This window comes from Ceratotherium simum, chromosome 26, assembly GCF_057802395.1.
Source record: "Ceratotherium simum simum isolate JZ-2026a chromosome 26, ASM5780239v1, whole genome shotgun sequence".
Taxonomy (NCBI): Eukaryota; Metazoa; Chordata; class Mammalia; order Perissodactyla; family Rhinocerotidae; genus Ceratotherium; species Ceratotherium simum.
The window spans coordinates 31,861,804-32,103,296 of NC_141925.1; the positions used below are offsets into that span (position 1 = coordinate 31,861,804).

The 241,493-nt window shown below is 51.8% G+C and overlaps 2 protein-coding genes and 1 long non-coding RNA gene across 6 annotated transcripts in view; 1 reads left to right on the forward strand and 2 right to left on the reverse strand.

The window, feature by feature from the left end:
• The window catches only part of LOC147913649 (uncharacterized), a 6,924-nt gene extending 2,958 nt beyond the window's left edge, over window positions 1–3,966 (reverse strand). Inside the window, exons 1-2 of one of the 2 annotated variants that reach the window (XR_015548596.1) lie at window positions 3,597–3,966; window positions 606–721 (exon numbers count right to left, since the gene is read on the reverse strand). This is a non-coding gene — a long non-coding RNA (uncharacterized LOC147913649). The remainder of the gene's footprint in view (window positions 1–605; window positions 722–3,596) is intronic. The other variant, XR_015548597.1, reaches the window with a different exon arrangement.
• A 13,814-nt stretch (window positions 3,967–17,780) lies between these two features.
• Window positions 17,781–167,855, reverse strand: PRKAR1B (protein kinase cAMP-dependent type I regulatory subunit beta). Of its 3 annotated transcripts, none has more exons than XM_087417429.1 (11): window positions 167,769–167,855; window positions 152,049–152,245; window positions 127,618–127,788; window positions 125,161–125,252; window positions 66,813–66,874; window positions 66,253–66,299; window positions 56,289–56,447; window positions 45,813–45,873; window positions 40,193–40,314; window positions 20,024–20,105; window positions 17,781–19,503 (listed from the first exon to the last, which is right to left on the reverse strand). In XM_087417429.1, exons 2-11 carry the CDS (start codon window positions 152,223–152,225, stop codon window positions 19,331–19,333), a joined length of 1,146 nt encoding a protein of 381 aa, XP_087273555.1. In that variant the 5' UTR covers window positions 152,226–152,245; window positions 167,769–167,855; the 3' UTR covers window positions 17,781–19,330. The 3 variants fall into 3 exon arrangements, with proteins under 3 accessions (XP_087273555.1, XP_087273554.1, XP_087273556.1); XM_087417428.1 differs by lacking the exon at window positions 167,769–167,855 and adding an exon at window positions 153,182–153,252; XM_087417430.1 differs by lacking the exons at window positions 17,781–19,503; window positions 20,024–20,105; window positions 167,769–167,855 and adding exons at window positions 24,618–25,757; window positions 153,182–153,252.
• On the forward strand, window positions 167,253–219,391 carry DNAAF5 (dynein axonemal assembly factor 5). Its single transcript, XM_087417427.1, has 13 exons — window positions 167,253–167,874; window positions 169,700–169,884; window positions 177,152–177,276; window positions 177,703–177,821; window positions 189,419–189,651; window positions 191,040–191,252; window positions 195,055–195,198; window positions 196,716–196,884; window positions 201,428–201,575; window positions 205,682–205,832; window positions 207,094–207,250; window positions 210,289–210,480; window positions 218,352–219,391. Exons 1-13 carry the CDS (start codon window positions 167,268–167,270, stop codon window positions 218,486–218,488), a joined length of 2,580 nt encoding a protein of 859 aa, XP_087273553.1. The 5' UTR covers window positions 167,253–167,267; the 3' UTR covers window positions 218,489–219,391.
• The last annotated feature ends 22,102 nt before the right edge of the window (window positions 219,392–241,493 follow it).

Here is a 241,493-nt window from a genome sequence, read left to right on the forward strand (position 1 = left end):
CACTAGCTTCCAGGACCCGCACCTTCCCCATTTCCGCGTCCTCCCAGGCTGCCCAGTGGCGTCTCCTTTGCCGGCTCCTCCTCTCCCGCAGTTCCTTCACAGTGACAGCCAGAGGCCCGTCCCCATCCCCTTCTCCCTCCCCTGGTGACCTGACCCTCCCTGACTTGGCGAGTCTCATGTGTGCCAGGCCGCCTCCACGCTGACGATTCCACAGCAGGATCTCAAGCCCAGAGCTCTCCCCTGAACTCAGACTCATAGTCCAACCGTCCACTCGGCACCTCCACTTGGGCGTCCGGTGGACACGTCAACCTTAATACAATCGACAAGGACCCCAGACCCCCTGCACTCCCTGTTCCCGGGACGCTCGCCTCTCAGCTGCTCAGACCAGCAAACTCAGAGCCAACCTTGAGCCTTGGTCTCCACACCCTCCACCCATCTCTCAGGAGATCCTGTTGACTCAACCCTCAAGACATCTCCGAACCCTGACCAGTCCCCACCCCAAGGCCACCATCCTGGTCCCAGCCACCACCCCTTCTCGCAGGAAAATTGTCCTTCATCCTGCGTGTCCCCACCTCCCCCTCCCTACAGTCTGTTCTCAACTCCACCTGGGAGTGGTCCTTTTAGAGGTAACAGCCCAGGTCCTTCTCCGCTCCAGAGTTATCCCAACAGCTCCGGGGGCGGGGAAATCCATCAGAAGATGCTGAAAGAAAGGGCATCCACCCTGGTGAGAGATTACGAGATTACGTGCTGGGTCAGGCTTTAGGTGAGTCCAGGTCCTAAGGGACGGAGACTCGGCTCCTGCCACGCCCCCGCCACCAAGTCGTGGGCCCTCCCCCGAATCACAGAGCCTTTTCCCTGGCAGATAACAGGTTATAAATAATTCCCTCCTTCCCACCCGGCCTCCCGCTGGCAGAGCTGATGTGGGCAGAAGGCAGACGCGCTCCTCGGGGATAAGCCGCAGTGGAGCCCAGGAGTGATCCATTAGCAGACCTCGGGGTCCGGCCCGCCTCCCGCAGATCCTGGAGTCAGAACCACCCGCCTTTCAGGGCCGTGGTGGTCTCTACTCCTCACAGCCTGCCCGCAGGCCTTCAGGGAGCGCCTGTCAGACATGGGAAACCCCGAGCAGCAGCGGGGTCCTGGATAAGCAGCTCTGCCCCCAGACAACCCAGGTCCAAATCTGGGCTCCGTCTCTTTCTGTCACGTTCCATGGATGAGCCATGTATCCACTTGGGACCTCCGTTTCCTGGGAGAGGTAACACCTGCTGTCGTTCTCTATCGCTGCCCAACAACTTACCCCAAAACCGAGAGATTAAAACAACAGCAAAGACTGATGACCTTGCCATTTCTGCAGGTCAAGACCACAGGAGCAGCCCGGCTGGGTAGTCCTCTCAGTGGGGCCACTGGAGGCCTGGCCATTGCCAAGGTGGCTCCTCTACGGCTGTGGGCCTGAGGCCTCGGCTCCTCCTCGTGACTGCCTCACACGTCCTCACAAGGTGCCTGGCTTCCCCAGAGCAGGTGAAGCCACAGCATCCTTGACGACCCGTCCTCGGATGTCCCCTCCATCACTTCCACAATGTCCTATGGTGACTCAGACCAGCCCTACTCCATGTGGGAGGGGACCACCCAAGGAAGTCAAAACCAGAAGCGAGGATCCCTGGGCACCCTGGGGGCCAACTGCCCCCCTTGACTTAGGGTCATTGGGAGGATTAAATGAGCTTGTGCACGGTGCTGGCACGTGGGAGAGGCTGAGCACGGGATCCCCCCTCGGCGTCTCAGGAGAAGTTCAGGAGCCAAGAAACCACCTCGGCTCCAAGACATGGGCCCCGGAGCCTTCCAGACGCAGAGGGAAGCAGTGACCGGGGGTCTGGGTGTGGCAGACAGGCTCGGGGCCTTGTTTAGCAAGGGGGATGCACCCTGGTGGCAGGGGAGCCTGGCTTATTGCTCTCCTGAAGGGTCCCCTCCAAAACACCCACCCACACAACTCCCAGGATCCTCTGGGCTTGAGGGAGCCCCCACACATCTGTCCTGCCTCCTGCCCAGCCTGCAGGTGAAAGGCGAGTCCACCTGCAGAAGGCGGTCCTCAGGCCTGAGTCTGGACCCTGGCTCACCACCCAGCAGTGTCGGGCATGTCCTGAACCTCGCTCAGCCTCAACCTCCCGGGCTGTGAAATGGGGCGACTGTACTGACACCTAGGGATGTTTGAGGAGAAAACGTCCTGAGCCACGGGAAGCACCAGGAACAGGGCACTGAGGGCCCCGTGCCTGTCAGGTTAGTGTAGCAGAGCCTGGCCCAGGCCCCGCCAGAGGCTCCTGGGTGCTGGGAACTTCCTCACCCAGGCCCAGAGGAAACGACTGCCAGGGTGTCCTGAAGGGGCCCCGAAGGCCAGCCAGCGAGAGTGGGCAGTCCGGGAGGCCCCGCCTCAGATGCCCTGGCACACAGCAGGTGTGTGCTGAGCTGCGATGGATTGGGACCAAGAGTGCCGACCTGGACCCTGCCCCGAGGCTTCCCGGGCCAGCCTGGTCTGACGGGACAGCAGAATGAAGCCAGGCTCCCCAAAGGGACCCTCCGTCCAGGGGGCCGAGGAGGAATCTGAGAAGGCTTCAAGGAGGAGGTGGCATTAGCGTGGATCCTTGAAGGATGGCAGCCAGCAGCAGGGCTCCCTGGGCCAGGAATTTTCCTTCCAGCCGGGCCCCACCCATCTTATCTCCCTCTGGGGGAGCCGATCCGGGGACCTTCCTGAGAAGGGCGGCTCAGCCTGCTCCCCTCCCCTGCCCCCGCAGGCTGCAGAGCTGCATCATCAGTCTGGAATGCACTTTCAGTTCCCCGCCTCCCCCCATCCCTCCTCCCTCCTCCCCCGCCCCTCCTCTCTCAATGCCAGCCCATCACTTCCTGACCCGGCTGTGCCAGACCAGCCACTGGCCCCAGAGAATAGAGACCAGTCTGGGAATCTGCAGGACTCCCAGTCACCAAGCAGGTTGGGGTGGAGAGGGAGGAGGCGCCTTCCCAGCCAGGGGGAGGGGAGTCCTCAAGAACCTTCCCCCAAAACCTCCTCCCAGAGGGGAAAGGCAAGCTCTCAGCGTCCCCTCTTAGCCAGGGGCCCAGGGCAGTGACTTGCTCAAGGTCAGACAGTGACGAAAGTCAGGCTGAACTGAGAGGCTCCCCAATGGGCCAGAGGACCCCCCTCCTCTGCACCTCAAGTCATCACTCTTCACGGGGTTCCAACTATGGAAAGCAGCTGAGCGAGGGCCTCATGTGTTCCTGGCCGCCTCCCTGGAGGAGGGGGCAACTGGACTCTCCCGAGCATACCACCCACTCATGTCGAGGCCAGTGGTGGGCTCCTGCGGGGCACCGGTCTGTCCAGAGTCCCCTCACCTGCTCACCTTCACCGCCCCTCCCAGCCTCTAGCTTGCGCCCAGCTTCCCCTTTTCCTTGGCCGTGGCCTCAACAGGGGACTGGACAGGGTGTGGCCCACAGGTGTTGAGAGGAGGACAGAGTCCATATGAGGCCACCTCTTTCACCTCGTGCAGCCCTGCCCCCCCACCCTGCTCCCCGAGGATCCCCTCTTCTTCCCCACATCCCTCACCCTCCTCGCTCACCTGCTCCTGGAGGAGGTCAGAGCCCAGCAGCAGGATGTCTGTGGGGGCCGCACCAAGTGAGCCCCGACCACCATGTGCTCAGAGCAGAGGCCGGTCGCCCCTCCCCACACGTCCTCAGGCATCTGAGGGGCGGGGGCGCCTGCCCCGCCTGCCTCTCCATGTTTGAAACATGGGCGAAGGCTCAGGTCTCCCCACTGTGCTCAGAAGGCCCCTCGGCTGGAGGTGGGCCCCCATTTGAACGGCTGCAGCCTCTGGTGGGGGGCCCCAAAGGCACTTGGGGGCCTGGTAGGACTTCCCGTGAGGCGTCCACCCTCAGAGGCCTGTTTGGAGCTGGGGCTCCTGGCCAGTTCTGCAGCCTATCCCAGGAGCTGGTTCTGGAGGTTTCCGAGGGGCTGGACTCCGGAGGGGGCTGGGCGGGGCTGGGTGAGGAGGGAGAGGTCCCGGGGTTAATCTACCCTCAGGTGATGACAGCAGAGACTGGTCTCGAGCTGCAGTGCCCCTGCTGGGCCCCACACAGTCTCTGTGCTGTCCCTCCTCCTTCCTGACCCAGGCCCCTCCGGCCCCTCGGCTAAGCCCTCCGCTCCCCCACGTGCCTTCGAGGCCGTGACCTGGCTGCATTTTCCTCCTGGACTCTGGACTCACCACCTGTGTGTATTGTCCCGCTGCCCCAGCGCGACGCGGGCTCCTGGAGGGCAGGGCCATCACCCGCTGGCCCGAGACCCCAACCCCGACAGCACGCAGCGGTGGAACTGCACGAAAGCTCCGTGTGCACTTTCAGTGGAAGGTGGGCTACCAGGGCCCACGTGAGCAGGCCCCGACTCAGCCCCTCGCTCTCCCCGGTTCTCAGCCTGGAAGTGGAAGTGGACGGGCCAGTGGCCACCAGGACAGGTCTCCGCCGTGCCCAGGCCTCTAACAGCACCTGCCAGCAGGGTGGGGGCACTGGAGCCCGAGAGCTCGAGCCACCGGCCAATCGCAGCCAGCGGTGAACCACGGGGACACTGCCCGCTGCAGACAGTGCCTCCCCATGCCGCCCACCCAGTTTCTTCACGGGCCTCCCCGTGTCTGCTCTGCGTGGTGGCGAGGGGACGCCTGGAGGCAGTGTGGCCGCCCTGAGGAGGAACCTGGCTGCTCTCCTGGGGCGGCGGCCCAGCCCGTAAACAGCAGGGTTTTATGACCAGTGACAGGTGAAGGTGGCAGGGGCAGGCCAGATCCCACCCAGCTTCTGGGCAGAGAAGACCACGCCTGAGTGGGAACAGGGAGGCCCTGGCTGGAGTAGAGAGGGAGGGCCCTTCTGAGCCCCCAGGCCCCAGCCAGGCCTAACACCTCAAGGCCTCACCCGGCCCCAGTCGGTCAGGCCCCAGCAGGTCAGCTCCCGCTGCTGCGTGGCCCCTGAGAACTCCCCTTCTCTGACCTCCGTGTCCTCATCTGGAAGATGGTCCTGTGGGGCCGTTGGGCGGAATCAGTGCAACGGGGCCTGGTGGCGGTCAGCACAGGCCTGGCACAGGTTTGGTCCTGGACACTTGGCTATCACGCTTAGGCGGTTGTCCACCAGGGGACCAGCTCCTCAAAGGCAAAGGCACCTCTGAGTCACCCCTGGGTTCTAGTGCCAGTGAGGCCTGCAGCAGGACGGAGGGAGTGGGGCCCCCCCTGGAGTCCCTCTCTGCCCCGGCCAGGCACTGTGGGTGCTCCTGAGGGCTTTCTGAGTGAATGAGTGAGTGAGCAAATGAATGAGTGAATGAATAAGTGAATGAATTGGTTAGTGAGGGAACCAAGCAGTGAAGGCAGCAGCCTCACCTCCTGGTGGCCTCCTGTGAGGCGGGCTTTGGGGGTCCTCTGGGCCCACAGCCCGGGGCTCCGAGGAGCGTCCCAGGGTCCAGGACACAGACACAGACATCCGAGGGCCCCTGAAGGGCCTAGAACCTCAGGGCTGGCGGCCCCTCTCCTGTGGGCAGCAATCAGACCCCCTCCTGCTCCTCCCATGAAATGAGGGGGCCTGGACACGGGGTCCCCCCCGACCGTCACACCCGCCCCCCAGGTGATAGGGACAGTGTGAGGTCTGGAGCGGGAGCTGCCTTGTCGCGGTCACCCTCGGCCAGGACCAGAGCTGGGGTCCCTTCTCTCTCCCCAGCACTCCACAACCGTTTGGGGCTCCAGCAGTTCAACACCCTATTTCTTGAGCACTGACCACCCGAGGGCGAAGACCCTCACTGAAGGTCCCTGCACAGGACGGCTGCAACACCCACGGCTGGGTTGCATGGCATTCCCGAAGCTCTTGGCCTCCCACATCTCCATCCCTGAGTCTGGGTCCCAGAACCTCCCGAAGCGGCTGGGGCACTGGGGCCAGGAGGTGAGGCTGGGCCCCTCCAGCCCCTAGAAGCTCAAACCGCCTACACCCACACCCACTGGTCGTCCTGGACCCAGGCCCCCACCTCAAAGGCCCGAGACTCCTCCATCAGTTCTTTTCATGCTACAGATGGGCCACTGTGCACCAGGCCAGGCAGAGTGGGGAGTAAGATAGACAAGGTTCCTGGAGTCACAGGGGGGTGCAGGGGTGGAGGGGGACAAGCAGAGGAAAGTAAGCAGGGAGAGGGCACAGATCAGGAGGACGAGGACTCAGGGGTACCCAGGTCTGGGGTAGGAGCTCCAGGAAGAGGGAGGGGCCCAGAGGGGCCTCATGCTAGCCTCTGTCTGCAGGCTTCCTGGGCCCCTCTGGGGCTGGACTCTGAGAAGGGAAGAGGGGGAGGCGGGAGCCAGCAGGAGGCTGATGACAGATGCCCAGGGGGCCGGGACATCGGGGGTGGCCATGGAGGTGGAGAGAAGGAAGCCAGAGGCAGCCAGTCCTGGACGGGAACGTGCGGGGGCGGCGGGCACCATGAGCTGGGACCGCCTGGCTGGGCGAGATTCCCACAGCCAGGAGAGGAAGTGACCTTGGGCGAAGTCCTTCTCCAGCTCAGAGAGGGTGGCCGGGGTCTGGCCACTGCCCCCTGGCCCCACCTCCCAGCGGGCCCTCAGCCCCGCTCCTGTCCTGGGACCAAGGCCTCATGGTCCAGAGCATCCAAAACCCAGGCCCTGGGGTGTGGCCACAGCCTTGGGCAAGGGGGCTCCCAGGGGTCCACCCCTCCTCCCCCTAGGCCAGTAATTTTTGAAATTGTCCCCGGCCGCCCTCACCCCCTCCAGAGGGGCCACTTGCAGAAAAACAACATTCGGGCTGGGAACACCACGGACACCGGCTAATTTGGAGAATTTACACTGGGATTATCTAAATTCGTGAAGTTTTCCCACCACGGTTTATTTAGTCTGTAGAAAAAATGACACACAAGAGTTCCTGGGAGTTACAACGTATGATCCTGGCTTTTTCCCTCTGAAGCATGTCAGATCTGCAGGAGCGTGTTTGGAAACAATGATAATTCTACCAAAAGCAAAAAACAGGAGTATTCTCCTGACTCAGGTAGCCTGGAGGAGTTATGGGGGGGCCTGGGGGCCTTGGTGGGGCTCCAGCCTCGGCTCTGGCTTCCCTGCTGGGACCTGGCAAAGCCCCCTCTGCCTCCGGCTCTCAGTTTCCCACCCCATCTAAGGTTCCTGGGGCTCCTTAACTCAGCAGTTCAATTCATTCTAGTCCCTGAAAGGGCTTTTGTGTAGGTTTAGAGCAGATCATACATTCATTCAACAAATGTTTGCATGCCTGCCGTGTGCATGGGGCTGGGGGGACAGCTGTGGACAAGACCCACAGGGTCCCTGTGCTGGGAGTGACACCATCCTGGTGTGGACTGAGGAGCTAGCCTGCAGCCACAGCAGGACACAAGACTGTCAGAGGGATCTCCTCCCTAAGGGCCCAGAGAGACACCAGGCACAGCATAATGTGCTTGGCCGACCCATGACCAAAGCCCATTTGGGTCAGGACTGTGTTCCTGGAAACTGGGGCGGTGGGGGTGACAATTTTACAACATGACTGTAAATTCCTTGTGATTTCTCCCATCAAGAGGTGGGGTCGACGTCCCGTCCCTGAGTCCAGGTCGGCCATCACTGCAAAGAACATGGTGGAATGGACGCTCCGTGACTTCTGAGACGAGGTCCTACAAGCCTGGTTGGCTGAAGAGTCGCTCACGGAACCTTCAGTGCCACGTAGGGAGTCTGACCCTGAGGCCGCCATGCCGTGTGGAAGCTCACACCACCTGGAGAGGCTGGGGTTCTGTTCTGGGGCCCGGGACAAGAGTCGATGCTCCTACTGTCGAGTCACCCCTCGGTCATCCCGGTTTTCCCAGCCGAGGCCCCGAGCATGGTGGAGCAGAGACGAGCAAGCCTGCTGGGTCCTGTCCCGTCTTCACCTGCAGAATCCCTGAGGGGTCGCTTCTGCCTCTAGGTTTCTGGATGATGTTATGCAGCAACTGCGAACCATGTCAAGGGCACATTGCATGTGTCGGGGACACATCTGTCACCCCCATAAAACTGGGGGCCCCTGAACAGCACCCGGGCACCCCTCATTGGGGCATCCTCAGAGGCCAGCCCCACGGAGACTGTGGCTCAGTGAGCAGAAGGGACAGGGGAGAATGCTGCAGCAGCGGGCTGTGCAGGAGGGGGCAGTGGCCCGCGGGGAGACAGGAGAGCAACATTCCAGGCTGAGCGCAGGAACGGAGCCGCCCCACAGCCCACAGGGCCAGGCCCCTCCTGAGAGGAAGAATATGAATACACAGGCTGCATGATTCACACGTCCGGGGAGACCCGAGGGCCTGACGTCACGTGAACTGGTGTGATGGGCTGGACGTTGCATATCACAACTGCTCCAGCTTTTACTGGTTCCCCCACACCAAACCCCATGCCGACTGCTTCACAGAGACGACCCCATTTCCCAGGCACATTCAATCATGAGAGGACAGCATTTTATTCCCACTTTATAGATGAGGAAGTCAAGGCCCAGAGACGTGAAGGGATTGCTGATGCCACAAAGCTCATAAGAAATAGGACCAGAACTTGAGGGAAATTAGGTCATTATATTTAGGATTCTGTGCTTCAGCCAGAACACCCTAGGCCGGCCTGACATGGTCACGGCATGCAGGTCAGGGATGGCCAGGATCACTGTCCAGTGCGTTCCTGAAATACACCAGTCTGATTTCTCCAACTGCAGAAGTAAAAAGAATGTTTGACCAAAGAGGGTGGAAGGGAGGTCTCCAGTGGAATGACACAGGGCTCTGTCCTGGAGGCAGACCCAATATCGAGCCAGGGTCGACCCCCTGCTGAAAACAGCAGAGACAAACCCAACGGTCTTCTATGTAGCTGAATAAAAGTCCTACACGTGAATTTAAAAATCCACTGTATACATGCAAGCTCTGCCTTGGTTAAGCAAATGCCATGAAAAGGTTCTGAGGGCCTTGGTGGCCCCCAAACATGCCATGGGTCTCGGGTCCCTGGGCCCAGATTGAGAGACTAAGTGAAGGCCTCCCTGCCCTTTGGAGCTCAAGTTAAAACCAGACTACACGACCCCCGGAAGAGGGAAGATGCTCTGCCCGTCTGGAGTGGCGCTGGGGCAGAGAAGTGAGTCACCAGCTTCCTAATTTGGTCACATCCCAGGAGGCGAGAGAGGTCCGAGAGGGGAGAGAGAGGTCAGCGAGGTTGGTGGCATCAGGAGAGGCTTCCTGGAAGGGAGTGGGGATGAGCCACATTCTGATGAGGCAGGGGCAGACCCCGGGATCCCGTCTGGAGCTGAATCCCCGGGACCAGGGCCCCGGTGGTCTGCGGCAGCCGTGGACCCCTAAGTCACCCTGACAGACAGGCCGCCGAGGAGGACCTCCCAGAGCAGGAGTCACCCCTCCCCCAGACCCCATGCGGCAGGGCTGCCGTCTCCCCAGCCTAGCAGCCAGGAGGCCGGAGGGAAGTGCCCAACCTCAGAGTGAGTCACCCCCACCCGGCTGATTCAGCAGCCAGGGTCGGCGAGGTGAGGCCGGGACTGTCCACTGCCAAGGTCATCCCTGGAGGCCCGGCTGGGTGTGTGTGGGGCTGCACCCCCGTGCAGCTGGGCCTGCTGAGCCTCTTCTGGCCAGTTAGGACCTCATTTCAACACACGACCTGGAGGGGCATTTCCCCATTTATAGACGGGGAAGCTGGGGCTCAGAGAGGTGAGACCCTGTCGGGAATCCCGGGGCAGCCCCGGGAAAGCCATGGAGCCTAGAACAGCCGGCAGCGACGAGGGCAGATGGCCACCTGCAGGCTTCTGGGCTCAGCACAGGTTTGTTCTCGGCATTCTCCAGCCAGAGTCCCAGGCTCCAGGAAACGGTCTCTCTGAGGGAGCTGGGCCACCTCCCCCTGCCAGGAACGGGGCGAAAGGGGCACAGTAGCTGTAAAAGGTATGAACAAATGAATGAATGAATGAATGAGCCTGTGTGCCCAGCTTGGCATGGCACCCTCTAACTCTCTGGGCTGGACCTGCCTCGGGCACCCCATGCTCCCAAACTACCCCCTCCCCCAGCTCTCGCTTGAGCCCACCTGAGCCCACCCCAGGCCGGGGAGGGGCTTCTGGACTACGATGTTCCCTTCCAGCTATATTGGGGGGTGCATTCCTAGGCTATTTTAGAGAGGGGAGGGCGAGGCCTAGAGATGTCAAGGGACTTGCCCAGGGCCACACAGCAAGAGCAGAGCGGCTCTGCAGGGCTTTCCTCTGGGTGTGGGGACAGGGCTGGGATGGAGAAGGGGGTGCGGCTTAGATGTAGGGGAAAGACTCAGCTTGCTGACCTCGCGGGCACCTCCTCTGCTCCCGCCCTGTCTGTCCGAGGACCTGGCCCCTTAGAGATGGTGCAGGATCTCCCTGACCTCCCTCCCCCCTGCCCTCCGCTCTGCTCTCCAGCGCCCAAGGACCTTCCATGACATAAATCCCGGTTCCACGCTCTCCAGGGCTTCTCCCCGCCCTTCACATGGAACCCAGACCCCTTCTCAGGGCCTGAGGGATCTTCGATCCCCTCCTCACTTCCCACCCGCCTCACCTCCCCACATCCAGTGCTCTGGCCTCCTTACTGCTCCCTCAACACCCAGCCTCTCTCTCCTTCCCTTTCCATAAAGACACAGAGAGATCAGGGCACCTTCACCCAGTTCCCCCAGTGGTATCGTCTTGTAAAACTCCAGCGCGATGGCGACCAGGACACTAGATGCTGGGCATCCCGCCAGCAGGGACCTGTCCACCCCTCCGCCTCCACCACGTCTGTGATGTGTCATCTCAGCATATCACACACATGCAGCCCAGTTCTCTGGGGACCCCCCGGGCTGTGGCGGCATCGATAGTTGTCTCCTTTTTACGGGATGCTGAGCAGCGTCCGCGGTGCAGGTGCCCCAGTGAGCTGATCCCCCACGGAAGGACGTGGGGCTGTTGGCAGCTTGGGGCTCCGTGGCCAAGGCAGCCGTGGACCCTCCCGCTCAGGCTCCTGTGCGCTTCTCTGGATAAGTGCCTGGGAGGGCAGCGGTCGGGTCGCACGGTACCTGCATGTTTAGCTCAGTTTTTTGTTTTTTCAGAGAAACCACTGTTTTCCAGGGTGGCTGTGCCATTTTGCGTTCCCACTAGCCCTGTGTGAGCAGCCCCGTCTCCCGCATCCCGTCCAGCGCTGGGAGTCATCACTATTTTCCTCTCAGCCTTTCTGGTGGGTGGGGCGTGCCTCACGGTGTGTCGTTTGCATTTCTCTGGCAGCTGTGACATGAACATCTTTTCCTGTGCTTGTTGACTCTCCGTACCTGCTCTTTGGCGCAATGTCTGTTCATGTCCTGACGGGGTCATTTGCTTTTTACCATTGAGTTTTGAGAGTTCTTCGTACATTCTAGGTCTGAGTCCTTTGTGGGACACGTGGTTGGAACATATTTTCTCCCGGTCTGCAGCTTATCTTGTCGTCTTCCTCATGGGGTCATTTGCGGGGCAAATGTTTTTAATTTTCAGGAATTCCAATTTACGTAGTTTCCCTTTATGGCTTGTTCTCCGGGTGTCAAGTGTTAAGAACAACTTGCCCAAGATCCTGAGGACTTTCTTCTACTTTTGTTTTCCCAAAAGTTTTATGGTTTTACGTTTACTTATAAGTCTGTGAGCTGTTTGAGCCAATTTTTGTATAAGGTATGAGACTTTGGCCAAAGTTTCTTTTTTTTTGGCCTGTGGGAGCCAGAGCCTGAATTTCCTAAAATTTCCCTCTTTCAACCCCCAGATTATTCATTTTTTATTTATTCAGATATTTATGGGGCCAACTGAGTGCTGGGTCCTGGGAGGTCCTGGGCCCACAGGTGAATGAGCACGGGCCCTCGTGGGGCTCACGGGACGAGCCTGCCCTGGCCACACCCTGACCCTCCCAGAAGCTGCCTCGGGATCGGGGTGTCCATGTCAGCCCCCCAGAGCACACAAGAGGAAGGTGGTCACCCAGGGACCAAGGCAGGGCCTGAACCCCCTGCGGCCCAGGGCTGGGTGCTGGGCCCATCTGAGTGGCCACAGCCCCCAGGACCCCGAGAGTGGGCAGTGTTCCCGCCAGTGTAGACCCCTTCCCGGCGTCCCATTCTGTACAGCGCCCCTGGCACCGCCCTGGGGGCCGGGATGGGGCAGAACAATCGCCTGGCTTGTGGCCTTGGGAGCACACAAGTGCGCTTTCATGAGCCCCACAAGACCGGGTCTGTGCCCGCCTGGTGCCAGAGGGAACAGGCCCAGCGCCCAGCTGGGAAAGATGCTGCCGGCCCACGGCCTCCCCCAGCGGGCAGCACGCAGAGGCTTCCTGCAGCCGCAGCCACAGCCACAGTCTTGCCCCAGCCGGACCAGCAGCAGGGGGACCAGAGCCTGTCCTCCGAGAAGGGGTGCCGGCCCCACCCCACTCCACCCCCAGCCCAGGAAGACCAAGGCGTCCTGGAGACCCAAGTTCCAAGCAGCACAGGTTGGTGGTCAAACACGGCACTCGAGATGGACAGAGCCTGGTTTGAATCCCAGCTGGGCCTCTGTGAGCTTCCCCACGGCTGCTGTAACAAGATACACAAACTCAGTGACACAAAGCCACACAAGTTACCTGACAGTCTGAGGTCAGAGTCTGAAATGGGTCCACAGCGCTGCACTTCCTCTGCAGGCTCTGGGGAGAGTCGTTTCCCTGCCTTTTCCAGCTTCTAGAGGCGCCTGCATTCCTTGGCCCCTGGCCCCATCCTCCATCCTCAGAGCCGGCAGCATGGCATCTGCTCCCTGACCCTGCTACCATCCTCACATCACCTTCTCTGACTCTGGCCCCCACCTCCCTTCTAGGGACCCTCTGGATGACATTGCCCACCCGATAATCCAGGATCATCTCCCATCTCAAGATCCCTAATTCAGCCACCTCTGCATAGTCCCCTTTGTCATGCAAGGTCCCAGATTCACAGGTTCCAGGATTGAGATGTGGACACTTTGGGGACATCGCTCAGCCACCCACAGCCCTTTGTGCTCTCCTGACCTTCATGAGCCTCTGTGGAAACGTGGGCGGACTAGACTCTGTGGGCATCAGGCCTCAGCGCCCTGAGCCCGGCCTCGGGGCAGAGGAGCCGCCCCCACCGTGCAGACCCACGAGGGAGCCGCCTTCTCCGGGAAAGGCCCAGAAACCCCAAGGTGGCCCCAGTGACCTCAAGTGTAGACACGATCCTGTCCCGCAGCCATCCTGGTCGGAGCCAACTGACCAGGTGGATGTCTGGCCCTGAAACTGGGCCTGTTTCTGCCCCAGGCACCAGCAGTATAGAACCAAAGGGCAGAGTGTGTGGGGTCAGCCAGAGAGGGCACGGGCGTGCCTGGGCGCCCTGGTTTCACTGCTCCCCTTTTTCTCCTCGACCAGCCGCTGCTCTGCTCTGGACCTTTAACTAATACAAGTCGCCCCGAATGTGTCTGTCCACGTGTTCTTGGCTGCAGGAATGCCACCCACTCGGCTTCTACAACAAAACGAGTCTGCGAGGTCCAGAGGGCAGGCGGCTTCAGATATCCCCTCAGGGCCTCGGCTCCACCTCTGTAGCTTCCTCTTCATCTTCAGGCTGACCACTCTCAGTGGCATAACGGCACTGCCCACATCACAGGGTCCCAGGGCACCCACCTTCCTTCTGTGGCTCTGGGTGGTCACACGCTGACCCCAGGATCCAGGCCCGAGGAGGGCGGGAGGATGCCGGCCAGCACAGGCCCGCCAGGGTTCAGCCTTGCAGACAAAGGTGGGTCTGGAGAGGGGCAGGCTGGATCCAGAGAGTGACCAGCAGTGTCCACTTGCTTCAGCCTCAAGCTTCTCATCTGTAAAATGGGACCTCACAGTTCAACGTGACCCCCTTCACCTGAGACTGTGTGGACGTCCCCCATGTCGTGGCATCGGAGGCCCTGGGACAGGATACACGGTTTGCAGGCACATCTGGGCTCTCCTCACGTCAGCCATCTGGGAGCAGCCTCCAGCAGCCCGGAGCTGCCCTGGTAGAAGCGCAGCGTCATCCCGCGGCTGGGGTGCCAACCTCAGGCGCTGTCCCCAGAGTCTCTGACGTCTTCCCTTAAAAAGACACAGCCCCTTCCCCTCCTGAGTGTGGGCTGGACTTAGTGACTCGTTTCTGGCAAATAGACCGTGATTGGAAGTGACTTCGGGTACATGGTCAAAACAGGCATGAGGCTCCCCCCTTGCTCTCTTGGTCAGTCGTCTGGGGCAGCCGGGCACCATGTTCTGAGGAAGCCCAAGCAGCCTCAGGAGACGCCCACGTGTGAGGAGCTGAGGCCTCCTGCCAGCATCCTGGGAGGGCGCCCCCTGGGGAGCAGAGCCTCTGGCCCCAGTCCAGCCTTCAGATGATGCAGCCCCAGCCCTCACCTTGACTGCAACCTCCTGAGAGATCCCGAGCCAGAGCTACCCAGCTAAGCTGTGCCCAAATTCGCGACCCACAGAAACTGAGAAATGATACAGTTTTGTTGTTTTAAGCCACAAAGTTTGGGCAATTTGAATGCAGTGATAGATACCATAGTGGCTCCAGGCTCGAATCTCAATTCTGATTCCCTAGAGCCTGTCACTGAACACCCACCTCATGCTCTATGCCAGGGAGTCTTTGGCGCCCTCAAGCTTTCTCCCTATCTGTTCCAAAGCTCAGCCAACACATCAGGTACTGACCCAGGAGGGGGTACTGGGCCAGCTCCCAGGTCTCCCCCACCCACTCCCCACCCCCGCCCATCAACGTTGGGGGCCTCAGCCCCTTTCCCTCTGGGAGATCCTGCAACATCAAACGGGGAGCTTCCACGTTTTAAGCCACAGAACTCTCTGAAATGAAAGTTTTTGGCAGATTTCTAATGGATTCAGAGAGATAAGTTATTTATAAGTATAAATTTCATAGGGTCAAATTTATCACTTTAACTAGAGTGGATCTTTCTGATGAAGATAAAAACAGACATCTGTGGTGTCAGACGAACATCTCGGGCTCGCATCTGCCTCGGCATCCAGCTGACCCCCGTGTCTGCTTTGTTTTCATTGTCTCAGGAAAATCCAAATTTACGCAGACAGGACGTTCCACGAGGGAGTGGCCAGCCTGACCTGCCATCCCAGCAGACCCTTCAGCCCAGGCGGAGGCCGTCCTGAGGTCTGCACAGACCCATGAGCCGTGAGCATGTTAACATTCAGACGGAGCTGCGCCGTCCGGTCGGCCGTGGCCACTGAGCACTTGAAACGTGCACATTGAGCTGTGAGTGCAAAACACAGACTGATTTCAAAGACTCACTATCAAGAAAAGTGTAAAACCTCTCATGAACAATTTTCATATTGATAACGTGTCAAATGAGAATATTTTAGATATATGGTTAAATAAAACATATTAAAATGAATTCCTTCATAGAGACAGAAAGTAGATGGTGGGTGCCAGGGACAGGGGGAGGGGAAGGAGGAGTGAGGGTTTAATGGGGACAGAGTTTCAGTTTGGGAAGATGAACAAGTTCCGGAGATGGATGGTGGTGACGGCTGCACAACAATGTGAATGCACTTAATGCCACTGAACTGGACACTTAAAAATGATTAAAATGGTAAGTTTTACGCTATGTATATTTTATCACAAAAAAACCCCAAATTTCTCCTGTTTCTTTTATTTTTGGAGTGGCCACTAGAACACTAAGAATTACATACGTGGTTCACATTGTATTTCTACTGTGCAGTGCTTTGCAGTGGGCAGGTTATTTTTGATTACTCAAATAGGTATTTTATTTTATTTTTATTTATTTACTTATTTATTTTGCGAGGAAGATCAGCCCTGTGCTAACATCTGCCAATCCTCTTCTTTTTTTGCAGAGGAAGATTGGCCCTGGGCTAACATCTATGCCTATCTTCCTCCACTTTATATGGGATGCCGCCACAGCATGGCTTTGACAAGCGGTGCGTCGGTGCACGCCCAGGATCTGAACCAGCGAACCCTGGGCCGCCGCAGCAGAGCGCGTGCACTTAACCGCTTGCGTCACCGGGCCGGCCCCTCAAACAGGTATTGTAAAAAGAAATTTGAATGAAGTAAGTGTTGCACTCCTAAGCTGTTGCACAGAGAAGTTCGAAGACCACCACTGACCCGCACCCCCGCCCTGTGACAACCGGGGCTCTCCACTTCCTGTCCAAGCCAGCTCTGAGCCTCGTGGACCACACGACCAGAGAGCTCGTGGCCACGTGGCCACTGGCCCCAGGTCTGTGGGAGGAGCCCAGGAAGTCTTCGGCGGCCAGCTCTCCTGTCTTTTGGGAAGCAGGTGGGGGCAGTGGGACACCAGAGGACAGCCAACCCAGCTGGGGGTCCAGGAGAGCTCCCCGGGAAAGACCACGCGCTTTGGGGCGGTGGAACCCGACCCAGCCCAACTCGGGCCCCCTGAGGCCCATCTCCACGGCCGTGCACAGTGGGCAGACCCCTTCCAGCACCGGACCCCGCCCACCCTCCCTGGAGTACACTCCTGAGAACCTCACCTCCAGCCAGACCTCAGGCTGACAGTGGCACAATGGCTGTGCTGGTGTCCAGACTGAGAACTCCCCCTCTGACCCCAACCCGTCCCTGCGTGGAGACCTGTATCCCTGGGCCACCTGTCTATCCCCAGCCTAGGGACACACTTCAGGGACAGCGCGTGCAGGGTTCTCTCCCACCCTGGACCCAGGAGCTGCTGTCCAGCCCAGCAGGAGCGTCCTTCTGCAGTTCAAGACCCCTCCCGGGTGGTTCCTTATTCCAGACCCTCCACACAGCTTTCCCGAGGAGCCCAGCTCCTGTCCAGCATGAGAGGAGAGGCTGGGCTGGCTGCCCCCCAGCTCCCGTGGGCCCTTCCCAGTGCCCCCCAAGGCCAGAGCCTGGACCCACGCTGGCCGAGGGAGACGATGTCCATGCTGGCCATGGGAGCTTTCTGAGACCCGCCAGCAGTTCCCTGAGAGGGCCTCTGAGGCCCTCGTTTTGTTCTGGGTTGAAGTCTGCCTGTTGGCCTGGCCTTGGAGCATCTCTCCTGGGAGAGGCCACAGCAGCGGTTAAGGCTCAGTCAGAACTCTCTGATCCCAAGTCTGGACACGAGATGGAACCGCGTGCACCCCCACCATTGTCCTGCTAGTCCTGGCTTAGAAACACGCCCACCAGGGCCATCAAAGTGTAGTCTCCTGAGGAGGGCAATGGGCTATTTCCTTCCACACAGCACTTGGGGCTGCCATACCCTGGGGAACAACAGTGTGCTCAGAACAATAATAACGATGTGATGGAGGTCTGAGATGGCTGAGCTCAAAAAATAGAAGAAAATCCAAGTGTCCGTCGGTAGATGAATGGATAAAGAAAATGTGGTCCCTCTAGACAATGGAATATTAGTCAGCCTTGAAAAGGAGGAGATTCTGACTCACACTACAACGTGGGTGGACCTTGAGGACAGTGGGCTAAGTGAAATAGACCAGACACAAAAGAGCAAATACTGTATGATCCCGCTTGTATGAGGCCCCTGGAGTCGTCAAACTCACAGAGATAGAAAGTAGATGGTGGGTGCCAGGGGCTGAGGAGGGAGGTGGGAGTTAGTGTTCAATGGGGACATAGTTTCAGTTTGGGAAGATGACAAAGTCCTGGAGATGGATGGTGGTGATGGTTGTACAATAATGTGAATGTACTTAATGCCCCAGAACTGGACACTTAGAATTTTATGTTATGACTATTTCACCACAATAGAAACAAAAGAGAAGAGAAAAAACCTTCTTCTATTAAAGATTTCAGACCAAAACTCCCCAGTGGGGCAGAGGTTGTTCATCGCACGTTTAATGGCACATGCAGCATTCAGAACATCGCGATAAATAGGCGGGGTTTACATGTCACAGAAACGTCCACAGGCAAAGGTGGGGCTGGCCAGGGGTTACCTGGGACTGGGCAGCCTCCCCCGGACTCGCATAGGCAGGAGCAAAATCAGGGCGGCTGCACTCGCATAGGCAGGAGCAAAATCAGGGCAGCTGCACTATCTCATCTGAATTTCAGGTCACCAGAAGCTCGTGAGGCTCTTTAGGCCCGTCCAACTCACGTCAATGTTGGATTGAGGAGATATTTAAGGGGGAGTTCAATCAACCAATGACTTAGGTCTGGGGGCCGAGGGCTGGTCTCACATATTATTTTCCTAAATCAGGAGGATCGAGGCTAGGACAACGGGCTGCATGTGTTTCCTGGGACGTGGACACGTGGTAACTGGAGGTGTGTCTGCTGGAGAATGACTCGCAGGGACTCTGGCTCTGACCTCTTTACCTTGAACACGTTTCAGGAAACCCCTCCTCATCTCCCAGCTCTCCACGAAGTGGGGCAGCAGTCAGTGTGGGGGTCCCCCCTCCTGACTCAGAGAGAACAGTGATCCAGAACTCTGCTCACCGGATCTCGGAAAGTCCCTGATTCACATGGTATTTCCTTTCCATACTGGGCGTCTCGGCAGGCCAGAGTGACTGACTGCCCCTGACTGTCTGGCAAAGCAGCCAGAGTTCCCAGCCCACCCGAGGCAGACTTGCCAAGAGAGGTGAGTGCAGCCACTCGACCACGTCCACTCCTCCAAACACGCAGGCCTGGGGCCCGTGTGGGTTCCCCGCAGCCGGCACGGCCCTTGCCCCAGAGTCAGGACCCCGACTCCGGGGCCTCCCTCCTCTCCGAGGCTGACGTCACCGAGAGGTTCTCCCACCCTGACATCTTCAATGGGACCCTCTTCGGGGCAGGCAGCATTGGAGGGAGGGGCCTGGACCCTCTCTCTCTTAAGCCTCAACTTCTTGCTGAAAGCCCAAGGGTCCCTGTGGGGACCCCCTGGACATCATCACCCCACATTCAGACTCAGACATGGGGACCTGACATCACAGGGCCCCGGAGGACGGGAGCTGCCTGGCCCGACTCTGGAGAGGAGGGTGACAAGAGGGACAAGAGGAACCCTTGTCCCCCGGTCAGCTCCAGCAAGACCTGGCCAGCCCACAGGACCCAGGCCAGCTCGGACTCATACAGCCTGGCGCCTCGGCCACTGGGGACGAGCACACTCCTGTGTCCCCCTGAAGACTTGGGAGGAGTGACGGGGGTCCCCTAAGATGAGCCCTCAAGCATGGAGAGGAGGGAGGCGTGTGGGGGGCACGGCCACCCCCTCCTCGGCCTGGGGTGTGTCTTGTGTGCCCTTTGTTTCTGAAATGCAGAAGGTGACTGTTTTATTCCAAATGTGAGTCCGGAGGGAGGGGTGGCCCCTGAATGGCTGGGACGCCAGCCCCGCCCTGCAGCCTCCCCGACACGGACACGGACACCAGCATACGGGAAGCGGGGCTGCGGGCGCGGGCGGGCGCTCAGACGGTCAGAGAGATGAAGCTGTTGTAGCGCTGGATGTTCCTCTTGAGGATCTCGGAGCAGGGGCCCAACACGCGCTCGAAGCGAGGCCGGTCCAGCTTGACGCACTTGAGGGGCCCCCGGGCCACCACGGTGGCCGCCCGGGGCCGGTTCAGCAGCAGTGCGATCTCCCCTGGGGGCGAGAGAGAGGGGTCAGGGCCTGGCTCCCCTCTGGGGCTGCAGGCAGGTGGGACCCCCAGATTTAGGGGAGATAACAAAAACCCCGGGATGCTCAGTTAAGTTGGAATTCCAATAAACAAAAAAGTGTTCAGTGTAAGTACATCCCACGAAGTATTCGGGATCTCTTACACCAGAGTGTCATTCCCTGTTAACCTGAAATTCAAACCCAGTGGGGTGTTGTCCTGTGTCGTGCCCGACCCGAGGGCAGCAGGTGTGGCCCGGGTGCCCCGGGGGCGGGCGGGGGGTGGAGGTGCTGAGGGCTCCGCCGCCTCCTCAAGGTCCTGCCCTCCCGGGGGGGCAGTCCATGTCCATCGGGGTCCGTGGGGGGTGCCCAGGCCTCAGTCAAGGCTTCTACTGCAGCCACATGGAGGCTTGGCCCGCGTCCCATGGTCCCCACAGCCCTCCATCTCATGGCCCTTACCGGGACCCCCAAGGAGAAGCTGTGGCCCCAGGAGGGAGGGGACCCCACTCACCGAAGTAGTCGGAGGGCCCAAGGCGCCCCACCTCCACATACTCCTCATTCGGGGACCGGCGCTGGAGGACTGAGGCCGTGCCCTGTGGACGCCAAGGGGACACATAAGGATCGACCGGCCCAAGTCACCTAGCACAGGGGTCCCCCATGAAGAGGGCTGCCCCGAATCCCCCTCCCACTGCTCCCTTCCATGTGCCCCCCTTATAAACTGAATTCCCCGTTTTTCCTCCTCGTGGACAGAAGGGCGTGGGGTGGCTGAGTCCACCCTCCAGAGACCACGTCCCCTCCAGCCCAGCGCCACCTCCGTGGTGGGAATTCCGGGCACCCACAGGCCGGGTGGCAGCTGGGAGAATTCTGGAGGTGTTTCTGAGCCAGCGAGACACCCGGCTGACCTTGGTCAACTCTCAAGGGCTGGAGCGCATCCAGCGCACCGGACGGCGGGAGGAGCGTGGTCTCAGGGTCACACTCCCGCCGGACCCCTAACACGGGCGTCTGCAGACATCGCCAGCTCAATGATTAACACGGAGCCGCGGCAGCAAGCACGGAGCGGCCGTCACCCCTGAGAAGCTCGGCCTGTGGTGGGGCAGGAAGGACCCGGTGCCACAGAGGGTCCATGCCCAAGGCCCCTCGCCTGCCGTGTAACTGGGCCAGGCTCTCGTCGGGGGGACCCGAGACTGTGCCCGTCCATATCTGGGGATCTCTCTACACCTCCAGCCATGTGAATGATTCTTACAAACCGCCCAGTGCACACAGTCGGGGTTCAACACTGACCCCTCCACACGAGGTCACTCCCAGGGCTGAGCCCCCCATACGGCCGTCACAAAGGCCTCCCGAAGACCACTGAGCCGCCCCGACTGGTCACGAGCTCCCTCCTTCCGCCTCCTTCCAGTGCCACGTCCACTTCACGGTGAGGAGGCTGAGACCCAGAGGGCGAGGCTACTGCGGCATTGGGGTCCCCCAACCCCTGGGTACCCAGGGCGCTCAACCCCGGCGGCCAGCAGCACCCACACAGTCTCAAGGTGGGCTCGTTCACCCCAGCTCACCCAGACCAGCCTCACGTGCCGGTCTGGCCAGCCCAGTTAATGTGTAACTGCAGCCTGCCACGGTCTGGGGGACATGGGTCAGGAGACCCCGCCGGTGCCCGCCGTGCTGGAACCTCAGTCACCAATGGGCAGCCCACCCCGAATGGATCTCCCGACACTGGCCCCCACCCCAGCTCCTGGTGTCTGGGGTGTTTATGAAGCCAGCTGATGGATGGAGCATGCCGTCTAAACAGCCAGCCGTCTAAACAACTGGCCGTCTCCACCCTCCCTCGGCCGGGCGCCCACAGGCTCGGGGCTTTGGGCGTACGTGGTCCCTCCCTGAGCCCAGAGAGAGACATGGAGCCCCAGGCCCCCACATGCCAGAACAGCCTCAGTGTCCCCCCACCCAGGGCTGGCGCCGGCTCAGGCCACGTCCTAGGCTCCACAGCCCACGCTGGGGGACGGCTGAGGGGAAACACGGGCTCTGAAGTTGCCCAGCAGCGAGACTCGGGGAATCATTCAACTTCTCGGGAGCTGCCACTGCTGAGAGAGAGCAGTCGGCTCAGGGTCGGGAGCAGACGGCCCCAGTCAATGAGAACCGCCAAGACGGGCAACACATCCTGATACCCTGTTGTGTTGACCTAATTCTCCTTATGTTTACGCCTTTTTATTTAGGATGCATATAATTTATGTGCCTTTCATTCTCATTTTAGACAACTTTCCACTTGACAATTGGGATTGTTTTCCTCTTCAGAAGCCCAGGTGTGGAAATGAAGGTCCCTCATTTACAGAATTACCCGGGGAAACTCCAGGCTTAAAGCACCTGTTCAGATGCTTTGAACCCCAAACAACAGAAAACCCAACTTGAGGTGGCTGAGGGCTACTAAAAGTCATCTATTATCCCACAGAACCAGAGACTGGCAGGAGGGCTTCAGGGCTGGCTGATTCAGCGGCTCAGAAACATGTCAGGAATCCAGGTTTGTTCTCGCCTCCTGCTCTCGTGGACTCAGTGGGGTTTCTGCTCCTCAATCAGGTCCCTCTTGGTGGCACAGTGGCTGCCATGGTTCCTGGAGTCACCATGCCTCCCCCACACAATCAGCAGGAAAAAAGAACCCATTTCTTCCTCCTGCAAATCTCTCCTCATCAGCAGAAAAACCTTCTGGAAACTCCTGGCCTCCTTCTCTCACACTTCACTGGCCAGAGCAGGTCACGTACTCACCCTGAACCACCACTGGGGAAGGATGGGGATCAGCGTGATCGGCTCCCACTCGGGGGATGGGGCTGAGGATTGGGGCTCTGTTGCAGGAGGAGCAGGGATGGGTTCGAGGTGGGCCACCACGGTCAACTGTGCTGACCGTCCACCTGAGGCATCACCATCCTGTCTCATCTGTCATCCTCCGAGAGGCAAGGACACCTCTCCCACTCTGTCATTCTGGAATCAACACTGAACCACAGCTGTACTGGCAGCATTTCTCCTAGGCCAGCGGCCCGTCTTACATGGACGGCATGCTGGACGAGATGAAATACAAGGTGACCACCGAGGAGGATGGAACGTTCTCACCTCTCACACATCTGAGATGGAGGGTGTCTGGTCCCCTGCACACACGGTGCCAGGACAGACCCTCCTGAACCATGAGGATGAAAGCACGTCAGGGGCCCAGTTGGGCACTTGACACACGGGGAGGACACAGATGCTGCCAGCCAGCCGTCTACCTAGTCCAAGCTCCTCCCTTTGCAGTGGGCATCGCAGGGCCACCTTGCTGGGGGTCACGTGACCACACTCTCTCTGACAGGAGGGGGGACTGGGCCACTCCTTGGTGCTCCTTCAGCCGTATGACCTCTGCCACAGGCGCCATGGGGCCGTGGGAAGCAGCCGCTCACCCCTTGGAATCCCCACAGTCATAGCTTCACAAGAAGGGCAGACACTTCTTCATCTTCAGCCGCGTTGCTTCAGGGTCTGTGTCATGGCAGCCCAGGCCGTCCCCTAATGATACACCCCCCAGTAAAATGTGGCAGCCCCTGTCCTGTGGCCGCTCTGTCCACTGAACACGAGAAGCCAAGCCTGAGAGTGGGATCGAGGGACGGCAGAGGAGGGAGAGAATGGGGCAGGTGGACCAGACTGGCGTGGGCCTCCACCCGGCACAGCTGAGCGTTCCCATGGCACCACAACAGGCGTGACCACGGCCACCGTCTTCCAGGACCACGAAACCATCGATTGTCCTGCAAACGACCCTCCCGTCCGAGTTCATTTCCCAGGCCACTGTGAGGGCAGCACAGACGTCCTCAGGGAGCGTAGGTCGGAATTTGGGGGCTGGAAAAACACACTTGCCAAAACTCTCCATCGTATTCCCCAAACGTCTCACTGCTTCTCACCCAACTCTAAAAATAAGTCAGGTCCCAAAGAAAACAGCCAGTGAGGACGCACAGGAAAATGCTGCCGCCGGTGACCCTGAGGGGAGGGGTATAAATGACCCGTTTTCATTTCCACAGTTTCAATTTTTAAAAATTTTCTGCAAAATCAATAACAAAATCAACTTTTTGGTTTGTGACAATGGGTGAATGTGACTTTTTTTGTGTGTGTGAGGAAGATCAGCCCTGAGCTAACATCCATACCAATCCTCCTCTTTTTGCTGAGGAAGATTGGCTCTAAGCTAACACCCGTGCCCATCTTCCTCTATTTTATATATGGGGCGCCGCCACAGCACAGCTTGACAAGCAGCGTGTAGGTCCACATCCAGGATCCGAACCCACAAACCCCAGGCTGCCAAAGCAGAGCGTGCACACTTAACGGCTACGCCACTGGGCCGGCCCCTGAATATGACTTTTATAAGAAAGAGAACCAGTCAAGGTCGGGGTGGAGAACTTTTGTTGGGGGGGCCCTGGGCTCCCCGTTCCCTGGAGCAGACCCCCAGCCTGGCATCAAGCCCCAAAGCTTTGGGCTTGGAGGCCCCCTGACTGAGTCAGTCTGATGACAGAGCCGGGAGAGATGGGAAGATGAGGTTCCCGCTGCAAGGCCGGCACACGGGATAAGACAGCACCCGGCACAGGGGTGGCCTGGCCGCAGGCCTGTCCTCCAGGGGCTCTCACCATTCACCTCACCAAGAACTCTGAGTACATCTCCTTTCATTTATTCTTTCAGGCATAGCTTCATTCATTCACCCGGGGCACGCCTTCATTCATTCACCCAGTATTTGTTGAGCAACCAGGAGCCTAGCTGTGCTCCAGGGTGCAGACCACAGCAGAGACCAGGACAGACACAGCCGCCCTTGTGGGATCAGCTCCCTGGTGGGACAACAGACGTGATCACAACAGAGCTGTGGGCCTGGCAGAGCCAAGGGACAGCGCCTGGTGGAAGAGGACCCCCGCCTCTCCGGGCCTGTCGTCCGTGCCCGTGGTGGAACATCACTCAAGGAGGGAAGGAGGGAACCTACGCCAGGGCCTGCTGTGGGTGGAGGGGGCCGGACAAGGAGCACACACTCCTCGGTCCCATGTGTATGAAGTTCCAGAAGAAAAAAACCATTTTATTTAAATGAAAATAGTTTAAAAAAAAACACTATCCCAGCCATAAATGGAAACTGGTATCACTTCCCATAAATTAAAACGCAACTAAAAAGATGAGCACCTCAGGGCAGGAGCCAGAAAGGGCTGAAGATGCACCAGCCTCGCCCGCGGCGTTCCCCAGACAGGGCCAGGAGACGGGACCGAGACCGAGGAGAAGCCTGTCCCAAGCATCGAGCGGCACGTCGCCCCTGTCTCCTGACTTGAGATCAACCTGTGGACCGAGCACTAGGAGCCTGGGCCCAAACTAGGCTCTTCGATGCGCTGCCCATGTCTCGGGAAGGCCCTTCACCGTGTGAGCCTTGCCCTTCCCCTCTGCAGGATGGGGGCAACACTGTCACCCTGGCAGCACCGGGGCGAGGTCAGAGGATCTGGGCTTCGGAAATGGTTTCACACACGTCCAACACGACAGATCGTCACGAGGGCGGCAGACACTCGAGTAAACATGCAGAGTGGATGGACACAAAATGCCCGAGCCCGGGGTCTCAACATTCCCGACAAAGTCCCACCTCTAAGGAAACTCCTCGAAACCTGGAAAATTAAGACTGTACCTCTCTGTCTTTATGTTTTATGTGCATCGCTGTCTGCCTGTGTGTTTCTGTATTTAAGCAGAAGCAGAATCCCGCACGCGTGTGCACGCGCGCACACGCACGCACACAGGATTAAACCAGCCCATCTTATAAACACTCCCAGGAAGCTCTGTGACTTCTTCCGAGAACATGAGTCCCATGCTTTTTAAGGTCTTAAAGAAGGAATCATTGCAGCAAAAACTGTTTTCTCCACGTGGAAGATAATTTCAGGATCTTTACTGAAATTCCCTTCCCTCCAAACCCATCTCTGCTCCCCAAGGCGGTGGCTGCTCTGAGCTCCCCAACCAGCAGCGCACTCCAGATGCTTGGGGCCGGCCGCCGGTCTCCTCGTTTGTGTGTTTTAAGGTGCCCGAGCCACTTCTCCAGGAAAGCCCCCATTCCTTGTCCCCGAGGCACAGCTGACAAGATGCCGTGTGCGGACGTCAGGCACCTGGCTGCAAACTGTCCTCGCAGCAGCTACTGCAAACGCACTCTGGTTGGTGCGCGGCGCTGGGTCGAGTTTCGTGCCGATGTTCCGTGGATCATCCAGAGGGCGGGGCCTTGGCCAAGGGACAAACAGCAGCTTCTGTGGGAAAACAGCAGGGTCAGTGTGGGCCCTGGCGCCAGAGCTGGGAGAAGGGGGACAGGTGGCACCGGGTGCAAAGCCATAAAAGCTGCTTGGTGAGGGTCCTCCGTCTCCAAACCCAGCTATTGTCTCGGTTCTTCCTGAGGCCAGCCCGTGTCCGTCAAGGGACAGGAAAGTGACTGGTGATGGACGCTCCAGCAGGCACTCGTCCTGGGCACGGGGACGGTGCCCAGGTCTGGCGAGACGCACGCGGCCGCACCAGCTCGCATCTCTGAGCAGGACCGGACAGGGGCGTGCCAGTCACAGGCCGCGGCTCCGGAGCCCCCGCCTGTTCCCAACACCCTTCTGTGGCCCAGTCCCTCCCTGTCACCTGCACGACGAGAGCTCCTGCAGATACGGGGAACCAGGGCATGCACAGGCCTGAGGCATCGTGGCCGGAAACGCTCTGCTGTGTTGCCAGTGGAGTGACAAAGCCCTTTCTGGACCAGCCCTAAGGCCCCGGCAGCCAGGGCTCCTTCCACCTCTTGCGGGAGGGGGCGTTGCTGGCAGCCTGTCGTCTGCTCTGGGGTTGAGTGGTTCCCAGTGGTCAACACCAAGCATCCGAGTGAGGTCCCCTGGGTACCTCCAGCTCAGCAGAGACACAGCCCGGCTCGTCATCTGCCCCCGGTCTCGACACATCTCTAGCTCTGGGCTCGCTGTGCAGCTGAGGGCCCCCACCCGACAGGCGGGGCCAGACAGTGGGCTCCAGCCTCAACGCCTCCCCTGCTGACAGGTCACGGAGGCTGGAACCTGCCCCCTGCCCCCTCCTCTCCACCATGGTCTTCGTCCCCTTCTGCCATGTGATGGCCAGAGCCTCAGCCTCTAGGCTCCCCCATCCATTCCACTCCATCTCTGCCTACAGTGTGGACGGTCATGGACGGCTCCCAGAAAGAGCTCTAAAAGGCTTCCCACCACCCATAGACCACATCCCAGCTGCATCCTGCAGCGTTGGAGGCTCTTCCCAAACGGGGACCAGCAGCGTGTTTGGCCCCCTAGCCACTAGCCTGCATGTGTACAAGTCTCCCCGCGTGACACCTGGGTCCAAGGATGCCACTTCATCCACGGTCACTTCCCCCTACTGTGTCTCGTTCATTCAACCAACAGATGTGGCCTTCCTTCCACGTGCAGCCACCGTGCAAGACGCCAGGGCTCCCTGCGCCAGACCCCGGCTCTACTCTGCCTCAGCAACAAGCCCGCCCAGCCCCGGCACCTCGTAATCCCCCGAGACCCCCGACCGGGAAGGACACGAGCATCTATCACACTGAACACGCCCCTTGCCCCTCGAGGCGGCCGCACCTGCGAGGTCAGTCTGCACGGCTGGCCTGGGTCCCCGGCTCCAATTTTCTTTTCCAGTTAGGGCTGAATGAGCCGGAACCCCGTGCCCAGGCTCCCTTGTAAACGCCAGTCCTCGTGTGGGAGGAAGAGGGGAGGCGAGAAGAGTCCCCACAGGGTCCCAGGCTGTGTGCCGTTTGCTCAGAGGCTTCACATGGCCGATCCATGGGTGGTCCAGGACACACAGCCGGCCTGGCCTGGGGGTCTCCCACCAGCTGCTCCAGCCTCCGTGTGCTATGCTGGGGTCTGTGCACGCGTGTGCACGAGTGTGTTAGCACATGTGTATGCCTGAGCGTGTGCACGGGCGCGTGTGCCTGTGTGTGCGTGCGTGTGTGTGCATGGGCACACCTGTCCACTACCTTTTATAGAAGTGAAAAAGCAAGAACACGGCCCCACTCTGCAGGCCGCCAGGCTTCAGCCCTCCTCCTGACTGCTCCCGGCTCCTGCGTCACCTCCTCCCTGTGCCACTGCCACTGGTGCCGCCTGAGGCTCTCAGGCTCCCCTCCCCCCACCCCCACCCACCCGTCACCGCTGACTCCGCTTCCCCCCTCAGCCCTCGGGGTCCAGCCAGAGACCCAGCAGCCCCCTAATGCCTCAAATGCACGCCTCTAAACAGGACTCGGCCCCTCCCCACTAAACGGCCGTCTTTGCAGGTCCATGGTTCCCAGCCCCCCCAGGGAAATCAGGGGCAGCGAGGGGCCCAGGACAGTGTGCAGACCTGTCCCTCATGCCCAGCCTCTCGGCCTCTGCCTCAAGCCTCCTCTGGGCCGTCGTGGGGATCCAGACTTCCATTTGGACCCCCTCCAGGAGGACCCTGTGTTCCAAACAACCCCGGCCCCATTTCTCCACAGCTCGAAGCTCTCCATCACCTTTGGAGCCTTCTGTCCAGGTGTTTCCTCCCCACTCAGCCATCAGCTCAGGCCGCAACAACACGCCTCCAACAGCATATGCTGTTCCCTCAGCCTGAAGGCTGTTCCCTGCCTTTGCCTGCAATGCCCCATTAACTCCCCGAGGTGCGGGTACCGAGCCTGGCAGGGGCCCAGAGGCCTCTCCATAGTCAAGATGGGGAGACATGGGCTCTGCTGGTGGGTCTGTACACCCAGCACAGGACGGGGCCTGGAAAGTGCTTCCGGAACGAACCTACAGAGGCAGAGCTCGGGCTCCTCTGACAAAAGGACTACTAGTGTTTGCTCGGTCCCGATGGCACTCGAGAAGGGGGCTCACGGATCCCGGAGCAGACAACCCCAGGGACATGCTGGCCCGGAACCCAGGTGCTGCGTCGACCTGTCCGGACGCTTTCCTGGTCTGCTGCCCCAGGAAAGAATCTCCATGCTTGCTCAGCGAGGACGAGGGGCAGAATCCAGCCACAGCTTCATTTCATTCCTTTACGGTTTGGCAGGGGTAGGAAGAACGCAGAAGCTCTCAGCCTTGCCTGGGAACAATTCCAGCGGGTGCTCTGGAAGTCCCCAGGATCCCCGCCGTCTCAGATCCCTTGGGCGAGGCTGGGGCAGAGCGGGGGCCTGGGGCACCTGCTGGGGCTCCGGGGCCCCAAGCGAGTTCAGTGTGGGTATCTCACCAGTGGATTGTTCCAGAAGCCCAGAAGCAGACACCAAGCCTGGTCTTGCTTCTAGGGATCTGTGCTTCAGACCCAAAGGAGGGGCAGGTGACGGCCGGTGCAGCTGTCCTCTTCCCAGGCCCCCAGGACGAGGGGCTCCCAGCTCCCAGGCCCGAGGCCATGCAGGACGTCCGGCTTCTCGGGCGTCCCCTCCTTCCACCCAGGGCGAGTCTCGTGCTCAGGGAGGCTAAAACTACCCAGACGACAGGTCAAGAGTGCTGTCCCTCCTGGAGCAGCTGAGAGAGGCAAAGGGACCTCCCACAGCCAGGGAACGAATGGACTCACTGACCGCCTGAACCGCCATTTACAATTGGTCCGGTCATTGCGGGAGTCTCAAGGACGGCGAGGCGGATGGGGAGTCTCCTGAGCGCCCAGAGTCATCATGCTGGCGTGGGGCGGGCACTGCGGGGCCGCAACTCCAGCCCCCGCTCGGCTGGGCGGCCATGGTCACCGTCCCTTGCTTCTCCCAGCTTCAGTTTCCCCTCTGTAACATAAGTTGCTACTGATTCGACTTTCCCAGGTTCTGGCAAAACTCAGATGAGTTTGATCAGGGGGGTGATTGTTCGGGGGTTGGTGTCCTCTTAATTTCTCCTGCTGCGTTTTCTCATCGGCAAAATTGGGAGGATGGTGGTTACGACCTCAGGGACTCATAGGATCAAGTGAGCTAAATACGGAAATGAGTGACAGGAAACACTTGAAAAGTGTTGGCGCTCATGGTCATCATCAACACTATAGCAGATAAAATTGGGGGGGGGGCTTGGATGGATACACACAATGAGGTCCATCCACACAATGAGGTCCATCCAGACCATGGAATATCATTCAGCCTTAAAAAGGAAGGAGATTCTGACACCAGCTACAGCACGGATGGATCTTGAGGACACAGGGCTAAGTGAAATAAGCCAGATACAGAAGGACAAATCCTGTAGGATTCCACTTGTACCAGGTCCCTGGAGTCATCAAAATCAGAGAGACAGAAAGTAGATGGTGGGTGCCAGGGGCTGGGCGGGGAGAGGGGGAGTCAGTGTTCAATGAAGACAGAGTTTGGGAAGATGAAGAAGGTCCAGAGATGGATGGTGAGGATGGCAGCACAACGGGAATGTGCTTAATGCCCCTGAACCGCACATGGAAAAATGGTTAAGATGGTAAATTTTATGTTATGTGTATTTTACCACAATTTAAAGAACTAGAAATTGTTTCAAAAAGGGCCTGGCTGGGGCTGGCCTGATGACATAGTGGTTTAACTTCAGTGAGTTCTGCTTCGGTGGCTCAGGGTTCATGGGTTCGGATCCCAGGTGCAGACCTACACCACTCATCAAGCCATGCTGTGGCGGCATCCCATATACAAAATAGAGGAAGATGGGCACAGATGTGCGCTCAGGGCGAGTCTTCCTCAGCAAAAAAGAAAAAGGGCCTGGCGATGGAATCTGAGCGGCCCTCCCCATGGCCTTCACTCTCCTGTCCCCGCACAGTCTCAAGGGGCCCACACTCCTCAGGGGTCACACTCTGGGCTCCCCAAGTGTCCCTCTGTCAGGCAGGGCCCCCTGGTCGCCCCCCACGCTCCTCCCCGCTCTGTCCCGAGCGGCTCACGGGCCCAGGGGCCTCAGGGCGCAGTGACCTCGAGCTCATCTCAGGCATGACTGGTGCCCAGGAAGCCGCCCCGTACCAGGAGCCTTTCCCTCAAGCTCCCCAGCAGCCGACCCTGGGGAAGGACAGCGGGGCCGGGGCGCCACAGCTGTGGACCGACACTGGTGAATTAAAGAGACACACTTGGCCGTATTTCGATGGTAGGGAACAACTTTCTCTCTAGGTCACTGCTTGCTCTGGGCACATGGGGTTCCAGAAGGCGGGGGTCCCGAGAGCCTGAGCCCCACTCAGCTGCCGTCTCCAGTGGGGAGCAGAGGGGCCCACGACCATCGGTCCCACCAAGGCCAAAGCCACCCTCGGGCAGCCGCGGCTCCCAGCCGTTGGGTGGCGGTGGGGCCAGGGGGTATTCGACACCCTCGAAAATTGATTCGTCCAGAACTGAGCATCTGTTAGGATTTCCCGGCCAAAACATCCGTCTTTATGGCAACGGCCTTTGCACGCTGCTTAACCCCCTCCTGGTGCCAGGAATCGTGTACAGATAACGCAGGGCCTCGGAATCCAGCAAAGACATTCCACATCTGTCTCGTCTGGGGACGCCTGTGCCGCCGTGGGAGACCCGAGCGGAAAACGAGATCTGGGAACGGCTGAGATGGAAACACAGGCCCTTGGGGGGTGGGGGAAGGGAGAGCCCTTCATGCTTTTTTGGGGGAACATTCCTCCCTTTCAATGTTTCTTACATTAATAAAAAAAATCAAAAAGAAACCCTCAGGAGGAGGCACACATTGGGAAGTCACACCAATTGTCGTGGGGATGTAGCAGGTAGCACATCTTTTCCTGAAGGTACTTCTGGGTCACTGGTCTTACTCCAGCAAGTGACAGTTACTTGCATCACTTTTAAAAATTTATTTTAAAAAAGGCTCCATCTCTAAACGCAGATGCGCGGAGCTCCAGGCCAGCCTCGGGCACCAGCAGCTGGTTCTGCGGCCTCCCCCATTCTTCCTCTACAGAATATTCTTGGGGACGGTGGCTGAGAGGGCCCTGAATCACAGGAAAGCACACAGCAAAAGATGCCATGTGAGGGGACATTGGTTTATCCCCCCTCAAGTCAGTGTGGTCCCGTAGGAGCCCAGGAGTGCCCCGCCCGGCTGGCCTGGGAGCTGTCCTCGCCTGCCAGAGTCCCACCCACAGTGTGGGTGGAGGCCTGCCCTGCCCGGGAGGGCCTCCAGAGGGGCCTCCGAGGGGACAGGCAGCCCTCCCAGCCCCTAGATGTCGAGGCCGTCCGGCAACGAGGAATGAGATGGGTCAGTGCCCGGGGGCCCTCGGACTCCTGCGACCCTCTCAGTGTATGTCAGAGCCGCCAAGACAGGGCCTGGGAGGCTCCCGGTGTGAGAGCCCCGAGGCAGGGTCAGGGTGGAGCAGGAGGCCACTCAGAGGTGCTGGGGGATCTGGGCACCAAGCAGACACCAGGCGAGGGTGAACTCAAACCCACCGAGATCCGGCCACCACACTCCTTGGTGTTCACCCAACGGGTCAGGTTGAAAACTCAGGTCCCCACAGAACCCTGCACACAGTGTTTATAGCAGCTTTATTCATAATTGCCAAAACCTGGAAGTGACCAAGATGTCCTTCAGCAGGTGATGGATAAATAAACTGTGGTCCATCCAGACAACGGAACAGTACCCAGAGCTAAACAGAAAGGAGCTATCAAGCCACGAAAAGACGAGGAGGAAACTTAAATGCGTATTATTAAGTGACAGAAGCCACTTTTGAAAAGGCTACATGCTGTATGATTCCAACTATAGGATATTCTGGAAAAGGCAAAACTATGAGACAGAAAAAGATCAGTCATGGTCAGGGGTGGGGAGGGAAGGATGAACAGGCAGGGCACAGAGGACTTTTAGGGCAGTGAAACTACTCAGTATGATACTATAATGGTGGATACATGTCACTGTACATTTGTCCAAACCCACAGAATGCACAAGACCAAGAGTGAACCCTAATGCAAACTGTAGACTTTGGGTGATGATGACATGTCATTGTAGGTCATCAGTGGTAACAAACGCACCATCTGGTGGGGTTGTTGACAGTGGGGTTGGCTGTTCATGTTGGGGGTTGGGGGTTATATGGGAAATCCTTGTTCCTTCTGCTTAATTTGCTGTAAACCTAAAACTGCCCTAAAAAATAAAGTCTTTTAAAAAAACGAACTCCTGAGAACGCTGACACCCCTCACTGCCAGTGACCCAGGCCACAAGCAGCAAACATCGGTTACCGCGGGCCGCCCCTGTAGGGCACGAGGATGAAGGCCTGAGCTCCTAGTCCAGCCGGGCAAACTGGAAAAGAGATTTTAGTTTTCTGCTAGAGGAAGCTGGAACAAGACCGCTGTCCTTCAATACTGACCCGCGGCCAGTGAGCACTGCGCTAAGTCCCCCCCAGACGGGGAAGGTCTGGCACCAACCACGGAAACGTGACAGTAACTGCCAGGTAGAGGCCAAGACCACGGCCTGACCCTGTGCAGATGCTGACCGGCCTAGGGCACCTCCCAGCAGGCCCAGGCAGCTGGCAGTGGAGAACGTGGCCCGGCGGGTGGAGGGCCAGAGTGAGCCACGCAGATGGACTCACAGGGAGGAGGGTCCCAGGACAGAACCAAACATACCAGGCGTCCCCCAGGCCCCTTAGAGAGCCTGGGGGTGAGTGTTGCCATCCATGCAGGGGTCACAACGTGAACATCAGGGTGGGTGTGATCCAGCCCGGCCTCCTCCTCCCCCTGTGTCTGGACCACTCCCCCTCCTGCACCGCCCCCGCGCCCACCCTCCCACAACACCCGCTGCCCCTGCCCTCACGCCTCTCTGCTCCCACATGAACCTTTGAGGTGTAATGTTTATCAGGATGCCCTTCCTCTACCTTCTCCACCTGGAGAACTTCTACGCACACCTCAATACACGAACCCCACCCGCCCGTCCATGTCTTCCCCATCCGTTGGGTCCACTCACCATCATCTGGAGGTCACTGCTCTACCCCACCGGCCTTCCTGCTTTGGCTCAGCCCCTTCTCCACGCAGGACCCAGAGCAAGTGGGTCCGACAATCATCCTTCTGCAAAAATCAGGGTGCCGCCCAGGTGCTGCCATCGCCCCACTGGCAGTATTTTGATGCCTCAGCCTGGCGCACAGTAGGGGCACACATGGGCTGTCACAAATGACCCTATGCAAAGATGGGACATGTCATCGGGGGCCTGTGGAGATCTCCTTCCTCAAATTCTGCAGAGACGACGGTGGATTCTGAACATCCTGCCCCTAGTTCAGGCATCCAGGGATGAGTAGCAGGCCCCGTGACGAGCAGGGAAGGTTCCAGGCCAAAGGTGGCTGCGAAACGTTCTGTGTTGAAGTTGTTTCCACAGTGTGGACATTCATAACATTAATTTGTTAAGAGAGGAGATAAATCCCATTTAGCACTTCCATGGCAACGCCTCCCAGGCTGCACAGCCCAGTGTGGGAGCCAGCAGGGAATCGCACCCTCGAGATTTTATGGGGAACCAGCTCTCGGGGTGCAGCTGTCCCCAGGCCACACAGAAAGCGGGGCACACAGAGGAATGCAGCAGAGGGAACCTGAGATGCCCCGACTTGCACTCCCACTCCCCACCCCCAGCCCCACCCAGATCCTCCTCGGAAGGTTTCCTGGAGAGCGAGATCCCAGACGTCAATTCTGATGAGGCTTGGGAACAGCTGGGCGGTCTGCATGCCTTGCAGGACCTGGCACATTCTCGACACATCCTGTCCTCTCTGCCAGGCCCGAATGTCCTCTCTCCCCGGGGAGGCAGCCAAGGTCTGTTCGTAGCCACAACCCCTGTGGGTCTCACAGCCGGGCGACCAAGAGCTACTCGAGCCACCAGGCAATTCCAGGCCTTTGGAAACTAGAAGAGGTCCTGAGAATGGCCAGGACACCTCCCACCCCACAGGCTACTGCAGGTCGTGGCCTGGGAGGCAAGGGATGCTCAGGCCCCTGGGAAAACCCGCTGGTACCTTCCGTTCTGTGTCTGTCAGGCCCCAGATTCACACTCTCGGATCTCAGGAGGAATGATCCCGCTCTGCTCTGAGGAGAATACTTCCAAGAGCTCTGGGACCAGGTGTCTGAGGGGCTGAGAGACAGCCGGTGTGAGCGACAGAGACGGGAAGACCAGAGAAGCCTGCGCCCCCCAGGAGGGGTCCCCGCTCCGCACAAAGACCCTCCAGGGTCACGGGAGGCTGGGGTCCTGCAGCCTAGCTCTGCCTTCCCACTTGGGCCCCCGGAGACCGCAGGTGTCAATGACTCCATGAGGGTCTGCAGGAGCCGTTTCCCACATCGGTGTGGGGCGGGGGGTCTCCACCAGGCTCCCCGGCACTGGGGGACAGCAGCTCCCAGAACCGTCACGTCTTCCAGCAGAGCAGAGCGAGGCCCGAGCCCCTGCACACTCCTGCAGCCCTCGGGGGCTCGGCTCGCTGACATCCACCCAGGAGGAAGCAGAGGGACAGAGGGAGACCTGGCAGAGGGCGGGTGGGTGAGTGAGGGGAGTGAGGCAGGAGCCCGCGATCCCGTGGCCGAGGGACGAGGCCTCCAGTGGAAGTGTGTCTGCAACCAGCCATGGGCACAGCTGACCAGACAGTTTGCTTTAAAAACCCTCTCAGGGAGGGATGGGCACAACTGTGCGAACCTGAGGGTGTCTGCCAAGACCAAGAGGGACACTTGGTCAATCGACCCCAGGGAACGAGCGGCTGGTCCCGAAGGCCCGGCATGTCCCCTCTGCCTCCAGGAAAGGAGAGAAGGCGGCACCAACCTGCAAGCCAAGCGAAGACCCCGAGTCCCGCCACCTCCGCCACCTGCCTGCCTGATGCCCGGGCCCCGGCCCCCACACACACCTACACGGAGGCCTCACTACTCTGGAAGAGTTGGAAGGCAGGTGTATTATCAGGGTTCTCCAAAGACAGAACCAACGATGCGTATGTGGAGAGAGATGGGTTTACGTTAAGGAATTCACTCCTGTGATTGTGGGGGCTACAAGTCCAAACTGCAGGGCAGGCCAGCAGGGAAGAGCAGGTGCTGTGACCAGTCCAACAGCCGTGTGCAGGCAGAGTCCCCTCTTCCTGGGGGACCTCAGTCTTTTTTCTCTTAAGTAAAGCCTTCAACTGACTGGACGAGGCCCACCCACACCATGTAGGGTCATCTGTTCGACTCAAAGTCAGCTGATGTCAACCTCAGTTGAGTCTGAGAAACACCTTCACAGAAACAGCTAGACTGGTCTTGACCAAACATCTGGTACCATGGCCTTTGGACCCATAAAATTAACCCTCACAGCAGGTAACCACAGGGCCCCGGCGCCTCTCCCACTGACTCCATGGCGGGGCACTGTACTGTCCAGTTGGCTCCATGAGTGTCACGAGAACTTTGGGTAAATAGTAGAAATGCACAATTAGCCTATTAAAAGAACACAGCTCCAACCAGAGTGTCAGCATGTCAGAATGCTGTTTGCAAAGTCTTTTAGAAGAATAAAGGCCACTGTCACTTCTCTCCTCTTACTAAAATGTCAACCACCCAAACTGTCACCGAGACCTTCAGAATATCTAACAACAGGACAGCCCAGGGGGTGGAATTGCTGGTCTCGAAAACATACACAACCAACACTGACGTTTCCTGCTTAATTCCATATATTGGCTGACTCCTCCTTCAGCTGACTCCAGGGTTAATTGACAGGTCAGGCTTCTCCACTCAGACGCAAAACCCAAAAACCAGGGGCCATCCCAGCAGCCTCCTAAACCAAGGGGACAGCCCCAAGAGATGGGCGGCCACGCAAGTCGCTCGTCTCCCAACCCCAGTCTCCCAACCCCGTCAACAGCACGACGGCCTCCGGGGCCTCAGACGGCTCGCCTGGCGCCAGGAGAGAACAGAGCTGGTGGCTGGGCCCGACACCGCCCGTCTGTCTTAGATGTGGCCCGTGGACCGCTTCTGGCCATGCAGGAAACAACAGCTTGAAGCTGCAAACGCCTCTTGGGTTGCATTTCAGTCCTGAGAGCGTCTGATTCCCTCCAACCCTGGGGTCCCACTGTGACTGACCAGATTTGGTTGATCACAGAGGAACAGGGAAAAAATTTGAGTTGCCAAGGAGACCACTTCAAATACATTTTACAACGTTGTGAAAACTATACCTTCCGAGAGGGTTGGGTTACATTCCAGAGGCCGGTACAATACACTGTTTATGTGCCTGTGCCTCGGCCCCCCTCTCATCCCCCACCCCACATACCACATGCACTCCGTCAATGGCGGGAGGACATTCCTGCCGCAAAGCCGAAACCTCTCCACAGAAGCCGGTGGTCACCGTCACCGGCTCGCTCTCTGGAAAGACTTTCTTGGACTCTCTCTGTGCAGGAGGCCTCAGGAGCTCCTGGAGGTGGGGAGTCACGCCCACCCCCAGCACCATCTCTCGGTGATTCTGCAGGGCAGCCTGTGGGGTCTCTGAGAATCAGCTGCTCGTGACACAAAACCACGCAGCCTTGGTGCCAGGTTCACCCTCAAAGTAGGTCATGAAAAATGACCCTCAACGGACGAGCAGTAGCAACACGCCCAGGGCCACAGGAAACACCTACAGTCAAGTCCCAACCATGAGCCAGGGGACAGGAAGGAGGAGGAACGTGACGCACAGGAGGCAGCGCTCACACTGTCGACATCACTCTAGAATGAGAAGCGCGAGACACTTGGACTCACGTGCACATGCACACACACACGTGTACACACACACATGCACGCACACGCACCGGGAGCAAAGCACACAGGACAGAGCCACCGGGATCAGGAGCGAGACTCTGGCTGACTTTTGCCTCCATCATTTGCTGGCCGCGTGTGTCCTTGGGCAAAGGACCAGCCCTCTGCCCCCTCTCCCGGGCGAGACAGGACCACTAACGGAGCCTCCCCCGTGGGGTGTGGTCAGATTACATGTACGCCCGGCTTGGCGCAACACCTGGCACGTCCTGAGTTCAGAAAGCACCAGCTCCTGATACCGTGATCAATTACGTAACCGACTATGGGACGCCCCCCTCCTTCCCTGTGCATTCCAGGAGGGCCCCTCTCTGGCCTGTGCCTTTCACGCACATTTTTACGGTTTTTCTACCCGTGGCCTTGGACCCAGCTGGGAGGAGGCCTTGGTCCACTGAGAATAATGGACAGTTGTCTGGGCCGGCCAGAGCTACTCATTCCCTTGGCTTCAAGACCATAAAGCTGAGGCCTTAGACGGAAAAGCCTGGGAGTGCCTGCAGAGCCCACCAGCGAGGCAAGAGGGTCTGGTGAGGACTGAAGCAAACTGGGGGCACCTGCATACCCAAGGGGCAGCTGCCTCGCAGGTCCAGCTGGGTGTGGCCAACAGGGTGCAGGGCTGAAGTGGCCAGACGCCAGATTTTCAAAGAGAATTAAGAGATCCAGATTTTTATGTGAAATATCCTGATTTTCAAATATCGACAATTAACTCAAATGTTTAAAAAAAAAAAAAACAAAACACTGTGCAGGCCAATACAAACTCGTCTCTGGGCTGAACTGGGCCTGTAACCACCAGTTTCTTATTAACATTGGTGGTACGGCAGTCATCAGAGCTGCCGTCCACATCCTGGTGGGAGGCAAGGAGGGGGCTCCAAGCACATATTTATTTCAGTGGTGACAACTGACAAGAACTGATAAGCAATCCCAGAAGTTGGTGACTTGAAACCACACTCTGTCACTGTCACAGGGTCCTGGGGGGTTGGCTGGGCCCAGCTGGGCAGCTCTCCCTGGGTCTCTCTGCGGTCGCAGGCGGGTGACGGCTGGAGCTGCTCATCTGAAGACTCGACTGGGCTGGATGGACATCCAAGATGGAGCACTCAAGCAGCCGGCCGCTGACCGTGGAGCTCAGAGCTGCAGTGGACGAGCCACATCGCGTGGGCGTCTCAGAGCAGCAATGACCAAAGGCTTCGGGGCCTCTCGCGTGGGGCCATTAGCTTCTGGGGAAGTTCAGGGCTGAGCCTTCAGAATGAACGTTTCTGAAGTCACGGCTGCGAGGCGGGTGCTGAACGATGCTGGGTTGGCTCCTTTCTCGTCTGTTGAGCGGAGACCTCATTTACCACTGATGAGAATCAGAGTTTGCTCTGCCTCTGCTTTTAGTCCTTCTTCCCTTTTCAAGAAACGTTATTGTTCAATGAGGCTCCCACCCGAAGGACGAGGATGCTGCCCGAGAATCTGTCGCCACGAAGGCCATCCTTCCAGAAATGTTGACGCAGCCTTCTGGAAGCTGCGGTTGGAGACGGCCTCCATCACTCATTCACACATGCATTCACTCATTCATTCATTCACTCAACAAGCGTTCTCCGGGCGCCTCTGTCACAGGCTCAGGGCTGGGACAGGGGGAGGGAGGTGACCAGGTTCCCAAATGCATACTGTGAAGCTCTAGGGTCGGCCACCATCAAGACCCTGCCTGTGCCCCGTCCTCCCAGTGCCTCAGATGCGCCCCCAGACCATCGATCTCCCTCCCGCTGTTCTCCTACTCGCCTCCACAGCCTTCCAGATCATTCCTGCAAGGAAGCGCAGGCAGGCGGCGAAAGGAGAGCCGAAACACGCATCTCCCAGGAAGGGCTCCTGCAGGAGCCCAGATGAGAGTAGCGAGTGGAGGGGGGTCTACATCTGTTGATTTTCATCCGAGTGGCTCAGGCTGCGTGGACTGCGTCACAGACGTGGGTGACCGCCTACAAACAGGGTTCTGAACCTCCTCGCCGACATCACAACCTGGGAAACTCTGCGTCTGTTGTTTCAGACAAGAAAGAGGCTCCCGAGTTGGGTTACGTTGGCCAAACATCCACAGAGCTGAGTGTCTGCACCTGCCTTCTTTCCCGTGGTCCCCAGGCAGCGACACGCCTGCCCCCAAGATGGGGTGGTGCCCCCAAGGGCGGCTGTGGGGCAGGATGGGCATGTCAGCCACGATGATGGTACAAGTGGCCACGTTGAAGGCCTCCTTCCTCCGACAGCAAAACACACAGCTGGAGAACGTGCTCTCATGAGCCCTCCTGCCCGTGAGGACTAGAGAAGAAGGCAACGAGCCAAACAGGAACATACTTCTGGCTCCATGTAACTGGGCAGCTGCCCACAGTCGAGGCCGGTCACTCACTCAGGCCTGGCCGCCTGCCAGGAGGGCTTTCTCTCCGGGGACCACGGCGGAGGCTCAGCCCCAGGCGGGATGTGCAGGCCACAGCAGCTGCTTGCCTCGATCAGTGACAGGCTGAGTGTGGCCGCCACGGATTACGGCCCCAGAGCCAGCTGTCGCCGGCCCTTCGTGGGGGCTGAGGACGGTGAGAGGGACTCATCGTGTCCAGGCTGAGGGACCTGGTGCCATGTTTGAAAATTACACTTTTAATCTGAGATCATTGTAGATTTGCACACAGTGGTAACAGACAACACGGAGAGACCCCGGGTGCCCTCAATTTACACATTTCCTCCAGGGATAATGTGCTGCAGATCTCTAAGTATCACGTCAACCCCAGTTCTGACAGTGGGCACGTCCCCGATCTTGTTCAGATTCCTCATCTTCGCTCGCACGTGTGTATACGTGTTCAGTTCTGTACGATGTCACACACGTGGGCTTGGGGACCTGACACCATTTCTTAAGAGGCGACCTTTCCAATTGGACACCAGTGCGAATGTGTGAGGCCATCACCCCACACGGCCCGTGCTGAAGCTGGTGTGGGGATGGAGGCTCATCCTCAGGAGGGTGGGATGAACTCAGAGCAGACGGCCCTTGGTACCCCCACTCCCAAAGCGGTACTTGCCCCGCCAAATGACCCCTGCACAGAGCCTGCAACACGCGGCACACGCAGGACTCACCTCCGTGATGATGAAGAAATCGTCCCCAGGCTCCCCCTGGACCACAATCTTCTCTCCATCTTCAAATTGGACGGGCTCCAGGGCGTCGGCCACCGTCAGGCGCTCCCACTTCTCCAGGGACTCTAGAGTGGGCGGGACGGAGAGGTAGTCAGTGTTAGGGCACGAGGCCACCGCGCGTCACCCCGGGGATGTTTCTTGGAAAACACCCACACTGTCAGCCCTGCGGCCAGCCATCAGGCTTTGCTGCGAGAGAAAAACAAATAAAACAGAAGCATCTTTCTGTGCCAGGAGGGCCTGGTATCTTTACGATAAGTCGGGCCCAGGACGCACCCGCTAAACACTCCATCCTCAGCAGGTGGACGGGGCTCTGGAATGGGAGCTGCTCCGACACACAGCATGGGTTTAACGTAAATAATGAAAGTTGAGTCTGTGCTAACTTCGTATGAAAATGCTTTTGTTCCCTTCAAAAGAATAGAGCCGCCCATATTTCTGCAAACAATAGAATCACAGCTAAGCACTTGGGCTGCTAAGTGTTTAAAATAATTCAGGGCAGTTGGAGCAATTCCTCGTTCACAGGAAACGCCGTTCAGTGCCACTCAAAGAACGGTAACCGCACTTATGTTGCAATATTGAGGCAGAGTATGCCTTCCGTTATTTTAGGTCAAAACACTTATTTCCAATGCCAATTTATTTTTAAAGCCTGCAAATTCTATCTACCTTTCCACTCTTTTTCATGCCTTCCCCTCCTGTTATTATCCATCCCGAACCCGCAGGAAGGAAAAAAAACACATGATCCTTTTATAAGAAAATAATGATCGCCTGATTAACTATTTCTTTTTTGGCAAAAGACACTTTCCTGGCCCGTACTTATCAGAGGCTACATATGTAGGTCGGCTGCTAAAAATACAAAGCAAAGCATTTATTTTGGATCTGGGTTAGGAGGGGGACTTCTCTGCTTTAAAACTCCTGCCGAGGCTGCACGTTGGAGGAGTGAGGCCACTCCAAGCACACTTGCTCCACCAGCTTTCTAGAAAAAGGCCGATACTAGACAGAGCTGCTTCATCATTCAGAACCTGGCAGCCTCCTCGAGCGGGCCAGCACTTCAGTGAACACCTGAGACCCGGCCACACAGGGAGCTGAGGGGGAAACCACACCTTGTGTCTAGGAGGAACTCGGCCCACACGCCAGCATGCAGCGCGGACGGTTCTGTTTATTGGTTTCTTTACGAGGGCGACAAGAAGTGTTTCATTTTACAAGTTGTGTTGCAAGTAGGAAGTTCGTTTCCACAGATCTGATCAGCAGTTTTTTCTATTACGTTTGAAACCGTAATATTCTAAGGTCTGAAAATCAGGACGTGCACCAGCTTTATCCCAACATCATAGGTCCTGGGAGAGCACTTCCAGCAGAAACGGTGGGAAATGCCCATTCTTTGGCCCCAATTTTTCAAATGTCTTAAGTTTCTGAAGCAAGAAGCATTTGGGGCATTTTTACTACAATCCAGAATCCCCGAGCTGTACATTTCCGGATGCTAACAGCCTGCCCCACGTGGGAAACAGCGACCCAGCTTCGGGGAGTTCAGCTTTCAATGCCCTGTCTTGGAAAGGGATTTCAACAAGGCACCAGGACGGGGATGCTATAAACACAGGCCAGTGCCCCACAGGCTCCTCAGAGTCAGCTGCCCGCAGAGGCCGAGACAAAGCCGGGGGCGACTGGGACGGTGGGACTCGGGTGCACCTGCCGAGACAGGGAGACTCGAGAAGGATTCTTCGCCCACACCTCCACCCGGACATGGCCGCCCGCTGCCAGCCTGCGAGGGCACCACCCCGTCCTGGGCCACCCCTGGTGTGTTGACGAGGAGGAACTGGAACCTTGAGGGCACAAGTGCACAGTTACGTTTCCAAGTTCTTACTGAGGGGGAAACGCCCAAGTCCACACACAGGCCGGAGCAGGCGGCCAAGGGAGAGGCCTTCCCGCTACCACCACTGGCCACCGGCCACCTTCTGGAGGACTTTATGCAGCTAATGGTGACTGGACAGGCGGAAGCATTAGAGTCCTGTTGTCATTCCTCCCGACGGCCATGGAGAAGCCAGCCACACTTGGTGGCTGTCGCGTTAATCAAAGGGGATCAGTGTGAGGACAGGAGGCTGACCGGAGGCTGTAAGAGCATCTGACGGGCCAATGAAAGGAGCAAGTGGACAAACGTGGGGAGGTGACTGACGGGCACCTGGTGGCACTCTGGGGCCAGGCCCCCCACCCCCTGCTCCAGCTCAAAGGGAATGGGAGATGACAAAGGCCTGCAGAGGTCCTAGGTTTGGGATTTCATGTGGAGCTAAAATACTCCCCCTTAGCCCCTGCAAAATCCTGGGGACCAGCTTGTGAGGTTGCCAGCTTTCTGTTTGTCCAAGTACAACATTAAAAGAGAGAGAACCACTACAAAGAAGCCAGACATAAACAGCAAGAGTGTGGAGTCCCATTCCTATGAAATGTCCGGAACAGGCCAATCCACAGAGAAAGGAAGCGGATTGGGGTCCCCGGGGGCTGGGCCCGAGGGGTGTTAGGGAGTGACAGCTGACGGGGATGGGTCTCCACTGGGTGTGACGAGAAAGGTCTGGGACCAGACAGTGGCAGTGGGTGCCAACACTGCGATGTATTTAAACACCCCTGAATTTTAAATGTGATGTGATGTTTTTACCACAATAAGAAAAGAAGAACCACGACCTTCTCTCATCATTTCACAGAAGGATTCAGAGGGGACGTGGCTCAGGGTGAAGCCCTCCCCAGGAGAGGCAGCGTCAGGCTGCCAATGATGACCACATGGGACAGGCCTGGAGGATCCACCCGGCAGGCAGTGCCGAGCAGGGTGCCCTCGCCTCGCCCAGCTCCTCCGTCGTCTGCAAACCGACTTCAGCAGCACCAACCCACCAGACCGCTGAGTGGGTTCCCACAAGCCGGAAGCCGCACCCACACCACCAGTGCCCTCCTGTGCGCCCTCCTGTGCCTCCTCCGGGAGGGGAGCATCAGGGTGCCGCCACGGCCGGGAGGCCTCGGGCTCAGCCCCTCTGGTGTCTTCTCCCAGCTGACATCACTCACTTTTGGTCAGAAACCCGGGCCTCCAGGCAAATGAATCAATTGCTGCAGCTGGATCACGTACCCCCTGAAGCCCCTCCTGAAGGTGTCTGGGGTCTGTTTTGGGTGGAGGATGATTCTGTTCTTTCATTAATTTTGTCTTAATACCTACTTGATTGTTTTTGGTAAAATTGCTCATACTCACTACAATTAACTCAAGAAATAGGGCGAAGTATAAAGAACGTGGGGAAAAAATTGCTAAAATACCCCCCAGAAATAACCATAGTTGACCTATCAACTCCATTCTGGTCACCTCTCTGATCACAGACCCAAACAGAAGGATGACAGAAGGAGAAGCAGAAACACTTATATAATGACAGGATACTAGACATGTCCTTTTCAACAGAAAGTCTTAAGTTTTATTTTACTCAAATTTAACAGAAGAAAAAGAAACTTGAAGTGAAACTGAATTGTAGGTGAATGTCTTTTCAATAGCTTTCCCAAAATTTTGCACATACATGCCATCTACACACCTATGTGCTCTGTTTTGGGTTTTTTAGGTCTGTGTTGATACATGGAATCTAGTGTGTCCGTTTTATTGGCCATATAAAAAACCCCATCATACAACACAGGGCATTTACTCCTTAATGACAGACGTTAGGTTGTTTCTACTTTCTCGTTATTGTAAAAATTGCTGAAATGAACATCCACGTCCATGTCTGCTTATGCCCTCATGAGAAACTCGCTCAAAAGTAAAGATCTAGAATTTGTAGCATCCTATGTCTATTCTGTTCCTAAGATCCCTAACTAGTCTTATTTTGGTCCTTGATCTGTCTCCTTAGCTCTTTCGTCTCTCTTTTAACATCACTGTCATTTTCTCTTCGGGCCTCTGTTCTCTTGCTTTATTGAATGTGTGTTCTCAAAAGTTCTACACTGGAATTTGTTTTGCTTCTTTGGATGTGGTTCCCTCCCGAGTGGGTTCTCTGCTGTGTTGCTCTGAGTCCTTCTCTGCAGGTCCTGCACCTGTGGCTGGTCTGCTCCGCGGCCAGGCCATCTCTTTCCAGCTGGTTCAAGCTTGACATGGCGATTCGGGCGGAAGTTTCCTCTTGGCCTCCTCTCTGATCTTCAGTTTGAAGGGCAGAGTCTCTATAACCTCTATAACCTGGACTTCGAGGACGGGGGAGCTGGACCCTGGGGCTGCTCCGGTGCTGAGATGCAGCCACGTGTCCAGATGGGCTCCCCCACACAGGCGCGGGGCTCTTCCACGGGAGCAGGCTTGGGATCTGGATGGCTGCCGCATCCTGAGCCTTCTCCATGAGCATCAGCCCCGGTGTCGACACCCCCACACCCAATGATTTTCGTCTGTTGCTTTCTCGTTTCTTTCTCACTCTATTAGGTTCTTAGAAAAGGAGGATCTTTCCTTACTCACCATCTTGACCCAGAAGTCTGGCCTGGGGTTTTTAAATCTGTGAACATTCCTGCAAGAAATCCTGCTGGATGGCTATTTCCAGTGGCTCTTGGAGCCTCAACTCTCAGTTGTCACTCACTTTCCCAAGTAGGTCCCCCTTCCGTGGTCTACGGCTGCCCTGTCCAAAATGGAAACTGCTGGCCACGTGCATCTATTCATATTTAAATTGATTAAAATGAAATAAAATTAAAACTCAGTTCCTTGGTCCAACGAGCCACATTTCAAATGCTCAACACAGATAGGAATATCTCCATTCGCAGCCGAAAGTTCTCCCGCACAAGGCTGGTCGGGAACAATACGTAATCAGCATATACGTTAAAGGAACTTCAAATTTCTAAAAACTCTTCTTAGAGAGAACTTTGTTGACACTTGTGAGAATCAGTACAAATGCAGCCAATGTGTTTATCTACCCCAGGACGAGGAAGGGCAGGACGGCACCAGGAGAGACCACGCTTAGGAAAAACCAAAACAGGCCACGGAGAGAAGCCCAATACAGCCGGCCACATCGACTACAACGCAACATGGACTTTCAGCTCAAAATTGACTGATGAGGAGGAAGGGCTGGAGGTAACGACACTGATGGCAGAGGGAGAGCCGGCCAAGCAAAGCGATGGATGGAGAGCCACTTGACCAAAGGATACCTGGTGCCCCAGGAGCCAAGAGAGTTCTTGGTTTCACTGACAAACCACAGTGTGTGTGTGTTTGCATGCATGCACAGGTGTGTATGCACGCCTACATGTTTGCATTGCACGTGAGTGCATGTGTACGTGTGTGCATGCATGTGCGCACACATGCACACACATATACTTGTGTGTGTTGTGTGCATGTGTAAATGTGTGCAGGTACACATACTTGTGTGTGTATAGTCGCACATGTACATGTGTGCATGTACTTGTGTTGCATGTATGTGAGCGTGCACATGTGGGTGCAAAATTGTGTGTGTCCTAATCTTGCATAACACCAAGAACACTGGACCTGCCAGACATGCAGGGAACCTGGAATGGCTGGGGCTGCCAGCAGGGACTCAGACAAGCCGGAGGGGGCCACACCAGGACAGACAGCAGAAGGGGGTGGGGAGCCACTGACCCAGGATGGAGACCTTGCTGAGGAACTCCTCGTACATCTTGCGCTTCCTCAGCGTGCTGCCCTGTTCGGGAGAAAGGAAAACACAGAGAACGTGGGTCTTCGTGCCTGAATCCTTTCGACATTTCCAAATTTCACCAAACGCTCTGAACTCATAAGAGGAGACCTTTTGAGCATTCCATGACCTGGAAGCCCCTCAGGCTTCCAGGGTCTGAGAGAGCGGCCACCGCTTCCAACACCCAGCACCTCCTCCCTGCTCCCGGGGTCTCCACCACCCTTCCCACTCCCCTGGCCAGCAACAGTGTACCTCATCCAGCTGGGACCAGGGATTGGTCCACAGATGGGCACCGAACCAATCAGAGTCCTGCACTGGGGTCTCCATGTGCTGAAGGGAGGGGTGTCCACGAGGAGGGATGGTGAGGGCAGGCGCTTCTGCAGCCAGGTTCACCGTGCACCCCACACGCTCCCTACACACACACACACACACACACACATACACACTCATCTGGAGAGACACTGAGGCCAACAGCAGAACCACGTGTGTGATGTGGAAGAGACAGCAGCTGACACCCACTTAAGTCCCCGGATGGGACATGCCTGGAGCTGGTGCCCAGTGAAAAGGGCCAATCAATGACTTTTTCCCCAATCAAAAGCCTGCTGAATAACAAAACCAGAGAACAGGCCCTGTCAGCCTTTAAGTGAATCAGAAATTAGAATTAATTCTGGAAATTAGACTCAGAAATGTAGATCAGGTGAAGGCACTCCTTCTTTAAGGGCATGTCCCAGCGAGCAGGGGACCCCCCCACGAATGAGAATGAGGCCCGGCCTCCCGGCACCAGCACCAGCCTGGCAGGTGGGAAGCAGTCTGGGCTTCGGCCCCCCTCACCCCTCTGCCTGGTGCCTTTGCACAGTGTATGGACTCCACGACTGCACGTGCAGGCCCGCCAACAACGCTATTAAGTAGTGCATGTTCAGAGAACAGAGACGTATGGGCAGCCGGGAGAGCGGCAAGCCTGGTTTTGTTCAATTCAAAAGGCCTCATCAATCAATGGAACCACAGGTTCACCTGGGTGTGAACAGGATCGAGAGACAAGATCTACGGGAACAAAGTCCCTCTGTGGTCCTAGGCCAGTCACCTGGTGTGCAGAGAGGAGGGGAGGAGGGAACACAACGATGAAAACACCCTCAGGTCAAAGCGTTGGGTCTCCTAGATGCTCTGACTCGTGTCAGCCTTGTTCTAGCCCTGGAGGCAAGTGTACTATCCACAGAGAAGGAAACTGAGGCTCAGAGGGCCTGAGTGACTGCCCTAGATATGAATCACAGGAGTAGAATGAAACCCAGACTGGGCTCTGCAGCCCCAAAGCTGCCCCAGCATCTCTACCTTCCTGATGTGCTACTTTCTAATTCCTACAACATCCAAGAGAGAAAACCATGATGGACACAGGTGTTACCAGGCACCTGCAGGCCTCCTGACCACGTGCTGACCAATGGGACACAGACGGAAGTGGTGTGTGCAATCTCTGAACACTCTCTTAAAGAGAAAAGGTGTGCCCTTCTCTCCTTCCTTCCTGCTAGCTGGGATGTGGAGATCATGGCTGGAGCTCTAGCAGCCATCCTGGGCCCTTGTGAACAAAAGGTGGTTTTCCGACCCCATGAAACAACCTGCCCACCCCAGATGGACTACTTCCATGGTTCTTGAACATGAGGAAGAACCACATGGCTTAAGCCACTGTTGTTTTGAGTGTTTCTGTTACACCCAGTGTGGCAGCCAGCCTCCATGACGGCCCCGGTACCCCCATCTCCTAGTATTCACATTCTGTGCGGTCTGGTCCCACATGGAATAGGGCTGACTGGTAGAACCAAGAGGACGCTGAGGAAGGACAGTTTGAGACTGCCAAAGCTAGATGTGAAGGACATTGTGGCTTCTGCCTTGCTCCCTCTCAGACTGCTCAGCCACGGGGAGGCCTGCACACGGGCAACGGAGCCCTGGGATGACCTGCACTATGTGAGTGAGCCCTCAAAGAAAGGACCCTCCGGCCTCGTCAAACCTGCAGATGACATGACCCAGGAGCGTCTCCATGTCAGAGCCACCAGCTAGCCTGCTCCTTTCATGACCCACAGAAACTGTTTAACAAGTGTGCTATTGTTGCCACAAGCCACTGAGTTTGGAGAAATTTGTTACTCAGCAACAGCTAACTAATATACCCAGCCACATCTAACCCTAACGGAGAACAGTGTAAGCTCTTCAGAGGCTTACAGCCAGGTTGGCACCACAGCACCCCCGCTGGCCGCCCTCCCCACTGCCACAGATGACCGCTGGCAGAGGCGAAGGAGGGTCATTTATCCCACTTAGCCAACGAGCAGGATGGCCTGGATATTCCCACGGCTCCTTCCCTGCGCCCTCCCTTCCTCTCCCCCACGCAGGCTGAGTGCTGCCTCCATCTGCAGCAGCCGGGGCTCCTGGGTCTCTGCAGCCAGGGTCTCGGGCACCAAGCAACATGTGTAAGAAGGAAAAGTCGGGAAAAAAGAAAAGACGCGAGAAGACGACCCCTGACACACAGAAGGGCCCCCAAGATGCCTGCAGTCTCACCCAAACCTCACTTCCCTGAGGGATGCTGTTCAAAGCATCTGCCCTCCTCTCTCATCAACAGCATCACCCGGAGAGCAGAATGGCAATAGGAATGTTTCTGGTATCTACCAGCATCCTGCACGGCCAGCCGGGTGCCATGTGCCCGTTATCCAGGTCAGTTCTCACAACCCCCCAGGGAGATAAACTGAGAAGTGAGTGCCTTTGAGGAGCGTGTCCACAGCTGCACCTCCACGTGGTGAAGCAGGGACCCAACCTGGCCCTCTCTGTCTCCAGGGCCCATGCCCCCTCCACCCCGCACAGGCCCCTGCCTCTCGACACCGCCCACCATCAGATACAAACTCGGTGCTGTGGGTCCACACTCCAAAGGCAGAGTCAGCTGCTTAGAAATCTGCTCGTGTCTCCTCTAACAAGAGCCTGTTTAAGGTGGCTTTCTCACGTGGGAAAACGGGGGACCCCAGCAGGAGCCCCCACCGTGCCAGCCCACAGCTCACAGAGGCAGGAAACGTGGTGGTCCCGCCTGCCCTGCAGGAGGGGAGGGAGAGCAGCCGAAGGAAGAGAGAAATGGAAAAGGGCTCTGGGGAAAGACTGGACGAGAAGCACGTGGCACTGCCTGACTGTCCCCAGAAAACCACGACAAAAATGCAACCGCAACGAAGTGGGGGAGGAATGTCTCCAGTGCCCAGGTCATAGTAGCAGCTTCCACGGGCCAAACCAACGGTTTTTCCACAGTTGTCTGTTGGCTCCGGGATGGCACAGCTGACCTCTCCAGTCTCTAGCTGTTGGGCACGGAGCGTGTCAGGGACTGTAACCTCCCCGCTGGCCTCCTGAGTCTCCCTCAACATCCAGAAACACAGATGGAGCCACACCCTCCCAGGAGGGAAGATCAAGCTCAGAAGGGGGCCGCCCAAGCTCGACACCCAGACAGGAATGAGCCCCAAGGATGCCCCTACCCTCATGTGTCCCATGGCCACGACACAGAGGACACGCTGACTGCCTCCCTGAGAGGTGAAGGGCGCTCCCACTTGTCAAGTTGGACAAGCGCGGATTCAGCTGCCACTTACGTCTCTGAGCCTCATGAAATGGAAATAATAAACACCCCTGCATCACTGGGTTCTTGTAAGGACAGAGTCGCAACAACTGTTTCTTATGTTGCTGCTGCTGCTGATGGTGGTGATGGTGGTGATGGTGATGAGGAGGGTGTTGGTGGTGACACTGATGGTGATAGTGGTGATGATGGTGATAGTGATGGTGGTGATGGTGGTGATGATGATGGTGGTGACGGTGGTGGTGGTGATGGTGGTGACGGTGGTGATGGTGATGGTCATGGTTATGATGGTGATGATGGTGATAGTGATGGTGGTGATGATGATGGTGGTGGTGGTGACAGCACTGGTGGTCCTTACTGAGTACAGTGGAGGACTGAAGGTGAGGGTCAGCATGCTCCAATTCTAATCCCACATCGCCCATAACTTCCCACACTCTTAGATCAGTCTCGTCCCCTCTGGACCTCGGTTTCTGCATCAGGAGAGTGATTAATCTGGGGTCCCCTTCCCTCCCTCTGACTTCCCACCACTGCTCTGCTGGTGCCGTCTCCACCTCAGCCCACAAGGGTCCTTGTCTGTTTCCCGTTGAAAGGCTGAAGGATACCAGCCTCAGAACAACTTCCCCATCGTCAGAGACAGGGTGAGAGACCCCTGCAAACAGGCGCTCACTATGCGCCAGTCCATGGCAGCCCTTACCACCATCCAGATTCCTGCCCTGCGAAGAGGTGACCAGAGAAAGCCTGGCCAAGACTCCTGAGGGCTACTAGGTCACAGCTCTTTGTGGGTCAACCCCTTCTCTGCCCCTCCAGGTGGGCATGTCCCCGTCTCCACTTTACAGGGCGTGGAGGCTCAGAGGGGTCGTAACCTGCTCAGTCTACTCAGCTGCTGCATAGTGGGGTCGGGCTTGAGACAGGACGGTCCCATTCCAGAATCGCGCCCACACCACGAGCTCTCGCTGTGTTGGAAGCAGCAAGGTCAGACTGCTCTCATTCACACGCTCAGTGGCTCCTCTCCTCCAGCGGGTGGGGACAGGCTTGTCCTCACCCACTATGTGGGCAGCCCTGTACCATGGATGACCATCCTCCACCTTCACGTCCAATCGGAGAAAAGAGGCTCAGAGAGCCCCCACAATGTGCCCAAAGCACGCACAGGAGCCGCAGTTAAAGCAAAGTTAAGGTGGCCGCTGGGGCCATGTTGCTGCCGGGCCAGCGTGCTGCCCTGTGAGGCCACTTGAGTTCTGGCTTGGTGGCCGTGACCTCATCACTCTGACATGAGGACCTCTCTGGCACCCAGTCCAGGGACCACAGGGACGAGGCGGGGGGACAGTCTTCAGGTGCTCCAAGAGGCCAGCACTTGAAGTCCAGTGGCTTTGTCTCCGGGGAGAAAAGAGCCCCTTGTCTTGCAAGTCCAAGCAGATGCCAGAAGTGCAGGGAGGAGGAGGAGGGACACTGGGAATCAGGACGGGGAGGGGGAATGCAGAGCCTGCTGGATGGGGGTGGATGGTGGATCGAGGACAGGCCATGAGGCTGGGAGCAGATCACAGCTGTGGGGTGTGCATTTTCCAAAGCTCAGAGAGCGCCAGGGATGTGACCCACCGCGCACGCGTCATTTAAGGACTCACGCAGACACTGGACTGGGAGGGGAGCCGGGAGGCCTGAATCTCAAGGGAAGTCAGCCCGGGCTTCATGTCTCTGCCCCTCATGTAGTATCTACTGGCCCCAAGCAACCAGTCTGTCTCTCTGAGCCTCAGTTTCCCCACCTGGACAACAGGGATATCTTAATTCCTGCCCCAAAGGACCCCGTGAAGGTTACATGAGCTGACACGGGTCAAGCGACCCGGGGAGGGGACCCCAGCCCTCCCAACCCCCAGACCTCAGTTCCCCATCAGCTCTCTGTGGCTCTGGGCCAGACTGGCACTAAAAAGGCTGCAAGTCCCAATTTTAGAATCCTCGAGGTGTCCTACCCTCCACACAGAAGCCCAGAGACATCCCCAGGCTTCTCCATCCAGGAACCAAGCTCAGTGGCTCCAAGACCTCATCACTGGAGCAGACGGCATAGAAAGTGCTTCTGCATAGCCACCATTGGCCACGGCGGGGATGCAGGATCCAGGCCGTCAGCGGACGAGCCTCAGGGTCTTTTCAGCGCTATGTCTGAATTGCAGCAGGCCTGGGTGCCCGCGGCAGCAGCAGCTCAGCCCAGCCCGAGCCATCCCTGCCGGCTGTGAAAAAGGCATTTCTTTTGAAAAATAATTTATAATTCACGCCGACCTCACAGCAGTGACGCACACCCAGTGGAATGCAGGCGTGTCTGCCCGGGAACCTGAGACGTTAAAGCTCAGTGCAACGGGCCCATTCATCTCCCAGGCAGAACGACAGGTGGAGGCGGCCGCCCGGGGCCCTCGGGGGAGGAGACCAGCCTCAAAGGCTGACCAGGGTGCCCTCCTCTCGGATGGTTTCCATCGCGACTGAGGTAGCAGGTGAGGCCGGGCTGGGAGCCTGGGCCGATTGTCTACACACCAAGCTGGCATCCAGGAGGCCAGCCTGTTATCTTGGGGGCTGCTGGGACCCCCACTTTGGGGGGGCTTCCAGTGTGTCTGCTGGCACCCCTGAGGTGGGCTCTGTGCCGGCGAGGCTAGCACGATGACGCCAGTGTCAGGAAACGGGACCACTCGGGGCCAGGGTGAGGGAAGGGCCACGGGGCCTGGAACCCACCTCCCGGCGGACGCCCGGCGGCTCCCTGGTGAGTCTGCCTGAGGACCCACACTAGTCAGGGAGCCCAGGGGACAGGCCGGGCCCCAGCTCAGCTCTGCCCCGTCTCCCTGGTCCCTGCAGTGGGCCTTGGTTTGCACGTCTCTGTGAGGGACGGGTCAGCCTCAGGAGCAGAGACTGGAGGGAAAGGCCCATGTACATGCCCCCACCACACACACCCAATCCTGGTAGCTCCTCCATGTTTCTCCAGCCGCTCCTTCATCACAGGCCCTCCTTCCTCCCCTGCAGGGAGAGCAGAAGGGGCGCCCCGCCCTCTGGTCCAGGAGGGAGCAGGCGGGGAGAGGGAGAGACAGCGCTTCTGAACTCCAACCTTATTGCCAGCAGAGCAGGACCCTGCCGTCACCCCCATTTACAGCTGGAGACGCGGGGACAGGGATGGGGACAGAAGGGCCCTGCCCCTCACCCAACCCTCACCCGCTGACACGTGGCGCGAGGCCAGACCCAGAACCCCGACCCGTGAGGCTCTCTCCACCCCACTGTCTGGGGGTAAGCGTGTTGTCCTGAGACCAGAACCTAAAACAACTGGAAAGTCCAGGCCACCGTGCCCTCTGCGTGGCCTGAGCACCAGGGTCCACGTGGTGGGCGGTGCTTGGCCAAAGCGCACATGTCCCAGGACGTACATCGTCCAAGCCTCCAGGGCGACTCCTCGAACACCTGCACGCATGGAGTCTGGGAAACGGGAGCATCTGTAACGGGCCTGCTGGACCACGCGCAGCAGGCCTGCTGGCAAAGGGGCAGGAGCCGCAGCCAGCCCAAAGAGGAATTTATATCAGGGGGGGCGGGGATGACTGACGGACACGAATCTCCCGCAAACAGCCTCCATGGCTCCGAGCGCCCTTCCCCTTCTACGTGAAATCCTAAGATGAGCAAAAGGACCCACTCCACACCACTCGCCACCAGAGCCAGGCAACGGAGCCACCAGGAAGCCCATCCCAGACTCTGAGCTCGGCAGGGGGTCCACATGATGTCTGGGGCATCACTGTAGACCCTGGGTTTGGCTCGGGGGCAGAGGAGATGAGAAGGGGATCCCAGCACCCCCTCCGGCCACACTTCACAGACGGGAAGCCAGAGGCCCCAGCAGGTGGGTGGGGGTCTCGGCGCTGTGGCTCAGGACCCAGTTCCAAGGGTCTCGGCCACCCTTAGCAGGTGGGGCCCTGGATGCACCAGCCTCTGCCACAGAATCCTACACTCAGTTCCAAACACTGGGGTCCCATGTAAGATTCAGGGTGAGCATTGCATCCAAGAGATTAAAGAAAGAAGCGGAAGTTTGGGGAGAGCCAGCCGCTGCCTGGAGCCCGGAGTGGGGTCAGCCAGGTCCTGCCCAGTGGTGATGGGCCAGCCTCCCTGAGCTCCATCCATCCCTCTACAGGGAAGAGACAGGACATTGCAGGGAACTTTCTGGACCAGACATTCCGGGATTCCACCAGCCGGAATGCAGAGCCCGAGCTAACGTCTCAGGAGGTGGTCCTCTCCCTGGAGACACCACCAGCATCCCCCAACCCGTGTCCCCCATACAATGTTCCAGCTTAGTGCTAAGTGGATGCATGTCGGGTCCACTCATTGCACACTGGATGCACCCAAATCCACCCAAATCAAGGACTGATACAAAAACAGACACGGCCTGCGAGACACTCCCTTCCGAGTCGCCCAGGACTGTCATTTTCTTTCCCGAGACACTCGAGGCTCTGCAGACTCCAGCACAGCCCAGCTATTCTTAGTGCACAGGGATCCAGAATTAAAACAGAGGAAACGCCAGCTGCCTCGGCGGTTTGGGAACTTCCCTGAATATGAGGTTCCAGCCACAAAAATCCCACAGCCAAGAACGACTCGTCGTGGACGACGGCAGCGGAAACAATGGCTTATGCAACACGGGGGCCAGGTGCATCCAGAGACAGGAATGGCTGTGTCCTCATGAGGGAGGATGCCCCAGGGTGCCCGCCCACACGGACAGACCTCGCTCTCCCAGAGAAATCAGGGGTTAGCAGGTTTAAGACAAAGACGAGAGAACATGCATTCCACTGCGGTCCATTCTCGAAGGCAAGGATGCTCAGCTGCTTTGTCCGGGTGTGTCCGCGGCACCAGATGAGCCCCCGGTGCACGGTGGGCACTCAGTCAATGCCAAATGCACGGAGGAGTTGCTCCTTGCACAGAGCCTGATAAAGCGTTGCCCCAAGACTGGACTGAACCCTCCCCGCATCGCGGAAAACCTGGGCTTTACAGTGGGAGCAGGATGGGCCAGCTGTGGTGACACCTTCTCCCTCGTTCCCCTCGGAACGCTCCTGAGAGGGGAAGGCAACCCGGGGCAGGACATTCTCCAGGCTCACGCCTGAATGAGCTCAGGGGGCTTGTCCTAAACCATAAGGCAGTGTCCCCGAACCACCGCCCCCTCCCTGGAAACTGCACCACCCAGGCTGGTCTTTGGGGAGATGACCCAGCCCCCGGAGGGCACGTGCAGCAAGCACAGACCCGTCCAGCCCCTGGGAGGGCTAGTGGAGGGGAGGCCAAAGGTCTCCCAGCAACCTGCTCACCCTGGTCACCTCCCTCTGGCGGGTGGGGACTCCTCGGATCCCAGGCCCACAGGAGCCAGTCTGAGCGCCCACCACCGTCAGGCCCGGGCTGCCCTCAGCAGCAAGCCCACCCGCCCAGGATCTCCCAGAAAAGCGCCAGGCCCAGCGGTCACCACGGGTGAACCAGGGGAGCGTGGCTTCCCAAAGGACAGGGCAGAGACGGGAGAGAAGGGACTGGAGACCTGTGACCAGGAGGGGTTCCTCCAGACCAGCGTGGCCGGCCCAGAACCTCTGGCTCCCTCCATCCTCTCAGAGTCGGGATGCTCTCCGCCCTCACCAAGGTGGCCCCCAGCCTGCCCAGAGATAAGTGGGTCCCAGTCGGCTCCGACGCCACTGCTCAGACTCCCACAGGGTTTCCTGGTGTGTCTGAGTTGGAGGTGAGGCTGCGGGCCCATGGGATGCAGCCCTCCCACCAGGGGACCCCACCACGGGACCCCAACACTCCTCCATCCACAGCAGTCTCCCCGCTTGTCCACCAACACCCCAAGCAGGCCCAAACCCCACTGCCCAAACACCCCTCTCCTGGGCAGCCCACGGCTGCTGGCTCCCTGCTCCGAGGCCCCTGCTCAGATGCCACCTCATCTTGGGAGGGGTCTCTGAGGCCTTCCTACGAAACACCAGCCCCCCACCCCAGTCCACCTGTACCCCGTCTCTGCTGTATTTGTCTCCGTGGAAGCTGTCACCCCCTGAGGTTCGGATCTGCTCAGTGTCTGTCTCTTCCACCAGCAGGTCAGCCTCACACGGGCAGGTGCTGGGTCTGTGATGTCCCCAATGTGTCCCCGCAGCGAGAACGGCACCCAGCAGGCAGGACGTGTGGAGGATGAGCACCAAGTGGGTGCTCCTCCCACTCGGAGGAGCCTGCCTCCTTGCCCTGGGAATGGCCTTCCCAGTTCACAGCTCATCTCTGGAAGCCTGCTGTGAAGGCCTGCCGAGGAAGCTGCCAAATCAGTCACTGCCCCCCACAGCCCCACAGTGGGCCTGCACGTGTGTGCACATGCTTATCCTCACACTGTGCCAGCTAAGAGTCAAGCTGGCCGCATATGAGAAAAAACCTAAAATGACGGTGCCTAAAAACCCAAGGTCAATCCCCATAGAAGGAAGTCTGGTCCCACTGTGCCAGAGAGCCAGACTCTGCACATCTCTTTGCTCCACCACCTTGGTGAACAGGTTTCATTCTCAAAATCATCTCATGGTCCAGGATGGCAGCTGGAGCTCCAGCCATCACCACTACATTCCAGACAGCTAGAAGGAGAAAGGGAAAGAAGGCAAAAAGGGCTTCCCCAACTGTCTGCCTGCCTTTTAAGAAGCTTTCCAGAATCGCTCCCAACTCTTTCCACCCACCACACAGGCCCTGTCTATCAGGGAGGCTGGGGAATGTCTTTTGTCTAGGCACACCTCCACCGGAGTAAAACCAGGGTTCCGATGAGATGCTCAGCCCTGGGTAGGTGTCAACCTCACCGGGCTGCCCTCCCCTGCCCCGGTGAAGCCTCCCGCGCTGGGGCACCACTCACCATGAGAATGCGCCGGTAGCTGTCCCGGTCGATGCCCCAGAGCTTGAGGTCAGTCTTGGCCTTCACTGTGGCTGCTCTGGGGGTGCCGTAGATGAGTGCCAGCTCCCCAAAGCTGCCTCCTTCGCTGATGCTGGTCACCCACTCTCCATTCACGTACACCTTCAGGGAACAGACGGAGAAACGTCACAGGGGCCGGGGGTCACCGCTGAAGGGGTCCCTGCAAGGAAGGGCACACGTCGCTGGGGACCCAGGCCCCTTGCTTGTGGGCAGGACTCTGCACCCCGGCCCAGGCGTGGCCTGGGTCTGTCGGCTAAGGTGCCCGGCTCACCCCAGTCCTGCTCAAGGCCACAGCTGGAGAGGCACAACCACACCGTCCCGGCAGCAAAGCCCAGGCGGGGGGCCCTTGGTCGTCAACGCCAATGAGCCAGGCCAGGGCCGGAGGGGGAAGCACGGCCCGGGGTTCCGGGTCTGCAGCTAAGTAAGTCCCGCCCACTCCCAGGCAGGCCTTTGAGCCGGTTCCTTATCAACGTGAGATTGGCCTCTCTGGGCCTCGGTTTCCCCAACTGCACAGCAATGATTTGGATGGGATTCCCACGGGGCATCCCCACTCTGACGCTCCAACCCAGGCAGGCACCTACACCTCAGCCACCTTCATTCATAAACTGCCCCTTCCCTCCCTGCCACTTGACACGTCTCCTGAGCATCCCTCGGCCCCTTGCCCCACCTCCGGCACACCCTGCTCGCCAGGAAGGGGCCATGCTGACTGTGTCCTTCTCAGGGCCTCTCCTCCCCACGGCCGGCCGCGCCCAGGCTCCCCGAGCCTTCAGTCAATGGGAGCGAAGGCCGGCCCGGCTCCGGCTGTGCCGAGAAGAGCCCGGGACAAGTTTCCCTTTCAGCCTGAGTGGGTGAGGCGCCCCACACAGTGTCCCCACTATGCATTGAGGGCGCACGTTCTGCATCCGTGCAACAATAGCACAGATGGCATATTATGCAGATTCGGTGACTATAAATTGACACAACACACCCTTTATTCCCTCAGCGTGTCAATGAGCTTAAGAACAGTTCCCATTGGCAACATGGGTGCGTATCAGGAAAGAATGGATTGCGATGAATCATGGAAGCGATTCTTACTGAAATCAATGACTCATTATCTTGATGATAACTGATGCACAGAATTGCCTACGTGCAAGAAAACGCTGTGCAGAGTGGTAACTCCATAATTCGTGCAAGTGAGGGTCAGGGTGGAACTGGTCAGCGGAGAAGTTTGTAGGGAAATGGACAACAGTGTGCAGAGCCACCTGGAGGAGCCTGTGCCTGCCGGGGGTCCCCCTTCACCCCCACCCGGCCCAGCCGTGCTCTCTTGTTCCTGGAGGGAAGTCGGGGCAGCTGGGTGCACGGGAGAAGACACTGGCATCCACTCGACAACGTCCTGTCCTCCCAGCAAGGCAGGGACGAGATGCGTGAGAGACAGCTGGCAACCCCGGATTTAGGGGTGAAGGGACCACAGAGAACATCCTCCTAGCCTCTGCCTCTTGTTCTCTCAAAGGGAACCCAGAGCCCGGGGGGATGGTGATGACCCACTGACAGTCAGGGTAACTGGGGCACAGCCAGGCTGGCAGCGCCACCCTCGTCTTGCGCTAGTGCTCCCACATTTTTGTAAAATCCCATCTACAAGGTTTAACTCACCAGCATGAGCATGCACGGATCCTGAGTGTGCAGCTCAATGAGTTTTCCACCACTCAGATCAGGTACAAACGTGCCTGGGTCCCAGGACCTCCTGGTGCCCACCCCCCCAGGGACAGGTCCCCATGGTGACATGGGGCATGGAGAAGGGACTGCGCACACCACACCTGCTCCGCATGTCTGTGAGCGTTGGGTTTAGTGCCTCCGTTCCACTGCCGTTCTGTGGGTGACAGTCTCGAGTTCCGGCTGGGTTACAGAACGTTCCACCAGCGTCCTCGTATGTGATCCATGTGCCCTGGGTGGCATTTGCTGTGTCACAGGGTGGACATGCTGGCTTCAGTGGGTTCCCAACCCCACCGGCACCCACTGCACTTCTGCCCTCGCGGAGGGCCTGCTGAGTCGTGACAGCGAATGTGAGTCGGAGGTTGGGGGCCTCTCCCCCTCGCGCCCAAGGGAAACGAGGAAGCCATCTGCCTCCCACAGCTGCCAGGTAGGGGCAGGACGCCCCCCTCACCCGCCTCGAAGGGCACAGGGACCCAGGGGACAGGGAACAGTGTCTCAGCAGGGCCAGCCCGAGGCAGCTGCACCCCAACTTTTGTGGGGCACAGCCTCAAACAACAGGCAGGGCAGCTGCCACTGCAGGGCAAGACCAAGGGGACCTGGGCCCGGAGTCATCGCCACGGGGGCCATGAGGACCCCCTTCCTCGCCACGGCCTCCGAGAGCTCCCTCCGAGGCGTCAGAGAAAACCATTGTGCGGAGCCTCGGACGGGGCCCAGGGCCCCGAGCACAAAGGGGCCATCCTTCTCAGGACACTGGCCTCTGTCACCACGGCCGGCCCAGCGCTGGGCCCCACCCCAGCTGGCAGGCAAAGGGGCGACTTCTTGCTTTATTTCATTTTTGTTTTTTCTTCTTCTTTTAAAAATAAATGGTGGGAGGCCCCACTGGGCTACATTTATACTCCCACATCAACTGCGGTTTCTCCGGCTGAAACCAGGGCTCCCACCTGGCTGTTCTGCATTCGTTCATTCATTCATTCATTCATCCATCACCCGTGGTATGCACTGAGTGCCCCTCGCTGCCCAGCATGTTCTAACTGCAGGGGTTCGGTGGTGGAAGGCAGGGGATTCAGGTTCACAGAACCAGCCAGTGGGCAGGCTGTAGGCACATAATCACCCAAGCACAGATTCGTTATAAAACATGTTACCAGCCGTGAAGAGAACGGGATGCAGAGTGTCCAGGATAAAGGCCACAACAGAGTCTGTTCAGAGAGGGGTTTCTAAGGAGGTGAATTTGAGCCCAGCCCTGAATGGCCAGGGGCCACCATGCAAAGATTTGGGGGAAGAGAGTCTGATGCAGAGGGACAGGACTTGCAAAGGCTCTGAGGCAGGACTGCATTTGAAGGGTACTGGATGCAGCAAGACCAAGCAGGGGAGAGAGATGCCAGTGGGCAGGAGCGGTAGGTGGGGAGAAGGGAAGGGCTCAGACGTGATTCTAGAAGCAACAGGAAGCCAGAAAAGGTTCCAGCGGGGCTGACATGATCTGGTTTACATCTGTGATGCTCCCTCTGGTGCAGTGTGGAGAACGGCTTGGGGACAGCCAGAGGGGAGCAGGGGAGGAGCGAGGCATGCCCAGAAGACACAGCCCTCGGCCAGGTGCACCAGCTCCACTTGGGAGCCTGTGGAAATGCAGATTCTCCTGCCGCGTCGGGCCCCTGGGTGGTTATGACGCAGGCCCGAGTCAGACAAGCTCTGACTCCGACTTTGGTAGGGACAGAGGTGGAGACAGCGACTGGATTGAAGGCATGGAATCTGCTTAATAAAATCCCAGAAGCGGGGACCCGGGGGGCACTGGACGTATTGGTCCGGGGACTTCAGACGCAGACCACGGCCGTGCCTGCCGCCAAAACCCAGGCAGGCGGCTGGGGCAGCCCGGGCTGCAGGGCTGCCAGGAGAGGCTGGGGTGTCCAGGCCCAGGGGCAGGGCTGGCTCTGCTGCCCCGCTCCACTGCCAGCCCCCCCACCCTGGGCATCTCAGGTCAACACTCGACGCCATAGAAAAGCTAACCGTGGTTGAAATAACCCTCTGGGTAAGTGGAGACAAAAAACCAGTCACCTGAGTGAGCCACCAACCTGAGGACGGGAGTTGTGTGGCCTCACCCCCCCAGTTCCCTCCTTCCTTTCACACGCCACCCGGGCCGACCTGTCGCAGCCTGGGCCAAGAAATAACTCAGGCGTGTCATCAGGCTGTTGTTTTTGCTTTTCTCGATGGTGAGAAAGAGCTAACGGCCCGTCTCCTCCCGCCTTCCCAGGATTCCGCCAGGAAGAGCCAGAGCGTCTGTGAAGGGAGCCAGCACCTGCGTCCAGGTAAATCAGCTTCCCGCGCCCAGCCCGGGGCGTCTTTCTGGGGCAGCACCGGCCATGCCCACCTCTCTCTCTGCTCAGCTAGAAACGCAGCCCCACCCTGCTCTTCCCGCCAGGGGAACCCAGTTCTGTGCCTCAAGCACCTTTAGCCCAGAACACCGGGGTGGGTCAGGGCGGGGAGTTGTTTTGTTCGGTTTTTGCGGAGGTGCGATCCCTAGCAAAGATGCCTCTTCCCAAAGCTCCTGTCTGAGGGGCCCAGGCCATGAGAAACAGCCACGTGGGCTCTGTTTCCACCTCTCGGGGTGGCAGCCTGGCCAGCCAGGCTCCTCCAGTGGAACCCTAAATCCATCGTGGCTCCTGGGCCTCCTCCTGCCACCCCCCCGGTGACCCCACGCACACTGAGTCACCCCAAGGCGGGGTTTTGTCAGGACCCTGAGCTGAGTCTGGAGCACCCTTGCTCCTGGTTGACCTTATGCCCTCCCTAAACGGGTTGGGTGTGGGGTCTGCATGGGGGCCAGCACCCTCCTGTAAGCCATCAGTACCCCCCCTGTATCGGCCGTCGTTCCACTAACACCAGCACGTGTGGGGCGGCTCTGGTTCATCTGTCCTTCCGATTCCAGAGGACAGTCATTACCAGCTGAGTTTGATGCAGCTCCTAACCACAGCGGGGCCACCAGCACCTTGGCAGAGAACAAACAGTGCAGGCTGGGTCCCTGGATGTGCTCCACAGGTAAGACGGTGCTGGAAGGCGCTGAGACACTGTAGAAAAGCCACAGCCAGCTCTGGGCCCAGCCACACAGCGCCCAATTAACCAACAGGGGACCGACTGACAGAGGGCGCCCAGAAAGCAGGGATTCGAAGAGGGACGTGCACCCCCACGTTCACAGCAGCTTTATTCACAATAACCAAGAGGTGGAAACAACCCAGATGTTCACTGATGGATGATGGATAAACACAATGGTCCATCCATACAAGGGAATATTATTCAGCCTTAAAAAGGAAGGAAATTCTGACACATGCTACAACATGGATGAACCTTGAGGACATTGTGCTGAGCGAAATAAACCAAAAAAGGACAAATCCTGTAGGGTTCCACTCATATGAGGTCCCTGGAAGAGTCAGGTTCACAGAGACTGAAAGCAGATGGTGGGTGCCAGGGGCTGGGCGAGGGGGACGGGGAGTCAGTGTTTAATGGAGATGGAGTTTCAGTTTGGGAAGATGAAAAAGTTCTGGAGATGGATGGTGGTGGTGGTTGCACAACAATGTGAATGTGTTTAATGCCACTGAACTGTGTACTTAAAAATGGTTAAAATGGTAAATTTTATGTTATGCGTATTTTACCAATTAAAAAAACCACAACAGAACACCAGGCAAACATTGAGTGACAACTGACCACAACCCAAGGAGCTGATGGCCATGCCCTGGGCTGCCCCGTCCCAGGGACACTGCTCAGAGGCCTCGCTCCCTCCTTTGGCGGCTGGAGATGCACTCCTCCCGACATCTCGCATGAAACAGGAGGGCACTCGGGGCACAAAGGCAGGACCCGAAATAACAAAGCCTGGGAGAACCCAGGAGGAGCCGGTCTCAAGCGGAATGGTCCTCGAGCCCGTCAAGCTGGCAGCTGAGCATCCTTTTAAGTAGAAATGCTATGTTCCACGAATAAAACAAATTGGAAGATATTTTTATCCTCAGAAAAGCGGATTATAGCTCTTGGCAACACACACACGGCGGCAGGCACTTGTGGTGTCTCTCTGGAAAACCATAATTTAAACCAAACCTGGTGCTTTTGGCATTTGGTCACCTAGCCGCCCCCTGGGGCACTGTTGGTCAGAGGGAAGCACCATCCCTGAGACAGGAGGGGGCATGCGGGACACCCAGCCCAAGCCCCGCCCGTTTAAAAGGCCAGAATGGGGTCCTCAGAGGTGAACCCACCTCCTGCGGGACTCCGGGCCTCTATGGGGCAGCGGTGCAGACGGTCAGTCTCCCCTCCCTGCTCCCCACTCCAGTGACACTGGTCTCGCTGCAGCTTCGAGGGCCACCCTCAGAAACCTCACAGCTAGCCCTGATGGCCCTCAGGCCCCCGCTGCCCCATGCCCCCCAGCCAGGTCGTTCCCCTGTCCCCTGGAAGGCAGTCTGCAGAAACAAGCAGACACGGCCACTCTTGGGCCCCAGAGGAGCTGCTACAGTTCCATCACAGAGCAGTAATCACAGTGATTACTGTCACACACAGCCCCATAACTCATCCGGCTGGCCGACATGCCGCTCTCTCATTCCAGATCCCTGACTGAGCATCTTTGATTCTCTTAAATGTGGCCTCACCCACTTGGCCGCCCTGCCCAGCCCTGCGTGTTTACCCTGTGCGGCTGACCCTCCCACATCACAGGAGGGTCCCCTTGGCCCCTTCAGGCCCCGCCCGGCACTCCCCACCGCCCACCCAGCCTGGCTGGAAAATCTGAGGAAACGCACAGAGATGTGCGGCCTCGACGGACATCACGACAGCCCCACAAGCCACCGCCTTGTCCGTCAGCCCGACTGTCCCGAATCCGAGACTGCAGCCGGGAAGCGGGCGTCCGCCCACGGTGCCCAGACAGCCTGGCTCTGCCCAGCCGGGGTGCAGGGAGCCCTTAAAGCAGCCTTTGTACCTGAACCGCCAAGCCGGGCGGGGGGGGGCTGGATCTGCCAAGACAATATATTTGGGGAATTCCGGTTACAAGAAGGTGACCTCACTGTTTCCCTTCACAAAATCGCTTCCACGCATCCCCCGCCTGGAGGGAAGCCAGCCACAAACAACACTCGGGGACGGAGGCTGGGAACCACCCTCAACTCAGGCCTCAGCCCTGACCCCCATCCTAATGGGCCCCGGGGCCTTGCTGAGACCTCCCTGGGGGCCGGGAGGGTCCTGTCGGATCAGCCAGCCCCTGGGCACAGGTCGGAGACTAGCCCCTGCTCTGAAGGAGCTCAGGGCCGCAGGCACAGGCCAGGCCAGTCCCACCTCACAGCAGACGAACAGGGAGTTAGACACGACCTGGGGTCAGGGGGTGAGACCACGTGGCACTTTACAGTCTGCAACCAGAGTGCCGTCCTGTTGGACCTGAGTGAGTCTGGATGTGAGGCTGGTGCAGAATGTTCGAGGAGGAGGAACAGCCCTGCTAAGAAGCTGAGCGTTCTGCGCCAAGCTCCGGTGACACAAGCTGGCACCTTGAAGACATCTTGGGAACTGAGTTGGAAGATTCGTCTGACTTCAATGAACACAGAAGAGAGAAGAGGACTCCGGGGGAGGAAAAGCAGGAGCTGAGATCCGGATCCACTTGGGGCTCCTATCTAGCAGGGAGGGGCCTGGTCCTCAGTTGTCAGCACAGTGAAGTGAGGAGGTTCTGCCTTGATGGGGAGGAACCTGGCCTGGGAGGGGTCTTGAAGGATGCACAGGAGTTTGCAAGGCAGAGCAGGAATAAGAACAGAGGGACAAGAGGGGTAAAGACCCAGAGGCGAGATGCTCATTTGTGAATTTCCTGCTTATTGGCCATCTGCCCCTACAAATCCCCAAGGGCAGGGGCGGTGTGCCCCCCGCCCCACCCCAAGTGTATTCTCAGGGCTTTGCAAGCACTCAATGAACATCTGAGCAAGAAACAGAAGAAGAGCAGAGAGAGAGGTTTGAGAACAGTTACGGGGCAGAGAGAAGGAGGTAGAGAAGGACCGGAACAGAGAGATTAGGGCCGGGTGGAAAGACCGGGATCTGACCCAGGAACAAGCCAGCCCCACACCTCCCAGGGCTTGCTCTGTCCCTGGGCATCTCTGAAAGCTAGGGCGGCTCCGGAGACGGCCGGGACCCAGGACGATGCCCAGCTGAGACTCTGGCCGCATCCCTGGCTGTCTTCTCTACTTCCTGAGCTGGTTTTTTTTAACCCAAAGTGAAGCCAGCAGGAGTTGACTTTGTGGGCTGGCAGTCTGAGCCCAGGGTCACAGCCTTGGCCGCTTGTAACCCTCCCTCCTCCACACGCTTCCTCCGCGGCCATGGGCAGCCCCAGGCCTTGGCTCCCGCCTCAGCTTCCTTCTTCGGTGGGAGACAGAGGCCCATCCCACCTGACACGAAGGTCTGCCCCAGACGCCTGGGCCAGGCCTGAGTGAACGCAGGACGGAGAGAAACTCCGACTCCCGGTCTGCTTGGCCGGGGCCCTCGAGGTGACTCCATGTGCCCTGGCTTTGAGATCCCAACCGTGAGTCACTTCCTGTGCTGCCAGCTCCGGAAGCTGAGAGCCGTCTGCCCCGGTTCCCAGAACACGGTGACCATGGTGGACGCAGGTGGGCTGCTGGGGAAACAAATAAGTAAATGCCCCCCAAAAATAGCCCTGGCCATACCGGAGGCCAAGCCCTGAAATAACGGCTGGGGCAGCCAGGCTGGGGTGGCACCGCTGAGCAGAGCAGGAACCAGCGCATGGTGTGTGGTCAAGGGGAGGGCAGGGGGCCACTGATGCCCCATCCCAGGTGCTGGTGTCCGAGGCCCAGAGGTGACTCGGGGACCAGCCTGGGACGTGGTGACTGTGCGCCAGGACTATGGACCCACAAATGCCGTCCCTGCCCTCAGGGGGCTTCCAGTCTGTTGTTGGGGGGTGAGGGGCTTAAACAAGCCGTCCTGAGGAAACGGGCATGACCTCGCAGTCCTAGAAGGAAGCGCTCACGCTCGGGGCCACAGAGAAAACCACAGGGTGAGACGCATCTGCCGACGCCCAGGCTGAGGAAGTGACTGTGGAGGGAGACCAAGAGGAGCAGCAGAGGCTGAGGTGACCCCGGCAAACGGAGTGGGAGGGGCACCTGGCAGAGGGACTTGCGGCAGTGAGACGCTGGAGGTTCCAGGAACCAAGAGAAGCCCGTGTCACCTGGGCCCTTCCTGGGGTCACCTCAGAGGCCTGGGCCTGATTGGGAGAAACCCGCTTGAGGAGTTAAGTGAGAGACAAGGCCCGCGTGGAGAGCAGCCTGCGGGCCCAGCACGGACGCCCGCAGCCACTCAAGCTGGGGGCCAGGGCGCAGGGGATGGAAGGAGGCGTTTCTCCTCCTGACACAAAGCAAAGCTCTGCCGCCTGGAGCAGCCCCGTGAGAGTGCAGGTCCCCCATCTCTGGAGACAGGTGAAATGAGTACAAGGAGCAAGGCTGACTGAAAACCGGAGAAAATGACATTCTTCCAGACGGACGGTAATGACGCAGGTGTTCTGAGGACGGAGTGTCACGCTGGACACCAAAGGCCGCTGTCGGTTCCAGGTAAAGTCAGGACCTTTGGGGTCTGTGGACATTTAACTCCCCACCCACGTTAAGAAGCATTAACACCAGTGCAATCGAGTCAGCTGGGGCATCACGGGCTACAGATTCAGGGCCAAGTTTGGCCAAACGGAGCCACCAGGGATGGCAGTCCGCACACGCAGGAGAGGGACGGCACCGGAACCGCGGCCACACAGCACCTGCAAGCAAGCGCTCCTCTTTTAAACTGTGTTCTGATTTTTTTTTTTTTGAGGAAGATTGGCCCTGAGCTAACATCTGTTGCCCATCTTCCTCCTTTTTTCCTTTTTTTTTTTTTCTCCCCAAAGCCCCAATAGATAGTGGTATGTCATAGTTGTACATCCTTCTAGTTGCTCTATGTGGGACGCCGCCTCAGCGTGGCTTGATGAACGGTGCGAAGGTCAGCACCCCGGATCTGAACTGGTGAACCCCAGGTCACCGAAGTGGAGTAGGTGAACTTAACCGCTAGGCCACCGGGCCAGCCGTGCTCTGACATTTTTATGTTATCTTTTAAATGAACTCTATGACTTTTCTGGATTAAAAAATTAGAAATGTGTCACTCAGAAAGAAGTTTTCTCTAGACCTGAGCTTGTCAGCGACCCGGTTGTATAGAAAGAGGCAATATCTTCCAAAAACGGTTAAGACATACTTACATCCACTTCTCCTTGATCTATCACGTAGAAGTTGTCTCCTTCATCCCCTGTAACAAAAGAAGAAATACAAGAGGTTTAACGCAAAGGACACAAGTTTCGAGTTTGTTTTTCTGGCGAACAGTGTTTCGACACTGTGTTACCATTGTCAAACAAGACACTGGGTCTCATCTATTTTTTAAAAATTTTTAAAAGAAAAATTGTATACATTTAAGATGTGTAAAACGACGCTTTTATAGACGTGCACACAGTGAAACGATTACTGCAGTCCAGCTAGTTAACACACCATCTCCTCACATGGTCACCAGCACTGCCTGTGATGACCACACCTGAACTCCACTCTCTCGGCACATTTTCAGCACTCGGGACAGTTCATCCATTTTTTCAATGACAAGACTCTTGAAACGTATTGGGTTAATTTGTCATGCAAATTATGGCTCAGTTTCATTAGTGACTTTTCTCCAGGATAGACAATGAGAGTTTTTTATTAATATATTTTGTTAAGTGAACAGCCCATCTTTTTCCCCATCGGCTATGGCTCAGAGAAAGAGAAAGGATCGTACCTTGCTGTATAACGGTCTCCCCGGCGATGTGAGTGACAGGGAACATGGCATCGAATATGTCGCTGGAAAAGAAAACACACCCAGTGGGGGAGCTGTGGTGGCTGAACCCGAACCACCACCTGAACCCACCTTGCCAAACCTCACCTAGGCCACACAGGCTTGGGCAAAGCAAGTCGTGTTCACCCAGGATATGGAAATCCATGTAAGTTAAAGAAGGGAATAAAATCCTTCACGACCCCGCTGTCCAGAGAGTAGCCCCAAGCCCTGGGCACGTGCCGTCCTGATCTGTTTCTTCACCAAGACAGGGTTTGCTGTTCGGGTTTTTACAAAAACGGGATCACTGGACACACCGCTGTGGACTCCACTTAAAAAGCAAAAGTGACAAAAAATCGTGAACATTTCTCGGATCGGCAAAGATCATTCTACTGGACCTGGTCATCAGTCTCGACCTGTTTTCTGCATTTTTTCCCAGGGAAAGTACTTTCCATCAAGCGGGTCCTGAGACCCACATGCAGGAATGAGACGTGAGTTTGGAGTCTCCGCGTTAGAACCAGACTCTACAACATGTGACTCCATGAGCCACCGAAGCCGGAAAGGCTGACGCACGGGGCTGCGCCAACCAGGCAGCCTGGCCATTCAATTCCCCAAATTGAGATGTGAACGTGACCCTACAAGGAGGATGCGAAGGGGAGCAAGGAGGAGAGGCTGGGGGAAAGGTGGGGAAACGCCTGCACGGCAGGGACCTTGTATCCACAGGGTTGCAACCAGAACATAGGGTCAGAGGTCAGCATCTGGATCCCAAAACACAACCAGCACCCTGAGAGGCTGTGCCCACCCACAGGCGAGGGGCTCCCGAAAGAGAAGGGTGGAGCTGGGGGCCCTCAGTAGGAAACGCGGGCTGTGAGTTCAGGATGGTCTGCTGACTCCTCCAGGCTGTGGAAGAAGGGGGTTCTCGGAAACCTTTGCTGGTCAGGGTGGGTGAGCCTCAGAGGGACTCACAGGCGCCCCCAGAAGCAAAAGCAAAATCAGAGATATAAGCAGCCCTGTGCCCTCTCATTTCCAGGGCCCCGAAAACATAGATAAGTAATCTTAGGATAGTAGTCATTTTCTATTTAAGAAACGTTTCTTCCTCTCTCTGAGAAGGAGGGCAGCACCCTGGGGAGGTTCACAGGAGCCGCTCCCTGGCCCCCTCCCCACCATGCAGTGAGGGGCCTGGACGAGCTGTCCCGCCGTCCAGCCCCTGGCATCCATGCCCCAGCCCAGGCTTTGCTTCCCGGCCACAGCATCCCTGGGGAGCATCTGCAGGTGCATCTGGTCACTGTTTTTCAAACTGCATTTCTTCCAAACCACAACATCAGGGCTCTTAAACCGAGCAGGTCTTTAAGAAATGATTTTACAATTCCTCTCTCATATTTTAAAAAACTTTAACTCATGATGGTAAAATATTTCAAAAAATTCCATAAATAATCAAGCAGATCCCAGATTATTTATCTGGAATAAATAATCCAGCGTGGACTGGTGGAAGCATTCGACATCTCTGCTTCAGGTCCCTCTGCTCTGGGAAGCCATCAAGACTCACAGGAGGACCCCTGACTCTGGGTGTGGTGGGCAGTCACTGCCCACCCCCAACACACGCTCGGTATGTTTACTTCACAACGAGGCATCCGTGAAAAGGGCCCTTATTATTTGGTGTCTTTATCATTCACAGGCAGGTACTGTTTGCATCTCCATTCTCCCTCCTTGTTTTCTGAATTGCATCTATGTGGAGACATGGAGCCTGGTTATCCCCCTCACGGCTGCCTGGCCTCCTTTGCACGAACACTCATGGTTCGTTCACCTGCTCCTGTCCTGAAGGACGTTTCCACATTTCTGTAGTCACAAACGGGGCCACAAAGAACGTGAGGGCTCCCCAGGAAGAGACAGGCAGATACAACGCCTACACCCCCATAATCTGGGGCTCATGTTCCACCTGTGCGCTCGCCCCAGGCTTGAAGATTCAGGTTCCCAAACTGGGTGGCTTAGCACTTGCATCAGTCCCAGAGCATTTTCTGCATGCCCAGGTACATCTGCCCCCCTGGGCCCTGGCCTGGAACCCCACTGACCACAGAGGTATCTCCCTAGCTCCCGGGGGCATGGCCAGCAGAGAAGCAATGCGGGGAAGGAGCGAACCCCAACTCTGAGCAGCGAGGCTGGAGAGCCCAGCCTTGTTACCAAAAAGGCCTGCTTCCCCCATGCCCCTCGGCTCGTAACCAGCCAACGCTGGAACCAGAGGCGTACAGGCGACGGCCACACGCGCTCTGGTCAGCTCGGCCCATCCCCCACTGAACAGCACCCACTCCCTTTCCATCGTCTGTATCATTTCAAACAAAACCCAAACCCCTCCCTCCCTCCCTCTGAGCACTTAATGGCATTAAAAGGCACTGGCTGCCTCCGGCCCTCAAAAGAAAAACAGCTTTCTATTCTAACCTGGAAGGTTCTACTGAAGCTTAAAGAGTCTCACATGTGGGTCCCCCACCCACCCTGGGCGCACAGTCACTGCTTAGTACTCGTCCCTCAGGGACTGTGCCTGGTTCTGGGGACAGAGAAAGCCCCCAGTGCTCAGGGACAGAGATGTGGACACGTCGCAGCCATCGCTTCTCAGGGGTCCGAGGGCCGCGCTGCTCCATCCGCACCATCGCTGTGAGGTCAGGACTGGAGTTGTCTCCATCTCCAGAGACGCTCAGCAACGTCACTCAAGGTCAGCAGCGAGGAAGAGGGGAGGCCGGGCTGCACCCTGTCTGTCACACGACAGCCTGGATCTCCCGGGGTGCAGAGCTGTGGGGCGCACTGGAGGGCAGCTCCCCTGGGACACAGCCTGAGCAAGGACTCCAGGTGTGGAAGGGGAGGTGTGTTTGGGCACCCGGGTGACGTCGGTCTCAGGAAAGTGCTCTCAGAGACCAGGTCGTGGAGGGCCTCGGGTGACAAACCTGGGGATGCCCCCAGTCGGGATAGACCCGACTCGATTTCTCTCCATCACCAGGAGGCAGAAATATCTGGGTCCCAGGAGAAGCCCAGGCAGAGGGCCCCCAGCCCTTTATTGCCCCCCAACAGCAACGTCCTAAGGACCATGAGATGGCATCCACCCGGCCTCAGTTCTCAGCTTGAAGGTGGGGTCCTCCATCTCCCGAGATGCCCCAGGTCCCAGAGCAACCACTGCTCCCTTATTAATGGGGGCAGACGAGAAAGGGGTGACCACTAGCCTTATTGCAGTGTCTCTGTGGGCCCAGGGGGTGCCTTCACTAAACCCCCTCCAAACAGCCCAGACATGATCTTGAGGGCAACACTGCTCCTTATTTATTGGTTCCATCTGTTTTTGTCACTTGAGGTCCAGGGCTGGTCCTCGACCCTGTTGTACCACGGACGCCTTTGGCTTCTGGTTCTGCCTACGCAGCTCCTTCCAGAATAAGGATTTTAAATGTGCAAAATGAAATACATCAAAAATCAAATGAAATCACTTCTATTGAAACGCAGTACCAAAATGTTTACGGAATTCGTCTGCAGCACATTATGTACATGTTATTGCATCACTGCATCGCACAGCGAGCTCAGGAATTATTCATAATAACTATTCGAACTGTGAAGAAGGGACAAACATAGGCGACATTTCAAGACATCTGAACAGCCACGATGTGACATGAAAATGCCCATGTTTCCTGCTGGTGACAAGACGACAGCCCCGCTGATGCCACCTGCTCATGATGAAGGGAAACGTCAATGTTAGTAAGAGGTGAGCGAGAATCGGACAGCGAGTTTTCTCTCCCAAGTTCACGGACTCCTTCTAAGGTCCCCTCCCTCTGCGCCCTGGGCCGGCCTCTGAGCTGGGGGGCTGCAACCCAGAACAGAGCCCCTACTGGCAGGGCCGAGGCTGCAGACGGTGCTGGGTCACGATGGTGTCCAGGGAACACCCTGGCCTGGACCCAAACGGAACCTCTGTGATGCTCAGGGCCCACAAAGTTCCAAAGGCGGTGGGAGACCTATGCTGGGTCCCAGCTCCCACCTGGCCCACAGCTCAGATATCACAGCCCTTTGGAAGTTCCTGCCCCTATCACCCCCATCATGGTGCCTCTCCCTCCCTGGGGCCCCTCTGTTCTTGCCCTCCTTACTCTGCTGCTGATGTTTCCTGACTTCCTGCCTCCCCTAGCTGACTGTGGGTTCTGAGAATGGAGATCACATCTCCACTGCACCTAACGCACAGTGCCCAGCCGGGTCTAACTCACAGCAGGTCCTCAGTACAACATGGATGGAAGGAAGGATGGATAGATGGTGATGGAAGGATGGATGGATGGATGGATGGTGTTGGAGGGATGGATGGATGGATGAATGGTAGGTAGATGGATGAATGAGTGGATAGAAAGAAGGACAGTGGATGGATGGGTGAAAGGATGGTGGATGGAAGGAAGGATGGATAGATGGTGATGGAAGGATGGATGGATGGGGCCGGCCCCGTGGCTTAGCGGTTAAGTGCGCGTGCTCCACTGTTGGCGGCCCGGTTTCGGATCCTGGGTGCACACCGATGCACTGCTTCTCCGGCCATGCTGAGGCCGCGTCCCACATACAGCAACTAGAAGGATGTGCAACTATGACATACAACTATCTACTGGGGCTTTGGGGGAAAAATAAATAAAATTATAAAAAAAAATAAAAATAAAAAAATAAAAAGGATGGATGGATGGATGGATGGATGGTGATGGAGGGATGGATGGATGGATGGTAGGTAGATGGATGAATGAGTGGATAGAAAGAAGGACGGTGGATGGATGGCTGAAAGATGGTGGATGGAAGGATGAATGGAAGGATGGTAGATGGACGGAAGGATGGTATATGGATGGATGGATAAGCTGGAAGGATAGTGGATGGATGACTGCAATGGTGATTGATTGGAAGGATGGATGGAGGACGAGCTGTCTGTTAAGGCAGCTCCAAGATAGTAGATCAGCTAGGATGAGTGTGGGTCTTTTGACAAAAGTCCCTGCTTCCTGAAGCCATTCTCTATCAAAGTATTAGCAGTCGATCTTGCGTCCTGAAGACTCATTCTTCATTCTCTCATTTGAACCTCAAAACCGTAGGGAGACATTGGCCCCCATTATTGTTCCCACTTTACAGACAGAAAATCGAGGCTCAGAAAGGTTAAGTGACTTGCCTAGGGTCACACAGCTGGCTTAGGGTGCAGTTAGGTTTACGACCCCCACTGTCCCCCCAACAGGCCCCATTCATTCATCCTCAGAGGATGCACAACAGAACACACTGGGGTAGGGGTTTCAGCCCCTCTCTGGCAGTGTTCACCCAGGCCCCACCCCGTGGGGTGGGTCCACACGGAGGGTCCAGGCCCCTAAGATGGAGGCAGCTCCAGGCTCCCGCTGGCAGGACGAGTCCCCCTGGAGATGCCCTCAGGTCCTGAGAGGGTCAGACGCTGCCTGCACTTGCCAGACAGGACTGTCCATCAACCTCAGAGCATCGAAGACGGGAGCCCTTCCATCTGCCCAGGTCACGCTTTCACTTCTGGGCAACCTGGCTGCCCCCTGAGCCCCAACCGGCGACCCGCTCCCTCGGTCCCCATGACCAGAGGGAAAATTCAGTGGAACCCAGCGGTCTTCCCCAAGAGAGACATGTTCTGGAAGCCGGCGGTCTCATCCCGAGGTGCCCCCTCCCAAGGCCACTGTGTGAGCATCACTGTCCCCGGTTCTGCCCACGAGGGCCATGGGCATCAGACAGCTCCCGTGCTGCTCAGCCTCCCGAAGACGTGCATCACCCTCAAAGCCCAGAACTTTCCCTTCACACCTGACTCTCAAGGGTGTGGCTTCCCGGCTATTCACACGGAATTGATGTTTTCAATGACACATTAAAAGTGAGGTCTGACCCTCAGGTCAAATCGCCACCGATGAATCCCAACTTGCCATATTTCTGGAAAAAATCACGCAAATGGAGCCGTTCCATCTTGGGCTTGTTATTCCCGCCAAACAAAAGTAGTTTCAATGTTCGTTACAGCTAATTCCAACAACAGAGAAAAGTTCTGGTTTTCATTTATTTTAAATCTGAGCTCCACCACCCAAATGCCATTTTAAAATAAGGCTAATTCTTGACTTGCAAGTAAATGTTTAGAACACTTACCGTTCGGAATGGTAAGATGTTTTACGGCCTTGAAAACAAGACTTGCCAAGCTAAAATCAAGCTAGCCGGCCCAGCCCACCTGCCCCTCTACGTAAGTTCCAGTCAAATGGCCCCTGAACTAGAACAGACTCTAGGGCAGCAGAGAAGGCATGGTGAGGTGACGGCAGGCCTCCCTCCACCCTCAGACGCAGCCCCAGCCCTGGGAGGCGGTGCTGGGCGTGCCTGGCTCCCGGCTCCCCGTCGGCACCCGCCTCCTGTGACGGCCACGTGCCCACAGTCAGCGCCGTCCGCCAGACACTTTCTGGGGTGTGAAGGATCCTTGTCGTCACCTACTGTCACTTTCAGCCAGCCCCCATCTCCCTCCAGTCCCAGCAGACGCCAGATCCTGGGCCCCTGAGCCCTCGGGGGTGTGAACAGAGGATTGCCATGGAAACAGGGCCTTCTCTGAAACCTGCATCTCTCCCAGGATGAAGATGACATGTTCCCTGACAGTCAGAGAACCCTCGCTCCTGGGGAGAAACACCAGCCACGCTCCCTTTCAGCCTCCAGGGCAGGTGGCCTGGAGGCCACCGCGTGGGGCTGGGGCCCAGGATACCCTGGGCGGGGGACCCTGGGACAGTGTGGCCAGGGCAGCCTCCCATGGCCCCGAACACCAGGGCCCAGCAGAAAGGTCCTCGAAGCGGCTCGGATCAGCCTCAGGCTGGGCCATGGAGCCCCCACCGCCCTCTGCCCACCGTGCTCTTCTCCCACAGGTCAGAAGCACATGCTGCCCCCAACCCAGGCCAGGGGTCCAGGGCTCCTGGGATGACGTCAGTGGAAGCTCTGCCGCCCAGGGGCGGCGAGTGTCTTACAAAATGTCATTGTGCCTGCGTATGGCCAAGATCACCCCAGAAAGACTCACCGAAGTGCTCCCAAGTCCCGACAGAGGCAGCCTCAACACTGAACAACAGGCGCATGGGGTCTCTGTGGTTCAAGGGGCTGCCACTGGTGCCCAGGCCCCTCCCAGCACACGGCCATGGGCAGGCTTATCCACAGTCACAGGGCAGGGCCAGGCGGGAAGCAACCCGGCTCCTGGGACCAGCGCAGTCCTCGCCCGGCCAGCTCACAGCCTCAATCTAGGCAACAGGGCTGGTGGGAAAGCCCACAGGGCCCCACTCTGCTCCCCAAGCCGGGAAACAGAGCCCCCACTCTCCCTAATCCTCCCCCTGGAACGCCCCACCTCACCCCCTTTCTAGCAGCGGCACCTGCAAGGGAGGTGGGGGGGCAGACCCAGAGCTCCCTTCAGCCCCCCATTGGCCGCACACTCGGCCACTCACTCATCAGCAGACCCTGATGTTCCTGACAGAGCCACAAACTGCGCATCTGGCCACACCCGTATTTGTGGGACCCCCCCCCCAGCATCTCAAACCTCAGATGCAAATTTGTGTCCCTGAGTTTGTGACGCTCGTCGATCCGTTCTTGTTTTATCTGTTATTTATTCCCCTGCTCCCCGTTTCCCTCCCCTGCCCCCAGTGATTGTTCTGAGTGTTTGAGGCATTGCCTTCTGTCTGTATGTTTTCTCTCTTTTTCATGAGTACAACACATCTCCATCCACTCACGCTGCTGGCTGCAGCAGGCCATGTGGTGAACGATGGCTCTACTTTCATTTATATTTCCCTGAGCTCTGAGCTCTGAGCATCTCTCACAGGCTTGTCCGCTTGCTATCTTTCCTCTGCGGTAAATTTCCTGTTCCTGTCTTCACCCACCTTGACATGGGGCTGGAATCCTTTTCTTGCCGATTTTCAGGAGTTCCTCGTGCATTTCAGATATCCGCTGCTTGTCGGCTGGATATGGCAAATACGTTCCCGCAGTCAGTCATGGTTGGTTCACTGTTCCATGATGTCCTTAATTCAGCAGGCGTCTTTCACTTAATGGAAACTCCTTTTTGTTTTCATGGTTTGTGCTTTGTGGGTTTTATGTGAGAAAGTGCAAGCAAGTAAAGAAATACTCTCCTACACAACAGTCTTAGCTCAGGCAGCTTCAACAACAGACATGTATTCCTCACGGTCTGGAGGCTGTAAGTCCGAGATGAAGGTGCTGGCAGACTCGGCTCCTGGTGAGGTTCCCCGTCCCAGCTTGCAGATGGCCGCCTTCCCACTGTGTCCTCAGAGGGCAGAGAGAGAGCTCTCTGGTGTCTCTTTTTGTAAGGATACTAATCCCATCATGGAGGCCCCACCCCCACGACCTCATCTAACCCTAATCACCTCCTAAAGGCCCCACCTCCAAACACCATCACACTGGGGGTTGGGGCTTCAACAAATGAATTTGGTGGGGGGACACAATTCAGTCCACAGCAATTACCTTCTACTAAATACATAGTTTTCATGTTTCATACTTGGGTCTTCAGTCCACAAGATTGGGGATCTGGTTGTGTTTTCCCCAGACAGTCAACCAATTTCCCAACAACATCTACTAGTCACTCCATCGTTGAACTTCAAGTATACATAGCACATACTCTAAGTGTTTGTTATGGGTCAAATTGTGTGTCCCCCCAAAATTCATATGAAGTTCATATAATGAGCTGGGCAGCTTTCTCCGGGTTTCTATTTTCTGGAGCAATGTATAAAAGTAAGAACGGATGATTTGCTGAAGTCTGATAGAACTCAACCATAAAACCATCAGGACCTGGGCCTCTTTGAGAGGGAAGGTCTTTGGTTACCATTTAATTTTCTTATTGATCTCTTCAGGCTTTCTATTTCTTCATGTGTCCATGTTTTCAAGCTAGTTCCCAACATTTAAAAATTGAGAGTCATAAAAATCCAAACATTTAGATTTTCTTTGAAAAAAATGGAAGATCTGGCAACACGGGGCCTGGTTCTCACAAAGAAAGAATTTGGCACACTCCCCACCCTGGTGGGAGCACATGCTCCATCTGCCACAATCCCCACGTCAGCCACTTGATTCCTGACCCCCCAGCCTTCCAGGTTTGCAACCCCTGCATAAGGGGCTCACTGTCCAGTGGGGGCGAAGGATGTGTCTGGGGGACTTCATCACAAGGGGTGGGGTCATCCCTGTGACAAATGTGTCTTTGATGGGACCCCAGGTACCTGGTGCCACTCCTACACTTGCCTGGAGGGACCCAGGGACTGAGTCTCCAAGGAGTTAACCCACCTGTAAAATGGGCACAGTAACATGCCTACCCTCATGGCATTGCTGGGAAGATGAACCGAGATGATGGAAGCACCTAGCAAATAATGAGCACTCATGATGAGGAGCTACTGTAGTTATTTCTGCTGGTCCCAAACCTCACGCACAGCCGCTCGGAAACCTCTGCTCCCGACCCTGCTAAGATGCTCATCACACCCCAGGATCTGCTGGGAATGATGCAAAAGGAGCACTCCAGGCCCCTGGTCTCAGCCAGTCTCGTGATCCAGTTATGGCTTTTTTATTCTTTTTTATTGGCTTACGTGTCTAATATATTTTGGAACTGCAGCCGGTGGTGGCCTGCCAGGTAAACATCCCCCTACACCCACCCCTGCAAAGACACCTGCAGGAGCAAACAGGTTCGGCCATTTCTCAGAGCCGAGGCCACCCAAGTGGGGCAGAGGACAGGCAGTGGGGTGCCCAGTGGACAACCAAAGCTGCACGTGGACCCAGGCAGCTGACCCCCGCCGAGGCTGGGGACGCAGTGGGGCGGAGGATCCCTGCACCACAGTCCCACACAAATCCTCCCACTCTCCCCAACACCAACATTCCATTTCTGCATTTTGGAAATACCTCTGGGAGATTCTTGTGATTTTAGGCAAAATCGCCATAACATGGACCACAGGACCACCTCCATGAATAAAGAAAGCAAACCGTGTTAGTACTTGTGACATTTCTGTATCTTTATTTCTTTAAACGCCTTGTTTTAGAAAATGTCAAACTTTCAGAAGCATGTGGGGGGGATGTCAGAGCCCGGATGCACATTTGCACCCCTGGCCGGTGATGTCAAAAGAGGAGAACATAACACAGCACATATGCACCAGCCGTGGGTCTGCACCAAACGCACGTGTGTATATTGACAAGAAACAGAAGGCACTTAAGAGTGACGAAAACAGAGTGCTGAAAAAAGGACCCCACTGAACGCAGACAACGTGTTCAAGTGCATACTGACGTGTTTTCTGACTTCAAAACGATGCCATAAAGGGGAAGAACGTGCGTCTGACATCGAGCCTCGTCTCCTTTAGAAACGGCTCTGAAGGACTAAGCGCGCTGCCTTTGCCATGGAAGAACCTCCCTCCACGGCCGGCAGGGGCTTGCAGGTCAACATGATTCCGAGACGGGAAGCAGCCTGGACCCGTGGCAAACCTTTGGCACGCTGGGCACCAGGCAACGTCCTGTGTTAAGTTGCCCGTTGCAGCCCGAGTGACAGAGGGGCTTCCCTCTGCTGTGAGCTGGGCACCCCAGACACGGTGTCCTTGGTTTCTGTTTAGCCTCTTCCACTGTTTGGGTGAAAGCTCGCTGTGCTTCTCTATTGACTGCAAGTTTCCAAACAGTTCTCTCTAAACAGTGATAACTCAGGTGTGGCTGTCTACTGTGGTGGGAGCAAGGCGGCCTGCTTCTGCGGGAGCATCAGGAGCACGATGTTTATAAACCCAGGGGAGCCTCCGCCTAGAGGACTCCCCCGTGGGCAGTTCCCCGACCATGAATGCCTGGCGCTGGCAAGAGGTACACAGATGCCCAGGATTCAGGTAGGGAACCCCTCCGAGAAGTCCCAGGAGGGAGGTACCACTGGATGTCCACTCTACCCTGTGCATCTGGAGACAGGGCTGGGGGGCCGGCAATTTCCTCTCTACAGACTCCGGCTTCCAACCTGGAATCACCGGCGCACTGGTGTTCACCGTGTCCCCAGACGCCCAGGCCAAGCCCGAGCTGTTGGAGGAGAATCCACCGTGGGTGGAGACCAACACCTGCAGGTGTGGGCTGGCGAGAGTGAACTTTTCTCTTAAAAACATTCATGCCCTTTGAACCAGCAGGGCTGTTCTGGTTTTTTATTCCCACTAGCATTTTCACTATAGAAACTAGTTTAAACATAATAAGATGTGGTCACCAGGCAGTTTATCACAGTGCTGCTATAGTCATGGGAATCTGAAACACCTAATGGGTGGGGACCAGTTAATGGAATTACAGAATGGCACACAAGGTGGTATCATCGAGAGGTGCTACAGAGACACACCTGTGGAGTTGGGTGATGTTCATTATGGGTCTATTAAATAAAAAGTGGGTTACAAGGAAAAGTCTGATAGAATTGAAAGGAGAAACAGACAAATCCAAATTACAGCTGAAGATTTCCATACCCCTCTACCAGTTATTGACAGATCCAGCAGGCAGAAAATCGGTCAGGACATAGCTGAACGCAACAACAACATCAATTAACTGGATCTAGTTGACATTTATAGAACACTTCATCAAACAACAGCAGAATACACACTCTTCCCAGGCTCGCATGAAACATTTACCAAGACAGATCATATCCTGGACCATAAAGTACACCTGAACAAACTTAAAAGAATATAAATCACGCAGTGTCTGCTCTCAGATCACAACGGAAGTAAACTAGAAATCAGTAACAGAAACATAGCTTGAAAAATCTCAAAATATTTGGAGACTAAGCAACACACTTCTGAACAACACAAGGGTCAAAGAAGAAAATTCAAGAGAAATTGAAAATATTTTTAGCTAAATGGAAATGAAAATGCAACTTATCAAAATTTGTGGAATGTAGCAAAAGCAAAGCTTAGAGGAAAATTTATAGCATCAAATGCATATATGAAAAAAGGAGAAAGATCTAAAATCAATAACCTAAGCTTCCACTTTAGGAAACTAGAAAAGAAGAGCAAGTCAAATCCAAAGCAAGCAAAAGAAAAGAAATAATAAAAATTAGAGCAGAATTTAGTGGAATTTAAAAAAGGAAATTAGTAGAGAAAATCAACAAAACCAAAGCTGGTTCTTTGAAAAGATCAATAAAAGCCTATAAACCTCTAGCCAGGCCAACCAAAAAAAAAAAGAGTGAGAGAGTGAGAAGACACAAATTACTAATGTCAGAAATGAGAGAGAAGGCATCACTACAGATCCCATGTACGTTAAAAGGATGATAAAGGAATACTATGAACAATTCTATGCCCAGAAACTAGACAATCTAGATGAAAGGAGCCAATTCTTTGAAAGACACAATCTACAAAAACTCACACAAGAAGAAATAGATAATATAATCTACCAAAGAAATTGAATCAATAATTACTAACCTTCCAAAACAGAAAGCACCAGGCCCAGATGGGTTCACTGGTGAATTCTATCAAACATTTAAGGAAGAAATTATATCAGTTCTCTACAATCTCTTCTAGAAAACAGAAGCAGAGGGAACACTTCCTAACTCATTCTATGAGGACAGTATTACCCTAACAACAAAACCAAAGACATTACAAAAAAGCAAAATTACAGACCAATATCTCATAAACATAGATGTAAAAATCCTTAACAAAATATAAGCAAATTGAACCCAACACTGTATTAAAAGAATGATACACCAAGACCAAGTGGGATTCACTCCAAGCATGGAAGGCTGATTCAACATTCAAAAATGTTGTCAAAAATGTTAGCACCCTCCAAAAATGAAATACTTAGGTATAAACCTAACAAAAAGTGCACAAGATCTATAGGTGTAAAACCACAAAACTGATGAGCAAAATTAAAAAACTAAATAAAAAAAAGGCTAAAAAGGAAAAGATCATATGACCATATCAATAGATGCAGAAAACGCATTTGACAAAACCCAACACCCATTCATGATAAAAACTCTCAGAAAAATAATATAGGAGAACTTCCTCAACTTGATAAAGAACATCTCCAGAAAACCTACAGTTAATATCATATCTAATGGTGAAAAACTAGGTGCTTTTCCCCTAAGACTGGGAACAAGCCAAATATATCCCCCTCAAGCAACCTAAGTGCCCATCAAGGGATGAATGGATAAAGAAGATGTGGTATATATACACAATGGAATACTACTCAGCCATAAGAAATGATGAAATCCAGGCATTTGTGACAACATGGATGGACATTGAGGGTATAATGCAAAGTGAAATAAGTCAGAGGGAGAAGGTCAAATACCGTATTATTTCCTTCATTAAGTAGTAGATAATAACAACAATAAACACATAGGGACAGAGATTGGATTGGTGGTTACCAGAGGGGAAGGGGGGAGGGAGGAGGGTGAAAGGGATAATTCGGTACATGTGTGTGGTGATGGGTTGTAATTAGTATTTTGGTGGTGAACATGATGTAATCTATGCAGAAATAGAAGTATAATGATGTACACCTGAAATTTTTACAATGTTATAAACCGATGTTACTGCAATAAACAAACAAACAAAAAACTAGAATAAAGTTATTAGAGTGGGAAAAAAAAACAAACAAATATATCCCCCTCACCACTCTTCTTCAACTTTGTACTGGAAGTCCTAGCTAATGCAGTATGACAAGAAAAGGAAATAAAAGGTGACATACAGAATGGAAAGGAAGAAATAAAACTGTTTTTATTCATAGATGACATGATGGTCTATGTAGAAAATCCCAAAGAATCAACAACAACAAAACCTACTGGAACTAACAAGTGACTGTAGCAAGGTTGCAGGATACAAGGTTAATACACAAAAGTCAGTCACTTTCCTATATACCAGCAATGAACAAGTGGAATTTGAAATTAAAAACACAATACCATTTACGTTAGCACCCTCCAAAAATGAAATACTTAGGTATAAACCTAACAAAAAGTGCACAAGATCTATAGGTGTAAAACCACAAAACTGATGAGCAAAATTAAAAAACTAAATAAATGCAGAGATATTCCATATTCATGGATAGGAAGACTCAGTATTGTCAAGTTTTCAGTTCTTCCCAACTCTATCTACAGATTCAATTCAATTCCAATCAAAATTCCAGCAAGTTATTTTATCGATACTGAGAAACTGATTCTAAAGTTTATATGCAGAAGCAAAAGACCCAGAATGGCCAACACAGTATTGAAAAGAACAAAGTCAGAGGACTGACACTGCCCGACTTCAAGACTCCCCATAAAGCTACAGTAATCAATACAGTGTGGTATTGGCGAAAGAATAGAGAAATAGATCAAGGAACAGAACAGAGAGCCCAGAAATAAATCCCCATAAATACAGTCAACTGATCTCTGACAAAGCAGCAAAGGTAATAAAATGTAGCAAAGATAGTCTTTCCAACAAACGGTGCTGGAAAAACTGGACATCCACACGGAAAAAATGAATCTAGACACAGACCTTACACCCGTCACAAAAATTAACTCAAAATGGATCATAGATCTAACCGTAAAACACAATAAAACTTCTAGAAGGTACCATAGGAGACAATCCAGGTAACCTTGGTTTTGCCAATGACCTTTTAGATACAACACCAACAGCACCCCAGGATGGAAGCCTGGCTCCACCGCAGACGACCCTTCCAGTCGCCCCTCCTGGGAGGGCACCAATGCCTGCCAAGGTGCAGCAGAGGCTCCAGGAGCCACTCAACTGAGAGCTCCATCAGCCCCCAGCTCACGCCCACCCACAGGGCACCACCGGAGCACCACTGGAGAAGGGTGAGCAGCCACAGGGAGATTCAGGATCCGACTGTCAGTTGGGGCTGCGCTCAGCTCTGACTCAGCCTCCAGGAAAAGAAGGGGAATGAGGCACATGCAGTCCCTGCCTCCAGAGTCAGCAGCAAAATGGGTGGATACTAAACAGGTGGGGCCCTCTGGCTGTCATTCATTCATTCAACAAACACATGGAAGGCTGAGGCTGGGCCAGCCCTCTCCCCACCTCACCCCATCACAGGGTAACAGCTGGTCAGTGTGAGGTGAGGAAACCATTTCCCTTCCTCGCCTGCTGGAAAAGACCGTGCCAAAGGGACTAATGCTGCTTGGTGAATAGCCATCAGCAGTGACGTGGCTTCCCCGGCCCCAGGCCAGGCAGTCAGAACACCCCAGAAGCAGCAAATGGTTTTTACGGAAGTTCAACCAGAGACAGCGGATGGGCAGCACCCCGCATCCCACGCTGTAACCGAGCTCGGGGCTGGAAACCTCATCACAGCCTCTGCACCCACGGGCTCAAAACAGAGCCTGGAGCCAGGGGAACGGCCCCCACATGGCATGGTTCAGCAGAGGTCAGCAGGCGTCACCTCCAAAGACCTCTCTCTAGAGACTCGGATTTCAGATCTTTCTTCAAGGATTTCACTCCTGGAGGAAGAAGAGGGATGCAGCTGCCTGTCGTCTCACTGGGCCGGCCGGGAGGCGTTTCGGCAGCCAGGGGTGGGTGGCCGGCTCCAAGGCTAGACTGCAGAGGAGCAGATGCAGGAGGGGTGCCGAGGGCCTGAGAAAGCCAGCCTGCTACAAGACCTCTGTCCAAAATTCAGGCCGGGGTCCATACGGCCTCCCCACCTGCGAGCTGGAGGTGATGGGCAAGCACGTCCTCTGGACTTTGATTCCTTGGGTGCAAAATAGGGCATCCTCGCCTGACCAGCACAGAGGTTTGCAGAGCTCCAGGTCCTCATCCATCTCTACCACCTCAACTATCCTGCCCTCACCTTCTCCAAGAAGTCCTCTGGGATTTCCTTCCCTCCCCCCACAACCAATCAGGGCTCCCTGGTTCCCATGCTCATTGTAGATTGGTTACTGTCCCCCTGGCCCTTGCCCAAGTTTGACCCCTTAGGGCAGGGGTGGAAATGTCCTGTTATCTGTAGCCTACGACCAATGCTAATCCTAGAAGGACGCAATGTTGGAACCCCAACAAGCTGCCACTACAGGCAGCATCATCACAGTGCAGGTGTGACCCCTGTGTTAAAGCTGACAGTGAAGGGCTCCCCTTCCCAGATGCCCCCTGCATGCAGGCCACGTCCACGGTCAGGAGGGGAAAACCAGAGACTCTGGAGGCGCTCCAGCCCTGGCTGTCCTCCTCCCTTCTCATCACTCCCAGGACAGGGAATGTTTTCTGGGTAAAAGGCACTTTGCTTATTTTAAACCCAGCGGAGCAATCACAAGACCAGGCAGCCGGTGCTATCGTAACCACCAGACCCGGCTCCAAGCGTGTGGGTGGGGAGAACGCAGCAGCAGCGTGTCTGCAGGATCCCTGGAAACGTCCCCATCCAGGGCTCCGTGGGCTGGGACGTGTGTGTTTTCTTTCCACGGCTGCTAAACCGATCAGCAGCTCTCGGGGCTGCTTCAAAGGGCTGGGCGCAGGCCTTGACGGCGGAGGCAGGAAGCGCACCCCCAGGGTCAAAACGGCTTCAGAAGTACGGGGTGCAGGGCATGAGCAGGGCCCGGCCAGGTGAGGGTGACCCAGACTCCCAGCAGGTGAGCAACTGAGAAGTGCCAGCAATCTGAGGGGGAATCCAGCTGGTGGTCTTCCTGTGAAAGCTGGGGATCTGGAGAACTGAGCAACAAACTGCACTGGGGGGCTCCATGACCTGCCCTAGGGGTCCTGGCGGGGGATGTCCATCAGCATGCATGGGAGAGCTGCTGAGTGGTTTCTCCTGATGCCCTCAGGGCCCCGCGGCTCCTGGACAAGGAGGACCGTGGCCAACTCAGAGGCATCTGATTTTGTTATTATTTTATTTTTAATTTGCTCTGGACCCTTCTCCTGAGTGAAAACACACAGCTTTTAAAAGGCTGGCCCCAGGCGAATCAGATGGTCCTCCCTCCCAGCCTTCACTGCCATGGCCTCATGTGAAAGGCACTTGGGGCACATGTCACAGACAACTGGTCGTGAGGACACCATCAAAGGGCCCATGGCTCAGAGCTGGAGGTGCCCCGGGGGCTGTGCAGACAGACAGGGCTTGCACACTCACAAACTCTGCCACCCACAGTCCCAGGCAGGTCAGGGGGCCGGGGGCGCACATCTCTGTCTGCAGAGAACACCACCACCAGCGTGGAAGGAGGGCCCAGGAGGGTGGAACATTCAGTGTTTGAGAGAAGGTGGAGACCCACAAGTTTCTATGCCTCCTCCTAGTTTTCACACGATGGTGACAGCTGATTTCCACTTTAAGGGCACCTGATGGACAAACGGAATGTGGCCGTGGCCAAAAGCAGATGGCAGCCCACCTTTTGTGGCATGGCACTGCTTACTTACAGCCACAGAGCCTCAGGCCCAGAGAAGGGCGTCGCTAGCCCATCGCCACCCAGCACCAGGGCCAACGGAGAGAACCAAAACGTGTGGAAGCTGGTCACTGTCTAGGCCACTTCCAGGGTCAGCAAGCATGCGGCCTGAAGCCAACTCTGTGGCCCCATGTGGTCTGTGTGCCTCACGGCCTGCAAGCAACTCTGAGAAAGAAGAAAATTCAGCCGGCAAAGGCACCAAAAGACTCCCATCACAGCGCCGCATGCAGAACTGCAGAACCACCTGTACGTCCTCCGTGCACACCTAGGAATCCTGTGCAGTTGCTGAAAGAACAGGGAAGCCCCCTGCCTACCCATCTGGAATAGTCGCCAAGGGCAACTGTAGAGTGAAAAGCCGTTGGTGGGACAGAGTGTGCAGCACGCTGCCAGACCACCTGTGCACAGGTGTGAGCACAGTGACCCTGGAACCAGCCAAACACCCGTGCACACACAGTAGCAGCAAGTGCCCCTGGGGAGCGGCAGGTGATGGGCCAGGGGTCTGCTCCTCCTTTCCTATTGTGTCAGTGTACACCACGTTAATCTATTACCCAACGAAAAATCATCATTTTTAAACAATTTTAAATTCTGCCAGACACCGTGTAGCGCTGTTTCTCTTCTTTACTTCAGGGGGCTGTTTGGAGACCACCCGCCCAGCGTGGTGAGCACCACGGACCTTCGCAGACACAAAGCCCCTTGCGCCGTCCAGCCCATCAGCTCCACCGACCGGTGGCTCCACCCTGGGGACACTTTCCCCGCTGCCCATGCAGCCACCTGTGTCTGCCCCCAGGCTAGCGGCCAGCCCCAGGCTCCTGTTGGTCCCAGTTTTCCGAGGAGGGCTCTGGTCTGCAGGGCTGGGATTCCCCGAGCCCACAGAGCACAGGAGCGGCCTCGGTGGATGGCTGGCTCCAGGCTCTCAGGACGCGCTAAGCTTTCTTCCTGCTGGCCCGTTTGTTTTTCCCCCTTGAGCTAAGGCAAAGGGCATGGCTGGATTCACCCCGGTTTGTTCTCCCGCAGAAGTGCTGGGGCTGGATTCTCTGCCTGACTTTCCTGAGCTCTGCGGCACAGCCAGCCACATCTCGACAGGCTCTGCACATTCCTGTGCAAACGACGAGCCATCAGGAGGATTCCACGGCCGGCCATACCCACCACAGGCTGGGGACCTGATGGGGCCCCGCGCTTCCCAGCATAGCCAAGGCAGACCCCAGACGAGACCCCGGTGAGTGGCGCCTGGCCGAGGACAGACACCTAGTTCTGGTCCTGCTCCAGGTGAGCCGCAGCTTCCCCTCTAAGAAATGGGCAGAGTTGTGACTGCCAACCAGATGAAGTCAGGCTGTGCCACGTGAGGGAGTTTATCCTCCACTCCCACCACCACTCCAGCTCTGGAACAGCTCCAGACACCCGCCACGCTGCCAAATCCCCCCACAGGGACCTCTAGAAACAGCCACGGCGTCATCTTGGGGATGGAATGTTAAGAAAAGAAGCAAATGGAGAAAAGTAGGTGCAGTGTGGAAGCTCCTGTCTCAGAAAGGTGGGGGGGACATAACTCTCTGTGTGTGTTTGCTCATGTAAACCCCAGTCAGGAGACCACAACGGTCACCGCAGACAAAAGGAAAGAGCAGCGTGGACAGGACGGGACACGGAGATACAGCCGGACTCCTGGGAACACACTTGCTTGTGGAGACGGCTTTGGAATCATGTTAATAATTTACAGAATTATAAAAACAAAACTGAGATTTAAAAAGTAACACTTAAAAGTAAAAAGCAACGAATGAATTGAAATGTGTCCAACTGATACCATGACCTCCAACACACAGGAACCTCAGGACAAAACGAGCTGGAAAATCTTCAACGGTTCTCACTAACCATATTGTTGGTGGCAGGCGGGAGTGCTGTTATTCTAAGATAGGGTGTGTGTGTGCGTGTGTGTGTGCTGTGGAACAGAGCAAAGAATTCTTTTGTTCGTGTCATTTAGAGCTGGATTTTCAGCATGGGAGAAAAGAGATAAAGACATAAAATTAATCAGGTTATGTTAAAAAAGAAAGAAAGCCAACCCTGTAGCCCCGAATCTGACCTGGAAGAATCAATATGAACCCACAACGTATTTTATCTTCATGAGAAAAACTGATTCCAGGTCTGGGACAGAAAATACACAAGATGAGCCTGCAGCATCTCGAAATCACAGAAAGCAAGGAAAATGATAAAAACTATGCAGGTCACGTCAGAGGACTCAGGAGCCACCCTGAAGAGGCCGCGCCGGCCAAAAGGGAACAATGTGGGGGTCAATCAGGTAATAACTGCTGTGGGTTGAAACAACAGAATGGACCTAAGCCAGGCGGGCCCGGCGGAGGAAGGACAGCCAGGTCCTTCCAGCCAGGACAGAGACAGACTCCAGAAAACACCACAACTAACAAAGGTCCTTGAGGAGGGAGGCAAGGTGTGAGGGCACCGGCCCCGGGGTCCGACATGCCCGGCCCACCTTCCTGGGTGCCGCCTCCCCTCCCCGGCCTTCCTGCCCTGCGAGGCCTTTCCTGTCACGGCCGCAGCACCAGCAGATGGTCCACGGCACTTCCTAAGCTGCACTGAGGCCAGAATCGCACCGTCTTTCCTAATCTGATGGATCCCACGTGGCAGGCTGGGCCGACACTGTGGGGCCAGTTCTCCCAAGTGGGCTCTGTCCAGAGGTCCGCTATGGCCTCCCGCTGGCTGCAGGGCAAGGGGGGAGCCCGAGGCAGATGCCCCACAAGCAGAGACAGGACACTCGAGCCAGCACAGAAGCCGAGCCCCGGCCGCCCCACCCCTGGCTCTCCAGGGGCCTGACCCAGGCAGGGTGATGTGCTCCCACCTCCCCCGCCTCCCCTCCTGGTGCAAGGTGGGCCACCCAGAACCACACAGACGACAGGTGTGCACGTGGCTTCTCTCCCAGGTGTAGGGCCAAGGTGCACCCAGAACAGCCTGCCCCCTCCTGCCCCCAAGAGAGCAGACGTGAAAGGCGGGCCTCCCCTACCTGGTGGCTGCCAGGACAAGCATGGGGCCCCAGCCCCCGGGGCCTGGCTCATGGGCACACCCAGGCATCTGACGCAGGCACGGTGGGGACACTCTGCCTCGGCAAGCCCCTCTGCCTGAGATGGGGGCTGAGCGCAGGGGCCCTGGGTTGCTGGCGTGGGGGCCCTGCAGAGCCACCCGGGGTGGGAGATGGGGTCCCCACTCGGGGTGTGCCAAGGCTAGAGCTGAGAGCCCTTCTACAGCTGCCGACAGCCCATGAGGCTGGTCCGAGAACTCACTCCATCGTACAGAGGGGGAAACTGAGGCTTAGGGAGGCCTTCGTGGGTCACAGGTCACAGCGAGACAGTACCATTGTCAGGCCACCACCAGATCCAAGGGCCACCAAAACTCCCGGGGGCACCTGGCCTTTTGCCTGAGCGAACATGGCTGAGCCCTGAAATCTGGGGGAGGGGGATTTCACCTGTGCAGTCATCTTATTATCTGGGACAATAGGGAACACGTGGGCTGCTGGCCACTGCCCTGTGGCCCCTCTCTGCCTCAGACCTCTTGCTTCCCAGCTCTGCTCTCACCCCCACCAGGCCCAGCCCCACACCTGCTGGTGGCCGGTCTCCCCTCCCAGAGCCTCACACGGTCCCCCACCCCTCCTCCAAGTCCCACCAGCGCCCCTGGTGGGTCAGGGTCCTCGTCCTGCCCGAGTTCCGCCGTCCACAGACGAGAAGCACAACCCAAAAGTCACAGCCTGACCCTCACACATGCTCACACATGCACTCACACACGTATGTGTGCACACGTACATACATGTGTGCACACATCTGCACGCTTACACATGAACACGCACACGCATACACACATGACATGTGCTCCCCACTGACCAGCCCCCTCGCTCTGCCCTCCCCTCCCCTCCGCAGGCGGCCACACCAAAGTCACCCCCATTCAAAGCCCCAGCCATTTCCACCCACCCTGGCCACCCTCCACAGCCACGAGTGTGGGTGTGTTCAGAGCCGGCCTCTGGCCTCTGCCTTCTATTTTTAAAGAGCCCCCTCCAACGTCCGGCACTCAGCTTCTCACACGGCCTCATGCCCAGCTACACAGGCTACAGTCCCCCACAGCCCCGAGTGCTCTCACGCCTCCGTGCACTCCCCACCCGGCCACACGATCCTGCTTGCCCTGCCAGACCAGTGCAGGGCCTCCTCCCCTGAGAAGGCTTCCGTACGCCGCTGGGGTCTGTGCTGGATGCACACTGTACCCATACCTCCCTCCTGCCCCTGTGACGACCTCCAAGTCCTCCAAGATGGAAGCCGTCTCTGAGTCTCAGCCCCCGGACAGCCTCAGTGCAGAGGACTGCTGGGTCTGCGCTGGAGGAATGAATGAATGCATGCATGGATGCATGCATGAGGGGACGAAGAGGAAGGGCAGCTGGATGCCGGCACCAAGCCCCCCGTGGGTGAGCTGCCCTGTGCTCAGGGACAAACACTGTTCTAGGAACCACGACACGTACTTTCCCACATGTCTTCTGGCTTCTTGAGAGGCTGACATCTGGAAACGGAAGCTCAGAGAAACTGTGCATCTGGCCGAGGTTCCCCACAGACCAGACCACGGTGGAGCCAGGCTGTAAACCCAGTCTAGAAGATTCTGGAGCCCAGCAGGTTCCTCATCACGTCAGGCAAGAAACCAGGTCATGGTCCCAGCTCAATCTCTACGGCTACAGCCCTGCACCTGCTCCTGAGGGTCAGACTGGGACGAAGGCCCAAAATGGGCCCGAGACAGTGATTCAGACTTTTCTGTTTGAAATATTTTCTAAATAAAGGTTAGAAAATTAAATCCAAAGAAAAAATTAGGAGACTTCACAAAAAATCTGGACTTCCAGCTTCTCTGGAAAAATCCGAGATCCGGCCACCTGGGCAGACCTGACTCGGGCATCGACACCTGGCCCTGACTCCCACAGTCCATTCCTGGCAGGTGCACGTCTGGTGGCCACGGGCGGCTCCCTAGGATGCTGGGACACAGGCCTGGAGCCCAGAAGGCTCAGGATGCATCTGCCGCCTCCAAGACCCCTGGACGCTATCCTGCAAACAGCTTCAAAGGAACACCCTCTACCGCCGTGAGGGGAGGAGGGGCCTCTGAGCAGGCGGAGAGAGGGGACAAGAAGAGAGACAGACCCTCATCAGCACAGTGAGACTGAGGCCAGTGGGCTCCGAAGCGGGAAGAGGGTCCACATGGTGCTCCGTCACTTCAGCTGGGCGACTTTGTCGGGCCACCTGCTGAGATTCAGTCTCCTCACCTGTGAAATGGAGCTACGGACAGAAGCGAGGTGACAGGGCTGTGGAAGCATTGCAGGTGGCATGTGCTCCACCAAGGGTTATGACCGAGACACTCCTGCCACACAGGCCACTTTCCCACCTGATGCCCAGGCTCCTCTGATGGGGGGGGGCCAGTGCCAGCCCCACCTGAGGAGGGCTGACCCTGGGTCCCCTCCCATCCCACCCAGACTGGTCCCTTTTCCCAGCCACACCCTCTCTCTCCAACGGCTGGAGCACAGTGACCCCAGGTGGCTGGCACCTCCCAGCGAATGGCTTCCATAACGACAGACAGCAGACACAGAACGTTCCTCATCACAGAGGATTTACTGGTGGTGGTGGGGATCTCTCCCTCTGTCTCTCTGTCTCTGTGTGCATGTCTCTCTGTGTCTCTCTCTGCATCTCAGTCTCTCTCCTCCTGCGTGCGGTGGGCACCCCCCTGCCTCGCTCCCTCCTGTCTAGAGCGGCTCCTGCTGACAGACGCGACCATGGGAAGAAGTGGGCAGAGAGCGTGGAGGACAGGCAGGTGTAAGCCTGGTGTCTTCCTTCCCAAGCCCTGAGCTCGTCACAGGCTCCACACCACAGGAGGGAACAGCAGGTCCTCCCCTCCTGAAGAAGCCAGGAGAGTCAGCCTTCAGCATAGGCGGGGGCCAGCGGGTCAGGCTGCATGCAGCACGAGGCAGAATAACTTGGGCAAAGCGTGTGGATCCCGGAACCAAGACACCTGTGGTCAAACCCCAGCTGTGCGGCCTTGGCTGAGCAGAGCTGCCCGCCTCTCTGGTCTGCTCCATCTGGCAAAGGGAGGCCATGATGACACTGTCTCCTAATGTCGTTGTGCGGGTGGAGGACACAGACATGGTGCTCCTGGGCTGGGACCACCGTCTGCTTCATCTGCTGCTGAAACCCCACATCCGGAACCACACGCAGCACCCAGCACCTAGCACCCAGTGCCTAGCACCCAGCGAGGGCTGATGGAGGCTGTTGAGTAAACGAACACAGAGCATATACACAGCACCTCACAAATAAACACGAATAAATGATGACCCTGTCATTAATATTATTGTTGTTGTGTATTTCGTGCCCAATGAGATGGGCAGGACAGGTGGGGCCTTCCTGCAGGAGGACCCGTGTTCCCCCACCCAGTGCTGCTCCCGGAGCCCAGGCCCAGCCCCCAGGACCTCCCAGCACCTCCAGTGTGCAGGCCTTGGCGGTTCTTCCACACGAGGGCAGCATGGCCCCCTAACCCCATCCATGTCAGCCGTGGCCCAACAACCTCCTGGGTCAGTGGGGCTGACAGGCGCACTGAGGGAAGAGAGGAACATGCCTGCTCAGCTTCAAGCCCAAACAGGGCAGAACTGGACTCAACCTGAGGCCGAGAGCCAGGCGCTGAGTTGGGGCTGGTGAGTTACCCGCATCACTGTGCCCATTTTCCAGACGGCCCCATAAACAGGGACTCTTACTTTTCTGAGCCAACAGATGTCTTGACAGTCCTGCAGACCCACATACACTCTCTCAGCAAAATGCCCATCCATGCATTTTGCTCCAAATTTACCAGGTTAGAGGATCCCCCGTAAACCCCCATCCACTGCCCAGGTCAGCAGGGCCACCGTTTTTGGAGAAGGCCTAAGCGCTCTCTTGCCCAACGATGCACACACATGTGGCCCAGGGAGACTCAGACCCCCACCTTCACTGAGAACACCCCACGTGGTCCAGCACCTGAGAGAGAAGGGATGTGCCCACACCACCCAGTAAGTCTGTGGCTGATGGCGTCTGGATTCTCACCCACACTCGCTCCTGCCCTCAGAGCCTGCCCACCCCCCTCCCCAGTGCCCCACAGCCCCCATTTCCTGCCGGTCAGCAGGCACACACCTGCCATCCAGAGCCCCATCCCACCCCGGCACTAGGCTGCGCTGGGCGATGCCATCCCCAAGGACGACCCTGTCAGTTGTTGCAGCCTGGGAGTCATCCAAACAGGATTGAAATCCACCTCTTCACAGCCGCGTGCCATGAGCAAGTCCCCTCCCCGCTCTGGGACTCTGGTTCCTTATCTGTAATGCGGGGAGGGTTAACGCCAGCCTTCTGTGGTTACTGTGAGATTAAATGGCTAATACGTGAAGGTCCCAGCAAAGTGCCTGCATGTGATGAGGGCTTGGAAATCTTTATTAACAACACACAAACATGCGCACGCGCACACCGCCCTCATTGATCTCGTGAAGTTAAGCACAAGAATACATGCCATTATTCCATATGAGACGAGAAAGTAAATATATAAAAATCCAGTCTAATGAGAAAAGGGAATGAAGCATATGTTGCTCCAGCTGGAAAATAAGTTTATGGCCAGCTACACTGAGAATCAGCTTAAATATGTAATAATAATAAACATTTCTATCAGAAGCACCATAAAGCGGTTATCAAAAAGAGAGTGAAAGAATGGAGGTGGGATGAATAACCACTCAAAGGAGTAGAGTTTCCTGTCCAGTATGTATAAATACTTCACATATCGAACAACGTCGCTCGCCAGCCAGCTCCCCGTAGAACACACACCTGATGGGAAAGTGCACCCTCATCCCCACGAGGACGGACAGTGAACATGCCACCAGGTTTAAATCAGCAAACACGGGCAATGCTGAAACCCATTATCAACAAGATATTTTTGAATCAAGCTTCTGGCTTTGAGATCATGGCAGATCCACACGCAGCTGTGAGAAATAATATGGGGAGACCCCGGGAACGCTTTCCCTGTCTCCCCAAAGGTGACATCTTGCAAGGCTATGGCACCGTGTCCAGGGCATCGACAGTGATGCCACCAGATGGGGAACATCCATCACCCCAGGGTCTGCACACCCACCCCAGTCCCTCACCCCTGGTGGCCACTAATCTGTTCTCCATTTCTATAGTTTCATCATTGTGAGAATGTTACTTAAACCGAGTGGCACAGGATGTAACCTGCTGGGATTGGCTTTCTTCACTCAGCATAATCCCCCAGAGATTCACCCAGGTTGTTGCACACATCAACAGCTTGTTCCCTTTTTGGGTGTGTACCATTACGTGGTATAGGCACACCACAGCTTATCTCACCATTCTCCTGTCGAAGGACACCTGGGCTATTTCCCAGTTGTTGGCTATTACAAAGAAAGCTGCTGTGAACAAAATTAATGTACAGGTTTTTGTGTGAACATCAGTTTTCATTTCCCTGGGATAAATGCCCTAGAGGGCAATGGCTGGAATTACATGTTTAGTTTTTCAAGAAACTGCCAAAACAGTTTTCCAAGGTGGCTGTAACATTTGAGACTCCCACCAGCCACGGATGAGAGACCCAGTTCCTCTGCACCTCGCCAGCACTGGGTGTTGTCATTGTTTCTTATTTTGGCCATCCTGATAGGTGTGGAGTGAAGTCTCGTTGTGGTCTAATTTGCATTTCCCTCATGGTTAATGATTTGAACATCTTCTGGTGTGTCTGTCTTCCATCTGGATATCCTCTTCAGTGAAGTTTCTCTTCACGTCTTTTGCCCAATTTCTAACTGGACTGTTTGGTTTTGTACTGTTGAGTTTTGAGAGCTCTTTATATATTCTAGATACTAGTCCTTGTTCACATATGTGGATTGCAAATATTTTACCCCACTCTGCAGCTGGTCTTCTCGTCTTCTTCACAGCATCTTTCAAAGAGCAAAAGCTTTTAACTGTGATGAAGTCCAATTTATCAATTTTTCCTTTTATGCATTATGCTTTTGGGATCAAGTCTAGGGACTCTCTGCCTTTCTCTAGTCCTGTGTCTCAAAGATTTTCTCCTATGTTTTTTCCTAGGAGTTGTACATTTTTGCATTTAAGTCTGTGATCCATTTTGAATAATGTGAGATTCAGGTCAAGGTTCTGGCTGTCCACTTGCTCCAGTACTATAGGTTGAGATGACTATCCTTCCTCCACTGAATTGTTTTTATACTTTTGTCAAAAAGCAGTTGGGCACATTTGTGTGGGTCTATTTTGGATTCTCTGTTCTGCCCCACTTATCTGTGTGTCCCTGTCTTGATTACTGTAGCTACAAAGTAAGCCTTAATATCAGAGAGAGTGGTCCCTCCCACCTCATCATTTTTTCCTTCCTTTCCAGTGTTGTTTTAGCTATTCTAGGTTCTGTACCTTTCCATATGAATTTTACTATAAGCTTGTCTATATCTACAAAAAAAAAAAAAACTTTGCTGAGGGGCTAGCCTGGTGGCGCAAGTGGTTAAATGCGCACGCTCTGCTGTGGCGGCCCGGGGTTCGCCAGATCTGATCCCAGGCACGCACCGACGCACCACTTGTCAAGCCACACTGTGGCGGCGTCCCATATAAAGTGCAGGAAGATGGGCATGGATGTTAGCTCAGGGCCAGTCTTCCTCAGCAAAAAAAGAGGATTGGCAGACGTTAGCTCAGGGCCGATCTTCCTCACCAAAAAAAAAAGAAAAACTTTGCTGAGATATTGATAGCAACTGCATTAAACCTGCAATCAATTTGGGGAGAAGTGACATCTTTACTATGTTGAGTCTTCTAAGCCATGAGCACGGTATGTCTCTCCAGTTATTTAGGTTCTTTGATTTCTTTCATCAGCATTTTGCAATTTTAAGCACACATATCCTGTACATGTTAAGTTTATACCTAAGTATTTATTTTACTTAGAATAGTTATAATGGTGTTGTGTTTTTAATCTGCGTTTTCACATGTTCGTTGTTAGCATATGGAAATGTGATTGATTTTTCTAAGCTGATCTTGTATACTGTGATTTTACTGAACTTACTTATTAGTTCTAGAAATTTCTGTAGACTTCTTGGGATTTTCTACATTAAAAAATCATGTCAGCCACTAGAAGGATGTGCAACTATGACATACAACTGTCTACTGGGGCTTTGGGGAAAAAAAAAGGAGGAGGATAGGCAATAGATGTTAGCTCAGAGTCAGTCTTCCTCAGCAAAAAGAGGAGGATTAGCATCGATGTTAGCTCAGGGCTGATCTTCCTCACAAAAAGAAAAAAAAAATCATGTCATGTATGAATAAAGACAGTTTTACATCTTCCTTTCCAGTTTATATATATTTTATTTCCTTTCCTGTCGTATTGCATTAACAAGAACTTCCAGTATGATGTTGAAAAGCAGAGGTCGAGAGGACATCCTTGCCTTGTTCCTGATCTTAGTGGAAAAGATTCTTATTTCTCACCATTAAGTAGGATGTGAGCTGTCGGTTTTTGTAGATTGAGGAAATTCTCCTCTATTCCTATTTTTCTGAGAGTTTTTATCATGAACAGGTGTCAAATTTTGTCGAGTGCTTTTCTGCATCTATTGATATGATATGATGTTTCTTCTTTAGCCTGTTGATGTGATAGAGTACATTAAATGAATTTTGAATATTGAACCAGGCTTGCATACCTGGAATAAATCCCACTTGGTCATGCTGTAAGATTCATTTTTTTATATTGCTGAATTTGAGTTGCTAATATTTCGCTGAGAATTTCTGTATCTAAGTTCATGAGAAACACTGTTCTGTGGTTTTCCTTTTTTGTACTATATTTATGTGGTTTTGGTATCAGAGTAATGCTGACCTCATAAAAGGAGTTGGGAAGTTTTCCCTCCTCTTCTATTTTTTGGAAGAGTCTGTGAAGAATTGGTGTTAATCTTTCTTAAAACATTTGGTAGAATTCTCCAGTGAAATCATCTGGGCCTGAAGACCTCTTTTTTGGAGGTTTTAAATTACAAATTCAATTTCTCTAATGGCTACAGGACTATTCAGGTCACCTGTTTCATCTTGGTTGAGTTTTACTAGTTTGTGCTTTTTAAGGAATTGGTCCGTTTCTTCTAAGTTGGTGAATTTACGTGCGTAAAGTTCTTCGTATTCTCTCCTTATTCTTTAGTGGGTGCAGGTCTGTTTATTCCTGACACTGGTGACTTGTGCCTTCTCTCTGGTTGTGGCGGGATATCCCTGGCCAGTGTCCCCCCCACCCCGGGACACAGTGTCTCGGGGGAGGGGGAGTCTATGCCGTCTTGTCCAGGCAGGAAGTTAGAAAGTATTGCTTTAATTCATAACGAAGACATTTAGACCATTTAGACTACTATTGATTAATAATACTGTAAAATCAAAAAGCCCTCCAGTGCCTGGCTTAGGAAAAACAGTCAAGTAAGGACGGACACCAGTGGTTTCTGCATGCCTGGCATCCATTCCGTCTCCTGAAAACAGACCCCGATTTTCATGCGGGGAACTACCTACCCATCCCCCTCTCCTGTCAAGTACAATGGTGCCTCGTCTGCCCAGCAGCCTTGGCTCAGGGGCAGGTATGGGACCCTGGATGGAATGACAGGAAGAGACCCTTTCTCCAGGGTTCTGAGTCAGCCGGATGCCAGCCTTGAGCGGCTGGGGACCTCCCGGCCATCACATGAGGAGGACCTGCCAAGATGAAGCCAACACAGCGGTTGCAGAGCCAAGAGTTGGGGGACTCGGATTCCCAATGACATCAGCTGAGCCCCAAAATCCAGCCCTGCCACATCTACTCCTTTTGGAGCATTTGGGTACTGGAGCCGGTGAAGTCCCTTTTCCTTGTTCCAGCTCGGTGCATTTCTGACATTCATGACCCAAAGCATCCAGGTAAATTCAAGGGCATCAGAACCACAGAACTTGAGGGCCAGTGTGGCCTACAGACCATTGGTCCAACCGCCAGGTTTCAGACGAGAAACTCAGCACCTAGAGCTGGAGCTCAGGCTGAATCCCAGGCCACAGCAAAACCAGAAGGGACACACGTGAGCCCTGCCAGCCTCAGGAAAATCTTCACCAAACCACAGGGAGAAGGCAGGCCAAATCGAAGGTAAAACATCATAAACAAGCAGGTTTAGCTCAAAGTTGACCTAACATTGGGAAATCAATGAATGCAAACCCATCACATTACCAGATCACAGAGAAAATCATGTGGTTATATCAACAGAGGCAGAAAAGGCATCGGATGTAGTTCAACATCCATGCTCAATTGAAAAGCAGCAGCAGACTATAACTGAAAGGAACCTCCATAAATTGATGAAGGGTGTCTGCAAAAAATGTACACAATGAGGAAAAATGGAAAGCATCTCTGGAATTGGGAACAAGACAAGGAGATGCCCCATTACCTCCTGTTTTCACTGCACTAGAAGTCCCAGCAAAGCAATAAAGCAAGAAAAAGAAAGAAAAGTCCTAAGTGGGAAAGTTAGAACCCTGCTCTCATTATCTTCCGATGACATGATCATGTGCAGACAAAACCAAAGGAATCTACAGATAAATTCTGAGCAAGCATTAAAATTTTTGCTGATTACAAAATCATTTTATTAAAATCCGTTGCATTTCTATATACCAGGCTACCTGAAATTGAAATGTTTAAAAAATGCCATTTACAATAACAACAAAAATGTGAATTCCTTAGGAACAAATCTAACTAACAAAAGCTTTTACAACCTTTATGGAGAAAACTATAAAACTTTATCAAAACTTTTCAAAAAGTTCCAAATAAAAGGAGAGCAATACCATGCCCATGGGTTATGAGACTCAATGTTGGAAAGATGTCCATTCTCCATCAAATAAATGTAGAAATTCAATGCAATACAAGTCACTATCCCAAAAGATTGCTCTGGGGAACTAGACAAGCTGATTATAAACCTTATAGGAAAATTGCAAAGAGCCTATTCACAATGAACAAAGGGAATAGTTACTTTCAGCCTCAGTAAATCTCACCAACATGTCAGACAAAGGATCAAAGATGCAAAACAACACACGTATCGTTCCATTTATATAAAGTTCAAGACCAGGCAGCAGCAAAGAAAACCACACAGTACTGTGAGGGATGCAACACAGGTGGTAAAGCTGTAAAGGAAGAAAATGATGACAGCAAAAGTCAGACGATGGGGCTGTGATCAGGGGAGGGACACAGGGCCTCTGGATGCTGGCAATGCTCCGTCAGTGACTGGATGATGGCTATGTATGCACATATACATAAATGTTTGTGCACGCTCCTATACAGATGATGTAGCTGTAATTTAAAGGGAAGAGAGAGTCAGAGACAGAGGAAAACAGAGACAGAGAATTCTTTTAAATAGAAGAAATGCAAAATTATTCTTGCAGGAAAAAAACCAGATGAGGATTTGCCTAATCAGATCTCAAGACTCACGTTCCAGCTCCAGTGACTAACACAGGGTGGTGTGGGGTTGTGAGAGACAGGCAGGCCAGAATAGTGAACTCAGGGGAAAATGCACTTGATACACGACAGAGGTGGGTTTCAATAGGTGCTTCTGGGACATGTGACTATCCATATTGGGATATAAAACTGTACCCCTCCTTCATCCATAGAAAACACCATTCCAGCCACATCAGAGACCCAAGTAAGACAGAGAAAACGTTAAGGTTCCTAACACAACACAGGAGACCATCTTCATGACCTCAGAAGAGGACAGGATTTCTTCATCCTTAACCAAGACATAAAACACAAACCTTAAGAGGAAAAAGTAGTACATTCAATTACCCTAAACATTAAAGGAAATTCTGCCCATCACAAGGTACTCTAGAGAGAATACAAAGGTAAGCCACAAACTGGGAGGTGATGTGTGTACAATAGAAACAGACCAAGGTTTAGTAGCCAGAACATGTAAAGAGCTCATACAGTGAACTAGAAAAAGACCAGCAGCCCAATACTAAGATGGCAGAAGACCTGCTCGGGCAAGAAGCACATGGAAAGATGCCCAATAGCATTAGCCATTAGAGAAACGCAAGTTAAAAAGCACAATGAGATGGCACCACACAGACCCCTAAATGATAACTGAGAAAACTACCACCACCTGGCCCTGCCCAGTGTTGGTGAAGATGTGGAAAAGTGGAAGCTCACAAACAGCAGAGAGGTCAACCACTCTGAAAAACACTGGCATTTCCTTGTGAACTGAAGATGCACACAGCTGACAACCAGCAGGCCCACACCTGGGCATGGTGTGGACCTAGAAAACACCATGTGTGTGCACTAGCAGACACGAATTTCACAGCAGCCAAAACCCAGGATCTACCCAATGCCCATCAACGCAGAATGGGTAAGTAAATCAAGGCATATTCAAACCACCAAACACTGGACCCAATAAAAATGAACAAGATGGTTCCTCAAAAGGTTAGACACCGAGTTACCACGTGACCCAGCAAGTCCACTCCTAGGTATGTGGCCAAGATAATTGAAGACAGGTGTTCACACAAGTATAGGTGCTCAAATGCTCATAGCAGTGCTGTTCATAATCACCAAAATGGTAGAAACAAGCCAACGTCCATCAACAGATGGTGGATTGGGCCGGCCCAGTGGCACAAGTGGTTAAGTGAACGCGCTCCGCTGCGGCGGCCCGGGGTTTGCTGGTTCGGATCCTGGGCGCGCACCAACGCACTGCTTGGCAAGCCATGCTGTGGCGGCGTCCCATATACAGTGGAGGAAGATGGGCACAGATGTTAGCCCAGGGCCAGTCTTCCTCAGCAAAAACAGAGGAGGATTGGCGGATGTTAGCACAGGGCTGATCTCCTCACAAAAAAAAAAAAAAAAAAAAAAAGATGATGGACAATCACAAGGTGGTCCATCCACACAACAGACTACGACTCAACCATGAAAAGGAATGAAGTTCAGATACATGTTACAGTGTCAATGAACCTTGAAAACATTATATCAAATGACAGCAGCCAGACACAAGGCCACCTACCGTGTGATCCCATTTACAGGAAGTAGCCAGAACAGACAAACACACAGAGACAGGAAGCAGATTCGGGGTTGCAGGGGCTGGGGGAGGGGAGATGGGGAGTGACTGCTAATGGGCACAGGGTCTCCCTCTGGGGTGATGGAAATGTTTTAGAACCGGAGAGTGGTGATGGTTGCACAGCATTGTGAATGGACTAAATGCACTGAATTGTTCGCTTTAAAAATGGTGAATTTGTGTTATATAAATTTCACCTCAATAAAAAAACGAATGAACAGCTACATTCTTCAGTATAAATGACTCTCAACATAACGTTGAACAAAAAGTAAGACATAAAAGAACACAAACAGAATGATCACATTTATATAAAGTTTTAAAATAGGCAAAACTGAAGAATACAGTATTCGGAGAGGGAGAGCTAAGTGGTAAAATTATAAAGCAAAGCAGAGAATGATTCCCAAAAACAATGCTAACTCTCTGATTCTAACTTGGACAACGGCTTCACAGTTTGCTCCATTAGGATTATTTCATGACAATGCTTTATACACACTTTAAAACTAAGGAAAAAGGAAAGTGGCATTCTTCCTGATGTTTATAAATCTGAAATGCGCCTCTACAAGAAGAAAGAACAAAATAATGGGACAGGGAGGCTGAAAGTAGCCGCACAACCCTTAGGTTGGAGGATAGAAAACCCACACTCGAGGGCGTAGTCCGGATGCCACGGCTTGTTTTCTGCAGTCTCTTCAGCTCACGGGAAAGAAGAGTCTATTCTGTCTGTGCTGTGCCTCCTCGTTCCATGGTCTCATCCTGCCTTCTCTGGGGGAGAAGGCCGGGGGGCCCTGCATCCGCAGATCTTGCAAACCCCAGCTGTGTCTGGCTGCCGCAGGCCAAGCCAGCGAGGGTACACAGCAGGCACTTAATAAATGCCTTGGAATGAATCTGTGAATGAGAGCCAAAAATATCTCCAGAAAACCCTGTGAGCGCCTCAACTTGGCACATTTTAATTTAAATTTCAGCCCTATGCCCAGACAGACAGTGCAGTGAGTGTTAGCCGTGGAGTAGCTTTTCCCCCTATCTGGTCCCAGAGGCGTCCTGCAGAAGGTGGTGAACACACCTCACATAATTAAAACCAGAGTGGAGATCTCACCCAGCTCCTGGTTGGAGATGCCACACTTAGTTGTGACTGACAGACTGTCCCCCAGGGGGCTCAGGACAGGCCGAGTCCAGCAAAGCCAGTGCACAGGCCATCCAACTCACAGAGGGCGTCTCCTGGCTCACAGGCTCAGGCGCCCTCCTCAACAGGCCCTGCCACTCCCTCCCTGCTGCGGTTGCCGGCCTGCCACCACTCTGGCCCACCAGAGACCCCTCGGTACCCTCCACCACCACACCCACCTTAAGGCCAAGGCCTCTCAACCCCGCTAAGAATGCTGCCTTCTTCACAACAGCATCAAAAAGAACAAAAAATGGAGGATGCATTTACCAAAAGAAACGCAAGAGCTATCCACTGAGAATTACAGAATATTGCTAAGAGAAATTAAAGATCTAAATAAATAGAGACACACTTCATGTTCATGACTTAGAAGCCTCAATATTCACAAGATGCCAGTTCTATAGCAAATTGATCTATAAATTCAATGCAGACTTTTTAAATAGAAAATTATCTAAAATTCATAAGGAAATGCAAAGGCCCTAAAATAGCCAAGAAGATTTTGAAAAAGAAGAAAGTGGGAGGGCTTACATGACCTGATTTCAAAACTCACTGTAAAGCCACCGTAATCAAGACAGTGTGGCACTGGTGCAGAGACTGGCATATAAATCAAGGGAACAGAACTGAGATCCCAGAAATAAACCCTTACATCTATAGTCAACTGATTCTCAAAGAGGGAGCCAAGACCATTCAATGGGGAAACACTACTCTTTTCAACAAATGGTGATGGGACAACTGGATGTTCATAGAAGAAAAATGAACTTAGACCCTTACCTCACATCATACACAAAAAGTGACTCAAAATGGATCATAGACCTGAATGGAGGAGCTAAAACTATAAAACTTTTAGAAGAAAACATACGGGAAAGTCTTCATTAACACGGGTTAGGCAACAAGTTCTTAGAAATAATAAGAAAAACATGATTCATAAAAGAAAAAATTGATAAATTGGACTTCATGTAAATTAAAAACCTTTGCACTTTAAAAGACATCATTGGGGTGGTTAAGTTCGGCGAGCACCAATTTGGCGGCCCGAGTTTCACCGGTTTGGATCCTGGGCATGGACCTACACCACTCATCATCCACGCTGTGGCGGTGACCCTCATACAAAATAGAGGAAGATTGGTACAGATGTTAGCTCAGGGACAATCTTCCTCACTAAAAAAAAACACCAAAAAACAAAAACGACACCATTAAGAAAAAGACCACAGACTGGGAGAAACTATTTGCAAGCTATTTATCTGATAAAGGACTTGTATCCAGGATCTATAAAGAACTCTCCAAACTCAACAACAAGACCAAGAACTCAAAAAATGAGCAAAATATTTAACTAGACATTTTGCCAAAGGAGCTGTACAAATGGCTAAGAAGCACGTGAGAAGATGTTCGATCTCATTAGTCATCAAGAAAATGCAAATCAAAACCACAATGAGATGTCACCACACACCCTTTAGAATAATCAAAAGACAGTGCCTAATATCTAGAAGATGCAGAGAAACGGGACGCTCATACACTGCAGGTGGGAGTGTAAATAGTGCAGCCACTTTGGAAAACGTTAGGCAGTTTCTTAAAAAATTAGACATGAACTTAGCATACGAAGTTTGTAACAATCTACCCAAGAGAAATGAAAAGGTGTGTCCACACAAAGTCATATACAAGAATGTTCACAGCAGTATTATTCGTAACAGCCCAAAACGGAAAACAGCCCAAATGTTCATGGGGGAGTGAATGGATAAATAAAATACAGTATAGCCATCCACACAATGGAATAACATGTATTAATAAAAAGGGATGAAGTACTGATACACGCTGAAATATGGATGAACCTCAAAATCTTCATGCTCAAGGAAAGAGCCTAGACACAAAAGGCCACAGAGTATATGTGTCCACTGATTTCAAGCATCCAGAAAAGGCAAACACAGTAGTGGAAGCAAGAACTGCAAAGAGGCAAGAGGGAATTTTAGTGCCATCTTAGAACATAAAATGGATCTGCTGAAAGTCGTATATTCTGCAAATTCACTAAAAATCACTGAATTGTATACTTACAGTGGATGAATTGTATAGTATATGAACGATACCTCAATAAAGCTGTTGAAAGAAAGAGAGAAAGAGGGAGAGAGAGAGAGAGAAGGAAGAAAGGAAGGGAGGAAGAGAAGGAGGAAGGACGGGGGAAGGAGGGAGGGAGGGAGCAAGGGAGGGAGGAAAGAAGGAAGGAGGAAGGAGGGAGGGAGGGAAGGAAGGAAGGAAGGAAGAAAGGAGGAAGGAGGGAGGGAGGGAGGGAGGAAGGAAGGAGGAAGGAAGGAAGGAAGGAAGGAACAGAAAAATAACTGTCTTCTACAAGAGTCTAGTCAACCTGCTGGTTCCTAAAAGCTAGCTGGTATGTCAGGCAGCGAAGGCTCAGTGGACCACACAGGACATACTGACGAGATGGCAAGAGCTATGGGTCTAAAGTCACGTATCCTGGGCTCAGGTCCCAGTTCTGAAACCATCTATGTGGAACAGTTACTTGCAGCTCTGAGCCACAGTTTCTGTTCTATATAAGGAGGATGACAGGAACCCCACGCCTCATGGTATGGCGAGTGGGTTACATGAGATAATGTGTGTCCAGCTCTGACAACAGTGCCCAGCACACGGCTGGTCCTCCACAAAGTATGGAGAGCTCTGCCTGTTAGCACAAATGTTATTATAACCAGCTTGAAAATAACTGGACTTTTCTGCTGCAAAAGAGAAAGAAGGAAATAAAGCCTTTTATTTTAAACTTCCTGATACCGTATTCAATCACCCTTTTATGGTGCCTTCAAACTGCAGAGTATGACAGTTTACAATTTTGGACCCAAAACACTGCACCATTTATCCGCACCTTCATCTCCCAGCTGTGTTGCGTGTCCAACGTGGGGAGCTGAGAGGAACAAGACCTGGGGAGGGAATGGTGGAAACGACGCCATGGGGCCTCTGCAGCTCGGTCCTAAGAGTCACACAGCTTCCTTCAGCCTTGTTTTGCCCGAACACTGGCTCTTGAAGCCCTGAGCCACCATGCAGAGAGTCTGCCTGGGGAGGCTGCCATGCCGTGACGAAGCCCACGCCACCTGCATGTCACAGCTCCACTCAACGGGCCCAGCTGAGCACAGACCTCAAGTCCTCCGAGCCCAGGCACCAGACACATGAGTGCAGACACCTCTGGAAACACCAACCCCGGCCATTCCAGTGACCCCTAGTCATTGTTTTTCCAGCTCGAGGGACAGAGACAGGCCACCCCCACTGTGTCCTGTCTGAATTCTCTGCCTACAAGCCCACGAGCGTGAGGAATGGTCGTTGCCTCACACCCCTGCATTAGGAGTGGCTGTTACACAGCACAACAGGCCAAGCCTGCGGTCTGCTTCGCGCAAACACCTGTGCTCCCTCTGGCAGGAAGTGGATGGACCGTATGCACAGATTTTTAACCTGGATTGAGAGTGAACCCTGGGATAGCAGAACAGCTCCCTTGTCCAAAGCATCCCAAAATGTCATGGAAGCTCTTACAATTCTGCAGGCATTACCTACTTCCAGGCTTCTGACACCTACCGAGCCCTGCGGGGTGGTGCACACGGGGGCTTCAAATCAAGGTGCGCACATTGGAGATGGGGCTTCACTCCTTCTTGAACCCACAGACCACCCCTCTTTTGCAGAGAGGGTCCCCACAGGAAGCTTTTTCTATCGGCGGCCCAGCTCTGATATCAGGGGCACCGTGAGGCCCCATGTAGAACAACACCTGGATACCCGAGCATCTTCTCTGGAGAAGTCAAGGAGCCGCGACCCCAGGAAGGTGAATGAGGACGGACCTCCCCCCCAACCCCCACCCCACCCCACCCCGAGCCTTTGTTTCAGCCTCTATAAACATGGTGCAGTCTGGAGGAATGACGGCTGGAGGCTGTGTGACTGGGTGATTCACTGAATATCCTTCATTTAGATGCAGGTGAGAAACCACAGGGAGACCTCTTTCAGGCTAGTCCTCCTCCGTCCATGCCCTCCCCGAGGCTCCTCCTGGAGGCCAGAGGAGGGCTGTGCCTGCCCCAGGTCACCCAGTGGGTAGCAGGGATGAGCTTGAGAACCCAGGCCCTTCTCCTCAAGGCCACCCTCTTCCCTCCGACTCCGAGAGCCAGGAGACCTCAGGTGGAGGAAGTGCAGGTGAACTCAGGGTGGCTTTTTCTCAGCCAGACTGTGTATGCCTTCAAGATCTCACTTTTACAGATTCTTGAAGAAAGATCCAGCTAATCTCCTCTAATATCAGAATTCCCTGATTCATCTGAGGAAACACAATGCCATCACTTCCCATCAGGCCTCCGTTAGGCAAAGGAGCACAGGGAAGAACCACACTTTCCACTCTGCATCGTGGCCATGGCACTTGGGGGCCCAGCCATGGCACACAGGGAGGCAGATCGCTAACTGGACACACAAATGAATCAGTGGTGCCTGATGGGAAACACGATGGGACTCACTTTAGTGACCTAAAAGGCTAGAAAATACCTTCATAGCTTCTACCTATCAATGACACCCCTAATGTGAACACTCAGACGAGCAAAGAAGGCGCTGTGTGCTGTGCACTCCTTTACACCCCACAACAGACCCCAGTGATGTCCCCATAGGGTCCCCCTCAGCCCGCAGGTGCACATCTGGGAAAGGACAGAAGCAGGATGACAAAGCCGGAGTTCATCCCAGACCCAGGAAGGCAGAAGCCTGAGAACCTGGCTCTAAGAAGTGGAACCATCCCCCCGGCAAATTCAACCTCATCCTGTTTTTCAAGAGAACCATTTCAGTGCTTCTGGGCAGGTGGCGCATACATTCCGAGATTGGGTAGTAAATCTAAATTCGTGCACGTTTCCGGTTCTGCGACTCTGAGTGCCAAGCAGCGTGCTGGCAGGGTGGGAAGGACACAAGAAAACTTTGTTTCTCTCCTCTTCTCGGGTTCCAGCTGATGATAGCTATAAAATTACTGAAAAGAAGAGCAAAAACACTTTCCCTAATAGAGCTGCTGCGGAATCGTTATTTCCACACAATTAAACCTTGTTTTCCCAGGGATGAGAAAGCATCCCTGGGAAATGGCCCTGTTCCTCTCGGTCCAGACCCCCGAACTCACAACGAGCCACATAAAATTGCATTACAAGGAAATTGCTCTGAGAGATGCTCAGCTTCGTACTATGGGGCCATGACAGCCCAGGTAATTAAGAACAAGCCATGTTAAACAAACTAAATTAAAACTAAGATTTAAATGCTTAAATTGGCCATTGGCCCAATCATAACAGGAAGAGGGTCCGAATCCAAAAGGTCCATTAGCTGAGCTCACCACCTCTCAGGAATGGAGAGGCAGAGGGAGGCAGCGAGGCAGTGGCACGCCCGCAGGAGTGGGTGGCCTGCCAGAGGCGACTCAGCCCCGACGCCCCAGCCAGGCCACTTGGCTTCCCCAAGAGGAAAAACCAGAGGCACAGGGGTGAGGGGCCACCAGGACGAGGGCAGAAGCTGGAGCTTAGAGGTGAAGGGCCACCACAGGACCACCTGACGACCCTCTCTGGATGTCCAGCAGGCCGCTCAGACCTGCATGCCCAGAACCGAGTTCCCCGCCCACTGCCTCCGCCCTCCAGGCCGCCATAAATCCCAAGCCTTCAGGCAGCTTTAGGGCTCCCTCACTCTCCATCCAGCCCATCAGCAAACCCACTGCCCCAACCTGGCACTGTCACTCCAGTCGGCCCACTGTCCTCTTCTATACCAGCTTTCCAGGGATCTTGCTGCCTCTGGGCCTCTCCACCCATCCCCCACCTGCAGCCACTGGACCCCGACTGCCCCACTGCACACACTAGAGCCACAACTCGTGGCTTCGGATCTGTGACCTACAACTCTGGTCCTCTAATATCGTGATACGATACCTAAAGGAAAGTCCTTAAACCACGCACCCCCTCACCCAATGTTAACATCTAAAATGTTTCATTACACATTTACATAGTTGCAAAGGGAATAATTCCTGGCCTACTGCAAACATTGAAAATTTAACTGCTGTATCCTTCTTTTAACTATAGCCAATGAAACAGAAATCCACAGCATGATGATTAATTTCATGTGTCCACTAACTGGGCCACAGGATGCCCAGAGAGCGGGTAAGACACTACTTCCCGGTGTGTCTGGGAAGGTGTTTCTGGAAGAGATGAACATTGGACCCAGTGGACGGAGTAAAGACCGCCTTCCCCAATGCAGGCGGGCATCATCCGATCCATTGAGGCCTGACTAGGACAAAAAGGAGGAGGAAGGGAGAATCAGCTCTCTGCATGAGCTGGCGCGTCCATCTCCTCCTGCCCTGGGCCATCGGCGCTCCTGGTTCTCGTAACTTCAGACTGGGACTGAATTACACCAGCGGCTCTCCTGGGCCTCCAGCTTGCAGACAGCAGATCGTGGGACTTCTCAGCCTCCAAAACCACGTGAGCCCATTCCTACAATAAAGGTCCTCATATACATCTGTATCCTACTGGTTCTGTCTCTCTGGGGAACCCCAATACACATGGTGACTGGACACTCACCAGCTATTTAAAACAAGATATTATGGCGGAAAAAAAACACTCTTAGCTGGAATTTTCACCTTGTTCTTCTCCTTGAATGGGTATTTCTACTCCATTTCCCACAGAACTTATTCTAATGTATAAACGTTTGTGCTTAAAAGTATTTCACCAATGACCTACCATGCTTCTCTATAAAAGATACATTGAGTTTTTGCAATTTTTTCCTATGAATATAAGACTCTAAGTATTAAAATTTTCCTTCAAGATAAAATATTTTTTATTATTGGCTGACTAAATGTAAATACATAACTTTTTTGTTTTGTTTTTTGGTGAGGAAGATCAGCCCTGAGCTAACATCCAATGCTGATCCTCCTCCTTTTTGCGGAGGAAGTTCGACCCTGAGCTAACATCCGTGCCCATCTTCCTCTATTTTATATGGGACGCCGCCACAGCACGGCTTGACAAGTGGTGCATCGGTGCGCACCCGGGATCCGAACCTGTAAACCCCGGGCCGCCGAAGCAGAGTGCGTGCACTTAACCGCTGCACCACCGGGCTGGCCCCGCCATTTTTGATAAATAATTATTAAATTGAGACATTACAATTGTTTTGGAAATATATCATTTAGAGTTTTTATATCAATACTGATTTATTGTGCCTTATTAAAAGCAGCTTCCTGTCATCCCCATGCTTGGTGACCTGAGGTTTTGCACCTCGAGGCCGCCCCCCCCACCCCGGGGTAAGACACAGGTGGGTGAGAGCTCTGCCCCCCCTTGAAGCAGGAGGAGGCTGATTTCGAGGACGGGAAAGGCTGCCTGCCAGTCCCGAGAGCAGAAGCTGCAAGTTGACACCCGGGAGCCTGAGCCCATGTAAATGGCCCCTGGAGGGTTTGCACACCAGGGTCTGCATGTCCCCTGGACACAGCCCCCAGAGACTCCACTCGTCCCCCTTCCCTCATGCCTGGCCACCTCCAACCACCCAGCTCTCTCTGGCCCTCTGACCATCACGCTTGCCAGAACAAGATTCCCCCACTCCTGGGCTTTCCTGGTCTCAGGTTGAAACATCCCCTGCTCCAAGAGGCCCTCCCTGGCTGCTCTGTCCAGCAGAGACCCTAGCTTGGCCCCCCTCTGGGACACTCCCTGCCCGGCCCGCCTCCTGCCCTGGAACAGCCCAGGAACACCTGCTGGACAAGGGAGGGAGTGAGGAGTGAGCTCCTGCCTCGGGACCATTGCTCTCCTGCTCCCAAGGGCAGAGGGAACCTCCCTGAAGCTCACAGAGGTTACGTCATTGCCCAAGTGAACAGCAAGGCCAGGCCCAAGCCCAAGGTCGGCTGTCCCCTGTCAGTGTTCCCTCACCCCAGGCTGGGGGGCCTGAGAGCATCATCACCCCCCTGGCTCCCCTGGCTGCCAGGGGTCTTACTCAGCCTCCTCCTAATAGCAAAACAGTCCCTACCATGCCCACATCTCTGGGCCAGGAAGTCAGAGGCCGAGGGGCTAATGGCCATTCAAGTCCTGCAGAGTCGAATCTCATCTGCCCCGCTCCCATCTCCCCATGGTGCCCAGCCCAGGAGGAAGCACACAGCAAGCTTAGGGGGCTGGTAGTGATGAAGTCCACAGGGGGAGCCACGTACCCAAAGTGGGGAAGAGCCCCGTGGGCTGGGATGGACCCTGTCCTGGCCTAGCTGGGACCATGTGCAAGATCTTCACCCCCGAACCCCTATCCTCACTGTAAAACAGACAGAGAACGAGATGCACCTACGGGGTCACTGCGGAATGAATGGAATCACGCATGTCAAAAGTGCTCATGGGGGCCTGACCCACCCTGATTTGTGGAAGCCACTGGCAAAACCAACACCAGCTGCGTCCTCCTTGGCAGGGCCCTTGGACGGTGATGCCTTTCCCGAGCCCTTGAACGAGTCCTTAGAAAACTCTGCCAATGGCCCCGAGACCCTACGTTGTCTACCACGAAAACCTCACGTGTCCAACAAAGGCTCACACGCAAGAACCCAGGAGAACCCCTCTCGGGAGGTAACCCACATCCACACAGAGGCTCCACTAAGGGGCTCGCAGCCCTGGCGCCCCGCAAAGCTGAGATGGGGGGTGGAGCAGCCTGCCTCGGCCCCCATTAGTAAGCCAGAGAGGGTCGCATCTGCCCAGCTGGCTGCCCAAGTTCCTGTGAGGCATAAAGAGCCAGAGGGAAAACCCACCCCACTCAGTAAGGATTTATGGCTCAAATCGCTGGTATGAGGGTGTCTCAGTTATCTGATGTCATGTGAAAAACCACCCGGAACGGGGTGATTTAATGCAATTCACTATTCCTCAGGCTTCTGTGGGAGGCCTGGGCGGCGTCCCCCTCCCATGATGTCAGCTGGCAACTGGGATGGCTCCTTTCCAGGCCGGGCAGGTGGTAGTGGTCACGGAGTCCTCCACATCAGCGTCTCCACGGGACTGCTCAGCTTCCTCACAGCGTGGTGGCTGGGCTCCAAGGAGGACCGTCCTCCACATGCAAGAGCTTCCCAGGCCTCTGCCACGTCACACTTGCTAATGTCCTGCTGGCAAAGCCACTGGGCCAGGCCAGACTCAGTGAGGGAGGGGACCACTCCAGGAGGACTTCAAGGTGAGTTTGATTCAGGAGTTCAATGCCACCCTCAAGCACCCAGTTCTTGTCTGTTTCTGTCCTCGTCCTTAGGCTGCCTCCCAAGCTCACAGCCACACTCCTCGTGGTGCAGAAGGGACTGCCCTGTGCCACCTGCTTAGACTTGGGTTACTGACCCAGCCACAGTGAGTTGACCAACAGGCTCAGCCAGACTGGGTTAAAACAAGGTGCACTCCTAAAGCCCATAGTAGACTCGACCCCTTCCCAAACCACGTGATGCCACACAGTTGGGCTGGTGGCAGGAACGCTGAAGAGTCAACCAAACACCCATCACAGGTGGTTTCCAGGAAAGAACCCTGAAAGGTTAAGTGGGCTTCGTACACCTAACATGGTGCTATAATTGGTGCTCATCATCATCACCATCTTCACCAATATCTTCATCAACACTCATCTTCATCCCCATCACCACCAGCATCACCATCATTGCCATCTTCATCATCAATATTCACCATCATTACCACCATCATCACCATCATTATCATTATCACCACCATCTTCATCAACACTCATCTTCATCCCCATCAGCATTACCAACATTGCCATCTTCATTATCAACATTCACCATCATCACTACCATCGTTATCATCATCACCATCTTCATCATCAACCTCATCAACACACATCATCACCCCCATCCCCACCATCACTGATTACCATCATCGCTGTCACCATCACCTCCATCATCACCATCTTCATCATCTCCATCGTGCTGCATCTCTGGCCCCTAAAGCAGGAAGTGGCATAAAGGAGACACTCACCAAACACTTCTGAAATGAATGAGCGTAGCTTCCATCACAGTGGCACATCTCCTACTGTCACTTCCAATTCAGAGAGTCAACAGACACATGTCTGGGTGGATGAGAGCACGTCCCTGTGTCCCTCCTCTGTGCACTGGGGGTGATGACGACCCTACCTCCCAGGTCCATTTGCAGGTTCCACAAGATAGCACATAAGACTGCTCTTTGGGTTAAAGGCCTGCACCCACATGAGTGGTTGGGATTATTACTGAGTCAAGAAACCAGCACACGTGCCTTTGAGAGACAAGGACCCCATTCTGACGGCACAAAGCTTTCTGAATCCGCCTCCAGCTCTTCACCAAGAGCAGCATTCAAGAAATCATTTTTTACTTGGAAAAAAAAGCAGCAACCTACATGCTCCCCCACCCATCTCACCAGTGCCTGGCACACAGACTTGCGACCAATATTTATTGAACATGCGAATGAACAGGTGCATGGATGAGTGAGTGGATGGATGGATGAATGAATGACTCATGCCTATGTCCTTTCCCTCAACAGCCCAGATTTAGCCTCAATCAAAGCAGAAGACTTTGTGTCTACAGTCAAGAAGGAAGAAAGCATTTTCTTCCTATGAAAAATAAGTTACAGGGCGGGGTGGACAAGGAGAGAGGAAGTGCCCAGTGGCACCAAAGGGTTAAAGAGTCCCGCTCCAGGCGGTCTGAAGATTCGGATTTAGCAGCTGACTGTACGTGGCGTGTCCTCCTACAGCTGTCCCTGGGAGTCAAAGCACATCTTTGTTTGCCCGACTCTTAGCAACTGTTGCTTTTTCTGAAGGACAAGCAAGAACCAGCTGCCACCTCACAAGATGCAACGCAGGGAAGGTTGGAGCGTCAGTGACGACGTGAAAAACAAGAAGAAAATCACGGATTGTCTAGGTTCCAGAGGGTCCTCTCTTTTCACGGTCTCGATCTCCTCACAGGGCACTGTGTGATTCCCACCTGTGCCCTTGAGCAGCGCCAGCCACAAAAAGGGACCTGCCTCGCCTCGTGAGGCTGCCAATAGAATGCAGAAAGGAATGCAAACACGATAGGCCGGACCCATTTCAGAAACACAAACAGCAGGCGGCAGCTCCATGCGTGATCTTCTGATGAGAAACACGCCGCCGGGAACCTGCGTATCCAATGTGGAGTGACCACGAAGACGAGGAACTGGATTACAAGTTAGCGTCCTATACCGGAATATGGACAGATGAAGTTATCTGGTGGCTGGGGTTTGCTTCAAATAGTCCAGGGGGGAGTGGGTGGAAGAAAGATGAAACCAGGTTGAACGAGAACTGGTATTGCTGAGCCGGCTGGTTCATTACATTACTCTCTTCTCTTGTGGACTCAGAAATTGTCCACCATAGAAGACTCTTGTAAAAATAGTATCTTGCAGTCATATTTAACCTAACAAAGAATCACCAAAATGCTTTTCATCATGCCAGGCGAATAGAAAGTTCTCTGGTAGTAAGAAACACACATACACACATGCATGCACCACACACCACACACACATCACAGACCTTCATTCAAACACATCACACACACTCACACGCCACACACACATGCACCCACACACTACACACACACCACACATATACGCCACAAACATGCACCCACACACTACACACACACCACACACACACCACACGTGCACACCACATATGCACACACACACGCACACACTCACATTCACACACACTCCACATACACCACACACACTACATATACAGCACACACTCACATACCACACACACCACACACATTCACACATTCCACACTCACACATCACACACCACACAATACACACACACACCACACAATACACACACACACCACACACACACCTCTGGGAAGTCATCCACGCCCCACCTCAGCAGGTCCAGCCTGAGTCCCCACGCCCGTGCTGCCTCCACAGCCCAGTGGGCACCCATGACAGAAACCAAGGGCACTTTCCTGGAAACCCCCACATCCTCATGGCAACCCATGCAGCCCCCCAGCAACTGCTGAGTCCTGGGCCCACCCCTCCAGAGCTCCCAGCATCCCTACCTGGCCCCCAGGCTGGCGCTGGCTCTCACCCAGAGAAAGGCCACCACCCCTTCTTGTGTCTGGGCCTGTGTGCTCCTCCGGGAGAGAAAACACAACCCTCCACCTCAGCCCTCCCCTTCCTGCATGTCCAATGAACAGAGCAGAGTCCTGACTGGACCCCAGACACGCAGGAACTCAGGTTTTCAAGGAGGCAACTCAGGTCAGGAGGTGAGAATCTTGTTCAAGTCAGTGAGCAGTGTCGGCACAACTGGCTGCTGGAAAGGAATTAAACTGGATTTACATGTCCTTAAACCAAAATAAAATTCCTGATGGATCAAAGATTTAATCATTGAGAGAAAGAAAGAAACAAGCCAAGAAGGTTCTAGAAAAGATCATGAGTGTCTTTATTTATTGCCTTTATCGTCTTAGAGTATAGAGGGCCCTCCTGAGAAGAACACTAGAAGCCATAAAGGTTGGGATTGATAAATCTGGCAACAGAAAAATTAAAACTTGTTCATCAACAGATGAATAGGTAAAGTGTGGTCCAGCCAGACAATGGAATATTATTCAGCATTGAAAAGGAAGGAGATTCTGACACCTGCTACCACATGGACGGACCTTGAGGACATTATTCTGAGGGAAATAAGCCAGTCACAGAAGGACAAATACTGTGTGATCCCACTTGTATGAGGCTCCTGGAGTCATCAAATTCATAGAAAGTAGGATGGTGGGTGCCAAGGGCTGGGGGAGGGAGTCAGTGTTTAATGGGGACAGAGTTTCAGTTTGGGAAGATGAAAAGTTCTGGAGATGGATGGTGGTGATGGTGCACAACAATGTGAATAAGCTTAATGCCACTGAACTTTGCACTTAAAAATGGCTAAAATGGGGCCGGCCCAGTGGAATAGCCATTAAGTGCATGCACTCCACCCCGGCAGCCCGGGGTTCACAGGTTCGGATCCCGGGTGCGCACCAATGCATCGCTTGTCAAGCTATGCTGTGGTGGTGTCCCATATAACGTAGAGGAAGATGGGCATGGATGTTAGCCCAGGGCCAGTCTTCCTCAGCAAAAAGAGGAGGATCGGCAGTGGATGTTAGCTCAGGGCTGGTCTTCCTCACAAAAAAAAAACAAAAAATGGCTAAAATGGTCAATTTTATGTTATATAAGTTTTACTGCAATATGGGAAAAAAATCAAAAAATTAAAACTTCCCTATGACAAAAGAATTTCACCAAGTTTCAAGACCAACGACCAAGTGGGAAAACACACATGCTATACGTTTCATCATCAACCGCCTAGTTGTGTTAATTTACGAAAAACTCAAGCAAATCAATAAGAAAAAATAGAAGTCAACTGAAGAAAGAAATGAGTGAAGGATAAGTCAGGCAATTTGCACAAAAATAAATACAGAAGACCGGTGGACAGCACTGGCGGACCCGTGGACGGCAGCTCACCCTCCTTCGCACCGACAGCCATTAAAGTGCTCGCAGCAGGACCGGCGGTGTCCTCTGCAGGGCCTCCCACAAAAGGACTGTGTGGGGCCCTTGTTCCAAGATGACTGATTTCAGGATGGCAGAGCGTGAAACCCAGAGCAGGGTCCTTCTGAGCACGGAGCCCATGTGACCACACAGGGACAAGCCCTGCAGCCTCCCTGACCTTGACATGTCATTTCCCCCGTCAGACGGCCGCGTGGACTGGAAGGGCGAGAAGGAGCAGACACGAGGACACACACGCTGCCCACCAGCGGAGGGCAGGGCCACCTTTGTGACTCATCTTTCAAATGTGAGCCGGCCCCTTCATCCCAAGTGCACAGACATCTGTGAAAGGGATAAGACCCAGCTTTGGGGGCCGACATGAGACCATGTCTGGGAAGAACACACCAGAAACTGTCCACACCACAGCCTTTCTGGTTCCTTCTTTGTACTTTTCTTTTTTTAAAAAACAATGGCTTCCCACTGAGCATGTGGCCCCAGCCTGAATTAACTCACCGACCTCACTTGCTCCACCAGCCACACCTCAGGTTCCAGCAGACGTCAGCATCTACTCTGGCACCTCCGTCCTCTACCCCTGCTGTTCTCTCCACTTTCCCACACTGTTCCCTCCACTTGCTCATGCTGTTCCCTCGGCTCGAATGCCCCGCCCTCCTGCCCATCCTTGAAGACCTGGCTCAAAGGTCACTGGTTCTGGTAATTAAGCACCCCCAACCCAAGGGAGAACGGGTCCTTTCCTCTCTGAGACCCCACAGCACCTAACAGATGCCCACGGGACAACCCTGTCCCAGGTAAGGACCGTTCACTCTTTAAATACTGGTTCCTACTGGGAAGGGCTCTCAACCGGAGAGGAGGGACACCTGTGTCCCAGGGTTCTGAAGGCTACACGGACACATACAGCACAGAGCTTCAACCAGGGTCCAGATTCCGGTTTGGTCACTAACTGTGGGACCCCGGGCAAGTGGCTGTGCCCTTACCCGGACAGTGGGGTGACCTCGTCACTCTCTCTCGCAAGGTCGCCGTGAGGTCGGGAGAGACCCAAAGCTCTCAGCTGAGTGCCTGGCTCTGAAGCAGAGTGGGCGAGTGTCACCCAGAGTCACATTACAGACGCATAGGAGCTGTGGGGTGTGCAGACTTCGTCTCAAGAAGACCGATGCTGTCCCCAGGAACCCGTGTGACCTTGGGCCACACACCTGACTTCTCTGAGCCTCAGTTTCCCCACCTGACAAATGGGAGCAGGCTTACCCACGTCTCCGAGATGCTGGGTGGGCCCCCATGGAGTCCCCATGAAGATGGGGACAAGCGTGGGTGACGACAACCCTCCTCTGGGGCCACCTCCCCTTCAACCTGCCTCTTCCTATGGCCTCCCCGACCACCCGCCAGCTGGTGAATTCCTCACACCCCAGCTGACAGGCAACTCACCTATTTTTAGTGACCGCGGCTCAAGAACAGGGCCAAGCCAGGACCCAAGGCGCCCATGGGGTCTGAAGGCCAACGTGTCCCTCCTTCCTGGGGCCACGTCACCCCCGTGGGGGGAGGGTGCAGGGATAGCCCACCATCAGGGGCATCTTGCTGTGCGTCCCTCCAGGACCCTGGTTCCTGGGGATATTCTCCTTTCTGAAGAAATGGCCCCACTTCCTGCCCACAAGCAATAGGACAGCGGGGCCGTCCCACACCTCCTCTGGGCCTCAGTGTCCCCAACCACATAATGGGTGCAGGAAGTCCTCTGGCATCTCAGATCACCTGCCCACAGGGGCTTGTCAGGTGACATAAACAGGTGAACCACTGGGTGTAAGAAAATGGGGATGGGGGGCCTGCAGCATCCCAGACCGCACCCCACCAAGTTCTAGAGGTTTTGACACATTATGGCGCCAAAGAACCAGGACCACAGGCAAGATCCACTGCAGGCCTCAGGTGGCTGCCCCCGGGGAAGAGCCCGAGGTCGTCCTCCCAGATCCCGGATCAGATGGCTGTGCTGCAGCTATGTCTGGGCTCCGGGATCATGCAGGCCCAGCCACCTTTCCCAACGAAGGCTCCACAGGGAACCGAGACTGCACCAAAGTCCAACTTCCAGAGCCACAGGACTTGCTACAAACCAGAAAATTCTGGGCACGTGGGAAATTATTTCTCTTAAAAAGCTTGTTGCCTTTCCCCAGAAGGTTAATGAGCTGGGCAGTGCAAGGTGGCGGGGAGGCCAGTCGGCCCCGTGCAGGCTTATCCCAGTCAGGGTCCAAAGCTTCTCCCAGTCCTAGCTGGGTGGCCCTGGGCAGCTTGCTTAACCTCTCTGTGCGTCATCCGCCCAATGGCACCATGACAATTGCAGCCTGCACTATTCTAACAAGATATGAGGCCGGAGGTCCAGGGACCAGCTCAGAACATGTCACGTGATGCAACCTCCAGAGTCCCAGACTTCATCCTCCCACTGAACGTAGCTTCTAAATCCTGCTGGGTTCACGTGGCCCACGAGCGAGCCTGGCGCTGTGCAAATGAAAACCCAATTCTCTCCATGTTCAAGCCATTAAGCATCTTCTCGGACGAGGCCCTGCATTTTCCAAAATGCTAATTTTGTTTTCCAGTGTTGCCCAAAAGTGGAGCAGCAAGTCCCAAAGCCAGAGCCACACTGCAGGGAAGGGCCAACTCGGCTGGGAGGAGCAGAGACCATCCCCTCAGGCTGCGGGCAGACTCGGCAGACAGTGACGGGCATGTTTTTCCCATCACCTGGGGACCCGAGCCAATTTGTGGGAAAACAGGCTGCAGAGATACGCAGGTGGAAGGAAGAGAGACGGCAACAGATAACAGGAGACAGCTGTGCGGGCCAGCAGTGCGCACTCCAGCCGGAGGCCTGTTCTCATTAGAGCTGCAGAGAGCGGGAGCTACTGCCAGGAAGCCACCCCAGGGGGAGATGCCCTCGCCTGCCCGTCTGGCAGCTCTGGTAATGAGGCCCCAGCCGAGCCCCCACGCACAGTGCACTGCCCAGACCGCCTGAGCCACTCACACGCAGTGCCTCCTCGTTATCACACCTGTCGGCTCCCAGGGGCGCAAGAATGCTCTGTCTCCAGGCACCCTGGTCGGGGCGAGCCAGGAAGGGACCTGACCAGACCCAAGGGCTCCTACCTCCCTCCCCCAGGCCTGGGACGCACCCTCGGGAGCCAGGCCGGGATTCATGGCACATCCCAGGGCTCTGGAGCACCCTGTAGGGCTGCCTTCTGAGACTGTTCAGATCCCTGACCAGAGAGGAACTGCCCCCAGTGTCCCCAGGAAGGACACAGGATCTGCCTTTGCTCACAGGAGCTGATACCACGCGAGGAGGCTGCACTCGTTGCCTCCCCCGGGACCCTCATGGAGAGTAACTCAACTCTGCAGAGGGGCTATGACAGGGCCGGCCCAGGGCAGGAGGGCACCCTGCTCCAGCCCCAGCTCTGACACTTGCTGCCTGGCCTGGAGCAAGGGGCAAGAGCCCTCTCCTCACTGGGCCTGAAAACTCTCTTCTGTACACTGAGGCCGGGGGACAGGCTGGCCTCCCACAGTCCCTCCCGCTGTGTCATGAGGCCCACAGCAGCCTGTTTACTTACCCCAGGCCCAGGATGGAGCACAGAATGACACTGTGGAGTGGCCTTGGGCCCACACCAGCCCCTTCCTCACACTGAGCACTGAGGGGCAGTGATGCCTGGCTGTGGGGTCCATGGGGACATCTGGGTCAGCATCAGACAGGCAAAGTTGTATCCAGGGAGATGCCCACTGACTCAGCCCACCGTCTACACAGCCAAACAGCCAGAAAGATGATGATGAAGATGACTATGATAGCGATGATGATGGTAGTAATGGTGATGGTGGTGATGGTGACAGTGCTGATGGTGGTGATGGTGCTGATGGTGGTGATGGTGAGGATGATGATGATAATGATGGAGACAGTGATGATGGTGGTGATGGTGATAATGATGGAGATAGTGATGATGGTGGTGGTGATGATGGTGGTGCCGATGGTGATGGTGCTGATGGTGGTGATAATGACAGAGATGGAGACAGTGATGGTGATGATGATGATGGTGATGATGGTGATGGTGATGATGGTGATGGTGCTGATGGCAGTGATGGTGTTGGTGATGATGACGGTGATGGAGATGGTGATGATGCTGATGGTGGTGATAGCGATGATGATGATAATGATAATGATGGTGATGATGGCGATGATGGTGAGGGTGATGATGGTGGTGGTGATGACAGTGATGATGATGATGGAGATGATGATGATGGTGGTGACAGTGATGCTGATGGTGCTGATGGCAGTGATGGTGATGATGATAGTGGTGATGATGGTGATGATGATGGTGATGGTGATGATGGTGGTGACAGTGATGATGATGATGATAATGATGGTGATGGTGATGATGGCGATGACGGTGAGAGTGCTGATGGTGATGGTGGTGGTGATGACAGTGATGATGATGATGGAGATGGTGATGATGGTGGTGACAGTGATGGTGATGATGATGACGGTGATGGTGATGATGACAGTGATGGTGATGACAGTGATGATGGGGATGATGGTGGCAGTGGTGGTGATGGTGGTGATGGTGATGATGGTGGTGATGGTGATGGTGGTGATGATGATGGTGATGACGATGATGGTGTTGGTGGCGATGATGATGGTGGTGATGATACACCCGTGGACATTATCCCATTCCATCCTCACAGCAACCCCAAAGTAGGTTTTATCACCATCATTTGACACCTGAGGAAACTGAGGCCCAAAGAGTGTCATTATACAACTTGTAAATCACATGATGCAACTGTCTCCTCCTACCTGTGCACCTGTGTGTGTGAGTGTGCGTGTGTGTGAGGTCACTCCAGCCCAATACTGTGTTCAGGGTTCTCCTGGCCCTCTCTCTCTCTCTCTTGCTCCCAAGACCCACCGAGCCAGAGCCAGCTCCCTGCAGCCCAGCTTACCCCAGGACACCGGGACCCCACACACCGTAACTACGCCTAGATCACCCACTCTCCATCTTCCTTCCCTCACAGGTGCCTGTGACCTCTCATCACAGGGTGGGAGGGGGGAGGAGAACATGGGCTCTCGGGCCCCAGAGATTCATGTCAGGACCCTGGCTCTGCTCTGACAAGTGGCGTGGCCATGGGCAAGGGACACTCCTTTTTTTCTACAGAGGGAAAACTGAGGCTCCACAGTGTCAACTCGGGCCCAGAGAAAGCCTTCGATACATGCCAACTAGAAATGCACTGTCCTGGGAGAAAGAGCACAGAGTCTGGAGGGTCCGTGGCCTTCTCTCACAGCTGTGTTGCATTATCTTCTTATAAAGACATGAACTTAAACATAACCTTCGCCTCTTTCCACGCTTAAGTGTCTGCACAAAAACTAAAAATACCCTCTAGGAAAGACACTGTTATAAACCGACAGGAGCAAAACCACCCTGCCCGTGACAGTGGGGTTATTTGTCTTAAACCTGGATTTAGCAGGAGGGGTCATTAAGCAGAAAGCTGTGCTCACCCCACAAGTGGATTTACTTGCAAAGGAATACTCTGCTTTACCCTGTCTATGCGAGAACCGAGGGTGCAGCCCGCAGCCTGTACATCGGGGCATCCCAGGTGCCTGGCAAACTTGGAAAGAATTGTACTGCTCTCGCCAAACCACAGCCGGGCCGAGACAATGCTGCTGAGCCCAGCTCCTAGTAAACTGGAAAAAGCAGAGTATTTGGATGCCATGCAGGGGAGACATCATAGGAAAGGTCAAGAGACAATGTCTGTCCTGCCCACTCCCTCTGGAACCTGCTTCCTGAACCATCGGCTTGTTTCTTTAGAGGCTGTGGCCAGAAAAAAGAGCCCCTTGGGGTTTCAACATGGAAAGTGAGTTTTCCTATGTGCAAAACAAAAGACCTGAAACAGACACACACGCCCTGCATGAAAGCTTTCTTTCCAGGCCAGCAGCGCAAAGAGCAATTTTCAACCCGACCATCTGCTTCCTCCACTTCTCGTTCTCCTGGCTCTCAGATCCAGAAAAGTCCGAGGGAGAGGGTGCCATGTGGTTCTGGAAACTTCAGACCAAGGGCACAGGACCCCATCACAGACACTTCCCAGACATGTACAGCTCACGTGCCAGCAGCTCACACTCGGACCAGGCTGGCCCTAAACTTGGAGCTTTACTGAACCAGCTAGTGCTTGGGGATGGGGAAGGGGCCCTGAAAGGCTGTGAGGAGTTTGGCTTAAACACAGCTGCCACGGAGGGGGCACCTGGGCTCCACAGAGAAGGGAGGCTCGATGTTCAGTGAGACCAAAATAGAAGTTGAGTCTGGCAGTTTCTCAAAAAGTTACACATGGAATTACCATATGACCCAGCGATTCCACTCCTAGGTACATGCCCCTAAAGACTCAAGCGCCCACATGTACAGCAGCTCTATTCACAATGACCAAGAGGTGGAAACAACCCAAGTGTCCATCAACCAATAAACGGATACCCAAATTGAGGTATATCCCCATAACAGAATACTACTCACCCTTTAAAAAGGAATGAAGTTCTGACACCTGCTATAACACAGATGAACCTTGAAAACATTATGGTGAGTGAAAGAAGCCAGTCACAAAGGTCGAATATTGTATGAGTCCCTGTACATAAAATACCTAGAATCGGCAAATCCACAGAGACTGAAAGTAGATTAGAGGTGAGCAGGAGCTGGGGTCGGGGGATGGGGAGTGACTGCTTAACAGGGTCAGGGTTTCCATTCAGGGTGATGAAAAATTTTGGAAATAAAGAGTGGTGATGGTTGCACAACTCTATGAATGTGCTTAATGCTGCTGAATGGCACACTGACAAAAGGTTAAAATGGCACATTTTATGTTATGTATATTTGCCACAATTGAAACAAAAAAGAGAGAGCAGGCGGTGGAGCAGGCCTGTGTGTTGTTTTTCAGGTTTTGCGTGTAAACGCGCACTGAGGGAGAGCTAGTAGGCGGCATCAACGAGACAGCACGACGACTTCACGAAACCCCGTTTCATCGTCCCCCTCCCCAAGGAGCAGTCCCCCTGCAGCCAGCCCAGACCAGGGGACTGGTTCCAGCCCTTGCACATCTGTGGAAATGACCTGGACCAAGGCAGTGACAAGCCTAGGCCTCTGTGAACACAGAAGCCCCCAGCTCCTCGGTCCCTCTGACCTTCATCAGACTTCAGATTCTGAAGAAGGACGTGGCTGAGGAGCGCAAAGTAGTGGCTTTAAGATCTGGGGCTGCCTCTGGAGGGAGAGTTCGGGATGCCCCATTACCCGCGTCCGCCTCTCAGGGTGGCTGCTGCAAGAGGAAGGAACTGGACAGACAGGGAAGTGTGACCTCCAAAGACACACCTCAGAAACAAGAAGACACTTAGGTGAATCCCAGAGTAATTCTGGGACGTCCAGCTCCTCTCCAGCCCTGAAGTGCTCCCTGTCACCCCAGCACCCCGCACGGCGCCTGGGACACAGCAGGCACGTCACAGGTCCCTGCTACCGTGACTAACGCAGCCCCAACCAGGAGTTCACCGACGCTTCCCGCTCACGGCCTCTGCCCCAGCCTCGCCCTGGCCTGGTGAGGCCTCGCTGGCTCCCCATCCGTTACCACCTTTCTGCCCACCCTGGGGAAGGTCGTCCCGTTTTATAAAACACAGGCCTGCCCTGGTGACCCTCCCAGCCACCACCTCCAAATATTTATGTGTTTACCAGACGGACACCTCCTCCCCTAGGAGGCCAGCCCCACGAGGGCAGGAACCTGGTTTTCTCCTCCACTCTGCTCGCGGCACCCGGCACAGACCCCGCACACAGGAAACACTCAGTATTGTACTGAATCCTGTTGAACCGAATGAATAAACACAGGGTGTACTCAGTCTGTCAAATTCCACTGCTCCCACGATCGATTTTATCAGGTCAGCGATGAACGCTCCATCAATTACTCGACACCCCTGATCAAATAAAATCAATTAGGGATTTCTAACGGCAACAATAATAACAGGTGCCAGAGAGGCGCCGGCACAGGGCTGACAGTGACACTAGTACCTCATGTCACCCTCACCCAGCCCTGGGACCGGATCACTGCTCAGCCCCGCTGACCTCAGCATGGCCGGCAGGGGGCCAGGAGCCCCAGCGGCCTTGAGCCACAAAGCCATACTTGACCCGCCATGCTGCTCTTGCATCTGGGGACACTTGAGCAAGAAACGGTTCATCTGGGTGACTGCCATCATGTTGCCATAAATAACAATGATGAGCCCAGGCACACACACTGAGTTCTGGTCCTGTGGCCATTCCTGGAAGAGCTGAATGCAGATCAACATCCCACTGGACAGACCAGGAAACCAGGGCCCAGAGAACAAAATTAATCTTCCAAGCAGAGTAGCTGGCTTTCGGGGTGACTGCCCAAATCGCCCCCCAGGAACTCCCTCCCCAGGCTCCTAGGTGGCCCTGTCCCAGGTGAGTGACCTGCCTCCTGGCTACAAACAATGGGACCAGGACCCACGCACATCGGGATGCTTGTCAGGCCTGGTGCCAAAATCCACCCCGTGTTGCCCAGGCACCCGTGTGTGCCCACTGTGTCTGTCCAACCAGAGGGCACCTCCTCCCTCGAGCGGGCACCAAAGTGTGAGTCGGCAGGGCCCCAATGGACCAGGGTCAGTTGCTACCCCTTCCCTGAGGACCTGAAACTGGGTGAAGAATGGGTGGTGGCCTGTGTGGCCACCGGCCAGGAACAGGTGACCTCCTGCCTGAGGGCCGGGAGAGTCTGTCTGCAGAAAGGGAGCCACAGGGCACCCAGGGATAAGCCAGGGCCCTGGGGCAGACTCCAGACAGCCGGCCTTTCCCTCTGGTTTCCATTTTGAACCATGTGAATGCACCGCCCATTCAAAAACTGGATTTAAATTTAAATTACGGTGTAAATTGATGTCTACATTCAAGTCAAAGTAGATACAACACTTGAGTCATCTGTTCCACCTGGTGACCAAGGACATAGCAGCCAGGTGGACACCTCTGGTGCAAGGGCTTAAAACAACAGATGGGTATTGTCTCACAGTTCTGGAGGCCAAAAGTGTAGAAAAATTACGATGAGCAGGTGGAAATCGATCCATGGGCAGGGCCACACCTTCAGAGGCTCTGGGGAAGGATCCTTCCCGCCACCTCCAGCTTCCCTCCCCATGTGGAGATCCTTAATTTCTTCACCTCTGCAAAGCCCTCTCATGCCACATAAGGTGACATTCCCAGGTTCCAGCGGTTGGGTCACGGGCATCTTTGGGGGGTCTACCACCTTCACCCTCACCAGGGCCCGGACACCCGCCATGAGGGGTGCTCACCACCAGCCCCCATCAGACCTCTGTGTGGACCTGGCTCAAAAGAATTTTTAATTCCGAGCCCAAACCCTTCTCTCTGAGCAGAAGAGTCCAAGCCACCAGTCTGCTCAGAAACTTCCAAGGAAGCCCACCAACTGTGAAAAACATGTGGCCTCACCAGTAATCAGAGAAATGACACCTTCTCTACTCAAATGTAAAATAGAACAATCACACCCAGGGCGTTCAGGGTGAGAGGAAGCTGAGAGGGAGACAGGAGTGATGACCAAGTGTCCTGTGCGCGTCACCTTCATGGATCCAGTCAGATGCACACGGAGCGTCTGCTGGCACCAGAGAGAACAGTGGACAAGGCCAACTGGCCCAGGGAGAGGGCGCCACAGGGTGACCCAAGACTGGGAACTGGCCACCCCGGCCCAGCCCCCATGTGCTTCCATCACAGACACAGCCTGGAACACGGGCGCTCCGGCCGCGCTCCACCTCGGAAGCAGCCATCATCCCAGCATGTCTTGGGGACCTCCTGAACTGGCCACATGCTGTGGGCAAGGAAGGGACATCCGCCAAAGCCCTAAACACAAGTCCTCTGGACGCCCCTGCAGCCTCTTGGTGACCAGCCAGCACAACGTATCAAAAGCCTTTAAAAACGCACACGCCGACACCTGTCAAGATGTCACAGTACCTCCCTGGCCCGGCTCCTCTGCTGCCGGGAACCCATTCCGCATGGACGCTGGTCTTTACTGTTCGCTGCGACACGGTCACATCACAAAATTAGAAACCTCCCAAGTGACCCTGGGGAAAGGACAGGTGGACAGACTGACTCATCTTCTCGAGGGCTGTCCAGACGCCAACAATGGCTGGCACTCGCACAGACCTACGGTTACGAGGAAAGGGGCGCCTCAGAGAACACGATGGATGGCGTACTCCGCCTCGGGTTTCCCAGGTGGTGACATGCGATGCACATATTAACACCCAGACGGTGGCCAGGAAGGATCACCCCAGACCATAGCTGGTGGTCACTGGGGGGAGGGGGAGAGGACACAGAGAGACTTTCTCTTTTTATTTTGTATGTTTGTGTGTCATTTGGATTTTGTACAGGACTGTTATCAAAATATGCTCAGTTGATCTAAGGAAGAATTATAATTTGCCAAAAATGAAAAAAAAAGAGAATTTTTTCAACATTATCCACCCTTCAATCCATGTCAAGGAATTTATCTTAAAGAAACAGACAAGTATTCAAGGAAGAGGGTACCAGGATGGTCATGTCATTAAAATGTTGTTCATCCTAAAAAAATGCAAACAGCCACAGTAGGAAAGTAATTAGTCACAGCAATTCCATAGAAATGGACACTACAAACCACTAAAAAGTCTTTACTGACAAAGAGAGATGTTCATGACCTCTGAAGTGTGACAAAACCGTGTAGAATGTGATTCCATTTTCATGACGATATTGAATTAGGATACCTGCATAAAATAAATCCTTAAGCGCTACCCCAAAATATTCTCAATAATTATCTCTGGAGTCAGCTGACAGGGGACATTTTTGCTTTTTGTCTTATAAAAAATTTCCAACTTTTCCAGTTATTTACACAGTCACAATTCCAGTCACATCCGAGCCCATTCACAACTCAGAGCTCCTCTACACCCAAGGCCCTTCTAGGCCGTGCTCACCATCACCTCCCGGCCCAGCCACTCTTCCTCGAGACCCTGAGCTCCTCGGACATGTGTTCCAGCCCCATCTCCCCACGAGGCAGTGAGCTCAGTGCAGACAAGGTGGATCCCTGCACGTAGAAGATGCCAGAAAATTAGGCCCACAGAGACCTGGGCAAAGGAGGCCCGCAGGAGTCTTTCTAGGACAAGGTTGGTTGTGGGACCTTCGGATAGTGACCCAGTATTTGTGGAGGCCAGCCCAGGTGCATACAGCACTTTATTTCTGGAAGCCGCCCTGCTCTGTGAGCCCACGCGTCCCCTCGAGCTGGCCGTCACCAGAACTCACGGGCCGTGACCAGCGAGGCCCCGGGACGGGCTGAGGGTCCTGCCGGGCCCCCCTGGTCCCTACCTTCTCTCGTTGTCGTCCAGGTGAGCAAACAGCACATTCTTGGAGATGGCTTTAGCCAGCGCCGTCATGGTCTTATAGTCCTTGGGGATGACCTGCAGCAGAAGCCAAGAGTTAGACTTCTGGGCGTCCCCAGGGGTCAGAGCCCGGGCCTGGAACAAGGGCTGGCCTTTCCAGGCACCCGCTGGACCAAGAGATGTTGTGATGTGGCTCGAAATCAACCTGTTCCACTTTCAACTTGTTATCAGGTGGTGCTAAAGATAGACAACTTGAAACATTATGTGTATGTACAACTTTTTTTTAATTTAAAAAATAAAATAAAGACAAGACAAGGAACCCAGAGTGACCTGAGAGGTGGCTTAAGTTCTGTCTAGAATTTGGGGTCTTGGTGGATTGGCTCTGGTGGGCTTCAGAGCCTCCTACAACATGCTAGATAGAAGACCTCCAGTCCCCTGGATTATTACGTCTTATGTCAATTTCTTTATTTCACTGGCTTTTTTTTTTTAGTAATAAAAAAACTTGTTTGACCAGGAGTGAGGAAAAGACTCACGGTCAGCACCTGCTGGGCAAGAGCGTTCAGCGGGTGTCTGAGGAGTTAATCACAGAATGAGGAAAACGCTCCCCTCTCACATGCCAGGTTTCTCCCTTAAAACAAGAGACACCGCAGGGAAGGCTATCTGGGCCGTCACACGACCCCCACTGCATGCTCAGCTGCCCAGAAATCCCTGCCAGGCAGGGGAGGCGACGTCAGGCTCCCAGCATGCGTGTGCACCACGTCTAACACCATGGGACTTTTATCAAGAGATCTCTGAGGGACAGGCCCGAAGCCCCCTAAAAAGCCACTCCACTTCTAACAGACATTTTAAAAAACAATCTTTTCACTTTAGAACACTTTAGGTTTACAGAGAAGTTGGCAAGGCAGGCAAGATGGAACCTGCACTCTGCAGCCAGTTTCCCACATGGTTAACATCCTAATTACCCCAGTCCAGGTGTCACAACTAGGGAGCCAGCCGTGGAACCCCACACCCCCTCACAAGTCCTCAGTTGCACCCCATCAGCCTGTTCTGCCCGGATCCCATCCAGGTCTCACACAGCCGTCCTGTCCCCTCAGTCCCTCTGGGCTGTGACATTGTCTTGGACTCCCCTTGCTTTGACGACCTGGACAGGTTTGAGGAGCGCTGGTCAGTTATTCTGCAGAATGTCCCTCCATTGGGGCTTGTCTGGGGATTTTCCTGTGGTTACAGTGGGGTTCTGGGTTTGGGGGAGGAAGACTATAGAAGTGAAGGGACCTAGTAGATTTTTAAACACTTAACTTGCTTTTTCTCTCTGATTATAAAAGTATTAAGTACTAAGGAGGGGGTGGGAGTTCGTGGTTTACAGGGACCGAGTCTCAGATTTGCAAAATGGAAAGAGTTCTGGGGATGGATGGTGGAGACAGCTGCACAACAATGCGAATGAGCTTAATGCCCCTGAACTGCACCCCGACTACGACCAAGGAGATGCTAAGGACTGAAGTGTCCCCTAAATGTAGGCGTTGAAGCCCTAACCTCCAGTGCGACAGTGTTCACAAGTGGGGCCCTCAGGAGGTGATTGGGGTTAGATGAGGCCACGAGGGTGCGGCCCCTGGGACGGGGTCAGTGCCCTGATAAGAAGAGACTCCAGAGAGCTCTGTCTCTCTCTCCTCGCCACGTGCAGACACAGCGAGGGGGCAGCCATCGGCCAGCAGGGAGGAGCGTCCTCACCAGGGACCAGTCCTGACGGCACGTGGATCTCGGATGTCCAGCCTCCAGACCGTGAGAGAATAAACTTCTGTTGCTTAAGCCGCCTGGGCTGTGGTGTTCTGTTACAGCAGCCCGAGCCCACTAACACAGAGGGTAAATTTTATGTTATGCTTATTTTGCCACAATTTTTAAAAAAAATTTTTTAAAGATAGGTCAAAAACTAAAAATGCAAAAGCAATAAAGCTGAGTGTGGAAACGCATAAGAAGGAAATGACAGGCCCTATGTCCAAGGGCGGGGTTCCGAGGTGGGTCCCACACACTGGCGGGGTGCACAGGCCCCCATAAGTGCTCACACTCGAGAAGGTGTCCTGAAGGAGGCGCACCACGCTCGGAGTGGCAGGGGGTAGGGTTGGAGGACAGAGTCAAGATGTTGAGGGTCAGAGGAGGCTCTGAGGTCGGGGTCCAGCCTCAAGGGTCGAAGCCCAGGAGACGGGAGCCACGAGGCCTGGAACACCGGCTCCTATGTGACACCCCAGGCCTGGGCGTCCCATCCCTTCCCTGAGCCTGTGGGGATGACGACACGGCCTGGGGTGGGGGCCCCTCACAAGGGCCCTCAGGCAGACACATGCTGACCTTGCACTAGCACGACCACAATGTTAATCACCGCCCCTCTCTGACCAGAAGGGAGGCCGCGGTCCGGGGTGGGGGGGTCCAGGCTGAGGCCTGGGGCCGGGCCCACCTTCCTCACGTAGGACACAGCATCCTCCTCCGTGTACACCTCGGCGCTCACGCCCCCGCGGCGGCGGCGGGCCTTCACCACAGGGTTCGGGGGGGTCGGTGAGACCTCCTCATCGTGCGAGTCAGACTGGGAGGCCGCCTTCTGCTGAGCCAGGAGCTGTCTGTTCTCTTCCTGGGGGAGACACGGGAAAGGAGGTAAGAGGAGTGGCCATCTGACAAATCCCAGTCTGTCCTGTCACAGGCAAGGTCAGGGGACCCCGCGAGGGCAAGGGGACCTGGAGCTCCTCTGGGGCCAAGCCCCTCGCCTCGGGGCCCTGCCCGACCCCCCTCCCTCCAGCGTCCTCCAGGGCTCCCCTGGGAGGATCCCTCCAGGCAGGTGGGCAGGCTTGCCCCACCCCACCCCTCCAGCCCCCACCCTGGGCACTCGGTGGAGCAGGCAGGCCCCGGTGCCCTCTCCCCTGGACTTCACAGGCATCTCCATGTCCACCTCCCCTTGGGACAGCTCTGCCAGCCACAGGGCCCTGGCACCAGGGTCTCCTGCTCATTGATGCTCTAGGTGACCTTTCCAGCTTCCAGAGCCCAGAGGTCGACCCCACAGGGTCTGAGGCCAGCACCAGCCCGTTTGCCCACGAGGGCAGGAGGTGCCTTTGCTCTGCTCAGCCCTGTCCCGGGTGTCCAGCGCACAGTAGACGTGCAGGAAATCTCAGGTGGATGCATACGAAGGACACAAACCTCTTTTGTTTTCTTTCCTCTCTTTATTATTGAATTGCTTTTTTTAAATGGTGTATATGTGCAGAGCGCACAAAATTCAAAAACAGCGGAGGGGCATGCAGTGAAAATCAGGCCCCACACCCAACCCTCCGCCCCCAGGAGCAATCTCGTGACCTGCCGGGTCACCACAGGAAGAAATACAGGGCGCAGTGGGGGCACCTGGCAAACGGACCCTCCTTGTCTCCCCACACATGGAGGGCAAGGCCTCTGGCCCCTCATCTGCCAACGGCCACTTTCCCCAGGACACCACTCGGCAACCTCCTTGGTCAGCCCGGTGCAACAACCAGTCATACTTGATGTTACTCAGGAGTCACCCAGCAAAAACAGGAAGTCAGGAAACTGAGTCCTATCTGCCCCATCACTCCTCCCGGGCGTCCCACTGACCTCGCCTTGTGGGGTGCCCCCCACCTCCCAAAGCACCCCTTCCCACTCTCTTTTTTTTTTTTTTTTGTGGGGAAGATCAGCCCTGAGCTAACATCCATGCTAATCCTCCTCTTTTTGCTGAGGAAGACCGGCTCTGAGCTAACATCTATTGCCAATCCTCCTCCTTTTTTTTTCCCCAAAGCCCCAGTAGATAGTTGTATGTCACAGTTGCACATCCTTCTAGTTGCTGTCTGTGGGACACTGCCTCAGCATGGCCGGAGAAGAGGTGTGTCGGTGCGCACCCAAGATCCGAACCCAGGCCGCCAGTAGCGGAGCACGCGCACTTAACCGCTAAGCCATGGGGCCGGCCCTCCCGCTCTCCTCTTATTCCAAGCTTCCCGCATATCCTGTGAACCCTGGGGGAAGCAGGATGCTGTCCTAATTCATACTACAGTGTACATGACTTCTGGAGGCATCTCTCTCCCCAAGAGATTTTGTACTTTCTAAAGAAGACATTTTAGAAGGCCCCAGAGGGGACTTTGCAATTCAAATGGGGAGTGGGACGTTTTCCACAGAGAACTCACAGGAAAAAAGAAAATCAAGAAGCCATCGCCCCCCAAAACCAATGAATATAGTTCCACATATTCGTTCTACAAGTACTGGCTGCCTGTCACGTTCTGGGCACCGTTGTTGATGTTTTGCTTTTTCTTCATAAAAATATATTTCTTACCTTTAAAAAAAAATGATGAATATAAAGCTAATAAAAAGTTCAATGCTACGCATGTCGACTTTGTGACACACTACAAAGCTGTTGTGTCCTAGGTGGGGTGAGGTTGGTGGAGGCCACCCTGCCCAGAGCTGTGACCTGCAGAATGTACCCACCTGCTGCCACTGCCTTTGCCCTTCTAGTGAGCTGATGATCAATGTCTACAGTTCTTCACCTGCTCTAGTGTTTCTGTACATACACACACATACACACATATACACATACACACAAACACATACATAGACACAGACACACATAGATACAAAAAGACACACATATACATATACACACACATACACACACACACTCAGGTAGAAGCAAATCAGATATTACATAATTTCACGTTAAATACTTCAGTATTCATCTCTAAAACATGACTTTAAAAAAACGTTAACTACAATACCCGTTATCACCCTTAAAAAATAATATTTATTCCTTAATATCATCAAACATCCAGTCAGTGTTGATACCCCTGTCTCCATATTTTAGGGTTATTTTTTATTCTGATCAAGATCGAAACAAGACTACTGACCACTTCTTAAATGGAAACGGACAAAGACTACTGGACATTGAGGAAAGCACTCGGTGTGAAGTGGGCCAAGGTAAACACCAAGGAAAGATGACCCTGGAGGACACAAAACTAATTCAGGAAAGAGAAGACAACTTCAAAAACTGTGTGTACACTGTGCTTGGAGAGAGCTGAAAAGATGTTTCATCCACTAAACGTCAACATGATATTAAGAAAATGGGAGTTTCCTTTTAAAAGAAAACTGCTAAAGTTAAATACACAGTTTATATTTCATTAATATAAATATAATTTATACCACATATAAAGTATGAATTATATTTTATATGTAACAGTAGGAACACAAATCAGGGAACTATCCCAGAAAGGGGGAAAAAAAAAATGTAAGAAAAAATAAAAGATAAACTAAAACAACCCAGAAGGTTCAAGACCTGATTAACAGGAGTTCCAGAAGATAAAACAAAAGAGAAAAAGTAAGAATAAAAAGAAATGTCCCCAAATTGAAGAACGTGAGTCCCTTGGTTGACAGGACTCACAAAACGTTGAGCCTAGTGAATGAGGAAGTTTCACCCTGAGAAATGTCCAGGGATGAGAACATCCCCAAAGCTTCTGCAGAGATGCATCGGGTCACCACCAGGACCAGGGATCAGATGGCTCCAACTTCTTGGTGGAAACCTGGCTCCCAGGACCTCAGAGCAGAGCCTCTAACATCCTGAAGGAACCCTCCCCCAGCCCCTCTGCCAACTGTCGTCCATGAGTGAGGGTGTAATAAGGGCGTGGTTCAGATACACCTGACCACTAGTTCTCAGTTTTTAGAATGAACCTATAGACAAAGCATTAAACACAAAATTGTGATTTTTTAAAAAAAATACATTATCGATACAGATGATGCAAGATGAAAAGTTCAGACAACAAAAGGGGAGTAGAATTTTGGAGAGGAGCTGACGGGCAGACGTGCTAAGATCTTTATCTTACAAGTGGGGATCAAAAAATACAGCTAATAGTTAACAAAACCATAAATTAAAGAGTTAGTACATTATTTAAAATCTAGACTTTCAGAAGGGAAACAATAAAGGCATTAAAAATAGTGGCGGCCATATGAATTATCAGACATGCTGGTCACTCCTCTGCTCAGAACCCTCTGATGGCGTCCAAACCCAGTAAAACAAACGCCCTTCCTTCATTGGCTGAGGCCACAGACCTCTGAGCTCACCCCCTCCCGACATACCAGCTCTTTGCTGTTTCATGAACACTCCACGTGCCTCCTTGTGCACTTGCTGTTCCCTCTGCCAGAATGCGCTTCCCAGTGTCCTGAGACTCGCTCCCTTGCTTCCTCTGGTCCCCGTCAAATATCACCTCTCAGTGCAGAAACCCTTCCCCAAGATGCCCCCATGATGCCCCCACGACACTCCCACCCACCTCCTCCTCTGCGTCATTACTCCCATTAGCACTTCTGCTCTATAATCTACAAGTTCTGCTTATTTATCTTGATTATTGTCTGTTTCCCTCCCTAGAATAGAAGCCGCATTCACTGCAAAATCTCCAGTAATTAGCACAGCGCCTGCCTAGGGTAAATGCTCAATAGATATTTGTTAAATGAAGGAAAACCTTTTTTCCAATTTTTTAAATAATAACTTTGAAAATCAGAGTAGCCCAGAACACAAAACTGTAAGCATCTTCCCTCTTCTACTGGCCACGACATCTAGACTGTGGTCACAATTATGAGTAGGAGGAGGCGGGAGGAGTTGTGCCCACACATAAGAAAGATCCTAAAAGTGGTGAGGAGTTAGGATGGGGGCAGAATTTCTTCAGTTTCCTTCTTGTGCTAGAATGTTAGTACAACACAAATAAACTGAAAGGAACAATCGTGTCATAATAAAAATAAAGCATTTGTTTGCCACTACGTAGACATAAATACCACCAAAACCATCTAAATAAATGACGAACCCCAGAAATGATGCCCTCTACTTACCACACATCTGTGAAGATACTGGCTCCGTAGGAAAGGGCTCTGTCTATCACGCACTCCAGAGTTACGACGCCCAAGAATGGAAAAATCACACAACATCCAGAAGACCTGTTTTCAAGCTACGATGCCCAGGAGCACTGCTCCCACGGTGACCCATCTCTGTCACCCTCACCAGGCACGTCGGCCACAATGAGCTTCCCTCAAGCTGGACGTGGGAGACACTCCTCCCCAGGATCCAATGGCTCCGTTGCAAACCCCACCCATGGGGTCCTTAGCCCCATCCGGAACTGGTACAACAATGGGTTTCAAGCAGTGGAATGAATGTGCAAATCAGGGCAAAACCATGCCAGGCAGCGACCAGGAGCTGTCTCGCAACAGATACTCTTCTCTAGAAAATGATCCAATTCCAAATCTCCTTCAGCACCAGTCGAGGTGACGTCGGTCACCCATTCCCGGGATGGAGACCGAAGGTCACGGCTCCCCAGGTCACCGCCAACCCTCCCAGGAAAATTACAGGAAGCTTAAAACTGAGCGTTAGCGGTTAGTTCCTTTCTACAACAAGCTCTCCCACCTACACGCAATCCTACTGAACAGCCACGAGCAGGACGGAAGGTCAGGTGCCAACACACACACAGTCTCCATCCGGGTCTGAGCGGAACCATCAAAAGCCCGACGTTTCTGTGGACCAGGCCTGAGGAGGGACCCCACAAGAGCCTCGCGAGCTGGCAGGAGGGGAGTCCCTCTGAAGATGAGCTCGGATCGCTCTGGAACTCCCTTCCACGTCAACACCCCAGCTCTGCAGTTACTGTGACAGCAGGTCATCTCATAACCTCTGAGGACGGCACCAACAGTCCCGTGGATTCCGTGGCATCCAACAACCCCGCTGTGGATCACTGGGAGAGAGGGAGGAACAGCGCCACGCTGGAAACGTGTTACTGTATGTTTACATGTTAATTTTATTCAATATTAGGAATCTGTAGGTAAGAGACCACTTTAATGGAAGTCATCACAAATACTGACTGACTGTACATAAACCAGGAATTCTAATGAGAAATGTCAGTTGTATCTCAAGTGGGAGACTCTGGGCCTTTCTGTTTAGACACTGTTACAAAGAAGAACAATAGTACAGGTAAAAAGGAGTCAGTGGGCTCTTGAAACCAGGGATTTTCGAGACATGAGTGAGAAAGGCCCCAAATTGCAGTATAATTGCTTCTGTTGACACCGGGGCTCTCCAGCCGCCATGGGACAGAAACCAGCAGGCGCCCAGGGCAACCATCAGGATGTGGGGCTGCGTCAGGAGAGCAGCACAGGAGGGAGGATGGGCCTGACGGCAGCAGGGAGCCACGACGTGGGGGGAGCGCTGGAGCCAAAAGAATGAATGAATGAATGAATGAATGAATGAACGAATGAACAACCACGGTCAAGTTTCCTCCCTCTGCCAGGAGGAAAACACCACACACAACCCCAGACTTCCTGCAGAAATGAGGAAGCCGGGGAAGGAGCTTGTTTGAGCAAATGAGGGGGATTTTCTTGTCAATTGAGGTAAAATTCACATAACATAAAATTAGCAATTAGCTATTTTAAAGTGTACAGTTCAGTGGGATTCAGCACATTCACAGTGTTATACAACCATCACCACCATCTAGTTCCAAGACATTCTCATCTCCCCAAAAGAAACCCCATCCTCATTAGGAGTCATTCCCCATCCCCACCTCCCCCAGCCCCTGGTGACCACTAATCCACTTTCTGTCTGTGTGGATTTGCCTGTTCTGAACATTTCATACGAACAGAATCATACAACACGTGTCCTTTCATGACTGCCTTCTGTCACTCAGTGTGTTTTCAAGTTTCGTCTACATTGTAGCAGATGTCAGTGCTTCGTTCCTTTGTATAGCGTAGTAGTATTCCACTGTGTGGATAGACCACATTGTGTATGTTCATCATCGCTGACAGACACTGGGCTGTTTCCACCTTTTGGCAATTGTGAATAATGCTGCTGTGAACATGGGTGTACAGGTATGTGTTTCAACACACGCTCCCCATTCTTTGGGCATACACCTAGGAGTGGAATTGCTGGGTCCCATGGTAACTGCAGGTTTAACTTACTAGAACTGTCTTCCACAATGGCTGCAGCACTTTACATCCCCAGCGGCAATGCACGAGGGTCCCAATGTCCCCACAACCTTACCAACATTTGTTCCTTTCTGATTGTTGGTTGGTGTGTTTTTTAACGCAGTCAGCATGAGTTGGGTTTTGGACACATTGAATTTGAGACGACAGTGAGACCTGGACTTGGGAGTGACCCATAGAGAACTGGGGTCATGGGCCTGTCTGGATGCTCAGCTCCAACGGGTCCCATAAAGCCGTCCCTCAGAGACAAAGGTCTCGAGCCAGAGGAGCTATCCGAGGGGGAGAACGGAAAGAGGGAGGTAGGGTTTCCTTCACCTTACTGCCCAGCCCCCAGCGGTGTCCCTGGTGAATTCCTACACATGCTTCAAGGCCCGTTTCAATGCCAACTCCAGCAAGAAGCCTTCCTATCACCTCCCCCCTCCTCCATCCACCTCCAAAGCATTTTGTTCATACCTGTTGGAGTTCGCATCACATTGCTTCAAAATGGTGAGCAGCCAGAGCCCATTACTCACTCGACTATGACCCTCCTCCATCACAAGATGCAGCACTACAACCACTGGTTGAAATGAATGAATGAATGAATGAACGAATGAATGAACAACTGTAGTCAAGACAGGTTTGAGCCCTGTGTCCTTGTGTTATATAAACTGCCGTGACCACAAACCACCACTCAGCTCCTCACAGCTCCGGGGTGACAGAGCTCAGGGCTGAAGTCACAGGGGCCAGAGGGCAGCCAGAAACCCGAGTGGACCCCGCACACCTCAGCCAACCACAGAGAAAGCCCCCGATGGTCAGTCGTGGGTCAGTGATGCCCTCTTCAGAGCCACAGCTCAGGAGCATCATCTGAATTACCTTCTGCTGCACGACGGGAAGCTCAGGGTGGAGTCAGAGAAGGTTCAAGCGGGATCAGTCAGATGACGAGAAATATTCCACAAGCAAGTCAGCAGCTGAGGGAATCGTGACCAAACAAAGCCGCTGACCCCACCTCAGCGAGGCTTCCGATGAGGCAGTGAAGGGGCACAGACCGCAGACATCCGGGAATGTGCATGGCCTGGAGATCCGTGCCCATCAGCGGCTCATCTCACAGACAAGAGGCTGGCCCAGGGTCCCATGGTGGCGGTGAGGACCCCAGCCTCTCCAGGCAGCCACCAGAAGCCACTTTTCTTCGAGGAGCCACGGTCCAGGCCTCCTTTTCTTGGACCAATGAGCATCGCCTGTCCTGGCACAGAGGTGACTTTCCATCTTTGGCAGCAAAGGGTCAAAGCAGGCAGGATACAGGTGGTTCAACACATGAAGGCCCCTTCAGGAGGTGTCAAGAGGAAAGAGGGGCCGGGAGCCAGGGCCCCCGCATGAGGTGCAGCGGGGCGACCCTCCCGGGCTCTGCCTCCACGATGCCAGACCGTTATTTCTGGATGGCATCCCTTCCCCTCCTCCTCTTGGGATTCCAGGAAAACCTCCAGTGTTTCAGAGCCCCCGCTTCCTGTCTCCTGTTTTCGCGCTGATGAATTGTCTAGAGCTGCAGGATGGCAGAGGGCGCGGGGTCAGGACAGGCTTTCCAGGCCAAAGGAATCTTCACAACAAAGTGTGGGAACTGAGTTTCCGGAAAGCTCAAGGCCAGAATCTGCCCCTGAAACCCGTAACACAGCTCCAGGGACTGTCCCCGTGCTGCCCCCAGGGCCAGACACTCCCTGGGCTATAGTGACAGTCACTGTCATCTTCTGACTGTGTTTTTGTTATATCAGAGGGGAAACGCAGACTTCCAGCCTGAGGACAGAAATTATGCGGGGGAGGCGGGCATCTGGGGGGATTTTCTGGAAGTGAGTTTACCTTCCCTGGAGAAGCCCGCATGCCGGGACCCTGGGACGGTGGAATTCCTCCCCCACTCCACTCCCCACACCCTGTCTGCTGGGTGAGGACATGGCCCGCTCTGTCCCTTTTAAGGGGATTTCTAAGGGGCAGTTAGTCACATCAGCCTGATTCTTGGTGCAGGCATCCCACACCCCAGAGGAGGAGAGGCCACTCTCACAGGGTGGCATCCGGACTTCCGTGGGCCGTCCACTCCACAGTGGGCAGGCAGGCGAGGCCTGCATTGCTGGGCCTTCTCCCGGGAGGAGGTTTCTGCACAACCCGAGGACTGCTCCTTGCAGAGAGGCCCAAGGCAAAGCTGTGGTGCTCAAGAATCTGGGGTCTCGAAGGGAGGGGCTGATGGTCGCCAGCCCCTGGGCCAGGAACCACAAGCCCTCCTCTCATGCTGCAGCATCTCAGAATGGAAGGCAGGCCCGGGGTGAGTCATCACCATCTATGAGGCAGGGAAACTAAGGCCCAGAGAGGGTAACGGACATGTCCAGAGGCACGCAACCATTCAGCGGCAGGGTGAGGAGAGAAATGCAGAGCTTCAATCATTTATTGAGCACCTTTTGTACACCAGGCCCCATACAGAGAACACAACAGAGAAAAAAGCACAGTTCTGGCATAAAGGAGATTTCAATCTAACAAGAAAGACAGGTAAAGATCACAAAATAATGGGGTGGGTACCACTAAAGGACTAGGTACAAGAGGCTGTGCCAGCAAGGGGGGGCGGGGGCTCCTAGACCATCCTTGGGAAGGAGGAGTCAAGGAGGGCTTCCTGGAGGAGGTGCCTTTTGAGCTCACCCAGATGAAAAGAGCAGAACCCAAGGATATCCATACGGGCAGGTGTGAGTTCACCCCTCGCCACCTCCCTGAGCACCCTGCTCAGAAAAGCACCCCTTCCCTGGCCCCTCTCCTCCCCCACCTGCAGGAAATCACAGATTATATTGTTTCTCCTCTACGAGCCAACCTTCCCAGATGTTGTCCATTTCATTCATCTCTCCAGAGAATCAGCTTCTGATTTTATTGTCTGCTACTGTTTCTTCCATTCTGTTTCATTAACTTCTGCTTTTATCTTCTTTTGTTTTTTCCTTGTTTCTATTTTGTCTTGCTTTACCACCCTATTCTGACTTCTTAGGCTGCACACCGTAGTATGGTGATGTCCATCTAGAAACTCAGAGTGTGGCCTTATTTGGAAATAGGATCTTTGCAGATGTAATCAAGTTAAGATGAGGTTGTCCTGGATGAGGGTGGCCCTAATCCAGTGCCTGCTGTCCTTACAAGAAGAGGGAAGTTTCAACACAGACACACAGGGAGACGCCATGTGGAGATGGAGACAGAGAGCGGGGTGATGCGTCTGCAAGCCCAGGAACGCTGGCAGCCACCAGAAGCTGGAGAGAGGCCTAGAACTCACTCTCCATCAGAGTCCCCAGAAGGAACCACCCCGCTGAAGCCTGGATCTTGGGCTCTGTCCTCCGTATCAGGGAGGCAATAAATTTCTGTTGTTTTAAGCCACCCAATTTGTGACAATTTGTTCTGGCCACCCTGGGAACTAAGACAGCTCATTAATCTCTAACCTTATCTTCTAACGAAGCTAGAAATTCCCCTCGAAGCACCAATTTTGCTGCATCCCACAAGTTTTGATATGTAATACTTTTATTGTCACTCAATTCTAAATATTCCATAATTTTTTACTATGACAATCTTCTCTGATAAATTATGCAAAAGCTCATTATTGGTTTTCAAATGCATGAGGAGGCTGGCTCTCTTTTTTTATTCTGGTTGTCTTTTTATTAATAATTTGTCACTTTACTGGATTATAGTCAAAGAATATGGTTTTTGAGTGAGAAAAGGATTTAAACTATCCTGGATCTCTTTAAATAACATGTCCCACTGTGTACTTGGTTCTAAAATTCTAGAACTCTGACTGACACACACCTTTCCAGGATCTCATATGCTGCCTGATCGTGCTCTGCAGGGATCGAAAAACAAAACTGAGCTCAGTAATAACACGAGAGTGAACACGGTGTCCTCTCCCAGCAGACTGCCCAGGCCCCTAACCAGTTACGGCCCTGCTGCCTCATGCAACTGAGGTACATGGATGACGCACGTGCCCTGGGGTGGTGCAGCTGGAAAATCCTGTGCTTCCCAACGTGTTCATGATTATGTCCCAGCGCCCGGAACTGTACCTGGCTCATGATAGGTGTTCAATAAATACTTGTTGAGTGAATGAATGAATGAATAAAACCTTTTTGGAGAACAACTGGCATTACATATCAATGGATACTTCTGAGCCCCATGAATTCTTTTTCTCAAAATATATCCTAAGGAAATAATGAGAGATGTTAAAAAGATATCTGCACTAGAATGTTCTTTGCAGTGTTTAAAAAAAAATTTTTTTAGCACAAACACATTTATTTACTAAGCAAAGGGTTGATCCTAATTCAACCAACACTTTGAAACAGTTGCATGCAAAATGTTCGTGTTAATTGAACACAATAATGAAAAAAGCAGTATGGGGATTTTGCTCAGTGAACTCAGCTCGTTCATCCTCACACTAAAGCTATAAATAATAAAAATAATTTTTTACTCTAACTAGTAACAATAAGAAATTGCTTAAATCAATTTAGAAACATCTATGTGATAGAATAATCTGCACCATTAAACCATGTTTTTAATAACATTTAGTGATCATAGGATCATATAAATGATCATATAAAGTTTGGTTTAAAAAACAAAAAGCAGGATTCAAAACTAAATACAGTTCAGAGAATGAAAAGACAAGCCACAGACTGAGAGAAAATATCTGCAAAAGACACATCTGATAAAGAACCTGTATGTAAAATGTATTTAAAAATTCTTAAAATGCAACAATAAGAAAACAAACAACCCAATTGGAAACTAGGCAAAAGATCTGAACAGACATCTCAGCAAAGAAGATACACAGATGGCAAACAAGCATATGGAAAGATGTTCCACATCGTATGTCATCAGGGAATTGCAAATTAAAAGGAGATTCCACTACATCTCTATTAGAATGGCCAAAAACGAGAACACTGATAGCAGTGAACGCTGGCGAGGCTGTGGAGCAACAGGAACGCCCATCCATTGCTGGTGGGAATGCAGAATGGCACAGCCACTTTGGAAGACAGTTAATTAAGGGGTTTCTTACAAAACTGAACATACTCTCACCATACGACCCAGCCACCGAGCTCCTGGTATTTATCCAAATGAGTTGAAAACTTACATCACACAGTCCTGCACCCAGATGTTTGGAGCAACCTTATTCACAATTGCCAAAACTTGGAGGCAACCAAGATGTCCTCAGTAGGCGAACAGATAAATAAACTGTGGTCCATCCAGACAATAGAATATGATTCAGCACTAAAAAGAAATGAGCTATCAAGCCATGAAAAGACATGGAGGAACCTTACATGCATATCACTAAGTGACAGAAGCCAATCTGAAAAGGCTTCATACTGTATGATTCCAACTATATGACATTCTGGAAAAGACAAAACTATGGAGACAGTAACAGATGAGTGGTTACCAGGGTTTGCAGGAGGGAAAGAGGAATAGGTGAGCATCGAGGATTTTTAGGGCAGTGAAACTACCCTATGTCATAATGGTGAATACACGTCCTTATACATTTGTCCCAGCCCACAGAACGTACACCACCAAGAGTGAGCCCTAAGGTTGACCGTGGACTTTAGTCGATACCAACATATCGGCATTGGTTCATGAACTGTAACAACGTAGCACATTGCTAATAACAGTTAATACCAGAGGAAAGTGGGGAGGGAGTATGTGGGAACTCTGTACCTCCTGCTCAAGTCTTCTGTAGACCTAAACCTTCTCTAAAAAATAGTCTGTCAGGGCTGTGGCATGGTGGTTAAGTTCATGCACTCTGCTTCAGCATCCCAGGGTTTGCAGGTTTGGATCCTGGGCATGGACCTACACACTGCTCATCAAGCCATGCTGTGGCAGCATCCCACATATAAAGTAGAGGAAGATGGGCATGGATGTTAGCCCAGGGACAACCAAAAAAAAAAGTCTATCATTTAAAAATTTATATATAGTAGGTTATAAACTATTACATATGTGGGAGTGAGAGAGAGAAAAAGTACAAGCACAGAAAAAAACAACTCCAAGGAAACACACCAAATGGTGAAAGTCAATCTCCTGAAAGATGACAGTGAGAAGTTTCTCTTTCTTTATCTTTTTCCGTACTTTCTTAATTGCCTAAAATGTTGTAGAATCAATCTTTCTTTATTATTCGGGAACTGCCAAAAGATTTAAACCTTCTCTTTTAAAAAATGCCCTAAACGTTCTGCACTCACTCCAGCCAGCTCCATGGCATCCCATCAAACAGCTTCTATCAAACGTACCAACAGCTGCCCCGTCTTGGGCCTGGAGTCTGAGATTCCTTTCACCGAGATGCGGATCTGGACAGATCCACACAGCTGAGCCGTTTGGCATGAAGACACCTGCCGTGTCCCTCTCGAGCAGGGGACAGTCTGCGCCCGGGCCAGGCGGGCGGTGAACACAGGGCAGCAGCTGCTGAGACGTCGAAGTCACTAGCTCCCTCATCTCCCGAAGCATGTTCCACGCGGCCACGTGTGTGATGTTTACGGGAAGAGGGGGAAGGATACAGAACTGAATTCGTGCTTAACTCACCCGTATGTAAAAAGTGTGATGTACATAAACATGTGAGAAAAATGGGGAGAAACAGTTCATCTAGAGGAGAGTTCTATGGGCAGTGAATCTCTTCTCAAGTTTTATTTTCTGTTATTGATGTTAGTTATAAAATCATTCTGGAAATAAAAACAAACGTAAGAAAATTAACAAGTGTCTATTTTGGAAGTTTCTGTCATCTCTGTGCTGCCAGCATCATTCCACCTGAGGAGGAATAGGAGACATCCTAAGAGAAGCGGGCCCCGGCCTGGAGCGACCCTGGGCATCGTCCCGGTCAGCCCCATGCCAGTGGGCAAGCTTGGAAGAGCTCGGGTCGGACCAGGTGGCCTGGAGAGCAGGAGTTTCCAGGGGAGGAGAGAAGAGAAGCTGTAGAGTGGGCGGGAGGCGTGAGTGCTCCCAGGAGTTCACGCGGGTGGGAGCCACGCACTAAGGGGACAGACACGGAGGGCCAGGCAGCCCCTGCCTGGGGACTTGGCTTCCATTCTGCCAGGGCCGTGCAGCTGTGGCTTTGGGCCTCGAAGTTCTCATCCATAAGATGGACATAAGGATTCCTTTTGCTGTGCCCAGGGTGCACCACGTGGTGGCCCCTCATCCAGGAGAGGCTCGGAGTCCTCAAGTGCAGGCTCTAGGACCGCTGGAGGAGTGCTCAGGGTGAGAAGGGTCAGCATCGTCCCCTCTGCACTCAGCCACGCTGCATCCTCACCAGCCAAGGGCTTCTGGGCACCTCCAGCCAGGCCCTGCCCCAGGACTCAAACCAGCTTCACCAACAGACGGGAACTGCAAGTCCGAGCGAAGGCCACAGGCCCCGTCCTGATGGATGAGTGACTAGCAAGCCCCACTCCTCTCCAGGCTCAGCAAGAACAAAGGGGGCACAGCCTGGCGCTGGACCCACACACTTGACAATGAGCAAGTCTGCTCCAGCCACTTCCTCCAGGAAGCAGGAAGGAAGGGGGGGCAAAGGAGCAGCACAGTTAGAGCTCGGAAGCGCAGGTGCCTTCCACAGCCCACTGTACAGATGAGAATAATGAGGCAGAGAGCCGGGCTGCAAACCCAGGTGGGCAGCGCATCCAGGCCCCTGCGCATCCTACAACACCACGTGCCTCTTCTAAGATGTGAGCAGGTTTGGTTTTGTTTTATACAAAAAGCATCATCTAACACAAGCAAATGGGGTTTCCCAGGAATGCAAGGCTGACTCAAAATTCAAAAAGCAATCAAGGTAATTCACCCTATTCTCAATAGACACAGAAAAAGCATTTGACAAAATTCAACATTCATTCATGATTTAAAAAAAAAAAAACTCTCAATAAAGAAGAAACAGAAGGAAATTCCTTAACACAATGAAAGACATCTACAAGAACCTACACCTGACCTCCTACTGAATGAAGAGAGACTGAAGGCTTTCCCCCAAGATCAGGAATAACATGAGGATGTCTCATCTCACCAGTCCTGTTCAACACTGTGCTGGAGATGCCCATCGGTGCAATAGTGCAGGGAAAATTTTTTAAGGCATACAGATTGGAAAGGAAAATATAAAACTCTCTATAACACAATTGTCTATGGAGAAAAGAATCTTCTTGTGGAAGAGCTCCTACAAGAAGTGAGCTCATCAAGGCTGCAGGATACAAAGTTAATATACAAAAATCAACTGTAGTTCTTAGTCTAGCAATGAATGATTGACTTTTGTCATTTAAAAAACAGTACTATCGGGCCAGCCCCAGCGGCCCAGTGGTTAAGTTCGGCGCACTCTGCTTCAGCAGCCTGGGTTTGGATCCCAGGCACAGACCTACACCACACGCCAGCCATGCCGTGGCAGCAAACATACAAAATAGAGGAAGACTGGCACAGATGTTAGCTCAGGGCTAATCTTCCTTGGCAAAAAAATAGTACTATTAAAAGAATGAAAAGACAACCCACAGACTGAGAGAAAATATTTGCAAAACTCATAACCAATAAAGGACTTGTATCCAAAATGTACAAAAAGCTCTTAAAACTCAACAGTAATAAACCAAACAACCCAATTGGAAAACAGGCAAAAGATTTAAACAGAAATCCCACCAAGGAAGATATACAGATGTCAAACAAGCATATGGAAATAAGCATCATATGTCATCAGGGAATTGCAAATTAAAACAATGAGATCCCACTACACACCTATCAGAATAGCCAACATCCAGAGCACTGACAACACCAAATGCTAGCAAGGATATGGAGCAACAGGAACTCTCAGCTATCGCTACGGGAATGCAGAAAGGTGTGGCCACTTTGGAAGACAGTTTGGGGGTTTGTTACAAAACTATACACACTCTTAACCATACGATCTAGCAATCATGCTTTTTGATATTTACCCAAAGGAGCTGAAAACTTACGTCCACACAAAAACCTGCACGTGGTCATTTATCCCAGCTTTGTTCACAATTGCCAAAACTTGAAAGCAACCAAGCTGTCCTCAGTAGGTGAATGGATAAATAAACCGCGGTCCATCCAGACAATGGAATATTATTCAGTGCTAAAAAGAAATGAGCTATCAAGCCATGAAAAGACATGGAAGAACCTTAAATGCACATCACTAAGTGAAAGAAGCCAATCTGAAAAGGCTACACACTGTATGATTCCAACTATATGACATTCTGGAAAAGGCAAAACTGTGGAGATAGTGAAAACATCAGCGGTTGCCAGAGGTTGGGGAGAAGAAGGGAGGGATGAACAGATGGAGCACAGAGGATTTTTAGGGCAGTAAAACTAATCTATTTGATGCTTCAATGACAGATATGTGATGTTATGTATCTGTCAAAACCCACAGAACCATACGACACAGAGTGAACCCTAATGTAAACTATAGACTTTAGTTAGTTAGTTAACACTCATGTCTCATCAGTTGTAACAAATGGACCACACTAATGGAAAATGTTAATCACAGGGGACCTGTGTGAGGGGCTGAGGAGGTTAGGGGAGGGGAGGGGGTATATGGGAACTCTCTGTTATTCATGCTCAATTTTTCCATAAACCTAAAACTGCTCTAAAAAGTAGGACCTATTAATTGAAAAAAAAAATTACCACTTAAATGCAACAAAAAATGAAACAGGAGTAAATCTAACAAAATATGTAAAGGATCTATATGTTGAAAACAATAAAAGTTTTTCATTCACTGATAAAAGAAATCAAAGACCTAAATAAATGGAGAGAGATTCTGCGTTCATGGATTAGAAGATTCAATCTTGTTAAGATTCTTCCCAGGGGGCCAGCCCTGTGGCCAAGTGGTTAAAGTTCCACACACTCCGCTTCGGTGGCCCAGGGTTCGTGGCTTCGGATCCCAGGCACGGACCTACTCCACTCATCAGCCATGCTGTGGAGGCATCCCACATACAAAATAGAGGAAGACTGACACGGACACTAGCTCAGGGCTGGTCTTCCTCAAGCAAAAAAGGAGGAAGATTGGCAACAGATGTTAGCTAAGGGAGAATCTTCCTCACACAAAATAAAAGATTCTCCCCAAACTGATTCATATATTTAATGTGATCCCAACCAAAATCCCAAGAGGGTTTTTTGGTCAGTCTCACAAAGATTATTCTAAAATACACCTGGAAAGGCAAAGAAACTAGAATAAACAAAACACGATTTTGAGAAAGAACAAAATGGGAAGACTCACACCGTCTGCCTTCAATACTTACTCTAAAGACCCAGTAATCAAGACAGCGTGGTGTCACAAAAAGGAGAGATCAACGGAGCAGAACTGCAAGTCTGGAGACAGACCCACTTACATACGGCCAGTTGACTCAGGACAGAGGGGCACCCGTAACCCAGTGGAGAGTTCTTAGATACAAAAGCACAATCCATTTAAAAAATATTGATAAATTGGGTTGCAAAAGTAAAAGCTTTTGCTCTGTGAAAGACACTGTGAAGAGGAGGAAAAGACAAGCTACAGCTAAAATTTTTGAAAACCGGTAACATCAAATGCTGACAATACTGAGGGAGAATAACTATTGCTGGCTGGAAGGCAGTTTCTTATGAAGTTAAACATACACTTACCATACAACCCAGCAATCCCACTACTAGATACTTACTCAAGCAACATAAAAATCTACATTCACACAAAAATCCACAAGACAAATGTTTGTAGTAGCTTTATTTGTAATTGCCAAAAACTGAAAATGATCCCAATGTCCCTCATGTGGGCAAAAGAAGAATAAATTGTGACCCATCTGTACCTCCTGATACACACAAACTGTGGATGAATCAAATGCACCATGAGTTAAAGAAGCCAGACTTGGAAGGCCACATCCTGTAGGACTCCATTTATAGTACATTCTGGAAAATGCAGAACTGTAGTGGTGGAAGAGACATCAGTGGTTTTCAGGAGTTAAAGGTGGGGATGATTTGACCAGAAAGGGAAGGAGGGAACTGGGAAGGGGGGACGGGATGAGGGGGACGGGGACCGGGTGATGGATCTGTGCTGTATCTTGATTGTGGCAACAGCTACACGACTGCATACATCTGTCAAAATTCACAGAGTTATACACCAAAGAGAGTAAATTTTACTATATTTAAATTTAAAGATAAATTTTAAAAGGTGAGAAGAGTGGTTCACCTCTGCTGACACGGAGCATCCCTGACTGTCTCTCGTGTCGGCAGCGAAACAAGCAAGATTCAGACACATTCATGGTGTGCCATCCAGTCAAGAAGAAACCACACCCACACTGCATGTGCATAAAATTCTTCTCAAAATTATCCAAGAACAAAAGCAACAGAGGCAAGCTCGGGGAGGAGGGTGAGGGGGTGACAGAGATGCTGAATTTTCACTCTATGCTCTTTAACAGTGTTTGAATTTTTTGCCATATGCACACATCACTTTTTCAGGTTTTTTTTTAAAAAAAAACACCCTAATGTTTTGTTTGTTTTTCTATTTAAAAAGAACAAGGAACCCAGCTCCTGCCTGTGAGACTCACAGGTTACTGGACACAGGTTTTGAAGGGCCACCACTCCTCCTTCCCCCTTGAAACTTGCTCCACTCTTGCTTCTCTGAAGCCCCTCCACCCGGACTGTGTCTTTCTGGGTGCTGTCAGTGGATGTCCTTCCGACGGTCCCCTTAAATGCTGGTGCTCTCCAGGTGCCCATCTCAGCCCAGGGAGGACCACCCCTCCCGAGGTTTGAGCCACTAGCTATGCTTCCAGCCACCCCTGCACCCCCAGCCTCAGCCTCGTCTGTCTGCTGCGAACAGCACCCAACACCCCCCAACTCCCACCCAGAAACCTGGGAATCCCAGGACACTCCCCACCTCTAACTGGTCTCCACATCCTGCTAATTCCATCTCCTAAATGTCTGAGCCTCTCTCTTCCCCCTCCCTCCCTCCTCAGTGCCACTCTGTTAAGCAGACATCTCAACAGACCAAGAAAGAGATTGTTAGGGCCAAAAATATGAGGGCACCCACTTTGTTATTTTTTTAATTTTAAAGATTTTACCTTTGTAAAGCAGTTTTAGCTTCACAGCAAAAATAACAGGAAGGTACAGAGAGTTCCCATGTACCTCTTGCCCCCACACATGCACAGCCTCCACCACTGGGGCACCCACTTTGCACAACGGCCACGTCTTGTCCATTCTCCACCCTCGGCCAGAGGGATGGAGACAGCATCACTGTCATGTCAAAACCTGCTGTGGCTCTGGCAGCAACCAGGATAAATGCAGACTCCAGCCTGGGACACCGGGTCCCCATGCCTGCCACCTCCAGGACGGCCTCCTGCCCCATCCTGCAGCCCACCCCGTGTGCTCCAGCAACAACCTCTGTCGCTCCAGCCATGCGACAGCTCTGGGACAGCAGGAGCTGCTCCCACCATGTCTGCCTGGCCAGTGTGTGAGCATTCTTCCACGACCGCCCAAGCCCCTCCCTCTCTGTGAGGCTTCCCTGCCACCATTCCAAGGCACAGCCTGAATTTATGGAACACATACTCTCACGATTACTTCATCACCGTGCACAACACTGCCGACCATCTGTCCGTGGACTGAATGGTGAACCTCCAAATGCTGGGACTGCATCACTTCCACCTGGGCATTCCAGGGGCCACCCTGGAACCAGAAGGCTGGGCATTCTTTAAGCGCTTTTGGGATGGATGGTACACTTCCATTCCAGTTTGCTCCTCCAAGATTCTTGGGGGTTCCATATGCCAATCCACCCAGTTTATGCCTCTGTCTACCCCCAGAATGGTCACCAGGCAACACACGCTGAGCTTCCAACAGAGACACCAGACTCATCTGACAGCCCCATGCAGACCCACAGCCTTCAGGAAGTTATCTGAGTGGTACAATATCTACTTCCATAAAAGTCTCTCAGAAGAGGCAGCCTAGTGTGCCCGTTCATCCAAAAGTGAAACAATGTCACTTGTTAGTTTTATTAAAGACCAAAGAGTTAGCCTGGATCATCCAATTGTTTGACCCACGGACAAGAGGAAAGCCACCACTGAACCAACATTTGGGAGAAGGCGCCATGCCAGCAGGGAGGAAAGAGATGCCCGAGGCATCAACATACACAAAGCAGCACAAGACCAGCCATCACAGAAGCCAGCATTGGCGAGGACTGGAGACACAGCAGTGCTCACACATGTTAGGGAAACATACACCCACCTGGTCCTTTGGGGGTGAACCAGTGACACAGCTCTGGAGCCATAAAAATATGCAGACACCCTGACCCCAAAGTCCTGTCCTGACATGTTTGCACATATGCTTCTTAGAATCATTTCCTTGGCATAAAAGTGTTTTCTGAAGAACAAAAAAACACTGAAAGCCATAAAACACAAAACAATGGAAAGAAGGTAAAAATCATGACACACCCATGGGATGGAATATTTTATGATCACAAGATGCCATAAAGATCCTATTAAGAGAGATGCAGAGCAATGTGAATGCACTAAATGCCACTGAACTGTACACATAAAAATGGACAAAATGGTAAATTTTAAGCTATGTACATTTTACATTATATATATTTATATACATTTATTTTTATATATTTATACATATTTTATATTGTATATTAAATATATATTTGTATATTTATATATATTTTACCACAATAAAAAAATCCTAAGAAGAAAAATCAAACAAAAAATGCATATATGTTAAAATTATCTCCATCTATATGTATGTCCGTGTCTATTGCAAAGCAAGGAAAGTCCTCAGAAAAATGTAGGGTCGGTATCTGGTGAAGGGTCATGGGTGTATTTTTATGGAGTGATCTTTTCCTATAGATTTAAAATCCATTATCAAAAGGATGGATGACTTCATCATTACACGATCTTCTGAAAGACGGAATCCTGGAGAAGCTCCAGGGCTGTTTCGCCAGCAGATAAGGAATATTTTACCCCCTTAAGTCTCCACCTTAGAATAACTTCACCTTCTTAAAGGGCCCAAAATGAAGAACTCACTCACCGAGGCCTCGGCGCCTGGGGCAGCACTCGGGCAGCACCCCGAGAGGTGGGCCATCCCAGCGGGTCTGTGCCGGGCCAGCTACATCCCACATCCTCCCGGAACCTTATCGAGGCCTCGCAAACACGCTTCCTGCTCAGGACACACATTGAGCAAGACTCTCCCTCACCAGGCTTCCGCCCACGGCTCCGCCCCGGCTGGCCTCAGCCAAGAGAGAGCATTTCTGGTCCCATATCACAGCAGCTTACTGGTCAAGCTAATGTAGCAGGAAATGAGACTCCCAGGGGATTTCAGGACTCTTCTAGGCACTTTACGGTTCATTGTTATGCGGATCTCAGATCCACTGGAGAATCCACTGCAAACCAAGGATGTTCTCCCCAGGAAAATGTACCCACGTACAAAAGCATGCATGCGATGCCAGAGAATTCACAAAGTCACCCCCAAAGCCTGTACACATCAGCTATTATAGAAAAAAGAAACAAAATTACCCCGTCATCTTGCCCCTGGACACTACTCCTTTGAGCACTTGGTGTACACCCCTCAGATTTTCTCTTTGCAGATACATTCTCTCTGTAGATATATTCTCGCTGGCATTACCTTCAACAAAAATGGAATTGTATCACACGCGGTATTTTGTAAGCTGCTCTTTCCATTTATCAGTGGCTTGCTGTCAGCGGTAGGACTAAGTAAGACTGCCCCGCCCACACGTGAGAAGGCAGCTGTTTGGGGGTTGAATTATGTCCCCCCAAAATAGACAAATCAGAGTCCTAAGCTCACGACCTCAGAATGTGAGCTTATTTGGAGACAGGGTCTTTGCAGAGGTAATCAAGCTAAAATGAGGTCATGAGTGTGGGTCCTAATCCAACAGGACTGTATCTTGCGAGAAGGGAGAAGGCCACGTGAAGATGAAGGCAGAGACCAGGATGATGCTTCAAAAGCCACAGACACCAAGGGTTGTCGGCAAACCACCAGAAGCTGGGAGAGGCCTGGAGCAGACTCTCCCTCAGTCCCCAGAAGGAACCAGCCCCACCCACACCTTGTCCTCAGACTTCCAGCCTCAGAAATGGGAAAGAGTACATTTCTGTCATTTAGGCCACCCCGTCTGTGGTCCTTTGTTACAGTAGTCCTAGCAAACTAATGCAGTAGCCACGGTGACCACGATGTAGAAAAGAAGGACTCATATAATTCCCTTAGTGTTAAATAGTAGGAAATGCTTGATGTATAACCAAGACTAGAACCTAGGCCTTCCTCGTCACCTGACTGGGGACAGGTCACCCTAACTCCTCTGGACCTCAGTCTCCTCCTGTCAAATAAACCACCTCCCAGGGAAGGACGATCAATCTTCCCAAACCTCCAGCCGCGCCCCAGCCTCTCTCCCAAGCTCCAAACTCAGGCCCTCCATAATGACTTGAACATCCCCAGAGCGGAACTCTACATTAGAGAACTCTTAACCCAAACTGAAAAGTTCAGAGTTTCAGAACTCTTAATCCGACCCTGTCTCTTCCCACTGTCCCCCTCTTGGCAGGTGGCACCCCCATTCATTCAGGGGCTCAGACCAAACCCCAAGAGTCATGCTCCTGCCTCTTTCCTCCCCCACATCCACTCCCCAGCAAGACCTGGACCATCCCCAAGAAGCAAATGGCTCCCCCGACCACGTGTCCATCTCTGTCACCCTGGATGACAGCAGCACACCCCAAGAGTAACAGCCAAAAATGCCTCGGCCATTACCCCTGGAGAGCTAGACGTCCCCAGCTGAGAATGTCTGCTCTGGTCACACCCTGCTGCCTCAGCTCAGGTCTGGCCTAGACCCTGCCCCACGCCTCCTGATGGGCCCCTTGCCCCCATTCTGCCAATAAGTCACATCCAGTGAGACTAGTCACCTGGCTGGGATCGTCTGTGAACAAACCAAGTTAAGAAATCCATTTCTAATGAAGTTATGGTTGGAGATAGGAAAGGTTGTACTGTCACTCACCAGATCTTCCTCTTCAAATGGGCAGGAAACAAACACTTCCTCCTCCCCATCTCCCCTGCTGACTGGAGACTGGAGCCCCCTCCCCATCTCCCCTGGAGACTGGGGACTGGAGCCACCTCCCCATCTCCCCTGGTCCTCTGTGCCTGTGACTGGAGACTGGAGCCCCCTCCCCATCTCCCCTGGTCCTCTGTGCCTGTGACTGGAGACTGGAGCCCCCTCCCCATCTCCCCTGGTCCTCTGTGCCTGTGACTGGGGACTGGAGCCCCCTCCCCATCTCCCCTGGTCCTCTGTGCCTGTGACTGGAGACTGGAGCCCCCCCCCATCTCCCCTGGACCTCTGTGTTGTGAACGGGGACCGGAATCCCCACATGGAAACGCCTCTCCTAAACAGTGACCTCAAAAATAACGAAAGAAAAATGGATATTAAGGCCATATGACCATTTCTACCTAGTAACTGACAAATTAATTGACAAACTTTACATTAAAACAGCTTTTTAAATTAAACAGCCAAAACTGGCTGGTGTAGCTACATTAACAATCAAACTCTCAGCTGGCAGGAGTGTAAACTGAGGCCACCACTTTGGAAAGCTTTTTGACAACACCAAAAAGATTCTTTTGACCCAGAAATTCCATTTGGAATTTCAGGATTTCCATGTCTGAAAAGCTATACTAAACAAACAATATAACATACAAAAAAAAAACTATGTACAAATATGTTAGTGTGGCATTATTTTTCATATTATTTTTTTAAAAATCTAGAAACAACCAAATTGTCCAATCATGAGGGAAAGGCTGAGAAAACTTCCATATATCTTCTTAACACAACATTATGCAATCACTTAAACTGAGGTCTCTGAAAAATGTCTAATAAATGAAAACTGCAAAACGTAAAATTGCATCTATAACATGACTACCACTATGTTTCAAAAAACACAATGTGTGAGGCGAAACAGGCAGAGAGGACTACCAATGACTTTTATTTCTTCTTTCTACTTCTGAACTTTTCAGGTTTTCTTTAAAAGCCATGCATTATTTTTAAATGTTTTTTAACGGATTGTTTTAAAGGGAAAAAATAAATTCATTCCTTTGGGTTAGGGCTACGTGTCCACAGAGGCCCCATCAAAAGTAAAATGCTGCTGGACGGGGGCACAGGGGCTCAAACCGGAGCCTGAGCTGGACTTCCGTTGCTCCCCAGGAGAGACCAGGACAGGGACAGGTTTGCTGTGATAAAAGGACCAAGAGGAGCAACCTTAGGTGACACCTAGAGAGAATTGAGGGTAGCGTGCCAGAGTGAGGAAGGAGGGAGCCTACACAGAGGTGAGGAGAGCAGCAGGGGGTGGACAAGGGCTCGGGGCCCAACCTCCTGCTTCCCAGCCCCGTCCCCCAACAGATGAGCCCAGGAAGGGGAGTGAGAGGCATCCTTCAGGGAGGAAGGAGATGTGGGGGTCTATCTCATCAGAAGAGAGGAGGTGGATGCCCCGCTGCACAAGTCTGAGGGGCACTTTCCTCCACCAGGGTCTGCCAAGTCCCAGAGACGCAGATTAACACGCAACCCGATCTCAAATGCCCCACCTCACATCCGCTATCAGAGCTATCTACTTTTACCCCAACTGCCGATGGCATCTATGACAAGACCCGGTCCCCACCTCTGTCCCCTGAGTTGAAAACTGTTAGTGAGCCCCATAAGCTATCATCACAGCCAGGTGTCCCTGAAAATCTGCAACACCTTCCGTGAGACCCCTTAGGACCCAGCACTACTGGGAAGAAGGGGGAATCCTGTGACTGGGAAGATGGGGCCCCAGTTGGAACCCGGTGAGGTCAGCCCACCCTGGCTTCTCTGCCCACCTCCTGGGAAGAGCCCCAGGACGTCGCTCCCATGGGCATTCCACATTCTCCTGACATTGACAGGGTGGAAGGACAGTTTGACTGGGTGCTCTGCCCCAGTCCACCTGCAAAGGAGGAGACCAGGAGACCACTCACCTTCTCCAGCTTCTCAAAGTGCTCCCGCAGGAACCTCATGGGGCGGTCCGGCTTGGAGATGCAGAGATGCACAATGCAGTCTTTGAGGACCTGTTGCACACTGTGCTCCTGGACATACAGCTCACATCCTTTCAGACTCTCGTCCTCCTCCAGAGGGTAAGAGGAAGGTGAGGCCATGGTGGCTGGCTTCTTGCTTCCTGTTAGGAAGACACCAACCATGCAAGCCTTAGAATGAGCCGGGGGAGCCTCGGGCAGCACCCAGTGTTCTAAAAATACGCATCCTACATACATCAGAACCTTTACTGTCATGGTCAGATCCAACAACCTACAGGACATGGTGACATGGTCCGAGTGTTTTATTATGCACTTGTCAAAGATGCTTCATTCTGAGGGGCTAGCTGAGTTGTTAACATAATCTCACCAGAGCCTTACCTCCAAACAGATCCTCGAGGGACCGGGAAGGATCAAACATCCTCCTGTTTGTACGTGGACGCAAAAATCCCTCGCCTCTGAGAAATCTGACAGTGGAGAAGTGGGGGCCCTGCATGTCTCCCCCGAGGTGATTACACGGCCTCACTGTCCATCCCTCCCCCCTTCTTAAGGACAATTGTGTGGAAGGTAAAGAGTCCCCGCCGCGCCCCAGCTGGAGGTCCCCACCGCCCCCGGGGACGAGGAGGACGGAGGGGCGCTGTCACAGGGTTGGGGTGGCGGGAACCACCCGGCTTCGCAGGAAAAGAAGAAAAAAGGAAAAGAATTAAACCCAGCCAAGGGCCTTCTGTTAGGAGGGAACCAGGAGAACAATGGCAGGGCTGCCGCGTTCGCAGCCCCGCGCATCCGGCTAAGTCACAATGACGGTCAGGAGCCCAGCCGCCCGCACGGGCCGCGGGGAGCCGGGCCCGGGCTCTCGGCCGCCGGGAAGGCCCAGGCCGCGACCCCTCCCCAGGCCCGAGGCCCCCCTCCCCAGGCCCGCGCCCGAAGACGCGCGGGGACCCTCCCCGACCACCACGCGCGCGGCGGGCCCGGGTCCGGCTAAGGGGGCAGGGGTCCCAAAGGTCCACATTTCCGGGGCCGCGCGAGACCCAGCCCCCGACAGGCCGGGGATTCCGGCGCAGAGCCCACTCCAGCCCGCGTACCTGGATGCGCGGCGCCCGGGGCCGGAGGCGGCTGCGCGGGGACGCGGGACGCGGGGAGGCAGGCGAGCGGGTCCCGCACTGCAGCGGCGCCGCCCTCCGCCCGCCCCCGCGCCGCCGGTCCACGCCACCGTGCGGCCTCCCCCTCCCCTCCCCCTCCCCGCCCCCTCCGAGCCCCCATCCTCCCCCTGCCCGCCTGCCCCCCACCCCTGTCTCTCTCCCACATTCGGGCTCCCCCTGCCCCCATCTCCCCTGGGACTGACCTCTCCTCTTCCTCCCAGAGCCCCCTCCTCCCAGCCTCCCCTGGTGACTGGGGACTGGAGCCCCCTCCCCATCTCCCCTGGTGACTGGGGACTGGAGCCGCCTCCCAGCCTACCCCTGTTATCCATTCAAAAGTCCCAGTGAATTGTGCTTGTCTGAGAATGTCCCCTCCACCCATAGGGAAGGCCCCACCTTGTGCGCTCAGCCCTATTACTTTCCCCAGCAGAGGTACTCACATTTCCCAGCTCCAGGGGTCCTCCTGTTCCCCCTCCCACTCTCCCCCTCCCCCTGGCCTCCTCCTCGCTGCCCCCACCCCATCCTCGCCATCCCCACCCTGGGCATTGGGGACGCAGTACAAGCCTGGACAGGCCTAGCTTTGGACAGAGACCCACAGATCCATGCGCAGCTCGGCCAGGACCACCGCCACCGCCCCCCACCCCCACCCCCACCCCGCACTCTCCCCACCTCCTCACCCCCCTTCACCGGAGCCCCTGTGATTGCCCACCCTGGCTGGCTGCAGCCCAGGGAGCCAGGAGGTGATGGCCAGGGCCCCCACTGCTCACACCTGGGGGACGCACCTGCATGTCCACACTGCACCGTGTCCGGCAAGTGCACCCATTCTCCAGGGTTTGTCTCCAACTCAGGGGGGGAGGAGGGGTGGCCGGTGGGCCCAGGCAGCCTCCAGGAAGAAGCAAGTTGTCTCCTTTTCTTGGTTAAGGGCACCACCTTCACACAGATGTCCCAGTGGGAAATCACTGGGTTATCCTAAATTCTTTCCACCCTCCTCAGCGTCCAGGAGGTCACTGAGGCCTGCAGGGCCCCTCGGTGACCTCCTAATCCACAAGACTAGGCCTGCAGAAAAGGAGTCGTCCTCATCTTCCTATTGCCCAATGTCATGTTTTGCCCCCATTCTGCCAGGGTGGTGGCAGAAACTTCATCTCAGCCAGTTGGGGGACCCACCCTTTCCCCAGAGGCGTCTGAATAGCTTGGGGGGGTGGTGTGTGTGTAGGGAGCTCAGGCCTTGAAGGGGAGGGCATCTGCTCCCTGTCCACACTCACCTGTCCCCTGCTCACCTGTCTACACCCACCTGTCCCTGTTCACCTGTCCCCTGCTCACCTGTCCTCCTGTCGCCCCTAGAACCAGGGTGACCAGGCCTTGCAGAGATTTAGCTTCAAAGCCACATTCTTTTCCCAACCACCAGCCACCCCCAGACTCCGCTCTGCCAACGCCAGTTCACCCACCAACATTCAATGTGGGTGTTACTTCTGCAGGGAGACTCCCCTGGGGCACCCACCCCTCCAGACGAGGTTGGGCACCTGTGGGGTGGCACCTGGGGCCTCCTGGACCCTCTTTTGTAGTCTCATCATGAGTGCTGTTGAATGACTACATGAGCATCTGTTTGTCTAATTTCTGTCTGCCCTGTGTGTTGAGAGCACCCACAGGTGCGGCCAGTGTTTGTCTTCTTCACTCACTCCGTGTGGTAAGGAGACCAACAGATATTATCTGGGGGGCAGAAAGGAAGATGATGCATTCCACCCGGCCCTGGAGAGGCTGTGAGCACCATGATCTGAGATGCGCTCTGCGGGCGGATCTCCCGGTGGGATCCTGACTCTCCCCTGACCAGTGCGGGGCCCTGGGCAACATGCAGAAGCCCCCCAGCAGAGGGTGGAGGGGATGACGCTGGCTCGTGATGATGGCAACTGACCCTGACTGGGGGCTCACTTGGGGATGACAGCCAGGCCGGAACTTCACCTGGAGAGGTCATTAAACCTCCAGTCCAGGTGGGTATTCCTCCCAACCCCAGCTTACGGCGAGGAGCCAAGGGGACCAGAGGCTGGGAGTGAAGCTCGAAGACACGGTGTGTCCCGAGACTGTGAACACTAATGTTTATTCCTACAGCGAGTCATCTCCTCGGGGAGGCGTCTAATTCCTCTCGGGAGCAGACACGGCAGAGGCCCTGGAGGGAGGCACAGATGAGGCCACGGGGGAGGGGATAGGAAGAGAGAGGAGGTGATGAGGAAAGAGGGAAGACGTCCTGGACGGGGTGGCCACAGGGGGCTTCTGGAGACTGCAGTTGGGGAGAAACTCCCCCAGAGGAGGTGGCAGAGGGACGTCATGGGAACAGTGTTCTCTGCCATTCAACTCTAAGTCATTCCCTGTGGAGGTCTGGGATGTGAAATTTCACACAGATTTCACCACAAAACGTAGTGAAGTCTGACGTGTAGATTAGTCCCTGGTGTGGTTCTGGGAGTGGTGGGGGCAGACTCCATGAGTTGAGGGCAGCGCCTGGGTGGGCGGCAGCAAGCATCCGGGGCCTCAAGTGCTGCCAACACCCATGGGCACTTGAAGCAGATGGTCCCAGCCAAGCCTCAGATGGGAACCCAGCCCTGGAGTCAGAGGACCCAGGGAGCTATGCCTGGACTCCTGACCCATGACACTGAGAGAGAATCGGTGCGTGGTTTTAAGTCACTGAGTTTGTGTTAATTCATTACACAGCACTTGATGACTAATTCACAGGGGAATCAAGGAGAAGAGGCTCAGCTTATGTCTGGGCAGTTGCAGGACAAGAAAACAGCAGCAGGAGAGCCACAGATGGAAGGTTCGTGCTCCCCAAATTCACAGGTTAAAACCTAACCCCGTGTGATGGTGTTAGGAGGTGGGGCTCTGGGGAGATGAGGGCATGGGGTGGAGCCTCTGATGGGATTGGTGGCCTAAGAGGCCCCGGAGAGCTCCCCGGCCCTTCCACCACGTGAAGACGCAGCAAGAACATGGACGTCTGTGAACCAGGAAGCCCTCACCAGAACCCGAACCCGCTGGCACCTTGATCTTGGACTTCCAGCCTCCCGACTGTGAGAAATAAATGTCTGTTGTTTATAAGGCACCCGGTCTGTGGTATTCTGTTATAGCAGCCCAAATAGACTAAGACAGGGGGAAGCGTGCAATATTGAGCGATGCCATATATGAAAATACATTATAAGGATAAAAGAATTAAAATATTATGAATCTGGCATACGAGTGAACAAACATTATGAGATCAGAACAAAGAGTCCAGAAAAAAACCCAAATATTTACTGGATTTTGTATGTGATAAAGGTGGCACTGTATATCAGTGGGGAAAATAATAATCAATAAATAGTTTGGAGAGAACTAAACAGCCAACCAGAAAAAAATAGGTTGCATCCCTATGTCACTCTTTATACAGATAAATTTCAGATGAATCAAAGATTTAAACATAAACACTGACTGCAAAAGTAATAGAAGAAAAGTTGGGAAATATTTTATAATCTTGGTGCAGAGGAGGCCTTTCTAAGCATAAAACAAAATTCAGGAGACATAAATGTAAAAATGGATATATTCAACTACATAAAAAGGAAATTTTTCCACATAAAAAAACCCTACATTCAAAAGACAAACAAAAGAAATATATTTATAACACAGATCACAAAGGGCTAATTTCCTTAGCATGAAGATACCCAACTTCACTCAAAATAAGAACAATGTAAATTACAACTACACAGAAATACTATTTTTTACCTATCGGGTTAGCAAAAATCCCAAAGTCTGATAACATCGTTTTAGTCACAGTGTGGGAAATAGGCAGTCTTGTGCATTGCTGGTGGGAGTGTAAACTGACATGGCCTCTACTGAGACTAGTTTGGAAAAACCCTATCAAAAATCTAAATTCGGGCCGGCCCTGTGGCTTAGCGGTTAAGTGCGCACGCTCCCGCTACTGGCGGCCCCGGTTCAGATCCCGGGCGCACATCGACGCACCGCTTCTCCGGCCATGCTGAGTCCGCATCCCACATACAGCAACTAGAAGGATGTGCAACTATGACGTACAACTATCTACTGGGGCTTTGGGGGAAAAAGAGGAGGAGGATTGGCAATAGATGTTGGCGCAGAGCCGGTCTTCCTCAGCAAAAAGAGGAGGATTAGCACGGATGTTAGCTCAGGGTTGATCTTCCTCACACACACACAAAAAAATCTAAATGCACAGATCACCTACCCTAGCAATTCCACTTTGCTAGATCTATCAATAACTTGATAAAATGTATCAGTACCACAGTGACTCTCCTTATTCATGCATTTCTCTGCACACCAGCAAATGTGTCTGTGTATCTGTATACTTTCCCAAGTGCACAAAAATGCATGAAACAAAAGATTGGGAGGAAAAAACTAAATATCCATCAACAGAGGTCTGATGAAATATATTACAGCACATCCAGACAGGGGAATGTTATGCAGCTGTTCAAAAGGCTACAGCAGCTCTGTATGAACTAATATTAAACAATCTCCAAGGCATGTTCCTAAGTGAAAAAAAAAAAAAAACATGGTATGACCCTTGCATAATATGCTACCATTTAAGAGGTGAAACTGCATATCAGTGTATGTTTATTCAGGCACAGAACATCTCTGAAAGGATACGGAAGATGCTCATGACAGAGGTTGCCTCTGGGATGGGGGAGTGTATGTCTGAGGGAGAGGGAGAGAGGGAGACTTGCTATTTACTGTGTCCTTGGGTATCTCTTGAATCTTATACAATCTGCATATATTATCCAAATTTAAGTAATTAGTTGTCCTTATATTAAAATTTTTTAATCTTCCTGGAAAAGATGGGGAATTCAAAACACCCATTATTTTCACTCTCTCCCCAAACCACGCTAAAACCACAATACAGGGATTTTGTTTTTATTATTTTTTATTTATTTTTTCCCCCCAAAGCCCCAGTAGATAGTTGTGTGTCATAGCTGCACATCCTTCTAGTTGCTGTATGTGGGACGCGGCCTCAGCATGGCCGGAGAAGCAGCGCGTCGGTGCGAGCCCGGGATCCGAACCCGGGTCGCCAGCAGTGGAGCACGCACACTTAACCGCTAAGCCACGGGGCCGGCCCATGGGATTTTGTTTTTAAAGACACAAACCCCCAAGGACTGGGGGAGCCAGAAAAGCCCTAACAAGATTTTGGAAGCCTGGAAGCAAGCAGGGGAGCAGTCACCGACTTACGAACCAAGAAAGCTGAACTGTAAGCCAGCAGAGAGGAACGTCAAGAAGAGACCAATTCATCCCTCAGAATCCTGCAAAGCCTCGGGAATGGCTTACCAGAAGCGGGAGCAAATGGGATGGAATGGTTATGCCACCTTAGGGAACTGGAACCTAGCTCAGGATCAACACGCCTCACCAGACACATGCTCCCCTCTGCAGAGCTGGCACCTTCCAGTGTTTTCTGCTCTGTGACAGGCACCACCGTCTGTCCAGCTACCCAAGCCGGAAACCGGAGTCCTCCTCGACATCTCCCTCCCTCTGTGCCCTGGAGTGTCGCCTGGCTCTAGCAGCGTTATCTACAAAGTAACTCTGAACCTGCCCACGTTGCCCGACAAGCACTTTAGTCCAAACCAGCACCATCTCTCGTCCCCTAGGAGTGAAGCTGCAGCCTCCTAACTCGCCTCCCTTCCTCCTCTCTCACCCCTCTTCACAGTCCTGTTTCCACATCACCTTTTCGAAAGGCAAAGCCAGGGACATCAGGCCAGCCGAGGGCCTGTGACTCGCCCACATTCCCTCAGGTCCCCCCCAACAGGGCCACGGCCTCCCTCCCCAGAACCTCAGTCCCTTCCCTCCATGCTGGGTCAAGCCTCCTCATTCCTCAGACCCCGCTTGCAGTGTCTCCTCGAGCAGACTGCTCCGTCACTCACGTCACAACTGCATCTATGTGCGTCGTCATTTGATAACCTCTCTCCCCAGCTGACTGTCCACTCCATGGGAAGGAGGAACCGCATCTGCTTTGACTCACCGCTGTATTCCAGAGCCTAGCAGAGTGCCCAGAAATGTCACACATCCCTTAAATATTTGTTGGATGAAATAATGAATGAATAAGTCAACCAAGTGTTCCTCGCTAAACTCAGTTTATTATACCGGCTTAAATGACACACTTGATAACATACGTAACCAGGACATTGAACAAGGAACCTGGAATAGACTCAGAAATCATTTTTTCCTTACCTCTCGCTGGCTCTTTAAAATTTATTCAGTGGAGGAAGTTCTTTCTCTAAGTTCCAGTTATGTTAAGATGGAAACCCAGTGTCCACTCAGTTATTACAAGTGTCCAGTACTACGAAATAATTGAAATCCAACCTTGATTTGGAGTTAAAATGTTTCCCCTCCTCCAGCGAGGCCCTTCTGCAGGGGGCGGGCTGAGAAACGAGAAAGACTCATTTTCTGTTTCCCTTTCTTACTCTCCCAGCTACCCTCCCCAAGCTTGCTAATGGGGTTTGACCTCCCCCATATGGGAACAGCCTCTGGCAGCTAGAATTCCCAGAAGAAAGTCACACCCCAGGCCACTGTGTCAACATCACAGACCTCATGGAAGTGGAATCCTACTATATGTGGTCTTTTGTGACTGGCTTCTTTCACTTTGCATGTTTTCGAGGTTCATCCACATTGTGGCACGTGTCAGCACTTCATTCCTTTTTAAGGCTGAATAATACCCCTTGGTATGGATGGACCACATTTTGTGTATCCATTCATCCCTCGATGGACACTTGGGTTGTTTCCACCTTTTGGCTCTTGTGAATGATGCTGTTATGAACATGGGTGTGCAAGTATCTGCTTGAGTGTCTGCTTTCACTTCTTTCAGCTGTATATCCAGACGTGGAATCATGTGGGATCATATGGGAATCCTACCATTAATTTTTTGAGGAAGCACCATCCTGTTTTCCACGGTGGCCACACTATTTTACATTCCTGTGAGCAATGCACAATTTCTCAACATCCTTTCAAACACTTGTTAGTTTCTGTTTGTTTGTTTGTTTTAATAACAGCCATCCTACTGGGTGTGAGGTGGTTGCCAGATCTCTCCAATACCTGGCCCAGAAGTCGCTCAGCATCGTTTCCACCACATTCTATTGGCCGAGGCAAGTTACAAGGCCAACTTAGATTCAGCATCAGGGGAAAGAGCCTGGATGTGTGTGCAGGGATGAGGACAAAGGTTGGTGACCATCTTTGAAAACTGTCTACTACATTGAATATGATATTTCCTGCGGGATATTTGCAGATATGCCTTACAGAAGTTCCCTTCTAGTCCTAATTTGCTAAAGGGTTTTTTTTAATCATAAATGGGTATCAAATTTCATCAAATGCTTTTTCTGCATCTAGTGAGATGATCACATGATTTTTCTCCCTTTTTTTTTTTCTTTTGTGAGGAAGACCAGCCCTGAGCTAACATCCAATGCCAATCCTCCTCTTTTTTGCTGAGGAAGACTGGCCCTGGGCTAACATCCGTGCCCATCTTCCTTTACTTTATGTGGGATGCCACCACAGCATGGATTAACAAGCGGTGCGTTGGTGCATGCCCAGGATCCGAACCAGCAAACCCCAGGCCGCCGCAGCGGAGCGCGTGCACTTCACTGCTTGCGCCACCGGGCCGGCCCCTCTCCTTCATTTTTTTACTGGGGTAAATTAATTTTTTTTTTTTTTTTTTAGCTGAGGAAAGTTCTCCCCGAGCTAACATCTGTGCCAATCTTCCTCTGTTTTGTATGTGGGATGCCACCACAGCATGGCCACCACTAAGTGGTGTAGATCCACACCCAGGAAGCGAACCTGGGCCGCCGAAGCAGAGTGCATCGAACTTAACCACTAGGCCACGGGGCCGGCCCCTACATCAACTTATGTTAAATTAACTTGCATTCCTAGAATGAACTCAATATGGTCACAAGGTACTATCCTTTTTAAAATCCCTTATTTCCATATTTAATTTGTTAATATCTTGTTTAGGATTTCTGCATCTGTGTTCAATGAAAGTTGACCCATAACATTCCTTTCATGTAATGTCCTTGTCACCTTTTGGGATCAAGGTTATGAAGCTGGCCTTATGAAGTGAGATGTTCCTTCTTCCTGTTTTTGGAAAGAGGTTAAGATTAGAGTTATTTTCTTATTAAATGTTTTGAAGTATTTGCTAGTAAAGCCATCTGTGCTTACAGCCTTTATTGTGGGAAACTTTTAAATTGTAAATTCAATTTCTTTAATAGGGATTAGACTCCTCTGGTTTTCTGTTTCTTCTTGTGTAAGTTTTAGTAAATTACGTTTCCCCAGGATTTCTCTACTTCATATACTTTTCTGGCATTAAGTGGTTTATGTCATTCTTTAGGGTTTCTTCAATGTTTAGAACCTGTAGTAACAGCCCCTTTTACACCCCTTTTGTTGGTATTTTGTGCTTCCTCAGTTTTTTCCTTGTCTGTCTTGACAAGGGGTTATCAATTTTATCAGCTTTTTAATTTATTTTATTTTTTGTGTGTGTGAGGAAGATCAGCCCTGAGCTAACATCTGCCAGTCCTCCTCTTTTTGCTGAGGAAGGCTGGCCCTGAGCTAACATCCGTGCCGATCTCCCTCCACTTTATGTGGGACGCCACCACAGCATGGCCTGACAAGTGGTGCGTCAGTGCACACCTGGGATCCGAACCCAGGCCACCAGCAGTAGAGTGCACGCGTTTAATCGCTACACCACAGGGCCGGCCCCTTATTAGCTTTTTAAAAGAACAAACTCTTGGCTTTGTTGACAGTCTCTGTTCTACATTTGTTCTTCTCTTTCATTAATTCCTGTTTTATCCTTTATTCTTCTCTTTCTTTTACTGTGTTTGGATTTGTCTGGCTATTTTGCTATTGGAAAAAAAATCAACATTTTTTACTGTATATCGGCAACTAGAAGCCGTAATAAAGGTATTTGTGGAATTAAAGAAAAACATCTGATATCAAGTTGAATCTTGTTCCTTTGAAAGCAATCTGTTCTTTTTCTCCAACATTCTTCCATACACTTCTGCTGGTCTTTGATAGTCCTAATTTCACAACCTGTCATTGTGTGTGGCTCTTTGGCACTCCATGAATCCTTCAGTCTGAAGTTCTCTCATTTTTCTTTAACTCTGGGAAACTTGTCTCCATTATCCCTTCAAACATCTCCTATCCTCCACTAGTATTATCCTTTTTTCTGGGACATCTGTTAACTAGATATCAGCATTTTCGCTTCTATCTTCCACATCTCTTACTTTTTCTTTTATAGGTGTTTCATTTCTTTTAATGTGTTGGTCCTTCTGTTCTCCTGCCCCGGTTCCTGTAACCCAGTTTGTTTATTCCTATTCAGTCTGGCAGTGTCTGGGGAAAGCAGGCAGGAGGTCAGACCCCATCTAAATATTCATGTAGCCACCACCACAACTAAGATACTAAAGTACCATCACTATACAAGGCTTCCTCGTATGACTCCTTTATAGTTACACCCAGTGTCACCCCTAACCCCTGAAGACCACTAATCTGTTCTCCATCTCTTCATGGATGTTATGTAAGTGGAATCACGCTATAGGTATCCTTTTATGATTGTCTTTTTTTTACTTAGCATAATCCCCTAGAGATTCATCCAAGTTGTTGCATATATCAATAGTTCATTCCTTTTTATTTCTGAGTACAACTGTGCTAATTTCCACATTTAAAGATTTTCCTGGGCCGGCCCTGTGGCTTGGTGGTTAAGTGCGCACGCTGCGATGCTGGTGGCCCGGGTTCGGATCCCGGGTGCGCATCGAGGCACCACTTCTCCGTTCATCCTGAGGCCGAGTCCCGCATACAGCAACTAGAAGGATGTGCAGCTACGACATACAACTATCCACTGGGGCTTTGGGGGGAAAAATAAAATCTTTAAAAAATAAAAAAAATAAAAAAAATAAAGATTTTCCTATTGTCTTACTGTTACTGATTTTTAGTCTGATTCCATTTTTGTCAGAAATCATGCTCTATTTTATAGATTTCAATTCTTTTCTATTTGTTGAGGTTTGTTTTATGGCTCAGGATATGGTCTACCTTGGGACAAGTTCCACGGGCACTTGAAAAGAATGTATATTCTGCTGTTGTTGGGTAGACTGTTCCAGAGTCTATTAATCCTGTCCGTGGATGGTGGTTTTCTATATCCTGGCTGATTGCCCGTCTAGCATCTAGCAACTGCTGAGAGTGGGTATTGAAGTCCTCGTCTATAACTGTGGGTTTGTCTTTCTCTTTTCAGCTCTACCAGCTTTTGCTTTATATATTCTGAAGGTCTGCTGTTTGGTGCATACACATTTGAGGTTGCTATATCTTCCTGGACAATTGATCTTTTTATCATTGTGTGATGTCCCTCTTTTCTCATAGTTATTTCTCTTGTTCTGAAGTCTACTTTGGCTGACATTAATGTAGTCAGTCACTTTGCTTTTTAAAATTAATGTTTACATATCTTTCTTCACCCTTTTATTTTCAATCAACTTAGGTCATTAAATTCGAAGTCAGTTTCAGTATATAGCAAACAACATATAGTTGGGTCATGGTTTTTATATTTATTCTGCCAATCTCTGTCTTCTAACTGGTGTGTTAGGCCATTTACATTTGAAGTAATTATTGATATATTAGGGCTTAAGTCTGCCATTTTATTATTTGTGGTTGCTCCCTTTCTTGTGCCTTATTGTGGGATACTTGAACATTTTTTAGAATCCCATTTTATAATGTCTTTGAGTATATCATTATGTTTAGTTTCTTAGTGGCTGCTCTCGACGTCACCATATACATACGTAAACACATTTTACCACGTCAGGTGCAGGGTAGAAACCTCACTCCCATTTACATCTCTCTACCTTTCTCACTTTTCAAACATCATTATCATAAATATTTCCTCCACGTATCAGTGTTATAATTTTTGTTTCAGTGTTTAATTTCTGTTTTCCTGCCATAGCAGTGTTATAATTTTTGCTTCAACCATCAGATATGATTAAAGAAACTCATGAGGTGAAAGATGGTCAGTTGTTTACTTCTATTTTTACCAATTCCATTGTTCTTAACTTTCTGAAGGTCCCAGCATCCTTCTGTTACAATTTGCTTTCTGTTTGGAGAGCTCCCTTTAGCCACCTCTCAAGGGTAAGTCAGTCCGCTAGCAACAAATTCCATTATCCTGCCTTTGTCTGAGAATATCTTTATTCCTCCTTCATTCCTGAAGGAAAGTTTTGCTAGTAGAGGATTCACAGGTGATGGTTCTTTTCTTTCAACACTTGAAAAATGTCCTACTTCCTCCTGGGCTCTGTGATCTTGGATGAGAAATCTGCTTCATTCATATTGGCATTCCTCTCTAGGCAACGTGTTGTTCATTTCTCTCTGGCTTTTTTTAGTATTTTTTCCTGTCTTGAGTTTTGGATGTTTAGTTATGTGTCTTGGTGTTTATTTTTAGAGGGCTTATCCTATCTGGGGCTCCTCAGCTTGTTGTATCTGTGGGCTTGTGTCTTTCAACAAATTTGGGATGTTTTCAGCCACTATTTCTTCAGATACTTTTCCAGCCCACATTCTTCTTCTTCTTGTTCCGGGACCCTGATGATACAAATTATTTTCATGCAGATCTCTGCGGCTCTGTTTACTTTTTCTTCAGTCCATTTTCTCTCTGTTGCTTTGAGTAAATCCTATTGCTCTATTTTCAAGTTTCCCGACTCTGTCCTGTCATCCCCACTCCACTGTTGTATCCATCCGGAGAAGTACACAGTGATCACTGAGTCCAGTGATGGACGTGACATTATTTTGGTTATTATATTTTTCAGTTTCATAATTCCTCTTCTTCTTATAACTTCTATTTCTTTACTCAGATTTTCTATTTTCTCATTTGTTTCAAAAGAATTCATATTTTTAAAAGTACTTTTATGACTGCTTTAAAATCCTTGTCAAATAGTTCCAAATCTGATTCATCTTTGCATTCAAGTCAGTTAATTGTCTTTTCATTCAAATAGTGGTTTTCCCGGTTCTTGGTAGCACAAGTGATTTTTGAATGTATCCTGGACATTTTGGTTATTATGTTAGCAGACCCTGATTTTATTTAAACCTTCTACTTTAGCAGGAAGTCGCCTTGTTTAGGTTTAGCAAGTAGAATCCAGCCAACTTCTGTGGCCTGTGGTTCCAATGACAGTTTTATTTTCACAGCCCTTGCAACACCCTCCTGGCCTGCTGTACTCTTTTGGCACTGCTGTTGCTCAGTCCCTGCTGGTGCCACCTGCAGGGTCGGAAGCACTTCCCTGGGCCACCTGGTGTCACTGCCACTGCTGTGGGGAAAGCAGGGCAGCACCTGCTGGTCCTGGGTTTCCCTGTGCCACCAAGTGGAAAGCTAGAAGATGCTGGGCTCCACTGACACTGGCCCTGGGGTGGGGGCTGCTCACCAGCACCAGTCATGCAGCAAGTGTCAGGTGGGCTGCAGAGACTTTGACACCATCACCACAGGCAGACTGTGGGGTGGGGTGTGGCTCCCCACCAGGTCTCAGCCGGCCCTCCCCTTTCCCAGTCCTTTGCCCAGAGAGAGGAGGCTTTCCTTGCAGTTTTTCGCCTATGCCGTGCTGTGCCTTCGCTAAATTCGCGTTTGTCAAGTAGAGCTCTAGGGCATCATACGGTTCAACAAAGACTGCAAGGGAAAGTGGAAAGTGATGCTCCTCATCAAATGCTGGCACTTGTGGCCATGCTGTCCCTCCCCCTGAAACCCTCTTGCCACCCCCACCCCTTCCACCTAGTGAACTATTACTGACCCTTCATATGTCATCTCTGCTATCACTCCCTGGGGGAAGCCGTATCAGTCTAGGCCAAATTCCTTAACCATCCATTTCCTCTGGACCCTCACAATTATATATTTGTTAATGTGATCATTCACTTCACAGCTCTATCACCTGTCACTGGACTTAGACCTGTGACAGCAGGAACGTGTGGCATTTCCATGTCACCATGTCCCTGGTGCCTCAGAGCGTTGAGGAAACACTCTGCCTGTTGGAGGAAAGAGTGATGTGTGGCTACGCAACACCACCTAACAACATTCAGGAAACACAACAATCATCTATTAACACCACCACTTTACCAAACAAACGTCAACCACAAAAAAAGGGCAGTCAAGTTCAAAATAAAGTTCGGTTGTTAAAATCAAGGACATTTTGCTTTTTGGAAACTCATTCAGTGCACTGTCACAGAGGGGGCGGCTGGCTGACCAGATCTGGGGACCCATGCCTGTAGTGGGCTCTGACCCGAGTTCCAATCTTCCTCCAAATTATGCACAGCCCAGCCAACGCCGAGCTCCCCAAAACGGCTGGGAATGGCTGACCCTCGGCCTCATGATCCCCGTGTGTCCCCCACAGCTGCCTGAGACCACGCGGACCAGGGCCCCGGCCTAGAATGAGCCTCGAGGGGGTTCCGACCACAGCACCGGCAGGAGTCCTTCCTGGAGCGGATCCCACAGACCAGGAGGACGCGAGGCCACGCAGAGTCAGGCTCCTCGTGTGTCCGGGGCAGTGCATCCACGCCCCCTCCGGGTTCCTGCAGCATGCCGGGCGGGGCTAGAGCTCTGCCGCCTCCCCCTGGACCGGTCAGCCCTGCGACCTGGGCCAGCGCTCTCGTCCCTGGAGCACGGTGGCCCCATCAATGCACCCGGATGGCTACAACCCGCGAAGATCGGGACGGACCGGCATAGCGCAGGCGCAGAACGAGCCGCTACTCTTCCGGTCCACGCGCTCAGGGCGGAAGTCCCCGGGGAGGCACGGCGAGGCCCGCCACCCCACCCCTCCGTCCCCTGGGAGCCCCCAATCCTCCGGCTCTTCCCGGCCATCCACCGCCCCCCGGACACCTTTGGCCCACAGCCCTCTCCCCTGGCCCCCTGGTCCGCCCAGCCCCCGGTCCCCAGGCTTCGCCCCCGTCGTGTCCTGTCCGCACCCAGAGCTGCCAATAAAGTTGCGTTCGGAGCCGACCGGAAGGCGGGCCGTAATCTGCGCCGTGGCCGTCGTAAAAGTGCCGGTTTCCCCTGACGACGGGCAACGCGGGGAAGATGGCGGCGCTGGTGGCGGCGGAGGCCGCGGGGTCCGGGGGCCCGGCCGAGGCAGCTGAGGCGGCAGAGCTGAGCCGCGCCCTGAGCCGCTTGCTGCCCGGGCTGGAGGCCGACAGCAAGCTGAGCCGGCGGCGCGCGCTGGAGGCGCTGCAGCGCCTGCTGGAGGCGGCGCAGCCCGAGTCGCCCGACGCCGACCCGGCCGCCGCGGCGGCCGCCTTCCAGGGCCCGTGGGCGCGCCTGCTCCTGCCGCGCCTGCTACGCTGCCTGGCCGACCCGGCCGAGGGCTGCCGCGCGCTGGCCGCGCACCTGCTCAGCCTGGGCCTGCGCCGCGCCGCGCGGCCCCACGACGCCCTGCCACGCCTGCTGCCCGCGCTGGCCGCGCGCCTGACCGGCCCCGAGGCCGCGCGCCGCCCGCCCGAGGCGTGTGAGGAGCTGCGCTTGGCGCTCGTACAGCTGCTCAGCCTGGCCGTGGGCCTGGGCGGCGCCGCGCTCGCGCCCTACCTGGACGACGTGGTGCGCGTGCTCCGCTGCACGCTGCTCGACCCTTTCGCCGCCGTGCGCCGCGAGAGCTGCGAGTGCGCCGCCCGCCTGGCACGCGCCACCCCAGGTGCCCGCCTGGTCCCTCACCCCCCCCCCCCACGCTCTCCCGCCGCTGCCCCGCTCTGAGCGGATGGTCCCCCCCGGACCCGTGCAGCCGCCGCTTTTTTCCATTCGGTGGTTCTCAAAATGCAGGTTCCTGGAAACCACCGGTGAAATTGTTGTGTGTGTCTGGGATGGGACGCGTTCTGATAGCAGCCCCTCGCCAAGGGAGGATGTGGGGGGCTGTAATCTGGGTGGCTAAAGGAACACACTTGGAGAAACACTCCTCCAATCTTGCACTTCTTTTTGTCCCCGTTTCTCCACGGAGTCCACCTGTCTTCTCTCTCTGGCGCGGACTGCTGTTCTCCTAAGTGGAGGGAGCCTGCTTCCCTCCTGCTTCTCTTTAATCCATTCTCCGTTATTTTAAAAACTCTAATCTTAACAGGACGTTCCCTTTTCCTAAGTAGCCGTTTGTACAAGATCTTGCCCCATTTACCTCTCCTTGCTGCCTCAGGATGGGATGTGGAATGGTAGAGGCACATACTTAGTCTTGTTGGGAAGACTTCCAGGAGGAGGGAGCATTTAAGCTGAGGATTGGTGGTTGGGAGGGAGCCAGCCTTGAGGAATAAGCTTGGCAGATCTGAGGAGCAAAAGGGAGACCAAGGTGGCTGGAGGGAAGGAGGGGTGAGGCAGCGGAGGGGTGAGTTTGAACTTGGTATGAGGTGCCGTGGGGAGCCAGTGGAGGGTGTGGAGAAGGGGCGTGATAGGCTCAGGTTCTGGCTTATGAAAGATGACCCTGTGCCCATGGAGAATGGATTACCGAGGTGGCAAGAGAGGAGATCAGGCCAGTTGGGGGCCGTAATTAATCCATGTGTAGATGCTGTTGGCTTAGACTTGAGGGGGGCAGTCTGCTAAAAGGGATGGAGGAAAATGGATGGGATGCAAGGTGGACTGCTGCTCCTGCCTTCCAGTCTTGGCTTGTTCCCTCACTAGATTCTAAGTTCAGGAAGGGTGGGACTGTGCCTCGCTGTACTCAGCACACAGCACGGTGTGGGCCAGCAGTAGGTGCTCACTGACTGTTGAGTGATGGACTGTTTCGCCTGTTAGAAGCAGCTCCCCATCTCAACTCTACTCCCTTTACGCCACCCGCTTCTGGGTCACAGGCCTCTCCTCTACTCCCTCCTGTCACACCCAGCTGGAGTAGATCAAGCTCCTGCCTTGATCTGAGGACCTACCTGAGGGGTTAAAGAGCTCACCCAGAGTATCTCTGGAATAGCCATTTCACAGGTCTCAAGCACCAGGAGAACCAGGGCTAGAACTCCAAAACCAGGGGATCAGCCTGGCTCTCACAAAGTCCCTTTGGTCCTGACCATCTGTGAAGACTTTACCCACAGGAAACAGAGTGCCGTCGCCTGAAGCGGTGCTGGTCTGGCTTCCTGCAGTAGTGCTGGGTGTCTGGCTCCAGGCACAGCTGGGTGTGGGGACACGGTGTCCTCCTGGCTTGGTTTTTCCCTTTGGTCAGCGTCCCTCTCAGGATGCAGCTCCAGGCTCTCCCCTCACAGCTCCTATCTTTGGCTGAGGTGGGGTCAAGCTCCAGTCTTTTCCCTGTGGTCCCCCAAGCCTGTGGGTCACAGAGGTACTGGTTGGGTCACACACCCGTCCTGTGCCTCTCCTGGTGCCGGGGGAGCAAAGCTGTGCTTGGCAGGCCTGAGCCGCATGCCATGCCCGCAGCAGGAACCAGCTGAGAGAGGAGGGAAGGTCCAAGGCCTGTCCTCTTGGGAGCCCATGGAGTTGGGCGTGGCTGAGGCTCATGGGCAGCAGCCCAGGTAACTGGTGGCCTCTCTTGTCCACAGACCACTTCCACATGCAGTCGGAGTCTTTGATTGGCCCACTGATGCAGACCATCTCCCACCAACACTGGAAGGTACGGGTGGCCGTCATCGAGGCCACAGGCACAGTGATCCAGTTCGGCAGCGGGAAGTCGGTGGACGACGTGCTTAGTCACTTTGCTCAGCGGCTCTTTGATGATGTTCCCCAGGTAACGGGAGTTTCTCCTCCAGGTGGCCCCTCCTCTCCGGCAGAAGCATGCCCCGTGCTGTTTGTAACTCACTCATTCCCTTTTCCTTTTTTAAAGATGTTACATGTTGCACTGAATGTCCTTTCATCATTTCCAGTCACGGGGTGCTCCTACTGCATGTCTTTGAGAAGCTGGGGGAGGGCTGAATTGTCTTAATTTAGTTGTAATTCTTAGTTCAAGGAGTGTGAAAGAGGATTAGTTCCTCTTAGGAAAAAAATCTAAACCTACACAGTTGCAGAAGCATCTTGAATGTGCCCATCCATCAGGTAGATTTAACTGAAAAGCCACAGTGGTTGATGAGCCAGACCTGGGAGGAGAGGATGGGGCAGGATTGGTATGTGGGGGTAACTCATCTTATTGGGCTTTGGGGCCCACTGAGAGAAGGACAGACAGACAGATGGAGATCAGAATACTGGCTGCTTTGTTGGCAGAAGCCAGCTCGGAGGGCATGTTGTAGATCTGAGGCCACAGTTGGCTTATAAAACTTTGCCCACCCCAACCACGGGGAGCAGAGTGGAGGCCGCAGTGAGGAGAACAAGAGGGGAGCACATGCTCCCAGTCACGTGGGGTGAGAGGTGGGCGCTGGCAGGAGTCCTCAGAGTGGTTAGAAAGGGGCCCTGCCTCAGCCGCCACCTGCCATTTCACGTCTTACTGGCCTTAAGGCAGGCTGTTGAGTGGGGGCCTGGCCCCTGCTCTCCTGACATGAAAATGTTAGCCATTCACGTCTATGAACTTGTCTATCCTGGATATTTCATGTAAGTGGAATCAATATGTGATCTGTTGAGACTGACCTCGTTCACTGAGCATAATGTTTTCATGGTTCATCCTTGTTGTGGCGTGCATTGGTGCTTCTTTCTTTTTTGTGGGTCAGTAATATCCATTGTATGGACAGACCACCTTGTGTTTATCCATCGTCCATCAATGGACACTGGGGTTGTTTCCACCTTTTGGCTGCTGTGAATGGGGGTGTACGGTATCTGTTTGGGTTTCTGCTTCACTTCTCTTGGGTGTAGACTGGGGAGTGGAATCACTGGGTCCTGTCGTAACTCCAGGTCTGGCTTACTGAAGAACTACCAACTGTTTTCCACAGCAGCTGCACCATCTTGCATTCCCACCAGCAATGCACAGGGGTCCCAATTTCTCTGTATTCTCACAACACTTGTTGTTTTCTGTTTTTTGTTTGTTTGTTTAGTGGGTGTGAAGTGGTACCTCCTGTGGTCTTTGTTTGCATTTCCCTAACCCTTAGTGATGTTGAGCACCTTTTCGTTTGCTTATTGCCAGATTACTTGTTTTACAAGGCATAACATTCAACTTGCATGATTCAGATACAGTTCTGTTCTATTAGCACGTGTGGGCAAACAGCCTAGAAAGGGTTGAGATGCCTGTTCCAACGATACATAGAGGTTAAAAGTCCTTATCACTTGTTATGGGAGTGATAAGAAGCTTTTCCCTCCTTACTTCCGTCCTGAGCAGGGCAGGGGAGCTAGAGGAGTGGACTTGACTTCGCTTCAGGACTAGGGGTGCCTCTCGACAGGAGACGGGCTTCCTGGAGGGAAATAGTGTGAAGGTAGCAGGGTGAGGGTGTCACTCCGGGCTTTAGGGGGCCAGGACAGAAGCCCCGACTCAGTTGCAGGCCTGTGGTGTCAGATGCCAGGGCCCAGGTGTGGCACAGCTCCTCCTGGACATTTGTTCCACCTTTGCTGTCTGGGCTTCATCCTCAGGCCTTCTCCCTGAGTTGCTGCAAGGGTGCCACTGGGGGCTGCACTTGGAGACAGAGGGAACCTCCTCTACCCAGAACCTCCGTCTCTCCCCTCAGTCTCATAGGGCCAGCTGAAGTGGAGTGACCGTAGGCACCACTGGCCCCTCCCGGAACTGGAGTGGGAGGGCAGAGCAGAATCGGGCTCTGCCAAGGGAGGAGGAGGGAGAAGGTGCTGGGTCAGCACCAGCACAGCCCTGCACTGCCCTGCATGTGCGGCAGGCGCCGTCTCCGATAACTGGAGACCTGGCTGCAGAGAGCAGGAAGTGAGGACCAGGATGGACACCAGCAAAAAGCAACAGCATTGCCCTGACCAGGGTGGTTTCTCAGCTTCTTTAAGCTTGAGGTAGAGCAGCAATCTGGCTTCCTTGTGTAACAGATCAAGTGGTTTTCCTCAAAATAGTATAATAACTATGTATCGACAGCTGTCTATAAACAGTATAACTGTATATCAATCAACAGCTACCTATAAATACTGTAACTGTAAATGAATAGCTATCTGTAAACAGTATAACTGTATCGATAGCTATCTGTATAGTATAACTGTGTATCCGTGGCTCTCTGTAAGTACTGTAATTGTGTTGCTAGCTCTCTGTAAATAGCTAACTGAAAAAGCTGGCATCACGTTGTAGATCTTAGAACATGGGCATTCAGTCCGCTGACTATGGCATCCTAAGGATTTGCGTTTCCACAGATGAGGAGGAAGTCATCAGAGGACTGCTTTCTCTTTGGTGCCATCAAAGGCAAAATTCTGTGTTTTCTTTGGTGACAGACTTTCTAAAACTTCCCTCTGTGACTCTTTTTTGTTATTTAATATTCCAAAACAGATGCTCTCCGTTATTAAAACTATTTTCATTTTTCTTTATTTCTTCCCAGTGGGATTTTATTTGCTCCATACAGTTTCAGGGCTGATTGAAGGGGATTTCAAATGCAGCTCTTCAGTCTCCCACCAGCTTTCATGCTGACTTGGGGTCATGTTAACAGGCTGACCACAAAGTCCCTTACAGTGGGTTGAAGGTGACATCATTATGCTGTGCTTCTTACTTTTACACCAGCTCTGGGCCCTTGGCGTCCTGAGCTCACTTTGACATTGGCCAGGACTTCACAGGTGCTGGGTCATTTACCGACCCTTGGCCCCCAGGACTTCACAGGTGCTGGGTCACTTGCCAGCCCTCGGCCCCCAGGACTTCACAGGTGCTGAGTCACTTGCCAGCCCTTGGCCCCGAGGATTTCACAGGTGCTGGGTCACTTGCAGCCCCTCAGCCCCTGTGGGCAGCCCAGGGCTGTGCTGGGATCCCGCTCACACTCTGTATGGTGAGGTCCTCACTGCCTTGTAACGTTTGGAAAACTTTCAGCAACTGCTGTGCAGCCAGCCTGCTGAACTAAATTCTAGGTTGTTGAGCTCCATCACCAGGGGCCTGCCTGGAAATAACTTGTTCTGAGCACTTTACCTGAAGTAACCCCTTTAGTCTGTGCAGGCCCCTGTGAGGAGAAGACTGCAATGATCTCCATCTTACTAGTGAGGAAACAGGGCACAGAGAGGTTCCGAGCTCGCCCAGGTGACACAGCCAGCTCAGAACGGGCGGTCGGGTTCTTGGAAATCTCCCTCTGGAGCTTTGTCTCCTCTGGCCTCTGGGACGTGTCTGAGGATGTGGAAAGGGGGGTGTCCCACGGCGGCAGGGGCTGATGTAGCTTCCTCTGGCCCAGAAAGGCCCACGCGTCCTGCTGCATGCACCATCCAAGTGAAAGAGCCCCGGGCTCAAGGTATGTCATCGTCAGTAAACAGTTGTGTGCATCCATCACGGCCCTCGGTTGCTTCTGGGGTCCCCCTCACCTTCGGGAATTCCTTCTTCGTGTTGCTCCGTCTCTAGTTATAGGTGAGGATGTTTCAATTAGAAGACAGGCTTCTGTGTGTTGTATGTAGTGTGGACAAGGCCCTCTGACACTGTTACTGAAGCTCCTGGGATGTGACCTGTGCAGGCATTTACATGGGAGCCTGCCCGGGAATGCCAGGTTCAGCGAGTTGGAGCTCGCCTGGCCCCAGCTGCCCCACTGCTGTTGGCCCTGTGGGCATTGAGCTCAGGCCCTCAGGCATTTCTGAGCACCTGCCCTTTGCCAGAGCACCCTGGTGGAACGCAAAAACAAGCAGGTCCTGCCCTAGCCCTTGCCCAGGACTTGGTCTGATTAGCTCCAAGCACCTCCCTGGTGCTCAGGAATGATGGATGGTGGCGGGGGGACGGATGGAAGGGTGAAGGGAGGGGTGTGGCAGGGGAGAGCATGGGGGGCGGGGGAATGTGTACTCTGCATGAGTCTGAATGACAGAGGGGACTGCTAAGGTGAGGAAGGAGGATGCTCCTCAAGTTCCGGTACGTCAGCAAGTCTGTTAACAGCAGATGCCAGATGTCGTGAACCCGAGAGCCCTGCGGGTGGATCCTGCCGGAGTGAACTTGAACAGGCATCTGACTCCCATCAGATCATCCTAAAAATGGAGCCTGTTGCTGCTATCAGAGCAGGGTATGTTCTGTTTGTGGTCGTTTTTTTAGAGCAGGTGTGAGATTTCCACTGCTTCAGTGAAAAACAGACTTGGGGAAATGAGGCACCGAGTGGGTTTGCTGGTTGTGTGACCTCCTCTCCACTCCTCTGCTTCCCCTCCCCTTCTCTCTCCTCCTCTCTCTCTCCTGCCCTTTCCTCTCCCCTTTCATCCCCTCTCTTCCTCTCCTCTTCCCCCTCTCCTCTCCCCTCTCCTCTCCCCTTCTCTCCCATCTCCTCTTCTCCCTCTCCTCTCCCCTTTCTTTCCCTCCCCTCCTCTCCCCTCTCCGCCTCTCCCCTCCTCTCACCTCTTCTCCCCTCTCCCCCGCCCCCCCCCCCCTCCTCCCCCACCTTCTCTCCTTTTCTTCCTTTTTCCCACCTGATTTCAAACAAAGGAAAAGTAACAACAGAAACACAGTGGATGTTCATATCCACCTCACGGACTTAATAAAGATTATACTGAATTTTTTCAGATTAAAAAACAAAAATCTTCCAGATTCAGTTGAAGCCCCCTTTTTCTTTAACTGGATTGAATACTATATATTTCAAACAACATTTGATATGTTATTAAAATATCTTGTTGATGCTGTTAAAAGGCTTTTTTATTTTAAAGAGAGGGGCTTATTGAAATGATGTAAGACGCTTAAAATCCGAGGCCTTTGGTCAGCGTGGTACACCCACAGGGAAGTGCTCCTAAGTGTTTTGCTTGAGAGGGTCATTCAGAATCAGGGGCTGGGTAGAAAGATTTTTCCCCTGCCTCCCCCAGCCCCCAAATCTAAGATCTGGAATGCTCGCGCTCGAGGGGGTGAATTGGAAAGAGATGACTTCCTCCACGGCAGAATGAGGAGCGTCTGTCAGTTGATAACGTGATTAGCAGCTGCTGACAGCAGGACGTAGAACCACGTATTCTCATTATGAAAAACTGGGCATTTTAATTATCCTTGATTTAAAAACCCAAAGTGAAAACTTCCGAGTTGAAGGAGAATGGAAGACTATCTTGTATGTTCACATGCTGTTTCACATGCAGTGTTTCTCCCTTTGGCTTCTGCACAGTGTCACAGATGGTAGTGCACGCGATTCTCCAGCCCGACATCTGCCACCTGCAACCCTGACTCAGGAGAATAATAATTCTCAATCGTTCGTTTGGCTTTTTTTTTTTTTAATTGACTTATTTCCTGCTTAGTCAAACTGTTACTTGGCAACTCTGTGCAGAGCTGTTATCTGAGCTGAAAGAGGAGGGTAATTTGTCTCACGCTCATGAGAATTTGCAGATTCCTGCCGACACCAGCTTGAGGCTGGTGGGAAGGAGCGGGCCATGTGTGCCTTGGCAATCCTCACTCACGGGGAGAAGCTGAAGGCTCCTTTCTACAAACGAGGCCTCGTCTTTGGGGGACGTCACAGTGACTGTCCTGGGTGTGGGGCCCTGCAGGTGCCCCAACAGGGTGCAGGATGGCTGGGGGGGACGCAGCCAAATGGGCTCCCGCAGCCCACGGCCGAGTCACAAAGCTCTCTGGAGTCAGGTCCTCGCGATGACTCCCTGTCACCCTGTGACGGCCTTGCTCCTCTCACGCAGTTTTGGTGCCAGGCTGGTTGCAGTTTGGGTTTTTTCAGCACGTGAACTTTGCCAACAGGGATCTTTGTATTTTGGTTGTTAGTAACATGCTTGTGTCAGTTAATAATAACCACCCGGTTCTTCACATTGTGACTTTTTATTTTAGGATAGTTTAATCCTCGTGAGGAGTTGCAGGATAGCATGATAGCACAGAGCCCGCCTGCCCTTTTCCCCAGCGCCTGTGCACCTCTTGAGGGTGGGGGAGGAGTGGGAGCTGGGACCACTAAGTCCCTGCTGCGGTCACGCTCCGTGCCGGGTGCTTTCCTTCGTCGTGAGAAGCCGGTGACATGGATCCTGTCATTCTCTCTCATTTTCCACAAGGGAGGGTGAGCTTCAGAGAGGTTGGGAGTGCTCTGCTTATTTACGTGCTGTGCTGGAGCCAGGGCTGAGCAGCCCACCCCGAATCCCAGTGACAAAACACGCATTGGGCGCTGCTGGTACCCAGTCCCCTGGCCTGTGGGCTGCTGTCAGTGTTGGCTGCTGATGGCCCACAGTCAGTGGAACCTCTTCACCCGAAGTGCCTGCAGGAGCATCCCCTCCCAGCCAACACCTGACGGACTCCACAGACGGTGACCCCTTGCCTCGGTGGGACAGCCTGTGGTGCCGGCACGCTCCAGAGCTCGGCGGGATCCAGCTTCAGCAGAGCCACGTCTCTGCTTGGCTTCTGCCCTGCCCTATCCTGCTTCTTCCCTTGCTAACTTAGGGTGCCTGACTCCCCGTCTCAGACTCTGCTCTCAGGGAACCAGACCTTGGGCACCTGGTGTGTTTTTAGGCTCGTTTCCTCCTGTGGTGGGTAGGGTAGGTAGAGGCGTGTGTCACCTTTTCAGACAGCCAGCAGCAGAACGGGGAGCCCTGCCGGCTTCCCGGGATTCCCTGGGGCTCTAGGACCAGAGGCCTTGGCACCGTGGCCTCTGCAGGTGGCGTGTCCTACTGGCTAGCCGGCAGCTTGTTGAAACACCCACGGCGAGCCAGCGCCTAGCCTGGCCAGGAGGTTCTCGCTCAGAAGACTTTGTGAACACGCCGCATTGCCTAGCACAGCAGCGTGGAGTCCTGCTCTGGCCAGCGGAGGATCGGGCAGAGCCCAGAGTACAGGCTTGAGCCAGCAAGACGAAGTGGCCCAGACGTTTACTGTCCAGGCCTGAGATTTGATAGCAGAGCTGCTAGGGTGCCTGGAGCCTGCTGGCCCTTGGTCTTGGTGGCTGACCCAGGACCCCAGAGCATGCGTTTACCTCCGGATGGCGTCCCCATGGTGGGCCCTGTGCTGCTCCCACATTTTCCCTCAGTGTTTTCTTTGCCTGGTGTGAAGCCGCCTTCTTTTCTTTTGTGTGTAGGTCCGACAGGCGGTGACGTGTGTAGTGGGGGACTGGCTGCTGAATCTGCGGGACCGGTATTCCTTCTTTCACAAGCTCATCCCGCTGTTGCTGAGCAGTTTCGACGACGAAATACCAGAAATCACGTAAGTGGCCGTGCAGTCCTGGGTGGCTGTCAGGCCCATTCGTGGGGCTCTGCGGCCCCTGCTGTTGCAAGTGTGGCTCCTCTGTCTTTTGTTTGTCAGCGACTTGTTTTTCCTAAATCGTCATTACAGCGATGGCTGTTTCCTTTGCCGTGGAGTCTCCTACCGAAGCCCACCCTGTGCCCTCATCTTAGATGCTATGAGATCATGAGGCATACAGCGGGTCTCTGCAGTTTTTAAAATAGAGTCTTGTGTTTTTAATACTTTGGGCAGCCACATAGAAGTCAGTTGCCATTTAGTGCTGTCAGTAAAGTGCTCAAAAGCCCTGCAGAAAGCCTGGTGCATTCTCTCAGGGAGAGATGGCTCCGTGTCCCAGGGCTCCCCCACCTCTGCAGGAGCTCCCCCTGACCTGTGTATGCTGTGTTGCAGGCGTGCCGCTGCCAGCCTCTGGGAGCAGGTTGGCCTGCAGTGGCAGAAGGAGAACGAGGAGGACCTCAAGGACAAGCTCGACTTCGCCTCTCCCCCACCAGCCCATCACCCCTATCCAGGTGAGTGCAGCCTTCCCCAGGACAGTGATGGGGGCGCTGGGTGAGTCTCCATCAAGGGGAAGTGTCTGAGCCTGCGCTCCTGGAGTTGTGTGGAGACCAGGGCAGCTGCTCCACGAAGGTGGCAGAGATGGGGCGCCATCCCTGGGTTAGAGCCAGGCCTGGCAGCGAGTGAGCTGAGAGGCACAGTGAGAAGGAGTGCCCTCGTGCATCCTGGGCAGGACGTGTGTCCTCAGTGTCCAGCATGGCTCATGCTGTCCTCTCATCTGGGCCAGCTCTATTGTAAAGATGCTTGCGAGCTTCCTCAAGTGTCCGGATGCCCTGCGGCAGGCGCTCACCTCCTCCCATAGGAACTCGCCTGGGTGAGGCCCTGGGTAGGCGAGGATGCATCAGGCGGAGCAGCATTAGGCAGCTGCTACTGGTGGTGGCGGAAACTTTGGAAACGGGTAGTACTTTGGCATTTTATAAGAAAAGATTTTTGTAAGCTTCATCTGAAGAAGCAAACACTTAGGTCACAGGGTAGATGCAGCCCTTGTATTTCAGGGTGATTTCCACGCTCAGGACAGAGGCTCCCATTGCAGAACCGCCCCGTCCTTTCCTTCGCTATGGGTGCCAGACCGCAAGCACTCTCGTGTGTCAGTGTGTGCTGAGAGCCAGGTCTGTGTCTGCGAGGAAGCCCCCCAGGCTGCCAGCCCCTCCCTGCCCCACGGCTCCGCACACCTTTGGCTTTTCTGTTCTGGAAACTGCTTTCTCTCGTGGGGATGAAGTGTCTTCAGCTGTACTTGAGCAGATGCCGTTGTCACCGCAGTCTGTGCTCAGGGTATTTTCTTGAAATTAGATAACAGTGGGGTACATGCTGGCAGGGACAAAGTAGTACCCACGTCAACCAGCCAGCCGCTGGGTGAGAGACTGAAGGCCCCGAAGCTGGCAGACCCCGCTCCTGCCCTGTTGGGCCAAGTGGTCCAGGTCAGCTGTGCCTGGAGGGGGCGTCGGAGGCCACTCAGTGCAGTGCCAAGACAAGTGCGTGTCGTGGGGTTTGGTAAATTGAGCCCAGCAAAGGAGCTCCTCCCCTCTTAGAATGTGAATCCAGTGACTTTTTTGGTCAACATGTCTACTCATGCAGCCTCACCTCCCACACGGTACAGTTGGTATAAGGGGAAATCACACATATTTTGGAAAAGGTACAAAAATTAGTTGCTAGCAGCATTTTTTTCTGATTTAGTAAAGTCTGAGAACACACAGTCTTTTTAAAAATGTAGAACTTAGACATAAAGGTTTAGGTTTTATTTTTAAGCTCACCCTCATTTTCTGTGAAGGAAGTCGAATTCTGAAGGTGTCTTTTCGTGTTCTGCCAGTGCTTCCTCCCCTCTGCCCGCCGGAGTTAACCTCTGCGCTAGTCAGGCCGAGGAGCTCGATGTGGTTGTGTTCATTGATGACAGATTTCAGCTGGGTCCCGATCCTTGACTAGGAAACAGTCACTCTTCAGATGTGCAGTTCAGGAGGTCCACCTCACTAGTTCTGGACCAGACCTGAGATTTACGTCCGACAGTTCTTCACATCTCGCTGTGGCTCCCTGGCCACACGCGGACCGGGGAAGATCATCCCGTGATGGGAGCAGAGGCTGCCCTGTGCCCTGTGGACGTGTTTGTCCTCACAGTGCAGACGCAGGCGTTGGGTCCTGAACAGGCCACCTGCAGGGAGGGATGAAGGGGCGTGGGGACGGGGACTGGAAGATGCAGACCTTGGAATGTGGTTGGACGGAGGGTAGGGTGAGGCCTACTGTGCGCAGAGCACAGCCAGTCAGTTACACTTCTGAGGCTGGGAGAACATGGTTATGCTCAAAAATTTTGTTTCAATTAGAGCAGAATAAATTTAGAATTGAATTACAATCGAAGTTAGTGGCACGAGCACTAGATTACATTAGATTTTTGGCATTTTCCCCTAAAAGTACTTTTTCTTCCTTAAATTCTGAATTTTAAATCTTAAGTTTTCAGATTTTTTCTTTTTTACCCCGTCTCATTATGTCAGATCATGTCAGTCTCCTCACAGCCTCACTGTGGGCCGTGCGTCTCGCTGAGCACACGCCCTCCCATGCCTCCTGTGCCTCCCACGCCCCTGCTACGCCGTCTGCCTCACTCGGGTCCTCTGATGTCCCCTCTCCCCAGGCCACTCCAGCCCCTCGGGACAGGCTGCCTTGTTAAACTGAGACATAATTTACATCAGGAAGTTCACCCTTTAGAGTAGAGTTCTGTGAGTTTTTACAAACACATGTTCAGCTGCCCACCACTGCAGTTAAGATCTAGGACATTCTGGGCCGGCCCCGTGACGTAGCAGTTAAGTGCTCGAGCTCCGCTGCTGGCGGCCCGGGTTCGGATCCGTTTTCTCTCCCCATAGTTCTGCCTTTTCCAGGACATCATGAATGACTCACCATAGGCAGCCCTTCTCGTCCAGCCTCTTCCACTCGGCGTGACGCACCTGAGGCTCGCCTGTGTCGTGTGCGTCTGGGGTTCTTCCATTCTGTGGATGTACCGCAGTTTATCCGTCGCCAGTTGAAGGACATTTGGGTCATTTCCAGTGTTTGGTGTTTTCAGAAAAGGCTGGTCTGAGCACTTGCATACAGGTTTTTGTGTGAACACGTGTTCTCATTCTCCCGGATAAACACCTAGGAGCAGGCTTGCTGGGTCATGTGGTGGCTGTGTGTGTGACTTCATGGGAAATGGCCACGCTGCTTTCCACGGCAGCTGCACATTTGCATCCTGCCAGCGTGGTGGGGAGTTCTGGTTGCTCCACGTCCTGGCTGCACTCAGTGGGGTGGGGTCTTGTTTGTAGCGTCCTTGTTGGAGTGTGCTGGGATCCCGCAGTGGCTTTAGTTTGTAGTTCCCTGATGACAGATGATGTGGAGCATCTTGTCGTGTGCTTATTTCATGTTTTTGTCCACGGATCTTTGGTTAAGTGTCTGTTCAGATCTTTTGTCCATATTTTAAATTGAGCTCTTTGCTCTCTTACAGAGTTCGAGCATTCTTTCTGCAGTCTGGGTACAATCCTTTGTCTAATCTGTGTTTTGCCACTCTTCTCTGATTGGGCTGTCTTTGAAGTCCCAGCCTGTCCCCACCTGGTGGCCCTGGTGGGCACTGTGCTCCCTCCTCCACACCTGCTCTTCCTCATCACTGGTCTTGGCTCCTGCCTCACACCTCAGAGAGCCACTCCCCACAGCCTCCTTTCTCCCTGCCTCGCTTTCTTCCCATCACCTGCCTCCACCTCACGTCATCCTGTTTCTGGGTCGAACGTCTGCTCATGCTTTGAGAGGGCAGACTTGTCTACGGCTGCATCCCACCGCCTGGAACAGGTGTTTCAGGCACAGAGTCGGCTCAGCAAGTATCAGATGAGTGAATGAGTGGGTGATGTGTCCGCTCTGACCTGTGAGGTTGGACAGTTTGTGTGGCTGAATCACACACCTGAGCGTATGAACAGACAAGGTTTGATAAGGTGTGCTGTTCTCTGCTGACAGACACTGTGCTCACACATAACGCCCTGTCGAATAAGGAATTCGGGGAAGTCACACCTGGACCAAGGGGCCAATCTGAGCCCAAATCCCCCTTTCCTAAGAATATAAGGTGTGTGCGGCATAGAAATACAATCTATTCACCACACAGCTTGTCGTTAGCTCTACAAACATAATGTAAGTTTCCTGTTACAACACTGAGATAAATCTCTACTTTTAAAACCAGGCTCCGAGTTGGGAAGATGGGCAGGGCATCCGTTGTTCGCCTGAACAAAGTGCTCTTCTCGTGTAGAAGCACAAGTTCATGCTTGACGCGTGTCTGCCCATCGTGCCTGCGAGCTGCTAGCAGCAGGATTGAGTGGTGACAGGGGGTTCCGGAGTCCTTTCTGCTTTGAAATTGTCCTTCTGTTAAAATTGTTTTCCTTGGTAATGCTTGAGTGAGAGGGGAAGCGCCTCCTCATAATGGTGAATGGCTTGCCAGATCTTTGAACACAACAGGATAGAGTTGGCTTTTTTTTAACCCACTTTAGAAATAAGTAGAGTTCCCTCTGAAGCAATACCGCTGTAATGTAGATTGTCTCCATAATGCCCTCTGTGTTTTCACGTTCTCCCTGAGAGCCCAGCCCTGCTCTGCTTTGTTTGTGTTTCATCCCAGTATTTGGAAAGACAGGAGACCTGAGTAGACGTTGTCGGAAATGTCATGTCGTGCAGAGAAAACAGGAGAGGCGGAAGAGAGCCTGGCTGGAGAGACAGGTTGGCGTTGTGGGAACCAACAAGGCTCTGTGGCGTGGACGTCGACCGCATCCGAGCTAGCTCTGGGTATCGGAGGAAGAGTAACTCGCCTTTGTGGGGCTGGAAGGAAGAGCAGCACCTCCGCTGTTTAGAGGCTGTGTCACACTGTTCCTGCAGAACAGACGCCATTCTCTTCCTCGTGCAGATGAGCAGCTAAGGCCAAGGAGGGGATGTGGCTTGTCCTCAGGCGGCAAGTCAGGACCTGCACCTAACCAAGCCAGGTCTCAGATTCTAGGCACATGTGTCTCCTTGTGACCTGCCCTAACCTCCTTCTCGGCTGACCCCTTGTCCCCTGCACCGAGGGGTCCCCATTTCTTCAGGAAGGTCAACCTCTGGTGACTGCTCGGGGACCTCTGACTTTGTAAACAGCCAGGGTCATCCTACCTATTTGTGACGGGTTATAAATAGACAGTACAGGGCAGACCTGCTGTCAGATGTGGATAAACACACTGAGAAATCGATGATCTGTTTTTCTGACTGCAATTAAATTACACTAAGTCTAATTGTGCAAAAAATAAGCTGGCTTAATGTTCATATGCTTCTGACCCGACTTTGTCAGGGTTTTCTGCTGACCTCTCCTTGATCTAAGAGGCAGGGAGAGATGTGTCTAAAAAACAAAAGCCTGAATGGGAGGTACTCTGCCGTGTTTCGAGACCGAGTCCTCTCCAGGACTTGTCCGAGGCTGCTGTTCTTGCACCAAAGGCTGCTGTTTGCCTGTGCGTCTGGCAATTCCTGAGTGAGGCGCGCGCTCCTGAGTGCAGCAGGGACTGTACAGAGAGAATTTGGGGACTTTCGGGCTGACTTTCCGGGGCCCACGCACGTCTGTAATAAAGCCCCCACTCATCTGGTCGGAAAAAATGACTTTAGGATTAGAAGGAAATTGTAGCCGTAAAAATGAGGTGGAAAATACAGGTGGACAGTGTCACCCTACATACTTAGCAGGATCCTCAAGTACCTACACCAGGGTATCAGGTAAAAAGCAGAAATCGGCATTTGTAGCTCCCGGTATATGTGCAGACGCTGCTCGGAGCCCTGTGAGGTCCCATTCTCGTCACCTCTTACAGCTGAGCAAGCAGAGGACCTTAGAGGCTCTGTGGCCTCAAGAAGCATGCAGACACTCATGGGGCCCTCCTGCCCTTGGAGCCGCGTGCCTTCAGCGCCCCAAGTCGACTGGGCTCTGTGCGTGTGCGGAGACAAATGGTCCTATAATACAGTCACACCCGTCATCGCCCTGCAGAAGGCACACGCAGACGTTTTATCAGAACATAGCTGCTTCTGCGTGTGGTTGCGTTCATCTGAACTGTGCCAGGTTTTTGTTTTAATTTTTTTCTAAGTATTCTAGTCTTTCTTCCTGGAGAAGAGTTATCAGTGGTGGAGAGAATAAATTATGTTTTCCTAATGTCTAATCCAAAGCAGAGGGCAGGACCCGAGAGTGCCACGACTGGTTGAAAGTGTCAATTAGGAGAAGTCTCCTGCTGTTCATTTCTATTGTGGAGAGATTGCACCATCACTGGGAGGAAGTGTGTGCTTCTTCCCTAAGACGCCCCACCCCTCGTGCCAGCAGGTGTTGGCAGGTGTGGCCGGAGGAAAAGAAAAGCTCCCCTCACCTGGGCATTGAGCAAGGATTTGAACTTTGACCTCAGACCCTCAGGTCATGGCTCCCTCAGCCTTCTCCAGCTCTGGGTGCAGAGACTGTGGACTTTGACACCACAGCTGGGCTTTAATCATCCCCCCTCTCAAATCCCACCTCCACAAATGGCGTTCCCTCCTTACATGATGCAGGGCTGTTACATTGCTTCCTTACCACTGGTTTCCAGCAAAGTTAAGCAGTTCTCCATTGCCATCATATTTAATTTTGTTCAATTATGAAAATAAATTGGCTTACAAGTGTTTGCCTCTTGTCTGCATGTGCCAGGTTGGCAAGCCGCCTAACTGCAGCTGTCAGCCGAGTTCTGTAGAAGCTGTGCCAGCATGCATTGTCCCGCTGCTCTTTTGCAGACTTGTCCGCTTAAATTGTCTTTGCATGTTTTTTTGCTTGCTAAGTACTGCAATTATGTTTTCACAAAGGAAAGGTTACTAGGTAATGGCTGAGCTTCCTGGCACCTGACCAGCAGCTTGGACTCTGGACTAAAGAAGTTAATCATCGCTCAGACCTCAGGGCACTTCCTTGGGATTTCCCTCTGCCTGTACCGCAGGATAAACAGAAACACCAAGCTCGTGTTGTTTCTAAATCAAAAATAACCAGATCTGGAAAGGAACGTGGATGTGGAAGAACTAGAACTCTCACATGTTGCTGGTAGAAAGGCAAAATGGTGCGGCCACTTTGGAAAACAGTTTGACAACTGCTTGAAATGTCAAACTTATACTTACCATGTGATCCAGCCATTCTACCCCCAGATAAATATTCAACCGAAATGAAAACTTGTGTCTTGCCAGAGTCTGTGTATCGTGTTCATAGCAGCATTATTCATAATAGCCCCAGAGTGGAAAAAGCCATGTCATCAGCTGATGAACCGATGAACAAATGTGATAGATCTGGTGTGTTATTCGGCCACATACAGGAGTGATGCATGCTACAACACAGATGAGTCTCACGACATCGTACTGAGTGAAGGGAGCTCATTTTTATGAAATCTCTAGAGGAGACAAAGCTATAGGCACAGAAAGCAAATTAGTGGTTCCCTGGGGGTGGGGTGGGGATTGACTGCAGACAGCACAGGCACCTTAGGGTGATGGACGGGTCTTAGAACGGGGCTGTGGGATGATGGCACAGCTGTGCAAATCAACTGACAGCTCACGGAATTCATGAGTGGTTTCCTCAACAGATAAGTTACACCTCCATAACGCTGTTTTTGAGAAACCCACTGAGACTGGGATCAGTGTTAGCACTCTGTTTATGCAGTCAGTACACATTAACTGGGGACTCCCCGCCCTATGATGCAGAAGACGGGGGCAGGACAGACCCCCTCCCTCCTCCACGGGCTTGATCTCCGGGGACAGCTGTCAGTGTGATGGGCCTGGCCCACCTCTCACCCGGAGCGCCGCACCCGCGAGGCTGCAGGTGCAGGGGAGCCGTCTGCTTGGGAAGACAGGCACCGTTGACAGCAAGTAGCCAGAGGGGCAGCAGTTCTGAATGCACGTCTGAGTTGAATCTGAGATACAGGGGGTTCTGAGAGGGCAGCTCGGATCTCGCCTGGGGCTTGTCCCTGTGTCTGAGTCTCTGGGCCACTTGAGTCTATATTGTTGTAAGCAGTCTTTTCTCACACATCCAAATTTGATCCGGGATGATTTTCAGTGCACGATAAGATCCTTATTTGTTTATGCCTCAAGCTCTGTTTACTTCGTTTGTATATTCATGTGGAAGCCACTTTGGGATACACACGCACTCAGAGGGAGAGAGAAGGTTTAATTCTGTCAGACTGATCATTTTGGGCATTACTACTTTGGAAACTTTTGGGTACCACTGTTGAATTCACGTTACAAACTGAGCAGTTGAACTCAGCCTGGGGTTCCCTGTACCCCTTTCTGTTTCTAAGCACAGCCTTGGACTTCTTGGGGAAATAATAGTTGAAAATGCTAAATGTAAATAAAGAAGAAATACGTATACCCTTAGACCCAGAATTTCCACCAAGATTAGAAATTACTCCTGTAGCTGTACTGACCGTGTGTGCAAGGAGAGTGCCTGGACCTCCTTGTCGTGGCAGCATAAGACCGAAAGCCCTCAGTGTCCCTCGGGGGCTGGCAAATGCAGCTGGGCACTGCGTTGACAGCACAGTACAAAGCAGCCCTGTGTGTGCTCGGGGAGATTTTCATATTCCACATTGATGAAGCGTGTGCTGTTATTTTGGAGTGTGGGGAAAGTGGGTGCACATGTGTACTTCTGCACACACAGACCATCTCCAGGGCACCCAGGGAGGGAATCAAGAAGCTGTGGATGAGGCTCAGCACTCAGCATCCTGTGGTAGGGGCAGAGGGAAATCCCGAGGAAGTGCCCTGAGGTCTGAGCGATGATTAACTTCTTTAGTCCAGAGTCCGAGCTGCTGCTCAGCTCTTCATTCTCTTTTGAACCACTGGGTTCTTTTTTTTTTTTTTTTTAACTTTGTTCCTGTATTACCTTTTTAGGAAAGAAAAGCTCCCCATCCAAATTTTTTTTAAAAATATTGCTGAGTTCATACCCTGCTTATAGGCATATAAATACATGTAGATGGAGACATACAGATAGATGGAGGTAGATGGTGCAGGCTTCCTGCATTCAGGACACTAAGTGTGCATGGCCATTAACCCAACAATTCCATCTTTAGGATTTGTCCGAGGTAAGTTATCAGAAATATATAAAAAGATTTACATACAGAGATGTTAGTCATAGTGTTAATTGTAATATTAAAAAGTTGGAAACAGTTGGGTCAATAAATTCTAATGCTCTATTCTGTGCAGCTGTTTAAAATCCCACTCTAGATTCTTGAGTAATCTCTAGGTCCTCCAGTATTCTCTAGAGCAGTGCTGAGCAATAGAACTGTCTGCAGTGAGGACGTGTTCTTTGTGCTGTCCAGTACGATAGCCACTGGCCACATGTGGCTATTGAACCCTTGAAATGTGGTTAGTGGGACTGAGGGACAAAATTTTTAATTTTATTTAAATTGGACTTCATTAAATGTTTTTTACAAAACTTCATTAAATTTAAATAGCCACGTGTGGCTAGCTGCTCCCATATTGGAAAACACAATTCTAGAGTCTACAATGGGTTGGCACACTTTCTGTAAAAGGCCAGACAGTGACTGAGGCTTTGCAGGCCATATGTTGTGTGTCACAGCTACCCAGCTTGCTGTGGGGATGAGAAGCAGCCCTAGGCAATAGTAAATGGGTGAGCACGGTGGTGTTCCAGTAATACCATTAGAAAACAGGCAGGGGCCAGGTGTGGCCTCTGAACCATAGTTTGCTGACCCCGGTTCTAGAAGAAAATCATGTGTTTGCTATATTAAGCGCAGGAAAATAGGCTTCAGAACCATATACACAGAGAGGCCCTGTATTTCTTTGAAAATACCACCAGGCCCATGTTTCGCCAAAGCTTCTGTACCCACTGTTCGCAAATCCCTCCCTAGCCCTTCTCTGTTACATATCCCCCTCATCTCACAAGCTTTCCACAGTGGATGCGTCATCAGGAGGAAAAGTGTATTTATTTTTTTGGGTTTTTTGTTTGTTTTTTACAAAATTATAACAAACTCACCTAAATAGCCAACAGAATTTGAATTATTTGGAACTATTTCTGTGATATAGCATAAAAATAGAAAAGTAACAGGAATAAAAATTGAAAATGGGGTCTCATGATAGAAGCTGTTCTTTTTACTAAAACATACCCTTTAAACTCTGACACATTGGGGATGTTATTTCTCTCTTTAGAATTGTTTTGAATTTTTAAGATCAAAATCCTTGAAGGCTTTCTTGTGGAAATTGATGAACTTATTCTAAAATTCACATGGAAATGCAAAGGACCTTGAGCAGCCAGAACTTTGAAAGTGAAGAATGAAGTTGAAAGACTAACACTTCCTGGTTTCAAGACTCATAAAGCTACAGTGATCAAGACAGCATGGCATCGGCATAAAGACAGGTCAGTGGAACAGTACAGAAAGTCCAGAAATAGACACACACATCTGTGGACAACTGAGTTTTGACGAAGGTTCAAAGACAGTTTAGTGGAGAAAGGATGGTTTTCCACCAATGATGCTGGAATAATTGGATATGCAAAAAGGTGAACTTGGATCCAATCCTCATATAATTCACAAAAATTAACCCAAAATGCATCATGAACCTATAAACTTTATAGGACAAAACCTTTGTGACTTTGGGTTAGGCAAAGCTTTCTTAGATACATCATCAGAAGCACACTCCACAGAAGAATGCGTTGATAAACGAACGTCACCAAAATAAAAACTGTGCTTTGAAAGACGTTAAGAGAATGAAAAGACAAGCCACAGACTGAGAGAAAATATTTGCAGATATTATATATAAGGACTTGTATCTAGAATACAGAAAGAGCTCTCAAAACTCAATAAGAAAACAAAAATTCAGTTTTTTAGTGGGCAGGAAAAGATTTGAAAAGACACTTCACCGAAGATACAGAGATGGCAAATAAGCACGTGAAAAGATGCTGCATGTCATTAGTCATTAGGAAAATGGGAATTAAAACCACAAGGAGGACCGGCCCCGTGGCTGAGCGGTTAAGTGCTCGCGCTCCGCTGCTGGCGGCCCGGGTCCGGATCCCAGGCGCGCACCGACACACCACTTCTCCGGCTATGCTGAGGCCACGTCCCACATACAGCAACTGGAAGGATGTGCAGCTGTGACATACAACCATCTACTGGGGCTTTGGGGGGAAAAAAATAAATCTTTAAAAAAAAAAAAAACCACAAGGAAATATCACTATACCCTCTTAGAGTGGTTTAGATTTAAGACCAACACCACGTACCGGTGAGGACGTGGAGGAGCTGGACCTCTACACAGCTCGTGTGGACGTCGAATGGTGCGGCCACTTTGGAAAACCGTTTGACAGGTTCTTAAAAAGCTAAATGTACACCTGCCGAGTGATCCAGCCTTTGCACTCCTGGGGACTTACCAGAGAAGTGAAAGCAGCATCCGCACAGAGACATGAGTGTGAATGTTCATCGAGGCTTTATCTAACAGCCTGACACTGGAGACGACTCCTGTCCTGTCCATCAGCCCATGAATGGACAAAGCCTGTGTTCTCTCCATGCGGTGGGATGCTGCTGGGCCATAAAAAGGAAAGAATGCAACCACCACGTGGATGGCTCTCAAAATAATTTTGCAGAGTGAAAGATGCCAGACAAAAAAGAGTATATACTGTACAATTCCACTTCTAGAAAATTCTAGAAATTGCAATTCACCTGTAGTGACAGGAAGCAGACCCGTGGTTACCTGGGGGTGAGGGTGGGGAGGGGTGGGGTCATTACAAGGGGCCCAGGAAACTTGGGGTGATGGGTGCATTTATTATCTTGATTGCAGTGATGGTTTGCAGGTGTGTCTGGATGCTAAAACTGATCAAATTGTGCACTTGCAGGACGTGTCGTTTATTGTGTGTCACTCCTCAATATTGCTGTAAAAAAAATTTTAAGTAAATTATGGCACTTGAATGCTTCATTTCTGTTTCCAGAGTTGTCTTGAATTTTTAAGACCTCAAAATAAAACTTGTAGGTGTACCTTAAGGAACGTATGGTAAGTTACTTTCCATACGCATCATTGGGATTTTATTTGTGAGTTTCACAGTTTATTTTTGATCTTTATGATCCCCTAGAGAATCGCCCGGTGTTGGGCTGTCGGGAGCTCGTCTTCAGAAACCTCTCCAAGATCCTTCCCGCCATCTGTCATGACATCACCGACTGGGTGCCGGGGACCAGGGTGAAGTCCGCGCAGCTGCTAGCAGTGCTCCTGCTTCACGCAGAAGACCACGTCACGCAGCACCTGGAACTCCTCCTCAGAGCCCTGCTCCGTGCATGTGCCGACGAGGAGAGGGCCGTGGTCAGCAGCGTGAGTGTCCTTTTTCTAATCATATTTATTGAGCTATAACTTCTGTACTGTAAAATTCACCCTTTTTAGGTATGCAGGTCTGTGAATTTTGACAAACATGGATAGTCATGTAATCACCACCACAATTAAGGTACAGAAGGTGTCTGTGGCCCCCAAGATGTCCCTCAGGTCTTTCTATATCCAACCCCCCCACCACGCCCAGCCCCTGCAGCCACTGATCTGTTTTCTGTGCCTGTCAGGAATGGCATTTAGAGGTTCATCTCCAGAGGAGTCGAGCAAATGGCTCTCTGTGTTGTTGTGGTTCCGTTTTTGTCATTATGACCCTGTGCATATTGCCATGACTCTATGTGTATAGTTATGACCCTGTGCGTGTCATTGTGGTTCTGTGTGTGTCGATTATATAAGTGTGCTGTACACCTGGCAGGCCCTACGTGGTCTGCTTCCAGGGACCACACCACTGACACATGCAGAGTTGCCCCTGTGAGTCTAGCTCAGGCAGCCAGGGCTGCCTGGCTCTGACAGTCTCCCCAGCCCTGCAGGCTCTGTGGGGAGGCCCAAGCGGATGCTCTGACGGCCTTGGTGTTCAGGGCCCCTTGTCCATTTTCTGACGTCCAGCATCTCTTTGTCCTTTCTCACTCCTGCCAACCACTCAGCTGGCAATTAGCACCGCCATTTGTGAGTGGACAGAAGCAGGTGAGCCTCCCAGACACATCAGGTCTGCTTCCCTTCTCATTATGACTGTCACAGGTGCTCAGCCTCTTGGCACCTGTGCTGACCAGTGGTCACCCACGTGGACCCCACTTTGGACGTGCACAGAGAGAATGAGGCGTGGGGCCCATGACAGTGGCCTGGCACGGTGGAGTATGTCCCTGTAATTATGTCCTTTTGAGGGTGTTGTGTAAATGGAATCCTACAGTGTGGGTCCTTGGGGTTGGCCTTTCTCCCTCTTCCTAATGCCCTGGGACCTGCCAAGCCGTCGTGTGCGTCAGAAGTCCATTCCTTCTTATTGCCACGTAGGATTCCACAGCATGGAGGTGCCCGAGTGTGTTTGACTATATGTTAATAAGGAGTCTAGGTCACTGGTAGCAGAGGAGGGGTGTGAGGTGGAAAACCCTGCTAGGACTTAGCCCCCCGGCAAGCTAGACCCACGCTGCCTGAAAATCCAGGTGATGTGAACTTCTCACGGAAGTTCCGAGGGTCATGAGAGGACTTACCCGTCTGTCATGAGCGTTTTGAGCACACGCCGGGAAGAGACTGTCATACAGGACTGTTTCTGGTGGGTGAGAAGCCTTGCAGGGCAGACGCAGAAGAATGAGGGCAGAAAGAAACACAGTGGGACCCCAGAGGGAGTGTGGGCAGCCCCTCAGCTCTCTTCCTTTCTCTCCCAGTGTACAAGGTCTGCAGAGCTCATCGGGACGTTCGTCAGCCCTGAAGTATTTCTGAAGTTGATCTTGTCGATGCTGAAAAAGTCGCCCTCCCCCTCCAGCCTCCTCATCTTGGCTTCGGTCATCCGAGGCTGCCCAAGGGAAGCCCTCCAGCCACACCTCAAGGTCATCGCCACAGAGCTGGCCCAGGCTCACATCTCTCAAGGGTCTGAGAACGTAAGAGTGTGGGAGAGAGTGGGAGGTCGAGAGCGTCGTAAAGTAAACCCATCAGCATTACACAGACGGGAGTGTCCCCTGCCGACTGCCGCTACACATAATTACTGACGGATACTGGTAATCCGCCCAGGCTATGTCTGCACGAGGTCCTCAGCCCTGTCAGAGATACCTGACCGACATGGTCACCAGGACGCTGCCACTGATGGTCTCCTGTGTGAGGACCCACGTGTTTCCTGTCTCATTCTGCTCCGTCCAGCACAGTGGCCACTTAAAATTAAGCAAATTAAAAATGCTGTTCCTCAGTCACACTGGCCGCCTTTCGAGCACCCAGTAGCCACTTGCAGCCAGTGCCTGCTGTGTGGGACAGCACAGAATAGAGCACGTCCATCGAGAACAGTTCTGTCAGACCGCACTGCTGTGCGTGGTGTCGGGCCTAGAGAGGGTCGCACAGTTGGCAGCTCTGACAGAGCCCACCTCTTCCCGATGCCCGAGACGAAGGTGCGAGTCAGCCCATCCATCTGTTCTCCCACATCAGATTAGTATAGATGCTCATCGTCAGCTTTCACCACGAGCTTATTCTTTATCCACGTCACTTGGCATTCTAATAACGTGCTTAAAAGAGGCAGCCTGATGGTTTGGCAGACTGTCATTGGAATCTCTACTTAGGTATTACACATTTGTGTCATTTTAAATTGAGCAGTAAATACATTACATCTGAAGCTGAAGCAATCTGGGAAGGTAGGCTTAGTTGTTTGGAATAATGTATAATTGTTTGTTATTAAAGAAAAGATAATAACTTTGCTTTTGTTTGGCCATGACAGGCTTACGCCCTGTAAACCTTTGCACTGGATTGCAGCCTTCCATATCTCTCTGCAGAGAAACAAGGGTCTGCCTCAGCCAGTTGTCTGTCCCGGGCGGTACAGGCCTCAGGACGCAGCCAGAGGCTGGTGCTTCCCCAGCTCAATAGTTGACAATGACTGCTGTCGCCACAAAGCTGGGCCCAGAGGGAGGGACCAGCCCCTGATCTGGGCACTGGCTCTGCTTCCACGCTGTGTCTGGTCCTTCATCACAGTGCTTCCTCTGACCCCAGAGCAGCAGCGTGTGCAGTTCAGTCGTAATAAACCATTGTAATAAACCTGCAAAGCGGTTTCTGTATTACAGAGGGCGGGGTAGAGCTGAGGGCCCAGAGAGAGGGCGTATCAAGGGGCTGTCTCGTCTGTTCTTGGTGTTTCCAGCCACATTCCAACTTTTCCCAAAATTTATTTTTAACATAATCATCAAATCTGTGCAAGTTCTGCATTTTTACCCACGAGCAGTTCTGATTTTGATTCCTCTATCTTGGGTTGCGAGACAGAAGCATTTTTTTTTTTCTAGAAGGGAATAACTTAGAAATTTGTGTAGTGTTTAAATATGTATCTTATAAACTTGGTAGCAAAGAAAATGTAATTTTCATATCTTCATGTTGGTTGGAGAAAAATTTAATCCTTTAATCTACCAAGTTCAAACTATGTGTTTGGCTCCTCATCTTCTAGTTTTTTCAAGGAAGAACTTAGTCAATGATCTTTTAAACAGAGAGACACCTTTGTAGTAGAGTTCCATCACACCTAGGCGTCTCTCCAGCTGTGTTCCAGCCCTTTGGCCAGGCCAGGAACCAGTCATTAACAAAAGCCCAGGACACACATTCTGTTCTTTTCTTAACAGACTTAAAATAACCAGAAGAAACAAACAGCTCAGGTTTTGGCAGAGGCATTTCTGCTTCTGCATTGACGTGCCTTCCTGCTCTTCTGTGGCAGGGAGGGTGTGTCTCACGTGCATGTTCACTCATGGCCTTTAGGAGGTAGTTGATGTTTCCTGCAGTTACTCTCCAGTGGCTGTAAGAATAGGCTGTGCATAACACACTGAAATTTAAAGACTCCTAAGCATGTGTGTGAACCGGGAGCCTGGCTGTCGAGGGTCAGGCTGAGTGGGAGGGACATCACAGGTCTCGGCCAAGCTCGCACCTGCGGCTTAGCTCGGGGAACTCGATCCTCGTCTTTGAAACATGTTTGTTTAGTGACAAGTAACTGAAATGAGGAAGTTGTTGGATGACATCAGGATAACTCATTTATTCCTGTTTAAAGAAAACCAAGAGTGCAGGCATGTCGTTGCCACTACTGAAACGTAAAGTCTCCAGCACTTTCTCTGGTGCACTCCTGGCATCTCAGATGACACTGTTTCAGGAGCCAGAACAACTGAGCGTCGTTTCCCACCGTGTCTTTTTTTCTTTTTCGCTCTGTGTGTGTGTAGGTAGAAGTTGAAATTCTCTGGTTAAATATAGAGAAATCTACCCATCTTAAGGCCTGGTTTCCTCAGAGACGGTGCCGTACCCACAGCAGGAGGTGATGCTCATAGACACATAAGTTACTACAGTGCGTGGGTGTGTCGTGAGGCAGCTCAGCAAAGCTAACAGTGGCACCATCTTAAAAAGTGAATTCCCTTTTATTTTAATTGAAAAATAATATCTTCTTAAATACATATGTATTATGGGTCCTTTTCAAAATTAGCCAAAATCTTGTCCTCAAAAAATCAATCAATCGGTCCAGGTCTAAAAGAAATGGGGCTGTGGGAAAAGGAAGGTCTGTGGCTTCTCGTGGGTGTAGGGGTGCCCAGTGCTCCGGCCAGCTCCCCCAGTGGAGCGGGCTGGTGTCCCACTCCTGCAGGCGACGTGTGTGCCCCGTGTGGTTCTGGTCTCCTGAGGTGACGGCAGGGAGGGCCGGGGATGCGTGGACCAGACTCTTCTGTGATCAGTGTGAATTTTTTGTTTAAACTTCCATGATTTATCTCACTTATGAATGTGTCGTGGAGATTTAGGACTGATTCTGAGTTTAGAACTAATTCTTTTTCTAGCCAGATAATCACCAGACTCTTTTGAACTCACACCCCCATTAGTAAAAGAGTTCAGGCAGATACCTCCATTATGTGTGTGCTTGTTTATTTACAAGTCGTATTTGCAAGTTGCGCACATGACCACTGTCCCAACTTGCTCTGTGCCGTGTGAAGCACAGTAATGTAGACGTGTCGGAGGGGCGCCGTGAGAGGTGAACATAGTGGCAGCCTTAGGAGTTCTCCTGTGCCCCCTGCCACGCCTGGCCCGTTCTGTAGTTGATGAGGCTTAAGCCCCTGGGGGTGAGCAATTGCATCGACCCACCAAGACGTCACCGTGTTGTCTCCCCATGAGTCAGCAAGCATTTTCTGAACCATTTATTTTTGTTAACGCTTAGTATTATTTATTTATTTTTGTTAACAATATTATAGAAATATTCAAAAGTGCACAAAAGCAGAGAGAGTAGTAGAAAGAACCTCCACATACCCGTCGCCAGCGTCAACAATCATCGACTCTCTCATGCTCTTATTTTATTACCTCACGCCACCTTTTTTTTTTTTTTAACTTTGGTGGGTGGAGTGGGGAGAGCTGGAGCTTTTTGAAGCAAATCCAAGATGCCCTGTCATTTCACTTGTAAATTCTACAGTATGTATTGCTGACACATAAGAACTTTTTAAAAACATAACTAAAATACCATTAAGCATTTAACAAAATTAACATGAATTTCCTAATTCTCAGTCTGCGTTCAGTTTCCCCTGTTGTCTAAAAGAATGCCCTCTTCATAGTTGGTGTGTTTGAATCCGTGGCCCAACGTGAGTCCCCATGGCTCTCCATGGCTCTGTGTCTCTCGATGTGGGTGGGCCTTGTCTGAGCCCTCGTGTTGGCAGTGGGAGGTGGCCCGGGGTGAGCGGCTGATGGTGCCCCCTGCTCTCTTCACAGCACCTCTACGGGGAGCACCTGCTGCTCTGCGTGCAAGCTTTGATTGCAGTGTGCCAGGAGGACTGCAGAGGGTCCGGCCTGCAGCTCATGAAAGTGCTGGTGACCGTAATGGCCTTCTCGGGTGCCACGGGCCTTGGTGACAAGGTGAGGTTGGTGGAGAGCTCTCCTGCTTTGCTGGTGGGTGGTGGAGCTTCTGCCCAGGAAGGGGCTCATCTCTGAACAAAATGGAATTGTCGTCTGTAAATCTCCTCTGCTTTTGAATTCCAAGCCTGAGGCAGCCTGACTCAGGTTGACTAGCAAAGATGGAAGAATTAGAACATTGGGAGTGAGTCATTCATGAAGTGGCCTTAGTGGGTACACAGGATTTTAGATCCCCTCCAACTGTCAGTTTATTTTAGTATCTCAGAGTAAAGACAACTTCTTAATCTTGGGATCCACCACGGAGAAACAGACAAGAAATGAGACCATCCTGCCCTTAAGTCTGTGTGTTTGAGTGTGGTTAAAAACACGCACGTTCGGCTGAAAGTCTGGAGAAAAAATAATATCATAATTTGCCTATTTCATTGCAGCCCAGCTTTACCAAGTTATTTCTGTTCCACTGGCTCTATGTTTAGGCTTAAAAATCTTCTGATGGCCAATTCCCCGAGGGCTCCGAGGATCATCCGGAGACCCAGGTGTGTTGCCTCTTTCCTGAGAACTGAGAACTTGGTTTTTCCATTTGGTTCTCTCTCGACAGCACTTGGGCAGACCCCTATCTGTGAGCTGACCTGCATGATGGAGAGGGCGGTTCCGTATTGAAGGGGCTCACTGTCCTCCTGCTCTTTCTCAGGCCTTTCTAAACTTTGTTTAATTTCTCTCTTTAAAAACCACCTTTCGAAAGGGCATGTGTCGTAGCAGGCGACATGTCACACTAGGGCCATAAGTACCAGCAAGAGCTGAGTCCGCGTGCCTAGGCAGCCGTCGGATTACAGGTGAGTCTGCAGAACAGGGTCAGGCACCGGCAGCTGCACCGGTGTCTCGAGCACTTCCTAGCGTTTCTGAACTCCGAGGAGAAGGGCACAGGTTAGAGGGGCTCCGGCTGTATCTCCTAGTCTTCCTCATCCTCTGATCCCCCAGAGCAGCAGAGTCACTGTCATCTGAAGGTCTGGTCAGGTAGAGAGTGAGCAGGAGGACACAGGATGATGTTTGACCAACAAACATAGTTTAAGTCCCTTCAATTCAGTTCCTGAAAACCACCTCCTCCCTCTTCTTCGTAAACTGAGCCCCAGCTGGCGCCCCAGCTCTCCACTCTGCAGAAGGCGCACAAGGACGACTCGGAGAGAGCGACCTCTTGGAGGAGGCCCGGGGGCATTTCCGCTGAATTTCTTAGGAAATGCACATTTGTCTGTTTGGTGATTCGTTGTATGGTTGGCATTGATGTAACACGAAGGGAAATTGAGGTTGTAAAACTGGCGCCTGCCATCCTGGCTCCCCAGTCTGTGCTTCCGAGGTGTCCGTTTTGTCCTGCTTCCTCACCGGGTGAACACTCACAGTGACCTGGTGGTTCTAGCGGTCGTGTGCCAGTGTTGCTGTCACTCGCAGATGAGGAAGATGGGTCTCCATTGGGAGGGGCTTGAGCCTTAGGAACGGGATTGTCCCAGCCTGCGACTCGCACCTTCCAGGTCCGGGAGACCACGGACGCGCTGGCTGCCGTGGAGAGTGTTGACAGCAGCCAGGACCTCTACCGAGAGCACGTGGGCCCTCTCATGGAGTGGCTGGCCGGATCACACCACGACTGGACTGTCCACTCTGCGGAGCTCCTGCAGTTTAATGTGGTGGTCACCCACTCAGGTGAGCCCCCCACCCCGGCTAGGTTTAGAGCCCAGGTCACGTGGGAGGCCACGCTGGCCCCCGTCACAGACGCAGAGAGATTTCCAATGTGAACCAGAATGCCAAAAACTGAACAGTATTTAACTGAGGGGCATTGCTTAAAAGTAACTCAGAGTCACTCTTGTCTGTGGAGAACGGCATTTTAGGAATAAACCGTTAAGGATGCAAGAACATTATATTGAGGACTGTAATGTAGCTCTTTAAAGCCTGCCCAGGCACACGGCTTTTATGTTAAACCTTGAAAATGTGATTTTCGTGGCCTCCCTTGTGGCCTGTGTTCTTCAAATACATGTAAATGTTACTGCAGAGCTGAGCATGTCCCCGAAAATCAAGGTTTGAGTGTGATGACAGCCCCTCTGAGACCTCACATTTTTATCCAAAAGCCTCCAAATTTGGGTCCTTTCCTGAAATGAGCAATTTTGCTTTCTTATTCTATTAAAGATGTAGAATGCACACTTCAAAATTTTAAGGAGGTTTTCATTAAAGAAATTACAATGACTTATTACACATATCCTGTACTTTTCCAGGTGGCTATAAACTTGTCAAGCAAACTAGTATTTTCTTCATTTAAATTGAATAAAAATTATTTTTCCTTCTAAACTGCTGGCTCTCACAACACATTCTCCTGGTGCTCACCTCCTGCCAACCACTCTCTGGATGTATAAAGTGTGATAATACTCTGGATCTAAAGGAGGGAAGCCATGAATATGATTTCTGTGCTAGTGAGTAATCGTTGTTGAGGGTGCCCAGGACCTAAAAATGGTTCATATCGGTGACCCCAGTGCTATGAGACCTAAGGAAAAAATCCAAAATCGTTGTCAGTTGTATACAAAACTGTGTTTCCAAATTTGAAAAGAAAAACACAGAGGGTTTCTAGCTGTACTGACTGTTTTGTTCAGACACTGTTCTGACTGCTCTACAAACATTAGCTCTTCATACCTTCGTAGCTGTGGGTGGTAGGAACCATCATCCTCATTTCGTAGAGGAGGAAACCTAGGGCACAGAGTGCGTCAGTGACGTGCCCAGGGTCACACAGCACAGAGGACGTCAGTGACGTGCCCAGGGTCACACAGCACAGAGGACGTCAGTGACGTGCCCAGGGTCACACAGCACAGAGGGCGTCAGTGACGTGCCCAGGGTCACACAGCACAGAGGGCGTCAGTGACATGCCCAGGGTCACACAGCACAGAGGGCATCAGTGACATGCCCAGGGTCACACCGCTGGTAACTGGGATGCAAACCTGGCAGCCACACCAGAGCCTGCCCTCGTTCCCCACACCACCATGCCTCTTGGTGGGGCCCAGTGTATTTAATTTCACACTTTTACTGAATGTTATCCAGACAATTGCATGAATCAAATTGCTCCAGTCTTCACTTCACAGACAAGAAAGCCGGGCGAGCGAGCCCTGAGAGACCAGCCTGCCTGCCTTATCAGCAAAGCCAGGGTTTGCGTGGCCGCACCTGAGCTGGTCTCCCTATGATGTGCTATTTCTATTTGAAGTTTTTTAAAGTATTTCTCGTGGTGGTGGCATTCGTGATCGGCACCTTAGAAAACAGACGTATCTGGGCCCACATCTCGTGTCACGCACAGGAAGGTGTGGACTACCGGTATGATGTTAAGTGACAAGAGCTGATTTTAAAGCTTCGATTCAGTAATCCCAGCTATGTTTTCTCCGAGCCCCTCTGTGCGTGCAAGCATGTGTGTGTGTCTGTTCGTGCATGTTTTGTATAAAATCTCAAAGGAAGCATAATGCCATATTTCTAACACAGTGTTCTGGGAGTGTAGATGCTTTTTGCTTTCCTCTTTATTTTTCTGTATTATCCAAGCTTTCTATAATGAGCGTATACTGCTATAATGAACAGAGAAAACAAAAGGATTTAAATAATTTTTTAACTAGGTAAAATTCTTTAATTCCTTATTTATAAAAGTTCTGTAAGAAGATAGCTTTTTAAATTTAATTATAAAACGTTTAAACATACAGAAACATAATTTTCTGAACTTTGAAAAGATAGGGGCACTACAAAGGAAAGGAATAGATTTGAAACCAAACAAAAGGAAAAGAGACTAGGGAATATTTACAGCAGATGTGATGATGTTGAGACCTCTGTCACATAAAACGCATACACAATGAGGGTAGAAGTATTACCCCCAACAAGCAGATGAAATATCTGGGTTGTGTGAAAAGAGTTAATATGACTGGTGAGCAAACAGTCGGAAAAATGCAGCCTTTCTGATAATAAAGAATATGGATTTAAGACTGTAAGATGCCATTTTTTCATCTATCAAATTAGGCCCAAAATTAAAAATCTATCCTTGGTGCTTCCAACTGGAAGCCCTGGGTGTTGCTGGCAGTGTTGGAGCACCTTTACAATTTGATGTTATGTTCTAGAATTATCAGTGTATTCATACCCTTTTATCCAGCAATCAAATTCATGAGAATCTGTCCTAAGGAAATGATCCTAATTATAGAGAAAGCCACATGCCCAAAAGTCTTCAGCAGGGCACAATTTAGTAGCAGAAATTGGAAGAGGCCCAAATACCTTACAGGAAGTTAGCGCCGTAACGATATTTCCATAGAAGAAATGCCCTGGCAACCACTGAAAACGGGCACATCAGCCTTGAGAGCAGCACAGGAAAACATGCGTGTGAGTGAGGAGAAAGAGGGCCTTTGGTCAAATGCACAAGTGTGTCAGTGGGAGCCTGGTGCTGGGAGGCAGACACAAGGACCCTCGAATTGAGTTTTAGCTTCTGGTTTTTGTTTTTTTAACATTCTTAACACCAAGGGGCCTGCTTCAAAAATGCCAACAGACCCCTCCTGCCCCTAGAGGGCCATCAGTGGGAGGGTGGCAAGTGGCACTTCCCTCCGTCTCCATAACGGGCCGTGGCCGTTATGTTCTCTGTCGAAGCCAGAAACCGTGTCTTGTTTCCAGTTTGTTCAAATGTAGAGAGAGTTAGAAAGGCAGAAATGGCTCCAGGAGAGCGAGCCCCTGCAGCTGGGCAGGCCCTGGTCCTGAGGACCAGGTGGGTAGGGGTCCTTCCAGCATCTGGCCTGGCCTCCTTCAGCAAGGGATTTCTTTCTGGATGCCCTGCACTCCGCGCTCACCCCTGGGCCAACCTCACTGTGCTGGCACCTGCCTCGGACGCCTGTCGTGTATGGTGCTGTGTCCCCAGTGGATTTTAATTCTCAGGTGGTACTTGGTGTTGAGCGTACTCACTGGATCCTCAACTTACCCATCTTTCTGTACCATAATATTGACATGCTCTCTACAGTTCTAGGGAATTCTGTTTCTCCTTTTTTTTAATAGGGAGTGTTTGTTTCACACAGACTCTAAGTATTAACAATGACATGCTTAGCCCAGGTCTGTAGAGAAGAGCTGGTAACTTGCACAAGTTAGAAGCGTTCTTTACAGGAGGGGACAATATGACATTCACCAACACTCTGTCCTCTTGCCTATGCATTTCCTCTGTTTTCCTTGGTGATAAAGCCGACTTGGAGGTGGTTCTGTGTTCCTGAGTGCTCTCACCCTCCTCCTCTGATGGAGAAGCGTCCAGACGTTTGTCTTTCGTGTGACGGTGAAAGAAAACAAGCCACCAAGGGTCTGAGCAAACACTTGGTGCTCCCGCATGCTGGAGGTGTCCTGCTCACGGGCCACTCGTCCTGGTGGCGGTTCCTCTGGTTCTGTTTCTTCCCTCAGACCCTCCCATAGCTCAGGTGGGTGAGCTGACCACCTCAGGGCCTCCCTTTGTCATCTCACAGGCACTGACACGAGGTTTGAGATGACGCTTTCTTCTTGAAAGACTGAAGTGGCTCTGCTCACTGTCTGACTTGTTACAGAATTAGCAAACCATGCTGTATAGCAAGATGGTGAGAGCCTGGCCTTCACCAGCTCTGGGACTCGAGTCCTGTCGCAGGCGCGGGGCCTGGCAGGGAGGGTGCTTTGTGGCCGTGTTCTTGTGAATCGCAGCTCATGTCTAGACCCCAGAGGCTGTGTTCTTCCCATCATGATTCTGTGAGTTTCTGGATGCTGAATACCTTTCTCTGTGTTTGAGGTCTTTTTACAGCATGGGGAAAACTGCATCTGTTTCTTCATCTAGTGACAAGTTTGAAAAAGGATGGTGGCTGCCAACTTTAGGGCAAATATTAAACAACTTACATATTCTGAATAATTGATTTGGTTGATCTTTAAAACAGTGCTTGACTTTAATTTTTTTTTAAGAATTAGGAAAAATATTAAAAAAATAGAAAGTTTACATATAGAATTATCGGAGTGATGTAGGGAGATTAAAATGCTCTCAGTTACTTTTCTTTGATCATCACGTCCACCATCCAGAAGGAGCGGAACATGACGGGAGAGGCGTGACTGTGAACCTGTGCTGAGAACACCCTCCCAGAGCACGAACATGCCCCCCTCGCACTCAGCAGAAGGTCTGAGATGGCGGCAGTGCACAGTGGGACTCCCATCCTCCCACCCGGTAGGAACGGGGTTACTGTTTGTTTTCCAGGTCCAGCCCTCGGAGAAGCGCTGCCCCACCTCATCCCCATTCTCAGGAGCTGCCTCCAGCCGGCCCGCGACCCAGCCATGCGCCTGAAGCTCTTCTCCATCCTTTCAGGGGTGCTGCTGAGGGCCAAGGAGACAGTCGACTCCCAGGGGTAGGTCGGCTCTGCCTCCACGCAGGCCCGTCCCACACTGTCCCCCACTCCATGCTGTCCCCCACCCCATACTGTCCTTGTCCCCTACCCTATGATATCCCTCACGCCACGCTGTCCCCTGCCCCATGCCTCACACTATCCCCCACCTCACACTGTGCCCCAACCCCACGCTGTCCCCAACCCCATGCTCTCCTCGACCCCACGTTGTCCCCTGACCTCACACTGTACCCCAACCCCACATTGTCCCCCAACCCCATGCCTCACTTTCCCCCATCCCACACCCCCCACCGCACACTGTGGTGGGGCTGGCTGTCCCTCACACCGAGGTCTCAGGTGGGAATGGGGACCCCCGAGTGTGGGGGACCTGCTGTCCTGCAGCGCATCCTCCCCGGGTAAACAGCATGGTCCTGGCAGTGAATGCTCCGCACAGACAGACACTCAATCACAGTTGTTCAGTGTGGTCGTTAAAATTCCAGGGGATGAGAAGGTTGTGGGGAACGTGGACTGTTGATGGTTTAATGTATCAGCCGTGCTCAGTGTAAAAGCCTCACACAGTTGACTGAACTACGTTGATGGTTGAAGCGCTGGCGAAACTCCTCTGTTATCCAGGAGGACATGTCAGTGCGACTGAATCATTAGGGCCTCCAGCCTCACAGCTTTGAAGTGAAGGGACAGGGGACAGGCACCAGAGGTTGATATTGATGGGTCCAGGTGGCCTGGGGGTGTGGCAGTCCAGAGGCGCCCAGCCAAGGGCGTCATGGTCATGACGTGACTCCCACTCTGGGGAGACCCCTCCAGGGCCCACGTTTCCCTTTGCTGATACCAAATCAGCGAAGCATCCGAAGCAGAACTGGGCCTGCGGTCCCTGGGTGGGGCGTGCAGGTCTGCGGTCCTGCACGGTGAGATGCCGTGAGCTGTTTGGGGCTGTCCCCTCAGAGGGAGCAGGTCTGCACGAGTACAGTCCTGCCTCTTGTTGATGTTGTGAAGTCTCCTATGGAAATAATTGGGTCATTCAGACTGTGCTGCTCTGAATGTTACACTGATCCCTCTGCTGTTGGGCCTCTCGCCAGCCCATCATATTGCAGGAAATTTTATTTCCTGCTTGTCTACAAAAACTTTAAGGCTTAGAAGGGACCATAAAAAGATATTGAGTGGAGCCCTGGCAGCCATCCCGTTGGTAGGCAGATCTTCTGTAGATAACCCTCGAGGTTGTGTGAACGGGCCAGTCTTACCCCTCAGAACCCAGACTCAGCTGTGCCTCCCGAGAACGGTGAGCCCTGCTAAATATCGCCTCCAAATTTGGACCGAGTTCCCAAAAGAAACCATACTTGAAGACTTCCTGTGAAAAGAATTCGCTATCAGGGGAAGAAAGTTGTTCAGTTTATAATTATTTTAGTGAAAGTATTAGCTATTTTTACAGGTGGGAAAGATTTTAAAAAATAACGCCTCTTTGGTTTTGATTTTTAGGATTAAAAAATGGCAGAATCATAAATATCTAATTGACTTTGCTGAAATAGAAACAGTCGGGAGGGACTCCATTGCTGACCCTCATCTGTGCAGAATGTGCTTGTCCGTCGTGTCAGCATTACTGGGCACCCCTATGGTTTGTGGGTCCTGCTCTGTGGGCAGACGGGAGGGCAGGTGCCTGAGAAGGGGTGGGCTTCTGGCGTCAGGAATTTTCACCTGGACGCGTGAGTCATCAGGGTTCCACAGGCCTCCCATTTTTTTTTTTTTTTAAGATTTTATTTACTTATTTATTTTTCCCCCAAAGCCCTAGTAGATAGTTGTATGTCATAGTTGCACATCCTTCTAGTTGCTGTATGTGGGATGTGGCCTCAGCATGGCCAGAGAAGCAGTACGTCGGTGCGTGCCCAGGATCCGAACCCGGGCCGCCAGCAGCGGAGTGCCAGCACTTAACCGCTAAGCCATGGGGCCGGCCCTCCACAGGCCTCCTTAATGTCTCACAGAGCAGCAAGGAGGCTAGGGGCTCCTCCCTCTGAAGATGTGCTGTTCCTGGAGGATACCCCCGTGGTTGGAGAGTGAGTCCCTTTATGAACAGGGGAGCCCCTAGAACGTGAGCCCCGAGTAGCATGCCCTCCCGGCTCTCCATCCTGCTGTCAGGCCGCTCATGCCCGTCTGACTGAGCTTCTCTCCTTTCGGAGGCCGCCCACCCAGGGTTTTCTGGAATTGCTCCACGGGGGGATGTGTGCCTGCTGGACATGCCAGCCCTCCCCTCACAGCCTTCTGCTCCCGCAGAGCTGAGCAGACGCCCTCACTCGGCTGCTGCCCTCGGCGCTCCATCCCTTCCTCGTGGGTGGCTCTGAGAACTGGGGAAATGTCGGCATCTCAGAGTATGGGGTCCCATTTGAAAGTTGCTTGTCGACAAAGGTGGTGTTAGGGACTTGAATGGGCAGCTTGCCCATTTGATCTGGTCTCGCAGCAGAGCAGGGCCGAGTGGGAGAGCCTATGAGCGAGCCTCCCCTGCTTCCTTGCTCTAGAGGGGCCCTAACCTGCAAGCAGTGGGCATCTTCCTGAATGCAATGGAATTCATTTCTTGACAGTCAAGTGCTTTTTTTACTCCCCAACATTTTAAGGCTTCGGGGGGCAGGTTCTCACTGGAGTTGAAAGCAGCGCGTGTGGCCACTGCCTGGCTCCTCGGAGCTGAGTCACCCAGCCAGTGCTCGGCCCTTCAGCTTTTCCAGCCACTTTACGTGGACCACCTCGGGAACGGGATGCAGGGTTAAGTCTCTCCAAAGAGTTCTCTTGTCAATCACTTTGCAGGAAACAACAGCTCTTTTCTTAAAATGAAAGCACACTGAAAACCTGTTGAATGTGTATAAGTCATCTGAACCAAATTCATTTTCCAAATGTGCTCATTTACCGGATCTCTGGAATGCCCCCTGCTGGAGGCAAGCAGGTGGAGATTCTGAAGAAGCAGGGAACAGTGGGGGACCCGCTGAGGCCGGCAGGGAGCCGAGGGGCCTCGGGCGAGCGGGGGTGGAGGGGGGACAGAGAAACACCAGGGCCCCATGCAGCCTGGCATCTCACGTGTAGTCTTTCCTCTGTTCTCGCATTCTGAAACAGCTGAGCCACCTTGAAATATACTTTGGAATAATGTTGGGGTATAAATTAGTGAATCATTTGTTCAACAAAATATGTTTTGATCCTTTAGTAGAGGCCAGAGGGTGCAGTGGGATTCGTAAGAAATGCTTTTCATAATTTCGTCAGTGCTTTATGGGTTTTCTCTAGGCGCTTGTTTTTTGTTTGTTGTTTTTTTTTTTTCTTTTTTTGCAGAGAAGGATTCGCCCTGAGCTAACATCTGTTGCCAATCCTCCTCTTTTTTTTTCTGGGTATTTTTAAATGGGGTCCTCAGGGTGCGGCTCTGCCATACTGAGCCAGCCAGGTGTGGTGGACACGTACCCGGGGCTGGGATTCTGGTCTGATTTTGCTGTTTTTGTCAGGATGGCACGTCAAACTGGTTCGCCCAGACCATGGAGACGACATGCCCTGTGTTGGCAGAACGTCCATGTCTCCCTGTATAGGTGACTTGGGATCCCTGGGTGCAGACCTGCAGTGCCCTCCTCACCAAGGTGGAGAGTTAGAGGTCAGAGGGATCTGTTCAGCCTGTCTCTGAGGGATCACCACTCATAAGAGTGACTTTGCTGGCCTGGTTGATGCTCTGCTGTAGCTCACACCTCCTTTCTGTCAGAGCGAGGAGGAACGACGGGTGGGAAGGAGGCTGGAAATATATTGTGCGCCCGCCCGGGTTCTCTGGTGCTCAGGACCTTCGGCTGGTCCCAGGGAAGGCCATGGGGAGTCCCAAGAACTGCAGCCCCAGCCCTGTGACAGCCACCGGCTCTCCCTTGGGGTCTGTCTTTCCTCTGCCTGGAGAAAACAGCACTGTCCCCTCTTCGGCCCCATCCCGTCCTCAGCCCTGTCCCCCGGGAAGCAGAGGGCTCTGGTTCAGGCGTGCAATTCCGATTTCATTTCTGCTGGTATTCCCTGTTCGCCCCACCCTCAGCCCAGTTTGTTTCCCAGACTGAAGTGCTTCCTTCGAGGAGGCTCTGTCCACCCTCCTCACCTGCTTTCTCGTGCTCTCTCGCCAGGCAGTTTCACAGTTACCTTGACACCATGATGAAGGACATCTTGGTCCCCAATCTGCAGTGGCATGCGGGGAGGACAGCCGCAGCCATCCGCACGGCCGCCGTGTCTTGCCTCTGGGCGCTTATCAGCAGCGAGAGCCTGTCAGCCAAACAGGTAGGGTGCATCCTGGGCCGTGCGCGGTGGGGTGATATGCTCCCGGGCTCCCGGGGTCTTCCTGGCGGGCCTGCAGCAGCTTGAAGAACACACATCACTAGTGAGTCTCCTTCCAGGGAGGGCCAGCCAAACACTGCTTTCTACAGTAAACTAAGGGGAGGGAGCATGGGGCAACCAGAGGGCGAGAGCAGAGGGTGCGTCCTGGGCCGCAGAGTCTGGTGGGAAGGCATCTTGGGGTTTTTTTTGGTTTTTTTTTTTTGTGAGGAAGCTCAGCCCTGTGCTAACATCTGCCAATCCTCCTCTTTTTGCTGAGGAAGACTGGCCCTGGGCTAACATCCACGTCTATCTTCCTCTACTTTATATGGGACGCCGCCACAGCATGGCTTGACAAGTGGTGCGTCGGTGCGCGCCCGGGATCCGAACCAGCGAACCCCGGGCCGCCGCAGCAGAGCGCGTGCACTTAACCGCTTGTGCCACCGGGCCGGCCTTGGCATCTTGGTTTTTGATCATACTGGCGTTTTTTGGGTTTTACGTGGCGAATGTTACTCTTTATAAGACAAAGAATTTGATCACAGAAGCCTAGCTGTATTGAAGAGAGCTTGGGCTTTCTGCATTATTTTTATTCCTGTCTCCAGCTAATACGAGGGTGAAGGAAACGATAGAAACAGTATTAAAACATGGGCCGCACTGTGCTTGTGCCTCCCTGTCTTGACAGCAGCTCACCAGGCCCCCTCGTGCGTGAGCGCCCCCTCCTGGTACGCTGGGGGCTGTGACTGAAGTTAAAATGTCCCCCACGTTTTATTGGACACAACATATAGCCAATCTTGCCAGTAAGGAGCAGGCCATGTTAACACTTCATGAGTACCGGATTTTTAAAACATCAAGTGACAAAGTTAAACAAAAATTGTTCACATTGTCTAGATTTTAAATCAAATCTACTTCTTACATAGAAATTTCAAACTTCCATCATACAGTCATGCTCCACATCATGACATTTTGGTCAACAACAGACAGTGCAGACAGCGGTGGTCCCGTAAGCTCAGTACCCTATGGCCTAGGTGTGCACCATCCAGGTTTGTGTAAGTACACTCTCTGATGCTCACACAACGACGAAATCACCTGACGACGCGTTTCTCTGAACGTGCCCCGTTGTTAGGTGACACGACTGTGTTTGTACCAGAACAAGGCCCTTTACAGGCAGGGTGCACACGGTAGTCAAGCTCGTCATGAATCACATTGAGTGTGTTTTTACTAATTGCAGATACGGGAAGTGCAGGAAACACTGATGCCTCAGATTCTAACCACCCTGGAAGAAGATTCTCAGATGACTCGACTGATTTCATGCCGAATTATTAACATGTTTTTAAAAACCTCTGGTGGTGTGGTTGATCCAGATAAACTCATCAAGGTCTATCCTGGTAGGATGTTTTCCCTTTCCAAAGTGTATGTTTATATTTGTTTGACAGCTGTTTCTCTTATAGGAAAACTAGAAAAAGCTACTTTGACTTCTGGTCAGATTGGTACTATGAGTCCAGACATGGCAATGACAGATACAACATCGTGAATAAGAAACAGGACACACGTCTTGTGGACCAGAATTGGTGGGAGGGGAACTGGCAGAAGCAGGATGGAAGCTCAGGCCCCGACAGCAGCTGGGGGTGCAGCCCCAAGCATGGCAGGGACCGCCCCCTTGGAGCAGGAGCCATGGCCAGGTCCTCAGTGTGAGGACACACGTAGGACAAGGCTTGCACAGCAGCCGCACCTTAAAACCCCAGTGTCACTGCCTCTCTGGAGCCCAGCACAGACGAATGGCAGATGTGGAAGCAGAAAGCACCACTGAGCAGAATAGTGAATGCAGAGGGGGTCCCTCACTCAAGGGGAGCTGCAGACACAAGTTCCTAAGAACAGAAGGAAAAGCTGGCATCAAAGAGGACAGCACATATGCCCAGCACTAGAGGTGAGATGTAAATTATAGAACCACCTCAGTTGTCTTCCAGTTGTGTTGAAGATGCTCAAAAAGCTAAAAGGGTAATGTCCATTAAAAAGGAAGTTGAGAAACAAAACGGCAAATGGGAATGAAGGACAGATCATATGAAAAAGAATCCCCTGGAAATCCCAGGAAGATACGTGGGAATGAAGCCACTGATTTCAGGAGCGAGCTCCCTGTGCAGAGGAGGAGGAGGGTGGGGTGGGGTTGGATGTGCAGTGTCTGGACGTAGCTGTGATTTTACTTCTTAAACCAGGTGGCAGCTACACAGGTTTTCATCATTATCTGTACTTTTCATTTGCCACAAATATTTAGTAATTTTTAAGATGGTTTTTAAGGACTCCTGGAAATGGAAAATAGTCACTGAAATTTAAACCTTGGTGCACTGGATAAACGCTGGACTGAAGGTGGCTGAAGATGGAAGTCATGAATTGAAGGATAGTGATTTGGAATTCACTCAGGACGCGGTGCAGAGAAAGATGAAAGTGAGGAGGAGAAGGCGAGGCACGGAGTGTGAATCAAGAGGCTCCAGCTGTCTCTGAGCTCCACGAGAGAATGGAGGAGTAACATCGGACGACATCCTGGCTCCGAGTTTCCCAGAATTAAAGAGATGCGGCTTTTCAAAGTGCACGATGATGCTGAGCAGAAAGTGCCTCCTGATGAGACCCAGAGAGGAGGCCACCTCCTCTCACGTTCTTTCAAGTTTGTTTCTTGTTTTTACTTTTAGAGCAGCAAACATTTTATTCCCACTGACTGTCGTTATAGTTCTATTTTTGAACAAGTTTCAGCAGTGTGATTTGTTGGCTGTCAGGATTAGTTGGGAATTTACTCACTTTATATACCAGCGAAAAGGTCGCACATATTTGGACATTTGTCCTCCAGTTCACGGAAGATGAGCGTGGGGCTATTTTCATTACAGAAGGATTCCTCAGTGGGCTCCTTCACTTTAGGGATAATTCTGTGCTTCCTGCAGCAATGTGTTAGGAAAATTATTGCCCACATGGGCAGGAAGGGAAGGATGTCCTGAGGCGCCCCCTCAAGACCTTCCATGACCACCTGTTACAGACGCAGACCCAGGACAGGCCCACATAAGCTGTCCATTCTGCCCGAGTTGGTGCTTCCTCAGGAGGGGTAACTAAGTGATTACAAAAACGAATTTGCAGACCACCTTCTATATTTAGAACTCTGGAGTTGGGAGTCACCATCCTACGAAAATACAGTGGTGAGCTCCAGTTCCACGTCGTTCCCAGCGTGGGAAACGGCCCCACTCACGTGTTTGGAGGCCCTGGCCTTGCTTCTCGACCCCAGTAGCTGGCCGATGTAAACAAGTTAGGAGTCTTTCTGACTCAGTTCCTCCCTCCTGAGACAGGGTATCTGCCTCACAGGCTGATTGAGGGCTACAGGAGGGAGTGCTCAGCGGGACGTGCCCTGTGGTGGTTCCCCCTTTCCTTCTGTGGCTACGAGGTTTGTAAACACTCGAGCTTCTGCCCTTTCTGCCACCACGTAGGCCCAGCACCCTTAGGAAGGTGCCAGTATCTTCCATGCATCAATGCCAGTGGGTCCCACTCATCTCAAATCCTGCCCTCTTGGGGGGGCTCCTGACTGTGCACGTATTTAATGTCTGTCGATAAGCCAGGAGCTACCTGCTAGGAGTAGAACCACCCTCCGTGTGACAGCACAAGCTCACAACCATGCGGGCCTGCGTCTAGAGTATAGCCCTCCCACCAAGCATGGGCAGCTGCCCTGGCTCCCTGCCAACATGCACTTCCCATGCTCATTTTGTGTGCCGGATTGTCTGCTGAGCCTCCAAAAGATTCCCAGTCGTAGGGGCCAGAGGTTTCTTATAGGTTATGTGAGAAAAGCATACATTTGATAAAAACCTTATTCATTAACGGTAAGAGTTTTTCTGTATCAGGAAATATCGTTATTCTGTTTTCAGCAGCAGAATGGTCTGGTCCCAGAGGCTCAGCAGAACAAAACTGACACAGCTGGCGACTGTCACGTCACCAGCCTTCCGCTCTGTCCCCAGAGCCTGTGGAGGGCAGGGTAGCAGACTTTGCTCCTGTGCTGTCTGCTCATCAGGGAGGATGGGGCGGCCAGGGCGTGGTGCCTGTGGATGATAGACTGAATCTGAGCGTCTCAGAGCCACAGAGGGCTGAGGGGCCGCCTCACAGAGGGAGACAGTGCAGAGCAGCTCAGGCCTGCCGAGCATGCAGGGCACGGTGGGGCCAGGTCACTCCTCCTCTCTGTGTCCACGGTATCCACCAAGGGGTGCCGGAACACCGGGAGCTGCCCGCAGCACCTTGCATGTGACGTCTCGGTGCACGGTCTCCCCACAGATGTGGGTTTCCTAGAGCCTGAGAGTGAGTGCTCCACAAGTGTGGGGTTAAATTCCTGACCCAGAAGTGTATGTGTGAGCAGTCTGCTCTGGGATCTCTCTCACACTCCTGCTCTGTCCCCTCCTTCTAGAACTCCTGAAGCGACTGGATGATGTTTCCAATGAAGTGAGGCTAGCAGCTGCCTCCACCTTGGTCACCTGGCTGCAGTGTGTTGGGAACAACGACGGGAAGTCTTACTACCAGAGTAACATTCATTACCTGTACAAGGAACTCCTCGTCTACCTCGATGACCCAGAGAGCGCCGTCCAGGACGCAGTTTTAGGTGGGAGTTTCCATGACTTGTAATTAATTCTGATACCTGTTTTGAGTGCCTTAATACAGATCTTCACAGCTAAGTAGTTTGGTTGGCTGCCCGGGGGTGCAGCAAGCCAGGTGGTTGGTGCTCCCTCAGGTCCACAGTCTCGGGACCCCTTTGTGCCCGGAGTAATTGGAGATCCCAGAGGGCTCTACAGACCCTGATATTCACCGTAATAGAAGTTAAAATTGAGAAAACTTTAAGATATTTATTAACTTGTATAAAATAACACTAGATCCATTACATAGTAACGTAAATAACGTGTTTTTGAAAGATATATTTTCCAAAACGAAACAATGAGCAAGAAGAGTAGCAGAGTTTTATATTTCTGCAAATCTCTCACTGTCTATTTGATAGAAGACAACTAGATTTTCACATCTACTCCTGCATTTGGTCGGTTGTGACATATATTGTTGTGGTTGAAGGATATGAAGGAAGTCTGGCCTCAGACGTGCAGTTGGAAAAGAGAGGAGTATTTTAGCAGCCTTTTCAGATGATTGTGGGTATTCTGTGATACGGCACCAAAACTGGGCAGGTGGTAGTCTCCTAAAGGTTCCTTGGGGTGTAGACTCTGAGGCCAGTGTGTAACCGTACCAGGGACATTCAAGTCCATCCGTCCAGCCTGCACCTTGAATGTGTGCTTTGTCACATCACGTGTCGGTCACTTGGAAAGTGTTACCACTGAATTATGAATCTCTTCCTAACGTTGACATGTTTCGTTACTCAGTGTCAACAAGTCACGCTTGTTAGCACTGAGCTCAGGAGAGTCTTGGGAAGAAAAGCTTCAAACTTACGGTGGCAGAAACAAATTTTCTGTAATTCTGATTTCTGCTTGAAAGCTTAAATTTTATCATTGGCCTCAGATACTGTCACTTCATTCATTTTTGAGAAAATGTTCTTCCAGGTACCTGAGTCTGAATTACCAGAGTTGTCAGTTGTTTGTCAGTTGGTGGTTCTTTTGGGTAAAGGGTGGTGTCCGGGAAGCTGCTGGTTCACAACTGCTGTACTTCTCGGGTCGTCCCCTGGGGTCTGTGCAAGTTGGGCTGAGTGGACGCTGCAGTAAGAAGGTGTGTCGTCATCCCTAGAGCAGCCGCAAAAGGGTAACGCAGAGCAGTGTAACTGAATGCCAGAAAATAGATCATAAGTTAGAGTGGAATTCTAAAGAGTATTCAAATAACCCAAAGGAAGTCAAGAACGGAGGAAGCAAAGGACATAGAAACGGGACAAGCAAGAGACAAAAAGACCAAATCCAGCCATGGCCACAGCATCAAATGTGAGCGAGCTGGATGCTCCCGTTAAAAGGCAGACATTGTCAAGTCAACAAAAATCAAGGCTTAACACTAAATTCATTAATTGATTACAGGTTGGGTGCTCAGGGATTGAGGTTTAATAAAATAAGTAACTTTTACTGCTTTATTGAAGATACTTTTTTTTTTCTGGCTGAAGGAGATTATCCCTGAGCTAATATCTGTTCCAGTCTTCCTCTATTTTGTGTTTGGGTCGCTGCCTCAGCACAGCTGACAAGTGGTGTAGGTCCGCGCCTGGGATCCGAACCCAGGCCGCCAAAGCGGAGCACACCGAACTTTAACCACTAGGCCATGGGGCCGGCCCCCCAAAGATACTCTTAAAAGAAGGTTGCTGTGAATGTGGAGTGACCACCCTCAAAAAGCAGGGCTGTAAGCCCGCTGGGCCGCTCATTCCTTGTCTGGCACCATCACTGCAGGCAGGCACAGTGAACAGGCAGGTTGTGCCCTAGTTTTGACTCACAGACTCCTGAGGGTCTCAGGGACCTCAGGGATCCTCGGAGCACACTTTGAAAACCACAGCCTCAGGCCAGCTGCAGGTTCAGGCATGACCAGTCCTGCTTTGTGTGACTGCATGGTGCTGACAGTGGTTGGGCGGCCAGGGAGAGGTTCTCTGGATAACGGAAACATACCAGGATTCGAGACTAACTGGAAACTCCTGAAACAACAGCAGCTCAGGTGCAGACTGGTGTCCTGGCCTCCCTGAGCAGTGGTGTCCAGCACATGGCAAAGTCTGGATTATTTGACCAGATGTTACCCTGCCCATTCTTACACACCCCACACCTTCCTGTCCTCACCCCTTCTCTCCTGTCAGCCTTCTCTAATGTATATAGTGCGGTTCCCACCTGAGGCCGGGTGTCTAGGACACAGGGCAGAGTCTGCACAATGCGTCCTCCGCCTCCCAGACCTGGTGGGACCATCAGAGGGACTTCCAGGATGACAGAGTCCCCACTCCTTTGCTCACGCCCTCCTCTCCCTCACACCCTGACCTCAAGATGCCCCAGCCCGCAGCACAGCCTGCTTCCCCACTGTCCACCTCAGCATCCAGCCCACCAGTCACATATCAACTGTGGCCACTGCACATTCTCAATCGCTCGCCTTATGCTGACCCGGGGAGGTGCTGGTGACCCAGCTCTGTCTCCCAGAGGACTGTTTCACGCCTTCTCTTCTGTCCTCAACCCCCCGCACCTCCTCCCTGGGCCTGCTGCCTGATGACCTTGCCTCTGTCCCCCTGAGAAGGTCCAGCTCCCCCACATCCTCTTTTTGCGGCAGGTCAGTTGCCGCCCTTGTTCAGGCCGCGCTTCACCTGTGTCCCACAGCCCATCTCCTCCCGCCTCGCCCAGGTCTGCGCCTGAGACACTTCCCCCCCATCCAACCTCATAAACTCTGTTATTTATCCCATCTTTGAAAAACAAAGCACCCTTGACCCCACTTCCCTCGTGTGCCCTCCCCAGCAGGGCTCCTTGGAAGAGTCCAAGTGTGAGCCTGCCTCCTCCCCCTTCTCCGAACCCCCCACCCTGCAGCTCCCCTACAGCCACCTTGTCACCGTCCCAGTGACCAGTGTTGCTAAAGCCAGCCTCCTCCTCGGTCTCTTCTCCCTGCACCTTCCATGGCACGTGATACGGCTGCTGGTCACCACCTCTGTCCCATGGCTTCCAGGACTCCCTCGCTTCTGGGCTTCCCGTCTCTCTGGCCTCTGCTCCTCTGCACCATTGCTGTGCCTCTGGGCCCCCTGCCTTGCAGACGTGGGGCCCTCCTTGCACCTCTTCCCCCGTCTGCGCTCACTCTCTAGGTCATCTCATCTCATCTCGTCTTGTCTCCTTGCTTGAAACACCACCCACATGCTGATGACTCCCAGACTGACACCCAGGCCCAATGTCTGCCCTGAACTCCAGACATGCACGTGCCCAGCTGCTCAGTGAATGCCTGGTGGGCATCGCAGCCTCACTGTTCAAGCCGAGCCTGGGGCCACTGCCCCCCCTTGCCAACCCTGCTCCCCCTGCTGTGTTTCCATCCTCCCCGTGACTGAGGGCAGAGATCTCAGAGCTGGATCTGATGGCTCCTACCTGCATCACTACAGCATCCTGCCCTGCCTGCCTCCACCAGAGGGATCCTGCAGGACGATTCAGATGGTGCCCGTCCTTGGCCCAGAATGCCTGCCGCCCCCTCGCACCTGGAGTTCCACCCCCTCAGCACCCTTGTCTGCATCGCCTCCTATGCTTTTCCCTGGCACACTCACCACCATTAACATCCTGGACATTTTCCCCCTTGATTTTGATTATTGTCAACTGCTCCCAAACTAAAATGTGACTCCCAAGGATGAGTTTTTGTTGCCTGCTATGTCCACAGTGCCCGGCACATCGTAGGCTTATAGTAGGTATTTGTTGAATGAATCAGCATCAGTAAATACGATGATAAAAGTGTCCATTTTTCTAAGCCAATTTATCTGCTAATGCAAAAAACTGTTTCTAAGGCCAGAAATGCCACCCAGACACCCTCAGAGACTTTGAAAGGTTCTTGTCTTTCACAGTCTGACAGCAACTCCAAGATGATTTTTTTAAGTTCTTTTTGTCCATATTATGACTATTGTCTGCTAATCCAGCAACATCAGATAGATTTAAAGTGCTTTAATAGGTTTTTTTTTTTAATATTTTATTATTTAGAGCAGTTTTAGGTTCATAGCAAAATTGAGGGGAAAGTACAGAGATTTCCCATATACCCCTGCCCCCATACACATACAGCGCCCCCCCCCCCACTGTCAGCATCGCCCACCAGATGATACATTTGCTACAGTCAGTGAACCTGCATGGACATGTCATCATCACCTAGAGTTCATAGTTACAGTAGGTTCACCCTTGGTGTGGTACCATCAGTGAGTTTGGACAAATGTACAATGATGTGTATCCATCATTATGGTCTCATATAGAGTAGTTTCACTGCCCTAAAAATCCTCTCTGCTCCGCCTGTCTCCCTCCCCTGCCCCCCAATCCCTGGCAACCACTGATTTTTTCACTGTCTCCATAGTTTTCCTTTTCCAGAGTGTCATATAGTTGGAATCAGACAGTATGTAGCCTTTTCAGATTGGCTTCTTTCACTTAGTGATATGCACTTAAGTTTCCTCCACGTCTTTTCACAGCTTAATCGCTCATTTCTTTTTAGAGAATAGTATTCCATTGTCTGGATAGACCACAGTTTATCCGTTCACCTACTGAGGACATCTTTGTTGCTTCCAAGTTTTGGCAATCATGAATAAAGCTACTGTAAACATTCATGTGCAGCGTTTTGTGTGAACATAAGTTTTCAATTCCTTTGGGTAAATATCAAGGAGTGTGATTGCTGGATCTTATGTGTTAAGAGTATGTTTAGTTTTTTAAGAAACTGCCAAACTGTCTTGCAAAGTGGCTGTACCATTCTGTAATCCCACCAGCAATGGATGCAAGTTCCTGTTGTGCCACATCCTCTCCAGCATTTGCTGTTCTGGATTTTGGCCATTCTGATAGATGTGTAGTGGTATCTCATTGTTTTAATTTGCATTTCCCTGATGAAAACTTATGTGGAGCATCTTTTCATATGCTTATTTTCCATCTGTATAGCTTCTTTGGTGAGGTGTCTGTTAAGGTCTTTGGCCCATTTTATAATCGGATTGTTTGTTTTCATACTGCTGAGTTTTAAGAGTCTTTTTTACATTTTGGAGTCCTTTATCAGAGGTGTCTTTTGCAAATATTTTCTGCCAGTCTGTGGCTTGTCTTCTCAGTCTCTTGACATTGTCTTTTACAGAGCAGAAGTTTTTAATTTTAATAAAATCCAGCTTATTATTTCTTTCATGGATTGTACCTTTGGTCTTCTATCTAAAAAGTCATTGCCATACCCAAGGTCATCTAGGTCTTCTCCAATGTTATTTTCTAGGAGTTGTATAGTTTTGAATTTTATATTTAGGTCTATGATCCATTTTGAGTTAATTTTTGTGAAGGGTTAAGGTTTGCGTCTAGATTTTTTTTTTTTATTTAGATGTCCAGTTATTCCAGCATCATTTGTTGAAAAAACTGTCTTTGCTCCATTGTCAAAGATCAGGTGACAATATTGATATGAGTCTATTTCTGAGCTCTCTAATCTGTTCCATTGATCTATTTGTCTGTTCTTTCACCAATAACACACTGTCTTGACTACTGTGGCTTTATAGAAAGTCTTGAAATCGGATAGTGTCAGTCCTTCAACTTTATTCTTCTCCTTCAATATTATGTTGGCTCTTCTGGGTCTTTTGCCTCTCCATATAAACTTTAGAATCAGTTTGTCAATTTCTACAAAATACTTTGCTGGAATTTTGATTGGGATTGCATTAAATCTGTAGATCAAGTTGGGAAGAACTGACATCTTGACAATATTGAGTCTTATCTGTGAACATGGAATATCTCTCCATTTATTTAGTTCTTTTATTTCATTGATGAGAGTTTTGTTATTTTCTCCATGTAGATCTTGTTCATATTTTGTTTAGATTTATACCTAAGTATTTCTTTTTGGGGGGTATTAATGTAAATGGTATTGTGTTTTTAACTTCAAGTTCCACTGTTTGTTGCTGGTATATAGGAAGGTGATTGACTTTTGTATATTAACCTTGTATCCTACATCCTTGCTATAATCGCTTATTAGTTCTGGGAGTTTGTCAGTTCTTTCAGATTTTCTACATAGACAGTCATGTCATCTGCAAACAAAGACAGTTTTATTTCTTCCTTCCCAGTCTGTATATTATCTTTTATTTCCTTTTCTTGCCTTATTGCATTAGCTAGTACTTCCAGTACAATGTTGAAAAGAAGTGGCGAGAGGGGACATCCTTGCCCTGTACCTGATCTTAGTGGGAAAGCTTTGAGTTTCTCACTATTAAGTATGATGTTAGCTGTAGTTTTTTGTAGATATTCTTTATCATGTTGAGGAATTCCCCTCTATTCCTAGGTTACTGAGAGTTTTTATCATGAATGGGTGTTAGATTTTGTGAAAATGCTTTTCTGCATCTATTGCTGTGATCAAGTAAGTTTTCTTCTTTAGCCTGTTGATGCAATGGGATACATTAATTGATTTTGAAATGTTGAACCAGTCTTGCATACCTGGGATAAATCCTACTTGGTGTTGGTGTATAATTCTTTTTATATATTGTTGGATTTGATTTGCTAGTATTTTGTTGAGGATTTTTTTGCGTCTATGTTCATAAGAGATATTGGTCTGTAGTTTTCTTGTAATGTCTGGTTTTGTCTTAAGATAATGCTGGCCTCATAGAGTGAGTTAGGAAGTAGGTTTTTTGTAGATGTTCTTTATCAAATGTCTTTGTCTGATTTTGGTATTAGGCTAATGCTGGCTTCATAGAGTGAGTTAGAAAGTGTTCCCTCTGCTTCCGTCTTCTGGAAGAGATTGTAGAGAATTAGTATAATTTCTTCCTTAAAGATTTGGTAGGATTCATCAGTGAACCCATCTGGGGCTGATGCTTTCTGTTTTGGAAGGTTATTAATTATTGATTCACAATTTCTTTGATACAGGTCTATTAAGATTGTCTATTCTTGTGTGAATTTTGGCAGATTGTGTCTTTCAAGCAATTGGTCCACTTCATCTAGGTTATCAAATTGGGCAAAGAGTTGTTCAAAGAACCAGATTTGGGTTTTGTTGATTTTCTTTATTGATTTCTGCTCTGATTCTTATTGTTTCTTTTCTTCTGCTTACTTTGGGTTTAATTTGCTCTTCTTTTGCTAGATTCCTAAGGTAGAAGCCTAGATTATTGATTTTAGATCTTTCTTCTTTTCTAGTATATGAATTCAATGCTATAAATTGCTCTCTAAGCATTGCTCTCACTGCATCCCACAAATTTGGTGGGATGTGTTTTCATTTTTGTTTAGTTCAAAATGTTTTTTAATTTCTTCTTTTGATTTCTTTTTCGAACATTATGTTATCTAGAATGTGTTTAATCTCCAAATAGTTTGGGATTTTCCTGTTCTCTCTCTGTTACTGATTTTTATTGATTGTGGTCTGAGAGTAGACATTGTATGATTTCTATTCTTTTAAATTTGTTAAGGTATGTTTTATGGCCCACACTGTGGTCTGTCTTGGTGAACATTCCATGGGAGCTTGAGAAAAATGTATACTCTGCTATTGTTGGATGAGGTAGTCTATAGATGTCTGTTGTATCCATTTGATTGGTGGTGGTGTTGAGTTCAGCTATGTCCTTACTGATTTGTGGCCTGCTGGATCTATTTGAGGGGTGTGGGAGTCTCCAACTACAATAGTGGATTCATCTGTTTCTCCTTGCAGCTCTGTCAGTTTTGTCTAATGTAGTTTGATGCTCTGTTATTGGGTGCATACATGTTAAGGACTGCTATGTCTTTTTGGAGAATTGACCCCTTTATCATTATGTAATGCCCTCTTAATCCCTGATAACTTTCCTTGTTTTTCAGTCTGCTCTGTTTTAACTTGAACATGAAGCTTATGTGCATTTCACAGTAATTGCCTTAATACTTATTTCTGGCATTTTAAAGGTGTTTTCCTGTTTTACAGAGGTCCTAAAAGCTGGCAGTGCCCTATTTCCTGACCTCCTGGTGAGGGAGACGGAGGCCGTCATCCACAAGCATCGCTCTCCCGCCTACTGTGAGCAGCTCCTGCAGCACGTACAGGCCTTGCCGCCTGCTCAGTGACCAGCGTCTGGGAGCAGAGCCTTCAGTGCAGCAGCTGGACGTCCTTGTCCTCATCTTGATGGGATTTGTGGCCTTTAAACCTCGTAACAGGGCACCTTTTGTCAACAGCCTAGGACACTCACAAGCAAGACTTGGACAGCGAGAAGAATGTATTCCCTAAGAAACATGCCCTGGATTCTCCTGGGACAGTTTTTCAAACCCAGCCATTTCTGAAATTACATTCACTGAGTGGCTTCTATATTTTTATGTCTTATTTATACAGTTCATTGAGAAGTCTGCCAAAAATCTCCAGCTGATTTGAAATTAAAACTGGATGTCAACTAATACTGGCAACCAAATCAGATCTTTTTTTAAGGCTACATGCACTGCTAGGTTCATGGCTTAATTGGTTCTCTCTTGCTTAAATGCCCACCAAGAAAGTTCTTGACTGTTTTTTTTTTTTTAAAAAAGCCACAGTGATTAAAAAGAAATTTCATTCTTTCTTTGGGTTCTGTGTGCTGAAACTTAACATCTCAGTGAACAGACTAAAAGGAATTTGAAACCTTAAGACCTATTATCAATCAGATTTTTCCCATTTAAAATATACTTGAATGCAAAATGTTATGTGGTCACAGTGTTTTTTCTTAGGTCAGTAATACTAACAGTGTTGAAAATAGAATATTTAACCAGATACAATTTTTTTTGCTCTCTTACAAGTAGCAATAAAGTAAAATTATATTTTATTCTCTAGCACTTTCTACACCCAAGTGCCTAAAATATTTCATTTTAAGTGGGTGTTATTTCCACGAGCCAAATATTTATGTTAATACAAGGAAAAAAAAGCGTTTTGTGTATTTTCCAACAATCAAATATTAGCATTTTTGCTTTGGTGTTAGAAAATTTAATTAAAAATATTTATTATAATTATTTTGTATGCCTGTCTTTGTGCTTTGGTAATTAATGGACATTTTTAGAAAAGGCTCATATCTTCCTTAGATTTAACCTCCCAGGGATCCCAGGCTCAGGAATTCTGGGCCTCTGGCCTGAGAGGGGGCTGCCCCTGCTCGTTGCAGTGCCCTCTCTGGACACCAGGTGGCAGGAGCCCCACGCAAGTGAAGACCAGCACCAGGGTGGCAGCAGGGTGCCCCCGCCCCGGAAAAGGCTGGGTGTTGGAGGGTCTGAATCTGCAGTACAGTCTTGGGTCACTGAAGCCTACGCCCCACGGGATCGTCTTGACTGCACTGTCCCTTCCGTCTCCTCAGAGCCTCTGACGTGACTGCTCTGTGAGCCCAGGTTCTGGAAATGACATACTTGATGGCTACAGGGACTTAGGGTGCCCTTGGGGGTGTTCTTCCACCAGTTCCCTGATCACCTTTTGCCCTCTGCATCCTCGGCCCTGTCCTTCTCAGCATCACCTGGAAACCTGTTAGAAATGCACGTTATCGAGCCTCAGCCCAGACCTCCTGAATCAGAGACTGCGGATCGCCCCTCCAGGGGATCCTGATGCCACCAAAGTGTGGGGACCCTGTCCTGGGTACCACACATTTTCACGTCCAGCAAGAAGCCCCATCTGCTCACTTTGGTCAGCCATTAAGTGTCACAGGAACCAAGAGTAAATGTCAGAGAGTTTGGCCGAGAGGACAAGGTGCTAAAGAACACACTCAGCTCCTCCACCCACAAGGCACGTGTCGGAGGGGCTGACACTTGTGGCTTCCCACTGCCATGCTGGCTGCCACACACATGTCAGCACTTGCATTTCTGTCTATCTTTCAGGGGAAGTAGAGGCAGCTTTACAGGGAAGCAGTGCCCCCTGGCGCAGTGTTAACAGCTGCGTGTGTCCAGAGGGAGACATGAAAGCTCGGCTCACGGAGGGTAGTGATATCAACTCTCCTGCTGAGAAGCAACAGGTCTCCTCTCCACTTCTCAAATTCTTCTAAGCGCTTCACTCAGTTCAATCAGCAACTATCTATGGAGCCCTAACCCCCATGTGTCAGGTGGCAGAGAAGAGAGAGATACAAAATGCAGTCCCTGAGGTTCACAGCGTTATTGAGGTATAATATACACACCATGAAATTCACCCTTGCCCAGTGTACAGTTAGGAGAGTTTTAGCAAGTTCATGCAGCTGTGCTCCCATCACCAGTCTTAGAACATGCCATCACCCCAGAGCTCCCTCGGGCTGTCTGCGTTAGGTCCCTGCTCCCACCCCAGCCGCAGGCAACCACTGACCTGCCTCTGTCTCTAAACTCTTGTCTCTTCTAGGTATTTCGTATAAATGGAATCACAGGATATGTGGTCTTCTATGCCTGGCTTTTTTTCTCTTAGCATAAAGTTGAGGTTGTTTATCCATTCACTGTTCAGGGGTCAGCAGTCTCTTTCTGTAAGGGGCCAGAGAGTAAATATGTTAGGCTTTGTGCACCACATGGCCTCTGCCACAAATACCCACTCTGCTGTTACCCGTCCACTTGCTGGTGGACGTTCAGGTGGTGCAGTCTGAGGCCACCATGAACAAAATTGCACTGAGCTTTGTGCAATGTGTGGGCATGTTCCACTGCTCTCAGCGGGACAACTCAGAGTAGAATTATAGTTCAGATTTGATATGTGTCTGTAGTCCCTGATTGATTGATTGATTGTTATTTTAACTGCTCTATTGAGGTATACTTGTTATAATTAACTAACTGCACATATTTAAAGTGGGCAATTTGGTAAGTTTTGACATGTGCACACACCCACAAAACCACCACCACCACCAAGATAATGAATTTCTCGTCACTCTCGAAAGTCCTCTCCTGCCCCTTCGTAATTCCACCCTCCTGCTCCCTCCCCCAGCCTTACCGCCTTGCACCCCATCTCCATGCAACACTGATCTGCTTTTAGTCACTGCACAATAGTCTGCATGTTTTAGAATTACATGTAAATAGATTTATACAATATGTACTCTTTTACTTGGCATAATTGAGATCCATCCATAGTGTAATGTCCATCAGTAGTTCACTCCTTTTTATTGCTGAGTAGTAGTCCATTGTATGGATATACCACAAGTTTGATATATGTTTGTTTCTAGTTTTTGGCTATTACAAATAAAGTTTCTTAGAACATTCGTGTACAAGTCTTTGTGTGGATACATGCTTTCATTTCTTTTGGGTAAACATTTAGGAGTGGAATGGCAATCCTAGTAGATGTATACTTAAGTTTTTGAGAAACTGCCAAACTATTTTCCAAAGTGGTGGTACCATCTTATATCCCCACCAGCACTGTATGATAGTTACAGATCCTCCCATTCTGTCAACATTTGATGCATACATCTTTTTAATTTTACCTACTCCAATAGGCATGCGATGTTATCTCCATATGGTTTTAATTTGCATTTCCTTAACATCTAATGATGTCGAGCATCTGTTCATGTGCTTATTTGCCATCTGTATACCTTCATTGGTGAAAAATCTTAAAATCTCTTGCCCATTTTTTAAAAATTGGATTGTTTCCTTATTGAATAAAAGAATTCTTCATATATTCTGCATATAAGTCCTTTATCATATATATGATTTGTAAATATTTTCTCTTATTCTGGAGCTTGTCTTTTCATTCTTCTAACAATGTCCTTTGAAGAACAGAAGTTTTTAGTTTTGAAAGAAGTCTGATTTATCAGCTCTTTTATGGATCGTGCTTTTGGTGCTATCTCTAAGAAATATTTGCGTAACCCGAGTTTTCAGTTCCTGAATTTTAAGAAGTTCAGAAAGTTATTTTCATAAAGATAATTCATCTATTTGCCCCTACCTACACCGTGGTTCAAAGGCAAGTTTTACTTCCTTTTAAAATCTCCTTTCTGTGACCTAAATGAAAACATGAGGTCACGATGTGGTGAGTTGGTTGGTTTAAGGTAAAACACCTACCTTTTAATAGCCAGGGCAGCCTTATTATAATAATCTCTGAAATACATTAATAGTTGTAAAAACAAGGAGCACAACACTGCACATAGAATGCACCACACATAAAAAGAGGAGTTAGGGAGCTGCCTATTTGCTTTTATATGCATAAAATATTTCTAGAAGTGTACAAAAGAAACTAGTAAGAGTGGTGGCCTCCGGGGAGGGGACCTGTCTGGCTGAGGGACTGGAGGGGAAGTTCAGTCTTCGCCTTTTGGTACCTTTGAATTCACTTTCTTGTGCATGTATTACCTAGTCAAAAACACAACTCAGATGAGAGTAATTTGTAAATCAGAAACCCAACTGACATCGGGTGATGCTCTTAGCTCCTAAGTCAGCACACCCGTTTCTTTTGTCGAGACAACAGGGCCCCGCCCCAGGGAAGGATGTTCAGGATGTCTAAGCAAAAGGCTTATCAAAAAAGTTGTTGAGAAATGAAAATGCAAAGACTTGTACTCAAGTGTTCCTAGAAGCTTTAGTCCAACCCCAAACTGAAAAGAACCCAAATGTCCATCAACAATTATGACTGGATCAACAAATTGTAGCACATCCATACAACAGAATACTCTACTGCAATGAAAAGGAGCAAACGACCAATACACACAGCCCCACTGATGGCTCTCACAGATGTCCAGCTGAATTAAGACACCAGCTGTAAAAGAGTGCAGACCACATGCCTTCTTCTCTGTGTAAATCTAGAACTGGTAAAGCTGTACCACGGTTCTTTTTTAATCATCGAGTCAGCGATGGGTGCTATATCAAATCATCAAATTGGTTATACCCTTCTCTCTACTTGCGTACGTGTGAATTTTGTGTGAATTATTTCATAACTGTAAGTATTAAAACTTTAAAAACAAGCATCTGGCTGAGCTTTGAAGGCAAAGGCTAAGAGTACATGCTCCCAGAGGCTGCCTCCTCCAGGCAGGAGCAGGAAGTGTCCTGTCCTCTCACTGAAGGTTTGCCTGGCCACTACCAGTTGCCTTATGATCAGCCTGGAAAATTCAATTTTCTCTGAAGATGAATCTTTCTTCCTGACTTTTCCCCATTTTCCTGATTCTCTAAACAGCCGGTGTCACCCAGACATCCCCCATGTGACATCAGACATGAGAGAAGCAATCACTGCATGTTACTTAGGGTGGTGGGCTATGAGTGGCTTTTTTTCTTCTGTTTTGCAGACTTGAGTCACTTGTCATTGTAACGGCATTTTACGAGGCCACAGACAGCGCTGTTGGGGACGACACTGGTATCTCAGGAGGGATGTCGTAGCCTCCACTCATGCATTACCCCTCAGGCACTCTCTTTGGACTTAGGCATGTCCTTGACCTTGAACCCCAGGGGTCTGAGCCTCTTTCCTGTGACTCTTCCTATAAGCAAACGATGGCTTTGGGAGCTGGCCAGGACACAGGGGCCTGGAACCTGTCCCAAAGGCACATGCTCATTTGTTTTCAGGCATCTGTGCAGGGCTTTCTTAACGTCTTGGAAAGTGTAATTTGAAGAGACAAGGGTGTTGCTGGCTGACAACAAATGGTAACTGTAGACATAGACTGTTTAGAAGTCGAGGTGTTCTCTTCCTGGCCTAATTGCTGGCACTTCTGTCCTCTAGGCCTTTATTTTGGTTTCTTGATATTTCCCTTCTTCAAAAACTGACTGGACAGTCTCGGCTGAGATGCAGGAAAGAGAGGTGGTGATGACGGCAAACGTAAAGTGAGAGGAGAGCAATGGCCTTTTGAACTGACGTCGGGGAACCGGGTTTGGTGCAGAACATGGGCCTTTTTTAGAATCTCCTAATGACAGGCACTTGAGTCGACATTTCCATGCTCAGGATCAATTCCTCTGGGCTCTACATCCACGCAGGAGGTATTCTGGATTTAATACAAGCACACACATCAGTCTTGCTCCTTGCACAGCTGCAGCAGGAAAACTACCTGCTGGAAATGACCCTACTGGGAAGACTCCCCTTGTCCTGGAGAAGTGGCTTTGTCTTAGTGGTGGGACGACAGCTGCAGCAACTCACACCTCTGGTCACAGTGCTCAGCCTGCACCTCTTTCCCGCACTCATGAAATAAAACTAATGTTTCAGAAACTACTATGAACACTTCACACACAACCTGAAACCCTTGATGACATTTAGTGGCAAAACCAGGATTAAGAGCAGCTGATGTGGAGGATAAAATTCCTGCAGGATAAACCGTATCTTCTGACAACTCAGTGACTTGGGGCTTCTCTCCCGTCCAGATGCCTTCCTCCTGTCACGTGGCAACTCGTGTCCTGAAAAGACACACGCAGGCACTTGTGACCTGTGTTCCGGGGCAGCAGAGGGATGGGAGCTTACAGGTCTTGCCAGGCCTCCTTCCTGGCCCAGCGAGGTCAGAGGTCCCAGGGTTCTGGGGTCATGGGGCCCAAGGTCAGGGGTCCAGGAGCTCCCGGGGTCGGGGTCCTGGGGTCCCAGGGTCAGGAGTTCCCGGGGCCAGGGGTCCTGGGGTCCCGGGTCCCCACCCGGCTGACCTGGTAAACAGCCGCTGTGCGTCCAGCACACAGTGTTGGCCTCTCCGTGCTTGCTGGACAGATGCTCCCGGCTGTCACACGGAAAGAAAGCACTACTATGACGCGCGCCTGCCCGCACCTGTCGCCTGTTGCCGGACTGGCATCCTCCTCACTGGGGGAGGGGCACCCCCTTGGTGCCCACGCTCCCTCTGTGCTCCCTCTGGTGCCCATGCTGCCACCCCGGCGTCGCCTCACGTCGCTGAGGACACGCCCGCCGTCCTCCCAGACCCCCTTGCGGCGATGGCACAGCCACGTGACCGGGCTCTGCCAATCGGAGGCACCAGAGCCAGTCGGATGGGCATGCGCAGAAGCAATGCCCGCGGCCGTGCGTTCTGGAGGCTGCGGTGGAGGCGTTCTCCCCATTGGCTGAATCCGGGTCACGTGGCCGCAGACCGCGGATGCCCCTCCTGGTGCCTGCCAATGTGGGCAGGTCAGGAGAGCACCGGGCTTCCGGGCCGCTGTCATTTCACGTCATGAGTGGTTGGTCGTCTCGTCAGAGAGCAACGCCAATGCTGTTTGTTGTTGTTTTGATGATGGCATGAGAGAGAGAAGGTCTCCTTCCGCCCCTCCCCCTCCCCCTCCCGGTTTTATCTGCCGTCCACCCACGTCTCTCCGTCGCTTGAGTCAGTAAAACCTGTATTGCTTAAGCCGGTTTGAACTGGGCATTCTAGAATAGAATTGGAGAAAAATAATAGAATTTATGGGCATAATAGAATTAGAGATAAATACTGATCAGAATGACCTGGATAAATTAAATTTTTCATGTCCTAAGCTTGTGTCTAAATAAGAGAAAGTCTTTGAGCCACTAGGAATTAGACTCCCATTCTTCTAACTGGGGTTCACTTCCCACCATCCTCCTTTCCCCAGAGGTACCAGGTACTTGTGAGTGAGGAGGGAGCAGGAGTTGTGCTGACGGACTGTAGCTGTGTTGTTGGCAATTAGTCCATCCTCTTCCAGTGGTGCTCTGGAACCCAATGCTGCTCCTCTGCCTACAATCTCTGTGCCCCAACCGCCACCACTGGGGAGCCCCAACAAGGGCCAGCATGGATGTGGTCCACAAAGAGCCCGCCCCACCTGCTGTTAGTCACATCCTTCCTGAAGGGAAGACTGTGGAGCTGGAAGACAACCCTTCTCTAGGACCAGCAGTGGGAGAGTGAGGGCGGCAGCGCCTGCCCTTCATCCTCCACCACACCCTCCGTTCCTTTTTTGTGCCTGGTGTCAAGAGTGCTCCCCAAGTCAGCCAACACATATAAATGGGCTTCTTCAAGAAGTGGCTGGTTCCAGGGCTGGGCAAGGAAAATAGGAGATGAGCCTGGATGGAGTGTCCTGCATTACCAGAAAGTAAGGAAGGGCTCAAGAACGGATGGGGGCATATAGAAAGGACGCAGGAGCCAACCCGAAGGAGCTCCTAATGGTCAAAGCTGGAACAATATGAGCAGCAAAATAAGTAATAATACCATTGGATTCTAACTTATAGAATAAAGTAAATATCCATGAGTCCGCAGTGAGGTGAAGACAGGATAAATAAGTAAGTAGGGGAGAAAGGACAGCTGTTCCTTACAGAAATATTCCAATTAATAGATGTAGTAGGAATGAGGGAAATAGAAAGTCAACATTAGGCAAACATCACAACAATAATTATCGCAAGCAAGATCTACTGAAGGATGCTAAGATTTGTGGGCAAAGGTTTTGAGACAGATTATTGCATTGCTTCAAATATCTCCCCCAAGATATTTATTAATTACAAAGGGACAGATTGTAGCTCTATAGTGGAGAAACTCGACCAACACACCTTAACCAAGTTATCGAGGTATAAAACATAACAACAGCACGCACCCCTGATACGATGTATTGAGAAAGGCACAACATCACTTCTGTGGTTTTCTTGCTAAAAATGCATAACCTCAGTCTAATCATGGAAAAACATCAGACAAACCCAAACAAGGACATTCTACAGCACACCTGAGCAGTAGTCTTCAGCAGCGCCAAGCTCCTGAAAGACAAGGAAATTCTGAGGAACTGCCCCAGATTGGAGGAGTCTAAGGAGATGTGACAAGTAAATGCGATGTGGGATCCTAGATTGGCCTGGACCAGGAAAATGACATTAGTGGAAAAACATGAAATCTGAATAAGGTCTGTAGTTTAGTTGACAGTATGTGGCGTAGACTGAGTATTCATGTTCCCCCCAAATTCGTATGTTGAAACCTAATTCCCAAAGTGATGATATTTGGAGTTGGGAACCCTTGGGAGGTGATTAGGTCATGAAGGTAGAGCCCACATGAATGGGATTAGTACCCTTAGAGAAGAGACCCCCAAGAGCTAGCTTGTCCCTTCCACCGTGTCAGGATACTGCAAGAAGACGGCTGTCTATGAACCAGGAAGTGGGCTCTCACCAGACACTAAATCTGCCAATGACTTGATTTTGGACTTTCAGCCTCCATAACTGTGAGAGATAAATGTTTGTTGTTGAACACCCAGCCTGTGTTAGTTATAGTAGCCCGAATGGACTAAGACAGTGTTGTACCAGAATTAATCTCCTGGTTTTGATATTTGTACCATAGTGGTATAAGATGTTAACATTAGGAGAAATTGGGCAGAGGGTGTATAGAGCTCTCTGTACTATTTTTGCAAAATACAGATGGGCTGAGGTGAATTCATCTCTCTCCTGGGAGAGAGCAAGGGACACTCAGCGTTCGGGCTGACCCTCGAGTCTTGGAAAGAGGTGAGCAGGTGAAAGGCTAGGTTGGATGTTCTTTGTGGAATCCCAGCTGCCCAACCTGTCTCTACTGGCTTGGCAGGTACAAGTGCCCTGAGTAGGAACAAGCTTGGCAAGTTGGAGGAGCAGCAAGGAGGCCAGGTCGGGGAGCTCACGGATGAGCGAGAGGAAGACGGCAGCAAGGCGAGTTAAGACAGACGGCCAGAGTCAGATCTTTAGCACCACATCAGGTGAGGTTAGAGAAGGTATTCCCACCTACCACTTCCAGTCTTCTCCCACCTCCATTTATTACAATTTTATTATTCTTTTAGGTTTTCCTCGAGTGCCTGTGCAGCATTAAATAATATACAGTACTTAAACCTCTATATGCTGTCCCACCAGCTTTGGATGGTATCTCTGTCCTTTCCCACCAGAGAAGATGGGGATCCCATCCTTTCCTCCACCTCTCCCCCTTCCTCCCACCTCCCAGCTCCAGTCAGCTAGACTTTTGCTTGTACGTTGTCAAACTTGCTATTTATAGTTAGAACAGATTGAAAATATTTACTTTCTCATGCTTTGCTTGTAGGTGGATTCCAAAGGCTAGAAATCAATCAGCAATATTTTCTGATTATGGCCATATGTGTTTTATTTATTGAATAGTCTATTGGGCTAGCATTTTCCTCTCTTTGTGCCCAATATCCTTAAAGAAAATGATTATACTCCATGAATTGCTCAAAATAATGCTACCATTTGGTTTGCTTCATAGTTCACCACAACTTTTGTTTACGGCTTTTAGTTTTATTTCTTGAGTTTCTAATTGCCTTTATTATTTTTTTTAATTGACAAAAGAAGAGTGTGCCTTCACCATATCCTCACACCGACCCAGCCTCTAGTGCTAAATCTTGCCTAGAACACCCACCTTTTCCCCTGGAGTTGTCTGTCTCAGAGACCTCTGGCCTCTTTGCTGTCTAGGCCTGCTGCCCAGCCGTCACTGTGGACATCATTCCACGGCCCTCCAGACTGGCCCACTGCTCACCTGTGCCCAAGCTTTCCCTGTTGTTGGTTTCCTTCTTCATTTGCTGAAGGACATTACATGCACATCCTCAGAAAGGGGTGTCTTTGCTATCTGGAAAGGCCTTTAATTTGCCCTCATAATGGGGAATAGAATTCTAGATCCTAGATTTTCCCTCGGAATTTCGCAGGCACAGCTCTATTCCTGTCTTGCTGTTGACAGTTTGATGGTCATTCCTTTGGAGTCATGAGTTTTATCTCCGGATGCTTTTAAGATCTTTTCTTTATCCCTAATATTCTGAAATGTCACAAGAATAAGTCTAGGTCGGGGTCTGCTCTGTGCTTGAGGGGCCCTTTCACCTTCTATAGTTTTTTGTTTGTTTTTAAGAACTTTCTCTCTGTTTTCTCGATTCTTGTTCCGGAACTTCTGTGTGTGTGAGATGTTGAACAGCCTGTACCGATCCTCACAATTCTTATCATTTCTCACCTATTTTCTCTTCTTCTCCTCTTCCTCCTCCTTTTCTTTTTGGGTCATTTTTTATACATCTTGGGGTAGTCCTTTGGGTTTATTTTCTAACCTTTCTATTGACCTTTTTATTTCTACCATTTACTGTGTAAAAGTCTCTTTTTCTCTAAATGAGCTTTACTGAGATTTAATTTACATGCAATGAAACAGTCCCATTTTAAGTATATATGTGAGGAGTTTTGACAAATATATACAGTTGTGTAATGACCACCACAATCAAGATATAGAACATTTCCATTGCCCTCAAAAGTTTTCTTGACTGGGCCCCTCCCAGTCAAACCCACCCCATGCCCAGGCCCTGGGCAGCCGCTGATCTGCCTTCTGTCACTCATATTAGAGCTGTGTTTTCAAGACTGTCATGCTCAGCATGTTTTTGAGACTTATCCATGTTCTTGCATATGTCAGTGGTCCATTCCATTTTTATTGCTGAGTAGTATTCCACTGTGTGGATATACCACAATTTTTTAACTGTTCTTCAGTTGAGGGACATTTGGGTTTTTCCAGTCCAGTTTTGAACAATGCTGCTATAAACATTCATGTACAAGCCTTTGTGTGGACATACGTTTTTGTTTTGCTTGGACAAATACCTAAGAGTGGAATAGCTGGATTGCAAGTATATGTTTAACTATATTATAGACTGCTGATCTGTTTTCCAAAGTGGTTGTACCATTTGACATTCCAGAAATGCAGGAGAGTTCCACTTGCTCTGAATCTTTCCCATCACTTAGGGTGGTCAGGACTTACTTGATTATTCCAGGTGACTCACTTTCCTCGATTGGCTTCTCTCCTAAATGGTGAGTTTGATGGAGCTTCATATCCGAGGAGAGGGTTTGCCAGGTGTCCGGCTGTATTTGTGAGGAATGGAAAGGGAGGAGCCACTGGGGACCTTAACAGAGGCCACATTGAGGAAGAAATTACTTGGGAAGCCCAAACTCACTCTAAATGCTCCCAAGCACTTTGCTCCATTTCTTTGGAGAAGAGCTATCTGGCTTTTGGACCAGGGAGCCAAGCCAGCTGCCAGTTGCTCTGTGGCCTGGGTCTGGGAGGGAGCGGTGCTGACCAGAGCAGTTGCTTCAGCCCACAGCCTCAGTTAATCCCTGTGGTGCCAGCCCCACCCCCAGACCTGCAGATTGAGCCTCTGGGACCACAGGAAAGAGGAGCCCCGCCTCTGTCCAGCCCCCTGAGTGCCTATTCTGGGATGCTGCTTCCTCCACCCACACCTTCCACCGCTTTCCTCCCTCCGGGATCTGTTGAAATCTCTCCTCTCCTGATGCCGCTCCCCCTCCACTCCCCACCTACTTTCTTTCTGTGCTTTTCCACAAGTCACTTCCATGAGGCCATAGGTGAGAAAGGAAGAAATCGCCTGAACTCAGTCCTTCCTCTGGCACTGAGATCTTGATTTCTGTTGATGGGCGTGGGAGAATGTGCACGTGTGCTGTTAGGGAGAGAGAGTAGATTATAAACTAGTGTGTGTAGTATCTACTTTTATAAAAATATACATATATGTACACAGAAAAGTAACAGAATAGACATGAAAATGTTTACAAAAGTTACCTCTGGGTGATGAGATTAAAGTGATCTACGTTTTTTTTTAATTTTTGAAATACTTTCACATGCTTTCTGAACACTTTGGTTGTGAGTGTGGCAGTTTGCATAGTGGCTGAAGCCTGGGACTGTGGAGTCGCCAGATGTGGATTCTCTCGTGTTAGATTTACCACTTGCCTGCAGAGTGAACTTGGGCAGTTCGTCTCTGCCTTGGTGTCCTTGTTGCTCGTGGAGCTGTTGTGAGGGTTGTGTGGGATTGCACACGTGCAAAGAGCCCAGAAGATGCCACGCCCATAACAGGCATCGCTCCATAAATGTTGGCTCTTATTATTCTATTAGTTTTAAGACCAAAAACAAACAGTAAACAATCTGGATCATCCAGCTTGGAGCTAACAGCTGTCCTGGGCACCCTCCAGGGTGAATTACCTGCAAAGGTAGTGCCGGATAATGAGACCAATCAACTCCTATGGATAAAGCAGATAGTTTTAGGAATCATTGGATCCTGGAGAATGTCTGTCAAAGATAATAATTTTGGTTTGAGAAGAGTTAGCATTGAACATTTTACTATGACGTTGCTTGGCTCCTGGACCAGCTGTTTATTGAGGTCATTCCAGAATGACCCATCAATTCTCTCTTCCAGGGACACACAGCCACTTTGCCTAAGCTAGTTCATATAACCACCCGGGTGCTTTAAACACACAAGTAAAAGAACTGGAGACAGGTTCACAGCAGGAGATGGTACCTGATCTCCCAGCAGTCTCCGTTTCCTCCAGTGTCAAGTCTTACAGACTTGCAGGTTTTCTCTTTGTATCACATTGCTTGTCCAATAACGAATTTCTATACATGACATAAAAGTCTGATGAAGAGCTACAAAAAGCTTAAATAAACCGTCTTCAATAATTGTTGGCAGGGGCTCGCCTGGTGGGTGTAGTGGTTAAGTTCGTGCGCTCTGCTTCAGCAGCCTGGGGCTCACGGGTTCAGATCCGGGTTTGGATCCCAGACGCGGACCTACGTACCACTCATCAAGCCATGCTGTGGCAGCATCCCATAGGCAAAACAGAGGAGGGTTGGCACAGATGTTAGCTCAGGGACAATCTTCCTCAAGCAAAAAGAGGAAGATTGGCAACAGATATTAGCTCAGGGACAGTCTTCCTCACACACACAGAAAAATTGTTGGCAGATCTCTCTGCAAGGAGAACATGTACTGATCGAAGTGGAGCAGCTGTGCTGGGAGCCCGGTGGCTCCTCCCTCAGGGCCTGGACTGATTGAACAAGCCCGGCACTTGTTGGGACAAAAGCTGACATAAAACTTTTTATTAGGTTATTTTTTAAAAATATTTCCTGGCATATATTTTCAAAGGGGTAGGTGTCCATGCAAACTAACAGGTCTAGAGTCCCTCCATTCTACGGAATCTACCGAGCACCTGGTACAGGCCAGGCCCTGCGCTGGGCACTGGGGAGCCGCTGATGGCTGACAGACCCCGCCTGTGCCTCCGGGGAACTTCGAGTGCAGTACACCGCGTCCAACAGAAATGTAATGCCAACACACACAGAATCTAAACTTTTCTAATGACTGCTTTAAAAAATAAAAAGAAACAGGTGAAATTTGTTTGGATAATATATTTTATTTCACCCACTATATAAAAAAATAATTTCACTATCTAAACAATATAAAACATAATGAGAGGGTTTACATTCTTTCTTTCATACTAAGTCTTCAATATCCAATGTGTATTTTACACACACAGCACATCTCCATGACGACTAGTAGGACTGTCTACACCCTGGTTTACTCAGGACTGGCCAAGTTCTGGCTCTGAAAGTCCTGCATCCAGGAAACCCATCCAGGGGATGCAAAAAGCACTGGTTTTCCATGGTGGGTATGGAAGGTTGAGGGAAAAATACAAAATGCCTAAAAAATAGAAGCTGAAGCAGCTCAGTTTTAGTGTCCCATGGACGTGGCCTAGATTGTCTGCCTTCCGTAGTTACTGCCATGCTTTCCCCCTGCTGGTGCTGGCAGCCGTGGTGCCTGGTTCACAGTAACGGGTCACCCTCTGTTGCATGGCTTCAAGAGACGTGGAGGATGGGAGCAGTTGAAGGGCGCTGTCATTGCGAGCGTCAGCGGTCCGTCATGACTCTGTCTGTGGACTCACTTGCTGTGCTTTGTATCGAGATGGTGCTGGTTTAATTTTTCACATGAGGAATATTGTGGCCACGTTTTCTAAGAGTTCAGATCTTGAAAACTAGAGCAATGACAATACCAACACCCGTGTGACCCAGACGTCACTGAAGAAGGATAAACACCGTTGGTTTATTTTTTTTTTTATTTTTATTTTTTATAATTTTATTTATTTATTTTTTCCCCCAAAGCCCCAGTAGATAGTTGTACGTCACAGCTGCACATCCCTCTAGTTGCTGTATATGGGACCCGGCCTCAGCATGGCCGGAGAAGCGGTGAGTCAGTGCACGCCAGGGATCCGAACCCGGGCCGCCAGTAGCGGAGCGCGCGCGCCTTAACCGCTAAGCCACGGGGCCGGCCCAACACTGTTGGTTTAATGACAGATGGAAGGATACACAGAACTGGCGAGGGAGGTAAGAAGCCAAAGCAGAGCGTCCCACACAACACTCGGAAGAGAATGGGGTTGGGTGTTATGGAGAAGGGATAAAGGCACATGAGAGACTGAGCTCAAGTCCCCAGTGTGACAGGAAAGTTCTTCTACACCAGTCACGACGTTTTTGTCTCCCCCAAAGCCACTGATGTTCAGTCACAAATACTGAGCAAGCTCGGGCACGCCACATGTGTGTGTGTGAACACGCCCATCCCCCTCATTGCGTCGTGCAGCTGAGGAAAGTGACATTTCCTCATTCAGAGGACGGAACTAACATTCTGATAAGAGGTGTGCATGAACACTAGGGGACATTTTGATAAGACATGTGTTATCTACCCCAACAGCGTAGAAGTGATTCTGTCAGATCTCAGCAACGACAAAGCTCTCAGCACTCTATGGAGTGAGGCTCAACCCCAGCCACAGGACAGCACTCTTCCAGCCCTTAGGAACTTTGATTTGAAAAAAAGAGCTTCAAATCATCTTCTTGATTTCTATGAAGATTTAATGAAACTGCAGAAAACATGAAACAGAAGATTGTGGACATCTTGTTCAAATATAAACCAGACTTGTCTCATCTGTCTGCATTTGGTCTCAGTGCAAATGTAAATTCTGACAAATTCCATTCAGTCGCTTATCTTATTACCAAGAAAATAAAAAGACCTTACCTGCTAAATGTCATCCACACTTTTACACAACTCTGCTAGTAAAGGTGAGATTTGCTTTCCTGTGACACTGGCGTTTTCATAAGCGAAGTTTGGGTCACCTTTTAGTTTCCTCGAAATGTGCAGAAACACGGAGGTTTTTGACTCTATGGAAGTGGAAGGAGAAAGCCTCCTTCGATAGTCCCTATAAGATATCTGTCATTGTTGCCAGTCATAGAAAAGATGTTAAAATGTCAGCCTGTTGTAAAATCTTATTTTTCAAAGTATGGGACCAGAGGACTGTCCTTCTCTACTTTGGAAAGACATCAAGGCTGGGAATGGAGAAAGAGATTACAGGAAAATAGACATTTATGAGCTGTTTTTCTAAAACTGATGGTCTTTGAAGTGGATGGACTGACTGCCCCTGAGTTGTTTGATGTTCTGGGCAAGTCGTGACAATAACTCGTACAGGGAAAACACAAACTCACTTTATGACAACAGGACCGTTTCAGAACTCAGAAGACTGTCAGCAGGAAAGGACAGTGAAGTTTAACGTGACTTCCTCGTTCCTTTACTAAAACTATCACTTATTTGAAATCCAACTTTGATTTCAAGTTTCAATTACCTCTGTGTTTTAAAACTATTTTCCTGAGAAAGAGATTTAACTTATGGTGACTTTCAGTTCACTTCAGAGTGTTTAAAAACGGATATTTTCAACATGGGGAGCCTATGTGATAAATTTATCTACACAAAGGACCTGATTAATAAACAGCTGTAATAAACCAAAATAATCCTGTAGATACAAGCTGGATGGACATTTGTTGAGACCTGGAAACGAATTCCCACAAGTCTAAAAACCCAGTGTTGCCAGTAAGATGTCATCACGTCGGACTGACAGCAGGACTCCCAGTGTGAGAACAGAGCTGCAGGTCAATGGGAACGTATGTTTGTATTCTGTTTTCTGCTGCATCAAAGAAAAGCAGGGTGTCCTCCAGTGCAGAGAAGTGGTGTGACAGAAGGAAACAGAAAGAGTGAAAATACCCTATTGAATCAAGGGACTGGAAGAGGCATGGCATAATCTGTATAATTGTATCTGTAATCTACTTTTTAAAAGTGTTACATTAAAAAGATCAAAATATTGATATACACAACAGCTTAGATAAATCTCCAGGGAATTCTGCTGAGTTTAAAAAGCCAACCTCAAAGGTTACATACTGTATGATTCCCTTTATATAACATTGTTGACAAAATTTTAGAAAAAGAGGGCAGGTTAGTGGTTTCCAGGGGTTAGGGACGAGGGGTGGACGGGGGTGAGGGCTGCAGGAGGGAGGGTGAGTTGGGCAAGGCGGCAGGAGAGGTCCCTGTGGGCTGGAGGGGCTCATTATCTTCACCATGGACACACGAACCTCATGTGGATAAAATACACAGAACCAAGTGCCCACACACACACACACACACACACACACACACACACGAGCAGATGTAACCTGGGGAGATCTGTATAAGACGACGGTTGTGTCAACATCAGCATCTCAGTTACACTGTGATACTATAGCTTTGCAGAATGTTACTGTTGGGGAAATGGTGTATGATTTCTTACAACTGCACATGAATGTACAATTATCTCAATAAAAACTTTGATTAAACAGAAAGGTTTACATTTATGTGTCTTCAGAATACACATAACATAGCCTCCAAAATTTAAATATCCAACAAAGAAGTTTTAAAAAGGTAAGAAAATTTGCTGTATCAAAAGACAGAAAGAAACGTTATACAAATATCGTTATTTTTTTCTCGTGATTCCCACTACTCATTACTACTCCTTGCACTGTTAACTAATCCTATGGTTGTTTTGTTTAAATAACAGTGTTTATGTAACAGAGAAGTAAATAACGGAATAATGCATGGTTTCAAAGAAACACTTATTTTTGTTTTTAGAGTGACAGCACACATGTGGGTGATTATTTCATATTGTGTCACTATGTTTTGGGGGGAGGTCTGGAATGGCTGTATCCCCCACTGCCACTCTAAAACATTGGTCCCCTAAGCCCGTCCCAGGTGCTCAGGGGGCAGCTGCGGCACAGGGGGCAGTGGTCTGGCATGGGGACTTGGGGTTGCCTCTGTGAGAAGGGGCCACGCCACGCTGCTGCCCAAGCAGAAAGGCCGCATCCCTGGGGAACTGATTCGGGAGGGCAAGTGGCCAGAGCCAGGGCCCCAGATTCTGTCTGGATGTTTGGGTGTAAAGTCTTTAATTTTAAGTGAATGGGCTGAATGGTGCAGTTACCAGCCCAGCCCCAGAGGGGCCGAGGACTGCAGTGTTGGAAGCGACCAGCATGAAAACAGCCAGAGAAGCCGGCCGCCTGGGGATTTCTGAGGCAGCCCTCCTCCGGAACCCAGCTGGAAATTGACCCGGTTTCCTCGAGTTACAGCGACCCCTGGGCCCCTCAAGTGAAAAATCATCTGCACAGGCCCCCCTCCCCCGGTGTTTAAAGTCTTTTAATTATAAAGTTTCTTAAATATGTACAAACATAAAACTAAGCATAGAGTCCTCGTGCTTTTGGCTCTCACATAACTACAAATCCAATTGTGTCTACAAAGTAAACACTTAGGATCAAAGCTGCTGTGCGACCAGGATCCCGTGAGGCCGATCCCGCCCCATGTGCACCCACGGGCTGCCTGCCGAGTGGGGTTGGGCAGGCTCTCCCCACTCCTCCCCTGCCTGCATCGCCGAGGGCTCTTGTGCATGGCTCTTCGGCCCTGTTTGGTGCAATCATTTGTGTTGGCCTCTGTCCTGTCATCTTCAGCTCACAGCAATTACTTGAACGCCGCTGTGTGCCAATGCACACTGCCTGAGACCAAACTCACACAGGAGCCGCTTTGCCAGTGACCCTCAATAGCCTTAAAGATGATCTTTGACGTTAAATGTAAAAATTGTTTAATTTCTTGGTACCAAACGTCCCCACCCTCAGAGAGCTTACAGCATCGGGAGGCCCCCGGCAGCTGAGTGACTTTGCCTGGCTCAGTGTTTTCTAGAGGGTGGTTGTTTCCTCTGCTCCTTCCTTCTGGAGGACAGAAGCCGCAAAAATATCCCTTGCCTTTGACCCAGCGATTCCACTTCCAGGAATGTATTTTCAGGAAACACGAGGACAAGAGAGCCAAGGCGAGTGTTCACGGATGTTTCTCTAGCACGGTTTACAGCGCAGACAGCCTGGACGTAGCTGTGGGCATCCATCCATGGGCGAGGCGTCTCAGGCCATAAAGAAACAGGAGGAGGAAAATTCCCTCAGACGATGAAAAAGGCAGGTCACAGAAGAAAATGTATGGCGTGATTCCATTTTGTTTAAAAAACAAGTATGTCAGATAATGCTCTAAAATAGGAGTGGTGGTTGTTTTTTATGGCGGTAGTGAAATTTCAAAGTAGTATTAGGTTTTCTCCCCTTTACACTGTTAATTTTTTTCAAGTTCTTTTCTACAACACATCTATATTGCTTGTGAAATAGGGAAGTAATAAAAACTTAAACAAAGCTGTTACAGCCACTTTTCTCATTAGCACCACGAGCCCCTAAGTGGGCACACCCCTTAAATCGCTGCTCAAGACCGGCCCCCAGCAGTTTTGCCCAGAAACTCTGCTTTCCCTGAGCCCACTGGTTTTCACTTTCTCCTCCAGCCTTTTCCAAGGCTTGGCGGCAGCACGTTCCCTGGCTGGCCAGGACCAACTCATGGTGACTCGCCAGTTGGTGCCCCTGGAGGATGCTCTCCCCGCCAAACAGGAGCAGCCTTCATTCTCGCCCATCTGGCTCCTGGGTCACTATTTTCAAGCTGCCCTTTTCCCTCTAAACGTGTTCAAGCCCCCAGGCAGGGGGATTTCACAATCAGTATGAGGATTTCATCCTCAGGAAGAACCTGGGGAGGCTCTTTCCAGAGGGCCCACAAAATTGTGATCAAATACACATAACATAAAATGTATCATCTTAACCATTTTCAGTGTTCAGTTCAGTGGCATTAAGTACATTCACATTGTTGTGCAGCCATCACGACCATCCATCTCTAGAACGTGTTCATCTTCCTAAACTGAAACTCTGTCCCCATTAAACACTAACTCCCATCCCCTTCCCCAGGGCCTGGGGCCCACCATCCTACTTTCTGTCTCTGTGAATTTGATGACTCTAGGGACCTCCTATGAGTGGAATCCTACAGTATTCGTCTTTTTGTGTCTGACTATTTCACTTGGCACAATGTTCTCAAGGTTCATTCATGATGCAGCATGTGGCAGAATCTCCTTCCTTTTTTAAGGCTGAATGACATTCCATTTATGGATAGACTACATTTTATTTATCCATTCATCCGTCGATGGACACTTGGGTGCTTCCACCTAGCTGTTGGCTATTGTGAATAGTGCTGCTGTGAACACAGGTGTGCAAGTATCTCTTTGAGGTCCCGCCTTCAATTCTTTTGGGCATACACCCAGGAGTGGAATTGCTGGGTCACATGGTAGTTCTATGTTTAATTTTTCGCAGAACCTCCAGACTGTTTTGAGCTGCACCATTTTACATTCTCACAAAATGATTAATTTTATGTTATGTGAATTTCACCCCAATCAAAAGAAAACAAAGTTAGAAGGGGGCGGAGTCACTCAAGGCCACAGCAGGGACTTGGGCTTTTCCTCTCAGTGACCCAGGAGCCACTGGTGGTTGTGAATGGAGAAGTCACATGACTGAGAAGGGTCTGAGGGACAAAGGTGGGAGCAAGGAGACCAGGGGGAGACTCATGTAGTCATCTGAGCAAAGACTGATGGGCGTGGGTCAGGGTCACAGCCACAGAGGGCATAGACATGCCCTGATTCTGGATCTGCTTTATTTTTTCATTTATTTATTTATTTATTTTTAGGTGACGAAGATTAGCCCTGAGCTAACATCTGTTGCCAATCCTCCTCTTTTTGCTGAGGAAGATTGGCCCTGGGCTAACATCTGTGCCCATCTTCCTATACTTTATATGTGGGACGCCTGCCACAGCGTGGCTTGATAAGTGGTGCATAGGTCCACGCCTGGGATCCAAACCTGAGAACCCTGGGCTGCCGAAGCAAAGCACTCGATCTTAACCACTACACCACCGGGCCGGCCCCTGGATCTGCTTTAAAGGATGAGCCACATCATTTCTGCTGGAGACAGAGGGAGGGTCAAGAGAGCTCCAGGCTTTTGGCTCAAGGAACTGGAAGGAGCAGGTTGCCTTTGACTGGGCTGAGGGAAGCTAGAGAAGGGGCAGGTGGGCTGAGATCAGGAATTCTGTTTGGTGATGTTAAATTGGAGACGCCTCTGAGGTACCCAAGAGGAGGAGGAGAGCAGGCAACATGACGTCCACATCCAGAGTTCAGGGATGGTTCCCATCTAGAGAAGGGAATTTGGGCGTCATCATCTTAAGACTGGTCTTGAAAGGGTGTAGACAAAAATAAGACATAAGGATGAACCTCGAACTCCTCAGTGTCTAAAGGTCAGAGGGATGAAGAAGAACTAGCCAAGAAGGCTGAGGAGGAGCCTGAGGATGGGTGGAGAATCAGAGAGGCGCCCAGAGCGGAGAGAGGAGGGGTGTCGAGGAGGAGTGCATGGTCACTGGGCAAAACGCTGGCAGATCACGATGAGGCCTGAACCAACTGTTGGCTTCAGTGAACTGGAGGTCACTGGTGGCCTGAGCAAGAGTGGTTTTGGTGGCATGGTGAGGAAGGGTTCTAGAGAGAATGAGAGGAGACGACAGAGAGAGAGTGAGCAAAGACAGTTCTCTCAAGGAGAGAAATGAGGGCGTAGGTAGGGGGAGATCTGGGATGGTTTTTTGATTTTTAGGATGCAAACTATTTTGCTTGGCAAAGAATTGGGGAGCGAGATGTCCCTCAGCACATTTGTTGAACAACTGTGGTGGGTTGATTAATGACCCCAAAAGATGCATCCACCTCGAACCTCGAATGTGACCTCATTTGGAATAAGGGTCTTTGCAGATCTAATTAAGGAAAAAATCTCGAGGTGAGTTCATCCTAGATTAGGCCCTAAATCCAATGACAAGTGACCTTACAGGAGAAGGAGACACATAGAGACACAGGGGAAGACCAGGCAAAGATGGAGGCAGAGATGGAGAGATGCGGCCACAAGCTGAGGAACGTCAGAAGCCACCAGAAGCTGGAAGGGACGAGGAAAGACCCTCCCCTAGAGTCTATTTGCTCTCCACCACTTAACGTCAGCCATCTGGATGTGCCGTTCCTCACAACGCTCCCACAGCTCTTGACTGTTGCTTCTAGGGATGGGGGGTGAGTAAAGCAGAGACAGACCCCTGTCAATGGAGCACATCTCTAAATGGAACTTTGGATTCTGGATTTTGCAAAAGTTGGCCAGAGCGGGGACTGTCCCAGCTCTCAGTCATGTTCCTTTTAGGACTCCCTATGGTCATGTGCTGTGAAACCACATCAGGACCTGGGACCCGCCATCGCTGGCCGCAGGGTCTGACCACATTTCCACTGTGGGTGCTCCCCCCACAAAGGAGGAACCAGAAGCAAGTGGGATGGAGACCCAGCACGTGGGGAAGTCAGCTCGTCTCCTTAAGAGAATGGGGTTTCCTTAGCCTCTGAGGTGCTGCTCCGGGTAATATTCCTTCACCTGGCTCTCTGTGGGCCCTGCCTTCTGCCCACCCGCCAGCACGCCCTGACTCGATGCACACAGCCTCCAGCTTGGGTTTCCGAGCCAGTCTTTCTTACTCCTCTCTCGGGAGTCGGGTTCTGTTTACAACCAAAAGACAGAACCTGCTGCCAAATGGGAGATGTGAGCTCACAGAGAAAAAACGCTCCTCCCTCCTGGAGCTTAGTCGACAGGCGTTTGCTGTCCTCGAGCTACTTCCCCGGCCTTAAGACAGAGAGCAGGCCAAGGCATGCTGTGCCTGGCCTATGGAGTCACTGTCCCTGGGTCTCCACTCCAGCCAGACTGCTGGTGTGGCCTCTGCCTCAGTTTCCCCAGCTGTGAAACCAATATTACGGCTACTCCATACCGGTCAGCAGCAGTGGGAAGATGGGGAACCCAGGGGACAGACACTTTGGAAGTGCAGCATGTCACCCAGTATCCCGCCAGGCGGTTACCCCCAGGCAGAGGAACACAGACCCAGGCTGTGCTTAGAGGCGAGGCTCCCAGGCACAGAGCCCCCGGACCCTCCTGCCTGCCTCTCCTTGTCCCTCCATTAATGTGCTCCTCAGACAGAGGCCTTACGGGCTGTGCCGGCCCTCCAGTGTGAGAGGGCGGAGGCCAGCATGGGGAGGGGGCCGAGGTTCTAGTGCTCAGATGTCCATCTTCTCAAGTGAGAACCCCGGGCAGTAGGCTCTGGGTGCAGAGCTCGCACAACCCTCCGTCAAAATCTTTCCCCTAAATAGATTTGACAGTATAAACAACAGATTGAATTTAAGGTTTTCACAGCAATTTGAAGACCATCAAAGCTAATGATCTAAAAAAAAAAAAAAAAAATCAAAACTCACATTCTTGAGAGAAAAGTGAGGCATAGATAA

Coding starts and splice junctions, on each gene's coding strand:
- PRKAR1B (XM_087417429.1), bottom strand. CDS start 152,225: ATGGCCTCACCTTCCTCTTACCCTCTGGAGGAGGACGAGAGTCTGAAA. Junction 66,300..66,812: donor GGAGACCGTTATACAGCAAG/GTACGATCCTTT, acceptor CTTTTGTTACAG/GGGATGAAGGAGACAACTTC. Junction 20,106..40,192: donor ATTTCTTCATCATCACGGAG/GTGAGTCCTGCG, acceptor TGGCGTCCACAG/GGCACGGCCTCAGTCCTCCA.
- DNAAF5 (XM_087417427.1), top strand. CDS start 167,268: ATGGCGGCGCTGGTGGCGGCGGAGGCCGCGGGGTCCGGGGGCCCGGCC. Junction 195,199..196,715: donor CCACGGGCCTTGGTGACAAG/GTGAGGTTGGTG, acceptor CGCACCTTCCAG/GTCCGGGAGACCACGGACGC. Junction 210,481..218,351: donor CGTCCAGGACGCAGTTTTAG/GTGGGAGTTTCC, acceptor CCTGTTTTACAG/AGGTCCTAAAAGCTGGCAGT.